General features: G+C 40.8%; 1 protein-coding gene across 1 annotated transcript; it reads right to left on the bottom strand.

The window, feature by feature from the left end:
* Positions 1-34,935: 34,935 nt before the first annotated feature.
* Positions 34,936-243,434, bottom strand: CASTOR2 (cytosolic arginine sensor for mTORC1 subunit 2). The gene is made up of 9 exons (XM_089655384.1): positions 243,104-243,434; positions 136,081-136,151; positions 61,687-61,880; positions 58,008-58,140; positions 51,866-51,989; positions 50,694-50,804; positions 48,287-48,369; positions 44,677-44,771; positions 34,936-35,544 (listed from the first exon to the last, which is right to left on the bottom strand). Exons 1-9 carry the CDS (start codon positions 243,214-243,216, stop codon positions 35,479-35,481), a joined length of 990 nt encoding a protein of 329 aa, XP_089511510.1. The 5' UTR covers positions 243,217-243,434; the 3' UTR covers positions 34,936-35,478.
* Positions 243,435-269,373: the final 25,939 nt, after the last annotated feature.

Here is a 269,373-nt window from a genome sequence, read left to right as displayed (position 1 = left end):
ACAATTGGCTTACTTGTCAAGCTGCCAGACCTGCATAAATCCAGATATGCTATTTCAAACAATTTCTTCTTTTTAATTCATTTTAGCTATAATAAGCTACAGTCATTACTGAAAAATATTTTAAGTTTTTTTTGTTGCACTTACCAACATTTCTAAATTGCATTGGATCTAGAAAAGTATAAAAAAAATATATAGGGGATGATCATAATTTAAATGTTTTAGAAATCAGTCTCTGCCCCTGCCCAGTTTTGAATTTTGGGTGCATCCACTCATCCTTTTGTATTTTCTATGGCAACGATAATCTCATATTTGAAAGTAGGACCCTCTAATAGACACTATACAGTGGGGCAAAAAAGTATTTAGTCAGCCACCAATTGTGCAAGTTCTCCCACTTAAAAAGATGAGGGAGGCCTATAATTGGCATCATAGGTAGACCTGAACTATGAGAGACAAAATGAGAAAAAAAATCCAGACAATCACATTGGCTGATTTGGAAAGAATTTATTTGCAAATTATGGTGGAAAATAAGTATTTGGTCACCAACAAACAAGCAAGATTTCTGGCTCTCACAGACCTGTACCTTCTTCTTTAAGAGGCTCCTCTGACCTGCACTCATTACCTGTATCAATGGCATCTGTTTGAACTTTTTATCAGTATAAAAGACACCTGTCCACAACCTCTGTCACACTCCAAACTTCACTATGGTGAAGACCAAAGAGCTGTTGAAGGACACCAGAAACAAAATTGTAGACCTGCACCAGGCTGGGAACACTGAATCTGCAATAGGCAAGCAGCTTGGTGTGAACAAATCAACTTTGGGAGCAAGAATTAGAAAATGGAAGACATACAAGACCACTGATAATCTCCCTCGATCTGGGGCTCCACGCAAGATCTCACCCCGTGGGTTCAAAATGATCACAAGAACGGTGAGCAAAAATCCAAGGACCACACGGGGGGGGGACCTAGTGAATGACCTGCAGAGAGCTGGGACCAATGTAACAAAGGCTACCATTAGTAACACACTACGCCGCCAGGGACTCAGATCCTGCAGTGCCAGACTTGTCCTTCTGCTTAATCCAGTACATGTCCGGGCCCGTCTGCAGTTTGCTAGAGAGCATTTGGATGATCCAGAAGAGGATTGGGAGAATGTCATATGGTCAGATGAAACCAAAATAGAACTGTTTGGTAGAAACACAACTCGTCGTGTTTGGAGGAGAGAGAATGCTGAGTTGCATATAAAGAACACCATACCTACTGTGAAGCATGGGGGTGGCAACATCATGCTTTGGGGCTGTTTCTCCGTAAAGGAACCAGGACGACTGATCCATGTACAGGACAGAATGAATGGGGCCATGTATCGTGAGATTTTGAGTGCAAACCTCCTTCCATCAGCAAGGGCATTGAGGATGAAACATGGCTGGGTCTTCCAACATGACAATGATCCCAAACATACCGCCCGGGCAACAAAGGAGTGGCTTCGTAAGAAGCATTTCAAGGTCCTGGAGTGGCCTAGCCAGTCTCCAGATCTCAACCCCATAGAAAACCTTTGGAGGGAGTTGAAAGTCCATGTTGCCCAGCAACAGCCCCAAAACATCACTGCTCTAGAGGAGATCTGCACGGAGGAATGGGCCAACATACCAGCAACAGTGTGTGCCAACCTTGTGAAGACTTACAGGAAACGTTTGACCTCTGTCATTGCCAACAAAGGATATATATCAAAGTATTGAGATGAACTTTTGATATTGACCAAATACTTATTTTCCACCATAATTTGCAAATAAATTCTTTCCAAATCAGCCAATGTGATTGTCTGGATTTTTTTTCTCATTTTGTCTCTCATAGTTGAGGTCTACCTATGATGCCAATTACAGGCTTCTCTCATCTTTTTAAGTGGGAGAACTTGCACAATTGGTGGCTGACTAAATACTTTTTTGCCCCACTGTAGGTGCATGGACCTGAGAATTTATCCATAGGGATCCTACCACCAAACACTCAGAGAGATCTGGGAGAGCCTCGGGTGACTTATCTCTCCAGCATCTACAAAAACTGCTTTTGGTAGACTGATCCAATCTAGAAATGTAAAATTTTTACATAAAACATAGAATCTACAACTATGCCTATAGCCAGGATGGTTAAATAGGCTGAATTTGCCAAGAGAGCCAAAAGTAAAAGTCAAATATAGATATAAAGCCAAGCCTTGAATAAAACTGTGTCCCTTTTGGTTACAACCCTTCAGAAACTGTACGTGCCAGAACAGCACAGACCAGCCATTCTCAATCAGGGTTCTGTGGTACCCTAGGGTCCTTCTAGAAGTTGACCTCCCATTAGATGAGGCCTGCACAGTATGAGGACCAATGCCAGAAGCATGACAATGATTTATTTAGCTAACTGTAAGGGTGGCAATCTAACCGCCACTGCAGATGTTGCATTCTTCCTAATGACTACCAATGTAAAAGGTATTTTTGCTATGACCCCTAATTAATTGGTTTTAGTAAGGGCTTGCCTAGAACTGAAAACTATTTTAGGGGTTTCACTGGGGTAAAAAGGTTGAGAAAGGCTGGCACAGACTAACACAAATGTAGGTCTAACTGAACTTTGTGGGATAGCCTCTCATACATACAGTACATGCTGGATTATTGGTCCCTCATTTTCTGTGCATCTCTCCAAACCATCCTCCAATCTTGGCACAGACAACCCTCCCACATGCTGAGATGCTGCTCAGACATCTCTGAACATGCTGGGATGCTGCTCTCTCGCCTTCCTGCAGTATTGATCATAGACTGTCTCAGGGAGCAACTCTCATATGCTCATTAATAGTGGCAGATGTAATGGATAAAACATAAAAGAAATGTAATCCTACTAGCACAGACATGCATGACACTTCTATAAAGAAACTTATGAGCATGTTTTTGCTAGGAGAAAGAAATGTTTTTAGATAGTTTTCAGCTATAATAACACATATTAAACAAAAAAAAAGTTTTATATTTGATTTTTTTAAATCTACCACCATTGACAAGAGTCAATGTTTTTTTCTCATTTGTCCCTGGTGCAAACGTTAAACCGAGGCTCCCATACAGAAACCTTTGGCTATCTGTTTTATGATTTGGCCCTTCTTTTTTCATTTCAATGTGTTCTGTACTTCCACTTTTGCAGTCAAATGTGAGAAAACCTCACTATATATGTTCATTATGTGTTCCTATCCACACAATGTGGTAATCCCAAGGGGCTAATGGAGCAGAAATATGTCACTGTTGCCTAGGTAAGAATAGTGGGGGAAGGGGGGGTGCAATCACAGGAAATACAAAAAAAGCCATTAGTACTAAAGAGGAAGTACAGGCAACTATGTGTGTCCTGGGGGATGAAGGTCCTCTTTAGCACACCAGCCCCCTCATAAACATTACAATGAAAGGGAAGCTAAGTAGGATGTTTTAGTCCTGGAGTTTTCAGAAAACTACTTAAAGTGTTTTCCATTTTTGCAGTCAAATTTGAAAACCCCCACTATGTGTTTGTTGTGTTCCCATCCATGCATTCATGTATAAAAATGTATTTCTTACCTTTTAGATTTTTGTCAAAGGAAGGCTTAATGGCTGATATCAAGGATTTTAAACAATGGCAGAGTGAGTCTGTCCTAAGGACAGGTTGAGTTTTCATATCATTTACATACAATACAAGGACCCCATCTTTTAAACCTTTTACACTTGGTTAGGTCCGGCCGTGTTAAAATCTAGTTTACAACTGATAATGAGATCTGCCTTTATAGTACAGGCAAGTTTAACCACTTTCCGCCCGCAATGTACTGCGGACGGGTGGCAGCTACAGGCAAAGCAACGTATGGGTACGTCGCTCTGGCTGTACTAACACGGGGGCGCTGCGCTCCCCACCCGCGACTGTTAGCATTGATCACAATGTTAGCAAAGCTATTATGAATCAATCTGATAACAGCTGTGCTTCTCTTCCAAGTGAGCTGTGATTTGCCCACAGCTGTCACATGATACATGGAGCCAATCACAGCACCCTGTACTCACATATGGTATCCCCATACTCGGTAGAAGTAGCAGAATGTGTTTTGGGGTGTTATTCCACATATACCTATGGCTTGCCTGAGCAATATATCATTTAAGTGACAACTTTGTGTAAAAAAAAAAATAAAAAAAAATAAATTTTAATTTTCAAAAAACTTGTGGAAAAAAATAATATGTTCCATGGACTCAAAATGCGTCCCTGCAAAATCCTTGGGGTGTCTACTTTCCAAAAATGGGACATTTGGGGGTGTTTGTACTGCCCTGGAATTTTAGCACCTAAGAAATGTGATAGGCAGTCAGAAAGTAAAAGCTGTGTAAATTCTATTATCTATACCATAGTTTGTAGACGCTATAACTTTCGCACAAGCTAGTTAACATACACGTACTGGGATTTTTTTTTACCAAAGGCATGTAGCAGAATACATTTTGGCCTAAATTTATGACTAACTTTGAGTTTATTGGATATTTGTTATAACCAAAAGTAAAAAATACTTTTTTTTCCCGCAATGTTCGGTCTTTTTTTGTTTATAGCGCAAAAAGTAAAAACTGCAGAGGTGATCAAATATCACCAAAAGAAAGCTCTATGTGTGTGAAAAAAAGGGACATACATTTGATTTGGGTACAACATTGCACGACCGCGCAATTACCAGTTGGAAATAGTGCAGTGCCGAACAGCAAAAAATGGCCTGGTCATGAAGGAGGGTAAATCTTCCGGACAGCTAGTAGTTAATTATAGCAAACCTTCCCATAGCCAGTCTCACCATAAACAAAAGGAACTAATAGGATTTTACAGTGCTGGAGTTGAATCTATAAGTTTTCAATATATTTTTATGTTGTGCCATGTGAATCTGAATATGAATCAGATTTAACATAGGTATTATCCAAATTTGGCTGCAAAAGTGGAAATACACTCTTAAAATATTTTAATCTAGCATCACATAGCAAAAAGGAAAAAAACGAAGGCAAGCACATAACTAGTATATTAGAGGAACGGGAATCAGTGGTTTACTGAACTCATGGATCCAGGAACAGTTTTCTACTGTAACTTACCTTAGTTTTGCACTCTAGCTTTCTATGTATACAATAATATACATTTGATATTTGGATACTTAATGGGCTGAATGGATTATATGGTCATAAAGATGACTGCATATGATTATTATGACTACTTTTGCAGTCCAGAACGTTGCATCTTCAGTAAACTGAATTTTGCAAATTGCTATACAGACAAATAACCAAATCTGTAGAACCCAAATCAAAGCTCTTAAGGACCAAATTTAAAGTAAACCTGGCTGCTATTGCGGACCTCCTTCTATAAATAATAGATTTTCACCCAATTCAATCTATCTTGAAAGGGGTTTTATTACCCAGTTAATGATATTCACTCAATGGGAAAGGGTGCCACATCCCTAATGTCAATATATACAGAAGTTGGAGCAAAGAAACTGGGACTTTACAGGCACCAGTGTCAGAGAGACCATACAAATATAGATATAAAAAAAGATCTCCTGGGAGTTGGTTTGGTGGCTGGAACTATGCTGAGTTGGTTGGTTTGCTGTCGCAGTGTGGAGGGATACAGTGCAGAGTGGATATCGTCTTCTTATTTAGCTTATCAAGGAACCAAGGAGTATAGTGGTGTTTTATTGGTGCTGGTGTGGAGGGTAGGTCAACTGAGGGGCCTTCCTCTGTTGTATCCCTTGACCAATCTGTTCCAAGTCTCAGTCAATCTGTTCCATCCCTTAAAAAAAAAAAAAAAAAACAGCATCATGGATCTATTACCCCTCTGGCGGTATTCCCGAGTGTAGCTGGGGGTTAACTTTCAGTACCAGAAGCGGTAACCCCGAGCTACACTGGGGAATACCCTGCAGCGTTGCTCTGCGATCCCTCCAGCACATACCTTGCCCTGCGCTCCTGCGATGTCCCCCCTGCAGCGTCCCCGGCCATGTCCTCTGGCTGATGCCAGCATCCATCTTCCATTCCCTGCGACGTCAGGACGTACGGGGGACGGAACCGGCGGGAAATTCAAAAATGTAAAAAATGTGACATTGACTCAACACACTAAAATCTGATAGTATTACATTACTGTATCAAACCATTTCACATACATTTTGTCCCTAGTGCTTTGTCCTGTGTCCTGCCTGCATTTTGACTGTTCTTTCTGCCTGGAAACTGAGAAACGTTCATGGCGTCCAAAAAGCGTCCCTTTAGGTCAGACGCGGTTTTAGACCGGCTAGAGAACAGCGATAGTAAATCAGAACCACTTGCAGAATTGAGTGATAATGATTTTTGGGGAAATTCGTCATCAGACACTGAAAACTATTTTGCAACTTTGCTCAGTGATGTGCGAACTTGGCGCTATATTTCAAATTTCAGTGTTTTTGGTTTGATTATATTATTATTTTTTATGATTATTTCTTATATTATAATTTATGGATTTATGGATTTATGGATTTGTGTTTCAAATTTTATCATACCCGGGATGTTTACTAGACTCTTGTTCGGACAGATTTCATTGAGTTATTCCTAAGAATTACAGGCCTACAATAAAAAAAAACAACATATTTCCATTAAAAACAATGTACCGCTTTGAGCACAGAAATACTGACATAATCAGACTGCTAGGGAGGTTAACAAGATAGCCTCCAAGAATAAACAGTGAATAAACTTCTGCTGCCTCCTTTTGTCAAAATACTCCATGATTGTCCTGCAGAGATCAGGCTCCATAATGATGTATGGTTTTTACATTTTCAGTATCATTTCTCCCTGACGAAGATTCTTAATGAATTGAAACGTGTCAGAGCTTTATATTTGAGGGAAATATCTATATCTCCCTATCAGAATGATGCAGTATCCAATGATGATTGCTTCATTGAGCTATTGATTATGTATTTCAATATCTATGATGTTTTATCCCTTCTTTTTTAACAATTATGAATAAAATTGACTTTTTTACATTTATATTTAAGTGGTCTCTCTGACACTGGTGCCTGCAAAGTCCCAATTTAGTTGCTGCTGCTTCTGAAAACCTATCTTGGATTTAGTAGAAGGAATTTTGATTAGCTGTTACTGGCCTTTGGTTCGTGCACTGTTTATTGAATTAGTTCAATAATGTCCATGTCAGCACAGCCAAGTTAATTAAATTCACATTTCTGGTAGTATATATTGTAAATAATTTCCAGTTCTATTAGGTGTTTTGCTGCATAGCACAATCAAAAAGGCCTTATATTTGTAGAAGCAAAAATAATCTGTGTGTTAAAAATGGATTTCCAAGGTGAGAAAATACGGAGGTGTAAAACTACATGGCTTGGTGTGATTTCCGCCACATCCTACTGGATATGGAAAAACATCACTAATTAAAATCATATCCTCCATAGAGAACAAGCGCAATCAAACTGCTAACATCATGGTCTTTGAGGTGGCTGCCTAGTATAAGCATGGCCCAGCTGTATCTATGCCAAATGTTTGTAGGCTTTATTTTTATTTATGCCATGCTTGTGCTGCCAAATGATCTGTGTTACTTCATTGTGACTACAGCAGTCAGTTACCTTGAGAAGATCCCAGAAATGTTCCTCATTCACCACCTCTACACAGTGACAACTAATTGGCATCAAAATCCTGAAGCACCTACAAGGTAGCCATTATTCCCATAGAAATGGAAGCCTCTCTTATGACTTAGGCGGGCCATACATTATACAATTATCTGGAGATTTTTTGTTTAGATTTACCAAAAACCATATAATAGGAGGACAAACCTAACAACACTTTCAGTTGTATCCAATTAGGCAGGCCCTTCCACTACACAGTTGAAGGTAAATCTAAAGGAAATTGGGCAGAAAATTGGAAGATAATTGTATAATGTATGGCCAGCCTTAAGGTCCTGGTGAAAACTGTATTTTTATCAAGTAGTAATGACTCATTAGGAGACATTTTATATTTTTATTTCCTAAACTTTTAATTTCACCAAGTAGGTTTATGACTAATTATTCTGTAAATAAATGCAATATACTGTAAGTTAGTTATTTTCTGCTGTTTATAGACATTCTATTTTGGCTGGATCTTCATTATTTCATAAACATACTTGCTTAAAGTAAAACTATAATGGAGTTGTGTCAATTGTATTGCTTTAACCACCTTCCGCCCGCCCTATAGTACAATGATGGGCGCAAGGTGGTTCTCTCATTCTAAAAGGACGTCATATGACGTCCTTCCATTCTCACCGCGCATGCGCGGCTCAGGGAGTGCACAGCGCGGCGATCGCCGGTGCGCTGTGTCCCCCGGACGCAGCGGATCACGGAAAGAGCCGAAGATGTCAGCTCGGTCATGTGATCAGCTGTGTCCAATCACAGCTGATCACATGTATACAGGGAAATGCCGGTTATCGGCATTTCTCTCCTCTCGAGCTGTCACGCTGAGGAGAGGAGAGCCGGTAATCGGCTTTCCGCGGAGGGGACATGTACACTGATCATCAGGGCACTGATGATCAGTGTGGCCCCAGAAGTGCCACCTGTCAGTGTCCGCTGGATGTGCGGTAATACTGTACGGTAGCTTCAGCAACATACAGTGTACCGCGCTGAGCCAATCACGGTGAGCGATGTATTCTATTAATGAATACAGAGCCTGCTCAGATTGGCTGAAGTTGTGACATCATCAGCCCGCCTCTCTGACGCAGCCAATCCGAGCAGGCTCTGTATTCATTAACAGAATACATCACTTGCCGTGATTGGCTCATATGACGTCCTCCCATTCTCCTTGCATGCGCGGCGATGCGCTGTCTCCCTCGGACACAGCGGATCACTGATCACGGAAAGAGCCGAAGATGTCGGCTCAGTCATGTGATCAGCTGTGTCCAATCACAGCTGATCACATGTAAACAGGGAAATGCCGGTTGTCACGCTGAGGAGAGGAGAGCCGGTAATCGACTTTCCGCGGAGGGGACATGTACACTGATCATCAGGGCACTGATGATCAGTGTGGCCCCAGAAGTGCCACCTGTCAGTGTCCATCAGTGCCAGCAGTCAGTGCTCATCAGTGCCACATGCAAGTGCCCATCAGTGCCACATATCAGTGCATACCAGTGCACATCAATGCCACATATCAGTGTCCATCTGAGCTGCCTTTCAATGTCACCCATCAGTGCCACCTATCAATGCCAATCAGTGCCACCTATCAGTGCCAGTCAGTGCCACCTATCAGTGCCAGTCAGTGCTGCCTATCAGTGCGCATCAGTGCCGCCTATCAGTGCCAGTCAGTGCTGCCTAACAGTGCCAGTCAGTGCCGCCTAACAGTGCCAGTCAGTGCCGCCTAACAGTGCCGCCTATCAGTACCATATATCAGAGTCATGTATCAGTGCTGCCTTTCAGTGCCCATGAGTGATGCCTGTTAATGCCCATCAGTGCAACCTACCAGTGCCTCCTCATCAGTGCCCATCAGTGCCACCTATCAGTGTCCATCAGTGCAGCCTATCAGTGCCCATCACTGCAGCCTCATTAGCGCACATCAGTGAAGGAGAAAAATCACTTATTTACAAAATTGTATTACAAAAACTAAGAAAATTTTTTTTTTTTTTTTCAAAATTTTCAGTGGTGTTTGGTTTGTTTAAGAAAAAATAAAAATCCCAGAGCTATTTGCTGCTCTGCTTTTTCTTGCACTCCAGCTGGCCCGGCGTGCTGGATAAATGGCTTTGGCGGGCCATAGTTTGAGGACTCTACATCTTCACACATCTAAATGAACAAAGGTCTAGTTATGTCAGCTTGGATCTGGACCTCTGCTGAACAGCAAATTTTAGGTCCTGTCAGATTCTTAATTGGATTGAGGTCTGCTCTTTAACCACTTGCCGCCCTGCCACTGTAGATATACGGCGGCAGGGCGGCACTGGCACGCAAAACCACGTTTTAAAACGTGTGTTTTGTAAACAGCTAGGGGGCGTGCGTGAGGTGCGCCGCCGCCCTATCTGTCCCGCCGATCACCGCCGCACATGTGAGTCGCCGGGTTACAGCCGGTCCTTAGCGGCTATCTCCTGGCGATCGGCAGCAAACAGTGACAGACAGCACAGCTGCAGTAGCTGTGCTGTCTGTCACTTCCCTGTCAGCTCGAGGATGAGCTTATCGAGAAAGAACAGTTTCTCTTTCTCGATCAGCCTTGTCCCGTCCAGTACACCCCCCCGCCCCCTAGTAAAACACTCCCCTCACTCCTATAACCCTTCCCTGCAAAATAAAGTTAACCCCTTCCTCCCCATTGCCATTAGTACAGTGTCAGTGTTTTTTTTTTGCACTGATCACTGTATTAGTGTTTTTGGGGATGTCAGTGACCCCAAGTTAGTACCCTCCAATGTCAGAATGTCCGCCGCAGTCCCGCCATAAGTCGCTGGTTGCTGCCATAAGTCCCTGATCGTTGCCATAATTCGCTGATCGCCGCCATTATTAGTATAAAAAAAAACCTAAAAATCCCAGTATTTTTCCCGCCATTTGTAAACACTATAACTTTCATGTAAACCAATTAATTTACACATATTGGGGTTTTTTTTTTGTAGCAAAGACATGTCGCAGAATGCATTTTGGCAGAAATTTATGACTAAATTTGATTTTTGCATTTTTTTTTACTAGACATGTTTTATAGCAAAAAGTCCAAAATATAGGTTTTTTTTCCTCAAAATTGTCAGCCTTTTTTTTTATAGCGCAAAAAATAAAAACCGCACAGGCAATCAAATACCACCAAAAGAAAGCTCAATTTGTGGGGAAAAAAAGGATGTAAATTTCATTTATGTACCCTATTGCATGACCGTGCAATTGTCCGTTAAACTAGCGCAGCGCTGTATAGCAGAAAAATGGCGTAAATTGCAGTATTTATACCATAGTTTGTAGACGCTATAACTTCCACACAAAGCAATCAATATACACTTATTGGGATTTTTTTTTACCAAAAACATGTAGCAGAATACATTTTGGCCTAAATTTATATTTTTTATAGCTGAAAGTAAAAAATATTGTTTTTCTTCAAAATGTTTGGCCTTTTTTTGTTTATAGCGTGAAAAATAAAAAGCGCACAGGTGATCAAATTACACCGAAAGAAAGCTCTATTTGTGTGAAAAAAAAGACGTAAATTTCGTTTGGGTGCAGCATTGCATGACCGCGCAATTATCAGTTGAATGAGTGCAGCGCCGAGTAGCAAAAAGAGGCCTGGTCATTAAGGGGGGTAAATCCTCTGGAGGTCAAGTGGTTAATGGAGCCAATTAAGCAGATTTGGGTGCTTGAAATTTTAGCTAATCTGGTATAGCTTTTGCATTTTATGGTCATTGTCCTGCCAGAATGTGATCATCTGTCCCAGACAGACCTCTAACAAATTATCTTCCACAATTGCCCTATATTTGGCTCCCGCTATAGAGCCTTCTGACAAGTCTCCTACTTTCTATTGAAGACAAACATCCTAAAAGTGATGCTACTACCACTGGTGGAATGGTGTTTTCAGGGTGATATCTGTTGGCTTCCATCATATATAGCATTTTGAAAAAGTTCAATTTTGATGTAACCAGACAGTCCACATATCTTAGAAACAACATCATTGGATTTGATATACATTAAGCAACTGTGTTCTTATTATTGCTCTTCCACAAAGTTCATCTTTGTAGAAAATCTAAGTTATTGCATAGATGGTTTCTCCCATCTCTGATGTGTTTTTGCAGCTCCTTCAGGGTGACCGCTGGCCTCTTGGTTGCTTCTCTGACTATTAGCCTTCTTATTCAATCACTGCATTTTAGTGGGAACACGTTATGGCACATTCTTTCATTTTTTTTAAATAACAAGTTTATTTAACTGTGCCCCAGAGAATGTTTAAAATGTGGGGATTTGTTTTTAAACCCAATTTTTATTTGAGCTACTCCAGAGCTTTATCTTAGACCTGTTTGGACAGCTCTCTGATCTTCATGATGCACTTCAATAACATTTGTTCTTGAACAAACTGGGGCCTCACAAATAGGTGTAATCTTGTTGAAACTTATGACACTTGAAATGCACACAAGTGGACTCCATTCAACTAGTTGTGACTTCTAAAGGTTAACTAGTCATAAAAAAGAGCCTTTTAGAGGTTTTTACAGCAAAGAGGGTAAATATTTATATTTTTATACATTTATACAAGACATGTCAGGGTTTTTTTTTTGTAACTATGTACAGCAAATGCTTACCATGTTAAAGGATAAGTTTCGCCTTTAAAAAAAAAAAAAAAAAAAAAAAAAATTTCTTGCAGGTAAAAAATGTGCATTTAATATATATATATTTTTTAACAGGTTCCCGCCTGGCCTATAGCCAGATGGCGGCCTGCAAAACCCCACATCCCTCCGGGTGGACGCCATATAGCATCCTTTCGGGCATGCGCAGTTTGCATGCCCACAGAGCCGCGCGATATGTCACTGGCCAATTACCTCGGTACCGATGACAGATCTGAGTACCGGGCCCGTTGCCAATCACAGCAGGTCACATGACAGTTGTATACAATAGATGGCTTCATTCATGCCATACATTGTATACTAGTGTGTCTAGCTGTGAATGGTCACAGCGATCACATGCACAAGCTGGGCCAATCACAGCCCAGCTGTGTTATGTGATTAGCCATGGCCAAATCACAGCTAAGCACAAAAAAAAAAAAAAAAAACCTGAATGAATCGATGCCATTCAGGTAAATGCTTGCTTATAGCAAAGTAATTCTTTGCTATAAGCAAATTGTGTAAAAAAAAATAACAAAATACTGATCACTTCCCCAAAGTAGTACAATGTTACTATGGTAACATTATACTACTTTGGTCATAGTGAAATATGAAAAAAAAAAAATCTTAAAAAAAAAAAAGTAATAAAAAATTAAAACTAATAAAATTTAAAAAAATATATATATTTTTTTTCATACTGTCACCAGTCAGTGTCCCTGATCACCACCATGCCAGTTATATGATGACGCTGTACTGCACTGGTGACAGTATGTAAATAAAAATTGTGAAAATAATCTTGTGATTATCATAATCACTATAATTGTGAAAAATTATGACAAAAAAAATACAACTTCACAAAACTCGCCATACCTCTTATGAAATACGCCGGACCGTGTACTTTGCAAAAATGGGTCATTTGGGGGATATCTGTACTGTTCTGACATTCTTGGACCTCAAGAAATTAGATTGGCTGTCAGTACTGATCAATATTCAGATCTATACCATAGTTTGTGAACTCTATAACTTTCCTACAAACTAAATAATACATCCTAATTTGGGTTATTTTCACCAAAGACATGTAGTAGAATACATCTCGGCCTAAATTTATGAAGAACAATTATTTATTTGCAAACTTTTAACAGAAACAAAGAAAAACTTGTTTTTTTTTCAAAATTTTTGGTCTTTTTTTGTTAATTTAGCAAAAAATAAAACCCCCGGTGGTGATTAAATACCACCAAAAGAAAGCTCTATTGTGTGAAGAAAATTATAACATTTTAGTTTGGGCACAGTGTTGTATGACCGCGCAATTGTCATGCAAAGTGTGAGAGAGCTGAAAAATGAAAAATGGCCTGGGCAGGAAGGGGGTAAAAGTGCCCGGTGTGGAAGCGGTTAAGCAGCAAACAGAGCATTGCACCTGTGATCAGCAGATTGCAGGTGCAATGTCCAGCTCCTGCAGACTCTCAGCATAGCTGCCTGCCCATATGACAGTCAGCTGAGAGCAGGGAGATCAATGGAAGACAAGGACACTTACCAGTGCCCTCGCAGGTCATCGAAAACTACAAGCTATCAGCCACAATGGCTGATGGTACTTGTAGGCATTCATTCAAAGGAAACTGTGAATGAATGAATGGCGCATCAACGTGGCTGGAGTTCTGCATGACTGCACTGTTTTCAAATAGTTACAATTGGAGAAAATCCTTGGCCCGATGTCACAGGGAGGGGAGGGGGGAGGGATCAGTGGAGAGCATGCAGAACATGGTATATATCCACCATAAAAAAGAGTGAAACATGTAACATGTTCCAAAAGTGAACTTATCCTTTAACACTATTGATTAATTTGTGTTTATCAGTGCCTTTGTCCCTGTAAAATCAATTTTTGCTCCTTTGTAACACTCTGACATATGGATAAGTAAAAGCAGGACAAAAACACAGTCAGAACGCTGCATGTTACACTGTCAAACCTTGGCGAGCACAGTTTGATGTTGTGAACTGTCAGTGAAAATTTGCAGCCCTATATAATATTTGATCATTCTAGATGTGACCAGAGCTCTGTAACAGAGACATTTTAGCTTACTATAGTGCTCCGTAGGCTAATTAAAGTTAGAAACCGTATAGCGTAATCCAATGGCCTGTGATCCAGCTTTAGCAAAGTCCCTATTAACATACCCATAGACGATGGGCGTACCCCTGAAGACGTGCATGTGCACGAAACGCGTAGGGTGGAGCCACATTTGCTGCTGGAGCGGCGGTCATCTTGGTATTTCCTTTTTGATTCTGTTTGATTCAACGTGGATGTTTTTAATTTTATTCAAATAAATACTACACTATATGCAATTTCTGGCTCCTGTGGTGAGCTATTTTACTTAGGACAAGGGCTCATCTTTCAACCAGTGCTCAAGACGAAGCCGTTTGTTTTAACCCCTTGGCTGCCTCCCATCCCCAGATGTGATATGCTTGATTGCCTGTTACCAGTTATATTCTAATGAGTGTACATCTGACCAGGGGCGGACTGACCATTTGGAAACTCAGGCACTGCCCGAGGTCAGTAGGGGGCCCCATGAGATGCCCCTGGTACCTTTTTCATAGGCTTTTTTGAGTTTGGGCAAGGACACAGGGGCCCCATAATTCCCTATTGCCCGGGGCCCCATGAGTTGTCAGTCCGCCCCTGCATCTGACAGAGGTGATGGATTCCCGTGTGATCAATACCACACTTTCATTTTGCACCTTATGGATCTTTGGATTTTGACATTTTATGGATTCACGATTCACCAATTACCACGTCTAAGCACAGACATTATTATATTATCATCCATTTAATTTTACCCTAATTTTGCATCTTATATCACATTCCATCAGGCATATTATTATATTATCTTGTATATGATACTCTTTACTGTTCCGTTCAATTTATAGAGTTGATTTGCTGACAGATTTGCACTTTGTGTGATGCACGTTACTGTTCCGCTCAACTCATAGAGTTTATTTAATACATTTTTAGCTCTTTTTTTTTCCTCTCTCTCATAGACACAGCTACCATACTTCACTGTCCTGGACCTGCTCGTGGTATGAGGGCAGGAGCTATCTTCATAATTTTAGAAGTGGAGGGACTTTATAGGAGTCCTGGCTTGCACTTGGACAAAAGTTATGTGATGATAGTTGGTGTCTATATGCTAGCTCTTTTAGTGGTTTTTTTATTAATATGCAATAATCACTTCTGCCACTAGAGGCTGCTCTAAACAACAATAGAACTATTGGCAATTTTGTCCAGCTGATATGCTATTTAAAAAGAAAAAGGTGTAATTTTTCGATTTATCGCAGTGATCTTTGTCTCTAGTAAAGAAACTGCTGGGAAAAGCCAAAAAACTGTCACAAGATAGGAGGTAAGGTGTTCTTCCAATGCAGAAAAAAAACAAAGTATCGGCACTCAGATGTTATAGCATATATTATCTAGAATTAGTGCTAGACGCCAGGCTGATCACTGCTCATATGAACATGTATGAGAAAGCCAAAACAAAAACCAAAAGGAGCACCCAGTCATATTAATATAAATAATAAAGTTGTATTAAAGTCCAGATGTAATTAAAGGTAAAAAAAAAAGTCACAGTTGATTAACCATTTTTGTGGTTTTAATAGACTGTGACTTTTTAACATTTCATTACACCTGGACTTTCTGGATTTTAATGCAACTTTATTATTATTTATATTGTTCTGACAGGGAGCTCCTTTTGGTTTTTGTTTTCCAATGCAGGAACCTGTTCTGGTGACAGCTGTGAAGGAGGAGACATTATCTTACTTTAACGAGATCTTCTTTATGTATACTATCATCACAATAAACTCTCAATAACTACAACGGCATTCACATTTTGTTTTGCAAACACATGTGAAATCTTACTGCCACATTTTGTGCACTTTATGCATAGCTTGTTATTTTCAATGGGCTGCTCTACATGCGGCAAAGAAGCTCATGTACTGTTTTGAGTGTTGAGTTTTTTTCTGTTTTTCAGCTGTGTATTTTACCACATTAAACACGTGTCTATTTGCTGAGTTTAGGGTGCCATTAACAATGGATGGCAGTGCAAGCAGGACAGGCTGTTTTTGCAGATTGTGAAATCATGCAATTTTACGTACAGTTGTGCTCAAATGTTTGCCTACCCTGGCAGAAATTGTGAAATTTTGGCATTGATATTGAAAATATGACTGATCATGCCAAAAAATGCTCTTTTATTGAAGGATGATGATCATATGAAGCCATTTATTAGCAAATAGTTGTTTGTCCTTTTCCATTTGATAATAAATGGTTTAATATGATCATGTGACCATAATGCACTGTACTCTCTAACACACTGGACACCACAATGCACTGTACACTGAAAAGCACTTGACACCACAATGCACTGCAATCTGTAACACACTTTACACCGCAATGCACTGCACTGTAACGCACTAGACACTGAATTGCACTGCACTCAGAGTGCAGTGCATTGCAATGTCAAATGCATTACAGAGTGCAGTGCATTGCAGTGTCTAGTGCGTTACAGTGCAGTGCATTGTGGGGTCCAGCGTGTTAGAGTGCAGTGCATTGCAGTGTCAAATGCATTACACACATGCTGGACACCACCATGCACTGCACTTTGTAATGCACTTGACACCACCATGCACTGTACACTGAAACGCACTGTACACTGCAATATACTGTACTCTAATGTCCTGGACACCGCCATGCACTGTACACTGAAACGCACTTGACACCGCAATGCACTGCACTCTATAAAGCACTAGACATTGCAATGCACTGTACTCTGTAACGCACTGGACACTGCCATGCACTGCAGTCTGTAACACACTGTACTCTAACACACTGGACACCACAATGCACTGTACCTGGTATGCTCTCCTCTTCTGTTTCTCCTCTGGCTGCAGCAGGTGAAATCCAGGGCTTCCAGGCTGCAGCTCGCTGGGTCCTCAGATGCTAGGACCCAGGAGCAGCCTAGAAATTTGCCAGCTGGGTTGGGTTTTTTTCCCGAATTTCTTTTTTTTCAGCTGGCTCGGCAGGCCGGAAAAATGTCTTTGGTGGGCCGTAGTTTTAGAACCCCGGTCTATAACATTACAGAAACCCTGAATCTCTGACCTCCACTGGCAAGATCTTGCAGTGGTAATTTCTTTTGTAGGCCCTAAACTCTTCTCACTCACCACCACGGCCCTCAAAACATTAAGTTCTACAACCTCACTTAAATTGGCTGTACACTAGTAGAATTTCGTTCACATTTTTTGTGTTAAAGGATAAGTTCACCTTTGGAACATGTTACATGTTCCACCTGTATTTAGGGTGTAACAAGTTTCAACTCTTAACTCCTCTCCCCTCCTCCCTGTGACAGCAGGTCATGTGGTCGTGTGACTCATTCTATGGGTCTTAGTAAATGCCTGTCTGTATGGGAGATCAGGGCGGACAGCTGAGTGTCTGCAAGAGCCTGGCTTTACCTAATTTAGGCTAAGTTCACCTTCTGAAGCATGTTACACCCTCATATAAACCCCCTGATCCCCCCTCCCCCCAGTGACAGTGGATGGGGGATCCTCTCTACTCCTGCTATCTGCTTTCTAAAATAGTGCGGGATTTACAGGAATCTGAATGAACTACAAGTACCACCTGTCACCACGGCAGATGGCTTTTAGTTCTCAATGAACTGCGAGGGCACTAGTAAGCACTCTCTTAGTTCATTGACACCTCTTACAGCTTTCAACAGAAAGCCCATGAAGAGGTATGGGCAGGAAGCTGTAGCTAGTGTCTGCAGAAGCATGACATTGCACCCACAACACACTAATCATATGTTCAATGCTCTGCAGGCTCCGGAGAAAAAAAAATAATACCCTTTTTTTTACCTGCAAAAACGTGCATATTTTTTTTCGCCAAAAGGAGAACTTATCCTCTCAATACCTGTCCAATACAGTAAAGTACCTTTTGGTATTCATTTGAGAAAAAAAAAAATCTCAGTGTGTAATACATTGTAGTAGCTGCATCTGTTCTATAGATAGGCTGTTTTATCACTTCTTTGATATGAGTGGCTGTCCTTATATGATCAGTTCCAGAAGAAAACTTCTGGGAAAATCAGTGAGGAATTAATTGAAAAGGAAACTTTTCTAGGTGCATTCTGTATACAGAATAAAAATACAACTGTGCAGCAATTTACAAAAAGTATAGCTGGCTACAGATTGAGATGGAAAGGTAACTAATAGTCCCTTCGCACCCAGCCCTGCTGTTCCTTTTAACAGGGGCGGACTGACAACTCATGGGGCCCCCGGGCAATAGGGGATCATGGGGCCCGTGTCTTTGCCCAAACTCAAAAAAGCCTATTAAAAAGGTACCAGGGGCATCCTATGGGGCCCCTTACTGACCCCGGGCCCTCAGGCAGTGCCTGGGTTTCCAAATGGTCAGTCCACCCCTACCTTTTAACAAGGTCTTTACCCTTCAAGAGGAGGTAAGAACTATCCGATCACCAGGCATGGTTTGGGGCTGGTGGATCGGAATTGTAACTGTGGATGGTGGATATGGCACTCCAGCCTGAGTGATGAAATGTATCTACTGTACTTTCTAATATGTGACACAAATATATATAAAATATATAATGACCACAAATAATAGCGCTTCACTAAATGAATAAATAAATAAAACCACCACCAAATTAAATATATGTACTGAACTTGCTAGTATTTATTGTATGTTTTTATGGCTCACTATGTCCTGCGTCCTGTATAGCTAGCATGTACAATTTTCCTTTTTTTGAATGAGCATTGTGCCACTGGCGTTTAATGTCTTTTGTTACTGTACTATTTTTTACTGAGTAAACTCAATACAACTTACCTGTTGGAAAAAAAAAAAAAAAAAGAACTGCCTTGATCACGTGACCACTGATTGGCTGTCAAAGTGGTTACATGACTGGAAGCTGGTCCCACCAGCTCCTGGTCATTACTAGATGTCAGGAGCGGTCTATGACATCTCGGTCATTATGTTGGAAGTGTGCAGTGAGCATGCTGAGCACAGAAACGTCTGTCACCCGTGGACATGTATGTGCGGTGTGGGGGTGTTGAAGCCCACCCTTTTTACTGCCACACCTATGCATCACATAGGTGGCAAAAGGTTACCAATACATTTCAAAATAGCTTGTGTAGCAATTATATGTCATTTTTGAGGGGTGAAAAAGTGATGGTTAACGTTTATAAAGCAATGCACTATCAATTGTACATGCACATAACATTGTAAATTGCACATACAGTAGGTTCTAAAAATGACGTTCTGTAAATGGCATACATGACCTCTATGAGTTGACATGCATTCCATTAACATTGCAGAATAATGCAGATTGCTCAAGTGTTTTCATGTTAGAGTTGGCAACTGTTTCAAAGAACTGTCTGAAGCTATCATGGAATATACAACAACTGTGGACTTAAGCAGCTGACTATACAGTTGACTCAAGTGATTGAACAGCTGCCAGCATTTCTAGTGTCCGATCTGTGAACTTTTATCATGTTGCAAGAAAAGGTCCCCTATTGTCAATAAAGGAGTGGCAGATCAATAAAGAGGACGTCAGTATTCGTGTCAATGGAAGGTTAAGTTGGCTTTTCAGATTTTGTTTTTAACTAATATTGTTTCTAACTTGGTACCACGCTATATTCATTTCAATGAGATTATGATCATACTAGCCTGCAAAGTGCAATCTTAAAAGAAAAAGAAAAAAAAAAAAGCAGAAAGGACTTTAAAGAACACCTCAAAATGTTAAGGTATCAGAAGACACATTGCTTACTATTTGTAATAAACGGGTTTTAAAAAATCATGGTGACAAAAGCAGATATTTTTAATATGGTATTAGGATTTACTTTACAGGATGCTCAAGAAAAATGGTAGTTGAAAATCCATTTCTGTGTTCAAATTGTGCTCTCTGCACAATTACAATGTCAGTAGTTTGGTTTAGAATTTGTTACATTTGAAATGTTTTATTATACCAAATCCTGGTGGGCTATAAGGCTTGTACAGGTATAGCAGATCACTGAAAAAAATGCTTAGGTACTCTTTAATTTTTTTTTTTTTTTTTTAAAGGGATGTTCACATTGGGTGATTAATTCAATACGTGCTCTACGGTTTTGGCTCAATGTAAAGCTTCTTTTAGCTATTGCTTTTTGTGTACTATTCAGCACAGTGGCATTATTTAAATACTAAATATGTGTGTAGTGTAAACAGTCTAGTGCATTTTTTCATTTATTTTGACATTTTCTACATGACTTTGGAATTTTTAAATGCTTGCTCTTTCATATGTATGTTGCCATATTAAAGCTAAGCTTCAGGCAGATATGAAAATCACAATTCAATGCAGCCTCAGCCACATTCCCTTAAAAATATTTTATTGTATCTACAACAGCCTTTCATAGAATATTAGAGTTTCTCCAGAGGTTGCTAGGGGTTCTTTGAGCAATGAGCAGCTTCTGCCTCTCAGGTACGTAACCATTGGTACCACTGATCATTTCAGCTATCTGTAAGGGAAGGGGATTCTTCCCAATGACCACAAATGTAAAAAGCAATCTTCTCACTGACCATTCTGCTAATTTACAGTGAGCTGTAGATATAATTACAAGCAGGGGTTCCGAGACCGAGTTTTTTCAAGATTTCCTAAATGTTTAAAAAGGGCGAGTACAGGCGGAGTTATACATACAAAACTCCACTAGTGTCTGACTCTAACCTACTGCCATTTCTCTCCCCTGGCAGTAAACTTTTACCCACCCAGTTCATTGTTTCTACAGACCGAGAATGGCTGGAATAGGCTTAAACACACATTAATACATTTCACCAATCCTTTGTGTTGGCAGTGGGCATGGAACCCACCATTTGTATGGTTTTCTGCCATGGATATGAGCCAGGAAAGAAATGTGGTAGGTACTGATTAGTTTTTCTGTTTTGGTGCATTTATAAAAAAATGTTCTTGTAGTTAGAGCTTGATTTACCATTGGGTATAGTAAGGCCTGGGCATATAGAGAAGGGTTTTGCCTGTCAAGTTATCAGCCACACATTCCTCCCTTCACTATAATTCAGCCATCTCATATAAGCCCATCTACATGTTATTACAATACTTATTACAATACTTCGAGCTAGGTAAGGACCAATAAAACATGAAAATGCTCCATGTAAAAGTGATTGTAGCAGCGTGGTGCCCGTTTATGCACTAAAGTTGTAGGCATACATAAGTGCACTCCGTGCCATAATCCATAACCTCCAATCGGAGATTGGATTCACCAGATAAGAGTAGTCAGAGAACGTGACATTTATTGCTATGTCATGTTGATCCAGGTGTTTTATTACATTGTCAGCGATCCGAAAAAAGATCAGAAATTATGATTTCACTTGCTGCATACTTGGGCAGTTGTGTGACTATAAGACAGCCAGAGACCCAGTAGAAATCAGCAATGACAGCTTAATTATTTTCATTACGAATAATTTCCTCAAAATTAACCAGCAACTTAAATGAAAATTGTGTTGGGATCAGGGGCGGACCGACCATTTGAGCACTCAAGCACTGCCCAAAGGGCCCGGGGTCAGTAGGGGGCCCCATGAAATGCCCCTGGTACCTTTAATAGGGTTTTTTTGGGTATGTTGAGTGTGGGCAAGGACACAGGGGCCCCATGAGTGTTCAGTCCGCCCCCGGTTGGAATAAATATGGAGTCTGCCAATGCTAACCCTCTGAAAATTCTATTGAGTAGATGTCATGCTGATCTTCTAGCTTTAGTATGTAATTGATCCAGATCAAAAGTCTGGCAAGTGAAAGCATGACATTCTGGTGTACATACTGATGTTAGTGGTTAGTACTGAAGCCAGTTAGATGTACATGACAGCCAAACAACAATTAAAGCGCAATGGCTTACTCAATTTTCTCAGTGCAGGTTTCCATCAATTACAGAGAGGGAATAATGAAAGTCTAATTCTTCCTAACCAGAAATAAAGGCATCAAATTATTTCAGAATTTAGACTCGATATTTTACATATGGGGCTCATTTAACAAAGCTAACATACCACGATAAAGATCCCAATTTAAAATGAGAATTGTTATTAGCGGAGTCCAATGAGATTTGAAAATTCCTGTCACATGGTTGAAAATAAAGATTTGTAAAGCTTTGTGAAATTGAGCCTATGATCAGTAGTATATGTTTGAGTCTCCTAGACTGTAAGCCCTCTAATCCCTCTTGTATTGAACTGTATTGTTACTGTACTGTCTCCCTCCTAATGTAAAGCGCTGGGTAAACTGTCAGCGCTATATGCCCTGTATAACAATAATTAGTGACACGGACTGTATGGTGTGAAAATAACAACAGGACACATAAATATGGTCTTTCAAACAAAGTAAAATAGTTTTTATCTATTCATTCACAAATCCTACACAATGAGACTAAGTCCAAGGGTATAATCATCAATAAAAAAAACACAATTTCAAAATACAGGTATGAGAAAGGCACTGATACTAAGAGAATGAGCAAAATAATGAGAAAAGACTCACTTTTCTTTTATTATAAAAGTAATACTTCTTTTCTTTGGATGACTTGTGCCTTGTGCAAATTAACACCAAAGTAATGTTTTTTAAAGGTAACCATTTGACATGGAGTGTGAAAATTATCTGGAAAATGTACAAAGCGAAAGAATTCGGTATTAACACCCAACTTACATGAAGATTTTAATATTGCCTGTCTTTTTGAGCACAAAACTACATTTTAAAACCTGTGATTATCCTTGACAAATATTTTGTATTATTGGAATATGCTTCCAATCCATTAAGCCAATGTTCAGGGCCAGTCAACTGAAACCGTTCTTTTTATTTGTGAATGGATTTTAGTGAGCTGAACTGTTCACTGGCTTCTTATCCCCTAAGAGTTTCCTGTGTCCAGTGTGCTTCACTACCTTCCAGCTCACTACCCAACTTGAGTCTATCTTCTTCCAAGTTATTTTTTATTTTTTTTCCCTGGCAGATGAAACACCAGCAGGGAGAGCAAGACCCACTCATAAAAGCCATTCTTGTAGGCTGATTTTGGTACTACATGTGTAAAGATCTTAAGATCTTTCAAGAGGTGTTATAAGTTGTGTTTTTACTCAGCCTGCTATAATCTATACAAAACTAGAGCAAAGTCTGGAGTTTCTTGTGATCTAATAGACTTATGTATGCACAAAACCCCCTTCTTGACTGTGTACCTGCTGGGTTTCTCTCTCAACCAAGATCAACACTTGTTACCATATGATTGTTAGCACCCCTTCTTAAAGAAGTGTAACAGTTTTTTGACAATAGCAATATCTTTGTCTCAAAATTAATTTACTGCAGAAAAATGTTGTACTGGTAATTATCATAAAGCAGACACAATCAAAATAAGTCAAATGGAACGATGTCCTTTTTTTCCCTCAGTGTTTAAAACCACTGTGATGTGTGTATTCTTGATATTCATAGGATGTAAAACTTATTGAACTGCAAGAAATATGTAGACCGTTTAGAATAGTAAACATCAGTTGACATTTGAATGACAATAAATGACTCAAACTCAAGAAGCTCCTGTATGAGAGATCAAGATGGCCAGTTCAAAAACACTGTTCAGTGGCCACAAGGGTGTAAACTGTAACAATCAACTGAGCTCTCATTACTATAAATTCTACAATATCATTTGCCAACGGCACCATGTTTAAAAATAAACCAATCATTTTACCAAAACTGATTCCCATGTATTGCCAACCTAATAGAAATTTAGGTTTCAATTTTAAAAACAAGAAGTGACAGCAATCTTTAGCCTGAAACACAATTTACTGCAAGTAGTAAAGAAGCCATTTTTACATGGTAGACCTGAGCTCAGAGCAAGTTTAGTGTTGCTAATGAAAGCCGATCTGATATGGGTTGTTATAGGTACCTAAGAATTTAAGCTCTTTGATGCATGCTTATTTAAAAACCTTTTGGATGGTTCCCACAGCTTTAACATTTGCTAGACAAATACAGAAATCTACTAGCTGTGGGAAACCTCAACTTCTCCAATCTATCACTTGCTGGGAATCATCATCTTTTTTTTTTCTTTTTTTTTTACTTCTCGCAATCAATGGACAAAAGTCTACTAAAGTAAGGAACCCATAGAGATATTTAATGGCCATCTGGTTCAGTAACAGTTTAATTGTTTGTTGCCAAGTCAGATGGATTTGGAGACCTTTCTTCAGGAGGCATTTTCAGCCAAAAGGATGCAGTATTCCCAGTTACTGCAAAGATATTCAAGTGAGTTCTGGATCTTAGAAAATTTAATTGGGTATCTGAAGAAAGACAACCTGATCTTTTCATAACATCTGACTAATAATTAGGGCTTGTTCACATCATGTTGCAATAAGGTGTGTTAGTAAAACTGCACTGATCGGCAATTTTCAACATGAGTAAATAGAATGGAATTGAAAACAAACCTTTTGGAAACACATGGCAATAGGAACATACATCAATGCAACATGTATGCTTTCTTCAAGCACATATGGTGAAATGCATCCTTATTGTCTAGGGTACCTAACATGAAAAGCAATGAAAACACAATGCATTAACCTTACAGCTTAGAACAATCCACAACTGTAAATAGTGGGTCTAAGTACGGTAAGTAAGAACATGTAAATAAAGGTGTACATAAGTTCAGATTTAACAAAAACATCTTAGACCCCATCTATGGGAGGGTTAGCAGATAATAAAACAATTCCTTTTTTTTTCTCTTTAAAATAGTCAAAAGGGCAATGATTATATGCATGGTGCAGTCACATATAGCATGATAGGAACCAATCAGAATTATGATCCAAAATTGTAATCTGGTTTTTCATATCTGTGATTGCACTAGGCATTTCCTTACTGAATAAGCCAAGCTGATAGTAGAAAACATTAGGGTCCAATTACACAAGCCTACATTAAGGCAGCTTATTCATTTTAAATGTGCGGACACCTCAATGAATGAAAAAAAAACCTGCAATATTTTTGCCAAAGCAGCACACCACAACAGACAGATTTGTCACATCTGTGAATTGTGGTGCACTATAATGCAGATGCATTTAAAATACTGGATATGCCTTGGGTGTCATTTACAATCAATTTTACTGCAATAGTGTGAATGCAGTCTAAGTGTGTTCAAAGTTAAGAAAAAATGGAAGGAGTTCCATAATTGTTTGCATCCAAACCAGTAAAGTTTTTACAATTTCCATGTTGCTTGAAACCTGCACAACTTCTTTTTCACGCAAGTGAAGAAGACAGCCGGTAGTGTTTATTAATCAAAGCAGTGCAAGGATCCATGTGCAGTACCTATAACAAATTAATCAGATTCAAACTAGTACTAGTCTATTTTCAGCAGAGCGACTTCTGATTGCCTGAAATGGGGTTACAGCACGTAGATCTGAGCAGTATCTATTCAATAAGTACAAAAGAGTTCAGTGAATAACTTAACCAATAATGTACAATATATATTCTATAAAGACTAGTAAGAAGACCAGAGTGTACTAGCATTAGCTTTACACTGGACTTCAGTGGATGAGTTAAGCTAGCCATAGATGTCTCAAAATTCGTCTGGTACAGCAGATACTGGCTGAATTTCAATTCATGTGCATCTGCTTCCGACTGACTTCTGTCGAATGGGAATGCAGGAATTTCTTTTTTCAATCAGCGAATACAGCTGCTGATTAGTGTATTCTGAGTCCCCACTGTCAGAATGTAATGTCACAGTGGGAAGGATTCCTCTGTGCACCTCAACTGTGGGGTTGAAGAAACCCATTTGCTTTTTTTTTTTTTCCAAGTAATCTATGGCTAGCTTTATCCAATAAAAACAGAGGAATGGGGGATGAGTAAATTATGCTTTAGTACTACTATTAGCTTTAGTAGTTCAGGCAGTCAAGTTCATGATATCGGACTTGAATGTTGAGGGATTTAGCACATTTTTTTTTCTTATCTTAATATTAAGACCAAAATTATGTAGTGTAGATGCTTCCTACAGAGAGGGAACAGCTCCAATTTACACTTAATCCTTATACAATTTATATCTATATCCCTATTCTCAACCCGCCCAAGGTGGACAGCTTCCAACTTACACCATCTAAACCTTACTCTCAACCCGTCCCAAAACTGGGGATACTTCCCATGTAATGCATGTTGCTCAATAATAATGTAATAAACTGTGATTACTCAAAAAAAGGAGACCTTATCTGAAGCAAAGCACTGAAGATAAATACAGCTCTGGGTGAGAGGTGTCATTAAGTGACTGACCATACTTCTTGCAGTAAAAATTACCCTGCCTGCAGAATTTCCTATACAAATACCAACATGTGTTATTTTTATAGGTTTACGCATGCCTCCCAACCCTCATAAAAGTTATCAAATGTTTCAATAGGGGATGGGGGAAGATTGTTTCTTTTTTCTTTCTGTTTCCAGCAGGTGTAGGTATTTGCAGAAAGTCTGACAGCACAGGCAATGGGATTTCTGTTATAAAAACACAACAAGGTACCTTATGGTGCACCTCTTACACAGCACTGAGTTCATAATTGTATCTTTGTTCCAGATGCTGGTTTGCTTGAAGACATTTTGGTGTAGATATATTAAAGGATAGATTTACCCATTTAAAAAAAATAAATACATAAAAAATAATAATAATAAATGCACATCATTTTGCAGGTAACAAAAATATGCATTTATTATTTTTTTTTACGTTGTAGCCTTTAAAGCATTGCACCCATGATTAGCAGATTGTGGGTGCAATGCCAGGATCCTGCATACTCAGTATGCTGTCTGCCCATACCTGTATTGGCAGGCAGTTACTAAATGGCAGGAAGAATCAATGGATTATGAGAGCGTTCAACTAGCACCCTCACAATTTATTGAGAGCTACAAGCCGTCAGCTGCAATGGCTGATGTTACCTGTAGTCTAATTCTTTCACAGGAAACAATGAATGACTTAGCCACATGGGTGGTGCCCTGCACAGCCACGTGGTTTTCAAATTGTGACAGCGTGTACGGGAGAAGATACTCTGCCCACTATCAAAAAGCACAGAGCACTGGCAGCGGCAAGTGGCTGCACAGGAGTAGGTTGCATGTTACACCCTAAATATGGGTGTAACATGTACCATGCTCCTAAAGGCGAACTTACCCTTTAAGGAACACCAAAATGAAACTTGAGTGTCAAATCCAATCATCAATAAATAATATATCACATAACAGTACCTTCTTGCAAGCCATCCTCTAAAACAGCATTTCTGAAGCCTGTACTCAGGCCCCACCAACATGCATGTGTCACAGATAATCAAACATATGTATAGATGTACCAGGTTGTTTTCCATCTAAGTGTTTTAGTTTACTGTGGGGACATCCATAAAACAGGAACTGTTGGTGCAACATGACGACAGGTCTGAGAAACATCGTACTAAAACTTCAGAAGGATGATGATAGTATTCACTGTGGTGTCATTATTTATTGCATCAATTATATTCTACGAATTGAATCCAGAATAAAAAAGAAATTGATTAACTATAAAAGGGCAAGTGTTTATATCACCTGAACACATTATTTAAGTCACATACACCTCCATCACAATTCAGTCTATTCAAGGATTCACTTATTATACATCCAATCTGTATTTTATACATGCACTTTGTATACAAAATCCTTAGGATACTCGCTTAGAATTGCTAATGCAGAATTACTAATTTGTACTATACTAAACAAATGGAAACTATAGCCAAAATTTATAACTCCACTTTTGCTGGTGAGAAGGGGAAAAAGTTTATATACTGATGGCCAGCGTCCCGTGGGATATGAAAAGAAGAAATCAAATAAAAAGCATCACTTTAGAAAAAAAGCACACACCACACATTCTGTCTGACAAATGGCCTGAGTGCAATGTTTATAAAAATAAAAATTTTTTTCAAATTTTTCAATCCTTTAAGGCTCAGAAGAGTTGCTGCAAGATTCAAGTAATCCATTGTTTTGTGGTCCTTCAAGGCAGCAACAAGATTACACTACTTGCTGGTGTAAAGACTCTAATAGTAATTCCTCCACAAAAGAAAACCTATGCAACTTTTCTATGAGCAAGTCTTTGGCAAAGCAAGAAAATATGCAATAATAAAATGTTGTGGCTTCATGCATATTATAGAATGTTTCACAACAGCATGTACACGTCTTACTTTAATACATGCTTTCCAATTGACAACTCTACTAACCAATCACTCCAATAAATCATGTTTAAAATGAAATCTACATGTCAACAGAAATGGCTATATCATCCAATTGGCTTAACGCATGGGTTGATCACCATAACCATGCTTATTAATGATCCATATTTTTTAACCCATTGAGACCCAACGAAAGATGAGGGCAGTTGCTATATTAGTCTGTTATCAGACTATAAAGAAGGAAGCCATTTTGAATCTAAAGAAATATTGGCCCTTATGCGCATGAATATTGTTGATGTCTCCTCTGGGTCAAAATGACAAAAACACTTTAAAGGATAAGGTCACCTTTCGTAACATCTTACATGTTACACCCATATTCAGGGTGTAACATGTTACTATTGTAGTGCCCCCCCTCCCCATTGTGACAGCTAGCAGGGGATCTTCTCCCCTTGCTAGCGGTCACAATTTTTTAAAAAGTGGCCATGCGGGGTTCCGCCCGTGTCACTAATTTGGTGTGTTCTGTTAATGAGAACAATACACGTTCTGACAGCCTTTGTGGCTGTTGGTTTGAAGTTCCCAATGAACTACCACAGTGCTGTGGAGTGCCGTGGTAGTTCATTGAGTCTTCCTGTCAGTAAGTATCTGCTTGCCTGTATGGAATGTACTAGCAAGAAGATACACTGACAGGTCAGAGGGAGACCTGCATGGCACTAGTGATCTGCTGATCGCTGGTGCAATGCTTAAGAGGATCTAGAAACAAAAAATAATAAATGCACATTTTTTTTACCTGCAAAATGTGCATTTATTATTTTTTGGTTAAAAAGTGAACTTATCCTTCAAGATAAATCTATCATGAGATATGGGGGTTGCCATGGCTGACCGCCCTCAGAAAATGCCAAACACACTGGTTACAATGCTTTTTGGTCACTGGCCTGAAACTAAATTGACAAATCATGAATTTGGAATGAAATCCAAGCTCCTTATCTGCATATGTGTTCAGGTTCAGGGATTCGAGAACTGAAGCAAAAGGATCAACAAGAGACAGTCAGGCATCTAGCATTTTCAGAAGAAGGGGCAGCGCTTTTAGGTTTGATTCTCTTGTGTAGGCAAGCTCTGCTTCAGAACCATTAATGTTAGCATTTTTTTACACGTGCTTAGGGTTTTGGGATTTCCACACAAATTTCCAACAAATTATGTGTAAAGTAAGACCAACAAGAAATAGTTTGCTTTAAAATATTAGATGTGAGGTCTATCACTGTAATCACCTGTTTTATTTGTACTGGCAGGGTAAAACTTTGAGGCCCATTTAAAAAGCACCAGCCTTATCGTACCTCCTTCCAGCACGGCTGTGTACTTTACAAATGTACCATCTACATTACTTGCTTTGGGACGTTTGCTTTGGGATAATAAAATGCATGGCGGGAAATAAAAAGTGTCATGAGGAGGAGGGGAGTTCGGTCATATGACATGTCAAAACCAAATGACCAGAGCTCTCCACTATGCAATGTTCTCTGCTGTGTTAAGCAGGCCATAGACATGTCGAAAGCCGAATGAAAATTTTTGGTTGTACATTTTTTGCACATCATTAGTGTGCCAGCTACAATATGCGATTTGTGTGACGCAACCGAATATGCCTGATCCAACATGCTGGATTTTGTTTAGAAAAACAAAACAAATGATGGCACAATCGTATGCGACATTTTTGCTTGTCGATGGACAGAACGTTTGGTTTTCGACTCGTCTTTTGCCTGCGTTATGCAGATCATAGTCCAAAAAACACAGTGGACTCCACAATGCACCCTACATTTTATGAATGATTCATAAATAGCAAATGAAGTGTAGAGTAAATACTGTGGTGTTACTGCCATTATGAGAGGGGCTCAAAGTATCAATGTTGAAAACTTTTTTGGATGGAGTATAGTAAATTAGTGAATTATGCTTTTCTAGGGCCTCAGATGTAATAAAGTGCATTATTGATAACAGAGAATAGCCAAGCCTTTTCACAACTACTGCAATTTGTCTGTTTTGCACAGCCCACAATGTGTGTGTTCCTCCCCATATCTTGTAGAGGAGAGCATTCAAAATATTACTTTAAGGATTATAGTACAGGGAGTATATGTATAGCCATTGCCGTTTTGAAATACAGAAAAGATAAAACTCTACAGTGCCTGGGAAAATTACACTTTAGTGTACTTGCATATGGTACGTATGTTTGAACAACAGTATTCCTGGCCAACATTTCTTGTTTATTTTGCATGTATTTGTGTGTAAAATAAATTCTAACCTCTTCAGGTTAACATTTTACGTGCATATGCACATACATGCATAAAATAATGACCAGCAACTCAGATTTCTGTATATATATATTTTTTTTTCCTTGTCTATAAGCAGCACGTTTACGTGTCTGTGTGTACATGTGTGTGAGAGTGTGTTTTAGATGAGTAAAAAAACCCCAAGCAAATGAAACCTGCCCGTATGCCTAAAAACGCTGCGTTTCTAGGCAGCAGTGTGCAAGAGGCCTTAGTTCACACAAAAGATTCTTGAATGTATAGTTTTTGTATCCTCACAAAATTAGTTCTTATTGTATATTTTATATTTACCTTTGTGACTGCATGTAAAAGTCAACCCAGCATAACTATATTTTGGAGAAGGTCTATCAAATTAACTAAAAGCCCTTTTTATATAAATTGGGGCTAGGGAAGGAATTATTGAAATGGCTTTAACATGGTGATCATGGCAACTTGAAGTGAGTTTTTATCATTAGCTTTGGCTTAGTTGATACCTAAGGAAATTACTTGTCAGCATTTTTAACCCATTTACTACAAAATTTTGGATATATGCCTTGAAACATGCAAACAAAATACAGTTACAGAAACCCAATGCATTCCTAATAAAACTCGTTAATTAAGATATGAAATCTTCAGCAGCAGACTGCTATTTAGTGAGGACCTTTACCTGGACACACCACGATATGGTATAAACATAAATTTTAAAAGTTTAAACAGCTTATGTTAAAATGAGGTCCAATATGATCTTACAGTACAGGAATAGATGCATGAAACTTTAACGTACTCTATGCTCTGGGGTGGGCTAAGTTGCTCAGGATTAGCAAACAATTATGACCAGTGCAGAAAAATTCTTTATACACTATAATAGAAGCAAACCCAACCCTGACCAAACAGCTTGCCCCTCATTGATACTGGGGATTAAACATGATGTCCAAGGACAAAAAATTACATTTTACAAAGCAAATACATTTTCAGACTTAAGATTTACAATGGTGCAAACTGTTATTGCATACATGTGTGGTAGGCCACACATATCCAACATGGCCAGAATTAAACTGACTGTATTCAGAGTGATGATCTAACAGGAGGACCACAAGGAAACCTGGTGGAATATTTTAGGGTATATTCCAAAAAAAATGTCTAGTACACAATGAAATATATATATATAGGAGAGGCTATGTAACTGACAAATGATTTGTATTTCTGTCTGCCTATCCTAAGATTTACACAGATTGCCTTATAGCACAATTAGCCTTGTGATCTAACTTTCCTCTACTGCAGGTAAACAATGAAGCTTGGCCACCTTCTTGCTCCAAGCATGTGATTGGGCAACAGAGGAGCAGCAGTAGACTGGTGAGCTCATCCCTCGGCTAATATAATATAACCTTTCTATGACCATACCACGTGAATATTCTTAATATAAACTAACCACATTATTCCCAAAATCAGTAAAATAAATAAACAAACAAAATAAAATTGTCCAATTAAAGTCCAAAAAAGTGTCCACCAAAACAAATATATATAAGTCCAGTAGGAAGGATTCCAATCCTATTTTAATCCTCGTAATACCTCGAAAAAAAAGAATACTTCTATAGTGCATTATCTTTCAAATAACCAATAACAACATAAAGTGCAAAATTAATTCCGTGCAAAATCCAAACCACTCAAACTGTGATTACTAGTGATTATGCAAGAAAAAAAAATATAGAATATCAAATAAATATATATATCCAAAATTTACTGAAAAATGTGAGCCAAAATCCAATCTTAAAGTGAGCACTTCAATAAAATTAGTGAACACTCAGTGACCACTTCAATTCATACAGTGAACACTCCGTGAGCACTCCAAATAGTGATATTAAATACCATTACCCTCTGGTATTATTCATAAGTTTATCGGATATCTCTGGATATCTCAGGAATATGGAGGATGGGCTCCTGAAGTGAAGGAAAACTTGGAAGCAATACTGTTACCAGAGATATCGGATAATCTTATGAATACTACCAGAGGGTAATGGTATTTAATATCACTATCTGGAGTGCTCACGGAGTGTTCACTGTATGAATTGAAGTGGTCACTGAGTGTTCACTAATTTTATTGAAGTGCTCACTTTAAGATTGGATCTTGGCTCATATTTTTCAGTAAATTTTGGATATATATATTTATTTGATATTATTTTTTTTTCTTCTTGCATAATCACTAGTAATCACAGTTGGAGTGGTTTGGATTTTGCACGGATTTAATTTTGCACTTTATATTGTTATTGGTTATTTGAAAGATAATGCACTATATAAGTATTCTTTTTTTTCGAGGTATCACGAGGATTAAAATAGCATTGGAATCCTTCCTACTGGACTTATATATATTTGTTTTGGTGGACACTTTTTTGGACTTTAATTGGACAATTTTATTTTATTTATTTTACTGATTTTGGGAATATTTGGTTAGTTTATATTCAGAATATTCACGTGGTATGGTGATAGAAAGGTTATATTATATTAATTCTACTTTCTAGGGAGAAAGTGTGACTTTCTGGTGGGGATTCATGTATTGGAGGTGTATTTTATTTCATCCCTCAGCTATTGTCGTATTTCAATCTGTTCCTTCTCAGAACATGAACACTGTAGCACTGGCTCCCAGTCCTACCCCTTCCAGTCTGGATGTTGCTGTATAATGGCTTGAAAAAGTCTGATATGAAATCAAATTCAAGCATTTACACTAGTTATATTTTAAAAGGTTTTTTTTTTTTTTTATTAAATCCATAACTGTTCTTGCCATTTCAGAATGCCAATATACTATATTCGGACAGTACCATTATTATTATGATACTTCCATGTACATGTGTGTGTACTCATTGTATCTCTCTCAAACTTTGTGCAATGATTGTGAGCTGCAGACGACCTTTTGTTTCGCTTAATAAAATCTCCTTAAAAAAAAAAAATATAATCTATAATGGCAATAATTGGTGTTTTTCATGAGCATGGAGTTCAGCTTTAACAATAACCAGAAAATAAATTGTAAACATTACATTTGAAGAACCATCCAATTTGGGTGTGGATCCTGGCAAAAGCTCATGGGCTACTGCAACAAACACTGTTCCTTACAGAATGGACGATGATTTAGTATAGCTGATTACATAATTCAGAACTGGCAAGATGCCACCTAGGGAAAGGCTTCATTTTGAGAAACTTAACAGCTTGTTACAACAGTTCACCAGCCCCTACCAAAAGCCATACACAATTTGTTGCATATACCAATTAGCTACCTAAATTTTTTTCTGCTCAATCCCTGCATTAACCCTGAATACTTTCAGTTTAATTGTGGCCACTGTATTTAATGTGATCTAGTCTCCTTCACAACATGGACTTTTCCAATATTTGTGAGGATGCAGCCTATAAGTTCCTTAGGAACCAATGAAATCACACTACAACAGATTGGTAGGGTGAATTTTCAGAAATATTGGATCAGCTCACGAATTGGCAGCCTCCAATAAGTAGGTAAAAGGTGACCAGTACACGTTGATCTGGAAATCACTCTAATCTGGGAAATTTATTCCATTCATGCACGGAGCATGAATCCAGTGATTTGCCATAAATTTATACACATTTACTATTATTTAGTAAATCTCTCCTTACAAGGTGCAAGAGCTTCAAGGCAGGTGTTTGCAAAAGATAAAGGTGACAGAATATAAAGGGTTAGTCTAGTGCTTGTAGTGTAACAGTGAAAATGTAGGCTTAGGACAAAAAACTTTCGACATGCAAAATGTTCTTTTTCAGTCAGCAATTAATAAAAATCCGTTAACAAATCACTGTCATGAACTGCTAAAACAACGGTTTTCTTTTTCACCAACAATGAAGCACTTGTTTTGCCTAAGAGGCAGCTTTCAAAGCAAGGCTAAAGAGAGGGCTGTAGCTTGCATGAAAAGCATGGACATGGCTCACAATTTAAAAACTTCCAGAAGGCTCTTTTAGACTAAAGAGTCACTACAAAAATAGAGAAAATAAAACAGCACAATTCACCATGCAAAGAAATAAAAAGGGGGTAAAAGCAGAGTCAAGGTGCAGAGAATTATACAAAGCTGCCAACACTCCCTCTTTCATTTCTACATGGAAACTACAGTGAGATTAGCTGATGACACTCAACTCCAATCATCACTTTCAATCCATGTTCCAGGCAGGAGCAGCCCTTAAACTATTGCTCTCAGGAAATGGCAAGGGTAAGACGCTAGAGAGACCTATTTAAATATGTAGTACTAGTTATGGTAATACAATCTTTATGCAAGTCTGACACCATTTCAAGAAGAATAGATGAATACAGTGCAATATTCTTTACCATTGTGTGATGTTCATTCCTCTTTAGGCTTGCAGACCTCTCCACAAAGACATTTCCGAATGAAACTTTCACACTCATCTATAAGGTGCAGATCATACATCTACAGCCAAGGCTTCACTGCATCTCAGTAATATCTAATTGCAACAGTGTAATGCAATTTTTTTCTTTTTTACTTTTTTTTTTTTATCTTTTTTTCTTTTTTTTTTTTTTTGTTTCATTTTTTTTGTCCTATACCAAGTTAGCAGGAAGGTTACAGATCACTTTGGAACTAAACATAAGAGAAACCATATGTGAATAAAAGAAAACAAAAAAAGAAAAAAAAAACTCGCAGGAGATTCTCATGTTCATCTCCAATTCAGTGTCTTTCGTCCTTCATGGCACCTCTTGAGATTCAGCTTGTCTTGAAATACTGCACAGAAAATTAAAAAAAAAAAAAAAAAAACCCACAGCCACAAGGCAGAAGACTTCTAACGCTTCTCCGCTTGGCTGACTTGGAGCGCATTAATGACACCATTGATGTTTTCTTCAGGTACCTGCAAAAGATGAAATCTGCTATTATAATGTGCTGTTGAATAAAGAGCAAATAACCTGCTCACCAGCCTGCATTTAGTGGAGAGATGACCAGTCTACAGCTATGCAAGCAGCTTTGGTGCAAGTGACAGAACAGCAACTAAATCCACTACTATTTGCCTTGTCATATCTATGCAGCCTAAACACCCAGACAGAATCCATAACATGTTGTTTGTCTTACCAACGAAGCCTAAGTGCATACAGTCTACATTTTTGGTTAATTCGATCGGTTTTGTGTTTTATACGAAAACTTGGCCCACACTCATTTTCATTATGGCAACGTCAGCAGTTTAATTGTGCACTGTGTCTGTTTGGCAGAGTGTAAGGATGACTTGGGTGAAAATGTTTTGTTGTTAGTATTTTGCTGTGCTTTCAGTTCCTTTTGTGTCTTGTACTCTGTTTTCCTGCCTTTTTTCATGTATACATTGGAATACTTTAAACAATATAGCCTACAAGAAAAAGCTGGAAAAAAGTCACTAGTATAAAACTATAAATAGCTGCATCATTGACAGAATTAACAAGATATCAGGCAAGATCTCTCAAGAAGTTTACAAATACGTGTATGGTCCCTGGTTTTGAATTGCGCAAAAGAAAAAAAAATTATATACAGTATCTCACAGAAGTGATTACACCCCTCACATTTTTGTAAATATTTTATTCTATCTTTTCATGTGACAACACTGAAGAAATGACACTTTGCTACAATGTAAAGTAGTGACTGTACAGCTTGTATAACAGTGTAAATTTGCTGTCCCCTCAAAATAACTCAACACACAGCCATTAATGTCTAAACTGCTGGCAACAAAGGGAGTACACCCCTAAATGATAATGTCCAAATTGGGCCCAAAGTTTAAATATTTTGTGTGGCCACCAATATTTTCCAGCACTGCCTTAGCCCTCTTGGGTATGGAGTTAACCAGAGCTTCACAGGTTGCCACTGGATTCCTCTTCCACTCCTCCATGACCATATCATGGAGCTGGTGGATGTTAGAGACCTTGCGCTCCTCCACCTTCTGTTTGAGGATGCCCCACAGATGCTCAATAGGGTTTATGTCTGGAAACATGCTTGGCCAGTCCATCACCTTTATCCTCAGCTTCTTTAGCAAGGCATTGTCATTTTGGAGGTGTGTTTGGGGTCGTTATCATGTTAGAATACTGCCCTGCAGCCCAGTCTCCAAAGGGAGGGCATCATGCTCTGCTTCAGTATGTCACAGTACATGTTGGCATTCATGGTTCCCTCAATGAACTGTAGCTCCCCAGTGCCGGCATCATTCATGCAGCCCCAGACCATGACATTCCCACCACCATGCTTGACTGTAGGCAAGACACACTTGTCTTTGTACTCACCTGGTTGCCGCCACACACGCTTGATACCATCTGAACCAAATAAGTTTATCTTGGTCTCATCAGACCACAGGACATGGTTCCAGCAATCCATGTCCTTAGTCTGCTTGTTTTCAGCAAACTATTTGCGGGCTTTCTTGTGCATCTTTAGAAGAGGCTTCCTTCTGGGAGGACAGCCATGCAGACCAATTTGATGCAGTGTGCTGCGTATGGTCTGAGCACTGACAGGCTGACCCCCCACCTCTTCAACCTCTGCAGCAATGCTGGCAACATTCATACATCTATTTCCCAAAGATAACCTCTGTATATGACACTGAACACATGCATTCAGCTTCTTTGGTCCACCATGGCGAGGCCTGTTCTGAGTGGAACCTGTCCTGTTAAACTGCTGTAAGGTCTTGCCCACTATGCTGAAGCTCAGTTTCAGGGTCTTGGCAATCTTCTTAAAGCTTTGGCCATCTTTATGCAGAGCAACAGTTCTTTTTTTGAGATCCTCAGAGTTCTTTGCCATGTGGTGCCATGTTGAACTTCCAGTGACCAGTACGAGAGAGTGAAAGCGATAACACCAAATTTAACACACCTGCTCCCCATTCACACCTGAGACCTTGTAACACTAACAAGTCACATGACACCAGGGAGGGAAAATGGCTAATTGGGCCCAATTTGGACTTTGTCACTTAGGGGTGTACTAACTTTTTTTTGCCAGTGGTTTAGACATTAATGGCTGTGTGCTGAGTTATTTTGAGGTGACAGCAAATTTACACTGTTATACAAGCTGTACACTCACTACTTTATGTTGTAGCAGTGTGTCATTTCTTCAGTGTTGTCACATGAAAAGACAGAATAAAATATTTACAAAAATGTGAGGGGTGTATTCACTTCTGTGAGATACTGCATATACAAAACATCTCCACCCTTCATGACCAGGGCATTTCTTTGCTATTCAGCACTGCGCAACTTTAACTGCATGTACCCAAATTAAATTTATAGCTTTTTTCAAACAAATAGAGCTTTATTTTGGTGGTATTTGATCACCACTGTTTTTTTTTAATACAAATGAAAAAAGTGAATTTTGAAAAGAAAAAAAAAAAATATATATATATATATAAATATATACATCAATAGTAACACTAATACAGTGATCAGTGCTAATACTGTACACTGTCACTGTACTAATGACACTAGCTGGGAAGGGGTTAACATCTAGGAGTAATCAAAAGGTTAAACGTGTGCCTAACAAGTGTAATATATGGAATATGTGCTGCTTTTATGAAGAGATGCGGCTTTTTTTTCTCTCTGTTTTGCAAGGAGAAGAACTAGGCACACTGCCGTTCTGTGTGCAGAGTCCTGCGTTGTTTGTAAAACAAAATCACTGTAAATCATTGGCTGGGACCTGCAGACAAAATCACACTGTGGTCGGACGCATATGTGCCCCGGACCCAGAAACATGCTCGCAACGTTTATTTATGTTGCTGAGCCTGCAGGTGCCACCCTGAACAGTAAATTTACTGTGGTGGGGCGGCAAGTGGCTATATATGTATATACAAAGGGGAAAATAATTATTTGATCCCCTACAGATTTTGTGTTTGCCCGCTTACAAAGAAATGAAGGGTCTATAATTTTAATTATAGGTGTATTTTAAATGATCAAGACAGAATATCAACCAAAAATTCAGAAAACACATGATACAAACGTTATAAATTGAGTTGCAGTTCAATGAGTAAAACAAGCATTTGATCCCCAAGCAAAACATGACTTAGTACTTGGTGGAGAAACCCTTGTTGGCAAGCACAGAGTTAAGACGTTTCTTGTAGTTGGTTACCAGGCTTACACACATCTCAAGAGGAACTTTGGTCCACTCTTCTTTACAGAACTTCTCTAAAACCTTAAGGTTTTTTGGCTCTCACTTGGCAACTTGAAGTTTTAGTTCGCTCCATAAATTTTCTATAGGATTAAGGTCTGGAGACTGGCTAGGCCACTCCATGACCTGAATGTGCTTCTTCTTCAGCTACTCCTTTGTTGCCTTTCTGGTATGTTTTGATTCATTGTGATGCTGGAAGACCCATCCACAACCCATCTTCAGTGTTCTGGCTGAGGGAAGAAGGTTCTCATCAAATATTTTAGAATATATGGCCCCATCCATTGGCCCCTCAATGCGGCAAAGTTGGCCTGTACCTTTAGCAGAGAAACAGCCACAAAACATAATATTTCCACCTCTGTGCTTGACTGTAGGGATGGTGTTCTTAGGGTCATAGTCAGCATTTTTCTTCCTCCAAACACGGTGAGTCAATACCAAAGAACTCACTTTTGGTCTCATCTGACCACAGCACTTTCCCCCAGTCCTTCTCTGAATCATTTAGATGTTGATTGGCAAACTTAAGACGGGCCTGTATATGTGCCTTCTGCGCGCTGAAGGATTTCAATTCATAGCGGCGTATTGTGTTACCAATGGTTTGTTTGGTGACCTTCATTTTTTTTCTTGTATCAGACCCAGAGGCAGGAGGTTGTAAATGGACACAAGTATGTTTACACCCGCCTGTCTAAAGGAATGCATGGGCCTTCCAATCAGGTTCATCTGAAAAACTGACAGGTGGGCCTGTTTGGATCTTGCCAGTGTTAAAGGGGCTTTACTCTGTATATTATTTTTCATCCATCACTGTTATGCACAGCCTCATGACCAAAAGGAATAAGAAGGCGGCAGGTAAACTTTGTCACTGAAGCTTTGCCTGTCAGAAAGGCACAGAATTCAGACAAAGCAAAGGGCAAAGAAAGCTTGTAGCAGGAATAGGATAGACCACTTTTTCACATCTTACTGCCTTCTTAGTTGGCAACTGCAAGCTCAAATTAGCTAACAATATAGTCAGATTATTTAATAATTTACTTACATTTTTTATTCACCCATACCTCTAAAACCTCTCTTTGTAAAGACTTGATGAAACTCTCCTAATGATCTCCTTATCCAGTTAGTCATTAAATCTGCAATTGATCATTTTATACAAGATCAAGCAGAGAACACTACTGTCCCTGCTCCCTCCATTAAATGGAAAGACCTAAATTGTGCCCTTTGTGGCACCGTAATAACCTAGGGTTCCCATCTTAAAGAAAAGGCTAAACTGATCTCAGTTATTCCCAACCTGGAAAATGCCAATAGGGTTACCATGATGCACTCCTGCAGCAAATTCTTATTCAAGACCTGCAGAACTGCATAAATTACTTAAACAATCTTATGCTTGCAAAAGGGACTGCGCTCTTTAGGCACTCTATGCTCAAAGAAACAAATGTGGTAGACTCCTTAGCTAGATCCATTCACACCAAATGATCCTTGGCTCTTTGTCTACCATTCGCACTATCCTCTTGTTCAATCTGGGGTTGAATTTACTCTTGTGGACACGTCCAGGGAGGCTACATTCCCATGAGCCTTAAACTTCTTAATTTTTGCAACTGAAACATCAACTGCTTAGAGGCAGTCCTAAAGCTTTTACCTTTGACATGCTAGTCTATAATTTTCTTTCTGATCTCCTTGGGCAACGCTCTCCTTTGCTTTTTCTGGTCAATGATCAGTGTGGTGTACGCAAGCATACCAAACAGCAAAGTGTAAAGAGCACAGAACATACGTTCACTGGGACAAAGTTAAAAAAACAAAAACAAACAACATTTACAGGCCACCTGGCTCCCATACTTAACTCTGCTGGTAACTCCATCTCACAAACCTGCATATTTCCTATATATTCCCAAGATGATCCTTATCTCTGAGGATAATAAAGACCTGTTCCAAGGTCCAGGTTATCTAATTATTGCTCATTAAAAGTCCAACTTTGGGAAACCTGAACATGTTCCCTTGCAGTGGGGCTTTGCCTGTACTGTAAGGGTTGACTGCTTGTTTCTGTGTAGGGGCTGCAAAAAGCACTTTTATTTACCTAATCCTTTGCTCTCTCAACAGATGGTGCTCCCCCATGCTTTGACATGAGAACCTTAGGCCATAGGAGTATGGGGGACAAGGTGCTACAGGGGCAAATAAATCTATTTTTCCATGCCCCCTAGATATGAGGAATTATCCCTTGCAGAGTGGGCACAGACCCACTGAATTCGAGAAAATTCAACTTCCTGGAGTTCAGCTTTAACAGAAATAAAAAATTATACCAAGGTCCTTAGCAAACAAAAATGAAGCACACATACCCTTTCTTATTGTTCCCAAGCAACTGGGATTTGTGCAGTTCTGAGAAGCCAGAGACAATGAGATTAGAGCTATTACCCCTACTGACCACACAAGAACTAAACATCCTCTATACCTTCTCTCACTTGATCAGAGAAGTTATTTAATCGATTTATTTGGCAGTTTGTACAAGCAACTTTACAACAAACTGGCCTTCTTTCTGATTTTGTAAACAAAATAATGGTGCTGTACTTTTCTCACAGCACGGTCAATGTGGATGGCACTATTCTCTAACCCTAATTCACAAGGGGACAAGCCAGGGCTGCCTTTTCTCCCCTTATCTATATATACTGGGAATGGAGCATATCGCTCAAGGATTTTGTAACAAAACTTCCATACAGGGTTTTGACCACAGAAAACTTCCATCAAAAATTGGGATTTTACACAGACGACCTCCTGCTTTTATTAGCAAGGCCAGGGTGACCTTTTCTTCCTTACTTAGGGAACTGGAACAGTTTGGATACCTCAACAATTTAAAAAGTCAACATTTATAAGTCAGAGTTACTCAACATCTACCCCTGGAAACAGAGAAAAGTCACCTTTGTTGGTGTGAAAAAAGGCCCACGATAGGGCAATGGAGCAAGGCCAACTTGAAATCCTATGGGGTTATTAGGTGAAACAGAGTTTAAAGCTGTGCAAAGATTCTGGACCAAAATGCCAAATGTCATTCTTGGGAATAATCACCTGATATGTACGACATCGCCTCCTTGCCTGTAACCCCTAAAACATCTATCACTGTGATTTTGAGATTGCTTGGGCTATACAGGCAAGGACTCAATACCTTCTGAATAGAACTTTATGTGCCAATTCCATGGTAACTGTATTACAGGAACATTTTACTATTTTCAACCAGGCTTTGCTCCAGTATTCTAGGTTTATAGAAGTCACAAGATCGCATTCCCAGTGACCCACATAGGAGATGGTTTACTGGGAGCCACGAAAATTCAATGTGGCATACAGTATATATGGTAGAGATGATTCTGAGTGACCCCGGACAGCGTAAACAGGTGTGTTTGAAACTTTCTGAAAAGGGAAGTCTGAGGTTTGATGTAGGGTCAATATCCAATGTTGGAGCTGTAGGTATTGATAATTTTCTGAGTTAGGTGCTTTATGATGTTCCCGTAGGGCAGGCCAAGAGGGGTAAAAGCAAGGGGATAGAAAGTGATGGAAGTGTGTAAAACTGAGTTGTCCACCATGCAAGTGGCCCTGTCTGTTCTAGTCCTAGGGAAAAAAGGGGGGTGTTTAGGATTGGCAATAAGGGTAAGAAAGGAGACATTAGGTTAGCAGCGTAACAGACTCATTTTGAGGCCAGCTATGATAAAACCATTATGCTAACATACTCAACTAGTAGTGCTCAGATCTATCAACAAGTCATGGACTCACTCTTCTCTTTGACCCTGTAGACTGCCCTTCTATTCATCATACCAGGATCTCTTCCATTGTGACTGCATGTCAGAGCATTTTAAGATTTTTCTTACAGGCAGGGAAATTCCTTATTCCAAGATACTGGAAGATCCCAACTCCCGCACCACTTGCCAAGTGGACTGTACAACTCAACCTCTTTATGACACCCCCTAGCTCACCTTATGATGTTGAAGGAGCTCACTGCTCTCCTCCAAGACACCTACCAAAAAGGTGATGGTTTGGAGTGTCTGGATTAATTAGTTACACTCTATGCACCTTCAGACATATCTCGGATAGTAACAATTAGTCAATCTACAGATCAGCAGAGTCTTGAAGTAGATAGTGCCCTGAGTGGAGGTTCCTTTTCCCTTCTTCCTCCCCAACATCCCCCTACCTCACCTCTTTTAAAAGTTTCTTTCTGTACCCTTGCAGGGTTCTCTGTAATTCTTCTCTTTTCCTCACTCCTCTCTATGACACCCCTAGCTCAACCTTGTCACTTCACCCTAACATTTCACATCACTTGACACTAGGTGATATTATGTTTACTCTGGACCACATAGGAGAATGCATTTTTTTTATTGCCGACATGCCCTTTTGTAACACAAATGCAGTGGTAGAATGAAAGGATGTGCATAGCTTATTCTTCATTCTAGTCTGTATTGTGAGCATTTTTAAAAATACATCAATAAAAACCTGATTAAGTATCAGAAAAAAAAACTTCTGTAGATTTGTGCAGGTACTTCTGAGGGGTTGCACTTTAGCAAGTTTTTGCTTTCTGAAAGTGTCAGACTTTTCTTTTGAGGCTTTAACACGTCAGAAACCCAACATCAGCATTCCATAATTCCAGATGCAAGCACTGGAACTTCTGTTTTATTCTTTTGAACTGACCTTATGAAACAGAAGTTTCTGAATGACAGGAAGCAAACAGTTGTTGAGGTTTGTGGCTAAACCACACAACTGCATTTTTTACGATGAAGTAGGCTAAAAGTTAGCCACAACATCAAAATCAAATTGAAGTGTATAAAACCGCAATAAAAATACTGCAGGCATTTTGTATACAAATAATGACTGAAAAGCTTATTACTTAACAAAATATTAGGCATGATAACTCCTACACCTTAAATTCTGAATTACAGACTATATTTGGGTAAAAAGCACACGAAAATGGTTTGGTCAAGAAACCAAGTGCCTGTTTGAAAAGCTTCTTTGGCTTTCAGGATGCAATATCAGTGTAACAGGTAACTGTTGGAGGGAAAAGCCCACAGTGCTACATACTGTACTGATAGATGAATAACAGGAAATCTACTCCAATGACGTGAGTCAAGCAAATGTTAACTACTAAATATATCCCTCATTATTTCATTTTGGGGTCTATTCAGGGTATGCCCAATCCCCCCCCCCCTCAAGAAGCTTGCAGTCCACTGCAGTACAACTACCTTGCCCTTACTGACCTGATTAAAGTGGGATTTAATGGGGATCCTACTTGCATCACTGTAGGAGGTTATAGAGTGAGAATCCATGCCCTCTATGGCATTACTCCTTTAATAATAAATTGCTCTACTTTTATATAAGGCTCCATGCTCACTGGATTCTACACAAATGGCTGAGAAGGGGGCGTTACACACTATTTGGTCTGAGCAAAGAGACAAACAGCTGCTTTACCCAAAATAATCATGCACAGTATGCTAACCAGTTCACTTATCTCTAATATACAGCATTAAGATTTTAATGTTTTACCCTCATTACTACATGTTTAGTAAAGTTTCTTGAAGTCCAGACACTGACTGGATTTAAAAAATTCACAAATGCTCTGAGATATCTTAAAAAGCAGTAAAATAATTCAGGGAAACTTAAAAAAGGCTTATAGCCAAGCTTTTTGGGAGGATGGGGAAGAGGCTAGAGCATAATTATGACTCACATCTGCATTTTGGAAAATTGTAGGTCACAGAACTCAGAGATGGATAGTCCCTACTCTCACACTAGACCAACTCAGTGTTCCTTCTTTAATTAGAGAAGGGCCACTTTTAGTGGGCAAACAAAAGTTTCACTCACCAAGAACCAAGTACATTTTATAAAAGGTACATAGAGAACTGTTACAATATACCATCATCATAAGTTTAAAAAAAAAACTCACCAGTGCATGGTCAAACTTAAAGGTACTGATATAATAGGCAGGTATGTCAGCAGCAGCTAAAGGTTCTGAGATCTGGGCAACAATCCCACATTCATCTGAAAACAAAAATGTACATATCAAATCAATGCAGAAACTGGAAAGTGGGGAATTTAAAATTGAATTTTCAAAGTAAGGCTATAGTTATAAACCTGATGTTCAATTCAATATAGAGTCACCTTTCCTTATATTTTTGAGGGGAATAAAATGTATAAACTTCTATTACTCTAGTTTTGAAGTACTGCACACTCGCCCTAAAAAAAACAGGGGAGGTGGAGAAAAAGAGACCATCTGATAGAAAACATGAGTTAGTGCTCTGGTGTATAGCTACAGAAGAGGAAGACATTGCTAGAGACAATTCAGGAGTGAACAAGAGAAGTTGTAGACTTTTGTGGTTAATGTGTAGAATTTAGGTGAGGCAAGCATTGGAAACAGACACATGACTATATCACCTTTTCAGTTTACAATTTATCTAAAAACTAGAATATTTGCTGTAAGTACACTTGACGGGTGAAGCCTTGAACCAAGTGACTACATAATGGGTGCAAAGCGGTGATTCAGTGCCTAACATTTCTAATCTGACGTCAACTCATCTACAGTGGGTATATAAAAGAATCACCCCCCTCCCCTTATAAAATAATCACATTTTGTTGCTTTGCAGCCTGAAATGAAGCTGCTCCATTTTAATCCAGCTGTATTTACTCAGTGAAACTTATAACATCTAAGTGAAAGATAAAACACCAACATGTCAGAAAAAAAAAATAAATGAAAAAACAGAATCACATTGTTAAAAAAAAGGATCACCCCACCTTGTGTCAGTATTTTGTTGAACCACCTTTTGCTTTTGTATAGGGATAAAAGTGATCCTTGCTATATCCTACATCTTAATAATACATTTTAATGAAATAATAGTAATAAAAGAGTTCAATTAAGTTAATATATACATGAGTATCTTAGAGTAAGGTCCATTGCATTAGTAATGGCTATTATTATTAGGCGTATATAGATATATTCAATTATATTTTAATATATATATATAATATAAATTGCATTTAGTTGTTTGTGTATTCAGCTACGTGACATTTGAGTAATGTGTAGTGGGACATTTACATAATGTGTCCACTATACTCATTAAGTGTTGTAGACTGGTCCACTATACATCAAGAGTGTTGGAAACTGATAAGCAATGAAGGGTGTGGCCTGTGCTAAAGAAACCCTATAAAAATGTGAATTGTAATCAATTTAATCAGAGCATCTGATGGGCAGGGCATGGGTGCTCTCATACAGCTGTATTCTCACTAATAAATATATGATTTGGAGCTCTCGTTTGCAAGGTTGCTTATTTCAGGTTTAAAGCCATGAAATCTCCTAAACACTTTAATTACAGCCTTTAGTCTGGAGGGTATATGTATCTGCTAACTTTGCAATATTTGCCCACTCTTCTTTGCAGAACTACTCAAGTTCAGTTAAATTTGATGTTGACTATTTGTGGACTGCACAAGTGGGGGTTCAGTCTGGGCTCTGACTAGGCCATGCAAGGACAATCATCTTTTCTCCTTCCACCACTGTGTGCTAATTTTTGCTGTGTGCTTTGGGTCATTGTCATGATGGAAGGTAAACATTCTTCCCATTGACAACTGTGTGGCAGAGGGCAGAGAAATGTTAATCAAGAATTTGCCCCATGCATTTTTTCTTCTATCCTGACAAGTGCTCTGGTCCCTGCTGCATAGAAACACCCCCATAACAGGGTATTACCACCTCCATGCTTTACTGTAGGAATGGTGTTATTTGGATGGTGAGCTGGATTGGATCCCACCAGATGTGTTGAGGCCAAATAATTAAATTTTTAGTCTCATCTGACCAGAACACCTTTTTCCATGTGGCCTCAGAATCTTCAAGGTGCGTTTAGGCAAAGCTCGGTCATGGCTGCATGTGGCCTTTCTTGAGGAGTGGCTTTTTCTTGCAACCCTCCCATAAAAGCCACATTTGTGGAGAATTTGTGATATTGTTGTCAAAAGCACATAAAGACCACTCTTTGTCCAACTCCTGCAACTGTTTCAGAGTTGCTGTAGGCCTCTTGATACCCTCTCTGACCGGTTTTCCTCCTGGCTCTTGTATCCTGACCAGGGAGGGTCTGCGTTGTACCAAATAATAATTTTTAGGAGGGGGTGATCCCTTTTCTAACCCAGTGATTCTGTTTTTGATTTTTTTTTAAATTTTTTCTGATATGCTGGTGTTATATCTTTCCCTTGGTTATAAGTTGCACTGAGTAAATACAGCTGGATAAAACAAAAACTGTGTCTGTCTTCATTTCAAGCTGCAAAGCAACAAAACGTGATTATTTATATGCCCACTGTATATGCTATTCTTGTGTGAGGACAATTCCAGGAACCTCCTTGGGTTCCACTCAGTTTTGTGGGAGCAGAAGTAACTCTGACTATGTCAGTTCCTCAGTAAAACAATTGCCCTTAATCAATAAGGCATACAATTCAGAATTTCTGACTAATTTGCCTTCAGTAAAATAAAATATTGTTTTTGCTTTCAGCTGCTGTGATTTATAAATTTGAGTACTCTTTGCTTTACCTTTTAAATTGTCTACAATGCAGTTTTTTTTAAACATATACAGCAATTATACTTAAGATTGGAATTTAGTAAAGGTGTGGCAAACCAATAAACACCTTGCAGAATATCTTACTGCACAAAAAAAAAAAAAAAGAAGAAAGCAAAGCTCTACACCCGCTCGCTCGTGTCTGTTACCCTCTCTTTCCTGATGGGCTGCATGCTCGGATAAGGGTCTGGTCTGGCTATTGGGGAGAAAGTTTTTTTTTTTTTTTAAACTTTCACCTCAAAATCCACCCTGGGGGGGGGGGGGGGTGGGGGGCACCACTCAGTTTTTTTTTTTTTTTTTAATGCTGACATTCTTTGTTTACATTCAGTTATCAGCGGGGAAGAGTCAACGCTCTTTAATGACAGGGGCGGCAGACCGTTCCTCAACAACTCTCTATACACTGTTAAACACCAGCAAAACAGCGGCACAAAAATGGAAAAAAGCCAGCTAAAAGTGCTAATATTTAGAGTTTTTTAGCCAGCGTTTTCTAACATATTTTTCAACTCCTAGTGTGCAATTTCCAGGAAACAAATAGGAAATACCCATGTTTGCTTGAGGTGATTATTTAACACCCACAGTACCCTTTTAAACAAGAGGGCAACATTCTTCCTTTTTTTGTTAAGAGTTCTCAGTGGTCTAACTATTTAGGTAAAACAGCTTTCAAAGCAAATCTCTCTTTATGAAGTCTATAATCAGAGTATGCATGAAATGCTATCTAAATTCAGAACCGCTGCCATTTTACTTAGAACAGGTGTTGGTCTAATAATATTATGTCTGTTGCAGTTAGCCATGTTGGCATTTATAGGCGTTCTGCAGGTGGTTTGGCACAGATCTGTTTCAGCAATAGCAACAGTAGCTGAAAGAGCAGTAAGACAGAAAAGGGTCTAAATATATGCAAACCTTTAAAAATGGAATATTTTCTGACATGCATAAACTAAAGACAGGAATTCTTTTTACAATACATACCAAAACCAAGAGGTTGTCCGCCAATACGAACCATCTTCCAAAGCTCGCCCGACGCACTTGTAAACAGCAAATTATTAGGAAACCTAAGCATAAGGATGGCAAGCACTGGGTCATAAAAGATATACTTTTATTTACAACAAAATAATCCATCAGTTAATATTAAAGCCAATTTAATACATTACCAAACAGTTGGAAGTATTATTATATACAGTGAAGAAAATGAGTATTTGAACCCCTGCTGATTTTGATTGTTTGCCCACTCATACAGCAATGATCAGCCTAAAAATCGAATGGTAGGTGTATTGTAACACTGAGATACAGCATAGCAACAAAAGATTTGAATGAGATGCATGTCTAACAAATTATGCACTGATTTGCATGTTCATGAGGGAAATAAGTGTCTGATCCCCTTCACAAAACATAACTTGGTACTTGGCGGCAAATCCCTTCTTGGCAATCACAGTGGTCGTATGTTTCCTGTAGTTGGCTACTAGGTTTGCACACATCTCAGGAGGGATTTTGGCCCACTCCTCTTGGCAGACCCTCTCCAAGTCTTTAAGGTTTGGTGGCTGATGTTTGGCAACTCGAACTTTCAGCTTCCGCCACAGATTTTCAATTGGATTAAGGACTGGAGACTGGCTAGGCCACTCCAGGACCTTAATGTGCTTCTCCTTGAGCCACTCCTTTGTTGCCTTGGCCATGTGTTTTGGGTAATTGTCATGCTGGAACACCCATCCATGACCCATTTTCAATGCCCTGGCTGAGGGAAGAAGGTTCTCACCCAAGATTTGACAGTACATTGCCCTGTCCATTGTCCCTTTCATGCAGTGCAGTTGTCCTGTCCCCTTAGCAGAAAAACACCCCCAAAGCAGGATGTTTCCACCACCATGTTTGACAGTTGGGATGGTGTTCTTGGGGTCATAAGCAGCATTCCTCCTCCTCCAAACAAAGAGCTCGATTTTGGTCTCATCTGACCACAACACTTTCAACCAGTCCTCCTCTGACTCATTCGGATGTTCAGTGGCAAACGTTAGACGGTCCTAGACATGTGCTTTCTTGAGTAGAGGGACCTTGCGGGCACTGCAAGATTTCAATCATTGTCGGCGTAGTGTGTTACCAATTGTTTTTTTGGTGACTGTGGTCCCAGCAGCCTGGAGATCATTGACAAGATCCTCACGTGTAGTTCTGGGATGATTTCTCACTGTTCTCATGATCATTGACACTCCACAAGTGAGAACTTGCATGGTGCACCAGACCTAGGGAGCCTGACAGTTGTTTTGTGTTAATTGATTTGAGAATGATTGCACCAACTGTTGTCACCTTCTCACCAAGCTGCTTGGCGATAGTTTGGTAGCCCAGTCCTGCCTTGTGTAGGTCTACAATCTTGTCCCTGACATCCTTGGACAGCTCTTTGGTCTTTGCCATGATGGAGTGTATGGAATCAGTTTGAGTGCTCCTGTGGACAGGTGACTTTTATACAGGTAAAAAAATAGATTAGCAGCACTCCCTTTAAGAGACTGCTACTAATCTCAGCTTGTTACTTGTATGAAAGACACCTGGTAGCCAGAAATCCTGCTGAATGATAGGGGATCAAATACTTATTTCCCTCATGAACACGCAAATCAGTGCATAATTTGTTAGACATGCATTTATTTTTATTTTTTTTGTTGCTATTCTGTCTCTCAGTGTTACAATACACCTATCTTTCGATTTTTAGACTGATCATTTCTTTGTGAGTGTGCAAACATTCAAAATCAGCAGGGGATCAAACACTTATTTCCTTCACTGTATTATTGTTACTGAAGAGCAAATGACAATCATATTGTACAAACTGATGTAACTTGTAGTATCCAATCAGAATTTAGCTAGCTGTAGTGGATCAGGAGGACCTGTGCTTTGAATGCTGTTGGTTAGTGTACTTTACTTATTGCCCTATTAAGAAAGCATGCTTATGTTACACTTGGCAAATAATGACACACCCATTTAAAGATGAGCCACTAAGTGTGCTGCTTTCCCTTTCACTGTCCAGTAAAAGAATGAGGAAGGGGCCTGTAAGTGAAACTGCAAAAGAGAAAGATCAGGTTCCCTCCTCTGCCAGACAGGGCTGTACTAGGGAGGCAGAGCTGTGTAATCTTATGGACTGGATGAATATAAATACACATCCTTTGGCAGGCAAGGCAGATCTTATATATACATTTTATCTGTGCATTTAACTTTGTCTGGAGTTTAGCTTTAAGATTTAGTAGTGGTGGTTCTTTAAGATCTTCAATTGAAAAAAATATTGCTACAGTAATGAATAATCAACATTCATAATAATCTTACCAACACCGAAACAGCCTAATTTTAGATCCTGTGAAAAAAGGAACAGATAAGTCGATGCCTACAAAAACTCTTCAACAAGCCTTACCTCTGCTGTGTCTGTACATCCATCACCAAGGAAATGTAGCCCTCAATGAGGGAAAAAGAGAAGAAGCGGATATGACCAGATTCTTCACTGCCCACCACCGAATCTTTTACTCTACAACATAAAACCACTTTAACTCAGTCTGCTCCTTCATGGTTGAAAATAATAAAATACAAATAATAACATGCATATACACAGAAGGAAAATGCTGGTGTACACCCTGACACATCAGGTCTTATGCATTCAAATTGAAAACGGTTTTAGAGAAGCTTTTTGCAAAAATTACAACCTGGAAAATATTGCATAACAATAGTTTAACGACGATGGGGCTTAACTGCCTATCAGATAAATAGTGCCCACTACAGACCTCATTGCAGTGGATGACCTTGTCCTACCACAGCTCAAATAGCTCTTCTATTCTCCTCACTGAGTAGGCAGGCCAGAGATTACAGTACATGTGTGGCTTTTTCCCACATAACCTAATAAAGAAGTCATCTATTTTGTAAGTCAGTTGCAGGAAAGGTCTGTTGGGGTTATTCTTACAACATTACAAGACCCTGCATGCATTTCCACCACAGCCGTTTTGAAGGGTCTGGGGAACCTACACAGCCTTGGGATAACACCTACTGTTTCTATGTTACATGTTCCCAGCTGTTTTGAAGGGTCTGGGGAACCTACACAGCCTTGGGATAACACCTACTGTTTCTATGTTACATGTTACCATTCTAACTGCACATTACAAGCTATTGTAAATACAAACTACCTATAGAATCCTATGTATAAATCTGCCCCCCCCGCCCAAAAAAAAAATACTAGAAAGGTAAGAATTTAATTATTTTTAGATGTGCTATTTGAATGAGAACACAAACCAGCAGTGGGGGATTTTCAAATTTGACAGCAAAGACAACAATACACTATAAAATTGGTGAAAGTAATCATTCAAAATAATATTTCTACTATGTTCATAAAGCAGCATTCATAGAAATGGAAGTCAAGCTATTGTCTCATATTTGTGCACATTAACTTTGTGGACACACCTTACTGATGTAGCACTAACACAATAAAAAAAAAAAAAACTGACCACAACTTCTTCATTTAGATCAAACACATTAGCAGAAAAAAATAACAGAACACAGAAAGTGTCTGTCAACTGTGTGCTTGATCCTGGTACCTACCCATTGGAGTAAAACATAACATCCATTAGGAGTGTAGTCACAGTTGGAAGTGTATATGGATCCAGGCTGGTAACGCAGAACATATTGCTGGGACTTGAAAGTGGATGAATAACAGGCCTCTGAACTGGAAGTAGAAAAAAAATATATTAAGCTTCTGAAAAGTCTATCTAAGGGCTGGCATCAACAGGCTTTTGTTTGTATTAGAAATTATTCTATCTTCATACAAGTCAATGGGAATGCAAAAATAGCTTGAAGCAGGTTGGGGCAGCTTAGGAGGAGGTCAGATGCATCTGTCAAATTGCAAATGATCTCAGCATCATCTCAATCTGACTTTAATTTCAAACTGAATGTGCCAGAGAGCAATCTGCATTTGTTCATCAACGCGAACCCAAAGTCTGTTGACACAGGCCCTAATGCAGATTTAATCTGGCTATACATTGCAAAATTTGTTTTGTGGATGGCCCTGTTGGCCCTCTCCTGTCCGACATCCTTTGATTGAAAAAGCAAAGGGGCCAAGCAGAATATTGACAGCTGAACAGCAGATGCAGTTGTTGTTCTGGTCTTCTGACAGCCGCTGTTAATGGTCATCAGAATACAATGGCCCAGCAGGAGTGCTATTATAGTGCACAGGAGTCAGATATTAGAAGTTTTTTTTTTTTGTTCAGCTTACAGACTGAATAAAAAACAGCTGTCAGGGACCTTACTGAAGACTTGGGACCAAAGTTACCTACTAAACAAGTCCCTTTACAAAAAAAGAATCACAGAATTCCTGTCAATTAAAAAAACAATACAAAATAAACAACTCCACAAAAAAAAGCATTAAATACTGGGTATGCATGAAAAATGCTCAACCTGAGGATTGCCGTCATTGATGGTCACCTTCCTACCACACTAATCAGTGCGTATGAATTGATCAATTTCTTGAAGATCTGAGAAAATGATCTGACATCACTGTTACCAGTAACTCTGTGTCTGTTACAATATGTAGAAGTGGTATTATGTATAACACCACAATTAGGTATTTAAAGTTTAAATGAAACCTAGAAGACAAAAATTTGGGGCTCGTCACTGCTCACCACCTTTTGAGAATACTAGGTACCCTAGTTCAGTGTTTCTCAACCTTTGTTCCGTCAAGGCACCCTTTAAAATTTTGCACAATCTTGAGGCATTCCCTTTTAAAATGTAAAAAATTAAAATAGTTTTACATAATGCAGCAACATCCACACATGTAGGACACTAAACGTTAGAGGCGATTTCTTTTTCCTAAGAAAACACACCTTTGCACACTGGTACTGGCTAGTATTCCAATGTTTCTCTTCTCCCTCAGTTTCTCTCCTTCATTCAGCCTATGTGACCCCCCAGTGCTGATGGAGAGGGGCAGAAAAGGGGCAAACAAGGATGTCGTGCAAACGCCTGACATCCTTCTTATCAACCGATGACATCATTGGTTGTCAGGACGCTGGCGGCTAGAAGGTTGTAATAGTGCACAATGAAAACCGGCGACTATGTGTAACTAAAAGGCAGGCTTGAGCCACCTGCTAGCTATTATACAGTTTTTGGGGAATTTTTAGGCATTTTGCCAAGGCACCCCTGAAGAAACCTGAAGACACCCTGGTCGAAAAAGGCTGCCCTAGTTGACTCTGGCTTTAGTCATTGTCCAGGAACAAGCATGAAGATAAAAAGCCTGAATAAAGTCAAAATACAGCATATACATGCTTGTTTTAGCTTTCTTAGTGTCTAAAAAGTGTTAAAGCCACTAGATCAGATGCCAGCCTGTCATTTTTATAAAAATATGTTAACCATGACAGCCTCTATATTATCTCAGTAGAGATTCATTTTTTACATTGGCATCTCTTGAACTATAAAAAAAATGAATCTCCATCCAAAAATGTTTATTTTGTAGTTCTGGTTAGAGCATGGAGGGCATGAGAATCCCTGTCAAGTTGTTATCACTGTTTATTTCCATTAGGGGGATCCTTTCCTGCTCCAAAATAAAAATTTATAGATGTGGATTTTACAAATATAAAAGCGGTTCCTATTATTTTTATGAACAGATGAAAAGGTTTTTCCATATGACTGGGGAAAAAAATTATGATAAAAGGGAATTTCCCACAAGCACACGTTCTATAGGAGCCCAGGTACACTGCCTTACTCCTCCAGCAGTCATTTTTCCTTTCTCATATCCACATAAACCAGCAATTCAAAACAGCTATTAAAGAGGTTGCAAACCTCAGACATGAAATATGAACAAACATCTCTATAGTGTGTATTTGTCTCCATTAAGAGCACTAAGTGACATTTCTGACTGCTGTTTTGTCCTCTGCTATTTGTATGAGTCACTTCTGACAAGTTTTCCCTGACACAAAGAGAAAAAAAAAGTAGACTGGGAAGGTATCCCTTCCCTCCAATCAGCTCTCAGAGCTCCCCTTGCTGATGTAACTTCAACTCTCCTCCCCCTGCTTTTCACAGCTGAGAGATTCTGTGCAAATTCCACCCTTTCAATGGATGTAGGAGAAAGGTTGCTAAGATAAACAGGTACAACTTACATAGAGGATTTGTTTCATCTCTGTCTATCACCCAAGGCCAGTCTCTTCACTAGTTAGTGGTAAGGATTACAACCACTTTAAGTACTTTGAACACCTTTACTTTGTTCTGGAGCATTTCCTTTCACCTATATATCATATAGGTGAAATCTTTCCACAATTTTTTGAAAGAAATAAATGACAAAGGCAGAAACAGCACTATCCCTAACTTTGACATTTCTGCTCTGATTTTACTGTCACACTAGTTTCCTCTCTGCAAGGTATCATCCCAGGTATCATCCCTATGACCGAACAAACATTTTATATCCCACTTTACTAGCTGTTCTCTTGGTTCTATCCCTTATCTCATAGTTTCATCCAAGCATTACTATCTCTGTTTATTTCATTCATTTCAACTGGTATTGTCCCTTCTTCATTCAAATACGTGGTCAAAAAAATAAAATTTGTGTACCTGTTTCTCATTTACCATTATCTGTCAGACTCCTTTACATCTAATAAAACAAGCAAACTGTTTCTTTTTGAATTTTGCATTAGACGTTCTACAGTCTGGATACTGTCCTAATCCTGTCACCATTGTTCAATAATCGCTCCACTGAAAATATCATACTAAAGTCACCAAACAATCTGTCATGTACAAGTTCTTAACATGATTTAAAGGATACATTCTATTTTTAAATTACAAACATATCATACTTCCCTGCACTGTGCAAATGTTTTGCACAGATCAGCCCTGATCCTGCTCTTCTTGGGTCCCCCGCTGGTGCTCTGGCCCCTCCCCCAGCTGAGTGCCCACCACAGCAAGCACTCTTGCATGCTCACTCCTGAGCCAGCACTGTGTGTCCATAAGACACAGAGCACAGCTTGCCTCTGTCAATTCCTAAATGGCAGTGATTGACATTAGTATGAGCCAATAGCTCCTGCTGCTGTGTTTGAGCCAATAAGGGGGGGAGAGAGAGAGCGCGCGAGAGGGAGAGCGCGCGAGAGAGAGAGCGAGCGTGCGAGAGGGAGAGCGCGCAAGAGGGAGAGCGCGCAAGAGGGAGAGCGCGCGGGAGGGAGAGCGCGCGGGAGGGAGAGCGCGCGGGAGGGAGAGAGCGCGCGAGGGAGAGAGCGCGCGAGAGGGAGAGAGCGCGCGAGAGGGAGAGAGCGCGCGAGAGGGAGAGAGCGCGCGAGAGGGAGAGAGCGCGCGAGAGGGAGAGAGCGCGCGAGGGAGTGAGAGCGCGCGAGGGAGAGAGAGCGCGCGAGGGAGAGAGAGCGCGCGAGGGAGAGAGAGCGCGCGAGGGAGAGAGAGCGCGCGAGGGAGAGAGAGCGCGAGAGGGCGCGAGAGCGAGAGAGGGCGCGAGAGCGAGAGAGGGCGCGAGAGCGAGAGAGCGCGCGAGAGCGAGAGAGCGAGCGAGAGAGCGCGCGAGAGCGAGAGAGCGCGCGAGAGAGCACAAGAGGGAGAGAGAGAGAGAGAGCGAGCACGAGAGGGAGAGCACGAGAGGGAGCGCGAGAAAGATGCAGGTCTCGTGCACATCGCTGGATTGAGATTGGGCAAGTAAATATAAGGGGAGGGGGAAACTGCTTGCACAAGGTTTTTTACATTAATGCAGAGAATTTAGGAAAAAAATCCTTCTGTCTTTAGAACCACTATAGGCTCCTGCTCCACAGTCTTCCTTCTTGATGGGTATCACCACTCATTGCTCCTCAAGTTTGTTTCTTGAACTTTCTTGACTAACCATTTGGCAGCAAACATTTATATTCAGAAAATCATTTTGGTTTCCCTGCCCCTGCTTCTTAGAGAAGAAGCAGAAATTATTAGAATACTGGACCAACTTTACAAACACTCAAACCACCAGAGATGTGGATCTCCAGTACTACTCCAATACAATAGTTTGTTCTCCATTTAGTGGAAAGAATATTGCAAATAATGAAGAAAACACTCATTGTTATTGCTGCAGGCTGTAGTGTCTCCCACTTATAAACTATTTTTTGTGATGGTTTTGCCTTTTCCTGAACCACATTCTGTATGTTATTTAATAGCAATTGATGCTTCAGATGGACCCTTAAAACTCTCCAATAAAACAAGTTTATAATCTGATCTAGACACTGACTGTTTCCTCCTCCCTTCTCCACATCTGATAAGGCAGAGAATGTCACTTCCATTTTTGTATCTTTGGACTATACGTGTGCATAGACAGGGCTCTAGATGTTGCGCTTGTATCCAGTTTTTGCGTGTTATGTTTATTTTTTTGTGAGTATGTACCGGTTGTTCGGCTTTCTCAGTCTTCTGTATTTTTAGCCTTTTCTTATCCCACATATGATGACGCTGTTATACAAATGACTGATTCTAATAAATTTTTTTTTTAACTCCTTGTGCTGTGCTAACAGTATACATATATGTGGCCTCTCGGTGGGTGGGCCTCAACGCCGAGAGGCCGCATATATGCCTACCAAAATGTAAACAAACCTGTGCCAAGAGTGTGTGCCCAGCAAGTTGCCGATGCCCAACGGAAAGCTCCCGATCGCTACTTACGATCGTGAGCTTTCCAATCACGTGACCTCTGGGACAGCCAATCTTGGCGGTCAAATGATAAGCCCCACCCTGCCTCCCAGCATTAGAAACCCCTTAAAGGGCCAAGAGACACTGGCATTAAAGGGTTAAACAACTATATAATTTGCCTCATGATACAATGTGTGAGGCCTGTGAATGTGGTGGACACAACTTAGAGTGATCCAGGAAAATGGCAGAAATGCGCACTCACCGACCGCACATAGGAAATGCGCATGTATATATCAAATCCCACAGCTGTCGTTATCCCCCAGGGAGAGGTGTCATCAATCGATCTGCTGGACTTGTAGAGCCTCCTTAAGATGGAGATAAGTCAGCCGGGCAGAAGGTCCCCTCCAGGAAAAGGCTGCCCGGCTGACTTATCTCCATCTTAAGGAGGCTCTACAAGTCCAGCAGATCGATTGATGACACCTCTCCCTGGGGGATAACGACAGCTGTGGGATTTGATATATACATGCGCATTTCCTATGTGCGGTCGGTGAGTGCGCATTTCTGCCATTTTCCTGGATCACTCTAAGTTGTGTCCACCACATTCACGGACCAATTACAATTTTGAATTTATTGATCGAACTTTTTATCGAATTTTATATCTAACTTTTTAGTTTGTCATTTTATTCTGTCATTTTATTCTGTTTTTTAGCGCTGCACTTTATTTTATTGTTTATACCAGAGGTGGTTGTGATCACCTCTAGTGCTACTAGCTGCTTAATTATCTCCTCATGATTAGCGCTCACTTTGTTACACATTATTTTTAATGTGTGAGGCCTGACTGGCAAAAATCACGACGTCTAGATGTACCTGCCAGGTCCTATGCATGCCTAGTCTGGGCACTTAACACTTCAAGCCAAAGTATGTATTTGATGTGCAATCAGTTTTGCCATCTGAGTAATTAACTGGTGTTTGTCTATTCTGGGAATACTGCTTGTTTGCCAGTCACTGTATAGACACAATTAACTGTCTAAGGTTAGTAGCCACTAAAGAGGTTTTTTTTGTCCTTTTAAATAATAAATGATTGTGTATACCTTGTTTGCTTTCTACGCATGGCACTTACCAAGCTTGGGTTTCACAAATCCATTTGTTACTCCAAGATTATCAGCAGCCACAGTCTCTCCATTCACCACCTGCAATATAGTAAATTCTGCTGCCAACGTGTGCATTACAAACGGCAAATCCCGCTCACGTACCTGGCAAAGACATAACACAAGAAATCAAGCTATCATCCGATGATTTCATGGTACAAAGCAAAAGATTTTATTTTTTTGTAGATAGACAATTTGCTTTAACTTCCACTTTTACATAACCTACATCTATTTAATCAAGCAGAATGATTTGCAAAGTGAAAAAGTACATTTATTCAGTTATCTGACTGCAATGTCCTGAAATCTAAATATATTTATTAGTGATTACTGCATTTTTTGTATTGCTTAAAGTGCCACTAAACCCACATCATACAAAACTAATTAATAAATGCTGTATTACATGCTTACTATGGGATTCATTTTCTGTATTCTGCAAAAAACCTTGTTGATCCTGCTACTTTCTATTGCTACCTTCAGTTCATGTCTTCAATTCAGCTAGGGATGTTGCAGATGTAGTGGCAACTCTGCACATGCTCAGTTTTCAGTAAATTTCTATGCTGAGCATTTCCTTCCTATCACATTCAAGCAGCCCATGTGACTATAGAGTCACACATGTGGGCGTATACACAGTGGTAAATGACCGCTCACTCTCTCCCTCCTTTTCCATGCATACTGACTAGCTAAACACTATGGGGGTGGGTAATTACATGTAGATTGATGGAGGCTTCACCTCCCTCTTATTCTAAGACACAGGCTGGAGAGACGGGACACAGCCTGTGACTGGCAGAAATTATTGCCAAAAATAATGAAGATTTTTTATTATACTGTATATGTATACCATTTTAAAAATGTTTATTGATATTTATTTTTATTCTGTATTCCAAAGGTTTTTTTTTTCCAATTTTGAACATGTGATCAGTAGCAGAGGACTAGAGGCACCTCTTAGATGTTTTTTAATTAAAATTAATTAGTGCCATTATCCACATACAAAAGTAGAAGGGATAATGTAAATTAAGCAGTGTGTGTTTAGTATCAAAGTGTTTAAAGTGAAAATAAACTCCTTTTTAGAAGAAAAAAAAATCTTATTCAAGTATGTATCCCTAACTGTTTTAAGAACTGTCAAGCCAGCTCATAGGCAGAGGGCTGGCAGCCATCGTCGGGAACGGAACTTTTTTTTTTCGGGTTGGTGGCAGGCATCGTGATGGACATTGGATCTACTGAGGAGTGCTCGCTCGACCCCCCCCCTTTCCTGAACTGCCAGGCTGCATGCTCGGATAAGGGTCCTGCATGGATTTTGGGTGGACTCCCACGCCATTTTTATTTACATTTTGGTGTGGGAGTTCCCCTCAAAACCCATACCAGACCCGAAGGGCTTGGTATGGATGAGAGGGGGGACCCCACGCCCTTTTTTAATTTATTATGGTGCTGGTTTTTAAATGTAATTACCGCTTTTTTTTTTCCTTCACTATAGCTCAGAAATTCAGCTGTCACTTTCCCCCCAGCTAAAAGAGAGAAAGTTTTCTTTTAGTTTATTTCCCAAGTTAAAAGAAACAATGTTTCCATTTAGTTTCTTAAAAGAAACAAAGTTTCCTGCAACTCTGGGGAAAGTGACAGCTAATCTTGTGAGCTATAATGAAGTAAAAAAAAGCCGGCAATTGCATTTAAAAATCAGTACTGACATACACTTTGTATTAAAAAAATGTGTAAAAAAAATTAGTAAACCAAGGCATTATTTTCAATAGATTTTCATTCGTAAACCGAAAATTACGTTTACCGAGGCATTCGTAAACCAAAGTACCACTGAAGATTGTTTTTGGAGAATACGGATATTGCTTAGTGTCACTTTAATTTGTATATAAGCATGTATGGAGCTTAATTTTACAATGTGAAGTAATAAATAATAACAATTACATAACCCTTTTAAACAGTCTATACTGGTTTAATAAAAGATGATTTATCTCGCAGTCCATAATGGGATCCTGTATAACATAGCTTTTGGAATATTAGGTCCTCATGCACACTGGACGTTTTTACAGCTGCTGTTTTTGGCTTTTGACATTTTATTCTACAGTCAGTAAACTCCCCAGCATGTTATCCTATGTGTCCATGCACACAGAGTGTAATCAGTGTTGTCTAGCAGGGGCATTTTTGGCTGGAAAAAAAACCCAGAACTAGTTAGAGCAGTTTTTAGCTATAAAAACGCTCTAACACTGAAAAACGCAGCAAAATGTGGTATATCACAGCAAACCGGTGTTTATGGACTATTTTTGTAGCAAAAAAAAAAGCGGGAAACGCAAACGCGAAAAAACACAGCAAAACGCTTTTGCAAAAACGCTAAAAAACTTGCGCTTTTAAAGTGACTTTACACAGCTAACGTTACCAGCGTTATTAAAACACCTAGTGTGCATGGAGCCTAAAAGTGCATGCTGAGAAAACAGTGAAGATTAACCTCTTGGCGCCAGCCGCACATTTAACCTCGCTGAGCGTGCAATTAAGAAAAACATATCTGCTGAGAGCGTGCGCCCTGCGTGCTCCCAGCACTCGTCCGGTACTCACAGAAAGGTCCCGATCTGCTCTTTCGATCGGGACCTTTCCCGATCATGTGACCACCGTGACAGCTAATCACGGCAGTCACATGACCCTAAAACCCTGCCCCGCCTCCTGGCTTCGGAAACCCTTAAAGGGCTGGGAGGCACCAACACCAAAGGGTTAAATTGCTATCACAGAACAGCTTGGTATGTGCATGTAATTGCTTCTGTGAAGGCCCTTGTTTAGGGCCAGTAGTAGCTGCTGCATTGTCTAATGCTAAACTACAGTGTAAGAGGTCAAACTTTTAAAAGAACAATGCTAGAATCAGACATGATTGTAACAAACTGGAAAGATGACCATACAGGACAGTAAACATTGCAATGTACAGGCCAATTACCAGGTAGATTAGACCATGATTAGCCTGACCAGCTTAAGAAGAATGATCATCTTTTTTCACATAACACCACAAATCTAACAGATCACCATTTAATGGCAATGGCTTTATTTTCGGATAGTGCCTAATGAAGGGTCAGTGCCCTGATGTGCTGTTTGAATGGATGGTGGAAATATAGTTGAAATATAGGTAATTGTTAGCTGAGCTCCTAATATTTTTACAATTCCTCTTCAGGTCTATTAAGGTTGTAGATCCCGGCCTGAACGGATTTTCTGTTTAATAGTGAGCAACAAACATTTTTCCTCCAAATCAGAGCTAATCCTGTAAGAGTGTAGAGTGAAGGGATGTGTTATGATATGACCTACATGAGTACAAACTATCATATAACTTTCTTTTTTCACACAAGATCAAAAGGATTAGATCTCTTAGACCAAAACCATGTTTACCCTACGGCAGGCCATAGACAGTGCAAATTTCTTTCCTGCAACAAATTATTAACTGGCCCCTTATGGCAACATCTATGAGCTTAACACCTACACAACTAATATAATTGAATTCTCTAAAATCTTATTTATGCTGAATTCTGAATGTAAAGCACTATACAATGACCTTTCTAAATGTAAGCATTGAGTTAGAAATTGTGTTATTTTTAATGATGTCTGCATCACTTGTGTTTCTTGTGAACCCATCTACTGTGTTATTCTATATAAACTTGCATAATGACTTACCAATATGAAATCTGTTTGATAGGTGGACAGCATAAACACGGAGATGTTCTGGTCTGCCAATGGTGCAATGACCGATTTGGCAATTTTGGTCACTCCAATTGGTTGAGAGCTAGACGAGCTTCCGCCTCCTGAGACCACGTTAAGGGCTAGCCATGTTGCATCTGCTACGCTCAAGTGTTCTGAGGACGGGAGTTCTGAAAATAAACAAACACAGATGCATCTGTAAGACATGATACACCATCTTTTCATTCACATCAAATTTCGTGCCCTGTATTTTAGTTGATTTTGTATTTTCACCCTGACTTGGATGGAGCACTAAAAGAAAAGTAACATGATATATGCCAAAAGTGTCCGTAAATGCAAATAAAAACTGCTCCTTGTCATCTAATTAAAAGTGTAAGCACTGTGTTCCAGATTATTCAAAAATGTTCCATTGCAACACAGAAGCAAATCACAAATACCCCTATAAACTAAACCTCTCCATTTCAGTTTGTCAGTAAATTCAAGTATTGCTTCATGCATTCTCTAGGTGTTCCACACGCTATTGATGTACAGCATGGTTCCAGTAATCACATGTACGGTTTGTGTAATTACTTTGGCATCCCCTACAATAGAAGTTTCTCTTTTGGTGAGGCACACTATAAGGACTGTTCTCTTTTAAACTGATGGAGACACTGCAGCTTTTTTTTTTAACAGAACCCTGAGATTGTACCAGTGTGATTATAATGAAGACATACCCTCCCATTCAGAAATCAGTTTGAAATGGATATAGAGAAACAAACACAATGTATTCATAACAGAAAAGGGTAGGGAATCTGCAAACACATTTGCTAAAATTGGAGGGGACGGTCTTTTCTTACCATAATTGGAGTCACACTTTAAAAAGCCTTGCTCATTATAACACTTGCATTTCCTAGCTGCCTTTAAAAATATGACCAGTTACCCAAATTCTGTGTGAAATCAGGGTTACTAGTACTTGAGAAACCGCTATATACATGAAGATGGTCTATAATTTCTTGTTCTATCTGCAGTCATGTGAAAAGTGTGTTGTGCAAGCAGTGGAACCATGGGTTGGGTGGAAGAACCCATACAAAACAAAGGCAGATTTACCTGAAAGTTGTTTACAGCCGGATGGTCACTACTCTACAATATGCTACGTCCTCAGCTAAAATGTGAAATCTAAGTTGTTCAGTTCAGTACACTTTTAAACACCAAGCACCCATAAACTGTGTGGCGTTACCAAGGACTTACTGGGTTCCATATTTTAAAATGCTCAGTCTATAGAAATTCCAGTATTAGTATTATTAAAAAATAGTGAAGGAGCTTTAAAATAAGTAATCCCTGGCTTCACTAGCTGTATGTACTTTGAAGTAATTCATTCTCAAATATCCTCAAGGATCATAACAAATGCTACTAAGTCTTTACTAATATGGAATTCATGTTTCAGTTTCCTAGTAACAAATCTTAGGCCTCTAGCACATGGGAGTAGTGCTGCGTTTTTCACTGATTTGAAATTAGATTGTTGTCTATGGAACCATGTATGCAGCTAAGTAAAGATCAGTAATACAGCGATACGTACAGAGCAATTAAACAACAATAGAAAATGTTACATGTGACTGCAGTAATTTTTGCGCATACACGTGTTTAAGTATCTATAAGAATGTTTGAGTATAAATGAGTAAATTACAGCACTGGCAACGAAGAAGAATTTTACTCATCTATATGCTTTCGTACTTATACATACCTTTACTCAACATTACTCAAGGTCTTACATACAGTTTTTTTTACTCAGGGACTTTCTATCTAAAAGCTCCTAAGTAAACATCACTAAATTATGATGCCCATGTGCAAGGGGCCTTTTTTTCTACTTGTGAATTTTGAATATTAATTTCTCCACGATGCTTAGAGCTACTTAAGTGATTGAGAGCTTATTTTAAAAGTGCTTTTATGGATTGTTCAAAATGTGTGAATACTTTAGTGTGCATAATCCGGCCACCAGCTCATTTTAAAATAGAAAAAGAATTTGAAAAAAAAAATTAAAACATGTATTTTTTATTTGCTACCTCACTTCTTGTAACTATATAAAGCCTTTTGCTAAAACAATACACAGCATACTATTCAAGAAGGCAATAGCTAGACAGAAATCTATAAATAATATGTAGAATTAATATAGACATGCCCACCAAAAAGCAAATCAGTTCTGAATAATTTTAGAATCTGTACACATTCAATACCAAATCAATAACAAATTCACAAAAATATATATATTTTGTGTTGGAGCTTAAATGTATAAAAGAGGCTCAAAGTTTATCAGGTTTTTTTTTAGGATTTGTTTTTATTTGAATGTTCAGAAATTATTAATTGCTGTGCCTCTCTGAAAAAAAAATAATTTCCAAGTATTTCCATTAAAAGATGTAGTTGAACATTCTCTAAAAACAAGCCATTAAAAATATACAACTTGACCTTTAGATACAAAGCCATTTCAGTACACTTATCTCAGATAAAACTGTTCAGTAAATTGCTTGTATACACCACATCCCACATGCTCTCTTTCTAGAGAAAGGCATCTAGTTGCTAGGCAGATATGTCCACTTTCAGTACTGGGTGTGGGAGTCACCATGGACATCTAGGCACAGTGGGATAACAGCCCAGATAGCACTAATTGAGCAGTCAGCTTGTCAGGAAAGGTTATATATTTATACATTTATTCTGCAATAACACAACAGAACCAAAAATGACTACTGCTTTTATGATGTATCCAAAGGTTTGTATTGAGTGCCACTCTGTATATAAAGAGACAATAGCCCTAGGGAGAATACCATTATACCATTAAAAACATTTAGATCAGACGTGTTTAAAAATATACCCCAAACCTCCAGTTTCTAAAGGACTGTCTATGTGCACCTCCATAAGTTTGAGAGCTGTGTGAAGGATCAGAAAAATGGTGATGTTTTTCATCAGAACTGTTAACCCTAGCATGTCTTTCTTGGTGGCATTTGGAAATCCTTTGCATGAAGCACAGTCAGGCATTTTTCCATAATAGTGTATTCTACAGAACTGTTTGAAAAATGCCACATAATTTAAAAATGTGCATTAAATGCTTATTATAATTTAAGTGGAAATGACTAAAAACACCACAAAATGTTTTGAAGTATTTGCTTACAAATGCTACAAAATACAGTGATATTGTCAGGCTGAAATCAATAACAAAAATAGTTGAAAAGACTTGTAAATGTCCATGCATCCTTTGCTTGTGTAATGATAGTATTTTCCAACACCTCTGGTTGAAAACCCCAGGGGAAAATCATGGCAGCTGACCAAAGAAAAAACAAATTCTACTTACCAAAACACCTATTTGGCAACCTAGATATGTGAATGCTTCCACATTTTTTTCAAATACAGCTGTGATTTAAATAAATATATATATACACACACACACGTAGATATATATACACACATACATATACACACACACACACACACACACACACACACACACTGTTATGTCCTTAATGATTATTTTTTTTTAAATGAAACACTATTATTACAACACATTTTTAAAGTTTTCAGAAAGAAAAACAGGACATTTCTACAGGTTTGCAAAACTGTACATTCTGAATGGCAATCTATTTCAGCTCCTCATTGACTTGAGAGCATGACAAGATCCAACTGCATCACATTGGGATTGAAGGGAAAATCTGATTGGAATCCATGGACAGCAAAGATAGCAATTTCAGACACCTCCATATGCAATGCCTAATAGGGCTGATTTCCTAAAACTGGAGAGTGCAAAATGGTAGCCAATCTGCTTCTAGCTTCAGTTCAATTAAGCTTTGAGAATAAAACCTGGAATCTGATTGGTTTCTATGCACAGCTGCACCAGATTTTCCAGTTTTATTAAACTTCTTTCACGCTGATATTCCGATTGGGTCTGCCTGTCGTTTTTTCAGGTGTCCCCCGAATGGAATCTCTATTCTCCTCTGGAACGGCGGGTGTAAACAGACATGTGTCCGCTTACACCTGCCTACACCCAATCCGATCTGCCAAAAACGAATGGATGGGGATCTGTTCCCCTTCCTTCCAGCGGATCAGATGTCTGTTTACATCAACTACCCATAGAGCAGAGCAGGCTGTGTCCGTGTCCGGTCTGCATTAGCAGAGTTGACACGAACCTGTCATCCTCCTGCTTAGCAGAAATCAGTAGACAGATCCCCTGCTGAACAAGTGGAACGCAGCTGGAGCCAACCCCTGTGAAAAGGGCCTAAATCAACGTCTTGTTACTACCACTTCATTATAGTTCCAACAAAAAAAGCACAGAAAAAACTATAGAGGTTTAGTGCTCATACTTTATAGGCCATCAGACATGATTGGAATATGAAGGTCTAACAAAATGGTCATATCCCTAACAAACTACATTGATAGCATGATTCAAAATTAATTTAATACAATTGTGTGCTCAGAGGAAATCAATGTCAGACAGGACAGTTGATAATGGCACTTATACCGCATGAAGCACTTTTGTTGAAATCTAGTGCGTCACTAGCAAATTATATATATTTTTTAGTTTCATTCAGTTTATGTCATTATCACACAGGCTGAAACCCTACAATCAGGTAAATCACTTTCCAGCTGCTAAGAAAGCGTGTACTGAAATATCTAGAAATAATGTATTATCTTACAAATCTATGAAGAGCAATATCCTAGGCAATATCCATTATTAGTTATGTTTATATGCTTGTGCTCAATTCTCCTAGATTGTAAGCTCCAAGGAGCAGGGCCCTCCTATCCCTCTTGTAGTGAACTGTATTGTTGCTGTATTGTCTCCCGTTATATTGGAAAGTGCTGAGCAAACTGTTGGCGCTATATAAATCCTGTATAATAATAATACGTGCATATTTGTGCTCATATGCACACCACATGTTTACGCACCTGTGTGTACAGGCACATCATAAACAATGGGCTGCATTTTAGATCAGTAAAAAAGAAAGAAAAAAAAAACCCACTGTACTGAGCTTTTTCAAGCTGCAATGTGCAAGAGGCCCAAAATAATGGCCAATTTAAATGGCCAATAAGTAGGCTTTAGAGGAAGGAAGAACAAAGCCTTAACTAACTTTAAATGAGTGGGGGGCAGTGTAGTTGGTAGGATGGGGGGAGGGGTTGTCAGAAAGAGCAGACAGCGGTGACAGTTACCATCTGTGCTCACAGTGGCAGTAAGAACTCAGCAATCAGCGGTCATGTGATCGCTGAGTTTTCACACTTAGCCTTCATGCACACTGGATGTTTTGATAACGCTGGTAACATTAGCTGTGTAAAGTCACGTTAAGCGTTTTTGCATTAGCGTTTTTTTTTTTTACAGTGTTAGAGCGTTTTTCCAGCTAAAAAAACCCACTAGTCCTGGGTTTTTTTTTTTCCAGCCAAAAAACGTGGATTACAGTCTGTGTGCGCATGGACATATAGGATAACATGCTGGAGGGTTTACTAGCTGTAGAAAAACACTTCAAAAGCCAAAAACAGCCCACTTCAAAAGCCAAAAACAGCCGCTGTAAAAATGTCAAGTGTGCATGAGGACTTACAGCTGGTGGGGGACAGATGAAGCATCAGACCAATGCTACATTCACTTAGGTAAGTATAATTTGGGGGGGAAAAAATAAAAACAAACTTCTCTTTTAAGTGGTTAAAGTTGATCTCTAACCAAAACTTTTACCTTTCATTGGGGTGGGAGAAAATAAGAAAACCTACTGGGTTTTAATGCTATCTGTAAATTCAGAGGTGTGATTTTATAGGACATTCTGTGGTGGTCACAGGGTAGGAAGTAAGAGAATACTTTTTCACGAGACAATAAAAACATTGTTTTTGTGCAGATGTCTTAACTATTTGCACAAGCACCATAAATGTTCGCTGTAGTTTTTTGTAATATGATTTTCTCCTATAACCATCAGCTCTATCTAGTGGCCATAATGTAGTATTTTCCTGAAATACCTCAATAAATATACTGCGTTATAGTCACTAGGTGGAGTCATGATCGTGATCACTTGTGGTGCTTGTGCAAATGCTTAAGTTATCTGCACAGCAATTTTTTTTTCTACATAGACCCTTTAATGTTATAGAATTTGATTAGATTCTATCAATTTCCTATGTGGTCACTGAGATAAGAAGTGGGGGGAACCTAATAGAAACAGAAAACAATATTGCTAATATTAATTCTAAAACCAAAAGAAATAGTCTTGATTGGAGTTCTATGTTAGAGGGTCTCAAACTAAACTTCCCCAGTCACAGAAAGAAAAAAATAACTATGCCGCACCCGCAGCAAGCACTCTTTTGTGGTCTACCTTAATGTATTTGCCCAATTCCCATATCCCATAATACATCCTGCCAACTATGATATGTAAATTCCTACTTTTCATGATACTTAGTATTAGCAAATAACTAGGCATTTTTGCACACAAATCTCCATTGCTACCGACTTTCAGTGCTCAAGCTGACAGGTAACTCAAGCACTAAACACTGTTGAATAGGCAGGGGAATGCAGTTGTGGCTCATAAACATATTTTTTTTGTGGGGTGAACATGAAGGATCAGGACAACTAGCAAACATGCTAAAAGGTACCGTGTAGTTTGGGAACCCCCAGGTCACCAGTACTAGTGTCCCCATTGGAAAATTTCCCCTCTATTACTTTTCTGGGGACAACCCAAAATTTGGGATTTTCTTTACTTTCACTGGTAAACATGAAACATAGGGTGAATCTCCTTAATAGGGGGAACAGACTGCAATAAAAACCTGACAGGTGTTCTAATCCCTTTCCATTGTGTCCAAAACTAAAAAAAATTGCCTTCAGTTATACTTCAATGGGGATTCAATGCGTTCTTAGTGTGTATGATACTCAGAGCAAGGAACAATCAACTTGTATTGTTATAGGCCCAGATTCAGACCACTCAGAAGATAAACTGTAGGCATTTAGCTCTTTGGGCATCTGGGCATTAACAGAGAATGCTAGGACAAAACTTGGCCAATAAGTCAGTATGCTGTGTCCCTTGTAGTAGTTTTAATGTAAAATATTCATGTTGGTCTGCAGTATACTTTTAAACACTTAAATGCGGTGTATAAAACAAAAGTTTTTTTTTCCCTTTGCATCTCAATGTTATAACACAAAACAAAATAATTACCAGATTTAGTTCTTCACAGCTTCAGGAAGGGTATCAGCCCTATAATCTCTGGTTCTCCAACACTATTCAAGCACTGTCATACTGCTTTCATACAGAGGACCCCTGGGTCTTCCTGGATCAATACACATACAAGATAGCTTACAGTGTAGACAATGTAACCTCAGTTTCAAGCACTCTATCATACGCACTGTGATATAATGATCCACCTCCTCACCAGGAGCACAGCAGTAGAACAAATTCAGGCATCATTGTTCTTTGGCTGCCCCTCCAGGGAAACCGGCAATGTGGCAAAAAAACAACTTAAATTATAGATTAAAGCACTTGCAGACACACAGCGTCTCTATGCTCGATCATTAAAAAAGCAGATTGTAAAAAGGAAAGGAAAGAAAAAAAAAATTATGCGATATTTCATTTATGACTTCTGCTAAACGGCATGCTGTATCCTGGAAGGCTATCAAAATGTTAACCTTTATATGTATAAATGACTTACCATCATTCATTGTCAGGGCACATTTTACTACAGTTGATGAAACAATGTTATTAACTAGAAAATCAAGTTAAAAAAAAGGGTGTTCCTTTATGTTCTAAATCTGACTCTTCAACAACAAGTGTATATGTATATAAAGAAATACAGTTCCATTATACAATGTTATAACTTACCACCAGGAAAGTTTAAAGTGTAGAAGGGACATACCTAGGTTTATTTACCTCCCTCTTAGCAAACTTCTTCACAGGTAAATGGAGCTGTGCATGGGAAACCCAGCATCCGCTGGGTGCCGAGATGAACTTCCACGCACATGCTAGGGTGTTCTATGATCTCAGTCCAGCCAATCAAGATTGTATTTGGGAAATTGGGCTTTAAATGAGTTTTAGGTTTTTGAGTTTTTTTATCTTACGAAATTGACAGCCATCCATTGTGACCATTTAGGGTACATCTAGAAATGTTAATTTTACCTAAGTAGTACCCCCTGAAAAACCTTTTTTTCTTGAGTTCCTCCTGAAAAATAGCAGTGCACCTTACGTGCCTCGGCACTCCCCCTGAAAAACCTTTTGTCTTGAGTTCCTCCTGAAAAATAGCAGTGCACCTTACGTGCCTTGGCACTCCCCCTGAAAAACCTTTTGTCTTGAGTTACTCCTGAAAAATAGCAGTGCACCTTATGTGCCTAGGTACTTCTTGTGCCCTGAGCCTCATAGCTGTATATGTGCACAGTGTGAGATCACTGCGCACTGTGCCTCTGACTGCTAGTCTCAGCAGATTTGGAGTGAGACTTGTCAAAGCCTCTACTGTGCTGTTTGCTGGAGAGAAAACTGTACTTGAGGACCTGCAAATCCAGTGCCTCCCTGCTGCAATCATTCTGTGGATCTGAGCTTTTAGTAAAACCTTTCCCACACTTTTTATTATTTCCTCTCCAGTCATCAGGGGCAGCTTTAATATAAGAAAGCAACTCTACCTCTACCTTGGTGGTTGCTTCCACACCAAGACAAATTAACACAAGTTATCTGGGAAAAAGGCAGTTGCAGGGAGCCTATGAATGCCTAGTTCTTTATCCTCTGCTTGCCTTATTTTGGGTACAGCTTCTACAGTTGTGGTCCTTTTAGGTTGCAGTGAGGAACAGAAGTATTTGAACACCCTGCATTTTGCAAGTTCTCCCACTTAGAAATCATGGAGGGGTCTGAAATTCACTTTGTAGGTGCATTCCCACTCTGAGAGACAGAATTTAAAAACAAAATTCAGGAAATCACATTGTATGATTTTTAAATAATTTATTTGTCTTGCACTGCTGAACATAAGTATTTGAACACCTGAGAAAATCAGTGTTAATATTTGGTACAGAAGCCTTTGTTTGCAATTACAGAGCTCAAACGTTTCCTGTAGTTCTTGACCAGGTTTGCACACGCTGCAACAGGGATTTTGGCCCACTCCTCCACACAGATCTCCTCTAGATCTGTTGGGTTTCGGGGCTGTCGCTGAGCAACACGGAGTTTCAGCTCCCTCCAAAGATGTTCTATTGGATTTAGGTCTGGAGACTGGCTAGACTCCAGAACCTTGATATGCTTCTTACGGAGCCACTCCTTGGTTATCCTGGCTGTGTGCTTCGGGTCGTTGTCATGTTGGAAGACCCAGCCACGACCCATCTTCAATGCTCTGGCTGAGGGAAGGAGGTTGTTGCTCAAAATCTCACAATAAATGGCCCCATTCATCCTCTCCTTAATACAGTGCAGTCGTCCTGTCCCCTTTGCAGAAAGGCACCCCCAAAGCATGATGTTACCACCCCCATGCTTCACAGTAGGGACGGTGTTCTTGGGATGCAACTCATCCTTTTTCCTCCAAACACGACGAGTAAAATTTAGACCAAAAAGTTCTACTTTGGTCTCATCTGACCACATGACTTTCTCCCATGCCTCCTCTGGATCATCCAGATGGTCACTGGCAAACTTCAGATGGGCCTGTACATGAGCAGGGGAACCTTCCGTGTAATTCATGATTTGAAACCATGACGGCGTAGTGTTCTACCGACAGTGACCTTTGAAACTGTGGTCCCAGCTCTCTTCATGTCATTGACCAGCTCCTCCCTTGTAGTTCTGGGCTGATTCCTCACCTTTCTTATCAGTGATACCCCACGAGGTGAGATCTTGCATGGAGCCCCAGTCCGAGGGAGACTGACAGTCGCCTTTAGCCTCTTCCATTTTCTAACAATTGCTCCAACAGTTGATCTATTTTCACCAAGCTGCTTGGCAATTGCCCTGTAGCCCTTTCCAGCCTTGTGGAGGTCCACAATTTTGTCTCTGGTGTCTTTTGACAGCTCTTTGATCTTGCCTATGGTAGTAGTTGGCGTCTGACTGACTGTGGGGTGGACAGGTGTCTTTAAACAGCTCAGACAGGTGCTACAAAGTTAGATTAATGAGTGGAGTAGAGGTGGACTTTTTAAAGGCACAGTAACAGGTCTTTGAGAGCCAGAATTCTTGCTGTTTCTTAGGTGTTCAAATACTTATGTTCAGCAGTGCAAGACAAATAAATTCATAAAAATCATACAATGTGATTTCCTGAATGTTTTTTTTTAAATTCTGTCTCTCAAAGTGGGAATGCACCTACAATGTGAATTTCAGACCCCTCCATGATTTCTAAGAGGGAGAACATGCAAAATCGCAGGGTGTTCAAATACTTCTGTTCCTCACTGTAACTGTGTTTTTCAACACAATTAACTATGTAACAAACTGTATTTTATAGCAATGCAGGTAGCAAATTAAGTCTGCATTCTAAACACATGCAGCTATAAAGTTCCACATATTCCCTGATGACTGCCTAGCCTTATTATTAAAAAAAGGCCCCTTTGGTAAACAGAAATATTATTACAATGAGCCTGTAATATCACCCCAAAGCATTCATTTCCATCACTCTAGTCCAAAATATAACTTTATATTCACTTTAGATCTGGAAACCGATTTCCCGCTGGATGTAAAACTGGATGGGAAAAACCCACACAATTAGATTAAGGTAGATGAATTAAAGGTGTCATCATTATGGGAGAAGAGAGAGCTCAAATGAAGAATTTCACTGTACGGAAATCATATTCAAATGAAAACCTATAATCATAGGCAAAATGTATTGGTATATAAAACTAGGCTTTTCCCAAAGGAAATTGGCTGCTCTAATTAAAGCAATTTGCAACTTCTACTAAAACATATTAGGCTATTTCTGTATGAACAGATTAGATGTCTTGTGTACAGATTATTGTCCCTTGGAGAATACTCACTACATATGGAGGTGGATTATTTTTCTCCTAAATACAGAGGAGCTACAATTAAAGAGGCAATGCTATGGTGGCCAAACTGCATTCTGTGGCCTTGGATTCAATTATGTACAATCTGCAAGTTTACCCATGCTGATTTCCAACATAGCCTTACCAAGCTGAACTCTGTTTCACATAAAGCCCAACTACAGCCAAAAATTAGTTTGTCCATCCCTTCCCTCCCGGCTTCCTCTACTTTAACTATTAAAAAATGGATCCTTCCAGTGGCATGCTGTCACTGCTGACAGATGCCATTTTCACCCAGGTTTCCTTCCAGGTTCATGGGCTACAGCGGGAGTAAAGGTCACGGCACAGCTCTCTCAATGGACACAGTGTGCATGCTCTGGTTATGTCTCCAGCTGCTACACTAATGTAGATATTCACTGTAGATATTCAAGTACCTACAGGTAAGTCTTATTATAGGCTTACCTATGGGTACAAGATTAAAAAGTGGGCGTTTACTACTGCTTTAAGGATCCTCATCTTCAATGTGTTCTGTCATTGGTCCTCATTAACAGCTGGGCCCCTCTGTTGGAACTGGTAAAAGTGATATCTATGCAGCTTGATATAAACTGTAATTTGCCTCCTGGAAAAAGATTTTACCAAAGACCTTTGGGTTAAGGCCAACAAAAGCACCTGCTAGCACTGACACTGATTAATGGATGAATGGTGGTACTCCTGGAGGTGCTTATTACTCACACCTGTTCAGTACGGCAGCTTGCTAGTTGGGGGCAAAAGTAGCATGGTTAATAATGTCATCTTGTGTGAGCATTTACACAAATGATCTGTTCATGGATCTCCTGCTGATCAGACGAGACACATTCTGTATGAAAGGGACCCAACTCTCCTTTAAAATACCAAGATGTTCAGCAAACATGGCAGTTAGAAGGTTGGGCTAAACCATCTAACACTGAAAGGGATGCTTATAATCAGCAGCGATTTCATGGGAGTGCACAATTTTAAGGCTTGACGTGTTTGGTATCTATGTATTCGACTCAATCCCATATTATATATTTTACTAAAAATCTTGTGTTTCCTAAATTTAATTTTATAGTGTATTGCACCTGAATATATTCATTGTGAGAAACAGCTGCAAAAATATCATAGCATAAAACATTGCAACTGCCACCAATTTATTCCACAGTGTCTTTGCTTTCAAAAATGTATAATTGTAACAGTAAAATCAGTCTGTATATGCAGGAAATCATGCAATAAATGAGACCCTAACCATTACCAACTATTACATTTTCAATTAGGGGTGTGGTACCAGTAAAACCCTGTTGACAAGGACATGAAGAGCATTTTTGTCTCCATCTCCTACTCTTTGTATATCTAATGCAGTAAAGCATGCCTGTTATACTCACTGTGGAACTTAAGGGGTTAATCCTCCGCATTGTGTAAAAACGATGTTTAATCCTTTTCTCTATGATCCTCCCTTTCTACTGTCCCCCCACTCATCTCCTGATAGAATAGAGCCTTGGGGGCAAGCTGCACATGCTCAGTTTGGTGTGTACTGTTAAGAGTTTTTTTTTTTCTTGGGAGAGAGCATGTGATCAGCACAGGGCAAATCAGCACTATCTAGACAGAGGGTGAGGGGTCCTGCAGTCTTATAGGACAATCAGAGGAGAATTAAAATTCCTCCTAAAAGCTTTAATCAGTGCACTGCTGGACACTGATAGAAGTCACAAGACTGCTCTAATTTTTTTTCATTTTGGATATGAGCAGGGGAGGGTTATAACTAGGATTGCCACCTCATCCCTTTAAAATTGAACACATATTAATTACACAGGTTCTGGGGCTAATTTAATGCAGATAATGCACTGAGTTTAATTACCACCTTAAATCAGCCACAGAACCTGTGAATTTAATATGTGTTCAGTTTTAAAGGGATGAGGTGGCAACCCTAGTTATAGCCCATTAGATTTTTTGATCGCCATTTGTGTACCATTGCAGAGATTTCCCTTCATTTCCTGTCCTATAGCCATACTGCAAATTAAGGGAAACGCTTGGGTCCCCCAGGTCACCAGAGCTAGTGTCCACATCGGAAGATTTCCCATGTAGTACTTTTCCAGGGACAACCCAAAATTTGTGATTTTCTTTACTTTTTTTTTTTTTTTTTTTTTAAATTTAAATATTTATTAGTTTTTCATTTTTTACAAAAAAAATTCCATAAGAAGAGATAACAATACATATAAATATTCCATACATTTCTACCTTTCCCCCTCTAATAAATCTTTTCTTTCCCTCCCCTCCCAACCCTTTCCCACCCCCCTTCCCCCTCTCTCCCCTTTGCACGTTCTATACTCTCTCGAGGCTCAATAGTTTCTTAATTTATAGTTTTCTCTACTTCTCTTTCAGTCCTGATTTTTCCCATTTTTCCCATCTTGTATAGTATATTTCCATCCTATCTTCCTGCATATAGTAAGATTTTTCCATTCTACTTATCTGATTTACTCTGTTGATCCAGTCTTCCTCCTTCGGCACCTCTGATTTTTGCCAGAACTTGGGTATCAACCCCTTTGCAGCATTTAAATAGTACCATACGCCTGATTCTTTATATTTATTTACTGTGATCCCAACACTATGTAGGAGACATATCGTTGGGTCTAATCCTATGTCATTTCCAGTTATTATTTCTATTGAGTTAACTATTATCTTCCAGAAAGCCTGAATTTTCGGACATTGCCACCAAATGTGAAACACCGTGCCCTCCTCCCCACAACCTCTCCAACACATTTTAGAATTCTCCCCCCTCATCTTGTGCTCAATACTCGGTGTGATATGCCATCGTGTCAAACATTTATAGTTAATCTCCACATCTCTCATACTAACATTCTCGTGTATCAATCTATATATCTTGTTCTGTTGGTCCTCGTCTAACACCACCTCCATATCTCTTTCCCATTTCGTTATAAAAATTAACTTTGTGTCTGTGTCTAATTCTGTGAGTATTCTATAAACTTTGGCAATTCCGTGTTTCCCATCTCTACGTGTTTCCAACAACCTTTCAAACATATTCCACTCCTTTTTTAATCTCAGGGGTTTTGGTAGTTTTCCAATAAAGCATTTTAACTGATGATATTTCCACTTGTCTATTCCAATAAAACTTTCTCCCTTCTTCTCTTTTAATTCTTTAAATGGTCTCAATTCCCCCTCTACCAGTACATCTCTCAGTTGGATATCTTCCCTTTTAAACCATCTACCAGATATCTCATCCTTTCCTGGGGGGAAATAATCAGAATTTACAAGAGGCATTAATATAGAATTGAATTCCCATTTCCTACTTTTGTGTAAATTATCCCATATCCTTAAAACATTTAAAGTGTAAATACTTGTGCTTTCTTTAACTCTTCTAAGATGTGCTGGAACCCATATCATCTTACTCAAACTAATCCCACTCAATTCGTTTTCAATTTTTACCCAACTCTTCCCCTTGTGGTTGAATGTCCAATCATAAATTCTTGCTAAAATTACTGCTTTATAGTATCTCTTGACATCAGGTAGTCCCATTCCCCCTTTCTCTTTAGTTCTACTCAATATTTCATATGATATTCTTGATTTTTTGTTCCTCCAGATATATCATATTAACATTTTTTTCATTATCTTAAAAAACACCTCTGGCAGTTTAATTGGGACCATTTGGAATCTATACAGTATTTTAGGTATGATTACCATTTTAACTAGGTTTATACGTCCTATCCATGATGGGTTTCCACCTTCTAATATTTTTAATTCTTCCTTAATCTCATTTATCAAAGAAATAAAGTTTAATCTATACAGTTGTTTATATGAGATAGCAAGTTTTATTCCTAGATATTTTAAATCTTTTTCTCTCCATGTAAAGGGGAACTCTTTTTGTAGCTTTTCCTTTTCACTCTTTGGTACGTTGATGTTCAAGATCTGTTTTTGTTGGATTAATTTTTAAATTTGATAGATCGCCATATTCCTTCAAGATCTTCATTATATTTGGTAATGTTATTCGAGGGTTGTCTACATAAAACAATAAGTCGTCCGCAAAGGCCGCTACTTTATGCTCTGTATTTTCTATCTGGATTCCCTTTACCGCTCCACTATTCCTTATTGTAGACAACAGGGGTTCCAATGACAGAACAAACAGCAAGGGGGACAGTGGGCAGCCCTGTCTTGTTCCATTGACATTCCAATGGATTCCGACCTCTCCCCATTTACCGTGATAATTGCGGTGGGCTCCCTATATAATTTACCTATCCACTCAAGCATTCTCTCTCCAATCCCCAACACTTCTAAGTTGTCCATCATGAAGCCCCAGTCCACTCTATCGAACGCCTTTTCGGCATCAATCGACAATAGTACCGTCGGGGCCTTCCCTTTTCTACTTTTCTGAATGAGCATCAGTGTTCTCAACCCGTTGTCTCTACCCTCTCTCCCTGGGACAAAGCCCACCTGATCTCCGTGAATCCATTCAGGCATTAGATCTTTCAGCCTATTTGCTAGAACCTTTGCGTACAACTTAGTATCGGTGTTCAATAATGAAATTGGTCTATAGCTAGAACACTGGGAAGGGTCTTTTCCCTCCTTTTGAATGAGTACAACATGGGCCTGAAGAGATTCTCTTCTCCCCTCCATCCCTCCTCCCAGGTCGTTCATATACTTCTTCAGCTTAGGTAACAATATTTCACTATATTTTTTATAGTACTTAACTGTATACCCATCCGGTCCTGGACTTTTTCCACCCCCTGTACTTCTTAATGCTACTTTTATTTCATCCTGGGAAATTTCCGCGTCCAAGGCGTTCAATTGTATTTCACTTAACTTTGGTAATCCTGCATTTTTTAAATATATCATCCTTTTTTCGTTAATATCCTTTACATTTTCCTTTGAAGAGCCATGGGGACTGATATTATACAGTTTTCTATAGTATTCCGTGAACACTTTAATAATCTCTTTGGTTGAATAAACCAACTCTCCTTTAGGGTTTTTTATTCTTTCTATATAATTTCTATTTTTCTTTTTATTCAGAGCTCTCATTAAGTATTTTCCTGGTCTGTCGCCCCATCTATATCTTTCATTTAGTACTTTATTATATACCCTTCTCCTCTCTTCGTCCATCAATCTCTCTAATTCATCTTTTTTATCCATTAATTTCTGTCCTATTTCTCTTGTTATTTTCTTCTTTTGTATCTGCTCTAAATCCAGGATGTCTTTTAGGAGCCCGCTAACCCTCTCTCTTCTTTCTCTTTTTTTCCTTGCTCCCATCGCAATCAGGATACCTCTTATATATGCCTTGTGGCTTTCCCATACTGTAGCTGTCGATACTTCCTCTGTCTCATTCTCCTTAAAATATAACTTGATCTCTTCCCCAATCTTCTGCGCTATGTCCTCATCCATAAGAAGGGCCTCATTTAACCTCCATCCTAAACCTCCCGTCCACCGTCTTCCCCATCCCATTTTCATTGTGACAGGGGCATGGTCCGAGAATGTACTCATCTCTATTTCTATTTTAACCAATAGCTCTATGAGTTGATGATCTATTAAAATATAATCCAACCTCGAATATATCTCATGTGCCTTAGAGAAGAAGGTGTAGTCTCTGTCTCTCATATGCATTATTCTCCAAGTGTCCACCAGTTGGTACTCGTGAATCACTTTCTTCAAAGGTCTCAGAGACCCACCCCCCTCTCTCCACACAGGGGAGGTTGCATCCTTTTGGGGATCCATACAGAGATTTAAGTCTCCTGCTACTATCAAACGCCCTTTTTTAAAGTCCATCAGTTTTTTCAACAGGCCCTTCAAATAGTTCTCCGGCTTTTTGTTGGGGCAATATATATTGGCTAATGTACACTCGATTACCTGTAATTTACCTTTCAAAAACAGGAATCTCCCCTCCGGATCAGTTCTTCTATCCTCCAATTCAAATCTCATGTTCTTTGCCAACCCTATTGCCACTCCTTTTGCTCTTTTAATTGGGGAGTCAGCGTAGTACCATGTTGGATAATATTTCGATTTTAATTTCACATTTGACTTTATCTCAAAATGTGTTTTCCTGTAAAAATACCACTGACGTTGCCCTATGGTGTAACTCTTTAAACAACTTAAATCTTTTCCCAGGACAGTTAAACCCCTTCACATTATATGTTATAACCTGTATTTCTTCCATCCTTCTTTAATCTGTCTATCTCTCTTCTAATATACCTCTTCCTATTAGGCCCTTCTATCGTGCAGTATTTTAGCCCCACCTCCCCTCCCCCCTCATCCTCCCACCCGACACCCATCGCCCACCCCCATCCCTCCCCCCCTCTCTTTTTTTTCCCCTACCCGTTTTTAGGCCTATAAACTGCCTACAAATCATTTGTGGATCTGTTTCCACCTTTGATTTAAAATGGACGGCTTGCCTCTCCTCTGACCCCCCCAAAATCTCCTCTCTCTATCCTCCAGGCTCAAGAAGAATCTTTACTTCCCTCCCTTCACCAGAGCGTTCTAAAGGACCTCGACATCCGGAGGGGAGAGACCAGGGGCGAGAGATGGAAGTGGGAGAAAAAAAAAACAAAAAAAAACACAATTTCTACTTAATTCTCCCTCCTTTCCCTCCCCAACCCCAAAGTCTTCCTCCCCTTCCCCCCGACTCGCTGCCAGTCCTCTTTTCTTGAAACATCTATATCTCCTTTATCTTCTTCTTCTTCTTCCCACCCCGCTATCTCCATTCTTTGCAAATCCAGTCTCTCGCAAAAGTCTCTTAGTTCCTCCGGAAATCTCAAATAGGCTGAGATACCCCATCTATACTGCACATTCTGTTTCCTCATTTGCTCCAACAGGGGTCTCAGGGATCTCCTTCTCCATAGGGTCTTTACTGTTAAGTCCGCATAAATTTGAATAGTCAAATCTCCATACTTAATTAATGATCTTCCCTTGGTCTTCTTCCAAATCTCATCTTTGACCCCAAATTTTTGGAACTGGACAATTATATCTCTCGGTCTTTCCTTCTCAGTAGCCTGTTTAAGCATTCCTATTCTAAACACTCCATCTAATTTGATCCCGTCTGCTTCAGGTCTATCTCTTATGGAGTTTAAGATTTTTTTCACTAGTTCATATAGTGTTTCGCCTTTTGCAGACTCTGGAATTCCTCGTACCCTAAGGTTACACTTTCTTTCTTTATTTTCTTGGACTTCCATCCTATAGGTCAATTTTTTCTGGGTGTTTTCCAATTGATTTATTTTTTTCCTTAAATTGCACTGTTCAACAGGTAAAAAGTTTTGGGCATAAAATTAGCTAATCTTACATAATTTTGGGGTGCTGAAAACGAAAATGACCCTAAAAAATGTTGATTGGCTCTAGTTTCCATGATATATTCACCCATCTAATGACGTAAGCCATTCAAAATTATGATGCAACTTCAGCTGCATATTGCGCAATTGATACTGGTGACCAATAGAAAATTGCATGTATACTGAGATGATGCAATATTAGCCTTTAATTGCATCACTTCACTTCATAAAAGCTGCAGTATCTGTAGCTGATTGTAGTTCGACAGCGTCTTTACATTTCGTTTTATGCTTATATAGGCTACTCAGTAATGCCTCGAACTTGTGTGAATAAAGCAGATAATTTCTGCTATATCTGCGGTGAAATAACTTTTATCTCACAAAAAAGGAGGATAACAGGAATGATTAAGAAAGCCTACAACTTGTATTTTGGCTGCAAGATAGGAGACCAGGACAAGAGCTGGGCACCACATATATGCTGCAATTCTTGTGGGACGGCACTGGAGCAATGGTTGAATGGAAAAAAGGCATCTATGCCTTTCGCTGTGCCAATGATTTGGAGAGAGCCAACAGATCATGTTAGTAATTGTTACTTTTGTATGGTGCCTCCAATTGTAAAAGGGCTAAATAAGAAGAAAAAGTTATCTGTGCACTATCCAAATATTCCATCGGCAATACGTCCAGTTCCTCATGGAGAGGGGCTACCAATTCCTAAAGCACCAGAATCCTTCGTGGTTGAGTCAAGTGAGGAAGAACCTGAAGCGTGTAGTCACGTGCAGTTGTAAGAGATATCCCTTTCCTCGAATACAAGAGAAAAGCCAAGAGAAGCAAAACCGACACAAACTGAAGACAAAACTAGTGAGAATCCTAAGTATTAAAATGATTCAACTTAGCTTATGGCTATAATTTTTCTTGGTAATCCTATGCAATATATTATGCCATTTAGGCTTTGTTATGTAGTCAATATCACTTGCTTTATATTTGTGGAAAGACATCTATCTATATAATTATTGTGCATTATGTAGTCATTACGCCTATAGTAGAAAACTTTCCGTTTACAGAAAAACTAGAGCCAATTGACAAATTTCATCGTTATATTTGAACTCAGAATGTGAAATTCATTAAGAAATGGATCCTTTTGTTTCCAAAACTGGCAAAAAATAAAAATTTGTTGAACAGTGTTGTCAATGTTTTGGGCCTGGATTTTAACTTTCTCCTCTGTTTCTTCTATTCTTAATAGCAGGTGCCCTAGGTCATTTCGAATAGCTGTCATTTCATGTTTTATAATTTTTTCCAAATTCTGAAACATTTCTATCATCTCCTTCCTATTTGGTGTTTGTAGTTCCCCATCTGATTCTCTTTTTCCTGGGCCATCCTCTATTTGTTGGCTGCAGCTGCTATTCATGCCCAATGATAATCTCGGACTATTGCCTGAACTAGTGTCCATTTCCCCTTTTGTGCTTGCGCCCTGGGCCCTTTCTGACGTACTATTTCCATATGATGTGAATTTCTTTATTGTTCCTGTTTGAGACCCTTTGGTTTTCTTTACTTTCAATGATAATAGTAAAGAACACAAATAGAGAGAGTGAATTTCTCTACAGGGGGTACAGACAGCAATAAAAACTGGCAGGTGTTCTAATCCCTCTTCACTTTATCAAAAACTACAAACAAGTTTTGCCTTTAGTTACACTTTAAATTGCAGTAATCCTCTAGCAAAAAAAAAAAAAAGGCAAATATTAAATGTTTTTGAAAATTTATTTAAAAAAAGCCTCTGGTAGAAAAATGGTTAAAGCTGAACTTCAGCCACCAAAAACTTTAATTTGGATATATTCCTCAAAAGCCATAAAGGACACAAATCTACTTTATGTGCACCAAATGCCTTTATACACACAGCTTTTACCTTGTGAAAGTACGATGACATCACAATGCAGAGGTCAGACCTGTGGAGGGGGTCCAGCAGGCTCACCCTACTACAGCTGCCCGCAGTAAACTACGAGACAAGGCGGCAGATGCAAGACCAATCACCATGCACAGAGTGCAGCAATGGCTGACTTATTACAAGAATCTCCTTAACAATGACAAATTTTCATACTGGATTACTGCACAGATTTAGAATAAATACACAAAGCACATCAAGATTTAAGTAAGACTACACATGATGAATGTATTTAGACAATATCGGATTATCCTGGAGTCCAGCTTTAAGTGGACCAGTAACGATGTTCAATTTGAGCTCCTGCATGACCCTTCACTTACTATCTGCACTCTTATGTATCCAACTGACAGTTGGCATGTGATATAATTATGCTGAAAAATGACAGCATTACATACATTTGACAGCAAAATTTACACAAGAATACCTTACTGGGTGAAAGATGTAATGCATCAATGTAATTGATATGACATTTTGCCCTGTAAACCAGTGATAGGGTAGGCTTTTAGAGTCCCCAAGAGAGCAGGTAAAGAGGGGTCCTAAAGGACCATCCATCAGTTTTAATAAGTAAAATTATTCTCTGCACAAACCTATTAATCAAACAAGAAGTAAGCAATGAACTATGTCCAGTTGTTGTTGCCCATACTGTAAGACCTCATGCACACTGGTTTATTCTAAATGCTGTTTCTCCTGACAAGAGAAAATCGGCGTTAAAAACCCACCTAAGCTGCGTTTTTTTCAAACCATGTTAGATGAGTTTAGCATCATTTGGGTGTTTATTTAATTGGCTAAACTTTTATTTTATTCTGGCAATAGAAATGAATAAACAATGAAGTGCTTAACGTGCTCAGCGTTTAGCATGTTTTGTAGTTAAATTCCCTCTCCTGAACGCGATTTTAGGGCATTCAGATAACATCATCTAAACTCTCCTGCTATTAAATTGCTTTAAACATCTATATGTGCATGGACACATAGAATACGATAGACGGGGAGTTTATGGGCAGAAAAAAAGAGAGCCAAAACTCACAAAAACATGAGTTTAGGAGCATCAGTATGCGTGAGGCCTTATATGCTTCCCATATCAACATAAAATGGATACAAATAAAAAGTGCAACGCACCATCTACCAATGGTATCGCTCTGCACATTTTATTTGTATCTATTCATCAGTTTTACTTTGTACCCACTAATATCTATTTATATGCTGTCTCCCTTTTCCTCAGACTTTAAATGAACATCATTCCACTGCTGAAACCATGTAAGCGAAAAGTGGTCGTTCACGTTCCCCTGGATCAATTGCGAGCATAGGATGACACCTTTTTTTTTTTTTTTTTGAACTGGATGGACTTTTGTCTTTTTTCAGCCAGACTATGTAAAATGACAGAGCGGGGTCAGCGCATGCTGAATGCACAGTGCGCAGAAAATCGCCAACTGTCTGCAGAGTCAATAGCTAAAGACCTCCAAACTTCGTGTGGCATTCAGATCATCACAACAGTGCGTAGAGAGCTTCATAAAATAGGTTTCCATGGCCGAGCAGCTGCATCCAAGCCTTACATCATAAAGTGCAATGCAAAGTGTCGGATGCAGTGGTGTAAAGCACATCACCACTGGACTCTAGAGCAGTGGAGACATGTTCTCTGAAGTGACGAATCACGCTTCTCTGTCTCGCAATCCAATGGACATTTCAAAGGGTTTGGCGGTTGCCAGGAGAATGATACTTGCAGGACTGCATTGTGCCAAGTGTAAAGTTTGGTGGAGGGGGATTATGGTGTGAGGTTGTTTTTCAGGTGTTGGGCTTGGCCCCTTAGTTCTAGTGAAGGGAACTCTTAAGGTGTCAGCATACCAAGACATTTTGAACAATTTCATGCTCCCAACTTTGTGGGAACAATTTGGGGATGGCCCCTTCCTGTTATAACATGACTGCACACCAGTGTACAAAGCAAGGTCCATAAAGACATGGATGAGCAAGTTTGGGGTGGAGGAACTTGACTGGCCTGCACAGAGTCCTGACCTCAACCTGATATAACACCTTTGGAATGAATTAGAGCGGAGACTGCAAGCCAGGCCCTCTCATCTGACAAAAAACCAGCATGTGGGAAGAAACTTAAGTACCCAGAGGAAATCCAAAGGCACGGGGAGAACATGCAAACTCCTGGAAGGTAGTGTCGTGGTCGTGATTCAAACTGACGACCCTATTGCTGCTAGGTGGAAGTGCTAACTATTTATCCACTGTGCTGCCCTCGTATCACACTCTATGAGTAATACCTGAAACAGAGTAATTGCTGATAATTTGAAATACAATGCGTAATCATGGGAAATGTCATAATAGTGGCCTAAGTGGAGAGAATACCTGATAGTAGACTGTATTTGTGTAACAAATTCTGGGGAAAAATGCATTAACCATTTGCCGACCGCCCCATAGCAGATATACTGCTAAAGGGCAGCCGCAATATGCAGAATCAGGTGTATAAACTTGATTCTGCACCTCCTGGTCGCTGGTGTGGGTGCATGTGCACACAGCTTATGCTGTGATTGGTCACAGCAGAAGCCGATCAGTGGGCGCCAGACAATGGAAGAGCGCCGGCACCCACTGAACGTCCCAGAGACTGACAGAACACAGTTCTGCCTATGTAAACAAGACAGAGCTGTGTCCTATCAGCAGCAATGTGCTGGATTCTCTATCCCTGCAAGCAGGGCATAAAATCCAGCACATTACCTAGTGAAAACAGGACACACAGTAAACATTACGCATAGCTAGGTACACAGTAAACATTACGCATAGCTAGGTACACAGTTAACCTCCTGATCACCTAGATGTTTATCCCCTTCCCAGCTAGTGTCATTAGTACAGTGTTAGTGCATTTTTTTTTATTACTGATCACTGTGTTAGTGTCACTGGTTCCCTCAAACTACCAGTTAGTGTCCGATTGTCTGCCGCAATATTGCAGTTCTGCTAAAAGTCACTGATCGCTGCCATTACTAGCATTAAAAAAGAATAAAAAGTCCAGTACATATACTATAGTTTGTAGACGCTATAACTTTTGTGCATACCAATCAATATATAGTTACTGGTATTTTTTGTTACCAAAAATATGTAGCGGAATACATATTGGTCTAAGTTAAATTTTTCTCAATTTTTTTACTGGATATGTTTTACAGCAGAAAGTAAAAAAAATATATATATAGATATATTTTTCAAAATTTCTTGGTCTTTTTTTGTTTATAGGGCAAAACATAAAAAATCCAGAGGTGATCAAATACCACCAAAGGAAAGCTCTATTTCTGGGGAAAGAAATTACATAAATTTCATTTATGTACAGCATTGCATGACCACACAATTGTCAGTTAAAATAACGCAGTGCCGTATTGCAAAAAATGGCCTGGTCAGAAAGGGTTTAAATCTTCCGGAGGTCAAGTGGTTAAATAAATGGAAAAACACACTAAGATTGAACTGTGCTTTTAGGGTGTAATTCTTGAATAAATGGGCCATTTCTCACCTCACAGAATTGCTCTTAAACGTTGTGAGAAGTGCCCATACTTATGCAACTAAAAGCACCCGCTGAGCATTTCATTATAAAGGTAGCGGAAAAGTATAAAGCATATTTAGGAACAAAAAAAAATTCCTTGTACTAAAAGCTACTTTTATATCCCAAAAAACTAGGGGAGAAACCCTGTTTTCCACATAGGCTCATAAAAATAGGCCAGGCAAAAAGGCTATAATGGTTCTCTTTAGCCAAAAGGGAAAAACATTAAATTAGCATTTTATACTATTTAAAAAAAATAGAAAAAAAATCTGTTCTAAGCAAAAAAAAATATGTGGCAGTCTTTGCAACTAGATGTGACAGAATAAGCCAGAAGGACAACATCTGTTGAAAAACAACTACAATAAAAACAAAATGAAAGTGTCTCAAGTAAGACAAATATGTTGAAGATATTGCAGCTCTGTTGTCACAGCTGTGTAGCAATCCTGCCAGTGTTACATCCTTGTTGTCAGTCAAGTGAACACTCCTGGTGGAATGCTACATCAGTTATATGGGCCCACCAAGGGTATGGCAGGATGCCAAATAGATATGGCACTCGTCCATCTGAAATGCTAACCAAGTTAGAATACCGACCTAAAGTAAAAGAGTGCTATCTATTTCTAACCAAAACTGTAACAGTATGCCATTGCAATCTAGACCAAAGGCAATGGGAAGGCTATATTACAACATATGTTCCTATAAGTCACTCTTTGTGGCAATGGTGACCTTATTGCTCACAAAAAGCCAAAAGAACTGAACATAATTCACCTTTTCATCCTTCTCACATATAATTCACGTTTACCAAAAAGCCTATGTAGGTGAGCCTGTAGAAAAAAAAAAGTAAAAAAACACAGTACAGTTTTAAGAAAAGTTAACCACTTTAAGACCAAGCCTTTTCTGACAGACTTTGTTTACAAGTAAAAATCTGTATTTTTGGCTACAAAATACTTATAACCCCCAAACATTATATATATTTTTTTAAAGCAGGGGCCCTAGAGAATAAAATGGTGGGTGTTGCAATTTATGTCACTTGGGTATTTGCGCAGCAGTGTTTCGAATGCAAGTTTTTTGGGGAAAAATAAACTTTTTTTAATTTTAAGGCACAAAAACACAATATAATGCACAATTGTTTGGTAAAATTTAAAAAGATGATGTTACACGAGTAAATAGATACCAAAAATGTCATGGTTTAAAATTGCACACACCCATGCAACAGTGACAAACTACGTACATTATTATTGATAGATGACGCTTTAAAGCAGGGGTGTCAAACTCATGGCCCTCCAGCTGTTGTGAGACTACATGTCTCATCGTGCCTCTGCCTTTGGGAGTCATGTTTGTAACTGTCAGCATGCCACGGGACTTGCAGTTTGGCAACAGCTGGAGGGCCACCAGTGTGACAGCCCTGCTTTAAAGCCTTTACAGGTGACCATTTTAGAGTTACACAAGAGATCTGGTGCTAGAATTACTGCCTTCAATCTGACATTCATGGTGATACTGTGATGTGTGGTGCAATCGCTACGGGGGAAGGGGGGGGTCACTTCAAAAGGTTTTTTTTTTTAATTTTAATTATGTAACTTTTTTTAATGTTTACATTGTAAAGTTTCTTGATGACTTTTATTGTTATCACAGGAAATGAATATCCCCTGTGTTAGCAATAGGCAGTGACAGGTACTCTTTACTGATAGATCTGGGGTGTAGATTCCTCAGATCTCTCCTCTGCTCTTCAAAGGATTGGATCAGTGGGACGGGAGAGCCACGGAAGGTGGAGGGGGGCTTGTGAGAATGGGAATAGGGGTAAAAACTCACACAAACTATCAAGCGGCTAATTAGCCGCTAGGATTGCATTTACAAGAAAGCCGACTGCTGGCTGAAAAAAAAAAATACCAGGATGATGCCTACCACTTAAAGCGGAGCTCCACCCAAAAGGGTAAGTTCCGCTTTAAGGACTGCTCCCCCGCTTCCCATTAAGAATTGGCACCTTTGGAGGGGGAGAGCGGGTACCTGAATTTGACAGGTACCAGCTCCCACTTTCGGTCCACCTAGGCCAGGAGTAGGCAACCAGTGGCTCTCCAGCTGTTGCAGGAGTACAAGTTCCATCATACCTCTGCAAGTCATAGCTGTAACTGTCAGTTTTGTAATGTTGCAATGCCTCATGGGAAATGTAGTTCCACAACAGCTAGAGAGCCGCAGGTTGCCTACCCCTAGCCTAGGCGATCGGAAGCAGGAGGTGTCCTCCCTCCATGTAGTCTTTTGGGACATGCGACAGGTCCCAGAAGACTACAGGACCATTCACAAAGCGCAGCACTATTCGTGCATGTGCAGTGGGTACCCGGCTGAAAAGCCGCAAGCTATCACAGCCGGGTGCCCACAATGAAGATGCTGGCCTCCTGGAATCCAGGACGGCCAGTGAAACGGGCTGCGGGGGACACACCACTGGACCGAGGGACAGGTAAGTGGCTGTTTTTTTAAAAATTTTTTTTGTTTGTTTTGTTTTTGTAGCTGCTGACTTTTATTTTTTGACCAGTGAGTGGAACTCCGCTTTAAATTCCAGCGATATACGAGTATGTCGTTGGTCCTAATTCTCTTGCTATAGGTGTAGGCCATTTGCATACCTCCTGAAGCCTGACAAAAAATTCCCAGAGATGATGTCCTACTGTCCTGCCACATTCTTAGGACATTTCTCAAGACATTCCCATCAGTTTCTGTTCATCTCCATAATGACAGGAATGAGCTCTCAAAAAGCTACTGTATCTAGTGAAAAGAGTATGCCAGGGTGTTTGAATCAGAGAAAGTGCATTTTACCTATCCTGCCTACCCTATATAAACAAACATGTGCATACATACCTTTTTAAGGTCCAATCTGGTCTGGTCACATGATCCTGTAGCTTCGGCTCCCCTTTGTCATGGAGCAGCAGCTTCAGGGGAAGAGGGAGCTCTGATAATGGCTGGGCTGAAGGAGCCCATAGGCGACATCACCACTCCTGGATTTCCCAGCTGTTGTCCAGCAATTCCTAATGCAGGTGAGCCCCGAAGATGCAAGATCAGGCGACCGGAGCAGACTGAATAATGGTACAGAGCCATTTTTACATAGGGTAAACAGGACAGTTAGCATTAGAGGAAGGGGGAATTGTAAAAAAAATAATTGTTTGTGTTAGGATGGTATTCCACTTTAACGGGACTGAGAAATCATAAAGGCTGCCATTGCTGAGCTCTTCTTTCAGGATTGCCAGTTCTCTGGCCAGCATCCTATGCTTCAGTGCTCTTGATGACCCAGAAGAGACAGAGAGGACAACACTTTTCTGACACGCATTTACAGCATGCATATTTTGGGCCTGTTACACAAAAATATTTAAGCCAGACGCAGCCAGGCAACTAGCATTTTTGAAAAGGAGGCCAGCAATGGCAGCCCTATACTTCTATGACAGTTAAAGCATAACTATGCTGCATCTGAGCACCACAAAACAAAACCATTTATTTATTTATTTTTAATAAACAAAGCAAACTCCGACATCCATCCATGTCTCCATGTTTTATTTTGCAGAGAAATCACTTTGAAAAACACCCCCTTGAGCCATCTTGAGTAAGGGCAAGTGATTCATGTAGCATTTACTTCCTAAAATCCATCTGCCTTTAGCTCAGACATACAGGCAGGCAGGAGGGTGTGCTTAGCTGAGAAAACCCCTCCTCCTGAAGACTCCTGGGATGTATGACATCATTTGCCTAGGCCTGGAAACCAGGAAGTAACAGAAGAAATTAAAAAACACACAAAGTAAATATTATATACTTTTCGATCTATTTACTAAAGTGTTTGTAAAGCTTTAAGGTTTTTTTTTTACCTTAATGCAGTCTATGCATTAAGGCAAAAAACATTCTGTGTCTGGGATCCTCCCCAACCACCCCTTATACTTCCCTGAGCCCCATCGTGATCCAGCACTCTGCAGCAGCTCTCTTGGCTCTGTCCCTTCTCACATGGCAGACTGATAGTAGGAGGAGCACTTGGTTGTCAATCAAACTCTGATGAGGGATCGGGGGTGGGGCCATACCTCACTGTCTGTCTATAAATGCAGGCAGTGGGGCTCAGGGATGGCTTCCTATGGGAGCACTGGATCAAGAGGAGCAGCCGGGACTGCCGGCAGGGGACCCAAGAGGAGGAGGATCGGGGCTGCTCTCTGCAAAACCACTGCACTGAGCATGTATGTACAACGTATAACCTTAACCATCACTTAATGCAAGCAGCTTAAAGTGGAGCTCCAGTCAAAGCTGAAAAAAATAAATAAAAGTCAGCAGCTACAAAAACTGTAGCTGCTGACTTTTAAAAAAAACAGCCACTCGCCTGTCCCACGATCCAGCAGTGTGCTCACCGCAGCCAATTTCACACGTGACAGGTCCCAGAAGACTGCAGGGGGGGAATATAACTTCCGCTCACCTAGGTCGCCAGGTGTCAAACACAAGGCCCTCGGGCTAAATCCGGCCCTCCAGGTCATTGCATGTGGCCCTTGCACCCCTCCTGCAGGTACCCACCTTGTCTCTGCCCCCATCTTGTTTCAGCAGTCGGCAGCAGAGAGAATAGAACTCCTCTGACAAATCCTGCACCTCTCAGTGCAACTGCAACACCCCCTCATCTCTGCCTCCCTTGGTCTTAGCATTCAGCCGACTCTGGTAGCTGACTCCACTCCTCCTCTGGTCTTCCTCCAGACCCTGCACTTTCTGCTTTCCAGCTCTGCCCTGAAAAAGGGTGCAAGGTGCTGTTAGGGAGGGTGTGGGATTCTTTACAGCTGATGTAATGGGGGGTGGGGTGTTCTGGACATCAAGTCTTACAGATACAACCGGCCCTTTGAGGGCAACCATAATGCTGATATGGCCCATGATGAAATGGAGTTCGACACCCCTGGCCTAGGTGGTGGTAGTGGGAGTGGGTAATGTCAATATTGGGTACCCGCTTCCTCCCCTTCCCCATCTCAACCTCACCAAAGGTGCCAATTCCACAAAGGGAGTGGGGGACCAGTACTTAAAGCAGAACTTCCCCTTTTGAGAGCAGCTCAGCTTTAAGGATTAACAATAGTCAATGTTAATTGAGAACGTGAAATTCTGTTTTAAGGTGTGCCCATGCACACACAATCTAGTGGTATTTAGGGTGAGCTGTCAATAAAATTCATTATATACAATAACCCATAAAAATTGCAGAAAAAACCCCAGTACCAATAATTTTGCATAGTAATAGCCAGATGCACCCAAGTCAATGTTATATGAATATTTAACTCCTTACACCCATTAGTATTGGCATTCTTGGTTGACCCATGCCTTTCTCTTATGTTTGCAAGCGAACGAAAGCAAAGCAGTTTTTTTTTCTATCAGTCTCTATGTGGATACATGGATATGTTTAAATTATAGTATTCTAGGACTCTGACTTTCTGGAATACTATTTTGGCACAGACTGGGATTACATAACCAGCATTATTACGTAATAGCACTATTAATGTATTTTATTTTGTTTGACTGAACACTGTAATACAGTTGCTTGAATAAACTCCAGTAGGGCTTGTCTATTTCCAGAAGACTAAATGTTTAATTCCGCTGTGGAAGAAATGGCTTGATAAAATCCTTCCAGCTATATATACATATTTGAACGAATCTGTTCAGTACTAGTAAAACGTATAAAACCCAGGATGACCTCTGTGAACATGAGCAAATAAAGATTAATGAGCTAATTCATCAAGCCTATGATGTGCACAGCTGTCTGCACTGCCTTGAACAAACGTCAGTGCTTGTATAGTTTTGGTTAACCAGTTACAGATCTTGATCAATCAGAGCATAGTTTGACTAATGGCTCACATGATCTGATCTGCAATAGATGTTTGGGGGTTTTCACACTACTCAAAAAATTTATATATATATATATATATATATATATATATATATATATATATATACACACACACACACACACACACACACACATATACACACACACACACATACACAGTGGATATAAAAAGTCTACACACCACTGTTTCTGTGATATAAAAAAAATGAGACAAAGATAAATCATTTCAGAACTTTTTCCACCTTTAATGTAACCTATAAACTGTATAACTCAGTTGAACAACACACTGAAATCTTTTAGGTGGAGGGAAGTAAAAATAAAAAAATAAAATATTATGGTTGCATAAGTGTGCACACCCCTAAACTAATACTTTGTTGATGCACCTTTTGATTTTATTCCAGCACTCAGTCTTTTTGAGTATGAGTCAGCATAGCAAATCTTGACTTGGATTTATTTGCCCACTCTTCTTTGCAAAAACACTCCAAATCTGTCAGATTGTGAGGGCATCTCCTGTGCACAGCCCTCTTCAGATCACCCCTCAGATTTTAGATCGGATTCAGGTCTGGACTCTGGCTGGGACATTCCAAAACTTTAATCTTCTTCTGGTGAAGCCATTCCTTTGTTGATTTGGATGTATGCTTTGGGTCATTGTCATGCTGAAAGATGAAGTTCCTCTTCATGTTCAGCTTTCCAGCAGAAGCCTGAAGGTTTTGTGCCAATATTGAATGGTATTTGGAACTGTTCATAATTCCCTCAACCTTGACTAAGGCCCCAGTTCCAGCTGAAGAATAACAGCCCCAAAGCATGATGCTGCCACCGCCATGCTTCACTGTGGGTATGGTGTTCTTTTGGTGATGTACAGTGTTGTTTTTGCTCCAAACATATCTTTTGGAATTATGGCCAAAAAGGTTAACCTTGGTTTCATCAGACCCTAACACATTTTCCCACATGCTTTTGGAAGACTTCAGATGTGTCTTTGCAAAATGTAGCTGGGCATGGATGTTTTTCTTCATAAGAAAAGGCTTCAGTCTTTCCACTCTACCCCATAACCCAGACATATGAAGAATACGGGAGATTGATGTCACATGTACCACACAGCCAGTACTTGCCAGACATTCCTGCAGCTCCTTTAATGTTGTTGCAGGCCTCTTGGCAGCCTCCCAGACTAGTTTTCTTCTCGTCTATTCATCAATTTTGGAGGGATGTTCAGTTCTTGGTAATATTACTGTTGCGCCATATATTCTCCACTTGATGATGACTGTCTCCACTGGGTTCCATGGTATATCTAATGCCTTGGAAATCATTTTGTACTCTTCTCCTGACTGATACCTTTTAACAATGACATCCCTCTGATGCTTTGGAAGCTCTCTGTGGACTGTGGCTTTTGCTGTAGGATGCGACTAAGAAAATGTCAGGAAAGACCTACTAGAACAGCTGAATTTTATTTGGGGTTAATCAGAGGCACTTTATATGATGGCAGGTGTGTACTGACTCATATTTAACATGATTTTGAATGTGATTGCCTAATTCTGAACACAGCTACATCCCCAGTTATAAGAGGGTGTGCACACTTATTCAACCACATTATTTTGTTTTTTTATGTTTACTTCCCCCCTAAAAGATTTCAGTTTGTTTTTCAATTGAGTTGTACAGGTTATAGGTCACATTAAAAGGTAGAAAAAGTTCTGAACTTTCCTTCCGTTTACACCCACCTAACTCCAGGTCCGGTCTGGTCCGCAAAAAAAAAAAAAGAATAAAATGGAAGGAAACCTGTCCTCTTCCATTTAGGCAGATCAGTTCTGAGGGTAGTTGGGTGAAAAACAGACAGCAGAGTGTGTTTACTCCCAACCACCCATAAAGCAGAATGGGCTCTGTCTGTGTCATCCACCCATGCTACCCTGATCAGCAGGGAATCTGTGAACGAATCTTCTGCTGATCGGAACAGAATCCTCCTTGCAGTGTCAAGTCTACACTGTAGGACGTTCACTGCTTCCATAAACAGATTATCAATGTGGTTCAGTTAAAGTGGAACTTTAGTCAGAAAATTAGGTCTTGCTGGATCACTTCAGGCTGGGCTCTTCTGCTAGCATAGCTATGTAAAACATGAACAATCAGTGCCTATATGTAATAAAACCCAGTAATACACTATCTCACCCTGCTCTGCACATGCTCAGTTGCTGTCTATTTTTTGGCACTGTGCCAAAAATGTAGAGGCAGAGCTGCTAACAACCTAAAGTTTCACTGCTGTTCAGGGGCTCTGGGCTTCAGCAAAATGGTAACCTCCAGCAAGAAGAAACAGGAACAATCCTGGAGGCAATTTACAGCACACAGTCATTTTGGTAGCATAATTACCAATGTGGAATGTATCCTTGCTAAACAACATTATTTTTTACCAAGTTGTTATGGGTAACGTTTTTTAAAAAGGTGCTGAACCTACTTTTATATCTAGAACCTGTGCGTACAAGGCCTGGGAAGGTGTCAGTTATAGTAACAATGGTTTTAATTGAAGCAAAAAATTTTAAAGTATCATAATGGCACCAAAACAGACTACAGACATCTAGAGCCGTACAGTTTAAAGGCATCAAAACCTGTTACAAATAAATATATCTGAAATATGAAACAAGAGGCTGCCTAGTTATTGGAGTGACATGTATGGACAGATGCTTATGGGTGCCTTTGGATGTTGATATCCATCTATCCATTCAGTCGTATCCGACCCTTGGTGATTGTGGTGATTGCATGGATGGTCACTCGTAAGCGACTTTTTCCATGAATTCTCTTAACAATTATTTTACAGGGTAGGCTGCCAGGTCTTTCCCCAACCCCTACCATGCAGGAGGAAAACGGAGTACCCGAAGGAAACCCACGCGAACACAGGGAGAACATGCAAACTCCATGCAGGAGGCGCCATGGTTGGTAATTGAACCCATGACCCAATTACTGCAAGGCAGAAGTGCTAACCACTAAGCCACTGTGCCACCCGGATGTTGATATACAAAGTTAGAAATAAAAGACAAATGATTTGGAAAACCAGACATTGACAAATCCAACGTGAACTATTCCAGAGATACAAACCACAATCAAACATGGGCGAAAAAAAACAAAACAAAACAGCAACAGTGTTCAAAATGCCTTGATGCAAAAGGTTTTTGCTCAGAAGGTCTGTGAGTTGTGCGCAATACATCAAGGCATTTAAAAGTCTAATGCTGTCTGTTGCCAGGTTGTGATTTGTATATTGAGAGTGCTATTACAGTCAGGCTAGCACTGGGATCTGTCGCCGATGCCAGAGAGGAAGTGTGTCAGATTCCTCCCAGCGGCAGCAGTGTTCTTTGGTTATGAATTACACCAATATTCAAAAATGTAAATCAACTGCAACTTTAGTCTTCTGGGTACCCTCACAACAAAGAAATTAAGGTAATTACTATAGTTTTAATTGTAAATTATTTTTCTGCAGATGTAATATACACAAACAATGAATGCAATCACTAAAATATAGAATAAAAAAAAATATAGGAAAACATGGATTAAAAAAAACAAAAAAAAAAAAAACACTGTATAAGAACACATGTAGTTATCATAGTTACCTCAATTTATCCATCACTTCTACAATAAAATCTATGACTTTAGATAAAAACTAGGACTTTATTGCACTGCGGCAAGTACAACAACAAGATGCAATAACATATATTGAGAAATGTCTTGCAGCCATGGCTGGAGTGCATGCATGTAGACAGGAGTTGGTTGCAAAGGAGATGCAAGAGATCAACATTGTCGATATGCACATATGAATAACAAAAAATGTTAAAAAGTATTTAATGAAATAATATAGTAATTGCTTATGACACATAGTGCTTCAAAAACGAAATAACATTCAGTTAAGGTTTACCTTATCCACTCACACCTGCGGGCAACAGTTCGGACATTAGAAAATTTTACTACACCACCCTGGCGGTTGTGCAGCAACATAATGCTTGCTACATTGCAACATTTCCAAATGTCCATACAGTTACACTGGCCAGCTTGAGCGACTGGAGATGGTCATCACAGCGGGTAAGGGCAGCAGAAATTGGAGGCTTGGAGGGTGGTGTTGTGAATAAAGCTGGCCATAGATGAAGCGAGGTGCATATGGGAAACCTCCCCATTGGCACACTGTATTCTGATAGCGGAACTCTCCACTAACGATCAACTTCTGATGAACAGGCACTGCCACACATGGCTATGGTCAGCTTTTGAGAAAACTTTGCCTGTAACCTAGGCTGTACAAAAAAACCCAGTGTATTCTTCATTGTCCTATGACAGGTCCACATTAAAAAAGGGTCCAAGTAAGGCAGCCTGTAGATGAGTCAGTTTTTTCATTTGGGTTCAACCAGAGGGGTGAACCACACACTCAATGTGGATGAGCTATTGTATCCTCCCCCCTTCCCATCCCAAACCAGAATTCACTGCTCAGAATTGCAGACTATAACCTGCAGTGTTGACTGAGCCAGAAAAATCTGACAAGGTGGTAGTGCAGAAGCTAAGGAACCCCAAAGGAGCTGAGCTCTGAGGAAGGGGATATGTCCCCGAAACACTTCAGCGTGCCGACATCACCCCAGAAGATTTCTGCTACCACATTAGATGACCATTGGTGACTTTTATATGCTTCATTTCCTCTATCGCTTGTGAGGATGCAAATGGTTTTATAGATTTTTTTCTTAATAAGTCTTGGGTAATGCGTGTTTGTTTTCTTTTAGGTAGTACAGAAGCTGTTCAATGGATTGACTTCTGTACAACCTTCCTGCCCATACATGGTTTTCACGCAGCCGATACCTGCTGAATCAGCCAAATTTTGATCCATGTATAGACAGCTTAAAGGATAATTTCACCTTTAGACAAAAAAATAATAAATGCACTTCTTTTTGCATGTAAAACAATGAGCATTTATTATTTTTGGTTGCCGCAGCCTGTAAAGCATTGCACCATTTATCAGTATATCGCTGGTGCCATGCAGGTCTCCCACAGACCTGTCAGTACAGTATATCTGCTTGCCCATACGGGATGTATGGGCCAGCAGATATACTGAAAGGAAGAATCAATGAAATACCATGGCACTCCACTGGGAACTACAAGCCGACAGCCGCTAAGGCTCTCAGGACTTGTAGTTCATTCACAGAACTGAGTGGCGTGGCTGTGTGGGTGGAGCCCCGCATGGCCACGCTGATGACAACTAGTATGGGGAACTTCTGTACTGCCACCACAGGGGAGGGGGATCGGCTGTGGCTGCAGCATTGGGAACATGTTACATGCTCCACCCTAAAAACTTGTGGAACATGTAACATGCTCCCAAAGGTGAACTTGTCCTTTAAGGAATGATTGCACTGTTCTCCTTATATATCCTGAACTTTGCTTTCACTCCAAGCGGCTGCCTCTAAAACACATCACTCACTGTCTCGGGCTCTTTCTGGCTATGCCTGGAAGCAGTTGTCTTTATTTACTGTTCTCTCTAGAGTTGAACATGTTGTGATGGATCACCATGATAAGACTGTCTCTACCTGAAACATAAAAGTTAGCACTAGAAGAACTTGTTACATGCTACAAATGATTAATAAACACATCCATGTATATTCACAAAGCGTGTTGAAATTCCAAATAATTATGTGTGTACAAATTTCTTAAGTAAAGTAAAATATTCATTAGAATTAATTATGTTACTTCCTGACCAGCAAAAACTTCTGTTATAAGACTGACTCCTGGCAGTAAGGCAAATTGCAAAATATGTGAAAATGGTAAAAATGAAAAGCAAATACAAAACCACTCAGCACATTCAGTTATAATCAACCCTGCTGATGTTTATTGCATGAAATGGATTTGATGAACCTAGCTAACAGTAGTGATGCCAAGATGTTTACCATGCTTGGTAAAATATAGTCACCAAACCTGATGTACGTTTCCAATCCCACTCCTGCAAGTGTCTTATGTTCACCTGCACACCTAACCTGCATTCTTCCTGTAGGACTACAAATGGCACATTATGAAATATGGACGGCAGACTACAAACGGAATGAAGGAACACCATGGATGGCAACTTTACTTTTTCATGCATACAAAACACATGGAAACTGGATTAGGAGTACATAGCCATGAATAGACCCATTAGACGTCCCCCAAGAAAATCAATAATGCTTTTTTTTCATTGACCACAAAACGTCAACTGTGCTCATTTCACTAGAGAAGTAACACAGGAGAGACCAGTGTACGAAGCACTGCTGGGTCATGTGTTTATCTGTACGAAAGAGAAAAACATGTTTTTCACTGCAGGGCAAGAGCTTTGTATGCAGTAATGTGTAGGGCATTCATTTTACAAATGGGTGACAGCTGACTTGGAATAGACAGGACAAAACATGAAGCCTGTTTTCTTCTCGCCAAACCAAGCTAACATCTTAAGGTCAGATCCAGTACTATTTCCCTATGGAGGGGCTGCAAAGATGCTAGCTTTACACTGGTTGGTTCTTTTACAGGATAACACATCATTGGATACTTTCCAAAAAAAATGTCTGATATAAATAATGTACTGTCCTCACTACCAACTGAAGTCTAATATGTGTATAAGTTTACTAATCGTCACTCCTATGATACCCACAAGCAGAGCGCTAGCCAGTGAGTGAACCTAATATCTTTCTCTCTAGTTATTAGCAGCGATAAAACATGCCTACATAAAAAGCATTACAAAAACGTATTTTATCCATCTATCTAATATATATATATACACACATACACACACACATATATACATATATATATATATATATACATACACACATATACACACACATATATATACATATACACACACACATATATATATATATATACACACACACATATACATACACACACACACATTATATATGCACACATATACACACAAACTGTATGCATACTTGTATTTTTGCTGGGAACGTGCTGCACAGCGCATTCCAAGCACAGGGACCGAGCTCTCACTGAAAGTCCCGGGTCCAGTACGAACAATTGGGACTGGAAAAGCCTGAATCCTGATCACCTCATATTCTTTCTATTTTGGGGTTTATATACTGTATACATTAATAATCTCTTTACATATAAGAATAAGACTCTTTAGATATACAATCATAGAAATAATAATAATGATCTCTTTACATATAATAATAAGAATACGGAAGACTTTCATTTGATACAATAATAATAAAACTCATAATTAAAAAAAAATATTCTTCCTTTTCATACAATAATGATAATCATAATTTCTTTACATATAATAAGAATCTCATTAGATACCATAACCATAAAAAAATAATGTAAAAAATACAAAAAAAAAATTCCCTTCCCTTTCTTTACTCTTCCCTCCTTTTCTCTTCTCACCCAACTATTTTCCTTCATCTCCGTTCTTCCTTCCCTCCTTTTAACCCTTCCACTTTTCTCTTCTCTCATCCCTCTTTCCTTCCCCTCCTCATGCCCAACCTTTTCGACCCCCTCCCATCCTTTCCTACTCCCCCTACACCCCTTCCACTCCCATTTCCTTTACCCCCCATCCCCGGCCAGATGCACTTTTTGATGCAGTTGGCTGACTTGAACATACTGTATACCTATGTCCTTGCAGGAGAGGAAGATGTAAATAAGCAAAAGTAAGTAAAAATAAAGAAAAAAAGGCTAGTACAAGGATTGATCTAGATCAGTGCCAGGGTTAATGTTAGGGTCAAGAAAAGAGTCAAAGTTCAATGTTAGGGTCAAAGGTCAGTTGTAGTCAGTATATTTTGGACAGGATTTTTAGAAACAAAAAAGGATTTTTTAAATTAGTGTCCTTGTGTACGATTTTTGGACAGTTTTCATTTGATTAATAAAAAAAAAATCAGGAGATATCCATTACCATTTACAACCAAAAGAAAGCCCAATTTGTCCTGAAAAAAACAAAACGTATACATCTACTTGGATACACAAAGTTGCAAAAATGGGATTTTTTGTTACTCACTGTAAAATCCATTTTTCTGAGTTCATTGATGGACACAGCTTCATTTTCTTTTTTATCCATAACCAAACAGTGCTTTACAGGCCCACCTACTGTAATAGGACACTAGGCAGAAAAATCCCCTCTCTGCATTAGGCCTCCAGTCAGTCACAAGCAGGAGAAACTCCATAGAGGGGTGGGTGTTGTGTCCATCAATGAACTCAGAGAAAGGGATTTACAGTGAGTACCAAAATATCCAGTTTTCTCTTACATTCATTGATGGACACAGCTTCATGATCTTTTTTTCATCCATAACCAAACAGGGATGTCCCCAAGCAGTGCCCCAATGAGAGGTTGGCACAACAAAATTTAAGACAACATGCCAAATCTCTGAACCAACCCAAGGGGTGCCTGAGAGTCCTTAACAGCCACCTGCAAAACCTTACATACAAAACTAGCATCAACTTTATAGAACTTAGTAAACAAGTGCACAGATGACAAGGTCGCTGCTTGCAAACTTGAGAAACAGATGCCTGATGTCAGAATGCCCAGGAGGTGATAACCGCCCTGGTGGAACGTGCCGTAACAGGGAAAGGAGCTTCCCACCCCCTAAAGATATACACCTGCACAATCATTTGCCGAATCAGCAGGAAATAGTGGCAGAAGAAGCTGCCAAGCCTTATTTTGGACCATCCGAGAGCATAAGGAGAGAATTAGACCTCTAAAAAGCAGCCATCAAAGAAAGGTACACGCAAAAAGTGCAAACCACAGGAAGGGAGAGCAGGGTCACCTCCTTTGGGTGCGACACTTGGGGACACAGAAGGAAGGACAATAAAATCTGACATCACCTTTTGGTAGAAAAGAAGGGGAAGGTCAAAGTTCCACCATGTCCCTGTGTAAAACCCTATAAGGCAGCTTACAGGACAAAGCCGCCAACTCAAGACACCCATATAGCCAAGGAATATCCTGAATGCTCTCAAAGGAAGGCTTCTGAAGAGTCAACAACACCAAATTCAAATCCCACGATGGCAATGGGGAGCGCACAGGAGGCACCACGACAAAACCCCCGAACACAAATGCGAACAAAAAAAGGGCGGCCGAGGGACGCTGAAAGAAAACAGCCAGAGAAGAGACTTGACCCTTGAATGTGCCCAACACAAGTTTCTGATCCACACCATGCTAGAGGAAAACCAAAACCTGTGCCACCGAGAAGCAGCGAGGATGGAATCTCAAAGAGGCAAACGCCAGAGAGCCTTGGCTACCAACCATAGCACATCAGTGTAACACAGATGGCGAGGCTAGTCCAGAGCCCCCAGGAGGACCAGGATTCCTGCAACCTCTCTCCTGTGTTGTAGACGAGAAAGCAGTCGGAGGGGTGGGAAAGCATAGATGAGATTATACTGATCCCATGGAACCACTAGTGCATCCGTCATGCTGTCAGAAGATCCAGCAATCTTGCCACGAACCACAGAACCTTCCAATTAAGGCAGGATGCCAGAAAAACCAAACTGGTTTTCCCCAGCAAATGAGGAACAGATGGAACACCTGAAGGTGTAGGGACGCTGATCCAGCATCTGACAGCGGAGATAATCCGCTTGCCAGTTTTGGACACCTGGAATCTGTATGGTGGACGGAGCTGGAACAAACCTTTTTGCCCACAAAGAATGTGAGATGCCTCCAGCAATGCTGTTGTACTTCTCATGCCTCGATGATTGACATACGTCACCGTGGTAGCGCTATCTGTCTGGATCCTGTCCAGTAAGCGGTCAGTCTCATGTGCCAGTGACAACCTTATTGCCCGAAGCTCCAGGAAATTGATGGGCAGTTGAGCTTCCTCCAGAGTCCAGCAACCCGGAGCCAAGTTCAATCCCATGACTCCTCCCCAGCACGATAGCCTGGAAGGACTATATGGTTCGTAGAGTCAGAGATTTCAGCCACCAGAGAAGAGGGGCCCTTGTCAACTGCTCCAGGAGAAGCTGAAAGACTAAGGAAGCAGAAGACATGTTTCATAGGAAAGGATTTTCTCCCACAGCGGTCTCATATGAACCTGGGCATACACAATGGCCTCAAAGGTAGCTACCATCAGGCCAGACCGCTGACCCAGCAATGGTGAACATAGAAAGACCCACCATCTTCACCTTGTGGTCCGCAGGGTCCTTAAAGGCAGCAGATTCCTTAATTGGAAATGCCACGGCCTTGTTACACCTGGAAATGGTAGGATCCACCCCAGGGGAAGAGGACCACTTCTACAGAAGAGTCTCCTCAAAGGGGTAAAAAGCGTCTGGGGTTCGAAAGGACTGACTTCACCGCATTGTCAGATACCACAGGGCAAGCCTGTGGACAGGAACCCAGTCCATCCATAGCCGTGGAGAGGCATTTGGCTCCCCTCAAAAGACCAATATGGGGGGGCATAGGTCACCAGCAAGATGTCATCTCTGGAAGTAGTCCAGGCCACTACACTCGTTGCACTGCCCACCGAAACAGTGGCTGGAGCACCCCCCCCCAACATTAAGGGGACATTGTGTACTGCAAAAATGGGGTTGGTGGCCAGGAGTAACACTGTGACACAGACTATGGGTGCCTGGTCATATGTTTCCCCGTGAGTTGTTTAACTCACTGACTGCCCCTGTCCAGGATGAGGCATAGTTGAGGCTGACTGAGCGTGGTCTGTGGTGACTACATCATCTAAATTATCCAGCCTGTCGCCCAGCCCAGCTGTTGATAGAAGATCTCCACAGGAAAAAATTAAAGAAAAAAGGCTATAGGACCACAAGTCCTAGCATAAAAAAAGTCCATACTCCTGAAGGCACTAGGCAGAATGACTGGAGGCCTATAGCAGAGAGGGGGTTTTATACCCAGAGAGGACTGGCCATAGGAGGTGCAGAGTCTTTTTCTGCCTAGTGTCCTACTCCTGTAGATGGGGCTATAAAACCGTTTGGTTATGGATAAAAAAAAAAAGAAAATGAAGTTGTGTCTGTCAATGAACGCAAAATAAATTGTTCAGGCATTACATTTGTTTTACCCTCAGTCACTAATGGGTTAAGATGTGTATATCTCAATAGTCAAAGTGTATTTATTAATAATCATTTTCACTTTACATGGCACAGAACACTGGTGTATAAGTAAATATAACAGTTCCATTCCCGATGTTACAGGAAAATTGCCATTTGATTTTGCCATTAATAAAGTAAATCAGAATATTTTTCTGAACAAAACTAGCTTCCAAAACTAACACACAAGACAAACCACTCTAAAAAATCCTAGACTGCACAGGCAACAACTCAAGACATCCTTTGTACACAGACATATCAAAGAGTGGCTGTGGGGAAAATGCTTTAACTGATGACCTGACAAAGCTTCGGCAGCAAATTCAACCATACATTCACTTTATTGCTCACTAAATACTGTTGTCATGGTAAATAAAGAACTAAGTAATGGACCTAGAAAAGAGGCTGCCTTCAGATAATGCCAGAAAAAAAAGCACCTGTAAAGTGACCTATGATGAGGAAATAACGATGTGAAATTAAATATTACGGATACAACTGACTGCAGACAACATCAGCTAAAAGAGAATAGCATCATTTCCTCAGGAAAATCTGGAAGGTATTTTAAAAGGGATTTGTGGTTTAGAGTAGTAATTCCATTACACGCAGCTGAGCAGATTTCACAAAGTATAAAACAAATGCTAACAAACGAAAAAACGTAATAAAAATGTTAGGGAGGCACTGAAATTTCGGTGGCAGAAACGGTTCAGCCGAAAACACCCCTTTCTGCTGAAATGAAAAAAGCACCAATACAGGTGCAGAAAAAACCCCGCCCCTCGCCGTTGCCCGCCGCTCGGTAGTTCTTAGCCTTACCTGAGAAACCATCGATCCCAGCGCTGGGCATAGAGATGAGTGAAGGAAAGATGGCCACCACTCATCTCTATCCCTTGGAGGACTGGAGTGATGTCACTTCCCGTTCCAGCCTTTTTTTTTTTTTTTTTTAAAGCACTAGATCAATGCTTTACATTGTAGAGGAGAGATATGGGGTCTTATTGACCCCATGTCTCTCCATAAAGAGGACTTGTCCCTAATTATTTCTATCACAAGGGATGCATGCATTTCTTGTGATAAGAATAAAAGTGATTCATTTTTTTTAAAGGGACAGTGCAAAAAAACAAAACAAACATTAAATAAATAAATAAATAAATAAATAAAAGTTTAAAGTGCCCCCGTCCCCCCATGCTTGCACGTAGTGGTGAACGCATATGTAGGCCATGCCCACATATGTAAACGGTGTTCAAACCCCACACGTGAGGTATCGCCACGAACGTCAGAGCAATAGCAATAATTCTTGCACTAGACCTCCTCTGTAACTTTACACTGCTAACCTGAAGAAATTTTTAAAGCATCTCCCAAGGAGATTTTTAAGTACCATAGTTTCACGCCATTCCATGAGCGTGCGCAATTTTAAAGTGTGACATGTTGGGTATCCATTTACTCACCGTAACATCCTCTTTCATATTTTACAAAAAAATTGGAGTATATATATTTTTTTGTTTTTTAAATTACTGTATTTTTCAGTACCAGAATTTTCATTTCGGTGCACCACTAAAATATGTTCTGCTTTAAGCCCCTTTCACATGGGTGGATAAGTCAGATCCGCCTGTCCATTTTTCTTGAGGACCCAATTGGACTTTCCATTGCCCTCTATGGAGCGGCAAATGTAAACAGACATGTGTCCGTTTACACCATCCTCATTCCAATCCAATCCTTTCAACTAAAAACAGACAAATGGGGATTATTAATGTTCCCCATCCGTCTAGCGGATGACAGTCGGATGTAAACTGACAGGCGGTCCATTTACATCTGACCGCCCATAGAGAAGAGTGGGCTGAGTCCTTATCTGCTCTGCATAAGTGGTGCAGACACGGACCTGTCATCCGTCTGCTCAGCGGTGTTTGCTCATGTGAAAGGGGCCTAATGCTGGGTATGCACATTAAAATTTGACCAGTTCAGCAGGAGTCATCTAAAGTTCAATCTGTGTATAGACCTTTTTGTTCAACAGCAGCCAATTGTTAAACCATCATGCTGAAAAACCAGCATTCGAGCTGCAGCATTGGTATACTGACAAGGTGGGGAGATTGGCGGAGGGAGTCCATAGCCATAGATGATGGAATGCCCACATTTGGTGGACTTTTTTCTATAATTATAGACATGAGAATAATTGTCCTGGCTCAATATAAAACAGCTTTGAGCTAAGTTCACACCACAAAAATGCCGTCTGGATGCATTTTTACATGTGTAATTCCATGCATTTTTAACATGTTTTGATGTGTTCCAGTGCATTTCCCCCCTCATCTATATTCATCCTTTAGTGGCATGTACATTCTGGTGCATTTTGCTGCATTCCAATGCAGTTCCTTGCCCAAAAAATGTAACACTTTCTACTTTTGTTGGCTGTACTGGAACACACTGCAATGGTGAGAACTATTGGAATCCATGCAACCTACTAGTAGTCCATGCATTTCTGCTGCAGAAAAAAAACCCACACTGGACTGAATGTGGTGTGAACTGGCCCTAAATCAGTAGATGAAAGTACACTTGACCATTCCCCTTTTTTCCTCAAAATGACATCAACCCATGATGTTACTGCCAAAATATGGAAACTGATTTCATAAATATCTGCACAATATGTGATTGCATACAACAATGAATAAACCATCAACTAATATCAATCTTCATTAAAGCTGAACTTCAGCATTCCCTTTAGTCTTGCACAGCTGTACAGGATCCTTTTGAAATTTCTTACTTTGATTTTACTGCATACAGTCGGTTCTCACCGTGCGCATTAGAAGCTGCAACAAGTCAGATAGAGCTTGTCTCATTGATAGGCTGGGGGACATCCAGCATCATCTAGCTTTTTGCTCCCTAGCCTAATGCAGGCCATAGACGGATCGAAAAACGACCTTTTTTAAAAAAGAAACAAAAAACGAAAAAAATCGGTTGTTCAATAAGCCGACGTTACCACCAATGGTAAAAAAAAAAGCATTTAATTACTTCTGTCCCTGCAGAGAGCTCCGCTATTATATTTGACACGAAAGTATTGCGGTGGCAACAATGTATCCATTTGTATCCATTTCGGATACAGATGTTTTTCTTTGGATACAAATAGATACATTGTTGCAACCGCAATACTTTTCATAGAAAATATAATAGTGGACTGGAATTCTTTTTCTTCTTTTTCTTATTCTTGCAGGTCACGGCTCATGTGCAGATTTTGTATCGGTAAAACGATCGGCCGATTTGCCCATCATTGCCAGGAAAATCGGGCAATCGGCAAAATCGGCCGATTTTTTTCCAACTTTACCCATAAAAAAATGTGCCAAAACCCCAAAAGACAGCCGACCAATTAACCCACTAACGGTGCGAAAATCAGCCGATTTTTTTTTTTGGCTATGGCCTGCATTACTGTCCCTGGCTCATTCATTGGATTTCAGTCCTTTCAATCATGGAGGCATAGAATCACATGTGAGTGTTAGTCCTTATGCACGCTTGACATTTTTACAGCGGCTGTTTATGGCTTTTGATGTTTTTTTCTACAGCCAGTAAACCCAACAGCATATCCTATGTGTCCATGCACACATAGACTAATCAACGTCTTTTGGCTGGGAAGTTTTTTGGCTGGAAAAAGAAAAACCCCGGACTAGTGGATTTCTAGAGGAGTTTTTTAGCTGTAAAAACGTTCTAACACTGAAAAACGTGGTAAATTGCGGTAAAACGCTGCAAATCGGTGTTTTTGGACTTTTTTGACCAAATAAAACCTTTTTTTGTAAAAAAAAATGCTAAAAACGCAAACACAGAAAAACAAGGGGAAAACGCCGCTAAAAGCGGAAACACGCTGCTAAACGCTAATACAAAAACACTAAAAAAAAAAAAAAAAGCTGAAAACCTCACGTTTTTAACGTGATTTTACACAATTAACGTTACCAGCGTTATCAGAACGCCCAGTGTGCATGAAGGCTTACTGTGTGAAAATACAGTCCTCTAGACTGATCTCCACCCATCAAGCATTTGGATATCTGCATAACTCCTTCCAAGAGCCAGCCCACAGCTTGCATCAGGGTTCAGGGCTCTTAAGAGGAGTACAGAGGGTGCTGTGATGCACTCAGCAAGCTACGTACAGCACCCCGCCGGCACCTCCACACGAATCATGACCTGCCTGCATTGCATAAAAAACAAAAAGCATACACCCTGTGATATCATTGGGTCTAAACTAAGGTATAAATTAGCAGATTAAACTTCATCTGTAATATAGAATCAGCAGATCAGTTGAAAAAGGAGGCTGCATTGTCTGTGACATGGCGATGTCATTAAATGTCTGGTGTTAAGGTGATAGAGGCTTAACACATTGTGCACTGCTGCAAGCAAAAGGATTAAACAGGCACTTCCATTAGGGATAATAAAATACATGTCCCATCCCCTGTTCACATTTCATCACCGTGAACTGAGCAACTTCTGATATCATTACTCATGTCAGCACAATTAATATCTAGTGCACCATAAACTGTTGTGCAGGGGAGTTTTAACATTTAATGAAATATTAACTAAACAAAAAAAATGAAGACTTTCAACATTGCAGTGATTTGTATATATGTAGCCAGGAATGACCTTGTGTTTATGGCTACAAAATTTTTTTTATGGTGTTCCTCCAGTGAAAAAAAACAAAAACAATCAAACCAAATATCTAGTCTTTGTAACTCCTACTTAATGGGTTTGTCCTTTAAGCGAGAAGTATGGCCAAAGCTTTTCTGGCACTACTTCTATGGATCACAGTTCATTCTGCACTTCTGTGACCCTTTTTCAGCCAACAGTGGGCTAAAGCCTGCTGTCAGCCGATACTCTGCCAGTTCAGGCTCTGAAAAGATCATGACTTTAACCACTTGCCATCCTGAGGCTTTACCCCCCTTCCTGACCAGGCCATTTTTTTGGGTTACAGCACTGCGTTACTGTAACTGACAATTGCGCGGTCATGCAACGCTGCACCCAAATTAAATTTATGTCCTTTTTTCTCACGAATTGAGCTTTCTTTCGGTAATATTTGATCGCCTGTGCGTTTTTTATTTTTTTGCGCTATAAAAAAAAAGACCGACAATTTTGAGGAAAAAAAACAATTTTTTACTTTCTGCTATTAAACATGTCCAGTAAAGAAATTAAAAAAATCAAATTTCATCATAAATTTAGACCAAAATGTATTCTGCCACATGTTTTTGCTAAAAAAAAATCCTAATACATGTAAATTAATTGGTTTACGTGAAAGTTGTAGCATTTACAAATGGCAGTATAGATACTTTTTTTAATTATTATTTTTACTAGTAATGGCGAAGATCAGCGACTTATAGTGGGACTGCGGTAAGCATTCTGACACTGGGGGGAAATTACTTGGTTTCACTGACTTCCCCAGTGACACCAATACAGTGATTCGTGCTACAAAAAAAAAAAAGCACCGACACTGTACTAATGGCACTGGGCAGGAAGGGGTTAATATGAGGGGTGATCAAAGGGTTAACTGTGTGCGGTTTTACTTGGGGCTGTGTCTGTGTGTTTCACTGTAAGCACAGTGCTGTGCACAGCCATCCAAAGCAGTGTGCATGAGCTGACAGGGAGGAGAACTGTTTTGTTTACAAACAGTTCTCCTCCCCGTCAGAGATGCTCTTTAATCACCGGCCGGGACCCAGTTACTGACAGCTGCGGCCACGAACGGTGGCACGGCTCGCACGCGCCCCCTACCCCAGAAATGCAAAATCACGTGTATATATATATATATATATATATATATATATATATATATACAGTCATGGCCGAAATTGTTGGCACCCTTGATATTTCTCCAGGAAATCATGTATTTCTCACGAAACGTATTGCATTAACACATGTTTTGCTATACACATGTTTATTCCCTTTGTGTGTATTGGGACAAAACAAAAAAAGGGAGGAAAGAAAGCAAATTCGACATAATGTCACACAAACCTCCAAAAATGGGCTGGACAAAAGTATTGGCACCCTTTCACAACTGCGGATAAATAAGAATGTTACAAGCATGTGATGCTCCTGTAAACTCACCTGGGGCAAGTAACAGGTGTGGGCAATATAGAAATCACACCTGAAAGCAGATAAAAAGGAGAGACGTTCACTTAACCTTTGCATTGTGTGTCTGTCTGTGCCACACTAAGCATGGACAACAGAAAGAGGAGACGAGAACTGTCTGAGGACCTGACAACCAAAATTGTGGCAAAATATCAACAATCTCAAGGTTACAAGTCCATCTCCAGAGAACTAGATTTGCCTTTGTCCACAGTGCGCAACATTATCAAGAAGTTTGCAACCCATGGCACTGTAGCTAATCTCCCTGGTCGTGGACGGATGAGGAAAATTGATGAAAGATTGCAACGCAGAATAGTCCGGATGGTGGATAAGCAGCCCCAAACATGTTCCAAAGACATTCAAGCTGTCCTGCAGGCTCAGGGAGCATCAGTGTCAGCGCGAACTATCCGTCGACATTTAAATGAAATGAAACGCTATGGCAGGAGACCCAGGAGGACCCCACTGCTGACACAGAGACATAAAAAAGCAAGACTACAGTTTGCCAAAATGTACTTGAGTAAGCCAAAAGCCTTCTGGGAAAACGTCTTGTGGACAGATGAGACCAAGATAGAGCTTTTCGGTAAAGCACATCATTCTACTGTTTACCGAAAACGGAATGAGGCCTACAAAGAACAAAACACAGTACCTACGGTAAAATATGGTGGAGGTTCAATGATGTTTTGGGGTTGTTTTGCTGCCTCTGGCACTGGGTGCCTTGACTGTGTGCAAGGCATCATGAAATCTGAGGATTACCAAAGGATTTTGGGTCGCACTGTAGGGCCCAGTGTCAGAAAGCTGGGTTTGCGTCCAAGATCCTGGGTCTTCCAGCAGGACAATGACCCCAAACATACGTCAAAAAGCACTCAGAAATGGATGGCAAAGAAGCGCTGGAGAGTTCTGAAGTGGCCAGCAATGAGCCCAGATCTAAATCCCATTGAACACCTGTGGAGAGATCTTAAAATTGCTGTTGGGAAAAGGTGTCCTTCCAATAAGAGAGACCTGGAGCTGTTTGCAAAGGAAGAGTGGTCCAAAATTCCGGGTGAGAGGTGTCAGAAGCTTATTGATGGTTATTGGAAGCGACTGATTTCAGTTATGTTTTCCAAAGGGTGTGCAACCAAATATTAAGTTAAGGGTGCCAATACTTTTGTCCAGCCCATTTTTGGGGTTTTGTGTGACATTATGTCATATTTGCTTTTCTGCCTCTGTTTTATATTTGTTCCAATACATACAAAGGGAATAAACATGTGTATAGCAAAACATGTGTTAATGCAATACCTTTTTTGTGTGAAATACTTGATTTTCAGGAAAAATATCAAGGGTGCCAACAATTTCGGCCATGACTGTATATATGGTTTTGCACGCCTGTGCCACTCTGTAGCAGTATTTCTGCTATAGGGCAGATTGGAAGCAGTTAAAGTCGGGATCCACATAGAAGTCTGGACCGAAAGTTTGATCAGCCTCTTAGCTGACCGCTCATGTCCTCTCCACAGCCTGGTGATCCACCGAACACAGAGAATCAAGCAATCAGCAGTCTTTGATCACTCAGTCCTTTGTCTACATCTGGCCATGAATGGTGTGAATCTTGGCCAGTTCGGCAGGGAAGGTAAAAATTCTTTAAAACAGTGTCAATAAGTGTCCTCCCATACCACAATAGCAGAACCATGAAGATCTTGCTAGTAAAACTTTCTATTAAGAAATGTCCAGGTGTAGACCACAGAGAACCCATCTAGAGCCTCTAACATGATCAGAGTTAAAAAGGTACAAATACTTTCTTTCTAAGCCACGCTACTACTTCTCTGGTTAAATATTCTGGACTTAGCAATGAAATAGAAATATAGCAAATTAGCAAATGTCATTAAATCAGAAATGTACTGGATGACCTCAGGATATTTCTTGTACCCTTAACGGTGCGGTTTTTCCAAGGGTCTGCCCATCTAACAACAGCCTTCCAATACATAGCCCCCCTTTAACTTAAAGTGGAACTAAACTCTCTCAATCAACCCTATTTTTTAATCCATATGTTACTGCTAGCCTTAGTAAATAGATAAGAAGGTATATTAAATTACTTGAAACTTTTTTTCTTTTTTACATTTTTTCTGTTGCTTCCTGTCTTCTGTCATAGACCAAAATTATGTCATACATCCTAGGAGTCTTCATGGACAATTTTTTCCTTTCATTTGGAGGAGGGGCTATCTCAGCCAAGAACGCTCTCCTTCATCAATGTCTGCGCTAAGGCTAGATGTATTCCAGGAGGTAAATGATACATGCATTATCTGTCCTTACTCAAGATGGCCACGGCTAGAAATGCTAGGGGTGTGTTTTATAAAGTGATTTCTCAACAAAATAAAGCAAGGAGATATGGATGGATGGGAGAGTTTACTTTGAATAGTAATAATGAATTTATTACCATTCTGGGTTTGTGGTACTCAGATACAATTAAGTTGGACATGAATGTAAAAAAGGATGATCAAAGTAGTGTTGACCAATAATTATTTCAGCAAAAATATGATGCTTAAGAAGGCCACAGATGGATCGAATCTCAGCCGGTTCAGCAGGATTGATTCATCTATAGGCAGGCTCATTGTACCCATGTCGATCCATCGATCCACTTGGGTACAACCAACATGTTGGATTATTAGCATGTGATTACTGCCAGCGGGTATAGCTGCTAACAATAGTCATTGTGTTCTCCCAGCAGGGACAGCTCCTCGTGCCCCAACAGGAAAAACCAATAGCTCCACAGTGAGTGTTGATGGGGGAATTGAACAAATTTCTTTCCCTGCAGGAAAGAAAATCGCATAATCTAGGGCCTGCCTTAGTGAAGCTTTTAATTTTTACCTGCAAACCTGAACAAGGCCAAAAAGCTGAAGCTATGAAATATCAACATGACTTCACATATGTGAAAGGAGGTTTGTATTTGGATTCCAAAACTTCATTGAAGTTTTTATCTGGCATTAGTTAAAGAAACCAGTTGCCATTAGACATGTTACCTTGGTTGATGTGTCCACCAATTAACCTTTTTAGAATTATATAAAAGAACTAAATTTTGGAAGCAGGGTAAATTAGTCGGTTCAAAGCTATGGCACTTGATCTGCCTCCAATATATGTATCCTACGCTTTCTGTTCTCCGACATGTATTCCCAGAAGTCCACAACAGTCTGTTTTATTAAATAATAATAGGACTAATAATGTTTTATTAAATGGAGACACTGGTAGGTGTGTCAGAGCACTAATAATGTTTTATTACCTACAAGACATTTGTCACATTTAAAAAAAATAACTGAAACCTAAACTAAAACAATTAATTCAACATGTTTAAAATGTAGAAGGAACGAAAGCGAATTAAAAAAAAAATTCGCTTTTTTTTTGTATCTAAGAAATTTTTGTTCACTCTTCTATGCATTTACCAGATACACAGAATGCAGATCTTTACCAGAAAATAAAAATATTAGATAACATGATATCACAGGTGATTCCTCTGCTCTTGCACCATCCGTAATGTCAATGAGCACAATGTTGTAGACAGGTTGGGAGAATGCATAGTGTTCAAGAGTGTGCTAGATACAGAGTTTGCATACAAAATCTGATTCACAGTAGATTGCTTGCAATGCATGCATAAGGCTTCATGCACACTAGGGTTTTTTTAAGCTCCTAGAAGCTATTGTGAGCATTTTTTCTGCTTCCAGAAGCTAATAGTGTTATCCCTGTGTGTCCCATGCACACTATTTTATGCTAGAAGCATTTTTCAAGCTTCAGTGTTCAGGAGCAGGAAAAAAACGTTTTCTATCATTTTTGGGAGCGATTTCCCGGCAGGAAAAAATGCTGAATGCCCCTAAATCGCTCATAATAGTTTTTTTTTTCCTTCTTCATGCACTGTACAAATGATACTAAAAGCTGGCACCAAAAGCCATTATCAGTATTTTTCATTTAGGATTTCTTTCTAGTGTTTTTTTGAGCTTTTAAAAAATGCTACTGTGTATGGAGCCTAAATTTGCTCCGTGTTTACATTTGTGGACAGTGGCACTGCAGCACAACAAAGTGCTTTTCGGGATAAGGGAAATGACCACCAAAAAAACTCGAAAAAACCCCCCAATCTTTTGCAATCAAAGGATGTTTATTAGACCAAGTGAAAGATTAAAAAATACTACATCTCAATTTTTTGAGGGATATATATTTTTTTAAGCTGGCCATACACAGCTTGCATTTTGAGCCTTGGGCAGTCCTGTTGGCACCATCCAGCCTGATGAACTTCAACTGAAATTCAAAGGAGCCAGGTGTAAAATTGTTGTTTGAACAGTGACTACATCCAATCAGATGCAGTCACTGTTTGGGTAATCAGACACCCACCAGTGCAGCTGCTGTCTAAATACAATAGCCATCAGAGGAGAGCCTTGCTGTTTACCATGGATTGAGAAATCTACTTGATTTCCTTGTTCAGCCCACAGCCTAAATGAAAAAAAAAAAAATCTACATGTGTATGGATAGCATTCAACTAACCAAAGACAAATGGTGGCTTTTGGATTTCACTTCCACACTTGTAGATTACAGTTACTGGTGAGGCTCATGATTCTTGTGTCTGGTTTAGACAATTCCAACCTGCTTTCCTTTGACGGAGGTCTGTCACGGCTTTTCCAAATTCTCAAATCAGATGGACATCTAAAATTTGCTGGCTGTTTAGGTGACCAATGAGGCATTATCCGTCTTTGAAATAGTTATTTCTATGCCCCCATTCTCTGACTCCATAGAAACAATTCAGTAATTCTCAGGGAAGCATGGAAAATGATGTTCGTAAGCTAATGGGATTTCTCATTATGTAAGAACATTGTTGTGTTGTCTGCTTTCTGCACAGATGAAAAATAGTTTAGCAAGCTTATTAAAATTGACTACCACAACATTGCAGGCAAAGTATAAAACGCTCAAAAATAATTTGTTATCTACAAATCAAGTGACACACAGCGGAAACCAGCTGTAAAGAGAAACACATCAATCCCATGTTGCATCAACTAGTGTCTTTTGAAGGGGGAGCGTTTTGTAGTCTGTTAGGAGAAAACCACATGCGGAGCTGATACCACTGCTTGGGATTTGCAGCAGAGGCACTAGGTTGTTAGCTTAATCAATAAGTTAGAAGCTCACTTGATTTATGAAATGATCAACAGGTATTTCTGTACTTGGAGAAATGTGCATGTACTGTAGAGATGTATTGCAAGTTTCTTTGGTTTTATTTTGCCCGTACCCTCTTTTCATAACTGTTACATGTCAATCCCAGAAGAACCTAGCACCATATGCATTCTCCCAATCATAGTCACCAGAAAGTGTACATTGGCTAAATATATCAGCAAACATGTTGCAAACTGATTTAAGTTACCAAAAATAATTATTTAACTGGTGCAAACGCAAAGATATGTTCATTTCATTATAAGTGGTAAAGCAGGATAAGAGAGGATCATGTACTGTTAACATTACATAGAACATGTTATGATCTTCTGTAATGTATCTCCATCGTGTGATTTCTTAGACAAGTGAATATCCACAGGAAGTCTTTCTTTTGCCAGCTATAAAAAGGGGCAGATGTGAGGGATGTCTTCAGAATCTGGCCTTCATTTAAACAGTCCTGGATCTGTGAATGCTGGCAAGACATTTTCTCCTGTCTCATGCAAATGACTAGCTGCAGAGATTTAAGCTTGTCATACATTAATCATTTTTTTTTTCTGTTCAACCAGCCAACTCCCCCATCCACCTCAAAATCTTACCCACTGAGCCACTGTGTTCTGATGGTAGGGAGACTTCCCAGCTTTCAGAAAACACTGATCAGTTCTGATGGCTATAGTCTGCAGCACTAATCGTCCTGGAAAAACCCGACAGGTTGGTTGTACAGAAGTCAATCGTAAGGTTGATGTCTATACAACCAGCCTGACTTTACATGGATCGAAATTCAGTCCCTTCTGAACCAGCCAAATTTCGATCCATATATGGCGCCCTTACCATTCACCTAAACAATCCCTGTCAGAGACCGCACCCTTTATATATATATATATATATATATATATATACACATACACATACAGTGGGGATCGAAAGTTTGGGCACCCCAGCTAAAAATTTGTATTAATGTGCATAAAGAAGCCAAGGAAAGATGGAAAAATCTCCAAAAGGCATCAAATTACAGATGAGACATTCTTATAATATGTCAACAAAAGTTAGATTTTATTTCCATCATTTACACTTTCAAAATAACAGAAAACAAAAAAATGGCGTCTGCAAAAGTTTGGGCACCCTGCAGAGTTAATATCTTGTACTGCCCCCTTTGGCAAGTATCACAGCTTGTAAACGCTTTTTGTAGCCAGCCAAGAGTCTTTCAATTCTTGTTTGAGGTATCTTTGCCCATTCTTCCTTACAAAAGTCTTCCAGTTCTTTGAGATTTCTGGGCTGTCTGTCACGCAATGCTCTTTTAAGGTCTATCCATAGATTTTCAATTATGTTGAGGTCAGGAGATTGTGAAGGCCATGGCAAAACCTTCAGTTTACGCCTCTTGATGTAATCCCCCGTGGATTTCGAGGTGTGTTTAGGATCATTATCCATTTGTAGAAGCCATCCTCTCTTTAACTTCAGCTTTTTCACAGATGGCATCAAGTTACCATCCAAAATTTGCTGAAATTTTATTGAATCCATTTTTCCTTCTACTCGTGAGATGTTCCCTGTGCCACTGGCTGCAACACAACCCCAAAGCATGATTGATCCAACCCCATGCTTAACAGTTGGACAGAGGTTCTTTTCATTCAATTCTGTGCCCCTTCTTCTCCAAACGTACCTTTGCTCATTCTGGCCAAAAAGTTCAATTTTAACCTCATCGGTCCACAGAACTTGTTTCCAAAATGCATCAGGCTTGTCTATATGTTCATTTGCAAAGTTCAGACGATGATTTTTGTGGTGAGGATGTAGAAGAGGTTTTCTTCTGATGACTCTTCCATGAAGACCATATTTGTACAAGTATCTCTTTATAGTGGAATAGTGTACCACAACTCCAGTGTCTGCCAGATCTTTCTGGAGGGATCGTGCAGTCAAACGTGGGTTTTGAACTGTTTTTCTCACAATCCTGCGAGCTGTTCTGTCTGATATTTTTCTTGGTCTTCCAGATCTTGCTTTAACTTCCACTGTTCCTGATGACTGCCATTTCTTAATTACATTCCGAACAGAGGATATTGACATCTGAAAACGCTTTGCTATCTTCTTATAGCCTTCTCCAGCTTTGTGAGTGTCAACTATTTTCAGTTTCAGTTTTCTAGACAACTGCTTAGAAGAACCCTTGGTGCTGATTGTTGGGGCAAGGTAAGATGAGTCTGGGCATTTAAAACCTTTGAGATTGACATAACCTGGTCTTCCCAGACGATGATTGAGAACAATCCATGACACTGGCAGGTCTCAGCTTTGCAAAGGGGGCAGTGCATGCTATAAATTCTGCAGGGTGCCCAAACTTTTGCAGACGCCATTTTTTTGTTTTCTGTTATTTTGAAAGTGTAAATGATGGAAATAAAATCTAACTTTCGTTGACATATTATAAGAATGTCTAATCTGTAATTTGATGCCTTTTGGAGATTTTTCCATCTTTCCTTGGCTTCTTTATGCACATTAATACAAATTTTTAGAGGGGGTGCCCAAACTTTCGATCCCCACTGTATATATATTTCAGGTACTTATATAGCGTCGTCAATTTACGCAGAGTTTTACATCTATATTGTGCAGGATCCAATTAACCTACCAGCATGTCTTTGGAGTGTGGGAAGAAACCCATGCAGACACAGGGAGACAATGCAAACTCCAGGCAGGTGGTGCCATGGTTGGGATTCGAACCAACGATCCTAGTACTGCCAGGCGGAAATGCTAACCATTTAGCCACTGTGCTGTGGGGAGATTATATATATATATATATATATATATTTATTATATATACACACACACACACACACACACACACACACACAGTATATATATTTATATCTCACCACAGTACTCCAGAGGTCTTTGCAGTAAATTATATTTATTATATTATAAACAGGGCTGCCAATGAGATAAACTCAGACAGCCATCTCTGGTAGCAATGTGTATGTACAACCCTGGGACGCACAGTGCCATTGGTGTATCTGTACCATAACAACTACTGATGCTGTGCAGCTCAGCAACCTGGGTACTAGAAACAAAGGACGCTGTGTGGCCCAGCTGCCTGCATCCTAGCAACGAACAATGCTGTGCTTCAATGATTGCTAGGATGCGGTTGTATAACTACAACTAGAAATGAGCTTGGGCATTTTCCAAACTCCTCTGTAACCCGCACTTCTGCTCTTTTGTACTCCAGTAAGCTACAGGGAGGGTCATTCCTCACCCTGAAGCTCACTGGTACAAACAAGTCAGAGGTTAGAGATTAGCTCAGAGAACGTCTAGGCTTATTTCTAATTTCATCCAATGATGTGTAGTATAACTAGTTGCTGTGCCAACATCCTGGCAACCTAAAGGTGGTGGCAAAATGTCCATCTCAGGTGGCATCAGCCTTCGGCACAGCCCTGAACAATAGAGAACATAAGAAATGAAAAGCTATGAGGAATATTCTGTACAATCTAGCCATTCAATAAAGTAGCCAAGATCTAGATTGTTTGCAGAAAGTAGCCTTAGAAACACAGGATCAGTTTCAACCAAGAAAAAAAATTAGCAGCAGCATTTTCGGAGGAGCACTGCAGCTCATCTTTTTATAAGATCTGGACACAGTTGTGTTCACCTGGAGCCATCGTGAAGATTTTGTATGCCTGGCATGCATTCTATCCATTTGTGTGTCACTGCTGGATGTTCTGCCTGGCAACCAATGTTCGCACAGACTCATTCTGGACTGGGTCTTTGTCACCGACAGCAGGAACTCGTTTATACATCTGCCAAAAAAAAGACTCCTCTTTCAACGCCTCAGAATGATAGTTGCTAGGAAGTATGTTTAGAAATGTTTACTTCCAGCGACATCATTATCTGGTAATCCATTGTCTATATTCGCCTCACTCAGCGTTTATTAGCGGTGCCTGGAGTGTGCTGCATCTTAATACTGCTGAGTATCAGCTCGCTCCTTTCTTTAACCTACATATTTTCTTCAGCTGAGCCATTGGAATACCACAAATTCACATAATCATAGACTAGGCTCATTTTAATCTCAGAAAGGTAATCTGTGTCAATATCCCACATTTTCGACAGTCCTAGCTGATGGAGCTTGCTTTTATTTTCATTGAAAGGCAACCTGTCGAGAAGCAAAATGTTTGTGCAGGAAGGCCCCGATAGAAGCAGTCATTCCCAAAGTTACGTAGCACTGTCAGTTCTAAGGCATCAAAGTTCAACCTAATCGCTTACTGTAGGTTAGGATGACATGGGTACCGAAACAAAAGCAAGTTCTACCTGCCATCACATGCTCTCCTATTGGAGCTGAACTCTGGAAAAAGTAGAAAAACTCCCTTGCAGTAGGGCTGCTTCACCGACTGCAAGAGTTAAATGCTTGTGTAGTCTAGAGGACAGTAAAAATAGTTTTACTTACCCGATTCTCCACTCCTCTGGCAAAAGGCACTTCCCTATGCTTCAGCAGTAGACTGTCCCTAAGCGTCCAATGCAGGACTATTGTCCCCACATCAGGCTTGATGACGTCAGGGGCATCTGACTGCCGGAGTGCAGGGGAGAAGAAGGTATAGGGATATACTATCAGCAAGGAGGAGTCTGCAGGAGCGGAGGAAAGGAATAGAAATGAATAATATATAATAATTGGGGGTACGCATGATTAATAAAGTGACATTAAACCTTTGTTGTTTTGGGGTTTTTTTAATAAATAACAATCATGGTATACTTACCTGCTCTGTGCAATAACACTGCCCAGAGAAGCCCTATCCTCCTCTTCTGGGGTCCCCTGCCGGCGCTCCAGGCTCCTCTTTATCGGCAGGTGCCCCCATGGAAAGCTGCTTTCCTTGGGGGTCACCCATACAGGCTCGCTCCCGAGCTGCCCTATCTGCGACCATTGGCACAGAGTGGGTGGCTCGACCCCGGCCCCATCCCCCTGGCTTGGCACAGCATTTGATTGACAGCAGAGGAAGCTAATGGCTCCCACTGCTATCAATCTGACCAGGGAGGAGAGAGACAGCAGTGAGAGCTGCTGCTCTCGTGCATATTGCTGGATCAGATCAGGCTCAGCTAAGTATAGGTGGGGGCTAGGGGGGTTCCTGCAGTGCAGAAGGTTTTTCACCTTAGTGCATAGACTGCATTAAGTTGAAAAACCGCTTAGAACCACTTTAAGCTGAAGCAATTCCAAACCACAAATGAGTAATCAACAAAACAATGGAAAGAATCAATTAAAGAGAATGCCCAACTGCCAGGTTGCTTTATTATGTACTAAATTTGAAAAATCATCATTTGAAGCTTCCTTATCATGGATTGAATCCTGGCTGGGCGGGACTTTCGTCATTCTGGGTGGACGCCATCATTAGTCAGCAGTGCTTGGACATTACAGTTGTGTTCAGCCTGGTATGCTGTACAGCACTGGTCACCCACGTTTACGGACTCAAATTAGTACATTCCACCTGCTCTGTTCTTTACAGTGACTCTGTCATAAGATGTCATTGCTGGCCTACTTAAAAATGCTGGTAACCTGTCTGTGCTTGGTTGGGATACTTTTGAGTTGCAGACCCAGCAAAAGCAGAAAATAAATGAGTGCAGAAAAGTGTCAGAATTCCTTATTTCTGTTTTACCATATCAGAGACTCAGCACTGAAGTCAAAATGACTTCTAGGGAACAAAAACTCACAACCACCATATTTTGTTTTCATGGCTGTCATTTAATGAGTACGTAGCATACAGTCATGGCCAAATATATTGGCACACCTGCATTTATGTCAGATAATATGGAGAAACAAAAGGCCAAATCTGACACATTCCATGCAAAACCCCAAAAATGGACTGGACAAAATTATTGGCACCCCCAATTTAATATTTGGTAGCACACGCCTTGGAAAACATAACTGAAATCAATCACTTTCTGTAACCATCAATGAGTTTCTTACACCTCTCTACTGGAATTTTGGACCACTCTTCTTTCGCCAACTGCTCCAGATCTCTTAGATTGGAAGGGTTTGTTTTCTCAACTGATGTTTTGAGATCGCTGCACAGGTGCTCTATGGGATTGGGATCTGGACTCATTGCTGCCAGTTCAGTACTCTCCAGCGCTTTGTCTTAAACCATTTCTGGGTGCTTTTTGACATGTTCTTTAGGTCATTGTCCTGCTGCAAGACCCATGACCTCTGATGGAGACCCAACTTTCTGACACTGGGCCCTACATTGCACCCCAGAATTTTTTGGTAGTCTTCAGATTTCATAATGCCATGCACACGGTCAAGCCATTCAGTGCCTGAAGCAGCAAAGCAACCCCTAAACATCAGTGAACCTCCACCAGGTTTGACTGTAGGGACTGTATTCTTTTCTTTAAAGGCCTCATTGCTTTTTCTGAAAACAGTAGAATGATGGGCCTTACCAAAAAGCTGTCATTTTGTTTTGTCTGTCCACAGCACACTCTCCCAAAAGGATTTTACCTTCCTTAGGTAAGTTTTGTAAAACTTCAATCTTGCTTTTTTATGTTTGTGTCAGCAATGGGGTCCTCCTGGGTCTCCTACCATAGTGTCCCTTTATCATTCAGATGGCGACGTACAGTTGATCGAGGTTCTTTAGCCATCATTAGAACAATCCTTTGTTGCAATCTTTGATCATTTTATCTCTTTCGCCATGTTCAGGAAGATTAGCTACAGTGCCATGGGCCGTACACTATTTGACAATGTTGCGTTCAGTGGAAACAAGAACATTAAGATCTCTAGAGATGGACTTGTAACCATGAGACTAACCATGCTTTCCACAATTTTTGTTCTCAAATCTCAGAAAATTCTTAGCTGCTCTTTCTCTTCTCCATGCTTCATGTGACACACACAGAGACAAACAACAGAAAGGTTGAGGCAATTTTTCACCATTTTAACTGGCTGTTGGTGTGATTTCTATATTGTCAGCACCTGTTAACTGATACAGGCAAGTTTAATTTTAATTACAGTTTAATTACAAATACAGGAGCATCACAAACTTGGAAGGCTAATACTTCTTACAATTTTGAGACGGTGCCAATAATTTTGTCCAGTCCATTTTTGGGGTTTTGCGTGGAATGTGTCAGCTTTGTTTCTCCACTTTTTTGTGTCATACCAATACAAACAAAATAAATAAATATGAGAATGCCTAAACATTTGTAATTGCAACAATTTTCTGGGCGAAGTGGTGCATTATCTGACAGAAATTCAGAGGTGCCAATATTTGTGGACATGACTGTAGGTCTGTGCCACCTACCAAATGCTCTGTTCAGCCATTCTTTTGAACCCAGCCATAGCTACTAAAGCTAGTATGCTATCAATTTTGGAATGTTTACCCCAATGAAAAGCTTCACGCAAAAGTTCTTTTAAGTCCTTTCTGAATTAAATATTGCATTTGAACCATCTACTTCTGATTACCCACTCTTACCAGTCTATTTCAAAGATGTTATACATTTATTCTTCTTTGCTTGCATACTGTATATTGCTTAATGTGGTTTTTTTTTTAACAAAAATAAATATTACTGAATATCTCTGCTGCCCTCTCTTTATCAAATTAATAAACAAAGCAAACATTACATTGCAGCTTACCAAATCTTAGATGTGATGGCTGCATTAATTTTCTTTACTTTATTTATTTCAGGTACTTGTATAGCACTGTCAATTTACGTAGCGCTTTACAAATATATTGTGCATTCACATCAGTCCCTAACCCTCAAGGGGCGTACAAGGTCCCTAACTCACATTCATACATACACATACTAGGGCCAATTTAGACAGGATCCAATTAAACTACCAGCATTTCTTTGGTGTGTGTGGGAGGAAACCGGAGTACCCGGAGGAAACCCGTACAGGCACAGGGAGAACATGCAAACTCCAGGCAGGTGGTGCTGTGGTTGGGATTCAAACCAAAGACCCTAGTACTGCAAGGCGGAAGTGCTAACCATTTAGCCACTGTGCTGCACATTTTCACCTGTGATCTAGCCAGTAAGTCTGTTGTTTTTTCAACAGAACAAGCTGTACTACAAATATATCAGCTAAAGCGGTAGCAAAGTCTCTTGGGAAAAAAACAAACAAAAAACAATGATTTCCACCTTCTTGGTAAGGTGGGACCCCCAAGCATGGCGCACAGCTCTGGAGGAACGGCAGAGGTATGCCATTCCTTTAAAGCGCATGCGCCGGTGATGCCTCTGGCTGCAGCCCTCTGGAATATCTCCTAAACAGTATACATTTAGAAGATATTTATTTGACCTACAGGTAAGCTTTAATATTAGCTTACCTGTAGGTAAACGTCAAAGAACGCACTTCACTACCACTAGGAGAGTTGAGACAAATCTTTTATCAGAGGGGTGTTTACAATGATCAGCTTATATTTATTCATGTAAAAGCTTTATCCCAAAAGAAAAAAATAAACTGTTGCTGTAACTGCTTGTGTAACTGCAGTGTGAGCTGGAGTTTGGCTTCAATTTGTCAGTGTAGCTAAATCTGCTAGTACTTCTAACACTGCCCCCCCCCCCCGAATAATCATGCTGCTTCCCCTGTGCTCCTTCATTCAGAGTGGAGGCACTCTAACACAGGAGATGTGTTACTGGACAGATCACAAGCTGAAAACAGAGGGGAAAAAAGCCTAAAAAAGAAAAACTACTGCAGCCACCACATCTAATGATAAGCTGCAATATAATACATTTTTTGGTTTGGGGTTTAATACCACTTGAAGATCATTGCTACCTGCATGGAGATTTCATGATCTTACTGTGCTTGGGTGGGTTTCCTCCAGGTACTCCAGTGTCCTCCCAAACTAAAAATTGGTAGGTTAACTGACACCAGTCTAAATTGTCCCTAGTAGTGTATACACGTATATGCTTGTGAGATAGGAACATTAGATTGTACGCTGCTTGAGAGAACGGACTGATGCGTGTATACAGTACAATATATGTAGATAGCTGTGTAAACTGTCAGCTCTGCATTATTACATGCAATGTTAAAGCTGTCTGGATACAAAAGGGGGGGGGGGAGGTGTGTGTATATATATATATATATATATATATATATATATATATATATATATATATATATATATATATATATACACACACACACCGTATTTTTCGCTCCATAAGACGCACGTTTTTCCCCCCAAAAAAGGGGGGGAAATGTCAGTGCGTCTTATGGAGCGAATATAAAGCGGCCGGTCCGGTATTTCTGCCGCCACCATGTCAGAATACCGGGCCGGCCGCTCAGCTGTTCTCTCCTGCAGGGCCTTACCTGTTACTCGCTCCAGCGCTGCACAGTCTTCCCGCGCTGGCTTCTGTGACAGCCGGGTGTCCACTGCGCATGTGCTGCGCTTTATGAATGATCCGCTGTCTTCTGGGACACATGACAGGTCCCAGAAGGCGCCGGGCCATTCACAAACCGCAGCACATGCGCAGTGGACACCCGGCTGTCACAGAAGCCAGCCCAGGAAGAAGAGGGAAGGACAACTCTGCAGAAGTGAGAGCGGGTACCTGTCAAATTCAGGTACCCGCTCCCCCTCCCTCCCTAAAGGTCAGCAGTCTCTGGTCATCCCCTGCACTGTCTGCAGTTTCTGGTCATCCCCTGCACTGTCTGCAGTCTCTGGTCATTCCCTGCACTGTCTGCAGTATCTTGGTCATCCCCTGCACTGTCTGCAGTCTCTGGTCAATCCCTGCACTGTCTGCAGTCTCTGGTCATTCCCTGCACTGTCTGCAGTCTCTGGTCATTCCCTGCACTGTCTGCAGTCTCTGGTCATTCCCTGCACTGTGTCCACAGTCTCTGGTCATCTCCTGTAGTATGTCCACAGTCTCTGGTCATCTCCTGCACTATGTCTGCAGTCTCTGGTCGTCTCCTGTAGTATGTCCGCAGTCTCTTGTCATCTCCTGTACTGTGTCTGCAGTCCATTGGTTCAGAATATTTTTTTTCTTGTTTTTTGCCTCTAAAACCTAGGTGCGTCTTATGGTCAGGTGCGTCTTATGGAGCGAAAAATACGGTATATATATATACATACACACACATATACATACACACTCACATGTGTACCTCGGCTTATGAATTAAATGCGTTCTCCGGGATGTTTTGTATTGTGGAAAATTCATAAACCGAAACGCGGTTTCCCATAGGAGTGCATTGAAAACCAATGAATCCGTTCCGGAGGTCAGAAAAAGGTAAAAAAAAAAAAAAGAAAAAAAAAAAAAAAGGTCGCTGTCACTATAGGTCAGTGCGAGTTTTTTTAAATGTAATTACCGGCTTTTTTTTTTCTTCACTGTAGCTCAGATAAATCAGCTGTCACTTTCCCCCCAGCTAAAAGAAAGAAAGTTTCCTTTTAGTTTATTTCATGGAGTTAAAAGAAACAATGTTTCCTTTTAGTTTGTTTCCCAAGATAAAAGAAACAAAGTATCCTTTAGCTCCAGGGAAAGCAGCTAATTCTGTGAGCTATAGTGAAGAAAAAAAAAAAAAAAAGCCGGCAATTACATTTAATGGATGTTCATACGTAAACCGAAAATTACGTTAACTGAGGCGTTCGTAAACCGAGGTGTGTGTATGTATATATATATATATATATATATATCCACACATACATATATATATATATATATATATATATACACACACACACACACACACACACACATATATATATATATATATACACAGTATATACATACACATATATGTGTGTGTTACAGCACAGTAAGCATACGCACACACATATATACTTTGGTTTCATTCCACTAGATGGTGTCCCATGTGGCTGTGTAGCTTACACATACAGCATCCACCTCTGTACAGCTGCTATCTCTGACACCTTTTCACACAATCTTCGCATGAACTTTAGTTATTTCCCCATCTGGTCTAACAATTCTTAATAAGAGCTTACTTTTTTGAGCCATATTGAGCTCTCCTTTTTATATAAAGCTATCAAACCCTGTCCACTTATTGTATTTCGATGAACCCATAGGACCGGCAACCCATAAAGCAGTGGATTTTTCACCAAAAGCGTTTGGATGGCTTAAATTTCACTGGCACATGAAGTACAGAATAGCATGTGATAACCTGCAAATCCCAATTACCTGCAATTGAAAGGATTTTACAGAAAGTTTTCTGCAGAAAGATGATTAATGATGATGTAATCCCTCACCAGAAAAGGATTAGTGCAAATAACTACACAGCAGATGATTCCTTCTTTCATCAAGTTGAATTCAGGGAATTATACTGCACAACTGAACTGGAGCGCCGTCTGCTAATTCTTTATGTCCTGCAGTGATTTAGTGTTTTCACTGGTGCTCACGTCTACCCATAATATAAATGTTAGAAAGCCCTGTATGTGTGTTCCCAGTAATTCAAGTGACAGCAACGCTGTTGTCTCCCATGTTGAAGCCATGAATAACGCTACGATGTGCCTAGATCCTGATGCAGTTCATATAGAAAATGTTACATTGTGTGTTACATATGCTACTACTGTTTGAAATGATAAGCCTGGGTACAAGATGGGACAGTAATTAGAGAGAAGTTCTGCAGAGGACCAAGAGAATGCCAAAGAACCACTTTTTTGTACTCCAATGAGCTGCAGGCTGGGGAATTACCTAGTTCATGGCTTGCTGGCATACAAAAAAAAGCAGGAGTTCAGGTTGGAGATGAGTTTGGAGAACACCCAAGATTATCTCTAAGGGCCTTCTCACAATGGAGGACCGATCGGATCCGCCTGTCCGTTTTTCAGGCAGACCTAACTGGACCATCCAGTGTTCTCTATGGGGAGGCGGATGCAAATGGACGTGTGTCCGTTTACATCCTTCTGCATCTCATCCACTAAAAACAGACAGATGTCGGATCAGATCAAATAACAGTCGGATGTAAACGGACAGGAGGTACATTTACATTTGACCATCCCATACAGAACAGTGGACTGTTGTGCAGAGCGGACATGGACTTGTCATCCGTCCACTCAGCGGGGATCAGCAGACAGATTCCAGATCCACTTGACGGAGTCCGCCCGTGTGAAAGGGCCCTAAGCCAGAAACTGACTGAGGATGAATTTAATAGACATGAGGTTAAGTGTGCATATGTCACAACTTTATATAAAATGCATGACATTTCTGCTGTTGTCCTGGCTGATCATTAGTTGGGTGAGGGGTTATTGTTGCAAAAAAAAAAAAAAAACTGGATCTAACTAATCAGGAATGTTCGACTTCTATTGCCCGACACCCAGGACATGTAGTTCCCAGCCATCGGGCTGGTAGTTTTTTTTCTACCTTTAGCCCTGCTGTGGGCAATCCGCAGGCTCACCTGCCGGCCAATTGCTTCCACACAGTGCCAGCCGCTCCTCCCCCGCGAGGTCTCCCGGGCTCTGCTTGCCCATCTGCGGACCTCCCCTTCTTGTCCTGACCTGGAAGTGACATTATGATGTCACTTCCGGGTCCCCGCTGAGAGATTCCTGGCCATGGAAGCCAGGAAAGAATGTAATGCAGTGCGATGTGCACCACAATACATACAGTGGAGGACAAGGGAGACATGCAGGGGCTTTTAGACCCTGGATGCCTCAATAAAGAGAAAAAAAATCGTCCCCTATGTGATGAAAGGTAATAAAAAAAAAAGGTAATAAACCCACACCCAAGCACATACCACCCCCCCCCCCAAAAAATAATTCTGGCACCTGACCTCCTCCATAACACTAAACTGATGACCTATAAGGAGTTTTAACCCCTTGACGCCGACGTAACACAAATATGTGGCCTCACAGAAAATGGGCTTTTTTTCGTGGGGCTGCATATTTGCGTACCTGTCTTTGTGCTGGGAGTGTGCCACGCGGCGCGCTCCCAGCACAAAGACCGCACAAAGACCGCACAAAGACCGCGGTGTCACTGAGAGCACCGGATCCCGTTCTAACGATCGGGACCCCCGATTCCAGGTCACATGATCGCTGTGATAGCCTCTGATTGGCTATCACAGTGATCAGTCACATTGTATCTCTCTAACTCCTGGCATAGAGGGAAAAAAATAGTTTGTAAAAAAAAAAATATTAAAAAATAAAATAAAAAACAAAGAAAAAAATACCTAGATCAAGGTTTGATCTTGTTCAGTGCCATGGTTAGTGTTTGGGTCAGGGTCAAAGGTCAGGATTTAAAAAACAATTGGTATCAATGTCAGTGTGTTTTAGGTTAAAAAAAAAAAAAAAAAGACAAACACAAAATATGCACTATTATTTCTGGGCTGTACTACGGGTACAAACAACATATAACATACACATATATGGTATTGCTGCAATCGTCAAGAGCTGGAGAATTTATTTTGGGTTGTTCTTTGGTGGTAGGTTATGTTAGTAACAAGAAACGCACAGCTAAAAAAAAAAAAACAATATATTTTGTTTTTTACTATTTTGGGCCAGTTTTCCTTTGATAATAAAAAAAAAAAAATCAGGAGATATCCATTACCATTTACCACCAAATGAAAGCCCAATTTGTCCTGAAAAAAAAAAAGGTATAATTCACCTAGATGTACAACGTAGTTTTACTAACACGTCAATGTTGCAAAATTTTGCTTAAGCATTTAGATTTGTTTTACCCTTAGGCGTGAAGGGGTTAAAAGTGTTGACCCATAGAAAGCACAGGGTACTGAAGTTCGTCGCCATTTCACAAGCGCGCATACATTTAAGGTTTGACATGTTGGATATCTATTTACTCGGTGCAATATCATCTTTTATACTTTACAAAAAAATAGGGTAATTTATTGCTTTTTGTGCCATAAAATTAACTTACTTGTATTTTTCACTGAAATTTTGCACTAATATCATTGCACATAAAAAATTGGAACTACCACTATTTTATTCTCTAGGGTCTCTGCTTTCAGAAAATATATAATGTTTGGGGATTTTGGGTAATCTTCAGGCCTAAAATGATTTTTTACACTTGTGCAAAAAATGCAGAAATGGCTCTGGCAGCGAAAGGGATAAAGGATAAGCCCTGACCCACCCTTTCCTGAGCAGCAGCCAATCGGTGCTCATTACACTGCAAAGTCTCTCCCCTCCCCGCTATTCCCCAGGTGCGGTGCTGGAGAAAGGCAGGGAGGAGAGGAGGAGATAAACAGCACAAGGTTTAAGATATTACACGTTTAAGTCACCATAAAGCCCATTTTGTTTTTAAAATCCCCAGACATTCCTAAAATCACATCTGATTTAAATACAGTTTTTGTTAAAAAAAAAAAAAAATTTATCTGCCCAAGTAGATTGTCATGAGGGACAAGTAGATTGGGGAACCGATTTAGTCCCTGGACAAGTTTTTTCAAAAATGTTCACACCCCTGCTAATATTGGACTACTATTGACTTGATTTAGGCTTGGGAAGCTTCTACACATATGCAAACGTGCTGCAGGTCTCTGTAAGGTCCTGAATACCTGGAAGAGACCTGCAGCACATTTACGCACACGCAAGAGGTTTAGAAAAAGGAAGCAAATACTGCCAGGTTATCATTCCTCTTTAAACAGCCATTTAAACTATTAAGGCTTTTTTAAAAATTCTGCAAAGACCAAAAAGTTCACCATGTTTGCCTTATTACAACCTGCATCCATAGCACACTGCAAAATGTTCTGTAGAAAGGCAGAAGAAGTGCATTTCCCAATGCCTGTGTAACATCTCCTGTCTGCTACGTGCATAATCAATCACATTCAGTATTGTAAAGCAGTTTTGAATAAGACTGGTTGATTGGCTGTGATAAACATATTAGAACTGTGTGCATAACGGGATGGCGCCGCTCCAAGTTGGAGCATAAAAACATCACCTGACCGGCATGAAAGGGGGAGCGGTGTCCTCAAATAGTTCCAGTCTTAAAGCTCCTGCATGAGTGTGGATGCCGCTGCAACCGCTCGTGGAATCCTAGAGTAAGAGGAGTAAGTAACTCCAGCCTTGCCTTGATGCGCCCTGCCCACCAGGGCCTGATCACATAGGAGGATTTCACGAATGGTTGGAGTGGCATCCACACTTGTGCAGGAGCTTCAAGACTGGACATATTAGCATGTATTTGCATTTTTTTTTTTTATATTAGGCTTTACGTATTTCAGAGGCACCAAGGAGCAAGTGGTGTTCCAGCATCACAAGCAGACGTGTTCCAGGAACACCAGAATACCAAAAAAAGAGTCTAGGAGGCTGGTACAGTAAAGCAACATGTGAACAACTTGGAGCACTGAGCAGATAGACTGTAGACATTTCAATTTTTTTTATTTAGTTCTTTGGACTAAATTAAGGTTTCTTTTCACTGATATTTTATCTTTTGGGATGTGTGGATTTTACCTGTACCAGCTGGATCTGCTTGCAGATATATCAGATCTAAATTGTATTAAAAATTTACCTACCATTGTCTAGTATTGCTAAGTAGTTCTTTAACTTTGCTTGATAGACAGATACACACGCACGCACGCACGCACGCACGCACGCACGCACTTTATTGCCAAAAGTATTGGGACGCTTGCCTTTACACACACATGAACTTTAATTGCATCCCAGTCATGGTCTGTAGAATCCAATATTGAGTTAGCCCACCCTTTGCAGCTTCAGCTCTTCTGGGAAGGCTGTCCACAAGGTTTAGGGGTGTGTATGGGAATGTTTGACCATTCTTCCAGAAGTGCATTTGTGAGGTTAGGCACTGATGTAGGACGAGAAGGCCTTGTAACAGCGTATACCCAAAGATGGACGCGGTTCAACCATTTTGGCTTCAACCTCCATCTTGGCAAAGGGATTAACCATCCTGACAAATATATTTCTCCCTCATTCTTCCCCCCTCCCTCCTTAGAGAGGCCCAGCGACATTTGGCAAGTATGTGTGTGAGTTGGGAATGTCACAGGAGGGTCATAGGAGCTATAAAGCCCCCCAAGGGAGCCAGGGCCTCCCTGTCCAAAGAACCTGCAAATTGTAACACCTCGTAAGAGATAAGGCAAGCTTTCCCAGGAGTTGAAAGAGATTCGAACCTAAAAAACCTAACTCAGCATAGGTAACAGAATCAGAAAAACACTTCTCAAAATCCATTTCTCCCCTATGTCTCATATCTTGGAATATGAGAGACTTACATAAAAACTGGACCTATCGTCAGATTGGCCATGAGAAGGCAAACAGTTTGATAGGTCACTCGCATTGTCTTAGATACATAGGAAAACAGAAAAGTAGATCTCGTGAACCGTACAGTGTACAATTTTATAATTCATATCTAATCAATCCTCAGACGTGTCTGCATAATAATCTACCCGCGGGTGGAATGTCACTTGTGCAGCTGTAAAGTTATGGGCCAAAATATGAGTATGGGGAGATTTTGGCTCTAGTTGAGGTATCCACCCATACCTCCACGCCCTAAGCGGGGTATTGGTTCTTGACTTCAGACACCCCCCCTGCTGGGGACTACAAAATAGCCTAAGAGTCTGAGTTGAAGACGTCTCCCATTTTAACATCAGTACCACCTGGGGAGACCCGTGCCCTTTCGCTCTGAAACTTGGATCTGCTAACCCAGGACTTTGGCAAGTACCTTAACCCTTTCACCTCTGTCTGATGTCTCTTTGCTGTGTTGTTAGTCTCGGTATGTTTATATATATATCTTAGTTACATCTTTTCTGCAAATATTTTTATTGCACCGTTTGACCTTTTAGTAATAAATCTTTCCTTCTGAAAGTGTTGAATTGTTTCTATAGCGCTTTATTGCAATTTACAAATTCCTGCCTCTAAAGAAAACGCTACTGTGTTTGTTTAACTCTCTGCATAATCGGCCTGCGGTGACCGTATTATGCAGACGATTATCTCAACCATTATAGTATTTTAGCTGATATTGCCGAGTTTCCTCTTTCTCTGTACAAAAAGGAGGTGGTGCCAGTGTGAAGGGTTAATTGCATAATTAACCTGACCCAGTAACAATCGCTCAGGCTGCCGGTACATCGATTGTGGTCCAATTAGCTGGAAAATCGTTGTGCAGGGTGCAGCTGGGTGTGGCATTGTTAAGCGCGTGACATCGCGGTTTTAGACCGGCTAGCCCTTCGGTCACGAGTTTGGTGAGAAGGTCTGGGGTCTGACGCCGCGATCGTGACAGGCCTGGCTCACAGTCTCCGCTCTAATTCATCCCATAGGTGTACTATAGGGTTGAGGTCAGGACAGCCAAGTTCCTCCACTGCAAACTTGCTCATCCATGTGTTTATTGACCTTGCTTTGTGCACTAGTGCGCAGTCATGTTGGAACAGGAAAGGGTCATCCCCAAACTGTTCCTACAAAGTTGGGAGCATGAAATTGTCCAAAATGTCTTGGTATGCTGATGCCTTAAGAGTTCCCTTCACTGGAACTGAGGGGTCAATCGCAACCCTTGAAAAACAACCCCACACCATAATCCCCCCTCTACCAAACTTTACACTTAGCACAATGCAGTCAGGAAAGTACCATTATCCTGGCAACAGCCAAACCCAGACACATCCATCGGATTGCCAGACACAGAAGCGTGATTCGTCACTCCAGAGAACACATCCCCGCTGCTCTAGAGTCCAGTGGTGGCGTGCTTTACACCACTGCATCCGATGCTATACATTGCACTTGTTGATGTAAGGCTAGGATGCAGCCTTCGCCATGAAAATCCATGAAGCGCTCTACGCACGGTTGTTGTGCTAATCTGAAGGTCACACAATATTTGGAGGTCTTTAGCTATTGACTCTGCAGACAGTTGGCGACTTCTGTGCACTGTGCCGAAGCATGCATTGACCCCACTGTAATTTTTTGTGGCCTACCACAAGGCTGAGTTGCTGTTGTTCCCAGTTGCTTCTACTTTGTTTTAATACCAGTAACAGTTGATCATGACGTATTTAATAGCAAGGAAATTTCACGGATGGACTTACTGCACAGGTGGCAACCTATCAAAGTACCACGCTTGAATTCACTGAGCTCCTGAGAGCAATCCATTCACAAATGTTTGTAGAAGCAGTCTGCATGCCTAGGTGCTTGATTTTACACACCTGTGGCCATGGGGGTGATTGGAATACCTGAATCCAATGATTTGGAGGGGTCTCCCAATACTTTTGGCAATATAGTGTGTGTGTATATATCTCTATCTTGCATATACTGCAAGCAACACTGATGATGGTAATTACAGCTCAAACTGTTCATTAATACCTACACCAAAGAAGCTCACAATGAATGAGCCACCGTATAAATTATGATTTCTGAATTTTGGTCTATTGCAGAGCCAGGTGGTAAATAAAAAGGCATAGTATATAAGAAGGATTTTGTTCTTGAAATATAAATAGCTCTATTCTACAGAAGAGACCTCTGAGCAAGGAGCAGCATTAACCGCCCACATTGGCTCTCTAAAAAAGATAAAAGCCCTTTTCATAAAGAAACAAGTGCGGGATTTTTAAAATTGCCCTGACATTTTGGACTCAAGGATTATGCAGAGTATAAATGTAGCATTTCTCTATCCTGACATACAGGAAAAAATGTTTTGTTAGGTTTGGATCTACAGTAAGTACTTGATTGCTTTTATGGAGTAAGGTAATCTCAATTGGAGCACATAAACAAAAACCCAACAGAGGTTCTAATCATCTGCTTTTATTGTCCTCTATATCTCCACTGGAGAGATTTTCTTCACTTTCTCTCCCAGTGCCACAACATAAAGAGAGTCTTATAAATGTGGGCAAAAGCTCAATAGAAAACAAAAAGTTATTTCTTGCTGCAGTATGAATACTTTAAAGGTTAAGTTCACCTTTTGACCAGAAATAATAAATGCAGATTTTTTTGCAGGTAGGCAGTGGCTGCAGCAGTGGAAACATGTTACATGTTCCATCCTAAAAACAGATGAAACATGTTCCCAAAGGTGAACTTTATTCTTTTATACAAGAACAAAGCAAGCCACTTGGCACACTTTGCATAGCAAATAGGAACCCCCACCTGTTTGTTACCATAAACAAAGTAGTAAAACAATTATTCGAGGTTCCCATGGCTGTTACCACTCTACATTACTGGTAATACACAGTAGTTACCACTCTACATTACTGGTAATAATTTCTCATTGCAAGACTCAAGCCTGAACCAAATAACTACAGAACTAAAATAAATAACTCATTGCCACACAGATAATTCTCTATCCCATTAGTTAGATCCTAGATCTCATTATAAATGTATTGTGTATTCACATTTATATATCAGAGCCCAGTAGAGGACATTGGGCCCTCAGGCCACCCTCATGAAGTCTCTCTCTGATTGTTTGGTCAGAGACATTCACACCAGTGGCCTACTGGAGGCCATTTTGCAGGGCTCTGGCAGTGCTCATCCTGTTCCTCTTTGCAGAAAGGAGCAGATACGAGTCCTGATGATGGTTTAAGGGCCTTCTACGGCCCTGTCTGGCTCTCCTAGAGTAACTGCCTGACTCCTGGAATCTCCTCCGTGCTCTTGAGACTGTGCTGGGAGACACAGCAAACCTTCTGGCAATGGCTTGCATTCATGTACCATCCTGTAGGAGTTGGACTGCCTGTGCAACCTCTGTAAGGTTCAGGCACTGCCTCATGCTACCAGTAGTGACACTGACCCTAGCCAAATGCAAGAATAGTCAGAAAAGATGAGTAGGGAAAAAAATGTCAGTGGCCTTCGCCTGTAAAACCATTCCTGTTTTGGGGGGTCATCTCATTGTTGTCCATCCAGTGCACCTGTTAATGTAATTAACACCAAAGCAGCTGAAACTGATAAGCAACCCCCTTTGCTATTTAATTGACCAGATCAATATCCCTGGAGTTTAATTGACTTGATGCTATACTCTGATTAAAAAGTGTCCTTTTATTTTTTTGAGCAGTCAATATCACAATGGTATATGTTTAACATTTTAAAATTATACCTATGGCCAAACAGTGGAATTTCCAAGCATTTACATATCCTTAACAACCTTTATAACAAGCCCACACTGACCTCTGTAGCTGCAGGCACCACGGTGTGATTCCTCCCTAAAGTAGTTGTAAAAAACCTTCAGTATGCAGTTGCGCACGCAGTTCCCCCCCCCCCCCCCCCCATACTGACCCAAGTCCAATCCAGCGATGTGCTTAAGAGCAGCTGTTAAATTGGCTCTCTGCCTCCTCATTGGCACCCACTGCTGTCAATCACAGCTTAGGAGGTGGGAGCGGGGGCTTGGGTGAGCCACACTCTGTGTGTCTTATGGACACACAGAGCAGGGCTTGGGAGCGAGCACCCACGAGTGCCACTCAGCAGGGCAGAGGAGCCCAGAGCACTGGTGAGGGACCTCAAAAGAGGAGGATCTGGGCTCCTCTCGGCAAAACCCTTGCACAATTGAGGTAAGTATTACATGTTTGTGATCTTAAAAAAATAAATAAGCATTTAGTATTACTTTAACATTCTCAATAGAAGCTAATCTAATTTTACTTCATGCAGTAATATACTGTCCCTCAAAGCAGAGTTCCAGTGAAAATAAAAGTCAGCAGCTACAAAAACTGTAGCTGCTGACTTTTAAAAAACAGTCACCTACCTGTCCCTCGGTCCCGCAGTGTCCCCCGCAGCCAGTTTCACCGGCGCCAGCATCTTCAGCTTGCGGCTTCACAGCCTGGTGCTCACTGCGCATGCACAAGTAGTGCTGCGCTTTCTGAATGGCCCCGTAATCTTCTGGGACCTTTCATGTGTCCCAGAAGACTACGGGAGAGTGAGGGACAGGGGAGGACACCTTCCGCTTCTGATCACCCTAGGCGATCGCAGTGGAAATGGGAGCGGGTACCGGTCAATTTCAGGTACCCGCTCCTCCCCCGTTCCCCAAAGGTGCCAATCCTTAACGGGGAGTGGGGGACCAATCCTTAAAGCGGAACTTCCCCTTTTGGGTGAAGCTCTGCTTTAAGCTGGCCATACACTATGCAATCTCATTGTACAATCTTTTAGGAGATATTTACTGTACCTACAGGTTTACCTGTAGGTACAAGGGGAAAAAAAACACTTTACAATCACCTTAAGCAGGGCATACATGGACGCTTTTTTTTTTGGTTCAACCAGCAGGTTGAACTAAAAAGAAAAATGACAAATCACAGTATCCACAAAAGCGTTGTGGATTCAGAGATCTTCCCTACCGTACTTTTGTATTATGACCTTCCCAGTGAGAACACACAGATCAGTGCTGCGGCCATTGGCTGCATACGCGGATTGAATGCTACTATTGCAGCAGGACCGTTTGACAGAAGAAAGTCTTCAGAATGGAGTATTTGTATACTCAGCTTTACTAAGCACCTATTCTGTATTATACTTCTAGATTGTAAGCTCGAAAGAGCAGGGCCCTTGAACCCCTTGTGTATTGTTTTGTTACTGTATTGTCTCATGTACTGTCCCCCACTATAATGTACAGCGCTGAGCAAACCTTTTGGCGCTATATAAATACTGTATAATAATAATATTGTTAGATATTAGAAGGCTGGCAGGTCATCTCTGCGAGAGGGAGCAGAATGAGCTTAGCTTCTGAAGAATAGGGGTTTCTGTTGCAAACTTAAATGATTAACTACTCAATTGTGCCTGCAGCTCCAGAGGTCAGTGAAGGCTTGTTTTAAAACTGCATATTACGAATATGTAAGTAATTGTAATTAGTAATTTCCCTTTGAGATTAATAAAGTATTCTGAATAAACATTCAAATAACCATAGCCCAGCCACAATTCTACTTTAAATTAAATTGTAACTGTGCTTTCCATGATGTGTTTTCATCAATACCCTCCCTTCTCCTGGTCAGATCTGCAGACAAACCTAATTTCTCACATCTAGGTTTAGCCAGAACCAGCACAGTATTTATATTCTCTAGTTCCTTAACTTCCAAAGAAATGGCTGAGCATGCACCAGGCTTGCTGTAGCAAATAATGGCTGTTGTGAGACTGAGCAAAGCTGAAGATGGCTGTTATATTTTATACCCAGAACCTACACATGTGCCTTAGAGAACATTGGTGTGTCAGGGCACAAAAACATGAGCTGTTCTTAGACCGGTTTGGCAGTGAGAATTTGGATTTGTCCACATCTGTACTTGTATTTACAAATCTGATGAGGAGGGTAAGGCATGGGGTATGGATTAACACTTGTGTTATGAAAGCACAGTTGCCCTTTCAAGAAGCATGTGTTTGGAAATCTGTCTCTATGGGATTTTAGGAGACAATCTGCTTATGTTTTACTGCTGTTGAGAAACATTTCAGAAGTCAAGCTGAATTTTACTTGCGTAATTATTGTAAAAACGCAATATCTACAGTGAAAGTCTGGCATACAAGAGCAGTGGAAAAATAGATTTTTCTATCAACTTACAATAGTGGAGTTGCGGATTGCCATCGTTTTCATCGGAAAGTGCTCATGTGCTCAGTTTGGACTTGCTGATTTGCTACGGCTAAGCAGACCATGGCATGCACATGTACTGTACTTTACTGTCTCCTAATCCTCTGGCCTCTGCTGTGGTTATTTAGCCCCCCCTTACAATATAGGATGACTAAACATCAAAGGCTTATACCTTACTTTTTCCTGCAACAGCCAGAAGACTTTCTGATTTTCTTTCATGGAATTCAAATTTTCAAATGATTCACATTCCATATGTGAAACCATTTCTAACTCGCAAAGCTGTAGTGGAAACTAGATTCTTTAAGTTAAAACCGTTTTAGCCAGTTTATTCCCAACACACGTACGCAGTTCAAGCAAGGGTCATCAAACAAACACAGCAAAAAATGAATTTCTGAATCTTACCTAAAAAGCCTTCTTCATCAACTATGATAGTATAGTCCTCCGGAGTTTCTGTAAGACTGAAAAACTTGCACCTGAAAAAAAAAGAATATACCGGTAAGTATTTATTTCTGTATGGCCATCTGAACAAACAGTTTTGTTTATATGGTTCCATCTCCTTGAGTGAATGCAAGCGAAATAGCCAAGCTCCGTTTCCAAATTTGCAAAAAAGTGGATCTCTCTCTAACCACTGTAGTTCCTGCTGCTGACACCCACACATCACTATTGTGTCCTTCAGAGACTAGGGGTCAGCGGGAGGAACTAGAACATCCAATATAGAAAACCTGCTATTTCATCAAGGGCTTCTTTTCCACACTACACTATTATATCTACTGATATTTTTGTTGAATAAAATGAATGAAAAGGCACATTTTTCTTGTGTTTTTCTCAAGTATATCACCTTTATCTGTAAAACGGTTTGAATCAAGATCTAATGTTTGCCTATTCAAATATGTTGAAAAAGTCAACAATTTTTATGGGGTGTACTTAACAGGACTGTTACAGCTGAAGCATGAGGGTACCATGTATAAAACACTAGTTTGTAAAACAAATTCAAATAATAAAAATTACTAGATAAATCCACTGTTGTCTCCCTTTAACCCTTTGAGGACCAAGGGACGTATTTGTCCCATTTTTGTAATTGCGTGTATCATCTGATTAAGAACTTAAAACTCTTTTTTTTTTTTTGGTTTGAGTCAAAATATTAGTTCTTATCAACAAACAACAAATGGATCTAGCTTTTTGCCAATTATTTCATGAAATGGCTTAGTTACAGCAACTAAAGTGTACAAACTTTAAAAACAAAAAAATTGATTCTTTTGGCGTTCCAAAACCTTACGGTCCTCAAAGGGTTAAAGAAGAATTCTATGATAGGCAAAAAAAAAAATCACCCATAAGTACATCTCTACACAAAACACTTAATTCAGATAGACCTTTCTCCTAAATTGTAAGGATTTTCAAAATTGTATTATCAGGAAGTCATCTCTGTAATTCAAAAGATAACAGCATCTGCTCCGAGGAGGTGTAACAGCAGTAGTTGCATCATATCCTCTCCTCTCCCTCTGCAGTAAAATTAAACTACAGTTCCCATCATCCAGAGGGAATTGTAGTGAAAGTGGGTGGGTACACTAGGCCTGTACATATTGAATGTGTCTGAGAGTCTCAGTCCACCCACCACTGCAAGCGAGGCTGAATTACATCACTGCTTCCTGGAGAAAGAACTACAGAAGGGATGTGCCAAGACCAGTGGCTGGGGGAATAGGAGGCCCAGAAGCCACCAATCTTTCAAACAGGAATCCAAAGAGAATTAACAGTTTGATTTTGAAAATGAATAGGCTATTCAGAGCAACTACTGAGTGAACCAGAAAATGAATGACATATTCAATAAGGGTAGGAAATCAGCAACAAGGTCAAGTAAAGAAGTTTTTGCCCGGAGTTGTGCTTTAAAGCGGTCTTGTAATTTATGCATATATTATGCTCCCCAGTTGTTAATCAGTTCATACAAATCAATATATATACTGTATGTGCAATTTATTTATTTCAGGTACTTATATAGCGCCGTCAATTTGCGCAGTGCTTTACATAATGTACATTTACATAAGTCCCTAACCCTCAAGGGGTGTACAATCTAATGTCTCCTAATGCTGGAATCAATCAAAACACTGCTAGCATTAGTAAATAGATAGGAAAGTATATTATATTTGCTTGTTTAAAGCTTCTCTTTACATTTTTCCAATTACTTTCTGGTTTCCCTGCCTCGGCAAATGATATCATACAACCCAGGGGTCTTCAGGAGGGGAAGAGCAGTTTCCCAGCTAAGCACACCCTCCTCCTAGCATGCCTGAGCTAAGGGGAGACTGCTTCTAGGAAGTAAATGCTACATGAGTCATCTGCCCCTACTCAAGATGGCCACAAGCAAAAATGCTGAAGGGTGTTTTTCAAGGTGATTTCTTAGCAAAATAAAGCATGGAGACATTGGTTTGTGGTGCTCAGATGCAGTGTAGTTCACCTTTAAAGGCTATGTTCTCCTTTTCCAAAAAATATCCTATGCAGTCAAGTGGCCCCAGTAGTTATTAAAAACTTGTGCATCTGCTCTGAGGAGGTGTAACAGCACTTTCTAAAATGTTCACTAATTTTATTGTCATGTTGTAGACCATTTGAATCCCCCTGGAAGCCTGGCCAAAAGACTCCCAATTAGGAATCCCCACATCCTGTCTTGCTGCTGGGACGTGTAAACTATTGGATGCTCATTCCCAGCATTACAGGAGTGAAAACCAATGTTTTTTCCCATCCTAGCAACAGGGCAGGATGTGGGGAATGATGAGGTTTTCAGCCAGGCTTCCAGGGTGGCCCAAATTGCCTAGAGGTATGATGGTAAAATAATGAACATTTTACAAAGCTGCAGTTTTCTTAATATTCACTGGGGTCCACAGGCTATGTTCTGGAAAAGGGGAACTTAGCCTTTAACAATATTTTCAAACTGACTTGCAGAACAAACCTCAGACTTTTTCTGTACTAATCATTTAAAAATCCCCCCACCCCATATAGCACTGACAACAAGGTCCTTAATGGATATAAATTCAGACTATGCGTGTTAGTCTTTCAGCATCCCGTCCTCCCTGGCAGCCTTGCAATGTTTGACTGTTAGAAAACATATGCCTTGTTTTTCTTTTTTTCTTTTCTTTTTTTTTAATCTTGGCAGCTTGCAGAATGTAGATCACATGTATTATTAGATCAGCAGAACCTTGTCGAGACAAAAAAACTCAATCCATGCTACAACAGCAACAGTGCTGTATGCCTCGCCTCTTCACTCTCCCTCCTTCCACTGTGCACTCAATCATCTCCGTAATGAAAGTGGGAATATTTGTGATGTTTGGCACTTCCCCACATTTCTCAGTAAGCTCCTAATCTATATTTTCAGCAATTAAACCATGTAAGCAGTAGGCCAGCTCAGCCAATTTATTCAGAAACATGGTTAGCCAGGCTTTATTGTTTAGGTAAATTACTAGACCACCATCAACAGGACAACCCCGATATACATGTGACAATGCAGTTACTCAACTGAGGACACATTCACACCAGTTCCTCTGTATAATGGATGGTGTAGGGCTGGTGTGATGAGTTGTTACAACACATCACACTCTTTTCGTTTACATTATTTAACCCCTTGACACCGACGTCACACAAATATGCGGCCTCACAGAACTGGGCTTTTTTCCATAGGGCTGCATATTTGCGTACATGTCTTTCTGCCTGGAGCGCACCACACTGCGCGCTCCCAGCACAAAGACCGTGGTGTCACTGAGAGCACCGGGTTCCATTCTAACGTTTGGGAACCGGGACTCGAGATTCCGGTTCACATGAGCGCTGTGATAGCCTCTGATTGGCTATCACAGTGATCAGTTACTGTACAGCCCGGCCCCCTTGTTTTTTTTCTCTATGAATGGAGGAGAGAGATACATTTTATCTCTCTAACTCCTGGCATAGAGGGGGGAAAAATGTTTGTAAAAAAAAAAAAAAAAAGATAAATATTAAAATATAAAGAACAAATACCTAGATCAAAGTTTGATCCAGTTCAATGCCAGGGTTAGTGCTTGGGTCAAGGTCAGGGTTAAAGATCAATGCCAGGGTTAAAGATCAAGGTCAGGGCCAAAGGTCAGGATTTAAAAATTTGGTATCAGTGTGTTTTAGGGGGGGGAAAAAAAAAAAAAGACAAAAACAAAATGTGCACTATTGTTTCTGGGCTGTACTATGGGTACAAACAACAAATAACATACACATATATGGTATCGCTGCGATCAAGAGCTGGAGAATTTATTTTGGGTTGTTCTTTGGTGGTAGGTTATGGTAGTGACAAGAAACACACAGTTAAATAAAAAAAAATTATTTTTTTTTACTATTTTGGGCCAGTTTCCTATAATAATAATAAAAAAAAAAATCAGGAGATATCCATTACCATTTACCACCAAATGAAAGCCCAATTTGTCCTGAAAAAAACAAGGTATAATTCACCTGGATGTACAAAGTACTTGTGATGATATGTATGGTTTTATTAACACATGTCAATGTTGCAAAATTGTGTTTAGGCATTTAGATTTGTTTTACCCTTAGGAGTGAAGGGGTTAAAATTAAAAAAACAACTCAAACTTTATTCAACACAATGTGTTAACATGTGGTGACAGGCATTGTAATGCACAACAATGCAGAAACACCAACACATGTATGATGTAAGCAGGTCACATAGGGAACAATTGTTTTCTGTGTGTCCTTGTGTTGGGCCTGCATTGAACCATGCAGATCGACACAGCTCAACTCACCTCTGTGAATGAACCATTATAGTACCGACAAACATTAACATGGCATGAACAATTAACATGGCATGCACAAACCAGGTACCAAATTAGTGTTATCAGTAACGATATTCAGGCAGATCTGCAGGTTTACCACAAAGAATGGAGGGGGATCACTGTAAGCATGATCACCCAGAAAGGACTGAGAAGGGCCAAAAGGCATACGTTCCCTAATCCAGCTGTAAACAGCCAGGATGGGTGAAAAAAAAACACTTGTGTCTGTAGGTACACAAGTGTTTCGGAAATTATAACATTTTGGGGTCAAATAGATGTATTTTTTTTAACTTTACAGTTTTCAAACATTTAAAACCTGACAAAAGATTCCCAGAGCACTATGGGTTATCTAAATCAATACAACAGCCTGCTTAGGGGCTTGCTTTGTCAGATTGAAACTTTAAACGGAGTCTTTTCAAAGTGTGATTAATTGTAATAAGGAATTCTGTGTGTAGTCTAATGGAAACCAAAGTTTCAGTGAGAAAAATAAAATATACAGCGCTCAGCATAAATGAGTATGTTCCTTTTGAAAAGTAAGGAAAAATGTCCAAACTTTTAACAAAACAGTTTTATATAACATTTTTTAGCTCATTACATTAAAGTACGGTTAATAATATAATCTTCGGTTTTGCTCAAATTAGTTGATGCAAAAATGAATGCACCCCATAACAAAAACTAACACATCTAGTATTTTGTATGACCTCCATGATTTGCAAGGACAGCACCACGTCTTCTAGGCATGGAATGAACAAGTTGGTGACATATTGCAACATCTATCTTTTTCCGTTCTTCAAGAACGGCCTCTTTTTAGAGCCTGGATGCTGCATGGAGAGTGATGCTCAACTTGTCTCTTCAGAATTCCTCATAGGTGTTTGATTGGGTTCAGATCAGGAGACATACTTGGCCACTGAATCACATTCACCCTGTTGCAACAGTGGCCCTAGACCATACCCGTGCTGCTCCTTCAGAGCTCTGTGTCATGGCCGTGACTCCTGCGTGCATGATGTCATAGTTGCTTGGCCATTCAAGTGGTCTCAGCCGGAAAACTTGGAAGGAAGACCGGGTGAAGATGGAATCCTCTGCAGCTATGGCGACACACCACTGGAGATCTTCATTTCAAGGTAAGTATTTCATAATGTGCTAGTTTGCTATGCATACTAGCACATTATACCTTATACCTTGCAGGGAGAGGTAATTTTTTTTTTTTTTTTTTTTTTAACTACTGCTTCAAAGTAGAACTCCAGGACTGATCTAACTAAGCTTAAAACTGCTCCTTCCCACCTTCTAAATCCTATACTAAATACCCTGTAGAAGTAAGATGCTTATACTTACCTATACTGAGGGCGCTCCAGTCTGGTCAAGTGACCAGCTACCAGCAAAGGAGAGGAGGGACAGCCGACAATGGATGCCCCATAGTAAGCCTATGAGCAACACCAGCACTCATGCATTCCAGCCATTGTCTGCGCTCTCCTCTCCCCACAAGCCAGCCGCTGGAAAGATCACATGATCGGAACAGAGCGCCCTGATAATAGGCAAGTAAAAGCATCTTCCTTCTACAGGGTAGTTAGAATAGGAGGGAGGTGGGAACAGGTTTAAGCTTAGTTTGATCCTGGAATTCCACTTTAAGCAGAGATTCAGTCTATCTGCTTTATATATAAGGAGACATCAGAGTGGGAATCATCAAACTTGGAATGTCTTAATAAAATATAACATAAAAAGTATCTAAAATGTGGCATTACATCAGAAATTATTTTGCTAAAATTCAGACAAAATGTTACACTTAGAAGCACAACTACATACTCACTGGATGTATATTTTCACTGTAAGAACAAGTAAATTATATACTTTTCTTCCTTGCTAACATTTCAGATACCATATTCATATATTAGATGGCATGCACAGTAAGTACCTCTTGTTTTTTTGAAATACAAATTTACACCAAAGTATAATACTCAAATAGTACTTCCTTATCCCCAAGTGTCTTCGATATTTTGTGCAGCCACCACTGAGATTATTTACAAAATAAATCCTAATGCAATTTGCTATTCAAAATCAGAGCCATAAAATGTGAAATTTAACCTGATAAAGAGCTTTTTTAATATGCACGATAAGAAAGAACAAGACTTAATTGCCCAGTATTCATAATCATGAAGGGGGAAAAAAAATAACATTTTAAGCGTTCCAATAAAGCATGTTGTAAAAAACCCTGCTTGGCAAGTCAGTCTAATATGCATTCTGATGGCTAGATGGCCTGAATAACTCAGTGATATGTTTTCATCTCCGGGTAGCTCCACGTAATGAAATAGTCATGAGGCCTGGTGAAAGACGCCGCTTTCTTTCAGCAGTGTTTAACTTAGCATTCATGAAAAAAGCCCCAGAAGGCGGCCTTGGCTAGGTCGGGTTGCATGACCAAGAGAAAAGTGCAGGATCATGCATGACAGTCTTCAAACTTCAAATACAGGAAAAGCCAATAAATACGGACGTATTTTGGGGACACAACTTTTGTCTCAAAATGTTTGCCGCCATGGTTCAATTACATAGCTACATTATATTTAATGCAGAACTAGAGCCAAAATTAAGATAACAATAATCCATAAAAGATAAAATAATAAAACCAATGTATGCTGCAATAATCACCCTAATTTCAGGGTCTGATGACTTCTAACATTCATTCCACTTCCTCTGAGCCCAAGTCACCTAAGGCCCACCCCTGCCTGTTACAGGAGAGTAATAGTAGAAACAGCATAGTGATGAGTCCATCCCTCGTCACTTTGATTTTTCTTCCTACCAGCAGGCTTCTTGCCAGCACCGGAACGAATATGCTCCTTGTGCTGCTTCTTTGTTTTACTCTGCAGCTCTGCTGTATAGAGACTACAAGATGCTAATACCAGGTGAAATTCAGGTACTTGAATTTAAAACATACATGTATATACAGTATGAAAGTGCAGCGCTATAAATCCATGATCTTATTAATAATAAAGGTGAAATAGTAAATATGATAGAAATATATATATATATATATATATATATATATATATATATATATAGGTCACCTTGCATATTCAAAAGGTATATACAGAGAAGATAAAGTGCCAATCAGTGCAAAAAGTGCAGTAAAGTGAATCAAGTAATGTCCGTAATTCAATATAATATTAAATATCAAACAGCAAATATTAATCGGTAAATGTCCTTATGTAGATCAAATACAATATAGCCAAGTGCGTGCGTGCAAATATTCACGAAGGGGATCCACCACCTTGGACGGATGTACACTCACCAGAAAGTGAACATTAATAGGCTTCTGTTTTAACCTGTCACATCTGGAGGTGAAGAGGCAGCCAAGGGGTTAATCCTACTGCTTCATCCGGAAAGAGATGGAAAGGATGTCCCTTGTCCTAGGGAAATAGCTCAACCACAGGAGCCAGAAATGCTAATATAGTGTAGTATTTATTATTATTGAAAATTGTGTCACAAATAGCTAAAATTCCTCGTGGAGTATAGTTAAAATACCAAAATGGCCACCGCTCCGTGCTTCGGCAACGGCGGCGTGACGTCAGTAATGTAGGCTCCATCCAACGCGTTTCGTGCGCATGCACATCCTCAGGGGTACGCCCATTACAATAATACATTTATTGAGGCATTAATGAGTACAAAGATAAATCAATTTGTGACTTTTAAATGTGCCTACAGTCTAAACCATGGGTCTCCAGACTTTCTAAACTGTCCTCTCCTCTTCTAAAACACACAAATCAAATGCTTTTTCTCAGCTCCAGGAGATGGGAATCTGACATAACACACTGTATCATAGTGAAGGGAGCCGATTGTACTCTGAGACTTGAGTGGACACCCCTCTACACAAAGAGAAACATGCAAAGCTGAGGCTGTCTATCACCTCCTGTGTATTAGGGGACTTCCAAGATACAGGCGTACTTCGGTTTACGAACGCCTCGATTAACGTAATTTTCGGTTTACGAACGAAAATCCACTGAAAATAATGTCTTTGTTTACAATTTTTTTTTCGCAATACAAAGCCTTTATAGCGCCGGGTCCGTGTCTTTAAAGTGCACTTTATAAAGAGTTTTGAACAGATAAGACTTTTTTTTTTTATTTTTTCTGCCCTCTGGAACGAATTAATTTGATTTCAATACATTTAAAAAAAATTTTAAAATCATGTCCCTATACAGTATTTATGCCGGACTTTATAAAGAGTTTTGAACAGATAAAAGACTTTTTTTTTACTTTTTTCTGACCTCCGGAACGGATTAATTGGTTTTTAATGCATTCCTATGGGAAACTGCATTTCGGTTTAAGAATTTTTTGCAATACGAAACGTCCCGCTGAACACATTAAATTCGTAAACCAAGGTACGCCTGTATTGTGGTGCAGAAAGGAAAGGGAAGAGAGAGGAATCAGAAGTCACACTTGGTGCTTTGAATTGAGGTTAGTACACATTAAGGGGGGATATAGTGATTTGCTTTGTTCATTTTCCATTTTAGAGGTTTATAACCACTTTAACACACTGATTACATACACAACACGCTTATTCTCTTTTACAGATATACAGTTGCAAGAAAAAGTATGTGAACCCCTTGGGATTACGTGGAGTTTTGCATGAATTGGGCATAAAATGTGCTCTGAACGTCATCTAAGTCACAACAATAGAAGAAAACAGTCTGCTGAACATAATACTACACAAACATTAGATGTTGCCATGGTTTAATTGCACATAACATATAAACATTCACAGTGCAGGGAGGAAAAAGTATGTGAACCTTTGGACTTAATAACTGGTTGACCCTCCTTTGGCAGCAATAACCTCAACCAAACGTTTCCTGTAGTTGCAGATCAGACCTGCACAACGATCTGGAGTAATTTTGGACCACTCCTCTTCACAAAACTGTTTCAGTGTAGCAATATTCTTGGGATGTCTGGTGTGAATCACTCTCTTAAGGTCATGCCACAGCATTTCAATCGGGTTGAGGTCAGGACTCTGACTGGGCCACTCCAGAAGGTGTATTCTGTGCTGTTGCAGCCTTTGTTTTGTTGAATGACTTGTATGCTTTGGGTCATTGTCCTGTTGCATCACCCATCCTCTGCGGAGCTTCAGTTGGCGGACAGATGGTCGTACGTTTTCCTGCAAAATGTCTTTATAAACTCTGGAATTCATTTTCCCATCAATGACAACAATCCGTCCAGGCCCTGAGACAGCAAAGCAGCCCCAAACCATGATGCTCCCTCCGCCATGTTTTACAGTGGGGATGAGGTTTTGATGTTGGTGTGCTGTGCCTTTTTTTCTCCACACATAGTGTTGTGTGTTCTTCCCAAACAACTCAATCTTGGTTTCATATGTCCACAGTATATTTTGCCAGTAGTGCTGTGGAACATCCAGGTGCTCTTTTGCAAACTTCAAACGTGCTGCAATATTCTTTTTGGACAGCAATGGCTTCCTCTGTGGTGTCCTCCCATGTACTCCATTCTTGTTTAATGTTTTCCTTATTGTAGATGTGTCAACAAAAATGTTAGCATGTGCCAGAGATTTCTGTAGGTCTTTAGCGGACACTCTGGGATTCTTCTTTACCTCATGCAGCATTCTGCGCTGTGCTCTTGCAGTCATTTTTACAGGACGACCACGCCGAGGGAGAGTAGCAACAGTGCTAAACTTTCTCCACTTGTAGACAGTCTTTCTTACCGTGGACACATGAGCATCAAGGCTTTTGGAGATAATTTTGTAACCCTTTCCAGCTATATGCAAGTCAACAATTCTTGATCGTAGGTCTTCTGAGAGCTCTTTTCTGCGAGGCATGGTTCACATCAGACAGTGCTTCTTGAAGCCAGTAAACCCAAAACAGGTGCGTGTTTTTTAAGGGCAGGACAGCTGTCAGCAACACATCCAATATCATCACACTGATTGGAGTCAAGGTTGGCTCACTCCTGGCTCCAATTAGCTCTGGGAGAAGTCATTAAGCTAGGGCCTCACATACTTTTTCCTCCCTGCACTGTGAATGTTTACATGTTATGTGCAATTAAACCATGGCAACATCTAATGTTTGTGTAGTATTATGTTCAGCAGACTGTGTTCTTCTATTGTTGTGACTTAGATGATGTTCAGAGCACATTTTATGCCCAATTCATGCAAAACTTAACGTAATCCCAAGGGGTTCACATACTTTTTCTTGCAACTGTATGTATAAGTTATTAAAAAGACTTTACATTCCCTTTAATAAATAAACCCTAACATACAAAGCTAGAACAATGAAATGCTGGAGATAGAGAAGATTAGTCATTAAAGGAAAAACAATGGTGCGTTTTCACAGAGAACACATTTTTATTAATTACTGTAGCATTTACCTAAAGGTACTTTATCTTTTAACTTAGATGTTAGTGGAAAAACAGTCTGCATTAAAGTAATAAAGTAGTAATAAAGTGTTATACAAAATGTAAGCAACAATACACTACCTAACAAAGAGAAACGGATTCTACTTCTGGCTTGTCCTATGTAAACAAGTATTGGTAGTGCTTTCTGGTGTTACAATAAACAGTAAATTATTCAGAGATATGGGGTAACGTGTAAAGAATTGAAATGAGTGGGGGGGATGAAAAAAAGAGAATGAAACTTCTATTTAGAAGAGAGCTGCAAAGATATGTATTCATAGCATCTTTTTTTGCAGACATCAACAAGATGGTAAGGGTCAAGCGTTCACACATAACCATATCTATTAATTCAGAAACATCAGAACAACCACCATAAGCAGTCTATCCTCTGCCTTGGTGAGGAGCACACATTTGTACACAAAGTGCAAAAATGCAAAAAAACTCAGGGTATAGTCCAGCTCAGTCAAACTATATAAATCTATAGAAGTACCTGTAACAAATAAATAATATATAAAGTTACAGTGGTTGTAAATCTCAGACATGAAATATGAACAAAGCATATCCCTCCATATAGTCTCAATCCAGGGCATTAAGTGTCATTTTTGTCCGCTGCCTCCTTACTATGCTGTCAGCATGAGTCACTTCAGAACTCTCCTTACTGTATGTAACTTTAGCTCCCTGCCCCCTGCTTTCAGAGCTGAGGGATCCTGTGTATATTCTGCACTTTGAATGGATATAGGGGAAAAATGGCTGTAGATAAACAGATACACTTTGTTTCACCTCTGTATATCACCTGAGGTCAGTCATTTCACTGGGTATGTATATCACCTGAGGTCAGTCACTTCACTGGGTATGTGTATCGCCTAAGACCAGTCACTTCATTGGGTATGTGTGAACAACCACTTTAAAGCGGAGTTCCACCTGAAAAAAAATAAATAAAAGTCAGCAGCTACAAAAACTGTAGCTGCTGACTTTTAAAATACAGCCACTAACCTGTCCCTCGGTCCAGCGATGTCCTCACCATCGCTGGTTTCACCAGCCATCTTCTCTCCCTGGCACCGGCATCTTCAGTGTGGGCACCCGGCTGTGACAGCTTGTGGTTTCATACCCGGGTGCCCACTGCGCTCATCAAAGGTGCCAATCCTTAATGGGGAGCGGGGGACAAAGGCTTAAAGCCGAACTTCCCCTTTGGGCGGAGCTCCAATTTAAATTAAACCTGGAGTTAGGCTTTAAACATAATATGGAAAGAGTTTTGCTGTATCTATTTGATAAGTGCAAATATCTGTAGACTATGTCAGAAATTTAGAGCTGTCCTGTATCCAGTGCTCACTTCCTGTGTCTCATGGAGAGTAATTGGCTCTCCCAATCTTTATTTTAGGACTACATAATGATTAGCCTTGTGGAGATGGGAGGATAAGGTGGGCTTAAGTGGTTAGCAAGAGAAAATTGGACAGGACTGACCAAGCTCAGCCCACAAAAATACTCAGGGGAATTCATAAAAGGGTGGCATTCACACACACCCTTTAAAAGTCCATCATGGTGCAGCACAAAGTGTCAGTGCTTGTGCCCAATTCATGCACCTGTTAGAAATGATGTTATGAAATGAGTGCTTGTATAAGGGGCAGGTAGTTATTAAGGGAACTACTGTCAGAAAAATGCCATTAGGGCTATATTGAATTCCCCTTGCTGTATGTGGTCAGTCCACAATAAGCGGATTGTATTTCTGGCAAATCAACGGGTGTATAACTGTACTCGCAGGGTTTTTAAATGTATAAAACATGGGTAAATATGCATAGACTGCATGTTTTTTTCACTTTGCCCTGACATACCCTTTAGGGTTGCCTCTAGGCATTGTTCCTACAGCAACACACTTAGTCACTTTGTTTCTGTGCTGGTGATGACCTGTAAATTAAGTTGGTTTTGGTCCAACAATTCAGTAAGTTATTGGCTGCCAACTAAGCAGAGAAAACTTCACCACGAAAAGACATCACAGGCTCTGGTAGAAAAGAAAATTAGAAACACCAATATTAGAAAACTTCATTGAGCCATGACATGCTTCCATTAGAGCTGCACTATTACTTTTTGTTTTTTAAATTCTTGCTTTTAAAAGCACAGTAAATCATAGTTCAAGTTCGATCTTTCAAAACAAAATAAAGTTTTTGAGCTTGCCATAAAATGTTTTTACCTGTGGGACACAGGAATTTAGGAATTCTTAAACTACAAGGTTATACGGCAACCTTTAAGAGGTTGGGACACTGCCAAAGAGCGTTAAGTCAGCCCCCGTATAACCTCACCTCTAAGAATTCATGTACACAAGCAGCTCCTAACTCGAGTTTGAGCTTTTGGCATTTTTTTTTGCTCCTAAACTCAACTCCATATAAGCCTATGTGTCCATGCACACATAGGCTTTTAACAGAGTTTAGGAGCTGCCACGTTTAGTTGAGGTTAAACCTCAGGATGGGAACGTTTTGACCACCGACCACGGGAAAATGCAGCAAAACCTCGGCCAGCGGTCAGGGTAGGCTTGTGTACATGGAGCCCAACCGTCATGCCTCAGTTTTGTGAATAAGCAGTGCAAAGGTAATAACACAGAGGGGCAGGACCTATGTATCTCAATACACTAAGAAAAATATTTTAGAGCAAACACAAAAATCTTATTTTATTTATCGATTATAGAGGGACACATGTATTAAAGAATTCTTAAACATCCAAAATCAGTCTGAGGGGTAGGCAACAACCTCTGAGCGATCCAATGAATATGGAGATCATGCTACAAAAAGTTATTTGAAGAAATCAAAGCCTAAATCAAGGCAAGATGAAGGAACAAAACCAATAATGAAAACTGCCACAACCAACGGGAGGGTCCAGAGGATTCTTGGTCCTTCAGACCAGGAAAAATTGCCACTAAGTGCAGATTCACACTGGAATGCAATGTTCCTGAACAATCCCACACATTTCCATGGTCCAAAGACAGGCTATTACCCAATTAGTAGCTAGGAGATCAGTTAGACCCCAAAAAAAAGAGGTTTGAAAGAGAACCAACTGAGGTGTAATAAGATTAAACAGCTTTACTGAGATCACTATAGGTAAAATGACCAGTTGGCCAACAATCCTCCATTCACCATTAAAATAAGGTAAGATAACGTTATCTCCTTAAAACCAAGCCTGGGTCACACACAAAGCGCTTGTCAACACCCATCTGTCTGTAATGACAGTGATTAGGTGAGTCAATAATATCCAGAACCACACTCAGTGGGTACTGAGACCACAATAATGCACTGTAATGGGTTAACCCAATCAACAACCACAAGGGTAATGATAACAGGGCTCTAGGGATTAGACTCCCTGGGTATGCCCAATATAACCAACAGAATCATAACTGCTGAAATGTAGATTCACATCTGATTAATGAAACCCTAGTAGGGATGTATGGCAATACAAATTCAGAACTATAGACTTCTGCGATAGGATGCATCCCCGTAGCTCAGTAGATTAGTGCACTGACAGGAGACAGGTTCGAGAAGCTCACAGCTTGAGCATATTGGGTACAAATTAGCTAAAGAATAGCTTATATATAGCCAAACATTGCCCGCACAAGGTTAGCCCGGCTAAAGGGGCACATAAAGTGGCAATGACATCCAAAGGCTATTTGCAATTCATATAACAAGTAAGGATAGTTCCTTCTAGGTGAGGCTAATAGCCATGAAGTTGAGACAAAATTAGTGTAATGCACATACAGCGGCAGCCGCCACAAACTGTGCCCGCAGGCTCTCACCACTCCACACAATGTTGAGGCTCTCCTTGGTAATGTTCGAATCTCCACTTGAATTTTTGCAGAGTAAGGCAAAATATCTTTTCCGGACTAGACCAGACACTTCCGTCCTCCGGTTCCACTGTTCAACAAATTTTTATTTTTTGCCAGTTTTGGAAACAAAAAGGATCCATTTCTTAATGAATTTCACATTCTGAGTTCAAATATAACAATGAAATTTGTCAATTGGCTCTAGTTTTTCTGTAAAAGGAAAGTTTTCTACTATAGGCGTAAGGACTACATAATGCACAATAATTATATAGATAGATGTCTTTCCACAAATATAAAGCAAGTGATATTGACTACATAACAAAGCCTAAATGGCATAATATATTGCATAGGATTACCAAGAAAAATTATAGCCATAAGCTAAGTTGAATCATTTTAATACTTAGGATTCTCACTAGTTTTGTCTTCAGTTTGTGTCGGTTTTGCTTCTCTTGGCTTTTCTCTTGTATTCGAGGAAAGGGCTATCTCTTACAACTGCACGTGACTACACGCTTCAGGTTTTTCCTCACTTGACTCAACCACGAAGGATTCTGGTGCTTTAGGAATTGGTAGCCCCTCTCCATGAGGAACTGGACGTATTGCCGATGGAATATTTGGATAGTGCACAGATAACTTTTTCTTCTTATTTAGCCCTTTTACAATTGGAGGCACCATACAAAAGTAACAATTACTAACATGATCTGTTGGCTCTCTCCAAATCATTGGCACAGCGAAAGGCATAGATGCCTTTTTTCCATTCAACCATTGCTCCAGTGCCGTCCCACAAGAATTGCAGCATATATGTGGTGCCCAGCTCTTGTCCTGGTCTCCTATCTTGCAGCCAAAATACAAGTTGTAGGCTTTCTTAATCATTCCTGTTATCCTCCTTTTTTGTGAGATAAAAGTTATTTCACCACAGATATAGCAGAAATTATCTGCTTTATTCACACAAGTTCGAGGCATTACTGAGTAGCCTATATTAGCATAAAAACGAAATGTAAAGACGCTGTCGAACTACAATCAGCTACAGATACTGCAGCTTTTATGCAGTGATGTGATGCAATTAAAGGCTAATATTGCATCATCTCAGTATACATGCAATTTTCTATTGGTCACCAGTATCAATTGCGCAATATGCAGCTGAAGTTGCATCATAATTTTGAATGGCTTACGTCATTAGATGGGTGAATATATCATGGAAACTAGAGCCAATCAACATTTTTTAGGGTCATTTTCGTTTTCAGCACCCCAAAATTATGTAAGATTAGCTAATTTTATGCCCAAAACTTTTTACCTGTTGAACAGTGTTCCCAGCCAGGTCAGATGGAAGGTCCTCTGGTTAATAGTGCTCAAGGCGGCAATCCTAGGTAGTTGAACGGAGGTGGCGTGGAAGTTACCGCCATGCACGATCACAGTGTTAGGAGGGTACAGGCAACACCAACGGTGAGGGCATGGCCCGGGACTGGCTCGTATCAGTGGAAGGGATAGTGCCCAAGGACTGCAGTTTGGAGACCCCTGTTTCTATACCTTTCTGGCTTTCTAAAAAACCATTGCTGACATACATAACATTCCTGGAAACAAATATGAAAGCTCCATCTTTTCAGAACTCAAAATGATTGGGAGGCTTTCAAGGGATATAGACTCAGAAGTGGGGATGTCTAGAGATGAAGAACAAAAGAATGGTATGGCAGAATCCATTGTGACATTTCTCTTCCCATCTTACTGTAAACGTAACAGTCCTATGTTATATCTGTGTGTGCCTGCCAAACTATTCCATGCAAATCCTAATAAATGTTCTGCCTTTCAGCCTAAACACCAGAACAATATTCCCAGTAGAGCTCTTCAGTGTGAACCGTAGCAACAGAACTTTGGAGAAAACAGGGAGATGGTATTTCACATGTGTGATGGTAGGGAGCACAATTAATACCACAGACTGCTGAGCAGCTCCTGGCAAACCAAACACTATGCAAATCAGTCCCTTTCACATGCAAATACACCCTGCTTATTATGCATGCCTGCAATACATTTACAGAAATTCAATCAAGCAAGTTTTTCCAGTCAAGTGTATTACTTCTAGTTCGATGACCAGAGGTACAGCTGTAATAAATAAATGAGTCTGGTTGTCAAAAAATGCGCAAAGGCGACTTACAAGTTACTACTGCTGCTATTAAACTGTTACGATGCTTACTGATGCTTTATGCTGCCTCCGCATTAAAAACCCACTCATGCAGTTAAAGCAACACTGATAGAGATATACAGTATACATGTATTCAGCATATAAAATTCACCAATGAATCATAAATAGTGCAAAAGTAAAGTTTAAGTATTCTAAGCTTACAAAGTTGATTTGTGATTGAGTGATTTTCATAGCATGCTTCGTAACTTCTTGAACCAATGACCCTAAACCTCATAGCAACCAGATATGCAAAATGTTCAAGGCTTTGCTTAAACTTTAGGGCTCATGTACACGGGGCATTTGGAAAACCCTTCTAAACAATGGAAACTGACTGCTGGAAAACGTAGGTTAAAAAAATGTCAGCTTAGCCGCATTTGCATACCGCGCTTATGTGCGTTTGTGTTTAGAAGCATTTTTAAAAGATAACCTCAGGAGACCTTCCCAAATGCCCAGAATGCACTAATAAATAGTAAATAATTAACTATTTCAGACATTTTGAGAGGAATGGAGAGAGCAGAAGCAGAGAGAGTAGTATGTGTTGAGATGACATGTCTTTTCTGGTTTTATTCACTATGGATTCCATCATGAGCATAGTGCAGCACATTCTGCCATTTTTTTCTTCACGGGAAACCTGGAACCATGGGCAGACTGACCGTTTGGAAACTCGGGCACTGCCCGAGGGCCTGGGGTCAGTAGGGGGCCCCATGAGATGCCCCTAGTACCTTTTTCGAGTTTGGGCAAGGACACAGGGGCCCCATGATCCCCTATTGCCCGGGGGCCCCATAAGTTGTCAGTCCGCCCCTGCCTGAAACTGACTGCGCTGGTGTACTAGGTCCATTTGAATACATGGAAAATGCTTTGCATGCATTTCTGATTATGAAAAAAGGCTCTGGACAGCATCTGGATATGGAACGGTTACAAAAAAAACGCTTATAAACGCAAACACTTATGAATGCGGTTAACCGCATTTACAAGTGTTTGAAATGCCGGTAACATCTACTCCAGAACGCAACTTTGGCGCGTTAAAAAACGACTGTAAACTCAACTGCCTGTAAACGACTATGTGTACATGGACACATAGGAAAACATTAGGGAGAGTTCAGGGGCTGCTGAAAAAAACGCTCAACAGCTCTTGAACGTCAATTTAGCAGCTGCAGTGTACATGAGCCCTTACAGTGAAGAAATGTAATCAAGACCATGGCCATGTTTCTGATGCTGCCGCATTTCCGTGTACATATACAAACATGAAAATGTCAAAGATAAAGGCAATTGGATAATCCCCAAGCAGCTTCATGTGACTACAGTTACATACATTATGAAGAAGTGTAAGGTCTATACAAGTGTAGTCAACCTCTCTGAACGTGGCTGTAAGAGGAAAATGAACTCCAGATTGAACAGAAGGATACTGCAAGTGCTAGACAAACAGCCAAGGAAAACTTAGAGATACAAGCTAAAGGAGACCCCATTGATAAAGGAAAAACAAAGACATACTTGGATTTGCTAAAATACATAAGGGGTCATTTGCTAAACCTGGAGGGTGCAAAATCTGGTGCAGATCTGCATAGAAACCAATCAGCTTCCAGATTTTATTGCCAACGCTTAACTGAACAAGCTGAAGTCGGGAACCGATTGGTTTCTATGCAAAACGACACCAGATTTTGCACCCTTCATGTTTAGTAAATCTCCCCCATAATGCCACAGTGGTTCTGAAAGAATGTCCTTTGTGCAGATGAGACAAGACTGGAGCTTTTAGGCAAGTCACATCAGTTCTATTTTTACAGACAGAAACCTGAAGTTTTCAATGTAAACAACACTGTACCTACTGTGAAACATGGAGGAGTCATTGTTAAATGTTGGGTCTGCTTTGCTGCATCTGGCAAGCACTTACTGGAATGCTGGGCTGTGGAGGAGCTGGCTTAGGCTCTCAGCGCATCGCTGAGAAGCTGAGGCAGGTGTGGATCCAGGCCAAATAGTCGGTATCTGTTGGCTGAAAATGGGTCACAGGAGTGCATAATGAACTACACTCTTGTGATCCGCAGGAAAATTATAGCCAAATAAGTTTTGGCTATACTTCTTTTTTGTATCTGCCTGTATTACAGATTCACTGTTTAAGTACTGGCAAGAGAAAACGCCTAAATTAAAACAGTTTGATTAATATTTAAGAAGCATCATTATCTATCTTTTTACAAACCTCTGCATATTACCAATAACAGAAGGAGAGTAAAGCTGGCCACATACTAGTAGATTCACGAACAAACACTCATACTTAAACAGTACATATTTTATTACTTAAAGTGAAGCTCCACCCAAAAGGGAAAGTTCCACTTTAAGCCTTTGTCCTCTACTCCCCATTAAGGATTGGCACCTTTGGGGAGCGGGTACCTGAATTTGACAGGTACCTGCTCCCACTGCGATCGCCTAGGCGATCGGAAGCGGAAGTTGTCCTCCCTCCCTCTCTCCCCATAGTCTTGTGGGACATGTGACAGGTCCCAGAAGACTATGGGGCCATTCGCTTCTCGCGCATGTGTAGTGGGCACCCGGCTGTGAAGCCGAAAGCTGTCACAGCCGGGTGCCCACACTGAAGATGCCGGTGCCAGGGAGAGAAGATGGCTGGGGAAACCCACAGTGGTGAGGACACCGCTGGACCGAGGGACAGGTAAGCGTCTGTATTTTAAAGTCACAGCTACAGTTTTTGTAGCTGCTATTTTTTTTTTCAGGTGGAACTCCACTTTAAAGGCCAAGTTAATTTTTTAAAAATAAAATCCAGCTCCCCTATGCACCAATATACCATTAATGTACCTCAGTTGCAAAAATATACAAGTTTTCTTTGATCTGGCGAGCAAGGCCTTACCTTAGCTTTTGGTAAATTTCTTTTTCAATTCCTGGAATGTAGACAGAAGAGCCATTAGGACCCCAGAAGCAGACTACCAGCTGATCTTATTATCACACACATCCTGCTCCGACCTCACACCCTTCATTCATGAACTATTTTTCACAGTATTTCTGGGATCTCTCCCCCATGTGCATTTGCTTGGCTACCCCAGCGGCTGTACAGATTGGCTCAGGCCAAGTGATTGGATAGATGCTGTATCCTCCTATTATATAGTTTTGGTAAATCTAAAGGAGATCGTACAGAGATTGTACAATCAGATTGTATAGTGTATGGCCACCTTTATACACCTAAAATGACCTTGTTGCGCTTTCAGTGTAATGAATTGTTTACGGCACACCAAACACAGAAACAAGCACACATTTTGCCACATGAAAATACGGGTGACAAATGCAGCAAAATGCGCAGTAAAACATGTGGAACACGCATCACGCCAAAATGTCCCACAAGCTACTTTGCCACAAGTAGCGTAGCCCATTGAAATCAACAGGCTGCCCTATGTGTGTCCCTGGAAAAACAAGCCAAAAACCATGCGCTCACTCTACTCTTAGGTGTGAATGGGGCCTGATAGTGAAATTGGTTCGTTTACACAGAACAATGAGGCTCCATTCACATTTGCGCATGGCAATCTGCACAGAAAATGAATGCTTTGCTATGTGTTTCCGAAACACGCTGCAAATGCACATGTGTGCTGACATTACATATTAAAAGGTGCCCCAAGTGTGGCAAACACACAGAAAACTGAAGTAACGCACTGCGCTCTGCTCCAAAAAAAGTTCTGGAGCTTTTCTGGGGCGACTGTTCCATCATTCTCCTTTGAATTTACTCATTACTGTAGTTGAAAATGAACATCGATTTGAGCTCACTATTAAGAAAAATTAAAAAAATGTTCCTGAAACAAAGGTTTTCAAAAGGAAATTCTGCTAGTGTGAGACCAGCTTAAAGAACAGCACTGTTAGTAAGTCACGAGTTACTTTCATACTGCACAGTATTGCAAATCTAACAAATGGAGATGGTGGATTGGAAGGGAGAGCACATCGAAACCTCACCAGTGAGCTGCAACTGATTCCCCATCAAATCCCTCTTGAACCAGAATTATTGCTCTGACTGCAATGGAGAAAAATAAATGAAACTTTTTGCAGGCACACGTGTCCACGCGAGTATTTCAACTCGAATCTGTATTTATAATTTTCCTTGCCCTCCTGAGGATTTACCCCCCTTCCTGACCAGGCCATTGTTTGCGTTATGGCACTGCGTTACTTTAACTGACAATTGTGAGGTCATGCAATGCTGCACCCAAATAAAATGTACGTCCTTTTTTCCCACGAATTGAGCTTTCTTTCAGTGGTATTTGATCATCTGTGTGTTTTTTTTTTTTTTTGTGTTATAAAAAAAAAAAAAAAAAAAGAATTTTGAAAAAAAAACCAAAAAATATTTTTGACTTTTTGCTATTAAACATGTCCAGTAAAAAAATCAAATTTCGTCACAAATTTAGGCCAAAATGTATTCTGCTACATGTCTTTGCTGAAAAAAAAATCTCATTACGTGTAAATTAATTGGTTTACGTGAAAGTTATAGCGTTTACAAATGGTGGTGTATATACACTGGGATTTTTATTTTTACTAGTAACGGCGGCGATCAGCGACTTATAGCGGGACTGCGGTGGGCATTCTGCCACTGGGGGGGGGAACTGACTTGGTGTCTCTGACATCCACAGTAACACCAATACAGTGATCAGTGCTTTAAAAAAAAAAAAAAAAAAGCACTAACACTGTGCTAATTGCACTGGGCAGGAAGGGGTTAAAATGAGGGGTGATCAAAGGGTTAACTGTGTGTTATTTTATTTGGTGCTGTGTGCCTCACTGTAAGCACACTGCTTTGTATAGCTGTGCTGTGGCACAGCCATGCAAAGCAGTGTTCATGAGCTGACGGGGAGGAGAACTGTTTTGTTTACAAACAGTTCTCCTCCCTGTCGGAGATGCTCGGCAATCACCGGGAGTCGGAGAGCAATCACTGGCCGGGAGCCAGTGGTTGACAACCGCGTATGGTGGTGCAGGTAGGGCACGCGCCCCCTACCCAGAAATGCAAGATCACACATTATATATATATATATATATATATATATATATATATATATATATACACACATATACACAGTGGGGATCGAAAGTTTGGGCACCCCAGCTAAAAATTTGTATTAATGTGCATAAAGAAGCCAAGGAAAGATGGAAAAATCTCCAAAAGGCATCAAATTACAGATTAGACATTCTTATAATATGTCAACAAAAGTTAGATTTTATTTCCATCATTTACACTTTCAAAATAACCGAAAACAAAAAAATGGCGTCTGCAAAAGTTTGGGCACCCTGCAGAGTTAATATCTTGTACTGCCCCCTTTGGCAAGTATCACAGCTTGTAAACGCTTTTTGTAGCCAGCCAAGAGTCTTTCAATTCTTGTTTGAGGTATCTTTGCCCATTCTTCCTTACAAAAGTCTTCCAGTTCTTTGAGATTTCTGGGCTGTCTGTCACGCACTGCTCTTTTAAGGTCTATCCATAGATTTTCAATTATCTTGAGGTCAGGAGATTGTGAAGGCCATGGCAAAACCTTCAGTTTACGCCTCTTGATGTAATCCCCCGTGGATTTCGAGGTGTATTTAGGATCATTATCCATTTGTAGAAGCCATCCTCTCTTTAACTTCAGCTTTTTCACAGATGGCATCAAGTTACCATCCAAAATTTGCTGAAATTTTATTGAATCCATTTTTCCTTCTACTCGTGAGATGTTCCCTGTGCCACTGGCTGCAACACAACCCCAAAGCATGATTGATCCAACCCCATGCTTAACAGTTGGACAGAGGTTCTTTTCATTCAATTCTGTGCCCCTTCTTCTCCAAACGTACCTTTGCTCATTCCGGCCAAAAAGTTCAATTTTAACCTCATCGGTCCACAGAACTTGTTTATATGTTCATTTGCAAAGTTCAAACGATGATTTTTGTGGTGAGGACATAGAGGAGGTTTTCTTCTGATGACTCTTCCATGAAGAAGACCATATTTGTACAAGTATCTCTTTATAGTGGAATAGTGTACCACAACGCCAGTGTCTGCCAGATCTTTCTGGAGGGATCGTGCAGTCAAACGTGGGTTTTGAATTGTTTTTCTCACAATCCTGCGAGCTGTTCTGTCTGATATTTTTCTTGGTCTTCCAGATGTTGCTTTAACTTCCACTGTTCCTGATGACTGCCATTTCTTAATTACATTCCGAACAGAGGATATTGACATCTGAAAACGCTTTGCTATCTTCTTATAGCCTTCTCCAGCTTTGTGAGCGTCAACTATTTTCAGTTTCAGTTTTCTAGACAACTGCTTAGAAGAACCCATGGTGCTGATTGTTGGGGCAAGGTCAGATGAGTCTGGGCATTTAAAACCTTTGAGCTTGACATCACCTGGTCTTCCCAGACGATGACTGAGAACAATCCATGACACTGGCAGGTCTCAGCTTGGCAAAGGGGGCAGTGCATGCTATAAATTCTGCAGGGTGCCCAAACTTTTGCAGACGCCATTGTTTTGTTTTCTGTTATTTTGAAAGTGTAAATGATGGAAATAAAATCTAACTTTTGTTGACATATTGTAAAAATGTCTAATCTGTAATTTGATGCCTTTTGGAGATTTTTCCATCTTTCCTTGGCTTCTTTATGCACATTAATACAAATTTTTAGCTGGGGTGCCCAAACTTTCGATCCCCACTGTATATATATATATATATATATATATATATATATATATATATATATATATATATATATATATATATACACACACAAACACGTGATTTGCGCACCTGTGCCGCCCTGAAGTAGTATATCTGCTATAGGGCAGTCGGGAAGTGGTTAAGCTTTAGGGGAAACATGTAAAGGAACAGCTCAAAATAAACAGACTGCATGTAAGCTGATCCTAGATCAGGTCAGTCGCTGTGACTCCGAATTACTCTGCAATGTTTTTGTAGCCTAATCCTGGCCTTCACCTTTTTTTGTGAAAGTAATTACCTCTGCTACAAGTAAATAACTATAAACCTGGAATCGCCACCATTCTCTGCACTCCAGAAACGTGAAAGCAGGTCAACAGTGGAAGTGCCTATACAAAGTGCTAAAATTGGTAACGGGCAGGGCAGAGGTAACTAAGACAAAAGACATAAATGTCATATTGCAAGTGCAATATGTTGTACATTTATTGAGTAACATAATGAAAACCACTCACATGATGAAAGAAAACAACAGGCTTAGGCATATGTGGTAGAAACAAGGGACAAAATGGCGTCCTCAATGTGTGCACCGTGGTCAGCGCTGGAGGAGACTCGGAATGTATCACAGGGAGCCGGCCGACGTGTGAGAGACAAAGATGGCATCTGTAGTCCACCCTGAAGCACAACGTCGGCGTCAACGTTATGACGTAGGGATGTCCAGCATGCAATGTGACGCTTTCCGGACATGCACAAGGCCAATGTAAGGCAAAGGCGCGCTCCCTTCTCAAGCAAAATGCTCTCATATGTGCCGGCCGGCTTCCTGTGATACATCCCCAGTCTCCTCCAGCGCTGACCACGGTGCGCACAGTGAGGACGCCGCTTTGTCCCTCGTTTCCAACACATATGGCCAAGCCTGTTGTTCTCTCTCGTTGTGTGATGAAATGAAAAGTATGCCATTTGCAATAAACTTTGCATAAAAAAGTTAATTTGCATTTAATTTTAATGGTTCAAAGAATGTCAGACAAAATGGTCGGCCCTCACGCATGTTCACTTCATCAAATCTGGTCCTCTTTGAAAACAGTTTGGACACCTCTGGATTAGGGGGAAATGGACAGGTCTGTGGACTGGTGGCAGAAAAAACATTTTAGGCAGGTAAATGCTACCATAATAGTGGATAAGTGGTTAGCCCTTCTGACTGGCAGCACTAGGGTTGTTGGTTGGAATCCCAACCATGGCACTACCATGCTCTCCCTGTGTGGGTTTTCTCCAGGAACTCTGGTTTCCTCCCACACTCCAAAGAAAGGCTGGTAGGTCAATTGGCTCCTGTATGAATGTGAGTTAGGGACTTTAAATTGTAAGCTCCTTGATGTGAGTGTACAATATATATGTAAAGCACTGTGTAAATTGACGGTGCTATATAAGTACCTATAATAAATAAATAATAGCGGTTATAAACTGTGTTTTTAAGACTGGAGCATATAAATTGAACATTTCTCTTTAAGACACATATGAAATGCTTTGACAACAAATAATAATGCAATGTTACATGTAGAAAGCTTGAATAACTGCAGGCTTCCCTGGAACAAATGTCTGTCCTGATTCAGGAATGTCAGGGCCATCTGCTTAACATATCAATTATCACAATTAACAGAACATGCTTTATCAGATTAGATTAACATGAAATTGCTCACCAAAGTGAAACGGTTTGTTTTGAAGAGGGCATAGAGAATGATTTGCTCTTGTCTGAGTGTTTAATGGTAATGCATGTGAAAACAGAACAGAAATGATGCCAACTGAAGTGTACTGCGTCAAATGTTGCAGATCTCCAGAAACGAAAAGCTCTGTATTAGAAAATAGTTACTGCCAACATTTTTCTGAATGAAAATATGAGCTGCTACCTATGAGTTATGAAGTCACACAAAAGATAGTGACATGTCATGGCTGTGTGATTGCAGACACCTGGAGCTGCTGGGTATTTCTACTAGGTACTGTTGTTCCAATTGTGTTCACCTCTGGCACCTCTACAGACCTGTCACTAAGGACTTGGCCAATGAACAGGACCACATTTTCATTCAGTAGCATTCAGAGCTGTTGTGCATGGAAAATCCCACTACAGTATTAGTGCTGGTTCACATAGATGCAGTTTGATCTGTATGATATGCGACATAACATTGCTTCCTATGGTGCCTGTTCAGATATGTCTGGTGCACTGGCGGTGCGGATTCAGTGCGGTTTGAAAAAGAGTCCTGTCCAATATCTGAGCAGTCCGGTTCATGTGCAGATTACAGGGTATTGACTTCTATGGGAACGGTTTCTAAACTGCACATGTGAACAGGATAACCCTGAGAGCTAATCCTGTCCTGAACCGCTGAACAACTACTGTGTCAATTAGCTGTGAAACCTGAGTTTCAATCCACACCGCACATGTTTGCATCAGCTCTAATAGTGCTGATTCACACATATGTGGTGCGGATTGAAGCTCAGGTTTCATAGCTAATTGACACAGTAGCTGTTCACAGGTCCATGGCAGGTTTACATCAGATTCAAGACAGGATCAGCTCAGGATTTTCTCCTGTTCACACATGTGCGGTTTAGAAACAGTTCCCATAGAAATCAAAAACCCATAATAGGCACCTGAAACGGACCAAACAGCTCAGAAAATCGTACATGACTCTTTTTTAAACCGCACTGAATCTGCACCGCCAGTGCACCAGACATATGTGAACAGGCACCATAGGAAGCAATGTTATTTGACGTCATACAGATTGGATGGGGTTCAAAATGCATCTAATGCGCATACAAGGAGCAGGGCCCTCAAATCCCTCTTGTATTGAACTGTATTGTTGCTGTATTGTCTCCCGTTATATTGTAAAGCGCTGAGCATACTGTTGGCACTATATAAATCCTGTATAATTATAATAATAATATTATATGTGAACAGGCACTAATATACCCGCTGTAATGCCTGGTAAATTCTGAAAAAAAACAGTAATAGTTTTCAAGTTAGCCCTTACCCAGACAATATTGGTGGTCTTTACACCAACACTTTCTTTGAATTCAACAGTTACTATTAATTGCCTGTGAATCTCCATCCACCTCTATGATGAACAAAGGATGACCACAAAAGATCTGAACATAAGCAGACCGATAATGCACGTGGTTGTATTTTTGATTTCCTGAGTGAAAGGTAAGAAAATACAGTTACCAACCATACCAGCTTACATAAAAATATTTTGGTTTACTGATCTCCTTAGGCTTCTACATTTTTGCCCATGAATGTTAATTAAAATTATTTAAAGCCTGTATATGAAAATGATGTAATCTATGTTAAGCAGCCTTTAAATGAGAAGTACAGCCAAAGCCCTTTTGGCTATACTTCTCCTGTGGATCACAGGAGTGCAGTTCATTCTGCGCTCCTGTGACCTGTTTTCAGCTGATAGCGGGCTGAGGTCCACTGTCGGCTGATGTCACTCAGCAGGTACAGGCTGGGGAAAGATCCTGACTTTAATGTCGGGATCCACCCCAGGATCTGCAGCGGCACCCAGCTCAGCCTCTCAGCGAGCTGCTGAGAGCCTAAGCCAGCAGCTCCCTTCTTCCCCCCCACCCCCACAGCCCCAGTGAGCACTGGGGGTGCAGAGCAAACAGCGGTGACTAATGTGATTGCGGAGTTCTCACACTTATAACCAGCAGCGGACAAATGCTGCACACACCTAGGCAAGTATAATTTGGGGAACCCCCCCAAAACTTCTCTTTTAACCACTTCCTTTTTATGTCACACAGTATTTGTGCAGCGATTTTTCAAACGCAATTTTTTGGGGAAAAAATACACATTAATGAATTTAAAAAACAAAACACAATGTTTAACTAATTTTTTTTTGTAAAATATGAAAGATGATGTTATAACAAGTAAATAGGTTCCCAACATGTAATGCATGCTCGTGGAATGGCGCCAAACTAGGGTACTTAAAAATCTCCATAGTTGACGCTTTCAAACTTCCTACAGGTTACCAGTTTAGAGTTACAGAGATCTAGTGATAGAATTATTGATCTCGCTCTGACGTTCGCAGCATTACCTCACGTGTAGTTTGACCTATGTATGCGTTCACCACTGCGTGTGAGCACAGGGGGACGGGGCCGCTTTAATTTTTAAAATATGTATTTTATTACTTTTTTTTATTTTTACACTGTCCCTTTAAACAAATGCTTCTTGATCACTTTTATTTCTATCACAAGGATCACATGGATCTATCACATCCCTTGCGATAGAACTAAGCAGTGACATGTCCTCTTTATGGAGAGATCAATAAGATCCTACATCTCTCCTCTACAATGTAAAGCAATAGATTAAAAAAGCATTGATCTAATGCTTTAAAAAAGAAAAAAAAGGCCTTGTTTACATTAGGCCGGAAGTGACGTAAACCCACCGCTTCTAAAATTGATCTTTCGGCGAATCTGCCTCTCAGACCACTTTTAGCAAAAAGAGAATTGCCGGCTGAAGAAAAACAATTCCAGGGTTGTGGCACTATTCTGCAGCCATAACCCCGGTATTCCACTCCCAACAGAGGACGTGTTTTGACTATGGCCCAGTTGGGAAGCAGTAAGAAGGTATAAGTAGCACCAGTAGGGAAAATTGTAATTAAAGCAGAACTACACAGGATTTGAGCATTACAGACTCACTCTTCCATTCATGTCTGCATGCTTTATTTTGCTGAGAAATCACTTTGTAAAACACCCACTAGCATTTCTGGGCGTGGCCAGAAGATGGCTCATGTAGTATTTACTTCCTGGAATCCATCTGCCTTTAGCTCAGGCATACAGGCAGAGGAGTGTGCTTGGCTGAGAAAGTCCTGAAGACTCCTGGGATGTATGAGACCATTTGCCTAGGCATGGAAACCAGGAAGTAACTGAAAAAATAATTAAAAAAGAAACACAAAAACAAGTAAATATGATATACTTTTTGATTTACTAATGCTAGCAGCATAAGGATTCAAAATGTGTTGACAGAGAGTTATGTTCTACTTTAAACCAGGCTTCTTCAACTACATTCCAAAAACAGAAATAATGCCAGGAACAAGAGCAGTTCTTAAAAAATGAGCTTGCTTTTGTGACAATACAAATGTAATGCTGCAGGGAAGCTAGATGACTGAATGTTATTAATACTGTCAAATTATTTCTATATAGCAACACAACTCATAACTTCAGAAAAATCTGAGACAGGGGCGGACTGACAACTCATGGGGCCCCCGGACAATAGGGGATCATGGGGCCCCTGTGTCCTTGCCCAAACTCAAAAAAGCCTATGAAAAAGGTACCAGGGGCATCTCATGGGGCCCCCTACTGACCCCGGGCCCTCGGGCCGAGTTTCCAAATGGTCAGTCTGCCCGTGGTCTGAGAATGGATGTGCTGCTGTATGGAACACCAACAGTTACCTTTAGCTGTAAAGAAAAGCCATGCAACATTGGTCAGCTAGTCCTGAGCAAACATTAGACACACATAATAATGCTCAGCTAAGGGAGTGCTGAACTGCACTGCTTGATTTACTGCTGTACAGATTAGAAGCCTGGGACAGAGGGGATGAAAGTTTAGAACAGAAAGAAAATAACACACATGATAAGCAGAGGAGAGTAGAAAGTGGAAAGCTGCAAACAAAAAAATGGGACAGGTGTGATCAGCAGCAGAAAACAGAGGTGAAAGATGAGAACAGAGTAAGTGTGATCAGCAGCAGGGGTGAAAGATGAGAAAAACAGATCAGTGTGGTCAGCAGACAAAGCCAGAGAGGTGATAGATGAGAGAATTAAGTACGATCAGCAGGCAAGGACAGAGAGGTGAAAGATGAGAGAATAAGTGTAATCAGTAGACAAGGACAGAGGTGTGAAACATGAGAGCGGAATATGGATGATCAGCAGACAAGAACAAGGAGGTGAAAGAGAAAATCAGCAGACAAGAACAAGGAGGTGAAAGATGACAGCAGAATAAGGATGATCGGCAGACAGAGAGGTGAAAGATAAATTGGTAGACAATGACAGAGAGATGAAAGATGAGAACGCGTAAAAAGATGACAGCAGAATAAGGATGATCATGACACAAGGACAGATAGGTAAACAATGAGAACAGAATAAAAATCATCAATGGATAAGGGCAAAGAGGTGAAAGATGAGAGCCGAATAAGGGTGATCAGCAGACAAAACAGAGAGGTGACAGCTGAGAGCAGAGTAAAAGTGATCAGTGGACAAGGGCAGAGAGGTGAAAGATGAGAGTAAAATAAGGATGATCATCAGACAAGGACAGAGAGGTGAAAGATGAGAGCCAAATAAAGATGATCAGCAAACAAAGATAGGGAGGTAAAAGATGAGAGCCGAATGCATGTAGATGAAGAAGATGAAAGCAAAAATTGCAACATGTATGCTTGAAGAGTGGAGCATAATACCGGCCATACATGGATCAAAATTCAGCTGATTCAGCAGGATCACATGGTAGGGGGTAATCGCTGAATATGTTATACCCTAAATACAGGTGTAACATGTTCAGAAAAGTGAACTTATTAAATGAATGATTTGACAGGTAGGAGCAAACATTAAAGAATAAGGATTCTATACACATTTATATGTCATTACAAACTGACGGTTATCTCTAAAATAATAGTGCAGCGCTACACTATTATTTTAGAGATTGCAGTTCTGGGACTGTTACCTATACCCTGAGTGCTAGCTGCTAGACTTTTACTCATATTGAGATATATATATATATATATATATATATATATATATATATATATATATATATATATATATATATATTTTATATTGCAAAATTGCATTTAGCGCTTGCTCTATTATCTTTTTGAATACAAACTGATGGTTATCTATAAATATATATATATATATTTATTTATAATTTATATAAGGCAATTTCAACTTACAATAGTCATTACTTAAAATTTCATTCCATTCTGGAATATTCTACACGTTAACACATGCGGGAGTGCTCACACACATTCCATATCTGAAAATTTCCACATTGTGTTCTTTGTAAATCTGACATGTCACAAAGCGTCGTAGTCCATATTTGCAACTGAGTGGGCTCATGAACACTAGGCGCATTTATCTGCAAAAAGTTCCAGCTCAATCAGCCTTTGTACTAAAGCAAATATTATGCATGAGCTCAACAAGATTACTGTCTCATTACAAGTCAGCGCATTACAAATGTCATTAAACTTATCACTCCAGATGCCAGTTATATGGCAGTACAGCTGTAGCTGGAGATTCATGAACTAATAGATGTGTATAAAGCAGCACTGTCACATGGAAGACATGTATACACATGCAAACAGCATATATATTTATATGTTAAACATATTATTGTTATCATTTCTGCACCTAAGTATAAGGACATCATTGACTAAATTGAATGCATATTAATCGGTATAAAACTTAAGTGCATGCCATTCTGCTAAGTATATTACTATATACGATATGTAAAGATAATTCTGATTATATTGTTTATGCCAGAAAAATGAGCTATAGCACCCTCTTCAGCTCATATAAAGAAAGGCAACAAAATCATATTTCTCACAAATTATTTATTTTAAAGAAAGCAGCAAATACTCCACAAAAATGGGGGTACACACACATACCAGAATGTATTAGGAAACCCCTTCCAAATCATTGTTCCAATCACCTCCATAGACACAGGTGTATAAAATCAATCACCTAGGTATGCAGACTGCTTCTACAAACATTTGTGAAAGAATGGGTCACTCTCAGGAGCTCAGTGAATTCAAGCGTGGTACCGTGATAGGTTGTCACCTGTGCAATATGTCCATCCATGAAATTTCCTGGCTACTAAATATTCCATAGTCAACTGTTAGTGGTATTATAACAAAATGGGGTTAGCGCATGCTGAAGCGCACAGAAGTTGCCAACTGTCTGCAGGGTCAATAGCTAAAGACCTCCAAACTTCAGGTGGCCTTCAGATTAGCACAACAGTACGTAGAGAACTTCATGTAATGGGTTTCCATGGCCGAGCAGCTGCATCCAAGCCTTACATCACCAAGTGCAATGCAGAGCGTCAGATGCAGTGGTGTAAAGCACGCCACCACTGTGTGAGCAATGGAGGCATGTTCTCTGGAATGATGAATCACGATTCTCTGTCTGGCAATCCGATGGACCTGTCTGGGTTTGGTGGAGGGGGAATTATGGTGTGGGGTTGGGCTTGGCCCCTTCGTTCCAGTGAAGGGAACTCTTAAGGTGTCAGCATACGAAGACATTTTGGACAATTTCATGCTCTCAACTTTGTGGGAACAGTTTAGGGATGGCCCCTTCCTGTTCCAACATGATTGCACACCAGTGCACAAAGCAAGGTCCATAAAGACATGGATGAGCGAGTTTGGGGTGAAGGAACTTGACTGGCCTGTACAGAGTCCTGACCTCAACCTGACATTACACATCCCAAAGTCCATCTTGGTAGAGCGCAAGAGAGGATGGCTATGTTCCTACATACATGGTACCATGGAGAATGAATGTAGCCACCCTCTAACAGAAGTCATAAAACAGCAGAAAAAGGAATTTGGAGATTTGAAAGAGGCTGAGAATAATAGAAGGGACTTTTCTGAGTTAGGAATACATGCTTTAACAGACTTTTTTTTTTAAACCAGGAGTTGAGTGTCCAGCATCTAGAAAAACCAGAAATATCAGTTTTGGGAGGACTGACCCTTTGAGAATATGAATGTTAATTAATGTGTAACTATAACCATTGCAGGAATTTATTACCTCTCAAAGTAAACTATCTGAAATGTTTTAAATCTTCTCTGGCCCACAGATGATGTAAGCATGTCAACCTTGGTGTCTGTGCAGTAGCATATACTGTATGTTCTTGGCTGCGGGTATACATGTTTCTTACAGATCTGCTCCTTGCTGATTTTTATTGTGTTATAACCAAGCTACAATGTAGTCTGTGTAATAAATAAAGGGAGGAGCGGAGACTGAGGAAATGCTTCTTTCTGCCTGTAGCATTCTACAACTTACAGACCTAGATATAGTCACATGAAAGGAATTCAAAGACTAATAATAAAAGGACAATTAAACAAATAAAATTGTGTTGTGTGTAATATCAGAAATGTCTAAAGCTGGCCACATTGTTTGATATTCAGCTGATTCAACAGAAAATTTGAGCCAAGGTAACCCTGTTGGCACTACATGGCTCAGACAAATTGAAGGAGCCGGAGTGGAAAATCGCTGGCTGAACAGTGACTGCAGTCACTGTTCAGGTATTCTGACAGCCGTAAATGCTGTGGTTGTCTGAATACAATGGATGGCACAGGAGTTTCTTCCAGTCATGCCATTCAGCATGGATGGAGACTTACTTAGCCCGTATTTGCTTTTACATGCCCCACTTCCATTGTTTAATAACTTTTACAGTAAAAGTCTGTCTTTACCAATTATTACCCAAGTTACAGGGGCTCAGATCATTGTTGCCTTGGGTTTACAGCTCACTCAGCAACTTAATTTGTTTTGTGGCATTATGTAAAATGAAAGCAATACTACAATCTTCTTTAAGTACAAAAAAATGTAATTCCTGTTCTGTGCAACGATATTGCACAGAAAGTTCACTCATCTCCTCTTCTGGCAGTTCGCTGCCAGTGCCGTCACCTTCTTCTTCCTGCAGTAGCCCTTTTGCAGCAAGGGTGTGCTAATGAGGCACCCATGTGTGCAAGCTCCTGAGCCGGGCTGTGTGCATCTATAGACACACACACAACAATGGTAAGCCATTCTCCCTCACAGGAGTTTGACAGCAGCAGGAGGTATGGCTCCACTGCCCTTAGTGTGACATGGAGTGGTGACATGGAGCCAGAAAGGTGTTTAGGGACACAGGAGGGTAGAACAGGCAGAGGGGTATTTTTTTTTACCTTAACGCTGAGAATGTATTAGGATGAAAAACACATTTAGATATTAAAACTACTTTAATTGTTTGATAAGCCATCTACCTATGTACAAAGAAAAAAAAAATTCACTTCAGTTTTTTTTGTTCTGCTTATGCAAATCATGTGGTCAGCTAAGAACTGCAGACAGCTTTAATAAGTTCCTCTCTGGGCTTCATGTTGCTCCCTATAATAAGCTCAAGCCTGTGTAGCTAGGAAAAAATTACTGTTTCACTGGCACTGCCTTTTAAAAATTCTCAGGCAATGCAATTATATTAAAAAAGTTTTCTGGCTCTATTCATTCCTGATTATAGTTCTTTAAACAGCATTCTATGATCTGTCTGCTTAGGCTGTATTATTAAAACAATATGAAAATTCATAAGAAAACGTATTTGGATCTGTTCCTCTGTAATAATGTATCTTTATCAGAGATTGAAGGTGCTGATTATTGCACAGTAACGTTTGCCACCATCTTTTCCTTTAAGTCTTGTTTTGAATGGGTTTGATCCTAAAAGCCCAACTCCAGACACAATACCCTTACCAGGGTTAAAGGCATTGTATGTCCCTTTGCCTAAAAAGCAACCTACCACCATGCAACCCAGCAACTCTGCTGGTTTATATACCAGGATTTCTACAGCTCTGGTTCCAGGCTGCTTGGCCATCCACAAAAAGTCTGGGGCTGAGTGCTCTGTGAATGGTCTACAGAAGAGGAAGGCGGAAACATGACCGCAGTCCTGGGGTCTATGAGACCTGTCCTGGGATCTATGAGATCTGTGCGCTTACATGCAAGTGGCTCAAAAGTATAGAGAACTGTACTAATTCTTGCAATTAAATGACCAATATGTAAGAGAAAACCTGCAGGACATTGCTTTAGAGGTAAGTTTTAAAGCTAGTAAGGTTACTGTGCCCAGGGCTCTAAGGCTGGTTTACCAAATCCTGCTAATGGGGTAAAATGACATACATACCCCTTAGCGGGCCTGTGGCCTGTCAAAGGTGGTTTAACTGGAAAGTTGTAACAAATTTATGATGGCTTTGCTTGTGCATATGGTGTTGTTTTGTTTAAGGGTGTTTTGATTTTCAATCTGCTCCACCACAGACGTGAATTAAATCTAACAGTTTTCACTGTTGACTTTCGAATTTTGGAGAAATTAGGGTGGCACTAGGCTCAGTATTACTTCCCCATTCTCCCCGCTCAGTATGGGGTTTGGCATACACCACTGTCACACTGAGCTGGTAGGTTGTGCTCCCTGTAGGTACATCAAGACTTAGATTTCAGAGATATGGTTAAGAGTCCAGACCCCCCCCCCCCCCCAAAAAAAAAAATAAGGTCAGCAGCTCCAAATACTGCAGCTGCTGACTTTTAATATAAGGACACTTATCTGTCCGGGATCCAGCCTCTTCAATCGGTTTTCGGTTCAGGAGTCAACACCATAACTAAGGAAAACCAGCAGTTTAGCCTTGCAGCTTGACAGCTGGTTTCCCACTGAGCCATGCTGCGTTTTGGTGACCTGTGATGTGTCCCAGAAGGTAGAGAGGCAAGGAGAGGGGTGGGCCGAACCAGGTACCCACTCCTTCTTCCCCCTCCCAAATAGTGCTAATTGTTAAGGGGGGGGTTGCAAACAAGCAGAACCTTCCCTTTTGGGTGACAATCCACTTTAAGCATTTCTGTACATCTGTGCAATAAATGCACATTTTCCCTTTTTCTCTTTAAAACATTGCAAGTATAGAAAAATATATATTGAGAACACCTTCCCTGAGGAGGAGTATTGTAGTCCTGCAGGAGAGAACTTCGGCAGGGCAGATGACATTGCTTTCAGTAATGCAGGGGGACAGCATTGTCAGTTCACTACATAAGAGATGGCTAGTTTTCTGGCGGGATCATCCGGTACTTTTTTCTTAATTCCTGCAAAATTTCTAACAAAACAAAACATGGGAAATTGTACATGTATAGAAAAGACGTGCAGATGGTTATTTTTCAATTTTATTTTGCCAAGATGCTTGCAATTAAGAAATGTTACTGTTTCTTGGGTTAATGGATAAAACACTTAATCTCAGCACAGCACGCTGTTATCTTTCAAAGGCATAGTAATTCTCAAGATACAGGAGCATGGGAGCCTGGAGCAAAGTATGTGTGTGACATCACCAGAATGGTGGTGTACAAACACCACAATAATGGCCTACGCTGCTAATGAAGAAGACTGGCCAAAGGTGCTTTTATTAATTTGTCCAAATGTGCTTGACTGTTGGAGGCATGGAGACACCATAAACAGATCATATGTTAGGTTTTCTGAAAATTGAAGCTATGTCATGTGGCTACGCAGTGTTTCGGAAAAGTCTTATCTTTAACCCTCACTAGCGGAGACAATTTTTTGATTTTTCAGATGCAAAATGAAATTCACAGTACAGACTTTGGAAACGACAACTTTCTCACCCCCAACCATATGACTTGCAGAGATGCAGAAATTTAAAATTAGCGGAACCATATCCAAGGTTTTCTAGATCCCAATATACACCTAGAAATAGGTGTCAAAAGTTCACATTTCACAATTATTTCAAGCAAAATATAATTAGACCGCACAGCAGCATTAGTCACATAATTTCTACTAGAGATAGGTGTCCATTAGAATAAAAATGTGACCTCTGCAAAGCAGCCTTCTCACCCAACCACTGACCGTCATACTCAGAGTCATATGGCTCAGAGCAAACTTTCATGCTTGTCAAGTTTTCATCGGCTTTTACTGGTTCGATCCATCCATTCAACATTCATTCCATTTCATATCACCTCGTTGATTAACTTAGCTAATCATAGAGAGGTGTGCGAAGACCCCAAAATGTTTCTGCTGCTTTCAGTAGCCAAATACTGGATTCTCCGTCTGCAGAACAATCAACAATGAAAGTGAACAGGGAAGTGTCTTGAGTACTTCTCAGTTGATAGTATTCAACATTCTGGCTTTCGAATCACTTGCACATTTTATAAAGGATCTGGAAGTATTTTCTTGCACTAAACCAGAAACCAACTCCATTCCTTATTCGGCACTAGCGTGCAGTGGTGTTCTGGTGTCAGATTAACAGCTCTAGCAGGAAGCGGGTTGAAGTGGCTATTGTCTCTTGTATCCTCTCATACTCCCAATGCAAGCATCTAGAATTATTTGAACTTAAACAGAAACAATTGAAAACGTCTGTAAAACTGACAGTTCCCCCAAAAGAAAAGAAAGTATGTTCACACTAACTTGTGTAGTACATAACCACAAACACCCGAAATTCTAATCAGCCAGAAGAAGTGCCACTGATGTGTTTATTAAGTCTCAGCTAGGTGACAGATACCAAACATGTTATGTGGCTGGAAAGACAACATTTTACATACGGAGGTGGTAAATTACAATGCCTACACCTACCAAGACACTTCTATTTTATTATTTCACACCTCCACATAGGAGATGGTGGTTTGATGATACTGATGTGTTTGAAGGGGCCAACTTGGAGTGGTTAAAGAGGTCTTTTACATCTGTTTGGAGTTGAGCATGGAATATGGCAGTTCTAGCTGAAAGCATTAATGATATACATCAGTTTATTTCTGTGAAATGAGCTGGCTTGACGACTCGTACTGGATGTCTTTCTATACCAAAAATGTTTTTTTCTAACCTCTGCTGGAAAGGTCAGATGTATTAAAATGTATCTAGATGCCATGCCTCCAGTAGTCTGTACAGTGTACTGGAGTGGCAATCAATCACCCATGTATGTGCATTTGTTGGTATTCACCATCAGTTCACAGCCTCTTGTTCTTTAAACCAGAAGTAATGCTTAGGCTATTCTTTTTTGCCTCCAAGAATAGAAGGTCCTGAAGAAGCAACTGATGTGAAACGTGCCATCCTTTTGGGATATGTTTGGCAAAGTTAATCCTGAACAACGCATATGGTCATTATTATGGTTTGGACGATATTAAGGTCCCGGATTGTTTTAAAAGGTTGTAATTTTACATTTGTAAAATAAACTTTTGTTATTCCTTTTAAAAAAAAAAAAACCCGTGTCAGTCTTCTCTTGTACTAGTAAAGTCCTACATGTTTGGGTTTTGAGGTTTATAAATAAATGGATGTGGTACTATAATAGCAGCCTTATTTTAAATTTAAGAGGACATTATCATTGAAAGTGAAAGTAAAGAAAATCCTGAATTTTGGGCTGTCCCCAGAAAAGTAACAGAGGGGAAATCTTCCAATGGGGACACTAGTTCTGGTGACCGGGGGTCCCCAAGGAATTCCCTGAATTTACAGGGATCATCTCTCCCTTCTGGTTTTGGCTAAGGGACAGGAAGTAAAATCTCTCCAATGGGGCATAGATGGTAAAAATTAAACTTACAGGGGTTATAACCCTCACTTACTCCAAAATGGAAAAAATGAAAAAAAAAAAAAAAAAAAGTTATTTCTCTAGTTCTACTTTTACCCAAATATGCTAGTTACCCAGCTGACCATAACTCATAATTTCTCAATTCGCTAGACCAAGATCTTGGCAGAATGACTCAAAAAGAATTGAAACCAAAGATGTACAGCCAAGTGAAAACTAGAACCAGAGTAAGTATGTAGATATAGATTGTAAAGTACAGAAGCCCTGGATCAGCATCACAGTAACCTATGTGTTTCTCTTCTAATAGATTTCCTTTTAAGGGTAAAGCCGGCCAGAGAAGGATCGAATCTTGTCCAGTGCAGCAGGGGCTGGCCGAGATTTGATCCATCTATGGGCAGGCTGATTGTACCCAAGTCAATCTTTCAAGCGATTTGTGTAAAACCAACCTGTTGGAAAGTTCTCTCAATCAGAAACGTGCCATTATCTTGGGATATGTTTGGTCATTATTACTGGCAGCACAGTGGCTAAATGGTTAGCACTTCCGCCTGGCAGTACGCGGGTTGTCGGTTCGAATCCCAACCACGGCACCACCTGCCTGGAGTTTGCATGTTCTTCCTGTGCCTGTGTGGGTATTCTCCGGTTACTCCGGTTTCCTCCCATACTCCAAAGACATGCTGGTAGGTTCATTGATTCCTGTCCAAATTGGCCGTAGTATGTATGAATGTGAGTTAGGGACATTAGATTGTACACCCCTTGAGGGTTAGGGACTAGTGTGAATATATATGTAAGGCGCTGCGTAAATTGACAGCGCTATATAAGTACCTAAAATAAATAATAAATAGCACCGTGGCTATAGCTAAACAACATGTTGGATTTTTAGCATACTAATATTGTCTGCGATTATAGCCACTAGCAACAATTGTGTTCTCGCAGGAATGGCTCCCCACGCATGGTTGCAGGAAAACAAATTGCATAATCCATGGCGTACTTTAGCATACATTCATACAAAATATGTTTATCCATCCTTCCTAGCACTTTGATCTAAACAACCCAACCTCTCACGTTCCTAGTTTCTTAGCCCAGTATCACAACTCCAGCCTATTGCAATGTTTACAGCTTGTGATTGAACTCTTTCTTTTCACTAGCTATGCTGCACAGTAAGCCCTTACAGATCACCACATTTCAGAAAGTACCCACTACAGCTTACGTGTCCTTGTCACTTGTCAGTACCGTGTACTGAACTGAAAGCATGAACCATCTTATTTTTCTTCTGTAAGCAACTAGCAAGCCCCACCATGAAAAGATAAAGGGAGAAAGACACAGAAAACCAGCTTGAGTGACAACTAATGCTTCCCCAAAGATACAATTGATCATTGCTACCCTAGGACAGAAAGTGTGTTAGTTGCATTGGAAAACTAATGCAGACACCTGGTTTAAGGACTGTTTGTTTAAAAAAAGTACTTTTAGGCTATGTTCACACTTGACGCTATTTCTAACTCCTGCCCCTACAGCATTTGACAGGCATTAGGGAAGTGTTTTTAACACTCCCCAAGTGTCCTATGCGCATTTTTCAGGCGTTTGCAAAGCGTTAAAACCGCACCACAAACGCCTATAATGAAATTTAATGGTATTAACGCTCCGCAAACGCCTCACAAGTGCTCCGCAAACGCCTGCCAGGCATTTGAGAAGCGTTACCATAGACTTGAATGGGAGGCTTCAACTCCTAACTCGACATGAGGCGTCAGTTTTGCCGTGACACTGTTTCAGTGTGAACAGCAAGTGCAGAATTTTCATAGGTGTTTGAGAAGCGTTAAAAACGCTTCCTAAACGCCTGTCTGATGCCTGCTGACAAAGCTAGTGTGAACGTAGCCTAAAGAAGACGACTGGCCTCTTTCTCTACGTCTTGCTCCAAACTTGCAGGTTTAAAATATATTGAGCTATGTGCTTTCACAGATGAAAAAAAAAAAAACACAACATACATAGACTTTTTCAATAAACAAAGAGTAGAGTACAAAGTACACCAATTGACTCACAGAATCCAGACCAGCACAATTCTGGTTGCTATGGGTTGTCATGGGTACTCCACTTTTCTTCTTTTTTTTTTATAAGCCCAACAAAGTAATACACAAATTTTTTTTTCATAGTCTGGGATTGATGTATACAAAAAAACCAGCAGGGCACATAATGATGGCTAGTACAAGCACATTCGTTTGTGAGGATTTCATGCATGACTTTTGTCACAAGGAATGAGGTCAGCTATTCTTTGCATTTCTGATCCCTGACAGTTGGGAAAATCATACAATAACACCTGACCGCAGCAGAAATGGGTAATGTTCTCACTTCCAGTGATACAATCAAATAATGACTACGTACCCATCCAACCGCCATGTAACACAAATGGAGCTAGTTGGTATGCTCATAGTTCAGCTAATTGCTGAATGCTGTACAACTCTTTCATCCCATTTACATTACCATTTTTAATAGAAAACACAAAAATTCTAATTTCCTGTGTTCGATGTCATTCCCTATGTTGTGATGAACACCAAGGCAGTTTTTTTTTTAATCATTTCTATTCTCCCTGTAATAATGGATGGCTGTATCAGGTCCCCGTACAACTGACTTACAGTGAATATAAAGTCTACACACCCCTGTTAAAATGTCAGGTTTCTGTGATATAAAAAAAATTAGAAATTAAAAAGATTATTATTATACAGGATTTATATAGCGCCAACAGTTTGCTCAGCGCTTTACAAAATAACGGGAGACAATACAGCAGCAATACAGTTCAATACAAGAGGGATAGGAGGGCCCTGCTCCTTGGAGCTTACAATCTAGGAGGGAAAAATAAAACATTTCAGAATTTTTTCCACCTTTAATGTGACCTATAAACTGTACAACTCAGTTGAACAACAAACTGAAATCTTTTAGGTGGAGGGAAGTAAAAATAAAAAAAATCTAAAATAATATGGTTGCATAAGTGTGCACACCCTTAACCACCTCAAGTCTGGACACTTTCACCCCCTTCCTGTCCAGGCCAATTTTCAGCTTTTAGCGCTATCACACTTTGAATGACAATTGCGCGGTCATGCAACACTGAACCCATATGAATTTTTAGCATTTTTTTTGAGACAGATAAAACTTTATTTTGGTGGTATTTATTCACCACTGGGATTTTAATTTTTTTGTTATATAAATTAAAAATCCAAACATTTTGAAAAAAAGTGTTCTTATAAATTTTGCAAATAAATAATCTTTCTTCATAAATCTTGGCCAAAATGTATTCATCTATCTTTTTAGTTAAAAAAAAATAACCCAAATTAGTTTATAACCAAAAATGTTTTTACATTTTTATTTTATTTTTTTGGTTTTTTTTTAACATACTGTCACCCTAGCAGTACAGTGTCACCATAGTGACACTGTACTACTTGTGGGGGGTGATGAAGATTTTTTTTGTTTGTTTACGCTGATTGCTTTTACACCCGTAAAGGCTGTAAAAGTAATAATTACTCCTTCTCTCTGGCTGCATTCTTGCTGTCAGAGCTGTGATTGATCACAGCTTGTCACATGTGAATAGCCTTGTACCATGTGATCTCTGTTATCATTCACAGATTTCACTAGTAGTAAGCAATGATGTCATAAGTGACATCTTGCTTACTACTATTCATGTGATCACTGATTGGCCAATCAGTGATCACATGATCAGGACTTCACACAGGAGGTCCCGTACAGCGATCAGTGTTCCACTGTGTCCAGAAGACACAGCGGGCACCAGATCGTGGTGCCGCGCACTCCTAGGGAGCGCGCAAAGGCAGGGAAACGGGGAGGACATTTATAAATGGCCACCCACTCCTGCACTGCTCCCTTTCGGCAGTTTATATAATTGGGCCAGAGAGGAAGTGGTTAAACTAATACTTTGTTGAAGCACCTTTTGATTTTATTGCAGCACTCAGTCTTTATGGGTAGGAGTCTATCAGCATGGCACATCTTGACTTGGCAATATTTGCCCACTCTTCCTTGCAAAAACACTCCAAATCTGTCAGATTGTGAGGGCATCTCCTGTGCACAGCCCTCTTCAGATCACCCCACAGATTTTCAATCGGATTCAGGTCTGGTCTCTGGCTGGGCAATTCCAAAACTTTCATCTTCTTCTGGTGAAGCCATTCTTTTATTGATTTGAATGTATGCTTTGGGTCGTTGTCATGCTGAAAGATGAAGTTCCTCTTCATGTTCAGCTTTCTAGCAGAAGCCTGAAGGTTTTGTGCCAGTTTTGACTGGTATTTGAAACTGTTCATAATTCCCTCTACCTTGACTAAGGCTCCAGTTCCAGCTGAAGAAAAACAGCCCTAAAGCATGATGCTGCCACCACCATGCTTCACTGTAGGTATGGCGTTCTTTTGGTGATGTGCAGTGTTGGAATTACATATCTTTTGGAATTATGGCCAAAAATTTCAACCTTGGTTTCATCAGACCAGAACACATTTTCCCACATGCTTCTGGGAGACTTCAAATGTGTTTTTGCATAATTTAGCCGGGCTTGGATGTTTTTCTCCGTAAGAAAAGGCTTCCATCTTGCCACTCTACCCCATAGCACAGACATATGAAGAATACGGGAGATTGTTGTCACATGTACCACACAGCCAGTACTTGCCAGATATTCCTGCAGCTCCTTTAATGTTGCTGTAGGCCTCTTGGCAGCCTCCCAGACCAGTTTTCTTCTCGTCTTTTTATCAATTTTGAAGTGAAGTCCAGTTCTTGGTAATATCATTGTTGCACCATATTTTCTCCACTTGATAACGACCGTCTTCACTGTGTTCCATGGTATATCTAATGCCTTGGAAATTCTTTTGTACCCTTCCCCTGACTGATACCTTTTAACAATCAGATCCCTCTGATGTCACAGTTCAAACTCTCTGCAGACCATGGCTTTTGCTGTAGATTGCGACTAAGAAAATGTCAGGAAAGACCTACTCGAACAGCTGAACTTTATTTGGGGTTAATTAGAGGCTCTTTAAATGATGGCAGGTGTGTACTGACTCCTATTTAACATGATTTAGAATGTGATTGCTTAATTCTGAACACAGCAATATCCCAAGTTATAAGAGGGTGTGCACACTTATGCAACCAAATTATTTAAGTTTTTTTATGTTTACTTCCACACCTACACCTCCTCCCTCCATGCTGCCAAACAGGCCTACTTCTTGACCCTCATCAAGGCCCTCTCCTCCAATCCTCGCCGACTCTTCTCTGCCTTCAACTCTCTACTCTCGCCACCCCCACCTCCACCCAGCACCTCACTCACTGCCCTTGAGATTGCCAATCACTTCAAAAACAAGATTGACACAATTCGCAAGGACATTGCCGCAACTCACACACCCTCTCAACCCGTCCCCTCTCACACAGCTACCCCCTTATCCCCCCTCCCCCTCGACATAACCCGCAGGGACTTCGTCGCTGCTCAAACTCTCTCCAACCCCCTTCACCCTCACTCAGCTACCCCCTCATCACCCCTCTCCCATGGCCCCACCACTGCTCTGACCTCCTCTTCCACCCCACCCTACATTCCTCATACTGAAGCTCCCCCCACACTCCGCACCTTTGACCTTACTACCATCGAGGAAGTCTCCAAGATCCTCTCTGATGCCCACCTCACCACCTGCCCCCTCGACCCTATCCCCTCACAACTCCTACGACCTTCCTCCTCCTCCATCCTACGCTCCCTCACCCACATCTTCAATCTCTCCCTCTCCTCAGGCACTTTCCCCTCCCCTCTGAAACATGCACACATCACCCCCATACTTAAAAAGCCCTCCCTGGACCCCAATGACCCGAACAACCTCAGACCCATCTCCCTGCTCCCATTTACATCTAAACTCCTTGAGCACCTAGTCTACACCCGCCTATGCTCTCACCTCAACGACAACAACCTCCTCGATCCCCTACAGTCCGGCTTCCGTCCCCTACACTCCACCGAAACTGCCTTACTCAAACTCTCCAACGACCTGCTAACCGCCAAAGCTAATGGCCACTATTCAGTACTCCTACTCCTTGACCTCTCTGCGGCCTTCGACACAGTCGACCACCCCCTCCTCCTCAAAAAACTACACTCCCTCGGCCTCAGAGATTCTGCTCTCTCCTGGCTCTCATCCTACCTGTCACAACGCTCCTTCAGCGTTACCTATAATGCTACCACCTCCCCCTCACTCCCCCTCTCTGTTGGGGTCCCTCAAGGCTCTGTCCTTGGGCCCCTTCTCTTCTCCATCTATACCTCCTCCCTTGGCCAACTCGTACACTCTCACGGCTTCAACTACCACCTCTATGCCGACGACACACAAATCAATCTCTCAACCCCCCACCTCACCCCCTTGGTCTCAGCCCGAATCACACACCTACTGAGCGACATATCAGATTGGATGTCGCTCCACTTCCTTAAACTGAACCTCTCCAAAACCGAGTTGCTTGTCTTCCCCCCAGCCCGGACACCACCCCCCATTGATTTCTCCGTCACATCCAACAACGCTACCATCAAACCCGCCCTGCAGGCCAGAGTACTTGGTGTCATTCTGGACTCCAACCTATCCTTTCAACCCCAAGTCCAATCTTTAACAAACTCGTGCAGACTCCACCTCCGCAACATCGCCAAAATACGCACGTTCCTAACCCCAGAAACCACTAAACAGCTCATCCACTCTCTCATCATATCACGACTCGACTACTGCAACTCCCTCCTCACTGGCCTGCCTCGCCGCTGGCTATCCCCGCTTCAGTCGATCCTGAATACGGCTGCCAGACTCATTCACCTTTCCAACCGCTCTGTCTCCGCCACCCCCCTCTGCCAATCCCTCCACTGGCTTCCGATTGCACAACGGATCAAATTCAAAATCCTAACGCTGACGTACAAAGCCGTCCACCATACTGCCCCGAACTACATCACTGACCTAATATCCAAGTACCGCCCAGCACGCACACTCCGCTCCTCACAAAACCTCCTTCTCTCTAGTTCCCTGGTCTCCTCCTCCCATGCCCGCCTCCAGGACTTCTCCAGGGTGTCACCCATCCTCTGGAACTCCCTGCCCCAACCCATCAGATTATCACCTACTCTCCTCTCCTTTAGGCGCACCCTGAAAACCCATCTCTTCAGGGAAGCCTACCCCACCCCCTGCTAACTTGCCGACCTCCTCCACTCTCCTACCACTCCATCCCCCACAGCTATCTCCTCCTGTGCCACCATCCCCTCCCTCCTAGATTGTAAGCTTGAAAGAGCAGGGCCCTCAATCCCCTCATGTTTTGCATTGTATTGGTATTGTTCTGTCACATGTTCTGTCCCCCTTTGTAATGTACAGCGCTGAGCGAACTATTGGCGCTTTATAAATACTGTATAATAATAATAATCAATGCTGTATTACATGCTGTTCATACTCAGTCACTATGGGATAGATTTTCTATATTCTGCAAAAAAAAAAAACCTGGTTGATCCTGCTGTTCTCCGATTCTCTCCATGTCACCAATTCAGCTAGGGTATTTGCAAAGCAGTGTTGGTGACTAGTGCACGTGTTCAGTTTTCAGTGAGTTTCTACCCTGAGCATTTCCTCCCTATCACATCTGAGCAGCCCATGTGACTATAGAGTCACTCATGTGGTTGTATACACAGTGGTAAATGACAATTCCCTCCCTCCTCTTCTATGTCCACTAACCAGCTAAACACAATAGAGAGGGATATTATATTTTGATTGATGGAGGCTTCACCTCCCTGTTAGGCTAAGACACAGGCTGGAGGGGTTTGACACAGCCTGTGACTAGCAGAAATCCACATACACCATGGTATTGCCAAAAGATTATAAAGATTTGATTTCAAATATATATTTGTATGACGATTTAAAACAGTTTATTGATATTAATCATAATTACACTGTATCCCAAAGGCTGTTTTTTCTGGAAAAAAATATTTCTTTTAATTACCGTGCCATCATCCACATACAGAAAGAGAAGGGATGATGTAAATCAAACAGTTTGTGAGTTTAGTATCACTTTAATGAGTAGAAAATACTGGGCATCTTTTCCAATTTTGTCCAGGTTTGCGGGTGGTGCTCACAGAAGGTCTATATCCAACTTGGAGTAAACCCACTAGTACCATTAATACCTTATGCAGGGTTGTAGGTTTCCAACATAAATTTCAGGCATATTTCTGCATCCAGGAGAACAGCTGCAGCGTACAGATGCTAATAGTAATGAGCAACTACCTGGGCATACATAGTGCTTGCATAAACTCATACACAGGCTTGTGCGAGTTCCAGGATTTACATTCAGTGACTGAGTTTACACAATCATGACGTATACCCACTTACACTTTGAGTACAGCCATGTATTCCAATGGCAACTGTGCTGCAGCTGTCTTTCCCAGGTGCAGAAATATGCCTGCAAGTTATGTCGGGAGGCTCAAGTCGCCAGTGTGCTTGACGCCAGAAAGGTATTGAACTGGCTGCGAAAGTACAATGCAGGCTCAAAAATGCAATGAATGTACCAGATACAAGGAAAATGCTACTTCTTTCATGCTGGTAGTGATGCAAGCTAGTCCACCAATTCATGCACACATTCATATTAGCCAGTAAGGCCACCTAGCTTAGAGATGGGTCAACAGGAAAGAGCAGAAAGTGTCAAGTCAGAAGTGGACAATACAAAGAAGTGATGAAACTGGCGTGACAACACCCAGAGATTTGGGGCACCTACTGCACTTGAGAGCCTATTCAGGAGCATACCAACTTTAAATAGCAGGATCACTACATGCAAGGCAACAGTTGCTACAATCTTTCAAAAGTAGCAGCCAAGAACTTCATCAAATTGACACTTGCAGCTGGTAAGATGATGCTCACCACAACCCTAAGGACCTTTTTTATCACAAAGAAAATAGACACTGCAAAATATTATAGTTAAGGCCTTTTCCAAAGCTTGTTCAAGCTTATGTTTAACGCCTCCTTCCTTAGAAAGAAAACAGATAGCTTGAAATCTTAGCAGGCAGTTAGAATTCCAAAACCTTTGAGTGTGTCCGATCGGTTTTCCAACTGTGGAGTCATCTACGGCTTTCCAGTCAAAGAGTTACTAGAAATTATGAAGTGTTGCTCCTGATCCTTTTTCATTTTGGCTGAGCATAGCACACACAAGTAGAAATATAACACGACAGCAAATAGAACTGGCTATTTCTAAAAGTGTACAGAGGATTTCTTTCGAGTAAACATGACACAGGAATGAGCATGAGATGTCAGTTAGGAGAGCCACTACTAACCTACTTAACATGCCTGCCACTGCAAACAGCAAGGCTGCAGCTCTTAAGATGTCTTCATGCAAGCAGCTGACCTTTTCTAGTCAAATTTTCTAGTCTGGTTTCTTGCAATCTTCAAAATGAAAAAAGCAGTTAAAAAGTTGCTGGAAAACAACCAAAATGGCAAAACAAACATTCAGCTTGGTAAAACCTGCAGAAAACACTCCAGTGGTTTTATTTATCTATGCGTGGGTTTCCTTTGGGTACTTCAGTTTCTTCCCACACGCCAAAGTCGTGCTGGTGGGTTAACTGGCTCCTGTCTAAATTGGCCCTTGCATTAGGTATGTATGAATGTGAGATAGGGACCTTAGATTGTAAGCTCCTTGAGGGCAGTGACTGATGTGAATGTACAATACACAGCGTGCAAAATAAGTATTGAACACGTCACCATTTTTTTTTAAATTAAATATATTTCTAAAGGTGCTTTTGACATGACATTTTCACTACATGTTGGTAACATCCCCTGCAATCCATACATACAAAGAAACCAAAACAAGTTCAGATATTAGGTTATGTGTAATAAAAATGGAATGATACTGTATAGGGAAAAAGTATTGAACACATGAAGAAAGGGAGGCATGCTGTAGGCCGGGTGGAAAGGTGTTAATATACAGAGAGCATGCCTGCAAGCCCTGGACTAGGAGGGAGGGAAGGGAGTTTTTTCTAAAATTATAATCCTAAATACCTTTTTGCACAGCTGTGCAGTCACGTGACCTCCTTCCACTCTCCTTTCTCAATCTAAGGAGAGATTGAGCACACAGCGGGATGATGGAGGCACAAAAACTGACCACGGTATCATGGACCAGCAGCCTAGGGGGGCACAGGAACAGGCAGGATCAACCAGGTATTTTACAACATAAAATGGGACAAATTACGCTGCAGAAGCGCTATGGTAATTTATCATGCTTTAAAGGAACAGAAGATTTTTTTCTCTTTAGTGTTACAACCGCTTTAAGAAAAAAAAAAAAGCCTAAAATAGAAAATAAATACAGCAAACAAATCTAAGGATAGGTAAACTGAAATATATTAAGTTTATGTTTTTGGGTGTAGATTAGCTTTAAACCCAATCCTGAATTTAGGCTAAACACACCCACTATTTTAAGCCCTTCCAGAGGTCCTTGTCTCAGTATGTATGCACACTTGCTGTAAGGAATTGCAGCGAAGTGGAATTAAACCATTTTAAGTCTGCTTTTAAGTTGTTTTTCCATGTTGAAAGAAAACTCTGCAGCGTACATGAATTACATTTCCCTTTTATGATCTCCTTAGTTATTAGTCCTGTTTGGCAATAATGAATAAATTAAGAAATGTGTTATAAATAATATACTGTATCTTTGAGGGAAGAGCTTTTGGCTCCCTCCCAAAACCTCTTCTCTATCTAATCTGAATTCACTCAAACAAGGCTATTCTAAGCCAAGTCTCATGTATGCACAGGAGATTGTAAACAAGCTGCTCCTCGGGGAAACCAGTATTCCTAACATACCAGTCTCGCTACACCACAAATCTACAACAGCCACACATTCTGTAACATGAAATCAATAAGATGAGCTGGCAACTGTGATTTCCTTAGCGACTCATAGGTATGGAATAACCTTCGCCTGATTTGGATGTTTCAAACAGATAGATTTAGGATTTTAGGTGTATATGGGCAGGCAGATAACTGGCCAATCACACCCAAGAAAATCCTTCCTGGACAGGTTAGAAAGCCTCTCCCAACTCAAACCAACTATAATGTATGGCAATAATGCCCCCTGTGTAACATGGGCAAAAAAAAAAAAACACCTTTTGATTGCTACCAACTTCCAATTGGATATGCAATAGCACTGTCAAGAGCCTTCACACTACATTCTACTTCTCCCATTTCCCTTTACACTCAGACAAGCGCTACTGTATGTGTGGGAGCCATGCACCAAGGCAATGTGCCCTCCAAGGTTTATAAGTACCCTTCTTCAATGTCGTGATGCTTGCAGTATGACACCAATGAGTAATGACTTTTGATTGACCTGAATATTGGTAGATCCATTTTATTGTCATGTAATAAGAAAACATTCTCATCTCCATATCAGGGATGTTCAATTCATATCGCCCAACTCCCAGGGCATGTAGTTCCAAGTATAGAGGGAGAGGTCTGCTCCCATCCCCTTCTTGTCCTGACCTGGAAGTGACATAACGTCACTTCTGGGTCCCCGTTGACAGATTCCCAGCCATCAAGGACGGGAAAGAATGTAATGCAGTGCGATGTGCACTGCATTACATTCAGTGGAGCACAGGGGAGACATGCAGCGTCTTTTAGACCCTGGATGTCTCAAACAAAATGAGAACCTGTCACCAAGAAATCATCACATAGGGGACTTTTTGTCCCCTATGTGATTAAAAGATGTAAGTTACACCCAAGCATATAACCCCCGCACCCCAAAAATATTTTTCAAGACCCCCTAACCCCCACATATGTACGCACGCACAAAACGTAAAAGCACGCGCTGGAGGGCCTACACATGAAAACGACGATTGCAATACACGTTACATATCGCCACTCACGCCAGAAAGAGAGCAGTAATTTTAGCACCAGACCTCCTCCGTAATGCTAAACTAATGACCTATAAGGGGCTTTAAAAGCGTCACCAATAGACAATAAATGGTACTAAAGTTTGTTGCCGTTTCATGAGCACGCGCACATTTAAGATGTGACATGTTGGATATCTATTTATTTGATGCAACCTCGTCTTTTATACTTTACAAAAAAATTGAATAATTTATTGCTTTTTGTGCCCTAAAATTAACTTGCGTGTATTTTTTACTGAAATGTTGTCATATCGTGTGATATAAAAAATTAGAACTACCGCTATTTTATTCTAGGGTCTCAGATTTCAGAAAATATATAATGTTTTGGAGTTTTCTGTAATCTTCAGGCCTTAAATGATTTTTTAAATGTGTGCAAAAAACACAAAAATGTTTGTACAATGAAGGAGGTAGAAATCTACTTAGCACTTCACATTTCAGAATTTCTTTTAGTGATTTTTAGATCTGATGACTGCAGAAGACTTAGGTAGGTATATGCCTTCCTCCCGATGAAGAGACTCTTAAATTTATTTGGCAGATTAACAATGAATATAGGGATATTATCAACCAGAAGTACATAAGAATCTGAGGATTTCAAGCCAAAGTAAAACAGGTGGGAAAATAAATTCCACACCCATCCACAGACATGCTGTAAACCACATGATCCTAGCAGGACACATTTTATTTAAGGCAAGAGTCACCAAGACCGATGGTATACTCATTATTTTAGAACTTTTAACTGTTTATAAGGGTATCTTTGTAACACAAGATTTGCTATCTTACCCAAGAAAGAAAATGATATAACAATAATGAACTATATTGTCTTAAACAAGCAAAATATTTTTAGATCACATTAATAATGCAGGACTTTTACCCAAACTGCTGTAATATCCATTTGTGTCAAATAGTTTACCAAATTTTGAACTGTTTAGACGTGTTCCATGTGGTGCCTACTCTAATAGTTTCCATGTCATTGATGGCTGTGTACTTCCATCTGCATACTTAAAGCAGAGTACTGCTTTTTAAAGACAAGAGTCTTGCAAAATCTCTTTAAAAAGCAGTCACTAAAGGACCACTCATCTAAATCAATATTTGGACAATATTAACCAGTTGTGTATATTGGGCATGCTAGAAATGGCCAAAAGGTCATAAAAGCACACAGGATGTGTACAGTATGCCCTGCCCTTTTGCCCCCCACTACAAACCCCCCTCATGTACTTGTCAGTGTTTCACAACTGTCAAAGTGATTGCATGGAGTCGCTGCTGTCTAAAAAGGGAACCTCTGACACTGTTTAATATCCCTCTCTTTTTTCAAAGAAAGAGATACAAAGTAACTTACATTACTACTTTTGTATCTACTTGGTTTTATTAATCTGCAGATAAAAAAAATGTTTTAATCTGGATATAATCTCATATGCAACCTGAAAAAAATAAATAGATTTTTAAAGTGGAGCTTTCTCTATAAAAAAAAAAATGTTCTTAAGCAAAAAGCATACATTCATGTATTCCACATTTATAATTTTGCTACCAAAATGAGTGTTCCTGTTTCTTCGTCCTGGAGGCTGTTATTTTGCTGAAGCGCAGAACCCCTGAGCAGCAGTAAATTTTTAGGCTGTCAGCAGATTGCCCACTACATTTTCAGCACAGTGCCAAAAAATAGAGAGCATGTGCACAGCAGGATGAGACGGTGTATTACTGGATTTTAAATAGTATATACACTTACTTTTAATGTTTTACATAGCTATACCTGCAAAAGGGACCACTTTGTTGCTATATAACTCCTTATTAACCCTCTACTCTAATCATCCCTAATTAACTTCTTAGCCTTTTCCGCTTACCTATTATTTTCCGAACGGTTTTGTTTTTTATTTCTACTTTTACAACCATTATTTTTTTTATTATTTGTACATCGTTGCCAGCTATCAGAATACAGTAGGTGCAGTGGGAGATTATCCAGGGCCGAGCAGCGATACGTATATCTATGGATGCACATAGCACAACTTGGGAACGAGCCTGTACATCTGTCACTATAACAAGCAACTTGCTATGAGGGCAGGCACAGAAGAGAAAGAGCCAAGATCGATGGCAGGGGACCCCAGAATAGTTGGTTTGGGACTGCTTTTTGCAATTTTGCATAGAGCAAGTTAGCATACCATTCTTGACTTTAGAAACAGGATAAGTTTTTGTACCATGGTACACCCATATTCAGGGTGTAACATGTTAGAACAAACCAGCCCCCACACCCCCCAATCCTGCTAGCTGTCAGAACTAAAAAAGAAGAAAAAAAAGGGGGGGGGGAGGGGGGTCATGCGGCCACATCATTCATTCACAGTGTTCTGTGCTTGAATTAACTACAAGTCCTGACATCCTTACTGGCTGGCTGTCAGCTTGTAGTTCTCAATGAACTACCATGGTGCTGTGGAGCGGCGTGGTAGTTAATTGATTCTTCTGGTAAGTATTTCTGCTTGCCCGTACAGACAAGCAGATATACTGACAGTTCGGCAGGAGAACTGCATGACACCAGTAATCTGCTGATCACTGGTGCAATGCCTTACAGGCTCCTGAGACAAAAAGTAATAAATGCACACTTTTTAACCTGCACAAAAAATATGCATTTTTTATTTTTTGTTAAAAGGTGAACTTATCCTTTAAGCTTTGCTATATCTCGAAGTCAGGTAGCATAAAGAAACACGTCACTGCCAACAGGCATGTGAAATAATATGGAGTCCAGCCAACAGTAAAAAAAACCCCAAACACCTAGCATCTCAGTTACCCAATGTTTGATGTTGAGATGAGGTCTTTACTTAGACATTCCCATGGTTTTGGGGGCTCCATATGTACAAAAAAAGGATGCACTGTATGGCTGGCTATACACAAGACTTTTTTTTTTTTTTGTTCAACTAATGGGTTGAACAAAAAAAAAGTTAATTCCCCCATTCATATCCAGTGTGGATGGGGTCAGTGTGGTCAATCGAGTCCCTCCCACTGAGCTATTCCTATGCTATGAGAGTTCCCTGCCATCAGAATACATTCATGAGCACCACCAGCAATAGCCGGGAGTGCTGACTGAGAAAAAAAAATTTCCAACAGGTTGGTTGTACAATCGATATATCGACTTGTGCAAATCCAGCATGAATCAATACTTGGCCAGTCCCCGCTGAACAGGCTGAATTTTGATCCATGTATGGCCGGCTTTAGTATTTGTTTTCATGACCGTTGTGTTTATTTCAAATATCCAATCAGAAATAAAGGGAATTTCCTTCAATTTGGCTGAATGTTTAAAATGAATGCTGCTCAGTATGTGAAAACGGACCCCCTAGTCTCCTGTTATCTGAAAATGACTAACATACTGAAGAAGCCAAGGGTCAGAACAGGCAAGAGTGCACTAATGTCTTCTGTACCTTTCTATCTTTTGCACAGCTCAATCCCAAGTTAGTCATGCAGGAAAAATGCAGGCAGATTTCCTAGTGGAAGATGGCTTCAGTTTGCTTGTTAAGGGCTATTGCCCATTTCTCTTTTACTTATCACATACAGTAAGTGTCACTGCATTTCACAAAATGTAAGACTATTTTATTTCCTAGATTAGGCTTTTCGCTATATTCCATATTACAAATAATATTCTTATTTAATGAGATTTTTTCTCAGAATTACTGAAGAACTGTGTTTAAAATGAGATTGGTAATACTGAAAATAAAGAAACGAAAAACCACATTTAATGTCACAAATTCTGAACAAGTATAATCAAAAGATTCAGGCATCAAAAAAAAAAAAAAAAAAAAAAAAAAAAAAAAACTTACATATGAAGTAAAGCAGAAGCAAAATATATGAAAAACAACAACATAAAAAGTAAACTGTAATCATTTTTCATAGCTCTCACTTGTTACAACTGATTTTTTTTTCCTACTAACTAAAGAAAAACATTTGCACATACTAAGTTTATTCGGAAAAATAACTACTAAGATCTGAAGTCTTTTGAAGATGCACTGTTGTGAAGGTTGGCGGGATACTAATAGATACTTTGTAGAACATGAACCAAGGAGTGAAATTGAATCTGTCTGCATCCTAGACAAAGGGGAAAATGCTAATTGCAAGAAGCTATGCAGTGAGTTGTTATAGAGAAACTTAATTTCCCTCATGATTTCTCCATCCGTTTGTTTTTCATCGAGTGCATATAAAATATTTTAAATGTGCCCTTCCACTGTACAGTAGTATATGTAGATAGCTGCATTTTAAATCCAGTTTTGGCCGGACTCTGGCAGCTCCGATCATTTACTAGCCTGTTAAAACTCTTTAGGACCTCCTTTAAGGTGCCGCCACCAACACCAGGACCTTGGTTGCTTTTCTCTCCTACAGAGCTACATCCAGAATATTTATGCTTTGTTGTCCACTGCAGATGAACTGTCAAAATGACATGAACAGTCGATAAATGGTTAGCACTTCTGCCTGGCAGTACTAGGGTCATTGGGTCGAATACCAACCACGGCACCACCGGCCTGGAGTTTGCATGTTCTCCCTGTGCCTGCGTGGGTTTCCTCCAGGTACTCGGGTTTCCTCCCACACTACAAAGACATGCTGGTAGGTTAATTTGATCCTGTCTAAATTGGCCCTAGTATGTGTATGTATGAATGTAGATTAGGGACCTTAGATTGCATGCTCTTTGAGGGCAGGGACTGATGTGAATGTACAATATATATGTAAAGTGTTGCGTAAATTGATGACGTTATACAAGTACCTGTAATAAACAAACAACAACACAGTCAATCTGTTACAGTTGTGGCCATGTATAGCAATAATAAAAAGTGGTCTAAACAACAACTTCTGTATTACGTACCTATGGCAAACTCTTGGGCTGTGGAGAGTACAGTATAAAAGGAGGATTGTGTAGATGCAGTTTTTATGCAACCATATCAAACCTGTTAATATACAAGTTATGGCTGTCCATTCCGATCTTAATAATTGGGTTATGTATAGGCATATCAAAAAATACAATTAAAAGATTCTCACAGAAATGGTCGATATACTTGCACAATGACTGCATATGCTCCTATAAAACAGTCCTTACATGATTATTATATTGTGTGTTCTATAATCCAGATGCTTCGGTTGGGTGCAGAAACTACTGACTGGTCAAATTTGGTCATAACCATATCTTTTACAGATCAGAGTGTCCGACCATAATCTGATTTATTATTACTTGTGCAACCAGGGTTACAGATGAATACAAAGGTGTTGAACAATTTTTTTCACTCAAAACATTCTGGAGACTAGAAGCAGTGGGTATTCAGTATGGTAGAAGTGGTTTACAGACATTGTACATCCATTTGTATTCCCTACTTTACATACAGTCAGGTCCATAAATATTGGGACATCGACACAATTCTAACATTTTTGGCTCTATACACCACCACAATGGATTTGAAATGAAACAAACAAGATGTTCTTTAACTGCAGACTGTCAGCTTTAATTTGAGGGTATTTACATCCAAATCAGGTGAGCGGTGTAGGAATTGCAACAGTTTGCATATGTGCCTCCCACTTGTTAAGGGACCAAAAGTAATGGGACAGAATAATAATCATAAATCAAACTTTAATTTTTTAATACTTGGTTGCAAATCCTTTGCAGTCAATTACAGCCTGAAGTCTGGAATTCATAGACATCACCGGACGCTGGGATTCATCCCTGGTGATGCTCTGCCAGGCCTCTACTGCAACTGTCTTCAGTTCCTGCTTGTTCTTGGGGCATTTTTCCTTCAGTTTTGTCTTCAGCAAGTGAAATGCATGCTCAATCGGATTCAGGTCAGGTGATTGACTTGGCCATTGCATAACATTCCACTTCTTGTGAAGCATTTGGCTGAATATGAGCAGATAATATTGCCCGAAACACTTCAGAGTTCATCCTGCTGCTTTTGTCAGCAGTCACATCATCAATAAATACAAGAGAACCAGTTCCATTGGCAGCCATACATGCCCACACCATGACACTACCACCACCATACCTCACTGATGAGGTGGTATGCTTAGGATCATGAGCAGTTCCTTTCCTTCTCCATACTCTTCTCTTCCCATCACTCTGGTACAAGTTGATCTTGGTCTCATCTGTCCATAGGATGTTGTTCCAGAACTGTGAAGGCTTTTTTAGATGTCGTTTGGCAAACTCTAATCTGGCCTTCCTGTTTTTGAGGCTCACCAATGGTTTCCATCTTGTGGTAAACCCTCTGTATTCACTCTGGGGAAGTCTTCTCTTGATTGTTGACTTTGACACACATACACCTACCTCCTGGAGAGTGTTCTTGATCTGGCCAACTGTTGTGAAGGGTGTTTTCTTCACCAGGGAAAGAATTCTTCGGTCGTCCACCACAGTTGTTTTCCGTGGTCTTCCGGGTCTTTTGGTGTTGTTGAGCTCACCGATGCGTTCCTTCTTTTTAAGAATGGAGCTCACCGATGCGTTCCTTCTTTTTAAGAATGTTCCAAACAGTTGTTTTGGCCACGCCTAATGTTTTTGCTATCTCTCTGATGGGTTTGCTTTGTTTTTTTCAGCCTAATGATGGCTTGCTTCACTGATAGTGACAGCTCTTTGGATCTCATCTTGGGAGTTGACAGCAACAAATTCCAAATGCAAATAGCACACGTGAAATGAACTCTGGACCTTTTATCTGCTCATTGTAATTGGGATAATGAGGGAATAACACACACCTGGCCATGGAACAGCTGAGAAGCCAATTGTCCCATTACTTTTAGTCCCTTAACAAGTGGGAGGAACATTTGCAAACTGTTGTAATTCCTACACCGTTCACCTGATTTGGATGTAAATACCCTCAAGTTAAAGCTGACAGTCTACAGTTAAAACACATTTTGTTTGTTTCAGTTCAAATCCATTGTGGTGGTGTATAGAGCCAAAAATGTTAGAATTGTGTCGATGTCCCAATATTTATGGACCTGACTGTATTTGGCAATACACTTCTAGGTTGCTTGTAGTAAAGCTCTAGAAGCTTGTGGTAGGTTAACCTTGACACCACCCTAAAGATTTATTGCAGAATAATTAGTGTTTAGGATGACCCTGTCTCCAGACCATTTATTTCAACAATAAACTTTCCATAATGCTCCACTTACAAATAGAAGAGGAGAGGACTATAATGTGCACTTCCAGAAGAGGAGAGGACTATAATGTGCAAGTGAGGAGGGGCTGTGCTAGGATATTGACCCCTCCGAAAATTTGCAAGCAAGTTCAAAGTCACACTGGAGATGAATGAAACATCATTCATGGAAACAAAAAAAACGTTGCAATTAGGTATTTAAAAACTTAAGTGTTTTGTGCTTTTACCTACAGTTTTTTTTAAGTTGGTGGCTTTTTTTTTTTAAGGGTGTAATGTTTTGCATGTTTTTAATATGTTCAGGGATAAAAAATATAACTTTTTTAAGCATGTAAATATAAAATTGCTATATAAGAATATTTTATTTAGCACATGCAGTCAAAAGGTGGCAAGTACTAGACTAGTTTAAGCCCAGGTTCACACTGATGTGGTGCAGGAATTGCAGCAGTTTCCTGCACCGCATAGAATCGTGTTCATGCGATCTGCTGTGGATGTCAATGTTAAGTACACCCCAAAAACAGGTCGCAAAACAAAGTGTGTTTTCCTAAATTGGACTGCATGGGTATGGACACCCATGCAATCCGATTCCAGTGCAGCAAAAAAGAAAAAAAAAAGAAGAAGCCTCACTTTTTTTGTGCGGATGCGACACAAATTGAGCTATACAAAATGAATGAGGCACGGAATCGCATGTTATTTGCACAGGAATGCGGTGCGATTCCTGTGTGAATCACATGTGGTTCCACAGTGTGAACCAGGACTAAAAAAAGAATTTAGAAAGCTGTGATTAGACCTGTAGGATATCAGATACACACACGTGCAGCTGTTGTGTCAGGAGGAATTCTAGCTTACATCATTTTATTTCAAAGATACAAAGTGATACATCCAATTGAGAACATGAAGTTGTAACAAGATATGTGATGAGTTGGACATTAGTAATCAATTTGCTATTGTTGTCTCTGAGCTTGCATAATTATTCTATTTTTTTTAATCACTCCTACAAACAGTTCTGATTGAGCTGCCTGCACACACACACAGGACGAATTTCACTACAGCTATGGGGCTTTGAATACATGAAAAAACACTGCAACCTGCCTAATGAGTCGTTTTTAATTACTACAAGGTTCAAGTTGGATATATTTACTTAAAATAGGAAAGCCTATTAAAAAAAAGTAACTGGAGTCTTAAATGCATTATGTATAAAATAAAAGTTATGTTCAGCTTTTTTTTTTGTTACCAAAGAGGAGCTCAGTAGAAAGTTGTCAGAATTTAGTACAGTCATTTTGATAACAAGTAGCATATGATTTTGGCATAAGCGGCAGAATAAATTAAAAAAAAAGCGTCAGTTTGCCAATTGACTCACGGCAATATTCTGAGAGATTGGCCCTCACAAGCTAGCAAAAGTTTAGCAATTTCCTCTCCTGTGGTTACAAGGACAATGTTTTGACTTATAACAATTGTTTCAAAGAACATACTTGTACTGATGTATTCCAGCATTGTCACTGTTTGTGACTGCACTGCATCCTATTCTAGTTTCAGCTGTTTCCTCTGATGTACATTGAATGGTACATCCTGTCAGTGGCATACTGACATCGGGTCATGAGAACACATTAAAAGGACAACCTGGAAGTTAACATTTGCGCTTCCAAAAGAGGAGTATGACCATATAGAAACCCATGCATTGTATACACCTGTAAAACTATGTATTCATTCTAGAAGTTATTTAATTGAGAAGTATGGGGGGGGGGGGGGACAAAAAAAAAAAATCATACTCACCTAGATGGCTTCAGATCCAACCCCACAATCCCAGCTGCATCTGTCCCCAGCTGGCTCTACCCCAAGAACTAAGCAAACATCACTGATCGCTCAGTTCTCCCCCTCTGCTCTGAGCAGAAAGCCATGACTGTCAAGTCTCCAGCTCTCTGCTCTGCCCCTCCAGCGCTCACTGGAGAGCCAGGCTGTGAAGGGGGCAGGAGGGGCTGGCTCATGCTCTTTCTGGCATCTTGAGAGACTGAGAAGGCTGCTGGCTAAGACATTTGGTGGACTTTACAGTCCAGATTTTTCCTGACTTGTGGAGGGAATTTTGCCTTTTTGATATTTTGTATCTTTCAATAAATACACACTGTTTTTAAGCCGCAGATTTGTTCTCTCGGGGACTTCTTTTCTAGTGGGTTCTTTACTCACAAGTTTGTTTTTTGTCAGCCATCAGCAGGCATTAGCCCACTGTCGGCTTAAAACGGGTCACAGGAGAGCAGAGCAAACTGCATTCCTGTGATCCATTGGAGAAGTACAGACAAAATAGCTTTGGCAATACAGGCGTACCTCGGTTTACGAACGCCTCAGTTTACATAACTTTCGGTTTACGAATGAAAATCCATTGAAAAATAATGCCTCGGTTTACTAATTTTTTTCGCAATACAAAGCAAGTTTCCCCAGGATGCATTGCGCCTGGGAGGTTTATACCGCCGGCTTCCTGCCTTTAAAGTGTACTTTATAAAGAGTTTTGAACAGATAAGACTTTTTTTTTACTTTTTTATGACTTCCGGAACAGATTAATTGGATTTCAATGCATTTATTAATTTTTTTTGCAATACGAAGCAAGTTTTCCCAGGATGAATTGCGCCTGGGAGGTTTATAGCGCTGGCCCCGTGCATGCTGGAGTCTGTGGGTAGCACGTGGCGTTGAGTGTGGAAGTGTTGGAGTGGTTTTTGCATCGAGTTTTGGAGCCATTCTGGAGATTTTTAATCATGTCCCTGTACAGTATTTATGCCTTTAAAGTGCACTTTATAACGAGTTTTGAACAGATAAAAGACCTTTTTTTTACTTTTTTTCTGACCTCCGGACCGGATTAATTGGTTTTTAATGCATTCTTATGGGAAACCATGTTTTGGTTTATGAATTTTTCGCAACATGAAACATCCCGGAGAACACATTAAATTCGTAAACCGAGGTATGCCTGTATTTCTCCTTTAACCACATGCCGCCCAGCCACTGTAGAAATACAGCGGCAGGTCGGCACGGCTGGGCAAACCACATTTTAAAACGTGCGTTTGCAAAACAGGTAGGGGGCGTGTACAAGGCGCGCCACCGCCCTACCTGTCCTGCCGATCACAGCCACGGATGTCAGTTGCCGGGTCACAGCTGGTCGTTACCGACTGTGTCCTGCCGATTAACGGCAATCACTGACAGAAAGCAGGGCTACAGTAGCTCTGCTTTCTGTCAGTTCCCTGTCAGCTCCTGACATGATGAGCCGAAGAGAAGAGTTTCTCTCTCCGGATCAGCGGTTTCTGTGCAGTACACACCCCCGCCTTAGTAAAACACTCCTCTCACACAGTTAACCCTTTCAGTAAATAAAAAAAGTTAACCCCTTCCTTCCCAGTGCCATTAGTACAGTGTCAGTGTTTTTGGTTTTTTTTTTGCACTGATCACTGTATTGGGGTCACTGGGGATGTCAGTGACCCCAAGTCAGTTCCCCCCCAGTGTCAGAATGTCCGCCGCAGTCCCGCCATAAGTTGCTGATCGCCACCATAAGTCACTGATCGCCGCCATTATTAGCATTAAAAAAAAATTAAAAATCCCAGTATTTCCTGCCATCTGTAAACGCTATAACTTTAATGTAAACCAATTAATTTACACGTATTGGGGTTTTTTTTTTAGCAAAGACATGTTGCAGAATACATTTTGGCCGAAATTTATGACGAAATTTGATTTTGAAATTTTTTTTACTGGACATGTTTTATAGCAAAAAGTCCAAAATTTTGTTGTTTTTTTTTCTCAGAATTGTCAGCTTTTTTTTTTTTATAGCGCAAAAAATAAAAAGCACACAGGCGATCAAATACCACCAAAAGAAAGCCCTATTTGTGCGAAAAAAAAGAACATACATTTCATTTATGTACCGTATTGCATGACCGCGCAATTGTCCGTTAAACTAGCGCAGCGCTGTATAGCAAAAAAAATGGCATAAATTGCAGTATCTATACCATAGTTTGTAGATGCTATAACTTTCACACAAAGCAATCAATATACACTTATTGGGATTTTTTTTTTACCAAAAACATGTAGCAGAATACATTTTGGCCTAAATTCATAACTAACTTTGAGTTTATTATATATTTTTTATAGCTGAAAGTAAAAGATATAGTTTTTCTTCAAAATGTTTGGTCTTTTTTTGTTTATAGTGTGAAAAATAAAAAGCGCACAGGTGATCAAATACCACTAAAAGAAAGCTCTATTTGTGTGAAAAAAAGGAAGTAAATTTCGTTTGGGTGCAGCGTTGCATGACCGCGCAATTATCAGTTGAATTAGTGCAGCGCCGAGCAGCAAAAAGAGGCCTGGTCATTAAGGGGGGTAAATCCTCAGGGGAGAGAATCCATTTCCTTTGATTCTCTGTTTCACTACTTTGCATAGAGTAGAAAATTACCTTTTTTGCCAACTGGCCTACTTGTGGCAATTACCCTTTACTTATTGAAATCCTCTTGAGCTGGCCATAGATGGTTCGAATCTCGGCAGGTTCAGAAGAGAGCAGCTGAGTTTCGAACCATCTATGGGTGGGCCCATGGAACCGCATCAATCTACCATAAGGGCAGTTGCATCACAACCCCATTAACCTCCCTAGCAGTCTGATCATGTCAGTATTTCTGTGCTCAAAGCGGTACATTTATTTGCATGGAAATATGTAGTTTTTTTATTGTAGGCCTGTAATTTTTAGGAATAACTCACTGAAATCTGTCCGAACAAGAGTTTAGTAAACATCCCGGGTATATTAAAATTTGAAACACGAAATCATAAATTATAATATAATAAATAATCATAAAAAATAATAATACATTTAATTCAATAATATAATCAAACCAAAAACACTGAAATTTGAAATATAGCTCCAAGTTCGCACATCACTGAACAAAGTCGCAAAATCGTTTTCAGTGTCTGATGACGAATTTCCCCATGAATCATTATCACTCAATTCTGCAAGTAGTTCTAATTCACCATCGCTGTTCTCTAGCTGGTCTAAAACCGCTTTTGACCTAAAGGGACGCTTTTTGGACGCCATGGACATTTCTGTTTCCTGGCAAAAAGAACAGTAAAAATGCAGGCAGGGCACAGGACAAAGCACTCGGGACAAAATGTATGTGAAATGGTTTGATACAGCAATGTTTTACTATGTGATTTTAGTGTATTGAGTCAATGTCACTTTTTGACATTTTTAAATTTCCCACCAGTTCCGTCCCCCGTACGTCCCAACGTCGCAGGGAACGGAACCCAGATGACAGATGCTGGCATCGGCCGGAGGACATTGCCAGGGACACTGCAGGGGGGACATCACAGGAGCGAAGGACAAGGCAAGTGAAGAAGGGATCCCAGAGCAACGCTGCATGGTATTCCCGAGTGTAGCTCGGGGTTACTGCTTGTGGTGCTGAAACTTTACCCTGAGCTACACTCAGGAATACCTCCAGGGAGGTTAACTGCAGTTTAGCAGGTACTGCCCCCCAAATGAGACAGGGTTTATTTGTTGCCATGCCCCCCCCCCCACCCCGGCCACATGTCTGAACAAGCCCTAAAATTTTGGATATCCCATCGCTGTCTGGTCCAGGGACAATGGTCACCAGGACAATTAAATCTCCTAATCGGGAACACAGACAGCAATTAAAACCTAACAAGGTTTTGGACACATCTCTTTTCAATCCAAAAAAATAAAAGGCTTTAAAAGCAGTTCATAGTTTCAAGGCAAACAAATACAAAATGCACTGTAATCACCTGATTGTTTCCCTGCTTTTTGATTCCCGTCTTCTAGAGTATACAGGGAAAAGATCATCTCCGTAGTATCATTTTCCAATATGCACCCACATTTTCAGTTTTGGCATCAGAACAGAAGCACCAGTGAAGCAGAGCAGTAAACATGGCATGGCATTTAACTTTCTTTAAAACTTTTGACTTCATTGAAATGTACCATAATTGACTGCCACATCCCAGAGTTTCCAACTCCAAAGCCCTGTTTCAATTAAATTTAGTGGAAAAGCCATCTTACAAAAAAAACTAACAAACAGCATCAAGTCTGAACTTTGTGAACAAAGAGGGATTTGTATATGCAGATCAGATTCACTTTATTAAAACAGTAGTACAAACTGTTCTGCTAGACAAGTAAACATGTTGTGAGACCCAGAACCTCAGCAGTCTTCACACTTTTAGTTTAAGATGTATTCATGGACAGTTTGATAACCACAAATAGGTAAAGGTCATCCATGTGGTTGTTCGGAACACTGCCAGCAGGACGGCGCTGTCCAATATATCTACAGGCTCTGCAATCGAAGATTTGGAGAAACTTGATGTTTTAGTACGGCACATTTGACTTTTTTTTATTTTTAGAATGCTACACGGACAGTTTACCATTTAAAAGTGTTTTAGACCATGCACTAAAACTGGAAGTTTATTTTCAGGAGGAAGCTACATTTTATCATTCATACATTTAGAATGCATTCTGTAAGATGGCCTTAGCCTCCTTGCTCTGCTTGATACCCTACTGGGACACCTACCCAGTGGTTAGACTTATTCAGTTAAAGTGTGCAAACAGCACAGCTATAGAGCAAAATGCTGCAACCTATCAAATCCATCTGATTTTTTTTTTGTACTAATGTCAGTTCAGTAGAAGATTTCTTAAGGGTTTTTGAGGATTATCCATTCACACAATGGTCTCTGCCCCACTGTATGAGCCCAGTAAAAGAGGGAAAGCAAGTTTTCTACTTCGTGGCAATACAGGATACAACTATAGTCTTAGCGCACAAAAAATGCTGCGTTTAGACCCATTCGGTATACATTTTTATATGGATCTGAATGCAGCAGTACTGCAGGCCAATGGACCATGCACATAGTGGTGCTGTGGTCATATCACTGAACTGCATAAACCTTACACTTGTGGTTGGAAGCCGGTAAAACTAGTCAACTGAGCTGCATGTCAATCACAGCCAGTAAGGCAATGAGGGGAAAAAATGGGTTCTGTGTGTGAATGGACAAGCAAAGCAGCAGCTCAGGAGCGAGCATGCTTGGGTGCCCCCATAGCAAGCTATTTACTCTGGGGGTACTCAACAGGAGGAAGGGGCCAGGAGCGCCGACAGGGGACACTAGAAGAGGAGGATCAGGGCTGCTCTGTGCAAAACCATTAAACAGAGCAGGTAAGTATGATGTGTTTGGTATTTAAAAAAAAGAATGCCTTTAATATCACTTTAAGCTGGCCATACACTAGAATTGTGTTTGAACGTTTGATTTTCTCATCATTAGTGGGTCAAATCGGCATTCATTTGTGACTTCAGTGACGAGAAGATTTGAAATAAAAGAAGACACGGTTTTCTCAAGTGAATTAACAGTGTAAGTTATGTATCTTTTGTTTGATAAAGTCCTATTGTTCCAAAATTTAATGGTAAAAGAAAGATTTTTATGTATTATTGAAAGACATTTATCAAATCATCGAAAGTAGTGCGAATTTTTGTACAAATATTTGTCCGAATGTTTGTAAAAAAAGTTCACTGGAAAATTTACTAGAGCATGGCCAATTTAAGGCTCCATGTACACTGGAATGTTTTTATACTGGCAGCAGAATGCTAAAAGCAGCAAAAACGTGTAAACGCGTTTAGCGCTTGCACATTTATTAATTTAATTGACCAGATACTTGCCATTGAAATGAATAAACGCCCAAGCGCTAAACGCAGTTTAGGCCGCGTTTATATTTTTTTGGGCCAAAATGTTCCTCTGCTGAACACGATTCTTCTGTGTTCAGGATAGGGACAGGAACACCCCGGTTGCCCTGGGTGTGACTTGGCATGCGATTTGAATGCCATTCGACTTGCAAATCGTATGCCAATGTCGCACTCTAATGTCCGCAATTAGAGCGGTCATATTGGTGCGGTTCCGACTTGGTCGGAGTTGCACCAATTTCTAAAGTAGTAGATGCACTACTTTTGGTGCAATTTGCATAGACATCTGTGTCAGATGTCTTGCAAATTGCACCTGAAATCGGCATGTCCCCCGACTTTGAAATCGTGCGACTTCACTGTAAATTGCACGATTTCAAAGTTGGGCTTGATGTGGCCGGGGTGTTAACTGCCCATAAACGCTGCTGTTAAAGTGATACTAAACCCAGGACCCTGCATTCACTATATCTGGTCTCCCACAGTACACACAACATGGAAGTGCAATTATTTTAGTAAATATAAAATGCTAAATTCCTTTTCTCATCAGCAGTTAGAGCAGTCTTGTGACTTCTATCAATGTCCAGCAGAGCACACGTTAAAGCTTGTAGGAGGAGTTTTCTTTCTGCTCTAGGAGGATATGAAACCCTTGACCCTCTGCCTGGACAGTGCTGATTGGCCCAGTGCTGATCACATGTACTCTCCCAGGAAAAGAAAAAAGCTCTCTAGCAATACACACCAAACTGATCCTTTCTTCTCTGCCCCTCCTCTTGTTGAAATGACCACCTGATACAGACTGAACCTGTAGTCAAATGCACATGCTCAAACAGCTTATTTACACAATGCAGAGGATTAACCCCTTAGGTTCCACAGTGAGTATAACAAGCATGCTTTACTGCATATAGAGACTGATTTTCCAGTTGTGGGTTTAGTAACTGTTTAAACTCAAATAAAGGTCTATGTGTACATGGACACATAGGCTTTTCTGAGTTGAGTTCAGGAGCTTTGGCAAAATAAAAAAAAACGGCAAAAGCTTCTAAATGCATGCTTAGGAGCAACAGTGTACATGAAGCCTTAGGCTTCATGTACACGAGCAGCTCTTAAACTTGAGTTTAGGAGCTTTTGGCATTTTTTTTGCCAATGCTCCTAAACTCAACTCCATAAAAGCCTATGTGTCCATGTACAGAGTTTAGGAGCAGCCGCATTTAGGTGAGTTTAAATCTCCCTCTCCTGAACACGGAAGAATATCGTTCAGGATAGGGACGTTTTGACCGCCGACCACAGCACAATCGTGGTACCTCGGTTTGCATTTTCCTGCGGCCGGCGGTCCGGGTAGGCTTGTGTACATGGAGCCTTAGTGTTGGGTACTCCAAAGTGATCAACAAGATGTCAGCACTATAAAAATACAGAAAACAAATATAAGAGGACAAACTCAATGGAAACACACGTGCATCTGAATTCATATAAATCCCTTCCAAAACAAGTGTGTACATACCCCTAGGCAGACAAATACTTGTGTCAGGAGGTATAAGCTAACCCTGGGAAAACAGGCCACTTCATCTTAGTACAAAGCAGCACACGGAGCTGAAAACAAACAATTCCTGTTTCCGTGTTGTTTGTTTCTCTCCAGCTCAGGCTAAAGCTCTGAGTGGCTTCTTAGCAGAGGTCTAATTTGGGTTATCTGATACACATGACCAGCTCATTCCACAGTACTCAGTGAAGAACTCATTGTCAGAAAGTAGCCAGCCATACCGTGTTTTGCATTTCATGGGAATGCTCAGCAGCTAAGTGCTGTTTTCTTCCTAAGCTAAAGTAAAACCCCACAGATGAAGTGTATTTACTGTAAACAGGAGGATCCTTACACTGAAAATCATTCTCTCCTTTGAGTGAAGGCCTCATGTGCAGCCCGGCAAGAACCCAAGTAGAAAGTTGTCCTGTATCTGAACGGATACGGACATACACCTGCTTATATGTACAGTGAAGGAAAGAAGTATTTGATTCCCTGCTGATTTTGAATGTTTGCCCACTCACAAAGAAATGATCAGTTTATACATCGAATGGTAGGTGTAAAGTAACACAGAGAGACAGAATAGCAACACAAAATTCAAAAGAAATGCATGTCTAACAAATTATGCACTGATTTGCATGTTCATGAGGGAAATACAGTCAGGTCCATAAATATTGGGACATCGACACAATTCTAACATTTTTGGCTCTATACACCACCACAATGGATTTGAAATGAAAAGAACAAGATGTGCTTTAACTGCAGACTGTCAGCTTTAATTTGAGGGTATTTACATCCAAATCAGATGAACGGTGTAGGAATTACAACAGTTTGCATATGTGCCTCCCACTTGTTAAGGGACCAAAAGTAATGGGACAATTGGCTTCTCAGCTGTTCCATGGCCAGGTGTGTGTTATTCCCTCATTATCCTGGTTACAATGAGCAGATAAAAGGTCCAGAGTTCATTTCAAGTTGCTATTTGCATTTGGAATCTGTTGCTGTCAACTCTCAAGATGTGATCCAAAGAGCTGTTACTATCAGTGAAGCAAGCCATCATTAGGCTGAAAAAACAAAACAAACCCATCAGAGAGATAGCAAAAACATTAGGCGTGGCCAAAACAACTGTTTGGAACATTCTTAAAAAGAAGGAACGCACCAGTGAACTCAGCAACACCAAAAGACCCGGAAGACCACGGAAAACTGTGGTGGATGACCGAAGAATTCTTTCCCTGGTGAAGAAAACACCCTTCACAACAGTTGGCCAGATCAAGAACACTCTCCAGGTGGTAGGTGTATGTGTGTCAAAGTCAACAATCAAGAGAAGACTTCACCAGAGTGAATACAGAGGGTTCACCACAAGATGTAAACCATTGGTGAGCCTCAAAACAGGAAGGCCAGATTAGAGTTTGCCAAACCACATCTAAAAAAGCCTTCACAGTTCTGGAACAACATCCTATGGACAGATGAGACCAAGATCAACTTGTACCAGAGTGATGGGAAGAGAAGAGTATGGAGAAGGAAAGGAACTGCTCATGATCCTAAGCATACCACCTCATCAGTGAAGCATGGTGGTGGTAGTGTCATGGCGTGGGCATGTATGGCTGCCAATGGAACTGGTTCTCTTGTATTTATTGATGATGTGACTGCTGACAAAAGCAGCAGGATGAATTTTGAAGTGTTTCGGGCAATATTATCTGCTCATATTCAGCCAAATGCTTCAGAACTCATTGGACGCCGCTTCACAGTGCAGATGGACAATGACCCAAAGCATACTGCAAAAGCAACCAAAGAGTTTTTTAAGGGAAAGAAGTGGAATGTTATGCAATGGCCAATTCAATCATCTGACCTGAATCCGATTGAGCATGCATTTCACTTGCTGAAGACAAAACTGAAGGGAAAATGCCCCAAGAACAAGCAGGAACTGAAGACAGTTGCAGTAGAGGCCTGGCAGAGCATCACCAGGGATGAAACCCAGCATCTGGTGATGTCTATGCGTTCCAGACTTCAGGCTGTAATTGACTGCAAAGGATTTGCAACCAAGTATTAAAAAGTGAAAGTTTGATTTATGATTATTATTCTGTCCCATTACTTTTGGTCCCTTAACAAGTGGGAGGCACATATGCAAACTGTTGTAATTCCTACACCGTTCACCTGATTTGGATGTAAATACCCTCAAATTAAAGCTGACAGTCTGCAGTTAAAGCACATCTTGTTTGTTTCATTTCAAATCCATTGTGGTGGTGTATAGAGCCAAAAATGTTAGAATTGTGTTGATGTCCCAATATTTATGGACCTGACTGTAAGTATTTGATCCCCTATCATTCAGCAGGATTTCTGACTACCAGGAATCTTTCATACAGGTAACAAGCTGAGAATAGAAGCAGTCCCTTAAAGGGAGTGCTGCTAATCTCATTTTGTTACCTGTATAAAAGACACCTGTCCACAGGAGCAATCAAACAATCAGATTCCAAACTCTCCACCATGCAAAGACCAAAGAGCTGTCCAAGGATGTCAGGGACAAGATTGTAGACCTACACAAGGCTGGACTGGGCTACCAAACTATCTCCAAGCAGCTTGGTGAGAAGCTGACAACAGTTGGTACAATCATTCGCAAATGGAAGAAAGACATTCAACATTCAAAATCAGCAAGGGATCAAATACTTCTTTCCTTCACTGTATATGAGTTGAGATGTATACATTCTGGGCCTGCGACTCCGCCACTGACCACACACTGAATTATTAAATTGTCCCCTGAATAAGTCATTCATGCCGCAAACAATTCCAACCTTCAGCCATTTTGAATGACCGAGGGCTGTGGCTACCTTTCACCAGCACTGATGCTACTGCCTACACATTGTTAATGATTTGAATTAGTCCTGAATTCATTAGTTGGCAGTTCATATGGTCCATTTACTCTGTAGACCTGTAAACATTAGCACAAAATGTTTACATGAGTACAGTGTAAAATACGCTCAAAGTTGGACCATGAATAACATTTTTTTTACATTTTGGTTTGCACAGCTAAACACTACAAACTAAAACAGAGCAGTATGAAGGCATCCACAGGATACAATACTACGGTGTACAGATCCATAGAAATTACAGGTCTGAACGTAGCTTATTGTACAACCACTTGCCCTCCAGAGGATTTACCCCCCTTCCTGACCAGGCTATATTTTGCATTATGGCGCTGTGTTACTTTAACTGACAATTGCGCAATCATGCAACGCTGCACTCAGATGAAATGCAAGTTCTTTTTTTTCCAACGAATTCAGCTTTATTTTGGCGGTATTTGATCGCCTCTGCGTTTGTTGCGCTATTAAAAAAAAAAACAATATTTTTTACTTTTTGCTATTAAAACATGTCCAGTAAAAAATAAAAAATAAATAAATAAAATTTCGTCATAAATTTAGGCCAAAATGTATTCTGCTATATGTCTTTGCTAAAAAAAATCCCTATACGTGTAAATTAATTGGTTTACAAGAAAGTTATAGCATTTACAAATGGTGGTATAGATACACTGGGATTTTTTTAAAATTTTTACTAGTAATGGCGGTGATCAGCGACTGGAACTGCGGCGGACATTCTGACACTGGGGGGAACCGACTTGGTGTTACTCACATCCCCAGTGACACCAATACAGTGAGCAGTGCTAAAAAAAAGGACCACTGCCTTGCTAAAGAAGCTGAGGGTAAAGGTGATGGACTGGCCAAGCATGTCTCCAGACTTAAACCCTATTGAGCATCTGTGGGGCATCCTCAAATGGAAGGTGGAGGGGCGCAAGGTCTCTAACATCCACCAGCTCCATGATGTCGCCATGGAGGAGTGGAAGAGGACTCCAGTGGCAACCTGGGAAGCTCTGGTGAACTCCATGCCCAAGAGGGCTAAGGCAGTGCTGGAAAATAATGGTGGCCACAAAAAATATTGACACTTTGGGCCCAATTTGGACATTTTCACTTAGGGGTGTACTCACTTTTGTTGCCAGCGGTTAGACATTAATGGCTGTGTGTTGAGTTATTTTGAGGGGACAGCAAATTTACACTGTTATACAAGCTGTACACTCACTACATTACATTGTAGCAAAGTGTCATTTCTTCAGTGTTGTCACATGAAAAGACAGAATAAAATATTTACAAAAATGTGTGTAGTCACTTCTGGGAGATACTGTATATAGATATATAGATAGATATACATGTACACACACACACACCCCTATGAAATGGTAGAGGAAAAAACTGCACCGCTCCAAGCTCCTAAACAGCCTCTCGGGAAGTTCACTGCTCTGGATGCAGGTCACAGGAGCTCGTCTAGCATACATACATCAAAATTAAAAGGAACAAGACAGCACTCCATGAAAATCCCAATGGTAAGTTTATTGTGTGTAGCAGATTTAGACGCATTCCCTGAGCCCTTAGGCCATGCCCCTCTTAAACATAGAGGCACAATTAGGCTACAAGAAGGCAAAACATGTTAGAGGGGAGTAGCCTATAGGTGGCAACTGTATCTACAACCAACTGCACACAAAAACTTACCAGTGGGACTTCCACAAGGTCTCGTTCCATTAAGCTGGACATAATCCTATGAGTTTACGTTGATCTTACAAACTTTTTGCAAAGTTCTAACACAATAAAGTACTCTATTTCGAATACATATTTGAAACCTTTTCTTTTTTTGTAATTCCCCCTTACCCAGCAGCATAGACTCACCCTTCCTAGCTTCCCTAAAAAAATAAAAAAAAGTACTTCAGATTATAGATGAGCATGTAACTTGCTCCTACTACCCCTGGTAACTGGCCCAGCAATTTCACATGGGGTGGAGAGAAAGCCTCAAGCCCAGTAACTCATTGCTTACACAGGGCTTCCTCTCCTTGCTCCCAGCAGCTGGGGGAAGAGGAAAGGTATGGGCTTAGGCTGAGTACTAAGGTGGGGTTTGTCTACATACGATGCTGCTATAAAGTCTGAGACACACATAATAAGGACCCAGCCTGTTCTCCTCCCTGCCAGGGTCATCAAGCCAGGTGTCCATTATTGCTGGTCCTGCAAAGCTTGTTCTTACTGGAATCAGAGTAATGTGTTGTGTATTTACAGTTCTCCAATCCTCAGTCCATACCTCTAGAAGTGAACTACTAGCAGAGAAGGGTGACAACCTACCCCACTCCTAAAATTTGTTCTAAATTTACAAAAGGCAGAGTGGATGAAGTATTCATTCCGGCTCTCTACTCTCAGCTCTGGAGTGCCTTGTGTGGCAATGACATCCGATTGTATTTGTTGGTACTTGGTTTAGCCAGTCTTTTGGCCAAAAAGAGACCCCAAAAGGGTAGAAATGATCAATTTAGCTCTGGCTTTCACCACTCCTTCGCATTGTGCAAAATTAAAATGGACAGCTCACAATGTTTTGATTGCATCAAAAGCATGTTAAACTACAGAAAATTACCAAATGGCATTTATTTTTTTTGTCAAAGGCTACATATTCTATATTTCAAACATGACAGGCAACAATAGGGGAAAAAGTCATACCATTCTAATACCATTATGCTGCATATATGGCTGTCACAATTATTTTTGTGAGCAGCCAATGCCTAATATTTCTCTGCTTACATCTAGATTAAAAAGATAAAAAGATATGAAAAAAAAAACCCATAGATGTCTGAATCCTATGTTGTGTGTAACACCCAAGCTCAGCTGTAAAGGTCATTGCATTAAAAAAGTATGCCCTCCAGGCTAGCATAAAAATGATATGAAGTGTTAAAAGCCATTCCTGTGAGATCAGTCACATTAAAGCAGATTCTATAACTATGAACATTCATGGGGGAGGTAGAAACTATTAGATAGGCAGATCCAAAATCCTGCACATCAGGACCCCATTGTACATAACCAGAGCACACAAATTCTCCCATTTTTACAAGTGTGACAGTATTAACTTAAAACAAGATACAAATTACCTAAAAACAATACAATTTTCTGTACAGCACAGAGGTATTAATTATGTCTGATTAAAGTATTAGCTATATACAAATTTACAGGCCAAAGGAAAGTTTTAGAAAACAATCTAGGTTTTGCCAAACTTGATTCAATGGTCCTTATTTTCTACAATTTTTCACCCTTTACACTGCACTTTATAATCACATTCATTCACAGCAATTTTTACAAACTGGGAAAACCTATTTTTTTTTAAATAAGAAATGGAGATAAAGCCAAAAAAGACACCATGTAGTATTAACAAATAGTAGTTGCTCTTCTTGCCTTAATAAAAGCAATATTTTACGGAGCATAAAAATGTAAAAAAAAAAAAAAAGAAAAGTTAAATATTTCAACATGGTCCCTTGGCGAATCAATTTGGCTCATTAGAACACAATCAATTAATTAGTAGAATAATTAGGAGTAGAACACTGCACCCCTAGAAGTATTAAGGACAGAGGTTAGCTAGGTGTCTTATTTAAAACCAATATGCACTATTTCTAGCTATCTACTCTTACAGAAATTTGTAGGTAAATCAAGTTGCCATTTTACTGTCCAAACCTAAGTCACCATTTTCTGAACATCATAGTACAATGATTCTAAACTTCCAGTTCCATAAAACAAAGAAGAACATAGGAGCTCTGCTAAGTTACAGAGTCCCACATTTGTATTTTTTTCAGAGTTTTTAGTGGTTAGTGAAGCAGTCTTGGTTGGTAACTAATATGTACTTGACACGATGATACACAATGGTTGGACACAAGTAGAAACCTTCTGCCAAGATGAATAATAGTTTTTCCCTTCAGACAATAAACAGATGCAGAGACAAGCATAGGATTTTGGCATGTGGAATGCCATTTTTGCCTTTCACCAGTATGTTTATGCACAGCAAATCTATAAATTCTAAATATAGTGTATGATTTTTTTAATTACAAATATTTAGCCTGCAAATCACTCACTAAAAAGCTGCCAAATAACATGCATTGGCCTTGGAAGAACTAATAAGGTTACATATAAAATGTTTCACATAGGAGGTTATATGTACCTAAATGAAATATAGATTGCTTTTGTTTCATGCTGTTGCACTGGAACAACCTTTTTTCAGTCAAGGCACTTTCTAAAATTATGGACAATATGAAGGCACCTTCTAAAATTATGGACAATCTCGAGGCACCCCACTGTAAAATGTAAAAAACGATTCTAATAGTTTTATACAATGCGTCAACATCCACACATGTAGGACACCCAAAGTTGTAGGTGATTTAGTCTTCCAAATCAAATACACTTTAGCACGCTGGTACTGACTAGTATGCCAATGTTTCTCTTCTCCCTAATTTTTTTCTCCATCGCTGAGCTATTGTGACCCCAGCACTGATGGAGAGGGGCAAACAAGGATGATGTGCAGATGACCAACATCCTCCTTATCGACTGACAATGTCATTGGTTGTCGGGATGCCAGCGGCTAGGTCAGAATAGTGCACAGTGAAAACCTGTAGCTTTGTTTAACTAAAAGGCAGACTTGATCCACCTCTGGCTTGTATACAATTTTTGTGCATTTTGCCAAGGCACCCCTGAAGAAACTTAAGGCACCCTGGTTGAAACCGGCTGCACTGGAATACTCCACTCTAAAGAGGCTTGACATTCTAAACAAAAAGTTTCGAATCGGGTCCCCTGCAGATTAAGGTCCCGGGAATATGGAGTATTCCAAATCTCACAAAAAGATGCACCTGCACTGTGCAGGTCCCAAAAGGATTTTGACATAACCCTGGCCTAGGTACTGCAGGTGGAAAGATCATGATGTCACCCCCAGCAGGGTACTGCAGGTGGATGAACTCCAATGCCACCCTGGATTAGGCCCTGTATGTGGATGGATCATGGCTTCAACCTGGCTAAGCATTGCAGATGAAACAATTACAATGTCATCCTAGCCTAGGCTCTGTAGGAAGATAAACCAAAATGTCACCCTTGCCTATGGATCACAGGTGGATGGATCACAATGTCAGCCTAGCCTGGGTACTGCAGGTGGATGAATTGTGACATTACCCTGGCCTAGGCAAGGCGGGTGATGGACCACGACATCAGCCTGGCCAATGCAGGTGGAAGGATTACAACATCACCCTGGTCTAGGTGCTACAGATGGAAGTATTGCAACATCACCTATGCACTGCAGATGGAAGGGTCAGGATGTCACCCATTCCCAAGTGCTTCAAGTGAAAGGATCAGGACATCACCCTCACCTAATGAGATGGACCTGTATGTAATAATAGCACCACACAATAAAGTCTACTTTAAAATTGTCAATATTAACAGATAGACTACAAAGAGAGCTACAATTTCAAGATTTGTAATTTCTAAGAAATAAATCTTTGGGGGCATTGGTATGCTGTAATGAGCTGAGATATGTATCCCAACGCATCTGTGTAGCAGTGTGCAACAAAAATGCAGCAAATGTGATTTTTTTGTCAAATAAATGGGTTGCATTATGGTGTGTGCATTAAACAGACAATGGAACACCCTGGTGTGAGAGCCCCTTTATGCAGCAATGCACATTATGTGCTTTGGAGTACTGCAGAGCCATTCATGTTAAATGAACCCCAACACACCTGAAGAATGATACTGTATATCAGTCTGTTTCTGTAATAGCCTCCTATATTACCCTAAACATGAGATTCAGATTGGAAAAGGAAAAAAAAACAGCAATGTTAACCAATCAGGAATTACTCTATTGTCTACTGCTTTGAATCAAATAAAATGAGCTTGCTGATTGGAAGAAAACACAGAGCTGACCTCATCAGTGAGCTGCTGTTCCTTTACAATCCTGTCATTCTTGACCAAGTTGTTGCTATCAATGCAGTGTAAAAAAGAAGATGATGTCTAAAAGGGGGATCTGGATGAGAAAATGGGCAGCTCGCTGGTAGCTTAAATTTACCTTCTCTTCCCATCCATTCATCCTGGTACATGAAGATATGGGGGAGTATATGACATACTTCCCTTCTTCTCATGTGGTAGTATCTGTTCTTAGCTGTTCACATAGTAGGAAGAAAGTCCTCAGCTCCATGTCATGACCTCAAGTCTACATGGGGCTTGTTCTCTCTGGTACCAGTAGACAAATGGAGTGTTGGGGGAGACAGGGTAAGGCAAGTATGGGCTGCAAATGTGGATGGATCTGCAAGGTCACTGATACACTTTAGACTCCCATGGTAATTAGGATGTTTGCAATAAAGTAGTATGGTTGTAGAAGGAGCCTGCACCTTCACGGTATATAAATTAAAACATTTTATGCCACCCAACTCCTAATTCCCTTCAATCCAATAAGAATATTTTGCAACTTTTCATGTGCTAGTTTATTTGTTGTTGGATAGTTTTATGGTTATCAGAATGACACAACAAATAAAGTATATGCAAACACTTCCTTATATTCCCTAATGCTCTGTATTTCTCTGTATACACAGCATGCAAAGCAAAGCCATTTCCATCTTCCCTTGCCTGGTAACCAGTGCTTAAACCAACTTCACAATGTGCTGACCTTATCAGCACAAGACTTTAACTCCACGCTGCCTGGGGCCAACCAGAATCTTATGCAATATTCAACCACTGCATCAGGTCAACCACATAATATTCACCCAAAAATGTTGTAGGTTAAAAAAGGTATATATATATATATATATATATATATATATATATATATATATATATATAAAAACTTTATTTACACACTACTTTCATCACACTTTTCAAGATTTAGTTAGACCAGGGTTTCTTAACCAGTGTTCCTCCAAAGGTTGCTAGAGGCTCCTTAAGAAAGGAACAAATTCTGCCTTTCAGATAAGTTCCCACTAACAGAATTGATCTCTTTAGCCATCCGTAAGGGGGTAATTCTGTAAAGCCAGACATAGACAATGAGATTTTCTTTACTGTAACACATAGTAGCAGAGGCTGTAATGATCTTTTTAGCCATCTGTAAGGGGGTAATTCTTTCCAGTGACGAGTGTAAAGCCAGACATAGACGATGAGATTTTCTTTCCTGTAACCCATAGTTGCAGAGGCTTTAATGCTTTAAAGGCTCAAGGTTTTTTACCTTCATGCAATAAAAACATTCTCTGTGCAGCATCCCCACCATCCCCTCCCCCCCTAATACTCACCTAGGCCCCCTCTCAATCCAGCAATGTGCACTGCAGTCTCGGCTATCGCAGGACTCCCTCTTCTCACTGGCTGAGACAGAAGCAGGAGCCATTGGCTCCCACTGCTGTCAATCACAGCCAGCGGGCAAATGAGAAAAGAGAGGGGGTGGGGTCGAGCTGCAGCTCCCCGTGTGAATGGACACCCCCTGCTTGCTGTAGGGGCACAAGCTGCTTGCTGTGGGGGCACCCGACAGGAAGGAGGGGCCAGGAGAGCCGACAGGGACCCAAGAAGAGGAGGATTCAGGATGCTTTGTGCAAAACCACTGAAAAGAGCACGTAAGTATAGAAGTGTTTGTTATTTTTTAAAGCCTTTAAAATCACTTTAACTGGTGCTACTATATTTGAGGATGAATTGCACCCCTGTGCCTACAGCTATGGAGGCCAGAAAATGTTTGCTTTATAGTTCACTAACTGTTAATAATATGCAATATTTTAATGTCAATAGTCTAGCCACAGGTTCACTTGAAAATGGAAGTTAAAATAAGAATTAAAAAGAAACCATAACAGGTAGACTTTGCATGATAGAAAAGATCCTGTTCCCCCTATCATAATTTCTTTTCTCTGCCTGTCAATGTTAGTGTAAACCATGCATGCGCAGCTTAGTGGAAATTCACAGCATAGCTCTTTGCCAAGGCGCCAGAGTTACATCATCTTGACCCAGCCAATCAAGCAGCTGAAGAATCTGAACCAATGAGTTAGACTAGGAGGAGATGGAAGCACCCGTGATGAATAGGAATGCTGACACCACAGCAATGAACAGGACTGTTTGAAAGGCAAGTCTGTGATAATGTGCCAACATGCTGTGTACACTAGCACATTAGCAGACGTTTACTTCTGTTTTGAGGACTGTTACTATTCAACCACACCTCTTTAGGCTCCACCCTTTTTATGCACGTAATGCCCCTTACTCTTGAGATATTGCATTGTACTACATAGAGTAGACAAGTATGCATAAGTTGTATGAACATCTTATTCAGAAGCAGATGTCTTATCATTCATTTCATTTAAATAACCTATTTACAAGTGTCAAATATTCAAAAATAACATAATAATATACGAACTGTTAATACACCCAGCAAGATATCAGAGAGAAGCTCCAGTTTCTCCAAGTGTAAATGAGGAACAGATTATTATTAGTAGGCAGTATGACTCATGGTTTCCATATATGCATGTACACATTTTATGTTTGCTATTTGCAGACATTATTTTATTAAGGCAAAAGCAATCATGAATAGTAGAGTTATAAGATGGATTCAGTATGTCCATCCTGGCATTGAATATGTTCTTAAAGTGAAGCATCCCACTACAGAGCTGTGGAAGCTCCGCTACCCAGACATTATTCTGTAAATCAAAACCTCTTCTAGGAATAAAAAACTGGTCTATGATTACAGAGGTTGACTGAAAAAAATTTAGGAAAATGTGGAGTATGTGGCAGACAGAATTTTCTACCTGCTGTCCACACAGCTCCTACTTTATCCTGAGTAGTGGTTGTTATGTGTTTAGGGCCCATGTACTCAGGTTGCAGTGCCATATATTCATTTGTGATCTGTTATTATTATTATTATACAGGATTTATATGGCGCCAACAGTTTGCTCAGCGCTTTACAATATAAAGGGAGACAATACAGCAACAATACAGTTCAATACAAGAGGGTTACGAGGGCCCTGCTCCTTGGAACTTACAATCTAAGATATGTCTAAGGTTGGCCATATGCGTGTTGTGACGGGAGTCACTTTGGGGCCCATGGAACCCAGCTCACTTTGGAGAGGTGGGGAGACCCCTGTCTCAGCTCCCCATATCCCTCTTATGTGTAAATCACCCTGTGCCTGTTAGGGGTACTAATATTGGGGTGGAGGGTTATGGATTGTTTAATGTCATGTGGTTGCATCCCATTGTTCTATTGTGTGTCTTGCTTGGGAGCAAACTATTATGGGATGTATGTGTATTAGCTTAGTGGGGGGATGTCTCCAGCAGCCCTCCCTCCTGATGGGACTGTCTGCCGGCATGAAGTTTGAATACCTGTGTGTCTCTTGTTACTAAATGTAGATTGCCCCGCCCTGTGTCATTATACAGGGAGGGGGGATTGCCCCCTGAGTGTATATATCTCGTATCTGTGTTCAAATAAACTAGTCTACCTTCTGGATTACTTCAAGACTGGTGTCGTCTAGTCTTGTATGGTGGGCTGTGGTGTCTGTTGTCGGTGTTCGGACAAGGAAGCGGTATTCTAACGGAAGTACCCAAGCGCAATCTGGGTCAGTTCCGTTACACGATTCATTTCTTTTTTTTTGTTTAACCAGCGGGCTGAAAAAAAATGTTTAATTTCCCCCATCCGTCCCAATATTGCATTCTGACGGCAGGGAGATCTCTCTGCCGTCAGAATACACTGATCAGCACCACAAGCTATAGCCGGCGGGGCCTATCAAAAGAAAAAATTTAACAGGCTGGTTGTACACAAATCAATTGATAGATTGTACACAAGTCAATCAGCCTGCCTATACATGGATCGGAATTTGGGCAGTCCCTGCTGAACCAGCCAAATTTTCGATCCATGTACGGCTGGCTTAAAGACTACTAAAATCCAAATATCCCTGACCTTGAGATGGCACAGAACACTTTTGGTTTTCATGGTTTCTCAACTGGTTATTCCTGCAAACCGTCTGATTCGGGCTCTCATTTCATTTGTCTTCACCAATTTGTTAACTTGCCAACTGTCTATGCTATATTGCAGAGAGCTTATCTATTCCTTTGACTGAATATGTATTACATGGGTACAAGTCTTGACTGATGATGTTAGTATGGGGTTTATTTACTAAAGTTGATTCACTCAGAAGCTGATTGGCTACCATGCTTAGGTGCACCAGATTCTAACGGCAGTTTGTTCAATTAAGCTTTAGCAATAAAACCTGGAAGCAGATTGATTTCTATGCAGAAGTGCAGGAGATTCTGAGTGAACCAGCTTTAGTAAATGAACCCCTATATGTCTATTTCAATACTAATAAAACTTCGCCTGTATAAAAAAAAAAAAAAAAGTTGATGCTTAGATCCCTCTCTAACACCGGCCAACTTTTGCTATTTGTACCCTGGGCTTGTGAGGTTCCCGAGGCACTCTTCAAGAACACTGAATCAACATTGGATTTAGTGGTGCTTGCCATTACATATCAGAGACAGGCTAATAGCTTTAATCCAAGTACTGTACCTTTTAAGATGGCCTTAAGCCAGCCATAGATGGATCAATTTTCTTTCCTGCAACAACGGGTTGCTTTGGGGGGGAGTTGGCAAACAGTGGATACTGCAAGCTACAATAATTATACCGTCCAACGCCCGGGACCTGCAGTTCTGGGTGCCGGCCAGGTGGTTTTCTTTTACTTTTAGCAAGCAGCTGGGTTTACTTTTTTTTTTGCCCCATTGATTTTGAGCAGAAATAATCGAGCAGCTGAACAGACACTCGGTCACTTCTGCGTGCAGTGGAAGGGTCCCCCTCAAAGTCCTGCTGTGGGTCCTTGCGGAGGATAATGGCACTGCACTGGCCCAAGGAGAGTTCAGAACGGAGAAGATCAGAGCCGCAGGAGGTGGGCTCCAGGGCCATGTCCACTGACCGAACAACAATGAGAGACAAAAGGGAGAGAGGAGGGGGGATGGAGACAGCTCCACCCGCCAGACACACCTCCACCCCACCGGGACAATCTGGCCCTCACCTCCACCTGCAGGACAGATACCCGGACCGGCCCTCATGTCTGCCAATGGTTAGTGACCCCTACCCAGGGCCTGATACCCCCCTCACCTGTAGCGACCCCCTAATATCACTTCTACTGGAGACACTGATCCCTGTCTCTGACCCTCCAAACCTGTATTGGGGACTCTGACCCAGTTTATCACTTATGCTGCAGAGGATGATGACACCAACCTGATATCCCTTATATCACTCACACACACACACACACACACACACACACACACACACACACACACATATATATATATATTTTTTTTAGCCCCGGTTATTCCCTTCTAAGCAGAAGTGTTTTGAGTGGCTAAACTTCGGGCGGCCCCCAAGCCACCTTTCCCAGGCTCTCCCATCCAATCGTGGAGACCAAGAGTGCTGCGACCAGCGGTAATGGCAGCACTACAACTTGCATCGTTCCTCCCTCTCTGTTACCATGGAAACCAGAAAGTGCCATGGATTTTGTCACTTTTTGTTTTGGCTCTGTTGACCTGGCCATTAGTAGCCAAGAAAGCAGCCAATTGGACCAATCTGTGTCTGATCAGCTGCACTGGAGGCTAGAGGAGAGACATGGGGTCTAATAGACCCCAGATTTCTCCATAAAGAGGACCTTTCACAGCCCATGCTGTCACAAGGGATGTTGCGCATCCCTTGTGATAGCTTAATAGAAAAAAAAAATTAAAATAGTGGAAAAAAAAAAGTTTTAGATAAAAAAAAGTTTTAGATAAATAAAAAAAAAAAAAAATTAAAGCGCCCCTGTTTCCCCATGCTTACATACAAATGTGAATTACATACACAAGTCCCACACACATATGCAAACAGTGATTGCACCTCACGTGAAGTATTGTCATGAACATTAGAGCAAGAGCATACATTCTAGCAACAGACCTCCTGTGTAACGCTAAACGTTTGGGGTTTTAAGTAATTTTCTAGCAAAAATGCTGATTTTTACATGTAGGAGAGGAATATCAGAATTGGCACGGTAGGCAAGTGGTTAGCAGGGCGGACAACAGAGCATGCACTTGTATTGAGCACCCAAGCGCTTTTGTATGTGAGGGTAACCTGAAAGAATAAAGTTGTTTTTCCCTCATTGGGGCCAGAGCTTCAACTCGCTCAGCATATGCACTTCTGCAGAGCATTAAAATGTAAGTAAACTCCTTTTTTCATATTTAACCTACAGGTAAGCCTTTCATAAGGCTTACTTGTGGGTACTGTAAATATCTCCTAAATGTGCACCGTAAATATTCTGTACTGTCCATGGAGAGAGCCGTGCAGCAGCCGGCACTCCCTTTGCGCATGCGCGGGAGTGACGACATCACAGCCCGGCCAATCAGATGTCCACAACTCACGAACCTAGAAGGAAGACCGGGTGAAGATGGAAGCCTCAGAGAGCCATGACAGAGCTCCGCTGTAGGGCTTTGCTTTCAGCCAAGTCATTCAAAATGTGCTAGCATGCAATGCATATTAGCACATTATGCTCTTAGTTTGCAGGGAGAAGACTCTTTATAATTTTTTTGCGTGGTTTACTACCACTTTAAGAGAGCCCAACACTCCCCTTTCCTGACGAGCACCCAATCGGTGCTTGTCCCACTGCAAGGTCTCTCCCCTCCCTGGCTAGTGCCCGGGTGCAGTGCTGGAGACAGGCAAGAGGAGAGTAGGAGATAAACAATGCAATGTTAAAAACGTGAAAAGTTTAAGTCGCCATAAAGCCTCTTTCATTTTTAAAAGCCCCAGACATTCCTAAAAGCACCTCTGCTAATAAAAAAACATTAACCCTTCTTGCTATCAATAAATACCTTATTTAACACGTCCCTGTCTGGCCTATAGCAGATTGACAGCCAGGCGGGACACTCAGTGTCTCCGTTGTGACTGAGCATCATATGGTGTCCTGTCAAAACGAGCCATGCAGCAGCGCGATCTGTCACTGGCTGTGTCCACGGGACACAGCCGATGACATATCACTACACCGGCCCGTTGCCAGTGTCATGTGACCGCTGTGAACAGCACATCACATGTCAATTGTATACAATGGATGGCTTCCATTCATGCCATCCATTGTATACAATTACGTTTTTAGCTGTGACTGGTCAATGCAGTCACATGATACAGACAGGGCCAATCACAGCCCATCTGTATCATGAAATCAGCTTTGCCCAATCACAACAAAATTCTGAATGAATCAGTTTCATTCAGTAACAATGGTTGCAAATATCAATTAAATACATTGGTATTAGCAATCATAATGTGTAAAAAAAAAAATCCTGATCACTTGCTCAGAGTAGTTCAGTGTTACTATGGTAACATAGTATTGCTTTGGTCACAGTGTGCTGAAAAATAAAATAGTAAAAAGAAAAAAAGAAAAAATGTAATAAAAAATAAAACAAATTACAAATTCAATTATTATTATTTTAACCAAAGAAATGTAGCAGAATACATTTTGACCTAAATTTATGAAGAAATGTTATTTGCAAAATTTTATAACAGAAATGAAGAAACGGGTGTTTTTTTCAAAAGTTTCAGGTGTTTTTTGTTTTATTTATCAAAAAAATAAAAAACTCAGTGGTGATTAAATACCACCAAAAGAACGCTCTATTTGTGTGAAAAAAAATGCTAAAAATTTTATATGGGTACAGTGTTGCATGACCGTGCAATTGTCATTCAAAGTGTGACAACGCTGAAAGCTGAAAATTGGTCTGGGCAGGAAGGGGGTATAAGTGCCCGGTAGTGAAGTGGTTAAGCAAGGTTTTGGTTCAATTTTTTTTTTTTATCAGGACAAGTGGGTTGTCATGAGGGACAAGTAGACTGGGACTCTGAATTGGTCCCTTGGACAAGTAATTTCTTTTTAAATTTCCACACCCCTGCACATGTAAAATCCAACAGGCTGGTCATACCCAAGGTGATAGATCAGCTTGGGTACATTCAGCTTGAACCTGCTGAACTGGCCGAGATTCCAACCGTCTATGACTGGTTTAAACTACCAAGCTTTTTGCAAGCAATGGTACTAACTTAGGCTTGGCTAGCAATAACTGGGTAATACTGGGTTACATATGTGACAAATTAAGCACTGTGACAATATTAGCAAATGGCCAAAAAAATCTGACAAAACAAGCACAAAATTATAAGACATGGCAAAAGACATATCTTTTTTGAAGGTTGAACTCAACAAAAATGTAGTAATATGTATGTACAATGCAAAGCTATTTACGGTTAGTATATATTTTGGGGTTTTTTTTTGCTTTTGTTTTTTTTTTTTTGTTACAGAACCTGACAGAGAGCTCCATAAATGAAGTTTGAGGCCTGTAGCAGGAACTGAAGCCTGACTGAAAATAACCGGCTTCACATGCAGCCATTACACTTTGATCCAGAACTAAAGCACCCCCCCATCCAATTCCTTTGACTGGAGGAAGAGGTTTCCAGCTGCTGTGAAGGGAAACATTAACTGCAGGCACTGATGCAACTCACAAGGAGAACAAAAGGCAGCAGTGTACAGCACCTGATACTATGTGAGTTTACTGGGGCTCTTTATCCTGGCTGATAGGATTATGGACAGTGAATTCAGGCAGGAAAACCTTACATTAAAATATATTACACAATAGTCACAAAGGATATAAATCCACTTTATATGCACTAAATGCTTTTGCAAACCCAGGTATTTCCTTGAACAGGTAGTGGTGACATAATTATTGTGTTATACATAGTCTGGGCAGGCAGCAGCACTCAACCAGTCCACTTACTACAGGCTGCCTGATGAAAACTACAGGAGGGGGCGGATACTAGACCAGTCACACTGCAGAGAGAGAGAGAGAGCAGTGACTGGTCTTTATTACAGGAAGCTCCTGCACTCAACCAATCCACTTACTACAGGCTGCCTGATGAAAACTACAGGAGGGGGTGGATACTAGACCAGTCACCCTGCAGAGAAAGAGAAAGCAATGACTGGTCTTTATTACAGGAAGCTCCTGCACTCAACCAGTCCACTTACTACAGGCTGCCTGATGAAAACTACAAGAGTGGGCGGATACTAGACCAGTCACCCTGCAGAGAGAGAGAGCAGCGACTGGTCTTTATTACAGGAAGCTCCTGCACTCAGGCAAAGTACAGGAGTAGTTTCATGCTGGAGGAACTGCACAAGAAAACACCAAAAGTAAGAAGACACTTCTCTCACATGTAGTCAGTGGGGATCAGCTGAATTTCAATCAGTGTGTGGTGATCCACAGTTGACAGAGATCAACATTGAGAATTTTTCTCTGTCAGTGTATCCTGAAAGCCGTGGGTTCCACTGTCAGAATACAATATTGCAATGGGGAAGGGGGGAAATTCCTCCATTCACTTAGTTTGTGTGGAGAGAGGAATCTGTTCAGCCCACTGGCTAAGTCAGCAATGGGCAAACTACGGCGCGCGGGCCGTATACGGCCCGGCGGACCTTTTAATCCGGCCCGCGGAGCTAGGCTCCCGCTAGGCTCCTCTCACAGTCCGCCCTGAAGACCGGTGTAGCATGAAAATCTGTCTCCTATGAGGATCTGTCCCCCTCGACGTATCTGCGCATGTGCCGGAGATCACCGATCGGCTGCTAATGCCTGAAACTGGCACATGCGCAGATACGTCGAGGGGGACAGATCCTCATAGGAGACAGATTTTCATGCTACACCGGAACGGCGCGGGAACACGGTGAGAGGAACGCGCGGAGCAAAGGTAAGTGAATTGACACAGGGGGGACTTGGGGACTTAATATGGGGAATGAATTACTATATGGGGGATGAATTACTATAGGGGGGATGAATTACTATAGGGGGAATGAATTACTATGGGGGATGAATTACTATGCTTACTATGGGGGAATATTACTATACTTACTATGGATGACACATACACATCATTCATCTACTCTTGGTCCGGCCCCCGGGTCCAATATATGAACCCATTGCGGCCCTCAAGTCAAAAAGTTTGCCCACCCCTGGGCTAAGTAAAAGAAATATTCACAGCATATGGCCAGCTAAAGTCTTTCATAAGGACTCTGTTAAGGCAGAAATGTGGCAGCTTTCATTGGCAACTTGTTAGGCCCACACACTCCAGGTATCAATGCGTATTCTAACTTTCCTACGTAACGCGTCACTGACCTAGAATGTGTAGAAGCAATAAAAGGTGTCCTCACTTCATTGGCTGCATACCAGTTTTATTTTCTTTATTTAAGAGGACTCCAAAGTATAAAAATAGTTACTGTATTTTAGACATTCAAAACCGAGATAGGCGACAGTGGTATCATACATTAATGCTAGATTCACACTGCCGCAGCTCTGCAAGCTGCGTTTGCGTGAGTACGACATGCAAGCTGCGGTTGCGTGAGCACGACATGCAAGCTGCGGTTGGATTTCAACCTGTCAGATCATCTATATTTGCACAAAGATTTTGGTTTCACACACACAGCAGCCTCAGTCATCCTCTTCTGTGGTCCCCCTTTGGAAATCTTTGCTCAACCTCCTTGCTGAGTGCCCCAATACCAAGCTTCCTCTGGGGACACTCGCAGGGGCTCACTCCTGAGCCAGCTCTATGTGTCCTTGCTGAAATTCAGCAAAGTTTTAGGAAAAATCTGAAGAATATATTTAAAAAAACATATATTTTTAAAAATATATATTTTTTAAATATAGTCTTCAGATTTTTTTTTAACATATAAAAAAGTCATTTTAACATATATTTTTACATATATTTCTAAATGCATTCCAAAATTTGTATTTTTAAAGGCACAGTATATTTGAAATGTATTTTTAAAAATATTTTTCATATATTTTGTAATAAAAACGCATTTCAACATGAGGATAGATAGATAGATAGATAGATAGATAGATACCAGAATGTAGACAGATAGATGGATGATAGACAGATAAACACCTAGGTAGAGGATAGATAGACCGGAATGTAGACAGACAGATAGAAGATAGACAGATGATAGATAAAAGACAGACAGACAGACAATGTATAAATAAATATATTGAATATGGCCAAAATTGTAGTATTTCAAATATATGGCAATATATGTGGGAAGAATATTTTTAAAATATATTTCAAATATATTTTTCTTCCATATGGGAAACCACTTGGCAAGGGGCTCACCACAATGAAGGTGCAAAACCTAAAAATGAGTGAAATTTTACCTTCAGTCCTGTGAAGAGACTAATGGTTAAAGTTGAGCTCAGATGGTTCATGAGTTTTTAATTTAAAGGGAATGTCCATACAAAACTTTGTTGTTATTGATGGAGTAGGGAAAGATTACAACCTCCACTTCCTATTCAAGAGATTTTCCATCCTGCCTGCTGACAATGGTTTAATCAGGCAGAAGGTGAGAATAAATCTCCAACATCAGCAAAGAAATAAAACTGCTTTATTTATTTTTTGTAAGGGAAAGCTAGAACTTCCGCCAGCATCCCTAATGCACATTTTGCTGTACTTCCTGTTTGATAAAACTTGTCATCGGAAAAGTAAGTGCAGAGAAATATCTCCAATAGAGCCTCTTAATTCAGTAAAAACCTTATAGGGGATTCAAACCTTCCCCAACATATCCAAAACAAAGTTTTAGCTGGACATACTGTACCTTTTAAGGTCACATCTTTATCGAATATAGCAAAACATATCCACAGCTGCATTTTCTAAAAAGAAGTCATTTAAAATTATTACTGCACCACAGGATATAACCTGGAAAAAAAAAATGTTAGCCCTTGTTTATATTGCCTTTGTAAAAATATTAGGTTAGGATAGCCAGTTTAGTTATTTACTATGCTCATTTACGTAAATTTGTGGTAAGAACTGATTATACAAAACTGACTTCAGAAAAACTGCAAGCTTGATCTTATTTTTAGACAGATGGGTATCAGCACCCTAGTTTCACATTTGTATGATATGATAGCAAAAAAGAAAGAAAACATACATTGTTCAAATCCCTTTGCAGAACAAAAACATTTATGATTCTTTGCGGTAACAGCAGTGGACATGAACTCCTCTCCTGGAATGATCAAATTCTGCAGACAGATTAAATATAACAAATGTGTCTCCACACAAGAAATAAAAATTAGCATCACATATATAATAACTGCTCTTCCTGTTCCTAGGACATACCAGTGCGTCCTAGGAAACAAGTGGTTACACCAGGATCATGGCTGCAACTGCACCCACAATCTTGGTAGAAAAAAAAAAAAAAAAAGCTGGAGATGGGCTTTACTGTAAAGAATGATCTACAGTGATTGTCACTAGCTTCCAGATCCCATGATGAACAGCTGCCCTGCTGCAGAGTGAACACAGGGGGACTCTCACTTTGAACGAGTACCATTCAGAAAACTCTGCATTTTCTTAATGAAAAAAGTGCATCCAGCCACAATCACTGCGGTAATCGCTGGCTTTGCAAGCAGTCCCAAATAACTGTATACTAGGGTCGCTGGTTCGAATCCCAACCATGGCACCACCTGCCTGGAGTTTGCATGTTCTCCCCGTGCATGCATGGGTTTCCTTCAGGTATTCCGGTTTCTTTTCACACTCCAAGACATGCTGGTAGGTGAATTGGATCCTGTCTCAATTGGCCCTAGTATGTGTATGTATGAATGTAAGGTAGGGACCTTAGATTGTGCACACCTTGAGGGTTAGGGACTGATGTGAATGTACAATATATATGTACAGACCTGCATAAATTGACGGCACTATATAAGTACCTGAAATACATAATAAATAAAATTTTGGCAGCAGCTATCCGGACACAGCTGTCAATCCCAGGGATTCACACTATGGCTAAACTCCCATGCAAAGGCAGACTAAAATGGAAGAGGCTCAGTCATCGGGGTAACTGGTGCTGAAAATTTAAGATAATTATTCTATTCAGATATTGAAAATTACTGGGGCATCATATAGGCTTAACAGTTAGCACTTCTATTTTGCAGCAATGGGGTCCTTGATTCGAAGCCCAGCCAAGATCTGCATGGAGTTTGCCTGGGTTTCCTTCCACACACCAAAGACATGTTAGTAGGTTACCTGGCCCTAATGTGTATGTGGGTCTAAAATTCCCAACTGCAGGCTCCTATGGCAGATCTTGGTAACACTTTGTTGTGGGCTAATGCAGCTGTGGTACGAATTCCAGGCATGGAGCCACAGAAAAAGTAAGGTCAGAACCCAGTCATGGTAGCAGGAATGGAAGGGGAATTATCACTGCACAGGACATAAAAATTCCATGAAAATGTGAGCGGGAATGGCTGCGAGTATACGTGTTCACCTCTAACTATAGTGGTGCAAGAAACTATGATTAGAAGGATCCTCAATGTAGTTACATGGGAGAGTGGATGAACTGGAACTTTACCCTAAGACAACATTCACATTCAGAAAGCCACAAGAGTAGAAGAGAAAGACTATTTACTTTGCTAAATAAATTTGGGTTGAGAAATATACATGCAATTCTCATTTGTTCAATAACCAAGCTGTAAGCAGAGGATCACTGTCCACACAGGGCTTATTCACAGTTGTACTATGAAGTTCTGAATTTCTGTCTAACTTGAGCAACCATCTCATGTCTGTAAAGGTTCCCAAACTGCACTTGACAACTGATGTCAGCAAGAACAGTAAGGCAGGTTAGAAAACCCCCAAATGAGATTGTTTCCTCAGCACCTGTAATGCAATGTATGCGTGCTTGCTACCCGATCCTGCTACCAGAGGACAATAAGGTCAAGCATGCACATTTTCAGGTCTATACAGCAGGGAAAATAATTGCTTGATCCCCTGCAGATTTTGTAAATTTGCTCACACACAAAGAAATGAAGGGTCTATAATTTTTATCATAGGTGTATCTTAAATGATACGAGACAGAATACCAAACAAAAATTCAGAAAAAAACACAATACAAATGTAATAAATTGAGTTTTAGTTCAGTGAGTAAAATAAGTATTTGATTTCCAAGCAAAACATGACTTTGCACAGAGGTAAGACATTTCTTGTAGTTGGTTCCCTCCTTCTCAGGAGGGATTTTGGCCCACTCTTCTTTACAGAACTTCTCTAAATCCTTAAGATTTATTGGCTGTCGCTTGGCAACTCAAAGTTTCAGTTCCCTCCACAAGTTTTGTACAGAATTAAGGTCTGGAGACTGGCTAGGCCGCTCCATGACCTTAATGTACAGTGGGGATCGAAAGCTTGGGCACCCCAGCTAAAAATTTGTATTAATGTGCATAAAGAAGCCAAGGAAAGATGGAAAAATCTCCAAAAGGCATCAAATTACAGATTAGACATTCTTACAATATGTCAACAAAAGTTAGATTTTATTTCCATCATTTACACTTTCAAAATAACAGAAAACAAAAAAATGGCGTCTGCAAAAGTTTGGGCACCCTGCAGAATTTATAGCATGCACTGCCCCCTTTGCAAAGCTGAGACCTGCCAGTGTCATGGATTGTTCTCAATCATCGTCTGGGAAGACCAGGTGATGTCAATCTCAAAGGTTTTAAATGCCCAGACTCATCTGACTTGCCCCAACAATCAGCACCATGGGTTCTTCTAAGCAGTTGTCTAGAAAACTGAAACTGAAAATAGTTGACGCTCACAAAGCTGGAGAAGGCTATAAGAAGATAGCAAAGCTTTTTCAGATGTCAATATCCTCTGTTCAGAATGTAATTAAGAAATGGCAGTCATCAGGAACAGTGGAAGTTAAAGCAAGATCTGGAAGACCAAGAAAAATATCAGACAGAGCAGCTCGCAGGATTGTGAGAAAAACAATTCAAAACCCACGTTTGACTGCACGATCCCTCCAGAAAGATCCGGCAGACACTGGAGTTGTGGTACACTATTCCACTATAAAGAGATACTTGTACAAATATGGTCTTCATGGAAGAGTCATCAGAAGAAAACCTCTTCTACGTCCTCACCACAAAAATCATCGTTTGAACTTTGCAAATGAACATATAGACAAGCCTGATGCATTTTGGAAACAAGTTCTGTGGACCGATGAGGTTAAAATTGAACTTTTTGGCCGGAATGAGCAAAGGTACGTTTGGAGAAGAAGGGGCACAGAATTTAATGACAAGAACCTCTGTCCAACTGTTAAGCATGGGGTTGGATCAATCATGCTTTGGGGTTGTGTTGCAGCCAGTGGCACAGGGAACATCTCACGAGTAGAAGGAAAAATGGATTCAATAAAATTTCAGCAAATTTTGGATGGTAACTTGATGCCATCTGTGAAAAAGCTGAAGTTAAAGAGAGGATGGCTTCTACAAATGGATAATGATCCTAAACACACCTCGAAATCCACGGGGGATTACATCAAGAGGCGTAAACTGAAGGTTTTGCCATGGCCTTCACAATCTCCTGACCTCAACATAATTGAAAATCTATGGATAGACCTTAAAAGAGCAGTGCGTGACAGACAGCCCAGAAATCTCAAAGACTTTTGTAAGGAAGAATGGGCAAAGATACCTCAAACAAGAATTGAAAGACTCTTGGCTGGCTACAAAAAGCGTTTACAAGCTGTGATACTTGCCAAAGGGGGCAGTACAAGATATTAACTCTGCAGGGTGCCCAAACTTTTGCAGACGCCATTTTTTTGTTTTCTGTTATTTTGAAAGTGTAAATGATGGAAATAAAATCTAACTTTTGTTGACATATTATAAGAATGTCTAATCTGTAATTTGATGCCTTTTGGAGATTTTTCCATCTTTCCTTGGTTTCTTTATGCACATTAATACAAATTTTTAGCTGGGGTGCCCAAACTTTCGATCCCCACTGTACTTCTTCTTCAGCCACTCCTTAGTTGCCTTGGCGGTATGCTTTGGGTCATTGTCATGTTGGAAGACCCATCCACGACCCATCTTCAGTATTCTGGATAAGGGAAGGCGGTTCTCATCTAAGATTTACAATACATGGTCCCGTCCATTGGCCCCTCATGTAGCAAAGTCGGCCTGTACCTTTGGCAGAGAAACAGCCCCAAAGCATAATGTTCCTACCTCTGTGCTTGACTGTAGGGATGGTGTTCTTAGGGTCAAAGTCAGCATTTTTCTTCCTCCAAACACGGCAAGTCAATGGCAAAGAGCTCAATTTTGGTCTCATCTAACCACAGCACTTTCTCTCAATCCTTCTCTAAATCATTTATTGGCAAACTTCAGATGGGCCTGTACATGTGCCTTCTTGAGGGGGAACTTGTGGGTGCTTCAGCATTTCAATCCATGGCGGTGTATTGTGTTACCAATGGTTTATTTGGTGACTGTGGTCCCAACTGCCTTGAGATTATTCACAAACTCCTCCTGTGTAGTTCTGGGCTAAACCCTCACTTTTCTCATGATCATCCTTACCCCATGAGGCAAAATTTTGCATGGAGCTCCAGACAGAGGACGATTGATGGTTATTTTGTATTTCTTCCATTTGCAAATAATCACACCAACAGTTATCTCCTCACCAAGTTTCTTGCTGATGGTCTTGCAGCTCATTCCAGCCTTGTGCAGGTCTACAATCTTGTCCCTGATGTCCTTTAACAGCTCTTTGGTCATTTGCCCATGGTGGTGAGGTTTGAATGAGGGAAAGATTCTGTTGACAGGTGTCTTTTAAACATAACAAGTTGCCATTAGGAGCACCTTCTTAAATTGACAGGACTAATCTGTGTACCCCATGAGCACATAGCCAGTCTGTGGGAGCCAGAATTATTGTTGGTTGGTAGGGGATCAAATACTTATTTTACTCACTAAACTGCAACTCAATTTATAACATTTGTATCATGTGTTTTTTTCTGGATTTTTATGGTTGATATTCTGTCTCTATCATTTAAAATATATCTATGATAAAAAAAATTATAGACCCTTCATTTCTTTGTAAGTGGGTAAATTAAAAAAAATCTGCAGGGGATCAAATAATTACTTTCCCCACTGTAGGTGGCTACAGGGATTGTCACCTAAACTAGGCCAAATGAGTACATAACTAATGAATGTCTTTGTTAAAAGATTTGGAGTCAGGAATATACTGGTTTAATGACAAGTTCATTCTGTATGTCTCTGGTTTTACTGCTGTCACTGACACAAATTAAAGGCGTTTACAATACATGGACAATGTAGTTCATTGTACAGGCAAGCCTGTGGCTCAAGTCATGAATCCTAGAGCAAGTTCAAGCAAAGTATATCGTAAAAAGAAAAAGAAAATGTTACTGCACACCCTATTCAACACAACAGCCACTCCAATATTTTAATTATATCAGCACACAATCTACATCACAAAGATTAACTTTGCTACAAATTATCCTCATCTGAGAACTTTATCAGATTTGGATGATGATTAATTAAACTACAGTAAGACTACACAGCAGACACCAAAAAGATTTGCATGTACATGTATACAATATGTGAGGCTAGAGGTGGAAAGATTGGAAAATTCAAACAATCCATCTGCTATTGGCTGGACTAGTTGATATTCATTTTATGTATTTGTTTTCTTTAAAGTAAGGGCTCATGTACACTGCAGTTGCTAAATTGACGTTCAGGAGCTGTTTAGCGGTTTTATTTTTTCCAGCAGCCCCTGAACTCTCCCTAATGTTTTCCTATGTGTCCATGTACATATAGTCGTTTACAGTCGAGTTTACAGTAGTTTTTTTGAATGCACCAAACTTGCGTTCAGGAGTAGAGTTTACAGGCGTTTCAAACACCAAATGCTTGTAAACACGGTTAACCACGTTTATAAGCGTTTGCGTTTAGAAGCATTTTTTTAACTATTCTATATCCAAACGCTGTCCAGAACATTTTTCCATCATCAGAAATGCATGCAAAGCGTTTTCCATGTATTCAAATGGACCCGATACACCAGCGCAGTCAGTTGCAGGTTTCGCGTGAAGGAAAATATGGTAGAATGTGCTGCATTATGCTCGTGATGGGATCCATAGTGAATACAACCAGAAAAGACATGTCATCTCTTGGGCAGTAATTCTAGCACCAGACCTCCTCTGTAAATCTAAAGTGGTAACCTGTAAAGACTTTCAAAGCGTCAGCTGTGGATAGTAAAACGAGCGTGCGCAATTTTAAAGTATGACATGTTTGGTATCTATGTACTCAGAGTAACATCATTTTTTATATTTAACCAACAAATTGGGTTTAGTATTGTAGTTTCTTTGCACTGAAATAAAAAAAAAAGTGTATTTTTCCCCCCAAAATTGCATTTGAAAAACTGCTGTGTACATAACGTGTTACATAAAAAAAATGCAAAACCCACCAATTTTTATTCTAGGGCCTCCGCTTTTAAAAAAAAAAAATTATATATATATATATATATATATATATATATATATATAATGTTTGGGGGTTTGAAGAAATGTTATAGCAGTTTGAGTCGCCATAAGCCCCTTTTGTTTTTAAAAAACCCCTGGCATTCCTAAAAGCACCTCTGCCTAATAAAAAAACATCAACCCTTCATATTTCCCAAACTGACAAAAATAGTTTTGTTTTTTTTTATCAGGACAAGCAGATTGTCATGAGGGCCAAGTGGATTGGAACTCTGATTTAGTCCTTGGACAAGCAGTTTTTAAAAAAATGTCCACACACCTGTTATATAAATGAAAAAAAGACCATACATTTAAAAAAAAAATCTGCTATAAAACATCCAATAAAAAAAAAAATCTTCATAAATTTAGTTCAAAATTTATTTTTACATATTTTTGGTTAAAAATCCCAATAAGTGTATATTAATTGGTTTGTGTGAAAGTTATAACTATATATCTACCAGCTATGGGATAAATACTAGATTTATTTATTCATTTTTCTATACTGGTAATGGTGGTGATCAGCAACTTATAGTGGGACTATAAACCCTCATGCACACTTGAGGTTTTTACAGCTGCTGTTTTTGGCGTTTGATGTTTTTTTTTTTCTACAAACTCCCCAGCATGTTATACTATGTGTCCATGCACATATAGGCTGTAATCAAATTTTTTTTGGCTGGAACGTTTTTTGGATGAACAAAAACCCCCAAAACTAGTGGGTTTATAGAGGAGTTTTGTTAACTGTAAAAATGCTCTAACGCTGAAAAACGTGGCAAAACACAGCAAACCGGCGTTTTTGGACTTTTTTTTACCAAAAATCTACTTTTTTTCACAAAAAAATCCAAACGTGGAAAAACGCAGCTAATCGCGAAAAAACGCTAATGCATAAACACTGAAACGTGAATTTACACAGCTAACGTTATCAGCATTATCAAAACGTCAAGTGTGCATGGGGGCTGATAGTGTGGTGGGCAATTTAACACTTTGTGGGAACTGACTAAATAACATCTCTAGTGACACGAATACAGTCATCAGTGCTAAAAATATACACGGTTACTGTACTAATGAAACTGGCTGGTAAGGGGTTAACATTGAGGGCCAATCAAGGAGTTAATTGTGTGCCTAGCAAGTGTTAATGTGTTTACTGGGCAGCACAGTGGCTAAATGGTTAGCACTTTTGCCTGGCAGTACTAGGGTCGTTGGTTTGAACCCCAACCACGGCACCACCTGCCTGGAGTTTGCATGTTCTCCCTGTACCTGCGTAGGTTTCCTCCAGTTTCCTCCCACACTCCAAAGACATGCAGGTAGGTTAATTGGCTCCTGTCTATATTGGCCCTAGTATGTGTATGTATGAATGTGAGTTAGGGACTTTAGATTGTACACCCCTTGAGGGTTAGGGACTGATGTGAATGTACAATATATATGTAAAGTACTGCGTAAATTGACAGCGCTATACAAGTACCTGAAATAAATAAAATAAATACTGTGTGCTGTTTGTACTATGGATTGATTTATTTCTTTTTCCTGCTTAGTTTCTTAGAAAAGAAACACCGAGGTCACTCCCTTTGTATAGAGCTGTGTGTGCTGTTTACGAACACAGAGCTCTAAGCTGTGATTAGACACAGCCGATCAGCAGGTCCAAGCCACGAATCATTGCCCAGGATCTGTTTATGAACTCCTGCTGTGTCAAATCACAGAGGAATAGGCAGGCAGGGGCAAGTGCGCCCCAAACTCAGAAACTTGCAGCAACATACTAGTAAATTGCGCTGCCTGTAGCTGCCACATGTACTTTTACTGTGGTGGGTCAGCAAGTAGTTATGAGTGATTGTTGCTGAGTGGAAACACTGAAAAAAACTTGAATGCTGAGCAACAAATCATTTTAGGAATTTCACTGTTAACAATCCCATAAAAAAATAACCAGAATTTTTTTTAGCGGCAAACTGCTGGAACAAAACAGAGGGGCAATCACTGTGAGAAAATCCTGTGTGACATCAGCCTCACTACTGGCAGAGAGAAGGATGAGCTAAACTACTGAGAGAATGACTTTAACCTTTCTGCTGTGAATTTTGAGGAGGAATTGCTCCACAATACCTGAAGCTACAGGAGGTCAGTGAGGGCTTCTTTCAACCACTTGACCCCTGGAAGAGTTTACCCCCTTCATGACCAGTGCATTTTTTTTCTATTCAGCACTGTGCTACTTTAACTGGCAATCACAAGGTCATGCAACACTGTACCCATATGAAAATTATATCATTTGTTTCCACACAAATAGAGATTTATTTTGGTAGTACTTTACAGCCACTGGGTTTTTAATTTTTTGCTTTGTAAACAAAAAAATACAGAAAGGTTTGAAAAAAAATGTTTTCTTTGTTTCTGTTATAAAAATTTGCAAACTAATATTTCTTCATAAATTTAGGCCACAATGTATCCTGCTACACTTCTTTGGTAAAAATAACCCAAATCAGTGTATATTATTCAATCTGTGTGAAAGTTATAGAATTCACTAACTATGGTGTACATATCTGAAAATTGATCAATCCTAATGTACTGGCGGCCTATCTGATTTGTTGAGGCCCAAAAATGCCAGGACAGTACAAATATCCCCCAAATGACCCCTTTTCGGAAAGTAGACAGTCCAAGGTACTTGGTAAGAGGAATGGCAAGTTTCTTGAAGTTGTAATTTTTTTCAAACAATAAGAAATTAAAGAAAAATCTTTTTTTTTTTTACAAATTTTTTTTTTTTTTTACATACTGACAACAGTGCAGTACAGTGTCATCATATGACTAACGTGGAGGTGACCAGGGATACTGACTGGTGACAGTATGTAGAAAAAAAATTAGTAGTTCAGTTATCACCATAGTGACACTGTACTATGCTGGGGAGGGTTGATTAGGGTTTGTTTTTTACACTATTACTGCTTATAACAATGATGATCAATGGCTTTCATTCATGATTTAGTGTTTACTGTTGTGATTGGTCGTAATTGATGGTACAGGGTGCTGTGCTTGGCCCACGTACCAAGTGATCACCTGTGACCAATCATAGCATCTCAAAAGTAAGCAAAAAATGTCATGCATAAAAGACGTTCATGAGTGTTGCACACATTGTAAGCATGCGATTGCTGTGATTGGTCATTTGAGTGGCCTGTTACAGAGCATCAGGGGGGCACACTAGTGCGCATGTGAGCTAGCCTGTAGCTGCTGCGCTTCCGCAGTACATGTACTCTGGGTGGGCAGCAAGTGGTTAAACTCATGTACAGCCTGTTAAGAATATGCAAAATACTTAATTGTTCATAAGCAGGCCCCAGATTCAATTTAAAGCCCGTCCAATGGTATAATGCTATATTGCAGCTTGGAGCGGTGTGCACAGGCACTAACAGACAATCAGCATCTATGTCTGCAGATATGTACAGGTTCAGGTTCAGATGTAGAGATCTTCAAGTAAGCAGAGGATAAGAGTTACTGAGGGGTAAGCATTTCTGTCGCTCCTGGTGGTCTCAGAGCTAATTTAGGTGCGGGGTTAGCAGAGGAGAGGATATTGGCTATAGCTGCACAGTTGTCGTTATCGGTGGTAGTTTTCTTGGCTGTGGTAAGACTGACTCATGGTTAGCATCAGCAAATGCAAGCTAGTATGCTCACTCATGGGCTATAAGAGATGGTTTTGTCTGTTGGATCATTTCTTATGTCTTCTAATATCTATGGCTAACATAACAATAATGTTAATAGTAGTTTTACCCCCATGGTTGGATATTCTCTGTGAGTAATTCGTTTCCTACTGACCATTCAGAATCAAGTTGGTTAAGATCAGGCTTTTGAACAATGATGTTGAATAACTTGATCTAGTCCAGATGAGCGCCTCTGAAGGAACCTGATCATGTGTTTCGGTCGACCTCGAAATCCTCTTTTCAGCGCATGGAGGACAACCTTCAATTGATAAACATGGGTGGACAGAGAATACCACATAAGCCACTTGTGTCAAACCCAAGGCCCGCGGGCCAAATCTGGCCCTCCAGGCCATTTTATGTGGCCCTTGCACCCATCCTGAAGGTACCCCCTTGTCTCGACCTCGAAATACTCTTTTCAGCGCATGGAGGAAAAACTCCAATTGATAAGCATGGTTGGACAGAGAATAACACATAAGCCATTTGTGTCAAACACAAGGCACGCGGGCCAAATCTGGCCCTCCAGGCCATTTTATGTGGCCCTTGCACCCATCCTGAAGGTACCCCCTTGTCTCGACCTCAAAATCCTCTTTTCAGCGCATGGAGGACAAACTCCAATTGATAAGCATGGTTGGACAGAGAATACCACATAAGCCACTTGTGTCAAACACAAGGCCCGCGGGACAAATCCAGCCCTGCAGGCCACTTTATGTGGCCCTTGCACCCATCCTGAAGGTACCCCCTTGTCTCTGCCCCCACCTTGTCTCAGCAGTTGGCAGTAGAGAGAATAGAACTCTGCCAAATCCTGTACCTCTCAGTGCACCCGCAGCACCCCCTCATCTCTGCCTCCCCCTCAGCATTCAGCAGACTCTGGTAACTGACTCCACTCCTCCTCTTGTCCTCCTTCAGACCCTGCACTTTCTGCTTTCCAGCTCTGCCCCCAAAGGGGGTGCACGTTGCTGTTAGGGAGGGTGTGGGATTCTTGACATCTGATGTAATGGGGGGGGGGGGGCGGGGTGCTCTGGACATCAAGTCTTACAGATACTATTGGCCCTTTTAGGGCAACCATAATGCTGATACGGCCCGCGATGAAATGGAGTTTGACACCCCAGACATAAGCCAAGCATTCTCATTTCATCCTAAATTCAACTACCCCTGTTCCTCCCCACGTTATCTCTTGTGATCAACAGCTTGTACACAGTGAGAAAGTCAGATGACCGGGGATTTGCGATAGGGTGACTGAAATAAATACAGCATTTCACTTTTTTTCCCAACAAACTTGACCTCTGCATTAGAGGCTTGCTCTACTCATAATCAGATACAGATCATGGAAGAGGTTTTCCCAGCATAGTCTGCTGCAAGTATGTATGTATTACACATGTCTATAGACATGTAAATCACATACATTAGTTACATGTATACACTTGAGGGGCTGTGATATAGGAGTTGATACATTTTTTAGCCAGTGTTTTGGGTGGTAGAAGCTCACATTTGTTAAAGAGGAAGTTTAGTGTATTTACAGTAAGCACATACTGTACACCTTCAACAGGACTTTCAGATTTGAACGTGCTTGCTCTGTCATATTCGTGTCGTTTTATTAAGGCTGCATTCACACGTGGGCATTCTGAATTGCTTTGATTCTGCAGGGGATTTCAAAATGCTCTGCTAAAATGAAAAATCATGGAACCATGTGTTCAAGTGTCATTCGTTTTAATGGCAGCTGAAAATGCAGTGCATTCCTGCAAACTGCACTGCGCAAAGCACGCTGCCCAAAAGTTCCTGAGCTTCTTTTGAGCGATACACATTGCCTGTTGTGGCTTGTCGTGATTTATCATGCAACAATCGTGGCAGAACTGCACCGCATTTTCAGGTGCCATTAAACTGAATGACACCTGAACACGTGGTTCCAGGATTTGTCATTTTGGCAGAGCGTTTTGAAATCGCAGGTAGAATCACTGCAAAAAACATCCATGTGTGATTGCAGTCTAAGTGTACAGTAAAGCCTTCTTAAAACAGAAGGTATTCACACAGTTCATCACATATCCCAAAATAAGAAGAATATTCCTCATTTCAGGACAGTGGGCACTGTCATACAAAGCCTTCCTTTATGCCCCAAAAAGCCAAATGCTAATCTAGAACCACTGGTGTATAGAGCACATACAGCCTAATATTATCCAGCCATTTATTCCGAACTGCAAACAGCTGTTTTAGGATATTAGATATCATCAGTGTAGTGTGTAGAAACCATGGCTTTTATGGAGTACACCTTGGAATCCAATGAGTCAGTATTGTCATACAGGTTAAGGTGAGAAGGGATTAAAGAAATCAAAAAGCCCTTGTTCTAAATACTGCATTGTACTGTAGACTCAGTGTAGAGCTTCTATGGAAGAGGGAAACAAAACATTTTTAGTGCAACAGTATTCTAGCTCCTTGTTTTTCTGTGATAATATAGTATTACCATGTAGAGCAGAACAACAGGCTCACTTTAATGGTGACCCCCACCAGCTGCTGTTACTCTGGCCACTGGGAGAGTAGAGGAAGCCCCAGGTAAGGTACTTGTAGCAATCCGGAGCATATACAGGATGGAAGACTTTATTCTCTCCACCATGTGGCAGCACTGGGTGCTAGGGTGGCCAAGCACCAGCACTGTCACATGGCGGGAAGGGGAGCGATTCATATGCTCAAAGACAGGGGTCCTCAAACCTTTTAACCAGGGGGCCAGTTCATGGACCTTCACACTGTTGGGGGGCTGGACTATAGTTTGAAAAAAATATGAAAAAATTCCTATGTACACTGCACATATCTTATTTGTTGTGCACAAAAACAGGAAAAAACAATACTTAAAATGCACTGTACACTAACGCACTGGACACCAAAATGCACTGTAACACACTGGACACCAAAAGGCACTGCATACTAACGCACTGGACACCAAAATGCACTGTACACTGTAACGCACTGGACACCAAAATGCACTGTAACACACTGGACACCAAAATGCACTGGACACCAAAATGCACTGTAACACACTGGACACCAAAAGGCACTGCATACTAACGCACTGGACACCAAAATGCACTGTAACGCACTGGACACCAAAATGCACTGCATACTAACGTACTGGACATCAAAATGCACTACACTGTAACGCACTGGACACCAAAATGCACTGTACACTGTAACGCACTGGACACCAAAATGCACTGTAACGCACTGAACACCAAAATGCACTGTACTCTGTAATGCACTGAACACCAAAATGCACTGTACACTGTAACGCACTAGACACTGCAATGCACACTAACGCACTGGACACCAAAATGCACTGTACACTGTAACGCACTGGACATCAAAATGCACTGTACTCTAACGCACTGGACACCAAAATGCACTGCACACTAACGCACTGTATTGTAACGCACTGTATTGTAACGCACTGTATTGTAACGCACTGTATTGTAACGCACTGTATTGTAACGCACTGGACACCGTCCCAGCACTGGACACCGCAACGCACTGGACACCGTCCCAGCACTGGACACCGTCCCAGCACTGGACACCGTCCCAGCACTGGACACCGTCCCAGCACTGGACACCGTCCCAGCACTGGACACCGTCCCAGCACTGGACACTGTCCCAGCACTGGGGGGTGCATTACGGTGTCCAGTGCGTTACAGAGTACAGTGCATTTTGGTGTCCAGTGCGTTACATAGTACAGTGCATTTTGGTGTTCAGTGCATTACAGAGTACAGTGCAATTTGGTGTCCAGTGCGTTACAGTGCATTTTGGTGTCCAGTGCGTTACAGTGCATTTTGGTGTCCAGTGCGTTACAGTGCATTTTGGTGTCCAGTGCGTTACAGTGCATTTTGGTGTCCAGTGCGTTACAGTGTACAGTGCATTTTGGTGTCCAGTGCGTTAGTATGCAGTGCATTTTGGTGTCCGTTGTGTTACAGTATGCAGTGTATTTTGGTGTCCAGTGCGTTACAGTATGCAGTGCATTTTGGTGTCCAGTGCATTTTGGTATCCAGTGCGTTCGTGTACAGTGCATTTTAAGTGGTGTGCACTGGACACTGTAATGCACTGGACACTGTAACGCACTGCACTCTAATGCACTGGAAACCAAAATGCACTGCACACTAACGCACTGGAAACCAAAATGCACTGCACACCATAATGCACTGTAACGCACTGGACACCAAAATGCTCTGTAACGCACTGGATACCAAAATGCACTGTACACTAAAATGCACTGTACACTAAAATGCACTGTACACTAAAATGCACTGTACACTAAAATGCACTGTACACTAAAATGCACTGTACACTAAAATGCACTATACACTGTACTGAACTGTACCTGGTGTGCTCTTCTCCTCCTCTCCTGTTGCTCCTTTGGCTGCAGAGAAATCAGCCTAAATCAGGGGGTGATTCTTCACCAGGCTGCAGCTTGCTGGGTCCTCACGGCCGAGGGCCCAGCGAGCAGCGTAGCTATTTACTGGCGTGTTTTGTTTTTTTTCCCGGCAGGCCAAGTAAATGACTTTGGCGCCATAGTTTGAGGACCCCTGCTCAAAGACACAAGGACAAGATGGTTTTCTTAGCTTTCTGAGGCCCAATGAAGCATTGGTAGAGAGCAGGCAAAAACAGTACGTGCTGTTGGTGGGGTCACTTTTAGGCTCAGTTTGCACTTGCAGTTGGGGGCCAGTAAAAACAGGCAGGTAAGCTAAGTTTTTACTAATCACCCCCCTAAGCCCAAAAGGCAGGTGGTGCAGGTTTATAGTGATAAAACAGATGTCACCACATGTCAAACGCCCTCTTACAAGTGATCCACCACGCATCACTCTTCAGACGGCTAACGCATGTGTAAACCAGCTCACACAGTGAATATGTTGCTTTTGCCCTGTATATACAATTTGATTTCGGTAACATTTTATAAGATTGTCTTTAGGTGGAGAGTTACATATGTGGCTAGATGTTACATTGTGGTAAGCTTACTGCCCTCTGAAAAGTGACCTGCAGTAGAGTGCTTTTTCAGAGGGTGGAACAGCAGTGGTTAGCAGGTGTTTTAGAAGGCAGTAATGCCACTTGACATATTTTTACTTTTTTGAATTGCCGGCCGACAGTTTTAAATTGCGGGACTCCACTTTTTGTTTGGCTCACAATTGCGCTGCAACCCCAATCTACAGGCCATGGTATGTATAGAAGCCTGTCATGTTAGAAAAATCTGTTTTTACCGCCCCCTGGTCACCAGTGTGAAAGAGCCCTGAAAACCATGTATGGCAAAGCGTTATTCAGTCAGAAATCCTAAAGTTAAAGACTAGCATATTGAAAAACAAATAAACCACTATCTGAGGAGATACACACACACACACACACATATATATACACACACATACATACATACATACATACATATATATATATATATATATATATATATATATATATATATATATATATATATATATATATATATATATATATATATACACACACACACACACACACACACATACATACATATACACACACACACACACACACACACACACACATATATATACACACACACACACATATATACACACGCACACACACGTGTGTGTGTGTGTGTGTGTGTGTGTGTGTGTGTGTGTGTGTGTGTGTGTGTGTGTAGAATACAGGAAGAAAGTTACTGGTTTAATAGAAATGATTTGTTTTTCTGTGATCAATCACACAATTTAACAGATACAAGAGAACTTGTGTATGCAATTAAAATTATACAAGCTATGGCCATTTGCCAAAAAGTATTAAATAGCACAGATGACTGAAAAGGACAAAAGGATTTGTGTTATAAAACAGACTTTGACATGCCAAGGATCCATTGGTTAGCTGTGTGGGTGCAATTCTGCCATCTTTGTTTACCCAGCCCACTCGGTCACATTGTATCTCATCACAAACCACTTATGCTAACAGGGTGGTAAAGGAGAGGAAGACACAAGGCCACATCATACACACTGAGTAATCTCTACAAGCACTACAATGATAACACAGCCACAGATGGTTACACAAGTGTTTTCCAGACTCTCCTATTTACTGACCTTAGACAAAATTAGAAGTACAATGAACACTTGTACAAGCAGCTTTTGTTGGAAAGATCTTCTGGCTCATGGAACAGGCATGCAATTTCATCTCCCATGTAAAGTTTGTAAGGTGGTAAGATCAGACACAAGAGATGAAAAATAGATAACATGATATATATATGATAATTATCATATGGATATGCAGGATTAGATTTTTTTTTTTTTAAATAAATACACACTATTACTTGGGCTGGTAACTTCATATAGTTGTGAATGCAACTTTTTATTTGTACAGAGCTGCATTATAGCATAATGTAAACAAAGTAAGCAATATCATAAACCAACACATGAATTAAAAAGACCAACGGGTTATTAGTCTGGTCAGTGGTCTCCAAACTGAGGCCCTTTGCTTGCCTTTATCCGGCCCTCGAGGTACTATTTCCCCCACTGACACCAACAATGGAGCACCATTCCTCCCACTGACAAGAGTGATGGGGCACTATTCCTCCCACTGATGACAATGATGGGGCATTTTTTACTCCCAGCCCCTCTAAAGTCTGAAGGACAGTAAACTGACCATTTGTTTGGAAAGTATGGAAACCCCTGGTCTAGGTTCACACCTGTGCATTTTCTGCAAGGCGTGTTTGCACGGACACAGCAGTCTATTCATTTGAAAGGGCTGCTGTACCTGCAAAAAATGCAGGGAAAAGGGAACCCCACCCATTTCTGGAACCACAGCCGCTTGGAACCGCATGGTACACACACATTTCTGCACACAGAAAAACATTCCGAGTTTTCTGATGCATGAAGGTGTCATTAGAAATAAATTGTATCCGTGTACGTCTGCTAAACAGCAGAACATTTTGGATACAGGTGCAGAAATGCTTTCCTGCACCCACAATAGTGTGAACCAAGCCTTAGGGAGCTTACAAACTCACATTCATACATACGCACGCAAGGCCTAATTTTGGCAAAAGCTGATTAACCAACCAGCAGGTCCTTAGAGTGAGGGAGGAAACCAGAGAACCCGGAGGAAACCCACAGACAGAGAGAGCATGCAAAATGCATAAAGCTGTGTGGCCTGGCTGCCTGTGTCCTTACAACCACTGACACTGTGTGAGCCAGCTGCCTGCACCCAAACCAATGACACAGTGCGGTCCGGCTGCCTGCACCCAAGCATCCAATGACACTGTGCGGTCTGGCTGCCTGCACCCAAGCATCCCATAACACGGTGCGGTCCAGCTGCCTGCACCCAAGCATCCCATACCACGGTGCGGTCCAGCTGTCTGCACCCAAGCATCCCATAACACGGTGCGGTCCAGCTGTCTGCACCCAAGCATCCCATAACACGGTGCGGTCCGGCTGTCTGCACCCAAGCATCTCATAACACAGTGCGGTCCGGCTGCCTGCACCCAAGCAACCAATGACACAGTGCGTTCCGGCTGCCTGCACCCAAGCAACCAATGACACAGTGCGTTCCGGCTGCCTGCACCCAAGCAACCAATGACACAGTGCGGTCCGGCTGCCTGCACCCAAGCATCCAATGACACGGTGCGGTCTGGCTGCCTGCACCCAAGCATCCCATACCACGGTGCGGTCCAGCTGCCTGCACCCAAGCATCCCATACCACGGTGCGGTCCAGCTGTCTGCACCCAAGCATCCCATAACACGGTGCGGTCCGGCTGTCTGCACCCAAGCATCTCATAACACAGTGCGGTCCGGCTGCCTGCACCCAAGCAACCAATGACACAGTGCGTTCCGGCTGCCTGCACCCAAGCAACCAATGACACAGTGCGTTCCGGCTGCCTGCACCCAAGCAACCAATGACACAGTGCGGTCCGGCTGCCTGCACCCAAGCAACCAATGACACAGTGCGGTCCGGCTGCCTGCACCCAAGCATCCAATGACACGGTGCCGTCTGGCTGCCTGCACCCAAGCATCCCATAACACGGTGCGGTCCAGCTGCCTGCACCCAAGCATCCCATACCACGGTGCGGTCCAGCTGCCTGCACCCAAGCATCCCATACCACGGTGCGGTCCAGCTGTCTGCACCCAAGCATCCCATAACACGGTGCAGTCCGGCTGTCTGCACCCAAGCATCTCATAACACAGTGCGGTCCGGCTGCCTGCACCCAAGCAACCAATGACACAGTGCGTTCCGGCTGCCTGCACCCAAGCAACCAATGACACAGTGCGTTCCGGCTGCCTGCACCCAAGCAACCAATGACACAGTGCGGTCCGGCTGCCTGCACCCAAGCAACCAATGACACAGTGCGGTCCGGCTGCCTGCACCCAAGCAACCAATGACACAGTGCGGTCCGGCTGCCTGCACCCAAGCATCCAATAACACAGTGCGGTCCGGCTGCCTGCACACAAGCATCCAATAACACAGTGCCGTCTGGCTGCCTGCACACAAGCATCCAATGACACAGTGTGTTCCAGTTGCCAGCACACAAGCAACCAGTGGCACAGTGCGGTCCGGCTGCCTGCACCCCAGCAACCAATGACAACGTATGGTCCGGCTGCCTGCATCCAGTGACCTTGTGCAGTTTGGCTGCCTGCATCCAAGCAGCCAATGACACTGTTGTGGTCCAGCTGCCTGCACCCAAACAACTAATGATACTGTGCGATCCAAGCAACCACTGACACTGTGTGGTCCGGCTGCCTAGGCCCAAACAACCAATGACACTGCCTGCAGCCTAGCAACCATTGATACTGTGCAGACCAGCCACCTGTGTCCTGACAACCAAATGAAAAGACAGAGGTGGTGGAGAGAAATTGACACTCCCCTTCCCCCTGAATACCTAGTGATGGTGCTAAGAACGGAGAAGCACCTGGTTCCAAGACAAGTGCTGTCAATCACAGCTAATTCAGCATTTGTCTCCATGCTAGATATGGGGAAAGACAGTGGTCAGAGGAGGGGGTATGCTGACAACCATACAACCTCAGCAATTACAAAGTGCCACATGCACACTGTCACCGTTGGGACAGGAGAAAACAAATAAATTATTTGCTGAGACTTTTTAACAGCACAAGACAATTTGAAATTCTGTCTGTGGCAACAACAACATAGTACCACTACAAAAGTATACATAAGTAGTAAGTAAACCAACTTGAAACTTAATTGCAGCTAATCACTGTAAACCAATAACCTAGATTGTAAGCTCCAAGGAGCAGGGCCCTCCTATCCCTCTTGTAGTGAACTGTATTGTTGCTGTATTGTCTCCCTTTATATTGTAAAGTGCTGAGCAAACTGTTGGTGCTATATAAATCCTGTATAATAATAATAATAATATTCTGTAAACCTGAAAACATAAGAGGACGGTGGTTTTTGCCCTGCAGCACAGGGGTCCCTGGTATGAATACCCTCAGAGATGGAGGAATCCTCTTGTGTGGATGATCAGCACTGCCAGGTATAACCAGCAGCACTGATCAAGTGGAAATTTTCCAACAGGACGGTTGTACAGAAGTTGATTAAAAGATGGACTTCTGTACACCTGCCCTGCCCATACATGAATCATGCTGAACTGGGTGAACTTTATTAATGTATGGCTGGCTTTATGGACCTTAGATTGTGGGCTCCTTGAGAATATGAACTAGTGTGAAGGTACAATATGTGAAGCACTGGATAAATTGTTGGTGCTGTATAAATACCCGTAATCGATAAATAAATTGCATGAGTTAGATAACAAGACTAAACATTGTTTATGTTGATCACCCGTCTCCTGAAAACCAACATAAATGACCAATTCCACCCTGTAAATGGTCTGCGATGAGGCAAGGATCCCCATGGGGCACAGAGATGGAACGTGTTTAGTAGCTATTACTGAATAATTGAGTTAACTGTTTAACTCTTGATAGGCTGGCTGACGTCGAAGTCATTAGTGGAGCTTCAGCTCATCTTCTGACAAAAGAGAAAAGTAAACAAGGATCTGGAATCCATGACTTTCCACACAATGGCAGAGCCGAGCGAGTGGGGAGACAAAAGCTCCAAATAATATCTGTGCACATTTCAGCATGCTCTGGATAGACTGCCACTCCCCCTTATCAAAACCCAGCCATTGTTCCCAATGGATGGAGAACAGTTAGCTGTACCATCCAACACAAATACTCTCCGAATGCAGAATAAAAACCCGATGATGAATCCAGAGGTGACCCCGCACCTGGCCCAGTGTATAGGTGATAGGTGACCATCATAGGTGACCATCAGATGTATGGACTGGGCTCTGATCACACACTAGGACCTGTCATCAGAATGGGAAGCTGTGTCCCAGCACACCCAGGCACCCTGTATACTGTGCCATCACCTGGTCCATTCATTCATGTGGGTGTCATGTGCCCCCCCCCCCCCAGCACAGCTCCCTATAGAAGAAGAAGTCCACACAATGCCATCAACTTCTCCTGCCCACAGATCGGCCAATGCAGCCCCCCCCCCCCCCCCCCGTACCTGGTTTTGGAGGAGAGGAAGGCAAGTTTGATCAATCCATAGGTAAACAGCTGGATGTTCTCCTTGGCTATGCTGGCTACTTTTAGCCTGTGCTCTAGAATATGCAGTTCCATCGTTTTCTCCTTCTCATTTGTGGATCATCTAGGAGAGGGCTGCTTGTCTCGTCTTGCTGGGACCGAGGACGGATCGGACTGGACGGGGAACACGGACACTGGCCGGGGAGGGGGAAGGGGGGACAAGCTGAATGAGTTCAGGAAGACTCGGGAACAGCAGCGGCTCCGGAGCGCAGAAAAGCAGCTGCTGCTACACTGGAACAAACAACTCAAGCCGCTCCGCACTGCGCCTGCGCCACGGAGCCACGAGCATCACGGGAAGTGTAGTCCGGCCGCGGGAAGGAGCTCTGCCTCTGTCCATAGACATCTACTGGCACATTGGGACCTGCTGGGTCACCCTCTACATACAGCGATGGTGACACCCTGTCCTCTTGTGTTTTATTGACCCTGCACTTATACTACACTGCATGCAAACATCAATAAACAAATCACCTTGAAAAAGTGTTTAAGTACATATTTGTGTAAATATCAACACTGGAGGGGGATTTAAAGTGTTGCTAAACCCACAACAGTAAAATCAGTCTGTATATACAGTAAAGCATGCTTGTTATACTCACTGTGGAACCTAAGGGGTTAATCCTCTGCATTCTGTAAAACACTGTTTGATCCCGACTTCTCTGATCCTCCTCTTCTTTTAGTGCCCCCCTCTTATCTCATAAGACATGTGTGGAGTCACTGCACATGTTCAGTTTGGTGTGTATTGCTGGAGATTTTTTTTTTTTTATTCGAGTGAGTTACAAGACGGCTATATACTGCTGATGAGAAAAGGTATGTAGCAGTTTATATTTACTAAAATAATTACATTTCCATGTTGTGTGTACTGTGGGGGACCAGATTATAGTGAATGCAGGGTCCTGGGTTTAGTAACACTTTAAAGCAGAACTTCACTCTCTCAATCAACATCAACTATTTTTAATCCTTGTGCTGCTAGCAATAGTAAATGGATAGAAAAATATATCATATCATATTTACTTGTTTTACATTTTTTTCTACATTTCTTCAGTTATTTCCTGGTTTCCAGGTCTAGACAAACAAACAATGTCATACATCCCAGCAGTCTTCAGGAGGGGAGGGAGGGTTCTCAGCTCAGCCAATGCCTGAGCTAAGGGCAGATGGATTCCATGATGTAAATGCTACTTGAATTATCTGTCTTTACTCAAGATAGCCACTGCCAGAAATACCAGGGGGTGTTTTCAAAATGATTTCTCAGCAAAATAAAGCATGGCGACATAGATGGATGGGGGACGTTAGCTTTGAATATTAAAAAAATGAATGAAATAGCGTTTTTGGTTTGTGGTGCTCCAGTTTAACCACTTAGTCTCTAGAATATTTTACCCCCTTTATGGCCAGGTTATTTTTTGCTGTATAGCAATGTGTTACTTTAACTGGTAATTGCGCTGTCATGCAACACTATACCCTAACAAATTGTATTTGGGCAAAGAGCAGTAGAAAAAAACCCAGAAATTTTAACATAAATTGAAACATTCATTCAATATACCATTTGATTGACCCATCACTGTTTTCAGAAACTTTCCAGTGAGCATAAACATTTTTCCTATTGTTTTCAACACTAAATCCTCATTTTTTGTTGTGATCGATTTCTTTATGGGCAAAAGTGATAAAATATAAATTTCACATTTTTTTCCTGAAAAATTGCACCACATATAGTGCAAAAGTAGTTTAAAAAAAAATTTCCAACAGGAGTTTCATCTGGTTTTTGGTCAAATAGTGGAAATTGGAAGTTGAAATAAGCACATTATAAGCCATGCATTTGCTAAGCAAAACTGCTAAATGCTCTAATATGCATTGCCACTGTGACATCACTAGTGTGCATGTGATTGATTTCCTCTACCAGGAAGTCAGATCACAGAAAAAAAAAAAAGATTTGGAGGAGGCTGAGAGTAATAGAAGGGACTTTTCTGAGATAAGAATACATACTTGATTTGATCTCTATTTCTTTTTAAACCAGAGTACAGTACAGTTTCATTAGGTTCATCTTGCTAGTGCCAAGGAAATATCCCTCAATCAGCCTGAACCATTGACACAAGGCAGGTTGGATCTGTGCTTTCATGTTTATGTCAAATTCTGACCCCACCATCTGAATGTTGTAGCAACCAGTCTGCCCATGCTCCTCCGACATCAACAAGACATTGCTGTCCACACAATTGCCGCGCACTGGATATTTTCTCTTTTTTGGACCATTCTCTGTAAACCCTAGATTTGGCTTTGTGTGAAAATCCCAGCAGATCAGCAGTTTTTGAGATACTCAGACCAGCCCGTCTGGCACCAACAACCATGTCATGTTCAAAGTCACTTAAATCCCCTTTCTTCCCCATTATGATGCTCAGTTTGAACTTCAGCAAGTGAATTCACCACGTCTAGATCCTAAATGCACGCCATGTGATTGGCCGATTAGCAATTTGTGTTATCAAGCAATTGAAGAGGTGTACCCAATAAAGTGGCCGGTGAGTGTATGTCTGCACACTAGTCATGTCACGCTTGCAATGTATATTAGAGCATTTAGCATTGGTCTAGAATACACAATAGGTTGTAGATAACGCTTGTAGACAACAGGGCTCATGCAATAAAAAATGTGCAGTAACCCACAGAAACCAGCGATTTATTATTGTCCACCGAAATCTTAACTCATTTTAAAGTGAAACTAAACTTGAAAGAAAAAAAAAAAATTATATTCAAGTATGTATTCTTAACTCAAGAAAGTCCCTTCTATTACTCTCAGCCTCATCCAAATTCCTATCTTTCTCTGTTGTCGTGATACTTCCTGTTAGAGGGTAGCTACTTTCATCCTCCATGGTCCCACTGTATGTAGGAACATAGTCATCATCTTCTGCCCGCTCCCAAGATGGACTATGGACTGTGAGAAGTGTAGTGTGCACAGAGCAGTACACATGACCACAACTAACATGCACTGCTCACTGCAAACAAACAGAAGTGAGAGGGAAAAGGAGAGGTTGCGACACTCACAGAAGTCATTACAAGAAGTTAGAATACACAGTAAGACAGAATTTCCAGAAAAAAAGATTACAGGGCAATTAAGTAGAGGATGTGTATTGACTATTTTTGGAGAATAAGTTTAGTGTCACTTTATTATTAGTAATAATGATAATTAAAAAGGTTGTTGTGGGTTACTGCAGTTCAACCACCATGATTGGTTAATGACGACACCACAAGACTTGTTTCCATGGGTTTTTGTTTGCTTTGTGTAGATTTTACAAGTATATGGGAATGCAAATACTGTTTGACCCCTGGCTCACGCTAGCCCTGGCTGGTTGCAGGAATAGAGGCGATTCCCGCACCCGCAACCTGGGCTGCTGTTAGAAACCACCGGGCTCCTTACAGTCAACCTGATAGGGCCCCTCCAAAACCACAGGGCCCCATACAGCCAACCTATTACGGCCACACCCTTCCCCACAAAAAAAAAAAAAAAAACAACAGTTTACTGTGCCTCAGTTATGAATGAACACAGTGAGTGACTGATAACAATCACTCACTGTGTTCATTCAGGAATGAAAGGGGCTGGTAAATTACTGAAACCAATCCCCTGTATGTTTCTCTCTGCAGCAGCTGAAAGCCAGGGGGAGGGGGAAGAGGAGAAGAAGCCAGCTTTCAGCTGCTGCAGGGAGAGCCATACAGGGGATTGGTTCCAGTAATTGTCCAGTTCACCCTGCCTGCCCACATCTGATTCACTCAGCTGCCTGGGCCCCCCTGCAGGCCTGGGCCCCGTACAGGAGAACTGGTAGTACCCCCTTATCTACGGCCCTGCCCGCAACCACCCAAAGCCGCATCACATTTTTCTAGCAAACACGCAAGGGTGCTATTAATTCTGAATGGCACCCCCACCCATCTCATCCTGCTGCATGATTGCAGGTGCAGGATCTGCACAGAAACCATATGAATAGCAGAGCCATACAAAGCAGTGTGCTTACAGTGAAGCACACATACACAGCCCACACAGTGAAACAGCACAGTTAACCCTTTGCTTGGCCCAGATGTTAATCCCATCATGCCCAGTGTCATTAGTACAGTGTCAGTGCTTTTTATTGGCACTCATCACTGTATTGGTATCACTGGAGATGTCAGTCCCCCTGTGTCAGAATGCCCGCCGCAGTCCTGCTGTAATTATAATTACTAGAAAAAAAAATAAAAAATTCCAGTATACATACCATTTGTAAACACTATAATTTTCACGTAAACCAATTAATTTACTGGTATTTGGATTTTTTTCAGCAAAGACATGTAGCAGAATATATTTGTCTAAATTTATGACGAAAATTGATTTTTTAAAACTTTTACTGGACGTGTTTAATAGCAAAAAGTCAAAAATATTGGTTATTTTCTCAAAATTGTTGGTGTTTTTTTATTTGCAGCGCAAAAAATTAAAAACACACAAGCGATCAAATACCACCATAAGAAAGCTCTCTTTATGGGGAAAAAAGGAAATAAATTTTATTTGGGTGCAGCATTGCATGACTGCGCAATTGTCAGTTTAAGTAACATAGCATGGTATCGCAAAAAATGGCCTGGTCAGGAAGGGGGGTAAATCCTCTGGAGGGCAAGTGGTTAATGTGTGAATATCTTTAATGTTATTGAAACTAGTCACATACTTATGGGTATATACTGTACTGTATATATGGGAGTGACTGTTTCATAATTAACTGATGCACTTGCAGTGTTCTAATGAGGAATGTTACAACAACTGCATCCTTTTTGAAGTAATTAACCCTTTGAGAATCTCAGCAAAAATGTCATTTTTGTTGCAGAGGATGCCTAAAATCTGACTTATATCTTAGTGAACACAGCAGGGAAAATCAATGAGCCGATCACACAAGCAGGAAATTACAATTCTGGGGAAGTGTGCACAGAAGGCCTCCAGGTTGCCATATGGTACTTAATTCTACAGAAAATTACAGAGGTGAAGACTGAAAAGTAAAAGTTATTTTAATAACATGAAATTATATTATGGCTTTTGTACAAATTGTATATGCTATATATTTTTTTTTTTAAATGTTATTTCCCATAAAAGTAGAGTTATCCTTTAAGTATACAGAGTTACTAGTTCCCTTGTGTTCCATCCAACAACGATTGTATATAGTCACCATTGTACTTTGTGGTCAACAAATGACATCATCTGCCTTCATTTTGTAAAGCGCTGCGCAAACTGTTGGCGCTATATATAAATCCTGTAAAATAATATTATTAAGTCACCAATATTAAAACAGGATTGTTCTGTCAGTCTTCTTTGGCTTTATGGTCTGCTAAGTACTGTGCATGCTGTCCTTGAGCATCCGACCTACTAGCTTTAGAATAGGCTGTTTTGTAAATTGCACATTTTCTCCATCTGCTGGTCAGATTTGGAATTTTACTTGCTGTCATACCAACAACAGTTGGGAGCTCTAACGGCTTTTCACCACACTTGACTGTTTCAACAGACTGAACAGATAATATGGTATCCAAATTTCCAAGTCTGATTAAAGAAAACCTTCTCTGAGGAAAACATGATGGACATATAGAGGCTGTCATTGCCTACTTCTCATTACAACTTTAATCTCATTTCCTTGGTCAATTAATGAAAGTGTTGAACCCAGTGGATCTGCAGAATAGTATTGTTTTCCTTTACCTAGTTCCTGTAGTGAGAAATGGCTCATTACTCTCTGTGACATCATTACTGAGCTTACAAAATTATTGCAGGGCCAGCTGCTGGGAACTCAGTTCCAATTGATGTAGGCATGCCACCAGAACTACTTTTTCCAAGAGTCATTCCAACATACAGTGTGTGGGCAGGCTTTGGGAGTCAAGGCAGCAGGAGTTTTGAAGGCAAAGAAATCTATGCATGTGGAGTGGGTAGTAAGGGTTGGGGGATAAGTGAAGTTCTGTAGTCCAGAAGGTAGGACTTGGGAATTCTGCACAGAAGAAGTTCTGTGTTGTCAGCCCACACAATAAGTTCGGAGCATAATGAATTTTAGGCAGATCTTGAGGTTTTTATTGTAATGAAACATGAAAAAATTGCATTTAATGTAGAGATGTACTAAATATTTTTTTTGTCCTAATATACATCAAAGAGCAGGCACCACAATAAGCCCACTATTACATTTGTTAACCTGCAAAGCCTCTTTTGTGCAGCCCTTGACTTCACAATTTGAGGCAAAGACCTACACCTGGAACTAATCCATCATCCATTTGACCAATGACAACACCCCTATATTCTCATGAGTTGCTCTCTTTAGACAGGAGGATAAAAATGGGCAGAGTGTATTCCAAAAATTGGTGAGGTTGGGCCCTCAGCAATAAAGTGATACTAGAATCAGAGGACTGCACACAACAGTCTTGGAAGAGTGTAGCAGGAACCAAGGGGGTGGTTGTTATGTCAAGTTTGCTTTTGATTTAAAGCAGACCATACGCTAATATAAAAACATATAAGATTAGGCATTCATGCCTTCAACAGCATCCTCCTATCATACATGTCAGTAATCAAGGAATACTGCACTCCTGTCCACAGTAATAAACAGAGATGTTCAGGAAATTGAATAAAACTTTCTGGCCAACTGGATCCTTTGCATCCCCAGTCTTCTGACGTCCACCAGTATGATCATTTGCTGTTCCTATAGGTAAGTGGTCTCCAAACTGCAGCCCAGATGTGGCCCTTTTCTTGCCTTTATGTGGTCCGTGGGGCACCCTTCCATCCACTGACACCAATAATGGGGGACCATTTCTCCCACAGACACCAAAGACGGGGCAACATTGCTCCTACAGGCTCCAATGATGGAGCACTATTTCCCCAAGAGACACCAATGATGGGGCACTATTCCTTCCTAGAAAACCAACAATGGGGCATTATTCCTCCCACTAGAATTAAGGATGAGGCATTGTTCCTGCCGCTAAAACAAAGGATGAGGCATTGTTCCTGCCGCTAAAACAAAGGATGAGGCATTGTTCCTGCCGCTAAAACAAAGGATGAGGCATTGTTCCTGCCGCTAAAACAAAGGATGAGGCATTGTTCCTGCCGCTAAAACAAAGGATGAGGCATTGTTCCTCCCGCTAAAACAAAGGATGAGGCATTGTTCCTCCCGCTAAAACAAAGGATGAGGCATTGTTCCTCCCGCTAAAACAAAGGATGAGGCATTGTTCCTCCCGCTAAAACAAAGGATGAGGCATTGTTCCTCCCGCTAAAACAAAGGATGAGGCATTGTTCCTCCCGCTAAAACAAAGGATGAGGCATTGTTCCTCCCGCTAAAACAAAGGATGAGGCATTGTTCCTCCCGCTAAAACAAAGATGAGGCATTGTTCCTCCCGCTAAAACAAAGATGAGGCATTGTTCCTCCCGCTAAAACAAAGGATGAGGCACTGTTCCTCCCGCTAAAACAAAGGATGAGGCACTGTTCCTCCCGCTAAAACAAAGGATGAGGCACTGTTCCTCCCGCTAAAACAAAGGATGAGGCATTGTTCCTCCCGCTAAAACAAAGGATGAGGCATTGTTCCTCCCGCTAAAACAAAGGATGAGGCATTGTTCCTCCCGCTAAAACAAAGGATGAGGCATTGTTCCTCCCGCTAAAACAAAGGATGAGGCATTGTTCCTCCTGCTAAAACAAAGGATGAGGCATTGTTCCTCCCGCTAAAACAAAGATGAGGCATTGTTTACTTCAACTGACACTGGGGCTTTTTTTTTCTTTTTTTTTTACTCCCACTGGGCACAGTCCAGGCCTGCCCTAAAGGACAGTAAACTGGCCCTTTGTTTAAAAAGTTTAGAGACCCCCTGCTATAGGTACACACTGTCACAGGAATTCAATGAAAATGTAGGTATTGTGCCACAAGCTACCCCGTGTATGGCTGCTTTTACTAACACTGTATCAAGCAAACCTTCCATATGTGAATTTACCTTAAAGTGTTACTAAACCCTGCATTCACTATATCTGATCTCCCACAGTACAAAGAACATAGAAATGCAATTATTTTAGTAAATATAAACTGCTAAAAACCTTTTCTCATTAGCAGTTAGTCTTGTGACTTCTATCAGTTTCCAGCTAAGCACTAGTTAAAGTTTGTAGGACTTTTCATTCTCCTCTCACTGCCCTATGAGATTGCATAACCCCTGATTGGCCATGTGCTGATCACATGCACCCTCCAAAGAAGAAAAAAAAAAACAAAACTAGTAGTACATACCAAAATGAGCATGTGTAGAGTGTCCCCGAGGCTATGTTCTATCAGGAGATGAAATGGAGAACATGGAAGAAGGGGAGGTTCAGGGAAGTCAGGATCAAACATCCTTTTCACATAATGCAGAGGATTAACCCCTTAAGTTCCACAGTGAGTAGAACAAGCATGCTTGATGCATATAGACTGACATTACTGTTGTGGGTTTAGTAGCACTTTAACCCTAGAAAACTACCACCTAGAGGTGCTTGCACAAAGCATAAGATTTCTACCATGCCGAAATCCAAAGCACTCTGTAATGCAAATACTGATCAGAGGTCAGCCTTGCTATTGGTTGCCAAATCTGATAAGTGGCCACACTGTCCACTATATCAAATTCTAGCTTTATATTGCCAAGTCACCACCCTGCACACCTCTAGAATAAGCTTCTTGTTAGAGGAACTTCACTCCTCCCATACATTTTTCTTGTCTGCTGGTTTGTCCTCAAAAAGTATACTCACATGGCCAGCAAACCTCACATTGCCTGCGGTCATCTACTGGTCCACTGCTGCATGCTGGGTCTTCCTTTCCAACATCATAGAGAGCCGGTTGTCTTTTCCTGGTTCAGACGGCCAACCCACTGATGATGTGCCACCAAGTCCACCCTCCTCTGCCCACTGTGCTGATGTTGAAGCTTTCTGGCATTTGTGACACACATATCCCAGGAGGCTTCAGGAGACAGCATTCTTACCTAGGTGAGAATGGAGATAGGGTACAGGGTGGAGTGTAAAAAAAAAAATAAAAAAAAAGAAAATGTAAAAAAAAGTTTAAAGATTGCAAATTGGGGGGATGAAAAGTGTTTTGCCTGAGTGATGGTCCACTTTAGGAGATAAGTCACAGTTTACTAAATAGTTCACAGTTCTGAATCACCCAGGCCAGCTGAATTTTGGTCAGTTTTGATGCGGTGACGGGAAGTTGTCAGGACTAGAGAGGAGCACAGAGCGGTAGGGGCGAAGAACAAGGACAGCTGCATAAGGAACACTTCCTATCAATGTGTCAGGGCATAGCAGTCCTTTAGCTGGCCATCTGTGAAGGCAATACCTCTTGAATGAGTAAGCTAATGCGGTTGCTGGCTAGCAGAATTCCTGTGCTATTCAGCTAGCAAACCCCAGAGTAGCTATATGGGCCAGTATGTCATTTGTCACATATCTGGTAGATGCTGGCAAGAAAGAGTGCACGGATGCAGTTTATTAAAAAGGTAATGTGAGGTTTTTCCATCAAAATGTGCCTGGAGTGTCAGTTATGTTGAGAAATGTACCCAAAGTCAACATCTCCATTTTTAGTAAAGGCTAGTATGTTTAACCAAGTACCAGAGCTTTGTGAGGAGATATCACATATAGTAATTTCTGTTGGGTACTGCATTGTTTCCATAGAATTATTCACAATAAACATAGGTAGTTTTACAACAATGCAGAGGCCCTTATTACTTTGACCTGTGCAAAACTGAGGATACCTGTAAAACACGTACTGCTGTTGGGACCTGACAAAAGGTTTTAAACCGCTTCAATACCGGGCACTTTTACCCCCTTCCTGCCCAGGCCAATTTTCAGCTTTCAGATTTTCTCTCCCAGTTTGAATGACTATTGCGCGGTCATACAACACTGTACCCAAACTAAAATTATCATTTTGTTCACACAACTAGAACTTTCTTTTGGTGGTATTTAATCACCACTGGGTTTTTTACTGCTTGTTAAATGAAAAAAAGACCATAAATTTTGAAGAAAAAGACGTTTGTTTCGGTTATAACATTTTGCAAATAAATAATTGTTTTTCATAAATTTAGGCCAAAATGTATACTGCTACACTTCTTAAGAGGCATGGCCAGTTTTTTGACATTGTAATATTTTGTAACAAATTTTAAATTTTTCCCCAATTTTTTTTTTTTTTACATACGGTCACCAAGCGCACGCGAGGCGGAGATCCGGGAGGAAGTCATATGAATCTTGCAGAGGAACAGATTATATCTAAAGATATAATATACAAATAGGTAACCGACGATGTCACAGTAAAATATGAAATTTGTTTTCGGAAGAACCTATAAGGCAAACACTTTGTCATTCGGGGGGGGGGGGGGGGCTTGAAAGGTTGAATGTACTAGCAGATTTAGATACATTAACAAATTGAAGCCAAAGTCCAGCTAATACTTTGATTACAGTAACAGTTTTGTATCTGGATAAGGGTGATACATAAATTTAAAAAAAAGATCACTGTAAACATCTGTCAGTGTTAAATGGTTTGTCACAATCCTCTAACTGCTACATCAGCATGACAGCTGTTGAATAGGCTGCAATATAATTAATGTTTGCTTTTGGGTTCAATACCACTTTAAGCTGTCTGTAGAACACTCCAAAACCTTGTAAAATCAAACCTGCCACACCTAAAAGCTTACATCGATGGAGAAGGAAAGGTTAGGGAAAGGTTTTCTAATCAGTCCCTTTGGTTGAGAACTGTTAAATCCAAGTATATGGACGCCTTTAAAATCCATCTCCAGGCAAAACATAAGCCCCCTTCGAGCTTGACCTAACCCTCCCTACGTTTTTTTTTTCCTTTCCTTATGAGGCAACATACACTCACCTATATCCACCATCCAAATCCTTTGCCAGCACCATTTTTGGGTGTGGAGGACCACTAATCCAGTGCTGCAAATGTGTGTACTCTGCCTGGTCCTTGACAGTCCCCTCATATGGATGTTACTGCCAAAGACTCCTTTTTTGAATCCTGAGAGGCCACCACTGGTGGACAACCAAGAGAAAATGTCCATGTCACATAGACAATGATGTAGACACCTGAAGAAGGACCATATTTCATATAAACAGAAGAGGATAGAAGACTGAATCATCAAGTGACCATGGCTTTAGGTAAGTATAAAGAACATTTAGATCATTTGGTGGGGCAGGGAGAAGATGAAAGGAGCCCCAAGATGTGCTTTATGGAGGCCACAGATGAGTAAAGACCTCCCTGCAAAAAAAGATAATCTTCCCATCCTTAAAATAGTTTCCTTATTAATGTAGGCCTCAAACATGCTCCCAAGGAATTCAAGAATAAACCAATAAAATATGCAGCCAACATGCTTGCTAGGAATTAAAGATTTAATAATTGCAAGAGATTCAAAATATCCAGCCATCTCTGGCTATTCCTAGAGCCGTATCGCACTGGTAAGTCTAGTGCTGGAGACACAGTGGCCACCATTTACCCTAATACAGTTGCTCCTTTGCTGGCTCAGAGAGTTGCTGAACCTCACACTTTGTAAGGGAGCAGTAAGCAGGTAATCTCTCACTTGTCCAATCAATGAACGTGTGACTCAACAGTGAGATGCAATCCCAATGGTGGAGACTTGTCCACCAGCAACAGCTTTCTTAGTCTGCATCCCCACAGTTTAGTAAAATAGGACTCTTGTCAGTTGATTCTTTTTCCTACCAAGTGCACCCTAAAGTTAGATGTAGTATACAGAGCCAATTGGTGGTCAGTAGATGGTGGAGTGGGACTCACAGTCTCCTATGCTATATGTAATATTTGGGCCATACCTGCTAATTGGATTACATTGCTACCCCAGACAGGACACCCCAGTAACAAGCTCTACTACAAGTGCCCCGCGATTCCAGTATGAAAGGCTTCTTACATGTTCTGTCTAAATACAGCTAATCTCAATTACTTTGTTCATCATCTGGGGTCAGATCTTGGTCACACAAACAGAGATTCGTGGAACATTTCTATTTCTAAGTATTCATAGTTGTCTGATCGAAAGATTTCAGTTTACAGACTACTTTATCAAATATATGTATTATAATTAATTTTTAAATAGTTACATTATCTATGGAACAATCTGCCTGTGTGTGGCTAATATAGTATTCTTTCATGGTTCTGTAAATCTGCACAGAGAACCAATTATTGTAGATTCCTCCTGATTTTAAACAAGAGAAATTTAATATTTTCTTTTTAAAGTGCAGTTGGAAGGCATCTGTTGACTACATTCAACCCATACAGGCTGTGTGTAGTGTTACTAACAGAAAGTTGAGCCATTCAGCTGTTTTGTACCTTAAATAATAGAAGTAAATGTATTATTATTGATTTACATAGTTCCATTATCTTCCATGGTGATGTAATAAGTAAGTGATACAAACAAGAAATAGCAATACAGTTGTATAGAATGCATATATACAGAGTGCCAGTGTGTCTGTATTTTATATGTAAATATGTTATTATATCTTTTCATGTGACAACACTGAATAAATGACACTTTGCTACAATGTAAAGTAGTGAGTGTACAGCTTGTATAACAGTGTAAATTTGTTGTCCCCTCAAAATAACTCCACACACAGCCATTAATGTCTAAACCACTGGCAACAAAAGTGAGTACACCCCTAAGTGACAATGTCCAAATTGGGCCCAATTAGCCATTTTCCCTCCACGGTATCACGTGACTTGTTAGTGTTATGAGGTCTCAGGCAGAGGTGTCCCTAGTGTTGGTGTCACCCGGTGCGGTACAACTTGGTGACACCCCCTCCGACGATCCCCGCAGAATGGATCGGATCTGCGGATTGAGCATAATGGATCGGATTCCGATCCATTATGCTCAATCCGCAGATCCGATCCATCCTGTGGGGATCATCAGCTTTCTTTACAACTTACCTTTTCTTGGAGCGGGTCTGGGACAACTGCTCATGTCCCAGTTTCAGACACGATCAATCGATGATAGCAGTAGTTCTATCATGGATTGATCGTGCCTGAAATCGGGACATGTGCAGTTGCTTCAGGGGGACATCTACATGGAAGACAAATCTTGCCAATAGACCGTATTCACCCTCAGGATCGTCTGCATGCAACCTATACGGGGTGACACCGGACCCGCTCCAAGAAAAGGTAATAAAAAGGTAAGTTGTAAAGAAAGCCGATGATCGTCGGCTTGCTTTACAACTTACCTTTTTGTGGAGCGGGTCCGGTGTTACCCCGTGCGGTCGGTGTCACCCGGTGCAGACCGCACCTGCCTCGGGACACCACTGGTCTCAGGTGTGAATGGGGAGCAGGTGTGTTAAATTTTGTGTTATTGCTCTCACTCTCTCATACTGGTCACTGGAAGTTCAATATGGCACCTCATGGCAAAGAACTCTCTGAGGATCAGAAAAAAAGAATTGTTGCTCTACATAAAGATGGCCTTGGCTATAAGAAGACTGCCAAGACCCTAAAACTGAGCTTCAACACGGTGGCCAAGACCATACAGCGGTTTAACAGAACAGGTTCCACTCAGAACAGGCCTCACCATGGTGGACCAAAGAAATTGAGTGCACGTGCTCAGCATCATATCAAGAGGTTGTCTTTGGGAAACAGACGTATGAGTGCTGCCAGCATTGCTGTAGAGGTTGAAGGTGTGGGGGGGGGGTCAGCCAGTCAGTCCTCAGACCATATGCCGCACACTGCATCAAATTGGTCTGCATGGCTGCCATCCTAGAAGGAAGCCTCTTCTAAAGATGATGCACAGGAAAGCCCACAGTTTGCGGAAGACAAGCAGACCAAAGGACATGGATTGCTGGAACCATGTCCTGTGGTCTGATGAGACCAAAATAAACTTATTTTGTTCAGATGGTGTTCAAGCATGTGTGGCGGTAACCAGGTGAGGAGTACAAAGACAAGTGTGTCTTGCCTACAGTCTAGCATGGTGGTGGGAATGTCATGGTCTGGGGCTGCATGAGTGCTGCTGGCACTGGGGAGCTACAGTTCTTTGAGGGAACCATGAATGCCAACATGTACTGTGACACACTGAAGCAGAGCATGATCCCCTCCCTTCAGAGACTGGGCTGCAGGGCAGTATTCTAACATGATAACGACCCCAAACACATCTCCAAGATGACTACTGCCTTGCTAAAGAAGCGGAGGGTAAAGGTGATGGACTGGCCAAGCATGTCTCCAGACCTAAACCCTATTGAGCATCTGTGGGGCATCCTCAAATGGAAGGTGGAGGAGTGCAAGGTCTAACATCCACCAGCTCCGTGATGTCGTCATGGAGGAGTGGAAGAGGACTTCAGTGGCAAGCTGTGAAGCTCTGGTAAATTCCATGCCCAATATTGAAGCTCATTTAAAATTTACTGCACAACATTTAGACAAGCCTGTGAAATACTGGGAGAATGTAGTCTGGTCAGATGAGACCAAAATTGAACTCTTTGGATGCCATAATACACCATGTTTGAAGGTGAAATGGCACTGCACATCACCCCAAATACACCATGTAACGGAACCGGACCCAGACCGTTCTAGGGTATTTCCATTAGACTCCCGCTTCCCTGTCCGAACACAGATTTCCGGACACCACCCGGACCATACAGGAAATAAGACAAGACCAGACCCTTCCTAAGACAGGAAGTCAACTGCTTTATTTGAACACAAACACAAGATATATACATTCAAGGGAACAACCCACCTCCCTGCATATGGACACAGGGCGTGGCAAACCAAATGTAGCAACCAGAGACATCAGCAGACACCCCCCACCAAGCCAATGCACAAACACATACAACCCATAATAGTTTGCTCCCAAACCAGACACACAATAGAACAATGGGACATCCACATGGCATTATACAATGAACAACCCCCACACCCCACCAAACCCAGACACACAATATTAGGACAGATCACCCTGCACCCCTAACAGGCACATGGTGCCTACACATAAGAGGAACATGAGGAGCTGATACAGGGGTCCCCCACCCCCAAAAGTCACTCCCGTCACACACCATATCAAGAGTGAAGTTTGAAAGAGGGAACATCATGGTGTGGGGCTGTTTTTCAGCATACGGTACTGGCAAACTTATTTTCATTTAAGGTAGGATAAATGGAAAAATGTACCAAGACATTCTTGATAAAAATTTGCTGCCATCTACCAGGATGATGAAGATGAAAGGAGGGTGGACATTTCCACAAGACAATGATCCCAAACACAAAGCCAAGGAAACATTCAGTTGGTTACAAAGAAAGAAAATAAAGCTGCTAGAATGGCCCAGCCAATCACCTGACTTGAATCCAATAGAAAATCTATAGAAAGAACTAAAGATCAGAATTCATAGAAGAGGCCCATGGAACCTTCAAGATCTGAAGACTGCTTGTGTGGAAGAAAGGGCCAAAATCACATCTGAGCAATGCATGCGACTAGATTCTCCATAAAGGAGGCGTCTTGAGGCTGTCATTACCAACAAAGAATTTTGTACGAAGTAATAAATAAATTTCAGTTAGCATGTTCAATAATTTTTCCTTGTGTCATTCCATTTTATTACACAACTTAATTTCTGAACTTATTTGGTTTCTTTGTATGTATGGATTGCAAGTGTTACCGACATGTGGTGAAAATTTTGAGTCAATAGTACCTTTAGAAATATACATACTGTGAAAAATGGTGACATGTTCAATACTTATTTTTCTTTCCCGCTCTATGTATATGTATTCACATATACACACACAGTATATCAATCCCATACAACTAGTTCATAGCATGCAGTTTTCAAAGTTTGATCTTAAAGTGGCCCTTCCCTCCCTCCTTTAACCACTAGCCTACAGGGCATTTATACCCCCTTCCTGCCCAGGCCAATTTCTAGCTTTCAGCACTGTTGCACTTTGAATGACAATTGCACGGTCATGCAACACTGTACCCATATGAAATTTTTGGCATTTTTTTATGACAGATAGAGCTTTATTTTGGTGGTATTTAATCACCTCTGGGTTTTTTATTTTTCTTAAATAAACCAAAAACCACTGAAAATTTTGGAAAAAAAAGTTTTTTGTTCGTTTTTGTTATAAAATTTTGTAAATAAGTGATTTTTCTCCTTCACTGATGTGTGCTAATAAGGCTGCAGTGATGGGCACTGATGAGGAGGCACTGGTAGGTGGCACTGATGGGCATTGACAGGCATCACTGAAAGGCAGCACTCATATATGGCACTTATAGGCAGCACTGACTGGCACTGATAGGTGGCACTCACACTGAAAGGCAGCTCAGATGGGCACTGATATGTGGCATTGATGTGCACTGGTAGGAAGTGATATGTGGCATTGATGTGGCACTGATGGGCACTGGGAGGTGGCATGGATGAGCACTGACAGCTGGCACTGATGGACACTGACAGGTGGCACTGCTGGGGCTACACAGATCGTCAGGGCACACTGATCATCAGTGCCCTGATGATCAGTGTAAATGTCCCCTCTGAGAAATGCTGATTACCGGCTCTGTTCTCCTCTGGAGCTGTCAGTGTGACAGCTCGTGAGGAGAGAAATGGCGATAACCGGCATTTCCCTATTTACATGAGATCAGCTGTGATTGGACACAGCTGATCACATGACCGAGCCGACATCTTCGGCTCTTTCTGTTGATCGGTGATCCGCTGTGTCCGAGGGACACAGAGCAGCACTGATTGCCGCACTGCGCGCTCCCGGAGCCACGCATGCGCGGTTAGGATGGGACGACGTCAAATGACGTCCTCCCAGAACAAGAGAACTGCCTTGCACCCATCATTTCACTATATGGCGGGTGGGAGACATAAACATACACACTTATACATGTCTATATGCCTTTTTGTTCATGTTTAGCCTATTTCACACGCCTTCTATTTTGCCTGTTATGCCATTTTAAAAAAAAAAAAAAAAAGTGTCATGGGCAGCAGGTTTCTTCTTCCTTTCTTATCCTTGTTAGGCACCAGTGTCATTTTAAAGGAGCATTGGCTACATGGCTCCCAGGATTTATCCTGCCCTCTGTGTAAGGCTCCTTTCACACAACCAATTTGTTGCCACTGCCAGATTCCTGCTACAAGAAACTGTGGATTCTTGTTGCCGGAATGACCACGTTATGCGTTCTGCAGTGGCCACTCAGCACATTTAAACTTAAGGTGGCCTGTCAGCAGCAGCCGCTGCTGATCGCATGTAGCCGCACACAAGGCGATTGGCCGCGGTTTTGGACAGATGTTCGAGCCTGGACACAGCTGACTCAATCAATGCTTGGACATCTCTTCCAAAACGCAGCTAATTGCTGTGTGTGTGGCTACATGCAGTCAACAGCAGTTGCTGTCAGCCTGCCATTAGTTTAGATGGGCTGAGCGGCCACTGCAGATCATATAACCCGGTCATTCCAGCTGCAAGTCTCCACAGATTCTGGCAGGCGCAACAAACCAGATGTGTGAAAGCAGCCTAATGGTTAACAGATGTAAAGCTAGCCTAAAAGCCTAAGATGCCCAATAATTGAACATCACTGCTCTTATCTCACAGACTATGTGGATGATGGACATGAAATAGCTGTGGTGTTGTACATAGCCACCTATTTCCAAAAGAGGGCATACTCAGTCCACTCCTCCTGAATAAGTTCACATATATGAGATGATGACTTCATTCTTCAGCCAACAAAATCATCTTTTCTTATCCATAACAGCAATCCAGCTGCCATACTCCTATATTTGTGGGGAGGATTCCAATGACATAGGTGTGAGTGAAGGCCATGTAAGCAATGATCTAAATGATATTCCTAGGTCCTTGATTGTCCAATTCAGATTCTATTATCTGCTTAGGCTTCCACTGCCCAGATGTTACAGTCAACCACCCCATTGGCAGTGTCAGTGAGCTTCCAGCTGCCATCTGATTGGTTAGTTTAAATGGTTTGTTTCTGCCTTTCACTAAAGCTGGCCATATAGGGAGCCAACTTTGGTTAGTTCCTGATGAAGCTGTGGGTGGCCCTGTTGTCCTCCTCTTACCCATCATCCTTTAATCTGAAAATCAAAAGGAGCCAGGTGGAAAATTGTTGGACGAACAGCAGCTGTATCCAATTAGTTTAGGGATCTCCAAACTTACTAAACAAAGAGCCAGTTTACTGTCCTTCAGGCTTAAGGGGGGAGGGCAGATGGTAGCCAGTGGGAACAGAAAATGTCCTATCATGGGAGCAAACAATACCTCATCATCGGTGTCAGTGGGAGGAATGGTGCCCCAATGTTGGTGTCAGTAGATGTGAATGGAATAATGTCCTTGTCCCATCATTAGTGTCACTGGCAGTAAGTATACCTCCTTGTTGGTGTCAGTGGAAGGAATAGTTCCTTGTATCTTTGGTATCAGTGGCAGCAATTATGGTCAGTTGTTGGCATCATTGAGAGGATTAGTTCCTTGTGTAAGTGGGAGGAATAGTGCCACAAAGACCAGATAAAGGCAAGCAGGGGGCCAAGTCTGACCCCGAGGCCACAGTTTGGAGACCACTGAACTGGATGCAGACACAGTTTGGGTATTCTGACAGCCACAGGTGCCAGATATCAGAATACAATGGCAGGCATAATATTTGTCTATCCATTTAGCATGGATAGGAGAAATTGATACATTTCACTCGTTCAGCCATGAGAAATTTTAGTTTATGTGGGCATATTTAAAACTGGAAAAGAGGGACTGTGTTACCATTAGCAACCAAATAAGCCTTCAAAGCTCCAATGGAAAAATGACTAATGAAACCCAACTGGCAGCTGTGGTCACAATAGCTTTTTGTCTTTTCTGCACGGTCACTTTTCATACATGTGGCCCATTGTTAGCATTGGTGACTAATAATATTAGCAGTCATGAAAAGCTGCGGCCATATTGAGCCATTTCACATGGGTGCCAAAGAGTGATAAAGCCAACACAACCCACAGATGTTAAAAAAAAAAAAAAAGTGGTTTACAAGCTACTCTACTATTTTACTACCATTTTCTTTAGGGCTCATTCAGATGGGCATCCAATGGCAATTCTTCCTGGCAAAGAAACCAAACTCATGCACACCTTGTGTGCACACACCTGCAGCCAGATTTGTATCCTGTACAAAACAATCGGGAAGCTTTCCTAAAACTGGGGCTCACAAAATCTGGTGCAGCTCTGCATAGTAACCAATCAGCTTCTAACGTCAGCTTGTTCAATTAACCAGTAGCCATCCGCCCTATAGCAGAAGGGCTGCTACAGGACGGCATGGCTGCACCAAATCACACACACACACACACACACACACACACACATATACACATACACGCAATTTGCATTTCTGGGTAGGGGGCGCCCACAATTCCTGGCTGGGGCTCGGTGATCGCCAGCAGGGCTCAGAGGGGAGAGATCTGTGTGTAAGCAACACAGATCTCTCTCCTGTCTGCATGGACAAGCTGCTTTGCATCTCTCTCCACAGCAGAGAGATACAAAGCAGCATGTCTCCCAAGTAAAACAGCACGCAATGTAAAACACACAATTAACCCTTTGCTAGCCCCAGATGTTAACCTCTTCCTGCCCAGTGTCATTAGTACAGTGTCAGTAGTGCTTTTTATTAGCACTGATCACTGTATTAGTGTCACTGGCCGTTAGTTCCCATTCAGTGTCAGAATGCCCGCCGTAGTCCCGCTATAAGTCACTGATTGCTACCATTACTAGTACAAATATTTTTTTAAATTCCAGTATATATACCACCATTTGTAGACACTATAACGTTCACGTAAATCAATTAATTTACACTTATTGGGATTTTTTTTTTTTAGCAAAGACATGTCGCAGAATACATTTTGGCCTAAATTTATGAAAAAATTAGATTTTTTAAATTTTTTTATTGGATATGTTTTATAGCAAAAAGTCAAAAATATTTTTTTTTTCAAAATTGTTGTTTTTTTTTGTTTATAATGCAAACAATAAAAAATGTAGAGAAGATCAATTACCACCAAAAGAAAGCTCTATTTGTGGTAAAAAAAATGACAAATTTCATTTATGTACAGTGTTGCATGACCATGCAATTTTCAGTTAAAGTAACACAGCGCTGTTTTGCAAAAAATGGCCTGGTCAGGAAGGGGGGTAAATCCTCTGGAGGGCAAGTGGTTAGAGTACTTTTAAAAGGTAAATATTTTTTTCACAAAAATAACAAACATGTTATACTTACCTGCTCTGTGCAATGGTATTGCTCAGGGCAGCCCCGATCCTCTTCTCAGGTACCCCGCTGGAGCTCCTGGCTCCTCTTCATCCAGTGCCCCCATAGAAAGCCACTTCCTATAGGGGCAATAGTGCAGGCATGCCCCCCTTTTGTCCATAGATGCAGACAGTGGGGCGTGGCCCTGCCCCCTGTCACAGAATTGATGGACAGCAGTGGAAGTCAATGGCTTCCGCTGCTATGGATCTACCCTGTGAGAAGGGACAGAGGCTGGAGGGCTGCTGCTCTCATGCACAGCGCTGGATTGCACGGGATGGGGCTCAGGTAAATATAAGGGGGGGGGGGGGGGGGGAGCTGGATACAGGTTTTTTTTTTTTGCATGAGGGTAAAAAAAAAAAACTTCAGCCTTTAGAACCACTTTTTAAACTTTGACATTAAAACCTGAAAGCTGATTGGTTACTATGCACAGCTGCAGCAGATTCTGAGTGCTTCAATTTTAGTAAATTCCCCCCAATGTTTGCATGTACCAGCGGTTACATGCAAATAGGGCTTCTGTTTGACATTAAGGCTAGGTTCACATCTGTGCGGGTGGTGCCGCTGTGGATCAGCATGAAAATCTGTGCAGCCGCGCCACCCGCACAGAGAAATGCGGACCTGCGGGCGGGTGTCATTAGTTCTAATGGCACGCCGCCTGCACTGAAAACCGCAACCGTACTGGGAACAGAAGTTCCCGTGTGGGCTGCATTTTCGGAAGAAGTGCAGGGACTTCTTCTCTGTGTGTCACGGGAGTCCATTCAAATGAATGGGCTCTCGTGCCCACGCAGAACGTGGCCCTAAGCCGCATATATGTGAACCGGGAATAAAACATGGAAGCTGATTGGTTACTATGCACGGCTGCAGCAGATTCTGAGTGCTTCAATTTTAGTAAATCTCCCCCAATGGTTGCATTTAATTGCTTGTACCAGCGGTTACATGCGAATAGGGCTTCTGTTGGGCCATGAGTGCAAACCGTCCATAAAATCAGTTATTTTCTGACTAGTTTTCTAACCAGTGCTACAAAACAGCTGGCATCTGATTGGCTGACACAGGCAACGCCTCTGTTTTACTTCCCTCATGTTTTTTTTATAAACCAACATCATTATGCATAAACACTTCATACCTCTATTTTTATATATGGAAAATATTCTAGGCCACTCGAACCCAAAACAGCATCTGTTCCAAAATACAAAATCATTCGATGTGCCCCACACCAAAGGAATATGTATTTAAACAAAATCAACATACATAATTAATTATATAACGTAAATGGTGCTAATTGGGCCATGGACCCTGGGGCTGTCAAAACGACGGATGTTTAGCAGCGATTATTGAATAGCCAAATGATCTGAAAGCTCTAATGCTGGTTTTGGGGGTTTTTTTAACATGAGAGATTTAGACAGTGGAATGCCCCAGTGCACAGGGGAAGAAAGTAAACAAGGATCTGGAATCCATGACTTTCCACACAATGGCAGAGCCGAGAGAGTGGGGAGACAAAAGCTCCAAATAATATCTGTGCACATTTCAGCATGCTCTGGATAGACTGCCACTCCCCCTTATCAAAACCCAGCCATTGTTCCCAATGGATCATTGATCCTCCATGCAAACTTTATCCAGGTCCCAACCTATGTGGCCATCCCGAACAATGAAAACTAAAGATTAGACAGGAAGATCTGGGAGCGTTATCTGTAACAGCTTGGCCAAATCAAGAAGTCTTTTCTTTAGTAGATCCATGGTGTTACCTGTGTACACACAGGCCTCACAAACAAGTCTGCAGCAGCAGCTCCAAATGCATGAAGTCAACATGAGGAGCTTGTTTACAGCACAAAGCACAGACACCTAGATCTGGGGGAGAATGACATCAGCGATCGCCAACTACTTCTCCGGATTGCAGACATGCACACTAGTAATAGTTAGCAATACATGTCAGGGAGAAGAACCACCACAGCTGTCATATTAATAAAAGTCGGATGTTTGGGGGGGGGGGGGTCTGATTGACAGATCAGGCAGTGTCTCATTCATTGGAGGAGAGGCATGCAATGACAGTCCAACAATGAGATGGGATGAAGTTGTTTATGTGATGGTTGGCTGTACATCCAGAGCACAGGATGAATCAACCAGTGAAAAGTGACCCACTTCTACACAACCCCCACCTCCAGCCAATGCAGCCCCCCCCCCCCCCCGTACCTGGTTTTGGAGGAGAGGAAGGCAAGTTTGATCAATCCATAGGTAAACAGCTGGATGTTCTCCTTGGCTATGCTGGCTACTTTTAGCCTGTGCTCTAGAATATGCAGTTCCATCGTTTTCTCCTTCTCATTTGTGGATCATCTAGGAGAGGGCTGCTTGTCTCGTCTTGCTGGGACCGAGGACGGATCGGACTGGACGGGGAACACGGACACTGGCCGGGGAGGGGGAAGGGGGGACAAGCTGAATGAGTTCAGGAAGACTCGGGAACAGCAGCGGCTCCGGAGCGCAGAAAAGCAGCTGCTGCTACACTGGAACAAACAACTCAAGCCGCTCCGCACTGCGCCTGCGCCACGGCTCCCGAGCATCACGGGAAGTGTAGTCCGGCCGCGGGAAGGAGCTCTGCCTCTGTCCATAGACATCTACTGGCACATTGGGACCTGCTGGGTCACCCTCTACATACAGCGATGGTGACACCCTGTCCTCTTGTGTTTTATTGACCCTGCACTTCTACTACACTGCATGCAAACATCAATAAGCAAATCACCTTGAAAAACGTGTTTAAGTACATATTTGTGTAGATCACAATAATCAGTAAACACTGGAGGGGGATTTAAAGTGTTACTAAACCCACAACAATAAAATCAGTCTGTATATACAGTAAAGGATGCTTGTTATATTCACTGTGGAACCTAAGGGGTTAATCCTCTGCATTGTGTAAAACACTGTTTAATCCCGACTTCTCTGATCCTCCTCTTCTTCTAGTGTCCCCCTCTGATCTCCTGATAAGACGTGTGGGTCACTCTGCACATGCTCAGTTTGGTGTTTATCTCCTAGATTGTAAGCTCCAAGGAGCAGGGCCTTCCTATCCCTCTTGTATTGAACTGTATTGTTGTTATATTGTAAAGCACTGAGCAAACTGTTGGTACTATATAAATCCTGTATAATAATATTGCTAGAGATTTTTTTTTTTTTAATTTGAGAGAGTGCATGTGATCAGCACAGGGCCAATCAGCACTGCCCAGACAGAGGTCAGGGGTTCTGCATCCTTCTAGAGCAAAATGAAAACTCCTACAAAGCTTTAACCTGTGCTCTGCTGGACACTGATAGAAATCACAAAACGGCTATATACTGTTGATGAGAAAAGGTATTTAGCAGTTTATATTTACTAAAATAATTGCATTTCTATGTTGTGTGTACTGTGGGAGACCAGATATACTACACTGCATGCAAAAATCAATAAACAAATTACCTTTAAAAATGTGTTTAAGTACATATTTGTGTAGATCACAATAATCAATAAACGCGGGGGACTTAAAGTGTTACTAAACCCACAACAGTAAAATCAGTCTGTATATGCAGTAAATCATGCTTGTTATAGTCACTGTGGAACCTAAGGGGTTAATCCTCTACATTGTGTAAAAACACTGTTTGATCCCGACTTCTCTGATTCTCCTCTTCTTCTAGTGTCCTCCTCTGATCTCCTGATAAGACGTGTGGAGTCACTCTGCACATGCTCAGTTTGGTGTGTATTGCTAGAGATTATTCGAGAGAGTGCATGTGATCAGCACAGGGCCAATCAGCACTGTTCAGACAGAGGTCAGGGGTTCTGCATCCTCCTAGAGCAAAATGAAAACTCCTACAAAGCTTTAACCAGTGTTCTGCTGGACACTGATAGAAGTCACAAGACGGCTATATACTGTTGATGAGAAAAGGTATTTAGCAGTTTATATTTACTAAAATAATTGCATTTCTATGTTGTGTGTACTGTGGGAGACCAGATATACTACACTGCATGCAAAAATCAAAAACCAAAGTACCTTTAAAAAAGTGTTTAAGTACATGTTTGTGTAGATCACAATAATCAATAAACACTGGCGGGATTTAAAGTGTTACTAAACCCACAACAGTAAAATCAGTCTGTATATGTAGTAAAGCATGCTTGTTATATTCACTGTGGAACCTAAGGGGTTAATCCTCTGCATTGTGTAAAACACTGTTTGATTCTGACTTCTCTGATCCTCCTCTTCTTCTAGTGTCCCCCTCTGATCTCCTGATATGACATGTGTAGAGTCACTCTGCACATGCTCAGTTTGGTGTGTATTGCTAGAGATTTTTTTTTTATTCGAGAGAGTGCATGTGATCAGCACATCAATAAACAAATTACCTTTAAAAAAGTGTTTAAGTACAAGTTTGTGTAGATCACAAAAATCAATAAACACTGGGGGGATTTAAAGCGTTACTAAACCCACAACAGTAAAATCAGTCTGTATATGCAGTAAAGGATGCTTGTTATATTCACTGTGGAACCTAAGGGGTTAATCCTCTGCATTGTGTAAACCTGAATGCAAACATCAATCATGTACAGCTGCATAAGGTTGCCACCTCATCCCTTTAAAACCAGGCACATATTAATTACACAGGTTCTGTGACTGATTAAGGTGGTGATTAAACTCACTTACTGCTTTATCTGAATTCAATTAGCCCCAGAACCTGTGTAATACATATGTGTTTGGATTTAAAGGGATGAGGTGGCAACTTTACAGCTGCACCAGATTCTGTGTGCACCAGTTTTAGGTAATTCTCCCCAATGTGCCAGTAGATGTCCATGTATTGATCCCACACAGACAGAGGCAGGGCTCTTTCCCATGGCCAGACTACACTTCCTGCAGGCCCAGACTGGGACAAAAAATAGGCACAGGCATTTTGGACTGAGCAGCCCCAAGCCTGCTGACCGTTCCTTGGAGTCCAGTGGTGGAACACCAGGGCCTGATCGCAAGAGCGACATTGGTGACCCTGGCAGTTCCACCACTAGTGTCAGTAGGTTTTTATTTTATATTTTATTTATTTTTTTACATTTTTTTGTTGGAGCCCCATTGGGGGGCTTTGGTGAGAGGGAAAGAAAGGAAGGAGAGAAAGAAAAGAAAGGAAGGAGACAAAGAAGGAAAGAGGGAGAGAGGGGAAAAAAAGCAAGAAAGAGAAAAAAAGCAAGAAAGAAAGTAAAAGAAAAGGAGAAAAAGAAGAAAGGGGGAGAGAAGACACAAGACTGGCGGCGAGAACGACCTTTGCGACCCTGGTAGTTCTGTCACTAGTGTCAGTAGGTTTTTATTTTTATTTAATACAATTTTATTATTTTTACTTTTTTTTTTGTAGGAGCCTCATTGGGGGGCTTTGGTGAGAGGGAAAGAAAGGAAGGAAGAAGAGACAAAGAAAGGGAGGGAGGGAGGAGAAGGAAAGGAATAGGAGAGAAAGAAAGGAGGAAGGAGAGAAAGGAAGGAGAGAAAGAAAGGAAGAAGAGAGAGAAGGAAAAGAAAGGAGGAAAGAGAGAAATAAAGATGGAAAGAGAAAGAAGGAAAGAGAGAGAGAGAAAGAGAGGGGAAAAAAGCAAGAAAGAGAAAAAGAAAGGAGAAAAAGAAAAAAGGGGGAGAGAAAACACAAGACTGGCAGAGAGAGAGCGACCTTTGCGACCCTGGTAGTTCTGTCACTAGTGTCAGTAGGTTTTTATTTTATTTTTTACAATTTTATTTTTTTTTTTACATTTTATTGTAGGAGCCCTATTAGGGGGGCTTTGGTGAGAGGGAAAGAAATGAAGGAAGAAGAGAGAGAAAGGGAGGGAGGAAAGACAGAAAGAAAGGGAGGAAAGAGAAAAGAAAGGAGGAAGGAGAGAAAAAAAAAGAGAGAAGGAAAGAGAGAAAGAAAGGGAGGAAAGAGAAAGGAAGGAGAGAAAGAAAAGAAAGGAGGAAGAAGAGAAAGGAAAAGAAAGAGAGAAAGGAAGAAGAGAAAGAAAGGAGGAAGGTGAGAAAGAAAGGAGGAAGGAGAGGAAGAAAGAAGGAAAGGGAGGGAGGAAA

This window comes from Staurois parvus, unplaced genomic scaffold (assembly GCF_062004578.1).
Source record: "Staurois parvus isolate SC_StPar_1 unplaced genomic scaffold, SC_StPar_1.0 ptg000839l, whole genome shotgun sequence".
In the NCBI taxonomy this organism is placed as follows: Eukaryota; Metazoa; Chordata; class Amphibia; order Anura; family Ranidae; genus Staurois; species Staurois parvus.
This window is presented reverse-complemented; position numbering and strand designations above follow the sequence as displayed.

What these genes read in the sequence shown, in the direction of transcription:
- CASTOR2 (XM_089655384.1), bottom strand. Translation starts at nt 243,216, where the DNA reads ATGGAACTGCATATTCTAGAGCACAGGCTAAAAGTAGCCAGCATAGCC. An exon ending in ATTTGTGAAACCCAAGCTTG is followed by an intron (nt 51,990 to 58,007) that starts GTAAGTGCCATG and finishes TTCTACTTCCAG; the next exon opens with TTCAGAGGCCTGTTATTCAT. An exon ending in CGGACAACCTCTTGGTTTTG is followed by an intron (nt 44,772 to 48,286) that starts GTATGTATTGTA and finishes TTTTGTTTTCAG; the next exon opens with ATGAATGTGGGATTGTTGCC.